The 288,358-nt window shown below is 43.4% G+C and overlaps 1 protein-coding gene across 1 annotated transcript; it reads left to right on the top strand.

The window, feature by feature from the left end:
* Positions 1-108,830: 108,830 nt before the first annotated feature.
* On the top strand, positions 108,831-286,910 carry HIPK3 (homeodomain interacting protein kinase 3). The gene is made up of 16 exons (XM_073604467.1): positions 108,831-109,180; positions 146,383-147,484; positions 238,747-238,870; positions 251,171-251,290; positions 251,737-251,823; positions 266,643-266,827; positions 273,964-274,123; positions 276,214-276,337; positions 278,090-278,211; positions 278,287-278,417; positions 280,431-280,592; positions 280,697-280,987; positions 282,811-282,951; positions 283,621-283,856; positions 284,097-284,227; positions 285,713-286,910. Exons 1-16 carry the CDS (start codon positions 109,105-109,107, stop codon positions 286,163-286,165), a joined length of 3,645 nt encoding a protein of 1,214 aa, XP_073460568.1. The 5' UTR covers positions 108,831-109,104; the 3' UTR covers positions 286,166-286,910.
* Positions 286,911-288,358: the final 1,448 nt, after the last annotated feature.

The following is a 288,358-nucleotide window of genomic DNA, read 5'->3' as shown; positions in this document are numbered from 1 at the left end:
ATTTCCTGTATTATGTCTGCCATCTCTGACCATCTCCTGTACCATGTCTGCAGTCTCTGACCATCTCCTGTACCATGTCTGCAGTCTCTGACCATCTCTTGTAACATGTCTGCAGTCTCTGACCATCTTCTGAATAATGTCTGCAGTCTGACCATCTCCTGTACTATGTCTGCAGTCTCTGACCATCTCCTGTATTATGTCTGCCGTCTCTGACCATCTCTTGTAGTATGTCTGCAGTCTCTGATCATCTCCTGTAGTACGTCTGCAGTCTCTGACCATCTCTTGTATCATGTCTGCCATCTCTGACCATCTCTTGTAGTATGTCTGCAGTCTCTGATCATCTCCTGTAGTACGTCTGCAGTCTCTGACCATTTCCTGTACCATGTCTGCAGTCTCTGACCATCTCCTGTAGTATGTCTGCAGTCTCTGACCATCTTCTGTAGCATTTCTGCAGTCTCTGACCATCTCCTGTAGTATGTCTACAGTCTCTGACCATCTTCTGTACCATGTCTGCAGTCTCTGACCGTCTCCTATATTATATCTCCAGTCTCTGACTATCTCCTGTACTATGTCTGCAGTCTCTGACCATCTCCTGTATTATATCTCCAGTCTCTGACCATCTCCTGTAACATGTCTGCAGTCTCTGACCATCTCTTGTATCATGTCTGCAGTCTCTGACCATCTCTTGTATTATGTCTGCAGTCCCTGACCATCTCCTGTATTATGTCTGCCATCTCTGACCATCTCCTGTCGTATGTCTGCAGTCTCTGACCATTTCCTGTATTATGTCTGCCATCTCTGACCATCTCCTGTACCATGTCTGCAGTCTCTGACCATCTCCTGTACCATGTCTGCAGTCTCTGACCATCTCTTGTAACATGTCTGCAGTCTCTGACCATCTTCTGAATAATGTCTGCAGTCTGACCATCTCCTGTACTATGTCTGCAGTCTCTGACCATCTCCTGTATTATGTCTGCCATCTCTGACCATCTCTTGTAGTATGTCTGCAGTCTCTGATCATCTCCTGTAGTACGTCTGCAGTCTCTGACCATTTCCTGTACCATGTCTGCAGTCCCTGACCATCTCCTGTACCATGTCTGCAGTCTCTGACCATCTCCTGTACCATGTCTGCAGTCTCTGAACCTCTCCTGTACCATGTCTGCAGTCTCTGACCATCTCTTGTAACATGTCTGCAGTCTCTGACCATCTTCTGTATTATGTCTGCAGTCTGACCATCTCCTGTACTATGAATGCAGTCTCTGACCATCTCCTGTACCATGTCTGCAGTCTCTGACCATCTCTTGTAACATGTCTGCAGTCTCTGACCATCTTCTGTATTATGTCTTCAGTCTCTGACCATCTCCCGTACTATGATTGCAGTCTCTGACATCTCCTGTACTATGTCTGGGGGCTCTTTCTAACAGATTCTCTAACAGAAGCCCTCTCTGTGTGCATCAGAGAGACTCCCCTCCAGGTCTCATTAGTGTACGCTCTTCCTGTATTTTCTTTATTGTTAAAAGATCATGAGAGGATCCCAGGGTAATGAAGAGTTCTTAGGGGAACATCTCTGTGTTTGAGTCGTTGCCATAGAAACATTTGTAAAGGGGAGGAGTTGGTAAGATGACCACGCCCACGTGGGGGCACCAGAAATATTTATGCACCCAGGCGTCTGTGACCCTAGGATCGGCCCTGATTATGGTCACTCAAAATATTGATACTTTGGGCCCAATTTAAACATTTTCACTTAGGGGTGTACTCACTTTTGTTGCCAACGTTTTAGACATTAATGGCTGTGTGTTGAGTTATTTTGAGGGGACAGCAAATTTACACTGTTATACAAGCTGTACACTCACTACTTTACATTGTAGCAAAGTGTCATTTCTTCAGTGTTGTCACATGAAGAGATAAATTATTTTGTGTATGTGATTGTATGTATGTGTGTGTGTGTGTGTGTGTGTGTGTGTGTATATATATATATATATATATATATATATATATATATATATATATATATATATATATATATATATATATATATAGTATCTCACAAAAGTGAGTACACCCCTCACATTTTTCTAAATATTTTATTATATATTTTCATGTGACAACACTGAAGAAATGACACTTTGCTACAATGTAAAGTAGTGAGTGTACAGCTTGTATAACAGTGTAAATTTGCTGTCCCCTCAAAATAACTCAACACACAGCCATTAATATCTAAACTGCTGGCAACAAAATTGAGTACACCTCTAAGTGAAAATTTCCAAATTGGGCCCAAAGTGTCAATATTTTTTGTGACCACCATTATTTTCCAGCACTGCTTTAACCCTCTTGGGCATGGAGCTCACCAGAGCTTCCCAGGTTACCACTGGAGTCCTCTTCCACTCCTCCATGACGACATCACAGAGCTGGTGGATGTTGGAGACCTTGTGCTCCTCCACCTTCCGTATGAGGATGCCCCACAGATGCTCAATAGGGTTTAGTTCTGGAGACATGCTTGGCCAGTCCATCACCTTTACCCTCAGCTTCTTTAGCAAGGCAGTGGTCATCTTGGAGGTGTGTTTGGGGTCGTTATCATGTTGGAATACTGCCCTGCGGCCCAGTCTCCGAAGGGAGGGGATCATGCTCTGCTTCAGTATGTCACAGTACATGTTGGCATTTATGGTTCCCTCAATGAACTGTAGTTCCCCAGTTTCGGCAGCACTCATGCAGCCCCAGACCATGACACTCCTTACACCATGCTTGACTGTAGGCAAGACACACTTGTCTTTGTACTCCTCACCTGGTTGCCGCCACACAAGCTTGACACCATCTGAACCAAATAAGTTTATCTTGGTCTCATCAGACCACAGAACATGGTTCCAGTAATCCATGTCCTTAGTCTGCTTGTCTGTTTGCAGGCTTTTTTGTGCATCATCTTTAGAAGAGGCTTCCTTCTGGGATGACAGCCATGCAGACCAATTTGATGCAGCGTGCGGCGTATGGTCTGAGCACTGACAGGCTGACCCCCCACCCCTTCAACCTTTGTAGCAATGCTGGCAGCACTCATACGTCTATTTCCCAAAGACAACCTCTGAATATGACGCTGAGCGTGTGCACTCAACTTGTTTGGTCGACCATGGTGAGGCCTGTTCTGAGTGGAACCTGTCCTGTTAAACCGCTGTATGGTCTTGGCCACCGTGCTGCAGCTTAGTTTCAGGGTCCTAACAGTCTTCTTATAGCCTAGGCCATCTTTATGTAGAGCAACATTTTTTTTTTCAGCTCCTCAGAGAGTTCTTTGCCATGAGATGCCATGTTGAACTTCCAGTGACCAGTATAAGAGCGTGAGAGCGATAACACTAAATTTACCACACCTGCTCCCCATTCACACCTGAAGGAAAAATGGCTAAAAAATAAGCGGTCTTGCATACACACGGTCACACCAAAGTCCGACGGTCCAAAGCGAAGTGATGTACAATGGGACTAGAAAAAGGAAGTTCAATAGCCAGTAGCCAATAGCCAGTAGCCAACAGCTTCCGTCTCGTACTTGCTTCAGAGCATGCGTCGTTTTTGGTCCGTCGGAAAGGCATAAAGTTGAGCGGTTTTCCCGATAGGAATTGGTTCTGTCGGAAATATTTAGAACATGTTCCATTTCTAGGTCCGTCAGAATTTTCTAAAACAAAAGTCCAATGAGGCATACACACGATCGGAATAGACGATAAAAAGCTTCCGTCTGACTTTTTCTGTTGGACGTTCCGCTCGTGTGTACGCGGCTTTAGAGTCTGCAAAAGACTTGAGACTGGGGCGGAGGTTCACCTTCCAGCAGGAAAACAACCATAAACATACAGCCAGAGCTACAATGGAATGATTTAGATCAAAGCATATTCATGTGTTAGAATGGCAAGGACAAAGTCCAGACCTAAATCCAATTGAGAATCTGTGGCAAGACTTGAAAATTGCTGTTCACAGACGCTCTCCATCCAATCTGACAGAACTTGAGCTATTTTGCAAAGAAGAATGGGCAAAAGTGTCACTCTCTAGATGTGCAAAGCTGGTAGAGACATCCCCAAAAAGGCTTTCAGTTGTAATTGCAGAGAAAGGTGGTTCTACAAAGTATTGACTCAGGGGGGCTGAATACAAATGCATGCCACACTTTTCACATATTTATTTGTAAAAAATGTGAAAACCATTTATCATTTTCATTTCACTTCACAATTATGTGCCATTTTGTGTTGGTCTATCACAGGGGTAGGCAACCTTTTGAGCACAGTGTACCGAAAAATGTTTTCAAAGAAATTGAGCGTGCCGATTTTATAACAAAAAAATGTCAAGTTCACACTCTCTCATAGTTACATAGTTACATATAGTTACATAGTAGGTGAGGTTGAAAAAAGACACAAGTCCATCAAGTCCAACCTATGTGTGTGTGATTATGTGTCAGTATTACATTACATATCCCTGTATATTGCGGTCATTCAGGTGATTATCTAATAGTTTCTTGAAGCTATCAATGCTCCCCGCTGAGACCACCGCCTGTGGAAGGGAATTCCACATCCTTGCCGCTCTTACAGTAAAGAACCCTCTACGTAGTTTAAGGTTAAACCTCTTTTCTTCTAATTGTAATGAGTGGCCACAAGTCTTATTAAACTCTCTTCTGCGAAAAAGTTTTATCCCTATTGTGGGGTCACCAGTACAGTATTCGTAAATTGAAATCATATCCCCTCTCAAGCGTCTCTTCTCCAGAGAGAATAAGTTCAGTGCTCGCAACCTTTCCTCATAACTAAGATCCTCCAGACCCTTTATTAGCTTTGTTGCCCTTCTTTGTACTCGCTCCATTTCCAGTACGTCCCTCCTGAGGACTGGTGCCCAGAACTGGACAGCATACTCCAGGTGCGGGCGGACCAGAGTCTTGTAGAGCGGGAGAATTATCGTTTTATCTCTGCAGTTGATCCCCCTTTTAATGCATGCCAATATTCTGTTTGCTTTATTAGCAGCAGCTTGGCATTGCATGCCATTGCTGAGCCTATCATCCACTAGGACCCCCAGGTCCTTTTCAATCCTAGATTCCCCCAGAGGTTCTCCCCCCAGTGTATAGATTGCATTCATATTTTTGCCACCCAAATGCATTATTTTACATTTTTCTACATTGAACCTCATTTGCCATGTAGTCGCCCACCCCATTAATTTGTTCAGGTCTTTTTGCAAGATTTCCACATCCTGCGGAGAAGTTATTGCCCTGCTTAGCTTAGTATCGTCTGCAAATACAGAGATTGAACTGTTTATCCCATCCTCCAGGTCGTTTATGAACAAATTAAATAGGATTGGTCCCAGCACAGAACCCTGGGGAACCCCACTACCCACCCCTGACCATTCTGAGTACTCCCCATTTATCACCACCCTCTGAACACGCCCTTGTAGCCAGTTTTCAATCCATGTACTCACCCTATGGTCCATGCCAACGCACCTTATTTTGTACAGTAAACGTTTATGGGGAACTGTGTCAAATGCTTTTGCAAAATCCAGATACACCACGTCTACAGGCCTTCCTTTATCTAGATGGCAACTCACCTCCCCATAGAAGGTTAATAGATTGGTTTGGCAAGAACGATTCTTCATGAATCCATGCTGATTACTGCTAATGATACCGTTCTCGTTACTAAAATCTTGTATACAGTCCCTTATCATCCCCTCCAAGAGCTTGCATACTATTGATGTTAGGCTAACGGGTCTTTAATTCCCAGGGATGTATTTTGGGCCCTTTTTAAATATTGGTGCTACATTGGCTTTTCTCCAATCACCTGGTACCATTCCAGTCAATAGACTGTCAGTAAAAATTAGGAACAATGGTCCGGCAATTACTTGAATTACCTTATCATCACCTCCAAGAGCTTGCATACTATTGATGTTAGGCTAACTGGTCTGTAATTCCCAGGGATGTATTTTGGGCCCTTTTTAAATATTGGTACTACATTGGCTTTTCTCCAATCAGCTGGTACCATTCCAGTCAATAGACTGTCTGTAAAAATTAGGAACAACGGTCTGGCAATCACCTGACTGAGTTCCCTAAGTACCCTCGGATGCAAGCCATCTGGTCCCGGTGATTTATTAATGTTAAGTTTCTCAAGTCTAATTTTAATTCCGTCCTCTGTTAATCATGTAGGTGCTTCCTGTGTTGTGTCATGAGGATAAACACTGCAGTTTTGGTTACTGAAGCCCCCCGATTCACTCGTGAAGACTGAGGAGAAGAATAAATTCAATACCTTTGCCATCTCCCCATCCTTTGTAACCAGATGTCCTTCCTCATTCTTTATGGGGCCAATATGGTCTGTCCTCCCTTTTTTACTGTTTACATACTTAAAGAATTTCTTGGGATTTTTTTTGCTCTCCTCCGCTATGTGTCTTTCATGTTCTATCTTAGCCATCCTAATTGCACCCTTACATTTCTTATTGCATTCTTTATAAATTCTGAATGCTGTGGATGATCCCTCAACCTTGTATTTTTTGAAGGCCTTCTCCTTTGCTTTTATATGCATTTTTACATTGGAGTTAAGCCATCCAGGATGTTTGTTCGCTCTTTTAAATTTATTACCCAATGGGATACATTGGCTAATGCCCTTATTTAATATGCTCTTAAAGCAAACCCATCTCTCCTCCGTATTCTTTGTTCCTAATATTTTATCCCAATTTATGCCTTTTAGCAAGGTTTGTAGTTTAGGGAAGTTGGCTCTTTTGAAATTCAGTGTCTTTGTGTTCCCTTCATGTCTCCTATTTGTGTGATTTATACTGAAACTAATTGACCTGTGATCGCTGTTACCTAAATTGCCCCGTATTTCCACATCTGTTATCAGGTCTGTATTGTTGGTAATCAGTAGATCTAGTAATGTTTTATTTCTAGTTGGTGCGTCTACCATCTGACCCATAAAATTGTCCTGCAAGACACTAAGGAACTGGCGAGCCTTAAATGAATGCGCGGTTCCCTCCGCCCAGTCTATGTCTGGATAATTAAAATCCCCCATTATGATAACACTTCCCATCCTTGCTGCTAATCCAATTTGTGATAGGAGATCTGTCTCCACTTCCTCCCTCAGGTTAGGGGGCCTATAGCATACTCCCAGTATTATTTTCCCCTTAGCTTCATCCCTTTGGAGCTCTACCCATAAAGATTCCACCTCCTCCCTAGCCCCCTCAGTGATGTCATCTCTCACATTCACTTGTACATTATTCTTGATATATAGGCATACCCCTCCCCCTTTTTTACCCTCTCTATCCTTGCGGTATAGGGTATACCCTTGAATGTTTGCCAGCCAATCATGAGAGCTGTTGAACCAGGTCTCTGAAATTCCCACAAAATCCAAATCTTCCTTGTACAACAGTATCTCTAGTTCACCCATCTTGTCCGCCAGGCTCCTGGCATTGGTGAACATGCCACATAGTTTAGACCGGTCGCATATTGTCCTCGTATTAGGTGTTTCAAGATTGCAACTTGCACTTGCTACTATACTCACCTTGTGTTTTTGTGCTTTGGTTAACCTACCACTAATGCCCCCAATACTACCCTCTGGAATATCTTCCGCGCTGGCTATCACTGTCTCTGGACCCTCCCCCCATCGCCTAGTTTAAAAACCCCTCTAACTTTTTGGCCATCTTCATTCCCAGCAGATCTGCACCCTCCTCATTTAGGTGCAGTCCGTCCCTTCTATAGTACCGGTTACCGACTGAGAAGTCGGCCCAGTCCTCCAGGAACCCAAACCCCTCCTTACTACACCAGCTCTTCAGCCACTTGTTTACTTCCCTATTCTCCCTCTGCCTCTCTGGTGTGGCTTGATGTACCGGTAGTATTCCTGAGAACACTACCTTGGAGGTCCTTTTCCTCAATTTAGCTCCTAAGTCCCTAAAATCGTTCTTTAGGACACTCCATCTGCCTCTGACTTTGTCATTGGTGCCAACGTGCACCATGACAGGCGGGTCTTCCCCAGCCCCTCCCAGTAATCTGTCCACAAGATCCGTGATGTGCCGAACCCGAGCGCCCGGTAGACAACATACTGTTCGGCGCTTCAGGTCTTGGTTACAGATTGCCCTCTCTGTCCTTCTAAGAATTGAGTCCCCTACCACCAGAATCTGTCTTTCCTTTCCCTTTGCTGCCCCCCCACTCTCACTGGAGGAGTTCTTCCCCTGGCAGCTAGGAGAGTCCCTCATCTCCAGCAGTGCTGGTCCCTGGCTGGTTACACCAATGTCACTCAATGGAGCGTACTTATTGGGATGCTCCAGTCCTGGATCGGCCTCCCTGGCACTTCCCCCTCTACCCCTCCTGACTGTCACCCATCTACTCTTTGCTAGTGCCTGCACCTCTTTGTCTCCACCCGCCTCTGTGCTGGCCCCTGCCGGCACCTGCCGTGTACGTTCCTGGCTCACCTTTAGTATGGAGGGACTTCTCAGTGCTGACAGTTGCTTCCCCAGATTCAGAACCTGGGCTTCCAGGGAAACAATGTGCTTACATTTTGCACAGCAGTATTCGCCCTCGATCGGATGATCAAGGAATGCATACATGCGGCAAGATGTACAAAGAGTCGCCTCTCCACATCCGCCGGGCATCGTACCTATTAAATTTAGTGAGGATTTGGGGATTTTACCCTGTCCAAATTACCTAACAACTAGCTTCCTGGCACTAATACTCAAGACAATACACAGGTACACGACAAGACAATACACAGGTACACAATACACAAGTACTAACGATCCACACACACTACTCAGACAACACTCAGATACTCACACTACACAGGTACTATGACCCCTGTTATAACCTCCTGTTTTAAACTCTTGTTTTTAACTCCCACTTAATCCAGCTCCACTTACACCAAGCTCCACAGCTTCAAACTGAGCACGCGCAGACTGAGTCCTACAACAAGTTAAATAGGCACCTGTGAGCAATTAACCACACCCCTTAATTGATAGACTGATGAAACCAAAAAAAAAAAAAAAAAGCTATTTAATAAGTGACAGCAAAAGCCAAATTAAAAACTAAAAGGAAAAGTCCCCAAAATGCAACCCAGCAAACACCAACAGACAGCAAACACCAACAGACAGCAAACACCAACAGACAGCAAGACTTGTATACTCTAACACTTGTTTTTAACTTCCACTTAATCCAGCTCCACTTACACCAAGCTCCACAGCTTCAAACTGAGCACGCTCAGACTGAGTCCTACAACAAGTTAAATAGGCACCTGTGAGCAATTAACCACACCCCTTAATTGATAAACTGATGAAACCAAAAAAAAAAAAAAAGCTATTTAAAAAGTGACAGCAAAAGGCAAATTAAAAACTAAAAGGAAAAGTCCCCAAAATGCAACCCAGCAAACACCAACAGACAGCAAACATCAACAGACAGCAAACACCAACAGACAGCAAGACTTGTATACTCCAAGACTTGTTTTTAACTTCCACTTAATCCAGCTCCACTTACACCAAGCTCCACAGCTTCAAACTGAGCACGCTCAGACTGAGTCCTACAACAAGTTAAATAGGCACCTGTGAGCAATTAACCACACCCCTTAATTGATAGACTGATGAAACCAAGAAAAAAAAAACAAAGCTATTTAAAAAGTGACAGCAAAAGGCAAATTAAAAACTAAAAGGAAAAGTCCCCAAAATGCAACCCAGCAAACACCAACAGACAGCAAACACCAACAGACAGCAAACACCAACAGACAGCAAGACTTGTATACTCTAACACTTGTTTTTAACTTCCACTTAATCCAGCTCCACTTACACCAAGCTCCACAGCTTCAAACTGAGCACGCTCAGACTGAGTCCTACAACAAGTTAAATAGGCACCTGTGAGCAATTAACCACACCCCTTAATTGATAGACTGATGAAACCAAGAAAAAAAAAAAAGAAAAAAAAAAAAGCTATTTAAAAAGTGACAGCAAAAGGCAAATTAAAAACTAAAAGGAAAAGTCCCCAAAATGCAACCCAGCAAACACCAACAGACAGCAAACACACACCAACAGACAGCAAACACACACCAACAGACAGCAAACACACACCAACAGACAGCAAACACACACCAACAGACAGCAAACACCCACCAACAGACAGCAAACACCAACAGACAGCAAACACCAACAGACAGCAAGACTTGTATACTCTAACACTTGTTTTTAACTCCCACTTAATCCAGCTCCACTTACACCAAGCTCCACAGCTTCAAACTGAGCACTGAGCTCTCAATCACGAAAAGGATTTTTTATAAAGTAAATGCTGTAAACTACTTGAGTAATAGTGACAAATTAACATCCTGCACTTTTATGCCTCAGATCAGTCCCAATTCCTACAACCTCACACCTCAGATCACTGTACCCCCCCCCCATTTCACCACTGTAACCCCTGCACATCTGCCCCACCAATGTACCCACTTTCTTGTCTGCCCCAACAATGTACCTCCCTGCACATCTGCTCCACAGCCATATTCCTATGCTCTTCTGTCTCATCCGTCCTAACACTGAACCCATCTGCTCCTCTGCCCCACCACTGTAACCCCCTTTCTCATCTGCCCCACCACTGTACCTTCTGCACATCTCTCACCTCTGTACCCCCCCTGCTCATCTGTCCCACCAATGCACCTCCTTTCACATCTGCCCCACTGGTTACCCCCCTGCTCTTCTGTCCCACCACAGAACCCCTTCTCATCTCTTCCACCGCTGTACCCCTCTGCTCTTCTGTCCCACCACTGTACCCCCAATGAGCTCATGTCCGGGGCATTTTCTGAAATAGTGGGCCTGTGTGCAAGATCAAAAGTTGGACCCCAACAGCTTAGAACGTGCAGCGCTGAGCACTGCAGCAAAAGTTGGGTGTGATTTTCATTGCGCTGAACACTGGCTGTGGCTTAAAGGGACACATAGTGCAGGGGTTCAGTAGTAAGTGACATAAAGGTTCAGGAATAAGTGACATAAAGTTCAGGGGCCAGGTGTAAGTGATGCTGAATTCAGAGGCTGGGAGTAGATGATGCCGAGGTTGGTAGTAGTAGATGATGCAGAGCTGAGTGGTCAGTAGTAAGTGACACACAATTAAATGCAGAGTGTGTGTGTGTGTATATATATATATATATATATATATATATATATATATATATATATACATATATATACATATATATATATATATTTACATATACACATATATACATACACATACACAACATATATGCATACACATACATACATACATATACATACATACATACATACATCTCAACAAAGTTCCCAGGAGTTGAACATTAATTCCACAAACTGTCACGTTGTTGTGGTTTTCTTAATCGCAGTGAAATCCCCTCTGAGATTGGTAGTGGCACCCAAGCAAGTCATCTGCCTCCAGATGGTGGGAGGTGTTAGCTGGACTGTGGTTGGCTTTAGCATTCCTGTTTCTGGAAACGGGGACCGCCCACCTAGCAGAACTGCACCCAATCTCTTCCCCATCACAAGAGCCGACGATCGCAGCTACAGCAAAGTTTGAGAACCAAACAATGTTTCCCATCCTGTACAATGTGAAGGGCACAGTGCCTCCCCCACAGTGCAGATGTAGTGTGGGGAATTCTGAGATTGGAATGCATTTGTGTCTCACTGACCCTTCCCTGCGCTGCTCTCCTGATGGGGAGGGAGTTGAGTGCCGGCAAAACAGGCTTTGTGTGCCGCTTGTGGCACCTGTGCCGGAGGTTGCCTACCCATGGTCTATCACATAAAATCACCATAAAATAAATTTACATTTTTGGTTGTAACGTGACAAAATGTGGGAAATGACAAGAGGTATGAATACTCTTTCAAGGCACTGTATAAATAAAATTCTAAGTGAACTTTAATGTTTGATATTTTTATTGTGGTCACTTTGTTATATTGTAAAAAGTGTTCCTTTACGGTTGTGCAAGATCTGACTTTAGCCTGGTACATAATAAACAAAAACTGAGGTGCTTGTGAGGAGATCACTGTACTAACTATGCCATGTTCATACATTTTGATGATGATCACCTCTGACTAGAACAGATAGTGAGGGGAAGTCTATTGTTGGAAACACAACAGTAGCCAAATCCTGTGAGAGATTCTAGTATAAGAAATACTAAAATGCTTCAATTTCACTTTAGTTAGGGTTTGCCCAAAATTGTCATTTTGGTGTTTGTGTGTGTGTGTTTCTTTTTTTCTTTGTTTTTAATTACAGAAATTTCAGCTTTAGCCTAGGTTCACACTGATAGTGGGATTGAAATTGGGCCAGTTCAGCTGAACTGGCCCAATTTCATTCTCACATGTCCACCCTGATTTTGGGGGCGATTTTGGGGGCGATTTCAGAGACATCTGTGCGGGTCGCTGCCCAGATGTCTATATAAATCGGACCCCAAAGTCGCCAAAAGTAGTACAGGAACTACTTTTAGGAATCGGTGCAGCGTGGCACTGATTTGGACAGTGCCATTGAAGCCAATTTGGCATGCAATTTGACATGTCAAATCGTATGCCAAATCACTGCATTGTGAACCTGGGTTAAAGAGAACAGAGGCTGTAATGTCTTCAAGAGGAACCATGCTGGTACCCAACATTCAGCCATGATCTGCCTGCATTGCATAGAATCACAGAAACTCAGTAACATCACTGGGTCTAAGGCCGGGTTCACATGTTTGGCTGCGGGTTTGTGCCTGGGGTCCCTTGCGATTTAGGTCTGAATTTTTGCCTGAATTCACACCTGAACTGGACCCAAACACACACAGGATCCTTTTCCAATCCGTTCCACAGCCGCCCCAGACCTGTGTGAAACGACTCCATTGAGAGCCTGTCACACTTGCATGTCAAGCGAATTGGGTGTGAGGCAACGAGCATCCAATTCACACATATGTGAACCCAACCTAAAAACACCTTCCTTGACCAGGCTTTCATGGAATCCTTGGGTTTCTCCAGAGGTTTGCAGGAGTTCCTTTTGATGTTTTTTCCTGTCTGTAAGGGGCGACTGTTTCCAAGGACCACAAATATAAGGAACATTCTTCCCAGTGACCATTAAGCTTATGTACTGTGAGCTGTACATATAATAGTAAAGCCTTGTACACACGGCCAAAATCAGTGGGTTTAGCAGGAAGCGTCTGACTTTCAGCCCCCTGTGTATAGCTGCTCCTGTTGAACGGTCATTATGGAAAACCAGCGTCCGATCAGACAATAGCTGTCAGTGGTGATCACTGTGTTTTGGCAGTGGGGCAGTGATTGTCTTTCGGCACCCGTACGCAGCTAGGCTCTCAAAAAGTCTCACACATGTGGTATCCCCATACTCAGGAGAAGCAGAAGAATGTATTTTGGGGTGTAATTCCACATATAACCATGGCATGTGTGAGCAATATATCATTTAGTGACAACTTTGTGTAATTTTTATTTTTTTTTGTCGTTTTTCAATCACTTGTGACAAAAAAAATGAAATATTTAATGGGCTCAACATGCCTCTCAGCAATTTCCTTGAGGTGTCTACTTTCCAAAATGGGGTCATTTGGGGGGGGGGGGTTGTACTGCCCTGCCATTTTAGCACTTCAACAAATGAGAAAAGTAGTCATAAACTAAAAGCTGCGTAAATTCCAGAAAATGTACCCTAGTTTGTAGGCGCTATAACTTTTGCACAAACCAATATATATACCTAAATGTATGTCTACAATTTTGTTTATTAAAATTTTTTTTAGAATAAAAAGTAGAAAATATCATTTTTTTTTAAAAAATCGGTCTTTTTCCGTTTATATCGCAAAAAATAAAAATCGCAGAGGCAATCAAATACCATCAAAAGAAAGCTCTATTTGTGGGAAAAAAAGGGAGCAAATTTCATTTGGGTACAGCATTGCATGACCACGTAATTACCAGTTAAAGCAGTGCAGTGCCAAATTGTAAAAAGTGCTCTGGTCATTGAGCAGCTAAATCCTCTGGTGCTGAAGTGGTTAAAACACCACGATTAATGTATTTAATAGTTTATGTGTTGTTCTATTTCTGCAGTACACAATTCTCACCACTAGATGTCATTCTTGATGAAAAGGACGTTTGTAAAGTAATAAAGCTGTTCCTTATCCCCGTGTACACACGAGCGGAATGTCCAACAGAAAAAGTCAGACGGGAGCTTTTCAACGTATATTCCGATCGTGTGTATGCACCATTGGACTTTTTACTTTGAAAATTCTGACGGACCTAGAAAGAGAACATGTTCTAAATTTTTCCGATGGAACCAATTCCTATCGGGAAAACCACTCGTCTATATGCTGTTCCGATGTACCAAAAACGACGCATGCTCTGAAGCAAGTAAGAGACGGAAGCTATTGGCTACTGGCTATTGAACTTCCGTTTTCTAGTCCCGTCCTACGTGTTGTACGTCACCTCGTTCTGGACGGTCGGAATTTGGTGTGACCGTGTGTATGCAAGACAGCTTGAGCGGAATTCCGTCGGAAAAACCTTCAGAGTTTATTCCGACAGGAAAACTGGTCGTGTGTACAGGGCATTAGGCTGCTTTTACACTGCTACGTTTTTCTTACGCTTTTGCGTTAAAAAAAAGCAGAAGAAAAATGCGTGACCATGAAAACCTATGGAACTCTTCGTGCTGATCCATTGCGGGTCTACTGCATTTTTTTAAAATCCTGCTTGCTGCATTTTTGGTGCAGGTTTGGGAAAAAAAAAAGGCAGCTCCCTATTGAAATCAATAAAATATGCATCAAAAACAAATCTGCATTGTGTTTTTGGTGCGTTTTTTGAGTCACATGTCCTGTAAAAAAACGCACTGCAAATGCAGTAAAAATACAGCACAAACGCATATGCGTTTTTGCTACGGAACAATAGGAAAGTAGCCTTAAAGTGGTTCTAAAGCCTTAAAGTGAAACTTTAGTCAGTAAATTTAAGTAGAAGTACAGCCAAAGCTCGTTTGGCTGCACTTCTGTGGATCACTGGAGTGCAGTTTGTTCTATGTGTCCGATCACAGCTGAGCACAGTGTAAATAGGAAAGGCCAGTTATCGGCATTCCTCTTTTCACGCTGACAACACGTGAGGAGAGGAGAGCCGATAAGCGCCATTTCTAAGTGGGGACATCTGCAATGATAATCAGCGCCCTGATTATCAGTGCAGCCCTTCAGTGCCCATCAGTGATGCCTGTCAGTGCCCATCAGTGCTACCCTTCAGTGCCCATCAGTGCTGCTTGTCAGTGCCCACCAGTGATGCCCTTCAGTGCCCATCAGTGCTGCTTGTCAGTGCCCACCAGTGATGCCCTTCAGTGCCCATCAGTGCTGCTTGTCAGTGCCCACCAGTGATGCCCTTCTGTGCCCATCCGTGCTGCCTTTCGGTGCCCATCAGCGATACCTGTCAGTGCCTCCTCATCAGTGCTGCCCATCAGTTTCGCCTATCAGTGCTCATAAGTGTCGCCTATCAGTCTCCATCAGTGCTGCATATTAGTGCCTCCTTATCAGTGCCCCCTCATCAGTGCCCATCAGTGCAGCCTATCAGTGCCCGTCAGTGCAACCTCCTTAGCGCACATCAGTGAGGGAGAAAAAATTACTTATTTACAAAATTCTATAACAGAAACTAAGAAAATTTTTTTTTTTATATTTTCATTTTTTTTTGTTTGTTTAACAAAAAAAAAAACCAGTGTTGATTAAATACCATCAAAAGAAAGCTCTATCTGTCTCAAAATAATTAAAAAAATGTTGCTTGGGTACAGTGTTGCATGACTGCACAATTGTCATTCAAAGTGCGACAGCTCTGAAAACTGGTCTAGGCATGAAGCGGGTAAAAGTGCCCAGTACTGAAGTGGTAAGGTAAGTGACTTAGTAGAGAAGCCAGGATTAGGACAGACCTAGAGACTGCACCTTTAGAAAACGTCAGTAATGGCCCTCCAGTATTTGTACCCTCACAGATTCACTTTCGAGGCAAAATGGCAGTACCTTTTGATTACCCATCACCTCCCACATCTTACTATTTGATTATCTTTACAATGGGTGACCTTACTGACCATAGGACCATGAAGGGAGACGTGTCACAGTGCATTGTCAATACGGTACTGTCTGGTTGTATTGTAAATTGAACTTTCAGTTTAAATCAGCTAAATATGTTCCAGGCTTATCACAGGTGTTTCAAGTCTAATGCCCCGTACACACGGTCGGAATTTCAGACAGAAAAGTTCAATGGGAACTTTTAGTCGAATATTTTAGTTGAATATTCCGACCGTGTGTATGCCTCATCGGACTTTTTCTGTCGACGGACTTAGATATAGAACATGTTCTAAATTTTTCCGTCGGAAATGCCGACGGAGGTTATCCCGTTGGCAAGTCTGACCGTGTGTACGCGGCATTAGAATTCATTTTCATTAGAAAGCAGGCACAGCCTAAGCAGAAAAGCCTGTCCTTTGCCTCCCCACAGGAAGTAAGACCCCTTTCACAATGGAGGCGTTTTTCAGGCGCTTTAGCGCTAAATAGCGACTGTAAAGCGCCTGAAAAATGCCTCAGCTGCAATCCCAGTGTGAAAGCCCGAGTGCTTTCACACTGGGGCGATGCGCTGGCAGGGCGTCACAAAAAGTCCTGCAAGCAGCTTTTTTTGCAGCGCGCCATACCGCCGGCAAAGCGGCGCTGTAGCGGCATTTTGTGGGCGGTTTTAAAACATTTTCAGCCACTAGCAGGGGTTAAAAGCACCCCGCTAGCGGCCGAATAGTGCCGCTAAAATGATGGTAAAGCGCCACACATACCCAGAAGGAAGACTGGGTGAAGATAGAAGCCCTGTCAGCGGTGACAGCGCACTGCTGGAGGGCTTCGTTCTAAGGCAGTGGTCTCCAAACTGTGGCCTGGGGGCCAAATGTGGCCCTTTGCTTGTCTTTATCCACCCGTTGGGGCACTATTCCATCTGACACCAACAACGGGGCATAATTCCTCCCACTAACACCAACAATGTGGCAGAATTCCTTCCATTGACACCAACGATGGGGCACAATTCCTTCCACTGACACCAATATTGAGGCACTATTCCTCCCACTGACACATACAATGGGACCCTATCCCTCCCACTGACACCAAAGATAGGGCATTGTTTATTCCAACTGGATGCCAGAACATTTCTACCCCCACTGGCCCTAGTCCAGCCCTCCTAAAGCCTGAAGGACAGTAAACTGGCCTTTTGTTTAGAAAGTTTGGAGACCCCTATTCTAAGGTAAGCATTTCGTAATGTGCCATACGATGCAGATACTAGCACATTATGCCATTGTCTTGCAGGTTTAAAAAAAAAATTCTGTGGTTTGCTACTGCTTTAATAGCAATTCTAAGTGCAGTTAGTGGTGGATGTGGGGTTTCAGCTGAGAGAGACTGGGAATGGGACCTGGCAATAGGTATGCATCAATGGTTGTCCATAGACATCAAAAGTGGGGTAGTGAGGAATAAATAGAATTCTTAGAGGGGTTCCAGGAGAGGGTGCAGCCTTTGACCAAATCCATGGGCTACAGAGGAGCACTGTGGGGCTGTAGCTGATTTTTACAAATCACACCTTTTGTGACAATGCTCTTGGAGCGTATCTAGCTTATTTAAACCAAAAGTTCACCTGGGCTTGAAGACTGGGCTTTGCTGATTTGCGTATTAGCAACCTTGAAGCTAAAAATACATTACTGTCAGATTATTTTAAGAGATACAAACAGCTCTGCCATTAGGAACTGAAGTAGTTACACTGGAGTTGTTTTGTAATTCAGCATTGTAAAGCTGTACATGAAAGTACACGTAGATATTGAGTGAAGACCAGTCACAGCTGTACTGCACCCATCCCATCTGTGTTTGACATCTTCTCACTTCACCAATTTCAAGCTCCAGCTGTTCATTGATGGTTGATAGGTGTGAGGTCCAAAGAAACAACATTTACTCAGAAAACAGTTTAATGGGTTTCCCCCATTGTGAAATTATCTGACACTAATGGCATGAGATTTAAGCATATGTGTAGACACTGAGCACAGATAGCACCATTGCCTTTGTATATCTATTATGTTAAGCTGGGCATACACGGATAGAAATTCAGCCAGTTCAGCAGGGACCAGCCAAATTTTGATCCATGTATGGGCAGGCTGATTGTACTCAAGTCGATCTGCTGATCTGCACTTGGGTACAACTAGCTGGTCAATTACTGCCAGCGGCTATAGCTTATAGCAGTAATCATTGTTTTCTAAGGGAAGAAAAATGCACGTGCTAAAGGCCAAATGATAAAAATCTGCCAGCACAATACAGCACAGTATAGGGGCAAAAAAGTGCAGAGATTAATAATTTATACCATGTGTGATCTAAGCCAAGCACTAGGTGTGACTGTGTTAATGTGTAACGTAAATCAATACAAAATAAATTCAATTATAGTGTGACTGCCCCCCCCCCAAAAAAATACTAAAAACATTTGTGCATAAAATGCATAAAAAGGACCAAATGTGCACCATAAATAAATGAATCAAAGCAAATGTGTAAGTAAATGTCAACTATTGTGCTGATGTGCGGAATAAATAAATAGACTAAAAAACATATCCAAAAAATCATCAGTTAACAATAGAATCCATCAAAGTGCTTGTGTATAAAAAATAAACTAAATGATACATAAAGCAATAAAGTCCTTATCATAAAACTATGAAGAGTGGTTGCAGATGTAATGGACTCTAATGTCGCGTACACACGAGCGGATTTCTCGTTGGAAAAAGATATGACGGCTTTTCCGACGGGATTCCACTCAAGTTTGCCTTGCATACACACGGTCACGCAAAAGTTCGCTGAAATTACGACCGTCAAGAACGCGGTGACGTACAACACTACAACGAGTCGAGAAAATGAAGTTCAATGCTTCCGAACATGTGTCGAATTGTTTCCGAGCATGCGTAGGAATTTTGCGCGTCGGAATTGCCACAGACGATTGCATTTTCGGATAGGAACTTTTCCCGACCAGAAAAACTCTCATCGGTCTTTTGCGGGCCGAAATTCCGATCGTGTGTACGGGGCATTAGGGCCCTACATGGACTGTCCGATCAGGTCCGTCTGTCAGTTTTTCTGGCAGACCGGATCGGACCCTCCAGTCTCCTCTATGGTGCGGCAGATATAGGTGGACACATGTCCGCTGACACCCGCCACCATCCTTTTCAAAAAACAGACGGATGGTAGTCCTATCCGAATCTGATGGAAACGGACAGGCTGTATGTTAACTTTCAATTTCCCCATGGAAGAGAGCGGGATCAGCAGAGCGTTCCCCCACTGAGCAAGAGGAATACACTACACGGGGGCGCCCGTGTGAAAGGGACCCAGAGGTGAAAAAATAGTTCATATAAATAGATGCAGAGGTGTCACCAGAGAAGGGAAATGCAAAAGATGTCCAAACACCCAGAGAGAAAAGGGTCACGCCACCCTAGTGTCGCAAAAAGGGAGGCTTACCAGAAGCTTTTGACCCCTAAAAAGGTGGTCAATACACGCCTTAGTGGGTGCAATCGTCTTTTAACCAGGTCCAATCCTGGTCACTCATTCTTTAAAAAGAGCCTAATGTTTCTGTCCACCCAAACAGACCGGCCTGTCTGTCTCCCCCTTCATACACATAAAGATGGAACAAAGAAGCCGACCATGGTGAAGTCTGGTATTGACATTTAAAACATTTATTATAAATATATTGCACTTACAAACATAGGCAGCAATCAACGTAGTACCACGCAGGAGCTAGGACGAGCTAAGATGTACAGCGTATAAGGTACCACGCATGTGTGGCCTGATCGCAGCCATTTTGGATCCTGGTGACCGGACCCGGTGACCTAGTGACACTGAAGGAAAGCTAACTCCGGTCACCAGGTTCCAAGCTGGGATCCGCTTCAATCGGCTGTTTGTAGTAGTAACCCAAAAGCGATGACCTGATATCTTTTCCGGTTTGCTCGGAAACCATCGGCGTCATTTTTTGAACATCAAAGCATTCAGAGACACAGATCTTGGTGAATGCTTTTTAGTGCAGAGGAGAGATTTGGAATCTTATAGACCCCAGATCTCTAAATAAAGAGTACCTGTCACATACCTATTGCTGTCACAAGGATGTTTACATAGCAATACAAGTGATTAAAAAAATTAAAGCAACAGTGTAAAAATAAAATAATAAGATAAAATGAATAATTAGAAAAAAATGTAAAGTGCCCCAGTCCTCCTGTGCAAAGGCGAATGCGCACTTTGGTCCCGCATGCACGCAAACAGCAATCGACCCACACATGTGAGATATCACGGCAAACTGCAGATCATGGGCAGTAATTCTAGCACCAGACCACCTCTGTAAATCTAAAGTGGTAACCTGCAAAGGCTTTTAAACTGTCACCTATTGATAGTAAAATTTACGTTGTCTGTTACGGTTGCACGGTCGTGCACAATTTTAAAGCGTGACTTGTTTGGTATCTATTTACTCAACGTAATTTCACCTTTTCTATGAAAAAAAAATGGGTTATATATTGTGTTCTTTTGCATTGAAATTCAAAAAAGTGTATTTTTTCCCCAAAAAAGTTGCATTTGAAAAACCGCTGTGCAAATACTGTGTGACATAAAAAATTACAAAACCCACCATTTATTCTCTATGGCATCTGCTTTAAAAAATGTATAATGTTTGGGGGTTCTAAGTAATTTTCTAGCAAAAAATACTGATTGTTACATGTGAACAAAAAGTGACAGAAAAGGCCCAGACTGAAAGTAGTTCAGGGAATTCCTTAGGGACCCTCGGGTCACCAGGACTACTGTCCCCATTGGAAGATTTCCCCTCTATTACATTTCTGAGGACAACCCAAAATTTGGGATTTTCTTTTACTTTCAATGAAAATGGTAAAAAGGACAAAAACAGAAGTTGAACTTCCTTAATGGGGACACAGACAGCAATAAAAACTGACAGATCTCTGTGATCTCTTTCCACTTTATCCAAAGCCTTTAGTTGTACAGCCAAAACATGTAATAATTGGTAATGCAATGTATTACCCTTTTTAGTTTTGAGTTTAAGGCCAGGTTCACATACACCATATCACCAAAGTTATTGGGATGCCTGCCTTTACGCGCTCATGAACTTTAATGGCATCCCAGTCCGTAGGAATATTGAGTTGGTCCACCCTTTGCAGCTATAACAGCTTCAACTCTTCTGGGAAAGCTGTCCACAAGGTTTAGGAGCGTGTCTATGGGAATGTTTGACCATTCTTCGAGAAGCACTATTGTGAGGTCAGGAACTGATGTGGAAGAGAAGGCCTGGCTCGCAGTCTCCCCTCTAAATCATTCCACAGGTGTTTTATCGGGTTGAGGTCACGACTCTGTGCAAGCCAGTCAAGTTCCTCCACTCCAAACTTGCTCATCCATGTCTTTATGGACCTTGCTCTGTGCACTGGTCCAAATCATTTGGCGGAGGGAGGATTATGGTGTGGGGTTAGTTTCCAGGAATTGGGCTTGGCCCCTTAGTTCCAGTGAAGGGAACACTTAAGGTGCCAGCATACCAAGACATTTTGGACAATTTTATGCTCCCAACTTTGTGGGAACAGGTTGGAGATGGCCCCTTCCTGTTCCAATATGACTGCACACCAGTGCACAAAGCAAGATCTATAAAGACATGGATGAGCGAGTTTGAGGTGGAGGAACTTGACTGGCGTCCCAATACTTTTAGTAATATAGTGTATGTGCAGCCGCGGTTCCCAGCATGGGGTCCGGTGCGTACCTGTTCACCGGTTCAGGTGTGAATCCGGTCAGAATTTTTGCTTGAATTCGCACCTGAACCGGACCCAAACACGCACGGGACCCTTTTGGGATGTGGACCGTGGACGCCCCGGACCTGTGTGAACCGGCTCCATTGAGAGCCGGTCAAACATGCATGTCATGCGATTTGGATGCGGAGAAACCAGCATCCAATTCACACATATGTGAACCCGGCCTAAATCTGAATATAATACTGCTAATACATTTATCCTTTCACTTCACAAAGTTAAAACAGCAAGCAAATTCTACTGCTAAGGTATTTGTTTCATGCATGATGCAGCCTCTTCTCTATTTTTGCTTTTAAAAGCAGCTCAACTTTAAAGCATCATAAATTAACCTCCACGTCAATAAAGTATGCCACAGAGTGACAATATATTTTTTTTAAATGAATCAATACATATTGATGTTATATATACATCCACAGAAGCTATTTAGTTTTTAATGCTAAAATCTTTACATACACGACCAGCTGTCTATACTGAGTTGTAAAAAGACATTGCCAATAAACAGGCCAATTGTAAACTATAGAAGCCCTATGTGGTTCCATAAAACCATGCAGGACTAGTGAATGGCTGAATGAGTTCTACAGAAAGAGAGACTTTACCAGCGGTCATAGCCTTGACCTTGAGAGTGGTTCTGGCTTTAGGTGAGCATGCAAACGCTGGTTATTTTTAGACTGAGGTATGAAAATCTGACCGGAAGGAATGTGCTCAGGGATCGTAGTTAGCTGCCTGGACAGGAAGAAATTCAAACTGAAGCTGATAGAAGTACAATTACACTGAAAGCACCTTCCCTGATGGTACACTGAATGCATACAAAAATTATGACTATAAACTGTAAAAACTGCTTGATGCAAACTGTGCAAACTGAAACAATGCCTTGTAGTTGCTACTTTAATGGCAGATATTACAGAGCCTCTATATCGGGGGTTCAAAATCCTAGCACCATACACAGCAGGAGCCCAGCAGCAGGTGCCTCGGACTCAATGTCCGCCGGCACCCGCTGATCATCCAGCAGAGAGGCAGAACGGTGGTCTGCCTATGTAAACAAGGCAGATCGCCATTCTGACAGTAGGGAAGGCATGGATCCTGTGTCTCTGCAAAGCAGAGACAAGGATCCATGTCCTTCCCTTGTAAAAGCACCTCCCATACAGTACACAAGGGCTGGCTAGGTACACAGTTAACCCTTTGCTCATCCCTGATGTTAACCCCTTCCCAGCCAGTGTCATTAGTACCGTGATCACTGTTTTAGTGTCAATGTAACGAAACGTCCCACACTCAGCTTGAGTGCTTTCGTCATATACCGGTTCCTTCTGGTGTGAATATAGAGATCAGATCTCCCAACTGCTTGCAACCACAAACTAGACAGCACTCGTTTTGGCTGCTGACCATTAACTGTTTATTGAAACACAGGTAGACAGGTAACACTCGGGACAACCCCCCCCCCCCTTTGCATTCCGGGCGGGGTAGACTGTCCAATCAGCAGGGAGAGCTGTTGGAGGAATTCCCCTCAGCAAACACACATCCCATAATACCCAAGGCAGACAGACACAATAGAACAATGGAATGCAGCCACACCCCAAATGACCCAACAGAGAGCACGCCATAGTATGAGACAATATATACACATAACATTCCAGTGTGGTTGTACAGTGAGTCTGAATAGTATAGATCAGACTGGGGTTCTCGGTCACCCTGTGCCCCTAATAGACACAGGGTGACTTAGACATAGAAGGTGCATGGGGAGCTGAAGCAAGGGTTTCCCAACCTCTCCAAAGGATTCTGGGTTCCACCAGCCCCCCGCCCAAAGTGACTCCCATCACAGTCAATGGTCCCCAAAAAGTGTCAAAAGTGTCAATTAGTGTCAGAATGTCCACCGCAATATCTCAGTCCCACTAAAAGTCACTGTTCACTGCCATCACTAGCAAAATAAATAAATAAAAATATCCCATAGTTTGTAGACGCTATAACTTTTGCGCAAACCAATCAATATACACTTATTGGGTTTTTTTAACAAAAATATGTAGCAGAATACACATTAGCCTAATTTTATGAAGAAAAATAATATTGTTTCAGTTGTTTATGTTTTATAGCAGAAAGTAGAAAATATTGTTTATTTTCCCCAAAATTGTCATCTTTTTTGTTTATAGCCCAAAAAAATAAAAAACGCAGAGGTGATCAAATACCACCAGAAGAAAGCTCTATTTGTGGGAAAAAACAACATAAATGTTATTTGGGTACAGTGTTGCATGACAGCGCAATTGTCAGTTAAAGTAACGCAGTACTGTATTGCAAAAAATGACCTGGTCATGGGGGGGGGGGTAAATCTTGTGTTTAAAAAGCCTAGCCTACCCATCTCCCTGATGTCACTGAAAGCAGCTGGTGACTGTGAACATCACTGTGCTGTGCTGAAGAAATACACCCACCAACAAGCCTGCAGAAAGCGGTACCCTAATTGATATGGTATAGGAATATAAGTTATAATTTCAGTGCAAGGTGTAATGTGATAGCCAGGTCCAGGGCTTAAACGCTATAAATGATTTAGGGTCCTTTCACAGGGACTTGTCTGTTTGACAGACTCCACTTGCTCATCGATCGATAGATCCGCTGATCCTCGCTGAGAAGGCGGATGACAGGTCCGTCTCCGCTCACTGTGCTGAGACGGAACTGTCAGAGCCCCGCTCTCCTCTATGGGGAGATCGGATGAAAAAGGACGGTCCGTCCGTTTTCATCCAATTCTATCCACCATACGGATGGAAAATAGGACCACCATCTGTCTGGATTTGGCGGACAGGATCGGATAGCAGTGGGTGTCAGTGGACATGTCACTGCTGACACCCATCACTCCATATGAATGAATGGAGCATGTTAAATGTCATGCCTATTGGGGCTGATTTTTGGCCTAAAGTGCATGCATGCATCAGGACTAATCTGTGGTTTAAGGTGAATGAATGCATAGGGGTGATCTGAGGTCTGAAACGCATGTGTACATTGAGCTAATCACTGGTGCTGAGATCAAATGTGTAGAAATAGGGGCTAAGCTGAGGTCTGAAGGTACATGTACTGTATTATGGCTGGTCTGAGGTCTGAAGGTACATGTATTATGGCTGGTCTGAGGTCTGAAGGTACATGTATTATGGCTGGTCTGAGGTCTGAAGGTTCATGTACTGTATTATGGCTGATCTGAGGTCTGAAGGGGCATATATTGGGCCTGATCTCAGGTCTGAAGAACATGTATTGAGTCTGATCAGAGGTCAGAAGGTGCTTGCATTTGGGCTGATTTGAGGATTGATGGTTCAAAAATTGGGGATCGATCTGAGATCTTTATGTGTTGGTGTAGGGATGTGTACAATAATTGATAAGTTTAAAGCCTAACTCCAGGTTTCTTATGTCTATAAATAGTTGTTTGGATCAAGCTGGTCAAGGACTTCCCATTCCATTTCTGAAACAAGCCATTCACAGGAAGCTTTGTATGAATGCAAGGCTTCCTCTGACACATAGCTGCTGACTTTTAATATTAGGACACTTACCTGTCCTGGATTCCAGTGATGTCGGCACCCCAGCCGATGTTTCCGATGTTTTCGGCTCTCGGGTGCTGCCCCCGGCATTGCCTGTAAGAGAAACTGGCAGTGAAGCCTTGCAGCTTCATAGCTGGCTCCCTACTGCGCATGCACGAAACACACTGCGCTTTTTGGATGGCCCGAGGTCGAGGCAAGAAGGAGGAGGGTCGAACTACAGAGTGAACTCGCCACGGCACCGGATGGGGGGGAGGAGGCAGATAAGTGGAGCTTCCACTTTTGGGTGGAACGCCGCTTTAAGCCCCGTACACACAGGCCGAATTTCATGAGACGTCGGTTCAAAAAAAAATAAACGGCTGACATTTGCCCCATGTATATGCCACCCTGTCCAACAGAAGCCAACCCATGAGGGAGAGCACTGTTCGGAGTGTTCTGGCAGGGGAGCCCCCCTGTCAGAACACAACAGCTTAGCAGGGGAGATCGTTGCACTAACTTTGCATAGTTAATACAGTGGAGCTTTTTTTGTTCGAACTCCTAGTGTTTACCAGGCTTTAGACCATAGAGATAATGGAAGACATTTCACTCCTCCATCATCTCTATGGTCAGTTACCAGAATTGCCAGCTTTAGCCCCAGGCTCTCCAGTGGGATAGGAGAGCCCAGGAAGGCGGAAGGATAGGGGGGGGGCCCTTCCATCACCTATAAAAGCCATCCAGCGGCAAAATAGCCTCTAGGATTGCTTTTAAATTAAACCCATTGCTTTCAGAAGAATAAAAAATACTGGGAGGATGCCTGTAGCTGCCAGTAAAACTGATTCATCCAGAGGACGTACAGGGACGTTCCTTTTGGGTGAAGTGGTTAAAGAAAATGCAATGGTGCCGCTAACTCCTAAAGGCACCCCCATACACTGAAAATATTGTGCCGTTTCCTGCACCCAGAAACACACAATATTTGTCCACTGCATTGGACAAGCACCATGCAGTTTCCGTGCAGCCATATTTAAAAAAAATAAGTGCAGTGCCCTTTTTCCTTCAGGAAAATGCAGGCAAAGCAGCAAATTCTAATGAATAGACTGCTGTACCCGTACAAATGCTGCATGCAGAACAGCACAAATGTGAACCTAGCCTAAAGTCCTGTTGGGTTTTCTTTATTGTCTGTGTAAAATTTTCAGTCCCGTTGAGATTTTCCCCAGGACAGGAAATGGACGGTAATCCCCAATGCAGTGGACAAGGTTGGGTCCCCCTCCCAACGTAATACTGCACATACATTTATGACGCATATAGTGTATGTTTATTTTTGCTCAGGGGCTATATATATACAAAACAGCTAAGAGCAAGTAATATGGGTTTTCTTCTAAATTTTGAAAACAAACTATGGCAATTATTGCACAATGTACTAATTCCGCAACAACTGCAGCAGAACAGAGAACACATCGGCTTGGTATAATCCTCAACAGTATAATTAGGGGCTCATTAATACCAGAGAGGAGATATCGCAGCAGACCAGAGAGAGCTCTGCAACTGAAGGAGAGTCAGTCACGTGACTTTGACCGGTCTCTCCTCTCATTTTTACAATATGGCCATACTGCATGTCACCCACCTGCAAGGGTGTCCCTCTGTGTCATGTACTAAAGGTGGAAGGTATGGTATTACACGCAGAACTGGGCAAAACTAAGCTATACTAATTTACTAACTGAAAAACAAAGCAAAATAGAAGGCGAGCACACCTAGTGCATTACCAATGACATTTATTGAATAGTAAAATTGGTAAAAAGTGGGTATTTACAAAATGCAACTCAATGAGCCATAAAACCACACAATGTAAAATAGAGCGGACACATGTGCTGTATCACATCAAGGGGTAAAATTTGATGCGTTTCGGAGGTGCACCCCCTTCCTCAGAGCTAAGGTAGGCTCCCGAGCTAATTGCTCAGGAGTCCTATGCGTCTTCTGGTCCGCTTCAGGTCTGAATTCAGACAAATATTTGGACTGAAGTCAGACCTGAAACAGTGAACAGGGACGCACAGGACCCCATGCTGTGAGCCGTTCCACACGGCAGTGTATACCCATACTCACGAGGAGGGTCCTCTGAATCCTCTTGTATTAAAATGCTTTATAACTGTAAGTGTTGTTCATTTTGATTATTTCTATCATGCCAGGTTGACTTCAGGTTATCTACCATGATGGATTAGACAATGGTCTTAGCTTTGTATGTTTTCACCATAATGTTCTTAAAGCGGAGGTACGCCGATTTTTAAAAATTTTTTTTTTAAGTCAGCAGCTACAAATACTGCAGCTGCTGACTTTTAAAATAAGGACACTTACCTGTCCAGGGCGCCTGCGATGTTGGCACCCGAAGCCGATCTACCCCTCGGCTGTCAGTTGGGAATCAGGAAGTGAAGCATCGTGGCTTCACTTCCTGGTTCCCTACTGCGCATGCGCAACTCGCGCTGCGCTATCCCACTGGTCCCTGCTGTCTTCTGGGACCCGTGTGTATCCCAAATGACAGCGGGGGGGGGACAGAGAAGGTGTCGGAAGTGGCGTAGATACCCCCAGATAGCTATGCCCGTAAGTGGGAGCAAAATACCTGTATTACACAGGTATCTGCTTCCCCCTCCCCCTGAAATGTTCCAAATGTGACACCGGAGGGGGGGCGGAACCGTAAAAGTGGAAGTTCCATTTCTGGGTGGAACTCCGCTTTAAGGTATTTGTATTATGGACCGGATTTGATTTTTTAGTCATACCTGGTCCATCTAGTACGACACAACTCTCAGTTTGTAATATATGCTTTTGATTTGTCTATATCATGCTTTGGGCGATTATTTATTATTATTATTCACGATTTATATAGCACCAACGGTTTACACAGCGCTTTACAATGTAGAGGGGGGACAGCACAATTACAGTACAGTTCAATACAGAAGGGACAGGTGGGCCCTGCTTGTAGAGCTTACATTCTAAAGGGAGGGGGTTCTAGTACAAAAGGTAATAGATGCAGGGAACGATTTGATGGGGGTGGCTCGGGAACAGTTGTTAGGTGGGTGTGGGATAAGCTTCCCTGAATTGATTGATGCTGACTTACTGCTCTTTTTATGTTCTGTCCTGGCTTCTTTTCTTGAACCTTGAGATAATAAAATAATAATAATAATAGTAATAATAACAGTACTAGTCTGTGGTACATTCACACCAGACCATTATATCACATGCTGAGGATGTAGGAGCATAAACATGGTCCCATCCCCAAAACAAAGCTGGCTCAACCAATCAGGTGCCGAGTTGGTGCTGAAACATTGTTCGAAAATTGGAGAAAAGAGGGCTAGAGCTGGGGCTACAACACGATGTGAATTAGGTATAACAGTATGGTTACTGCTAAGATTTTAAAACAATCTGGGACATCTTCATGGTAGATACAATTTGCCTGACGGCACAAACATGCCCGAATTAAGGTTTTTAAACTGAAAACCTTACATTGTATATATGCTTTTCTACACAGAAAATATAGATAAAAAAAAATTCAAAATTGTATCTATGTCCCCATCAAAGGAGAATTTCACCAAGGGCCTTACTTAATGTTAAGAGTGAAGGACACAGGACATCACTGGAATTAGCCACATGACTCCTGCATTTTATGTTCTATTTATAAAGATAAGAGTATGGTGTGGAGCTTCCAATGGCCTAAGGTGTGTTTTCTGCATAACACTCCTGGATTCGTATAAATAGGTTTTCACCTGCTTTAGCCTCGATTCACACTGAAATGCTGTGCGGGAAGGCCGCAATCTGCACCGCATTTAAATCGCACTGCCCTAGTGAACTGCAGCCGGTGTCACTGCAATCCTACCTATGCCTCAGGTGCAGGTCGCAAAATGGAGTGCTTTTTCCTGCACTGGATTGTATGGTACAAAACGACCATGTGATCTGGTTGCAGTGCGCTCTCAAAATTGCTGCATGCATGACTTTGGTGAGGATGTGGTGTGATTTGAACCTATTCAAACTGAAGGATCAAATCACACCACACTGAATTGCATGTGAATTCTACAGGAATGCAGTGCTCATTCCTGTGCGATTCATATTCAATTCATAGTGTGAACCTAGGCTTAGCGTTCTGAGACAAACTCTGTACGCATGGCGCAATATATTTTGTGCACTGTGCATAAAACACTACTGAGAACATTAAATTTAATAGTAATTATACATAATCTTTTTAAAATTATGTTAAATGAAAAATCTCTATACACTGCAATATGTACATATATCTATGATGTCAAGTAATATGGTCACTAATATCAATTACGTGGGCCTATCTGGATATCCAAAATCGTGCTTTGGTGTCACTTACTAGAGTTGAAGGTCATAATGGAACTTCTCTATATGTCCAATCTGACACTGATGTGTGGTTTAGATATTTACCATTAAGCTTCCACTGTCTGTCAAGCAAATCGCTCTGTGGTTGGCATGTTGCTTACTCCCTAACAGGACATCAAAGCAGGTGGAGAAGTGCATGTCTGGGGGACACTGACAAAGAACAGACATAGTACCGAGAGCAATACTGCATGAGAATGAAAAGGAGGGGTGGGGGATGAGGGTTTAGGTAGAGGAAGGGAGTATTTTATGAGGAATACTAAAAATGGGGGAGAGGAGCAGTAAATGGGATGGTGGAGGTGGAAAATAGGAGCGGCATAGAGAGTGCTGGAAATGGAAGAGAGGATCACTAAATGGGATGCTGGAGGTGGTCAGGAGGAGCAGTATAGGGGAGCATTGGAGGTGAAGGAGCAGTGCAGTGTGTGCTGGAGGGGGACAAGAATAGTTTCACCCATTAAAAGCCCTCTACTTTTTGTGACCACAATTAAATCAGTCGTCAGTAGAGGGGTGCCTCGCTTACATTAGTGGCCAGTAGAGGGGTGATAGTCAGTCGGGAGGTTTCCCATGTTACATTGCTGGTCTGGAGAGAGATGCCTTCTTATTTGGTCCACCTTGGAGGAAGAGAAAAGTAGGTGCTGCTTCTGCAGACCTTGGGTAGTTCCAGCCATCCCTCTCAGAGTCCACCACCAGTGTGAATCCCACTACAGAGTAAGGATCACTTTACTTTACCCTAGGCTCTGCATCGTGTAGTCACATGATGCAGGGGAAGCTTGGGTGGTCTTTACTCACCTCACTACTCATTTAATTATGCACCAACTATACTAGCATTTAGGTCTGACAGTGATGTGGGCTGGTATGGGGAAACATAATGGTGTTCCTGGGACACTAGGAGCATGTTACATGTTACACCCTAAATATATGTGTGACATGCTCCTGAAGGTGAACTAAGCCCTTAAAACCTTTAAATCTAAACACTAAAACAAAAGTTCATGGCATTGTAAACCATGGCTCTTTAGAGATCTCGGATGGTGGCCCTTTCAAATCAGTAAACCATCACTGTATTGGGTGGGTTGGGCAATCAGGCATGGGAACCATGGAAGCCTTCATGTCTGTCTCAAGATAAATTAATTTTAGATTAAAAAAACTAAAAGGCAATATCAAATCAATTTACAACTATCTCCTGGCATAAGCCTTACTAAAGTTAAAGGAGAAGAATAGCCAAAGCTATTCTAGCTATACTTCTCCTATGGATCACAGGAGTGCAGTTCGTTCTGCACTCTTGTGATCCATTTTCTGCCGACAACGGGCTGAAGCATGGCTGACATCACAGAGCCGGTCCAGGCTCTGAAAAGATCCTGCCCATATGGACAGGATCCACCCAGAAGCCTGGACCGACAGCGGGCTTAGCCTGAGCAAGCCCCTCCAGAGCCCAGCGCTCCAGTGAGCACTGGAGAGGCAGAACAGAGGGCCAGAGACAAGGCCCCATGTACACTGCTGCTGCTAAACACACGTTCAGAGGCAGTTGGATGCTTTTTTCAACTGCCCCTGAACTCATTCAATGTTATCTTATGTGATCATGTACACAGTTTCGTTTACAGTCATTTTTAGGCAGTTGCGTTTAACAGCCTTTGTTTGAAGGCAAAAAAATTAGTTCAGACGCAGAAGATTTCCAAGTTTCAGACGCCAAACCGCGTTTAGCTGTGTTTTCGTTTATCAGCGTTTTTAAAGGTACCCAATTTTTTGGGCATTAAAACACTAAAATAAATGGAAAACGATGAGAAACCATAAAAAAAAGTTTAAAAACTGGTAATTACTTGCAATGATTCATAGACCATATATAGCCCTTGATCCAATCCAGTATACACCACTAGTAATGCTGTTTTACTAAGTATAATTGTAATTTGACCCATATGTTGTTAGATATGAAAAAGATGACCCCACCATTGAGCCTGACCACTGACGTGATCAAACATAGTTTCAGGAAATTGAGGAAATTAGACGTTCCTCTGGTGGCACACTCTTCCTCATGTTCGTGTCCTAGCAGGTCAGACTGGGCCGAACTTTTCCTAGTAGAATGTCAAATGAGGCAATGGACATGCGTGTAAAATTAAAAAATTTTTGGGGGTAGGTACGCAGCTGTACGGTAAAATATCCTACTGACATGCGCTGCGCGATCAATGGATGGGTCCAGTAGCGACAAACTCTGGTCCTCACATGCAATTTTCGGCGTCGTTCTAGCCTCATCAAGAACAACATCAGGAGCATTTCCTCACATATGCTCATTATGGGATCCGTTGTAAAAAAAAAAGCACAGATATGGGGACAAATACAAGGATACTACTGCCCTCTCTGCTGCTGCTACTCACTCTGGTCTCACAAAATGGCTGAAATAGTTAAATAAAACCTTTTTTTGAGCTTGGGGAGGGTCTTATAATATTATTCTTACTAAACGCTTCTAGACGCAAACGCGGCTAAACGCGGCATGTAAACACGGCCAAACTGGCGTTTTTAAATGCCGGTTTCAAGCTTTCAAAAAAAAATGTTCAGAGGAGTTTGCCTCAGCGTCCCATTTACATGGAGCCTAACAGTCCCTGGCTCTCTGTTCAAAGAACGCTGAAAACTGAGCGATCAGCTGTCTTTGATCGCTCGGGTGTCAGTGCAGGGCCGGCGGGGACAGATGCAGCATCGAATTGATGCTGCATCCACCTAGTTGAGTATAAATGTTTGTTTGTTTTTTCAAACTCCATACTTCTCTTTTAAAGTGTCTCATGGACCAGAGCTAATCCTTTTTTGCCAGCATGTGAGAAATAATATTAGGATCAGTAATGTGCTTCTGCTGCTAAGCTATCAGGGGTGAAGACAAAAGATGCACACCTTGACTTGACATGACTTACAAAAATATTATTCCTGTACCCCTGTAAGTTTAAGGATAGATGGGAGAGGGATGTGGAACCCATTACTGGAGAACAGCTCATTCAACATGACCCATCGATTGTCCCAACTTTACATCGTACTATAGGCACATTATTTGCCATGGAGGTAAAATGGATAAATTCTCCTGAGTGCAAGAGAGACCATTGTGACCTGATTCATATGCTGTGAAGATTGCACAGATACTGCCACTCTGTCATTGTCACTCATAATAGTAACTTTCAGCTGACTGTCCTCTTGGATCCCAAACTCTATATACTGATTATTTTGAATGACATTATAGCAGACAAGAATACATAATCTGCTGTATCCAAAGCTTGATTAAATGGCTAAATCATATGAACGATACCTTGAGACAGCCCCAACTTTGGGGCTGTACTGCTAACTTTGAGGAACTATGGGGTAGGTGGCCAGACACCCCAGGTATTTGCACCCTTGATTGATCTATTAACCTATAGACTCCTACAAAGCTAAAGCATGATTCCCCCTCTTTGTATACAGGCATGATAAGGTGTATTGTCATGGTGATGTACATCTAAAACAAACCATAGATGATTAGATTCCGGAAAGGAAATCACTCGATTACCCCATCAACACAGTCATGCCTCGTACACACGGTCGGATTTTCCGACGGAAAATGTGTGATAGGACCTTGTTGTCGGAAATTCCGACCATGTATAGGCTACATCACACATTTTCCATCGGAATTTCCGACACACAAAGTTTGAGAGCAGGATATAAAATTTTCCGACAACAAAATCCGTTGTCGGAAATTCCGATCGTGTGTACACAAATCCGACGGACAAAGTGCCACGCATGCTCAGAATAAATAAAGAGATTAAAGCTATTGGCCACTGCCCCGTTTATAGTCACGACGTACGTGTTTTACGTCACTGTGTTTAGAACGATCGGATTTTCCGACAACTTTGTGTGACCGTGTGTATGCAAGACAAGTTTGAGCCAACATCCGTCGGAAAAAATCCATGGATTTTGTTGTGGGAATGTCCGAACAAAGTCCAACCGTGTGTACGGGGCATTAGTGTTCAAGGGGGAATCTCTCCCATGGAGCTACTGTGTTATGTTGGCAGTGAGCCTTTCTGCCCATCAAAATACGAATATTGTTAGCGGCTATAGCCTCCAGCAGTAATCACGCCCGAAAAATTTGACAGGCTGGTTGTACCAGTACAACCAAACTGACCATAGATGGATCGAATTTCGGCTGGTCAGTTTGGTTGTACTGGTACAACCAGCCTGCTGAACCGACCGAGATTCGATCCATCTATGGCCTGCTTAAGTCTGTGTTATGATACAGTCAGGTCCATAAATATTGGGACATCGACACAATTCTAATCTTTTTGGCTCTATACACCACCACAATGGATTTGAAATAAAACGAACAAGATGTGCTTTAACTGCAGACTTTCAGCCTTAATTTGAGGGTATATACATCCAAATCAGGTGAACGGTGTAAGAATTACAACAGTTTGTATATGTGCCTCCCACTTTTTAAGGGACCAAAAGTAATGGGACAGATTAACAATCATCCATCAAACTTTTACTTTTGAATACTTGGTTGGAAATACTTTGCAGTCAATTACAGCCTGAAGTCTGGAACGCATAGACAGGCCTCTACTGCAACTGTCTTCAGTTCCTTCTTGTTCTTGGGGCATTTTCCCTTCAGTTTTGTCTTCAGCAAGTGAAATGCATGCTCAATCGGATTCAGGTCAGGTGATTGACTTGACTATTGCATAACATTCCACTTCTTTCCCTTAAAAAACTCTTTGGTTGCTTTCGCAGTATGCTTCGGGTCATTGTCCATCTGCACTGTGAAGCGCTGTCCATTGAGTTCGGAAGCATTTTGCTGAATATGAACAGATAATATTGCCTGTAACACTTCAGAATTCATCCTGCTGCTTTTGTCAGCAGTCACATCGTCAATAAATACAAGAGAACCAGTTCCATTGGCAGCCATACATGCCTATGCCATGACACTACCACCACCATGCTTCACTGATGAGGTGGTATGCTCTGGATCATGAGCAGTTCCTTTCTTTCTCCATACTCTTCTCTTCCCATCACTCTGGTACAAGTTGATCTTGGTCTTATCTGTCCATAGGATGTTGTTCCAGAACTGTGAAGGCTTTTTTTAGATGTTGTTTGGCAAACTCTAATCTGGCCTTCCTGTTTTTGAGGCTCACAAATGGTTTACATCTTGTGTTGAACCCTCTGTATTCACTCTGGTGAAGTCTTCTCTTAATTGTTGACTTTGACACACATACACCTACCTCCTGGAGTGTTCTTGATCTGGCTAACTGTTGCGAAGGGTGTTTTCTTCACCAGGGAAAGAATTCTTCGCTCATCCACCACAGTTGTTTTCCATGGTCTTCCGGGTCTTTTGGTGTTGCTGAGCTCACTGGTGCATTCTTTCTTTTTAAGGATGTTCCAAACAGCTGATTTGGCCACACCTAATGTTTTTGCTATCTCTCTGATGGGTTTGTTTTGTTTTTTCAGCCTAATGATGGCTTGCTTCACTGATAGTGACAGCTCTTTGGATCTCATATTGAGAGTTGACAGCAACAGATTCCAAATGCAAATAGCACACTTGAAATGAACTCTGGACCTTGTATCTGCTCCTTGTAAATGGGATTATGAGGGAATAACACACACCTGGCCATGGAACAGCCGAGCAGCCAATTGCCCCATTACTTTTGGTCCCTTAAAAAGTGTGAGGCACATATACAAACTGTTGTAATTCCTACACTGCAGTTAAAGCACATCTTGTTTGTTTCATTTCAAATCCATTGTGGTGGTGTATAGAGCCAAAAAGATTACAATTGTGTCGATGTCCCAATATTTATGGACCTGACTGTATACTGTACTGTACTGTGTATATATATATATATATATATATATATATATATATATATATATATATATGTATATATATATATATATATATGTATGTATATATATATATATATATATATATATATATGTATATATATGTATATATATGTATATATATATATATATATATATATATATATATATATATATATATATATATATATATATATATATATATATATATTTATGTATATATATGTATATATATATATATATATATATATATATATATATATATATATATATATATATACAGTGGGGACGGAAAGTATTCAGACCCCCTTAAATTTTTCACTCTTTGTTATATTGCAGCCATTTGCTAAAATCATTTAAGTTAATTTTTTTTCCCTCATTAATGTACACACAGCACCCCATATTGACAGGAAAAAACACAGAATTGTTGACGTTTTTGCAGATTTATTAAAAAAGAAAAACTGAAATATCACATGGTCCTCAGTATTCAGACCCTTTGCTCAGTATTTAGTAGAACCCTTTTAATCTAATACAGCCATGAGTCTTTTTGGGAAAGATGCAACAAGTTTTTCACACCTGGATTTGGGGATCCTTTGCCATTCCTCCTTGCAGATCCTCTCCAGTTCTGTCAGGTTGGATGGTAAACATTGGTGGACAGCCATTTTTAGGTCTCTCCAGAGATGCTTAATTGGGTTTAAGTCAGGGCTCTGGCTGGGCCATTCAAGAACAGTCACGGAGTTGTTGTGAAGCCACTCCTTCGTTATTTTAGCTGTGTCCTTAGGGTCATTGTCTTGTTGGAAGGTAAACCTTCGGCCCAGTCTGAGGTCCTGAGCACTCTGGAGAAGGTTTTCATCCAGGATATTCCTGTACTTGGCCGCATTAATCTTTCCCTCGATTGCAACCAGTCGTCCTGTCCCTGCAGCTGAAAAACACCCCCCACAGCATGATGCTGCCACCACCATGCTTCACTTTTGGGACTGTATTGGACAGGTGATGAGCAGTGCCTGGTTTTCTCCACACATACCACTTAGAATTAAGGCCAAAACATTCTATCTTCGTCTCATCAGACCAGAGAATCTTACTTCTCACCATCTTGGAGTCCTTCAGGTGTTTTTTAGCCCTCTCCATGCGGGCTCTCATGTGTCTTGCACTGAGGAGAGGCTTCCGTCGGGCCATTCTGCCATAAAGCCCCGATATGTGGAGGGCTGCAGTGATGGTTGACTTTCTACAACTTTCTCCGATCTCCCGACTGCATCTCTGGAGCTCAGCCACAGTGATCTTTGGGTACTTCTTTACCTCTCTCACCAAGTCTCTTCTCCCCCGATAGCTCAGTTTGGCTGGACGACCAGCTCTAGGAAGGGTTCTGGTTGTCCCAAATGTCTTCCATTTAAGGATTATGGAGGCCACTGTGCTCTTAGGAACCTTAAGTGCAGCAGAAATTTTATGTAACCTTGGCCAGATCTGTGCCTTGCCACAATTCTGTCTCTGAGCTCTTCAGGCAGTTCCTTTGACCTCATGATTCTCATTTGCTCTGACATGCACTGTGAGCTGTAAGGTCTTATATAGACAGTGTTGTGTGGCTTTTCTAATCAATTCCAATCAGTATAATCAAACACAGCTGGACTCAAATTAAGGTGTGGAACCATCTCAAGGATGATCAGAAGAAATGTGATATAAATGAGGAGTTGCACTGACCCCAAAACAAATATATGTGAACAAAAGGTGAATAGCTGCTAGCACACAAACAAACCAAGTCGTATCAAATATATAAAATACGTGCAGCGCAACAAAGTGAGTGTATCAAACATAAAAGTAAATTTAAAAAATAAATAAATAAAAAATAAAGTGGATCGGTGACTATAAAACAACTATGAAGTGATATTAATCAACGCAATAAACACTGGTGAAGTGTATACAAATGTCAAAAGGAATATATTAAGTATGAGTATATCCAGAAGCAGTGTGAGACGTCAGCGGTGCATCGTACGCCGGCTGTTGTCTCTTTTCCGGTCACGTGTCTCAGACACTTGGAACGCAAGTTCCTCTAACCAGTGAGAGGCTTGGAATGCAAGCCGATTCGTTGATCCGATTTTCTGGACCCCCCACTACTGTACACATTCCTGTTGATTAATACCATATTGAGCTAGTTATAAGTGTTTGTAATATTAAACCGTGTACTTCTGGTTCCGCCATGATGGGGGAGGACCCTATTATTTTGTAATGATGTTTACAGTCTATATATATGGGCAATGTGGGGAGGCTGTTTTATGTCCCAGTTGAAGGGTCTTTAGTCGAAACGCGTAGGGCGTTTAAGCTTCCCACATTGCCACCTGATCTTATTTAGTGATCACTTTTTATTTTGTAAGGCTTTTATTCAATAAATCCCTTTTATTTTTGACCTACGCCATGTGGAGCCCCTTTTGTCTTTTTTCTCCATGACTTCATACATGATTGGTTTCTCGAGACCTTTTGAATCTGCCCGGAACCTGAGAGTATGCGAGTGAGCTGACCATCCCCACCGTTGATTGTCCTGGCTATCGGTGACCGTGACCCAAGAGATAACCTCGCCTATTGGAGATCGCGACCGAAGGGAGAACCTTTGGGGAGAGTTCACGGGAGGCTACCTCCACAAGCTCTGATAGACGTACTGCTATATGGCTGATACGTCCTACTGGATCTGGTAAGAGTACCTAACTCTAGATGCATATGACCTGTTGCCTGTGATTGATGTGTTTTCCAGCTTCCAGCCAACTTCATGTGTCCAAGCAACCCCTCTGTTTGAGAAGACTCCTTCTACCTATATGTATTGACTCTAGCCTTTTTGACTTCAGTCTGCAGAGCGCAGCACACTGCTTCTGGATATAATCATACTTAAAGTGGAGTTCCACCCACTTTTACAACTCTTCAGCATCCCTCACTAAACTGTGTACTGTAAACGAATTGGATATTTTTTTATTTTTTTTCTCAGCACCTACTGTATATCTGCTGTATTCATTTTTCACTTCCTCCTCCCTGGCCGCGGCCCATCGCATCATTTCCTGTTTGCAATGCCTTCTGGGAAGGGGCGGCAACTTCCTCTGACACTGCCGTTGCTATGGAAGCCTGACCTGAAACCTATCACACTGCTTGTGCTGCACTGAGCATGTGCGAAATCTGCAAGGATTTGATCCAGGAAGAAATACAGTCTGGCTTCAGATGCCCACACTTAAGATGGTCACGGCCTGCTGTAATTTTATAAAATAACAAACTACTGCTATAAACCAACAGAACAGACCTTAGTTTACAGACTAGCTTTACTAGAATACATTAAGCTTGTGTATTATAGGGGTATTTTTATTTGAAAAGTATAATTTCGGCCGGAACACCACTTTAATATATTCCTTTTGGACATTTGTATACACTTCACCAGTGTTTATTGCGTTGATTAATATCACTTCATAGTTGTTTTATAGTCACCGTTCCTCTTTATTTATTTATTTTTTTAAATTTACTTTTATGTTTGATACACTCACTTTGTATCGCTGCACGTATTTTATATATTTGATCAGAAGAAATGGACAGCACCTGAGTTAAATATATGAGTGTCACAGCAAAGGGGCTGAATACTTAGGACCATTTGATATTTCAGTTTTTCTTTTTTAATAAATCTGCAAAAATGTCAACAATTCTGTGTTTTTCTGTCAATATGGGGTGCTGTGTGTACATTAATGAGGAAAAAAATGAACTTAAATGATTTTAGCAAATGGCTGCAATATAACAAAGAGTGAAAAATTTAAGGGGGTCTGAATACTTTCCGTCCCCACTGTATAATGTATATCCTGGAGCGGACTTAATTCAAGCGGGTGATAGCATTATTATCTGGAATTTTTATATTTTAATTATTAAGAGGTGTGGAACTGGATTAAATAAATATACATGTAAAAAGCCTGTTTTACGCAAATTTTATAATGTGATTTAATTGGAACACTGTGTTAAAAGTTGTGTGAATTTTGCATAAAAACATATAAAAAAACCACACACTTTTCAATCTTTACAAGATTAAAACTCATTTAAAAAAAAAATCATACTTTTTCACTATAGATCCTCTTGAATTTTTTTTTCATGTTATTAATGTTTAATGGTGAAATGTTACAGGATTGCAATGACACAAGAGACATCTATCAGGTCATGAAGGCTGTCTGTCGTATAACATTCTATCTGCAGCATGTACGTACAACCAGTCTGCACCTGTTAGGTTTTAAGCTGAATTCAAGCCTTGTTTAAAGGTTCCAGCTGGGACTGGCAGTTGCTGCCAGGATTAAGTTACTTTAAATCTTTAGATGACCATCCCAGGCAGACTGTCTTAAGAAACACTTAATCTATTTTTTCTAATCTCTTCCTATGTTTGCTTTACTGCTGCTGAGGCCATATAGAAATCAGACTACTAAGCAAAAGATTCGTAAGCTAGTGAGAAGAAAAAGGAAATCATTGCCAAGAGGTTTTCCCCATGGTGTAAATGGCCCAGTCTTACAGAAACATAGACAGAGAATAGACTTGTATAGCTGGCATTGTATTATGTTGTATAGCTTCCTGGGGTATTCATTACAGCAAGCACTACCTGTTTCTTACCAGGATACAGAAAAACTACACATACCACAACTCTCCATTCATTTCACAAGGATATTTCTTACATTAGCTTGTAATAAATAAATATAGGGTTGCACCGATACCGGTATCGGTGCCGATTAGCGTTGCCACCTCATCCCTTTAAACCCGAACACATATGAATTACCCAGGTTCTGAGGCTGATTAAGGTGGTAATTAAACTCATTTGTTGCCTTATCTGCATTAAATTAGCCTTCAGAACCTGTGTAATTCATATGTGTTCGGGTTTGAAGGGATGAGGTGGCAACTCTAGTGCCGATACTAAGTATCGGTACTCATGTAAATGCACTGATACCTTCTGGCTCGGTTCTTTCAGCTGTCAGCAGACCATCCCCGCTAACAGCTGAAATTTAAAGAAAAGGATGCCGGCAATTACCGGTTGTTAAGGATCGGGGCCGCCGCGTCCTTAAGAACCTACAACATTTAATCTGTCCGTCCTCCTCCCCTCCCGCCAGCTATTTATTGCCCCCATCTCCACCGCCACTGCTCATATCACACCAGCCCTCCTGTCCTGGCCCAGGTCTGCAAACCGAGTGGGGGGGGGGGGTTGGAGGTCGAGCGGATGGGGACCCCAATGAGCTAATCCCCCACTGTGCAGCTACGTCTCCAGGTTCCATTATGTTCAGTGGGTACCGGGGGACAGAAAGCAGACTATTTAAACACTTTCGGGTTTAGGCAGATTAATCCACAGCAGTGCTCCACACAATTACAGTGAAGGCTGGCCTCTTCTATATCAATACACTGAGGCCAGTCGGGAGCACTGCTGTGGATTAATCTGCCTAAACCCAAAAGTGGCTAAATAGTCTGCTTTCTTTCCCCCGGTACCCACTGAACATAGGGGACCCGGAGAAGTTTTTAAAAAAATAGCTGCACATAATTTTGGAGTTTCCGCCCGCTCTACCTCCTTCCCGAGTTCCTCCTAGCCCCAGTTACCCAGGAGTAAGGGACAGGACCAGATATATCAGCAGTGTTCAGCTGGTCCCTGGCTCCCAGCTGCAGAAGATCCACCTGCATGAGAAGCTGCATCCCTACCACCCCAGCCCTCAACCCCTATCCCACCCCACCCTCCAATACCCTGCTCTCTTTTACCCCCCTAGTCTCCCCCACCCAGTTCTTACTTACCCCCCTACTCCCCCCCACTCTGTCCTCACTCACCTCTCTATCCCCCCGTCATCACTTACCCCCCTATTCCTCCCCACCCTGCCCTCGCTTACACCCCTACTCCCCCCCCACCCTGTCTTCACTTACACACTTATTCCACCCCCCCACCCTGACCCCACTCCCTAACTCCCCTGCCCTACCGCCCAAACCACCCCTCTACCTACTCTTCCTAGGTGATAGGTATCGGTAATTGGTAAAGGTACTCGGTGTTAAAAAAATGGTAGTGCATCCCTAAATAAATATGCTTATTTGATTGACAGTTTTAGTTCCCCTAAGGTTGGTGCACATGATGATTTTTGCTAAATCGATGTTTGCCTAATACTAGTGATCACTACACATGCAGTTGTGTGTAATAGTGATCAATTGCATATATTTGGAGCCATGTTCTACTGATTTAATGATAATGATTAGAGATAAATCACTACTACATGTTATACTCTATTGCTACCATACTGAAAAAGTCCCCACCCTAATCCAAAGAGTGAAAACCCCAGATTGTGTGAGAAAGCAGTTAAGCAATGGCAAACGAGGCTCACTATTACTATTCTCGGTTTTAGGAGAGTAGGCACTCACATAGGCAGTTACGCCAGGCTAAACGTAGAGCGGTGAACTGTAATAGGAGGAATAGGAGGATAGGAGGAATCTCCTACAAAGAACACTACAAAGAAAACTGATACCGCAGGCCCAGCCAGATTGACTACTCCCTTTGGGGCCCAATGTGGAAAAGTGAGGGGGGTACTCCAAAAGCACAGGGGAATCCTCATAAATAGCCCTCGTTGGCGAGACTCAAAAAATGGTCACTGGTAGGGCGTGGGACTTAGGAGATACCTTAATACGTTCTGAATTTACAAAGACACCCAACAGTGACTGGTTCTCTAGGGTACCCTAGGGCAAAATGGATGTTCCCTTTTATGTTAGGTTGGACAGTGTCATATTAAGAGAATACAAGGGGTGGCTCTATCTGTTGAACCTGTCCAATATAAGGAGGTCAACAGACAGATGCATGTCGTCCTGACGAAGCTTGCACGTTAGCGAAATGCGTTGACGCCATTAATAAGTCATGTGACGTCTTGGATCCATGCTCCCTTGATCCTTTAAATACAACACGGGACAGTGGCAGAATTACGGATATGGAATTGCAGGTGACCACTGCAGCTAGTACACACAGCTGACCTAGAGCTGGGAAAATCAGCGAGCACCGAAGAACTGAAAGCCGACTCATCACACTGCTGTTACTAGAGAATCGGGGTTTGCAAATAGCTCACGGAGTGCGGTAAGACCGACCCGTAGCATGTGGACTGCTGCCAAGCAGATGACCAGTGAGACGAGATAGCCCACTCTCCATGTGACTCTAGGTGCTTGGGTCGATCTGGGGCTGGCTTAGGATGCAGTTACTCCTTGCCATAGGACATTACTGGTGAGATCGATCAGCTGTGAAATGGCTTGGAATCTGCTTGGAATTTGCTGAATGCTTGACATTGATTCAGTATACACACTCGATTCTCATCGGTTCCCAGTAATCTCGATCTTTCTAAGATTGGAGCGGCCATATATTATTGGACTGCCCAGTGTGTCATTATTTACACCTGGTCATATTTGGTGCATATATTGATGGTGCAATATCTGACATCCTGCTTTTCTGCAAATGGAATAATTTTATATCATATCACAGTAAGCAACTTATTAATGACTTTGTCCTACCAATACACCAGCCGCTGTGTTGTCAATTTACCCTCAGTGGACACAATGCAGAGTCACCAATGCATACTAGCACATTATAACTTTGCCTTGCAGTTAGGAAAAAAAAAATAGCCCGCGTTTCGCCAGATTAGGCGACCCGTCAGATTTTGTAACGGAAATGACGTTCCGTCATTGCCATCTTGCTACACCCCGCACTCATCCACAATAAGGATACAGTGAGAAGGCGGAAAGTGGACATCTTGTTACACCCACCAGAGTTTTGCATTTCACACTTATTTTTAACAGTAAACTCAGCTTATATAGTGAAATTCAGTATTTTGAAATCCGTCAGACTGTTTTGATGTCGATTTTTCAAAGCAGCGGTGTTCTGTCATATTAACAAACCTGTTGAGATCAGCAGGCTTGCCGCTGCTTTTAAAATTCAACATCTAAACAGTCAGATGGATTTTTAAGTACTGTATTTTACTATATAAGCTCAGTTTACTGTTAAAAATAAATGTGACATGCAAGACTTCGGTGGGTGTAACAAGATGTCCGCTTGCCGCCTTCTCACTGTATCCTTACTGTGGATGAGTGTGGGGTGTAGTAAGATGGCGTCGACGGAACGTCACTCCCATTACAAATTCTGACGGGTCGCCTACTCTGACGAAACACTGGCAGTTTACTACCGCTTTAAAAAGGTTTCTAATGAGAAAAATTATTTGATAATTATTAGCCCACATATAATTACAGTCAGCAATGGTAGGTCCTGTTTTCGGACCTTACAGGCTCTGTTTAAAAGGCAAGTTCACCTTTTGTAAAAAAAAATAAATAAATGCACATCTTTTTGCAGGTAAAAAAATGTACTGTGATGTATTATTTTTTTACATTGCAGCCTTTAAAGCACTGCACCCGCGATCAGCAGATTGTGGGTGCAATGTCTGGATCCTGCACACTCAGTAAGCTGTCTGCCCTTACCTCCGATGCGGCCAGGCAACTAACTTAATGGCAAGGAACATCCATGAACTACCAGGACGCTCACTAGCGCCCTCGCTGTTAATTGAGTCTTACAAGCCATCAGCCGCAGATGCCGACGGTAATTGTAGTCTAATGAATTCACAGGAAACTGTGAATGAATGACGTGGCCGTGTGGGCAGAGCTAAACACAGCCACGCTGTTTTCAAAAAGTGACAGTATGTGCGGGGAGAAGATCCTCTTCCTGTTATCACAGAGTGGGGAACTCTGGCGGCGGGAGGTGGGTCACTAGGAGAATGTTACTGTACATGTTAAAACCTAAATATGAGTGCAACATGCTCCTACAGGTGAACTTAGCCTTTAAAGCATATCCAAAACAAAAATGTAATATATTGTACTTTACCAGTCCCTAGATTACGTGGTTGCAGTTTTTCTTTTTTCAAGCTTTTCTTCTTTTATTTTCACTTCTTGTCCTAGAACAGTGATGGCGAACCTTGGCACCCCAGATGTTTTGGAACTACATTTCCCATGGTGCTCATGCACTCTGCAGTGTAGTTGAGCATCATGAGAAATGTAGTTCTAAAACATCTGGGGTGCCAAGGTTCGCCATCACTCTCCTAGGATGACCACAGTAACTCACTCTTTTGTATCAGGACAACATAAACAAGAAATGACTATGAAACTTAGCCCTCTGCCCCTCTTCTATTGTCCTTAACACAGATGGACTGACAGGCAGAGGGCACAGGAAGTTATCAGATCACACAATATCACCAGATTTCCACCAAAATCAATAGCTATTTTTTATATCAAGTGTACCCAATATCTCCCGTGCAGAAACCTAGATATGGTGGCGCCACAACAATCAAAAACAATTCCAGTATATATATATATATATATATATATATATATATATATATACCGTATTTATCAGCATATAACACGCACAGGCGTATAACACGCACATTCATTTTAAGAGGGAAGTTTCAGGAAAAAAACCTACATTTTAAATAAGAAACTCTGAAGCAAAATAAGAGTGAGTGCCCATCTGCAGCCTGACCATTGCCATCAATGCAGCCTGATCAATGTCCATCTGCACCCTCACAAGTGCCATCAATGCAGCAGCCTCACCATTGCAATCAATGCAGCAGCCTCACCATTGCCATCAATGCAGCAGCCTCACCATTGCCATCAATGCAGCAGCCTCACCATTGCCATCAATGCAGCAGCCTCACCATTGCCATCAGTGCAGCCTGATCGAACAGAACAGTGGTCCAATGGCGGCCCAGGAGACGGGGCTTCCTATTACAGAGGCCACCAAGTAAACAGGAGATTCTCACTGAATGTAATCTGATGGCGCTCATCCCGCCCCGCTCCCTGTCCCCTCTGAGGCAGCTAAAATTGAAGTATTGGCGTATAACACGCACACGCTATTTGCAACCGATTTTTAAGGTGAAAAAGTGAGTGTTATACGCCAATAAATACAGTATTCACCGTAGTTTGTAAATATTATAACTTTTACGCAAGCCAATCAATATGCACCTATTTTTTTACCAAAAATATGTGTAGCAGAATACATATTGGCCTGAATTTATGAAGAAATTAGATTTTTTAAAAAAAATGTTATTGGACATGTTTTATGCTGTACACACGATCGGACATTCCGACAACAAAACCGTGGATTTTTCTTTCCGACGGATGTTGGCTCAAACTTGTCTTGCATACACACGGCCGCACAAATGTTGTCGGAAATTCCGAACGTCAAGAACGCGGTGACGTACAACACGTACGACGAGCCGAGAAAAATGAAGTTCAATAGCCAGTGCGGCTCTTCTGCTTGATTCCGAGCATGCGTGGACTTTTGTGAGTCAGAATTGTGTACACACCATCGGAATTTCTGACAACAAGTTTTGTTGTCGGAAAATTTGAGAACCTGCTCTCAAACAGTTGTTGTCGGAAATTCCGACAGCAAATGTCCGATGGAGCATACGCACGGAATTTCCAACAATAAGCTCACATCGAACATTTGTTGTCAGAAATTCCGATCGTGTGTACACGGCATTGTAGCAGAAAGTAAAAAAAAAAAACAAAACTTTTTTAAAAAATTGTCAGCCTTTTTTTGTTTATAGCACAAAGAATAAAAAATAGAGTGGTGATTAAATACTACCAAAAGAAAGCTCTATATGTGGGGAAAAAATGACATAAATGTGATTTGGGTACAGCGCTGCATGACTACGCAGTTGTCAGTTAAAGTAACGCAGTGCTGTATTGCAAAAAATTGCCCGATCATGATAGGGGTAAATCTTCCGGAGGTCAAGTGGTTAAACAAGGGTTTCCACCATCCACATTCGACCAGAGGCCACCACCTTTCCTCTCATCAATACTGGAATGCATTTACAGGTATACCATCTGCAAAACTGACAGACGCTTGCTCCATTCATGTGCGATTGATTGCTACAAGATTCTAGTGCATGTTACCTTTGTAGCCTGCTCCCAATAAGGGCCTTTGCACATCAGCGTCCAGTTTAGATCCATTTGTGGTTGACGGAAAGAAAATTGTATTAAGGTATGGCCCGTCTCACCCATAGATGTTAGATTGGATTTAGTCAAAACATATGGACTTAAACTGGCCATAGATGTGGCAATTTTCAATCCTTTTTAACTATTTTTGATCCACCAGGAAGTGTAAATATAGTTAGATAATATTGGAGGCACCAAGTACTCTACCACCCAGGATTAAACACCAGAATTCCATTGATTGTGAAGTCAAAACTGGGCAAAAAAAGAATGCTTTAAGTCAGGGGTCTCCATACTTTCTAAACAAAGGGACTGTTTACTGTCCTCCAGACTTCATGGAGGCCATACTGCGGCCATTGGGGTTACAAATTATCCAGTGGGAGTAACATAATGCATCTTTCGTACAAGGGGGAGGAATAGTGCCCCATCATTGGCGTCAGTGTGAGAAATAGTGCCCCATCATTGCTATCAGTGGAAGGAATAGTACCCCATCATCGGTGTCAGTGGGAGGAAAAGTGCCCCAACATTGGTGTCAGTGGGAGGAAGAGTGCCCTGTCATTGCTATCAGTGGAAGGATTAGTGCCCCATCATTAGTGTCAGTGGGAGGAAGAGTACTCCATCATTGGTGTCAGTGGGGGGGGGGGGATAGTGCCCTATCATTGGTGTCAGTGGGAGGAATGGTGGTGCCCCTTAATTGATTTAATTGGTGTCAGTGGGAAAAATAGTGCCCCATTGTTGGTGTCAATGGGAAAAATGTTGCCCCATTGTTAATGTCAGTAGCAGGAATATTGCCCCACTGTTGGTGTCAGTGGTAGGAATAGTGTCTTGTATCAGTGGAAGGAAACGTGCCCAAAGGGCCCGATAAAGGCAAGCAAGGGGCTGCATGTGGCCCCGAGCCACAGTTTGGAGACCCCTGCTTTAAGTTTATCTATTGATCAAGGCAGTTTCAAGTCCACATCCTTGCTGTCAACCTAAACCAGCATTTACTGTCTGCAACTGTTAAAGCATTTGACAATAGAATTAAATCAAATGTGTTTTTTTTTTTTTTTTATATTGTGAAATATAATGTTACACCAAGTAAATTGATACCCAACATGTCACGCTTGAAAATTGCACCCGCTCGTGGAATGGCGTCAAACTTTTACCCTCAAAAATCTCCATAGGCGACGTTTAAAAAATTCTACAGGTTGCATATTTTGCGGTACAGATGAGGTCTAGGGCTAGAATTATTGCCCTCGCTCTACCGGTCGCGGCGATACCTCACATGTGTGGTTTTGACCAGCGTTTTCATATGCGGGCGCAACTCGCGTATGCGCTCGCTTCTGCGCGCGAGCTCATCGGGACAGGGGGTTTTTTAAATTTTTTTTTTTATTTTTATTATTTATTTTACAATATTTTATTTATTTTTACACTGTTTAACCGGTTCAATACAGGGCATTTTCACCCCCTTCCTTCCTTGGCCAATTTTTAGTTTTCAGCGCTGTCGCAGTTTAAACGACAATTGCGCGGTCGTGCAACGTTGTACCCAAAAAAAATTGACGTCCTTTTTTCCCCACAAATAGAGCTTTCTTTTGGTGGTATTTGATCGCCTCTGCGGTTTTTATTTTTTGCGCTATAAACAAAAGAAGAGCAACAATTTTGAAAAAAACACAATATTTTTTACTTTTTGCTATAATAAATATCCCAATTTTTTTTTTAAAAAACAAATTTTTTCCTCAGTTTCGGCCGATACGTATTCTTCTACATATTTTTGGTTAAAAAAAATCGCAATAAGCGTATATTGATTATTTTGCGCAAAAGTTATAGCATCTACAAAATACAGGATAGATTTATGGCATTTTAAAAAAAAAATATTTATTTATTTTTTTTGCGGCGATCGCGATTTTTTTTCGTGACTGCGACATTATGGTCGGACACATCGGACACTTTTGACACATTTTTGGGACCATTCACATTTATACAGCGATCAATGCTATAAAATTGCATTGATTACTGTGTAAATGTGACAGGCAGTGAAGGGGTTAACCACTAGGGGGCGGGGAGGGGTTAATATGTTTCCTAGGGAATGCTTCTAACTGTAGGGGGAGGGGACGTACAAGGGGAGGAGACCGATCAGCGTTCCTCCGTTCTGGGAACACAGATCGGTCTCCTCTCACCTGACAGGCTGTGGATCTGTGTGTTTACACACACAGATCCACGGTCCGGCCCGGTTAACGGGCAATCGCGTGTGCCCGGCGGACATCGCGGCTGCCGGGCACACGCACCGGGTCCCGAGCAACACAGGGGGCGCGCGCGCGCCCCCTAGACGGCCGGGAATCCCAGGACGTCATATGACGTCCACCCAGGATGGGAGATCCCATCCCAGGACGTCATATGACTATGGCTGGGTAGGGAAGTGGTTAAAAAAAAAAAAAAAATGTGTCACTTTTATTCCTATTACAAGGAATGTAAACATCCCTTGTAATAGAAAAAAGCATGACAGGTCCTCTTAAATATGAGATTTGGGGTCAAAAAGACTTCAGATCTCATATTTACACTAAAATGCAATTAAAAAAAAAAAGTCATTTAAAAAAATGACATTTGAAAAAATGTGCCTTTAAGAGGCGTGGACGGAAGTGACGTTTTGACGTCGCTTCCGCCCAGCAGTGTCATGGAGACGAGTGGGCGCCATCTTAGCCTCACTCGTCTCCAGACACAGGACGGAGACAGATGCGATCGCCTCCGCCGCTACCGACGACTCCGGTAAGTGGCGGAGGGCACCGGATCGCGGTGGGAGGGGGGGGCCTCTCCCGCCACCGATAAAAGTGATCTCGTGGCGAATCCGGCCGCCGCACGAAAACGGGGATACCGGGGTTATGGCAGCTAGCTGCTGCCATAACAACGATATCCCCATTCAAAGTTTGGACTACATAGTCATGCGGCGGTCGGTAAGTGGTTAATGTACAAACAGCACCCCATATTGACAGAAAAACACAGAATTGTTGACATTTTTGCAGATTTATTAAAAAAGAAAAACTGAAATATCACATGGTCCTAAGTATTCAGACCCTTTGCTGTGAAACTCATATATTTAACTCAGGTGCTGTCCATTTATTCCGATCATCCTTGAGATGGTTCTACACCTTCATTTGAGTCCAGCTGTGTTTGATTATACTGATTGGACTTGATTAGGAAAGCCACACACCTGTCTATATAAGACCTTACAGCTCACAGTGCATGTCATAGCAAATGAGAATCATGAGGTCAAAGGAACTGCCTAAAGAGCTCAAAGACAGAATTTTGGCAAGGCACAGATCTGGCCAAGGTTACAAGAAAAATTTCTGCTGTACTTATGGTTCCTAAGAGCACAGTGGCCTCCATAATCCTTAAATGGAAGACGTTTGGGACGATCTGAACCCTTCCTAGAGCTGGCCGTCCGGCCAAACTGAGCTATCGGGGGAGAAGAGCCTTGGTGGGAGAGGTAAAGAAGAACCCAAAGATCACTGTGACTGAGCTCCAGAGATGCAGTCGAGAGATGGGAGAAAGTTGTAGAAAGTCAACCATCATTGCAACCCTCCACCAGTCAGGGCTTTATGGCAGAGTGGCCCGATGGAAGCCTCTCCTCAGTGCAAGACACATGAAAGCCTGCATGGAGTTTGCTAAAAAACACCTGAAGGACTCCAAGATGGTGAGAAATAAGATTCTCTGGTCTGATGAGACCAAGATAGAACTTTTTGGCCTTAATTCTAAGCGGTATGTGTGGAGAAAACCAGGCACTGCTCATCACCTGTCCAATACAGTCCCAACAGTGAAGCACGGTGGTGGTAGCATCATGCTGTGGGGGTGTTTTTCAGCTGCAGGGACAGGACGACTGGTTGCAATCAAGGGAAAGATGAATGCGGCCAAGTACAGGGATATCCTGGACGAAAACCTTCTCCAGAGTGCTCAGGACCTCAGACTGGGCCGAAGGTTTACCTTCCAACAAGACAATGACCCTAAGCACACAGCTAAAATAACGAAGGAGTGGCTTTACAACAACTCAGTGACTGTTCTTGAATGACCCAGCCAGAGCCCTGACTTAAACCCAATTGAGCATCTCTGGAGAGACCTAAAAATGGCTGTCCACCAATGTTTACCATCCAACCTGACAGAACTGGAGAGGATCTGCAAGGAGGGATGGCAGAGGATCCCCAAATCCAGGTGTGAAAAACTTGTTGCATCTTTCCCAAAAAGACTCATGGCTGTATTAGATCAAAAGGGTGCTTCTACTAAATACTGAGCAAAGGGTCTGAATACTTAGGACCATGTGATATTTCAGTTTTTCTTTTTTTTTAATAAATCTGCAAAAATGTCAACAATTCTGTGTTTTTCTGTCAATATGGGGTGCTGTGTGTACATTAATGAGGAAAAAATTAACTTAAATGAGTTTAGCAAATGGCTGCAATATAACAAAGAGTGAAAAATTTAAGGGGGTCTGAATACTTTCCGTCCCCACTGTATGTGCAGCATTTCACCTCTACATTTTGTATGTGAGCAATCGAGACCTCTAAATCTTCAGTTCCTCCTGGTTTCTACCATCTTTGTTTTTTTCCCTTCATCTGTAGATATTAGCTGACAGTCTCCTGAAGTAGCTTTTTCGGCTGGATTGGGCAATGATTCAATATTTCTGGGAAAGTGCACAGCAGCCCTGAAAGAACATTCTGAGGAAGCACAGCTATAGATTTACTTTATGTAACATATTCCCTTCCTCTGTCTCCTGCAGCCTTCCCTCCAACCTTCAGCCACTCCTGTAGCACATCTGTAGCCTATGGCCATCTCTAGTAACATGTCTGCAGTCAATGACTGTTTTCTATGGGGAGCCCACAGCCTCTGACCACCACCTGTAGCATGCCCCTAGTCTTTTTCCATCTACTGAGGTATGTCTATGGTTGCTTATGATGCTCTGTAACATACATAGATTACCTGCAGCTGTTTAATAATGTCAAGGGCAACAATTAAGATAGCTGAGCGCTATAACGTTACAGGAGCAATTTCTATCAAATTCTGAGAGGTCTGGATATGTATAATAGAGATACCCGTATTTATCGGCATATAACACACACTTTTTTCTCCCTAAAATCCGGGGAAAATCGTGGGTGCGTGTTATACGCCAATCCCCCGCCAACTGTGAACCTCTCGGCGGCTTACGGCCGCTCCCGGAGGCTTTCGGCTGTTCTCGGCGGCTCTCGCAGTCCCGCGTGAGCCGGCAAAAGCCGCCGAGAGCGAGCGAAAGCCGCCGAGAGCCGCCGAGAATGGCCGAGAGCAGGCGAAAGCCACCGAGAGCGCCCGAGAACGGCGGCGCCATTTTTAAACGGGATTTCAGTGTACTGACAAGGCTGCAATGATGTACACAGACAAGGCTGCAATGATTGACAAGGCTACAGTTGGACACTGACAATGCTACATGGACACTGACAAAGCTGCAGATGGACACTGATAAGGCTGCATTGATGGGCATTTAAATGTAGGTTTTTTCCTTAAACTTCCCTCCTAAAAGTTTTTTCCTTAAAATTCCCTCCTAAACTTGGGGTGTGTGTTAAACGCCGCCGCGTGTTATACGCCGATAAATACGGTAAGTCTTACATATAAGATATAAGGTCATACATGGAGCAAATTTCCCAGCTGTCTCCACTGAGAGAAGACAGTGATTATTGCTAGTGGCTATAGCCACCACTAGCGACAATCGCATTTAAAATCCAGCAGGCTGGTTGTACCCAAGTTGATCAATAACCAACTGGGTACATGCAGCCTGTCCATACATGGTTTTCATTTCGGCTGGTTCCCGCTGAACTGGCCGAGATTCTGACCCTCTATGGCTGGCCTTAGTCCCCAGTATAAAACCTAAATTACTGCCTCCAGTAATTGAGGTGTAGAACATTCCTAACAAAAAAAAAAGATAATTTAACAGTTTCAGTATTTTTTTTTGCTATAGATATGTTTTAAACAGTTTATATCATCTTATTTACTTTTTCTTAACACAGGGAACATCCATGATTAAAACAGAGCTACACCCAAAAGGGCAAGCTCTGCTTGTTCGTTCCCTCCCCCTCTCCACTGGGGGGGGGGGACCTGGTTCTGGCAGGTACTCATTTCCATTTCCGGGAAAGATCGCCGCAGCGATCTCTGAGTATTTCTGGCCCCTCTTCTTTTCCCCCACTGCCTTCTGGGACACACACAGGTCCCAAAAGACGACGGGACCATTCAGAAAGCACTGCGCGACTCATGCATGCGCAGTAGGAAACCAGCTTTGAAGCCTGAAGGCTTCACTGCTGGCTTCCCTTAGTAAAGATGCCGGAACCTGCACCCAAAGCCGATTAAAGAATCGGCTCGGGTGCCGACATCACTGGATCCCTGGACAGGTAAGTGTCCTTATATTAAAAGTCAGCAGCTACAGTATTTTAACTTCTGGATTTTATTTCTTTTTTTTTTTGCCCAGACAGCAGATCCTCTGTAATAGACCTTTAATGGTTTTCTAAAGAAAGCACAGCAGTGTCTGTTTATCTTAAGACTCTTTCTTTCTAAAGTAAATCTTATACAGTGCCTTGAAAAAGCATTCATACCCCTTGACATTTTTTGTAAAAGACTTGAGACTGGGGCGGAGGTTCACCTTCCAGCAAGACAACGACCCTAAACATACAGCCAGAACTACAATGGAATGTTTTAGATCAAAGCATATTTATGTGTTAGAATGGCCCAGTCAAAGTCCAGACCTAAATCCAATTAAGAATATGTGGCAAGACGTGAAATTTGCTGTTCACAGACGCTCTCCATCCAATCTGACAGAGCTTGAGCTATTTTGCAAAGAAGAATGGGCAAAAATTTCACTCTCTAGATGTGCAAAGCTGGTAGAGACATCCCCAAAAAGACTTGCAGCTGAAATTGCAGTGAAAGGAGGTTCTACAAAGTATTGATTCAGGGGGGCTGAATACAAATGCAGGCACATTTTTCACATATTTATTTGTAACAAAATTTAGAAAACCATTTATTATTTTCCTTCCATTTCACATTTATGTGCCATTTTGTGTTGGTCTATTGCATACAATTCCAATAAAATACATTTACGTTTTTGGCTATAACGTGACATAATGTGGAAAATGTAAAGGGGGTATGAATACTTTTTGAAGGCACTGTACATTCTCTTTAATACATCAATTATGCTGACAAGGTTACATCTAATTGGATATCTGTTGGCACTGTATATTACGCCATATACACAGCTGTTAAAGGCAGATTGGGTCTAGGTCAGATTAGGTTGTATGTGCACTTTAAGCCAAGCAGCAGGGCATTGCTCTATAAATAAACTGGCTTCACGGAGCATGATATCCAGTGCTGTGTAAATCCTTCCTACCTCAGTCATTCAGAAATCTACCCTTCAGTTGCTCCTGTACATATATCAGCTGTGAGGCTCACAGGTCAGTAATACATGTCCTGTGTAGGCTGGAAATTACAGCACCGGCTTGGTCCTACAGAAAACAACTTCAAAGATATGAAAAATAAATCCTCAGCCTTCTTCATGGTGAATTATGAAGCAGACAATCTAGGCGAGATTGGTTGTTGTAGAAACTAATTCAAGTAATAAGCTGAAAAGAGGATTACACATATGGGCCTGCAAGTGAACAGTCAATGGCTGACTCAATGTCTGGGACAAGGCGGTATGAACCATGACTTTCATACTTTGACAATGATGATGAAATAATTAAGATGAACAACTTAAAGAACTTCACAAGTCAACTCCACCTAGTAGTGATGAATTAGTTCATCTTGGCTGTGGGCAAGTTGAATCAGATATTAGCTTCTTCTGTCTTTTAGGCTGGGTACACAAAGGCCAAATATCGGCCAACAGGGAGCAGCTGACATTCGGTCTGTGTGTACAGCTGTCTTTCCGACTGGCTTTTGACAAGGAGACATGCTGGAAAACCTGTGTTCTGGAAGTGGGGGGCAGCCCACCTGTCAGAACACAAAAGCACAGTGGGGGAGATCGCCACACCAACATCACTTGTGTTAGTACGGTGATCTGTCAGATTTGTTACGTTCAGCCCCCCTGGGTCTCCAGTGTTGAAGTATCCTTATGAAAATTTTCACGTTCAGCCCCCCTAGGTCTCCAGTGTTGAAGTATCCTTATGAAAATTCTCAGTTTTGCCCTTGGTTCCCTCCCTGATAAATGCTCCATAACATAGAATGAATAACTAGAGGCTATAGCTTGGAGAAGGTGACAGGCTTGTGATGGCCTTGTGGAAGGAAGAGAAGAAAATTGTACAAGAAAATTGTATAATATAGTGCCTTGAAAAAGTATTCATACCCCATTGAAATTTTCCACATTTTATCATCTTACAACCAAAAACGTAAATGTATTTTATTGGGATTTTATGTGATAGACCAACACAAAGTGGCACATATTTGTGAAGTGGAAGGAAAATGATAAATGGTTTTCAAATTTTCTAACAAATAAATGTGAAAAGTGTGGCATGCAGGTTATCAGCCTGCCCTAGCTGGTACTTTCTCCTCCTGCTGACTCTTGCTGACAATGCTATGTAAAAGATTATCCCCTGCAGCAGGCAGATATCACAAGAAATTCAATTTATGTTAGCTGTGTGATTTAAATTTTTTATTTTTTTTTTTTATGCAATGCTGTACCCAAACGAAATTTGCGTCCTTTTCTTCCCACAAATAGAGCTTTCTTTTGATGGTATTTGATCACCTCTGCCGTTTTTATTTTTTGCGCTATACACGGAAAAAGACCGAAAATTTTGAAAAAAAATGATATTTTCTAATTTTTGTTCTAAAAAAAATCCAATAAACTCAATTTAGTCATACATTTAGGCCAAAATGTATTTGGCCACATGTCTTTGGTAAAAAAAATGTCAATAAGTGTATATTTATTGGTTTGCGCAAAAGTTATAGCGCCTACAAACTAGGGTACATTTTCTGGAATTTACACAGCCTTTAATTTATGACTGCCTATGTCGTTTCTTGAGGTGCTAAAATGGCAGGGCAGTACAAAACCCCCCCAAATGACCCCATTTTGGAAAGTAGACACCCCAAGGAAATTGCTGAGAGGCATGTTGAGCCCATTGAATATTCATTTTTTTTGTCCCAAGTGATTGAATAATGACAAAAAAAAAAAAAAAAAAATTACAAAAAGTTGTCACTAAATGATATATTGCTCACACAGGCCATGGGCATATGTGGAATTGCACCCCAAAATACATTTAGCTGCTTCTCCTGAGTATGGGGATACCACATGTGTGGGACTTTTTGGGAGCCTAGCCGCATACGGGGCCCCGAAAACCAATCACTGCCTTCAGGATTTCTAAGGGCGTACATTTTTGATTTTACTCCTCACTACCTATCACAGTTTTGAAGGCCATAAAATGCCCAGATGGCACAAACCCCCCCCCCCCCCCCAAATGACCCCATTTTGGAAAGTAGACACCCCAAGCTATTTGCTGAGAGGCATGTTGAGTCCATGGAATATTTTATATTTTGACACAAGTTGCGGGAAAGTGACAATTTATTTATTTATTTTTTATTTTTTGCACAAAGTTGTCACTAAATGATATATTGCTCACACAGGTCATGGGCATATGTGGAATTGCACCCCAAAATACATTCTGCTGCTTCTCTTGAGTACGGGGATACCACATGTGTGGGACTTTTTAGGAGCCTAGCTGCGTACGGGCCCCCGAAAACCAATCACCGCCTTCAGGATTTCTAAGGGTGTACATTTTTGATTTCACTCTTCACTGCCTATCACAGTTTCGGAGGTCATGGAATGCCCAGGTGGCACAAACCCCCCCAAATGACCCCATTTTGGAAAGTAGACACCCCAAGCTATTTGCTGAGAGGCATGGTGAGTATTTTGCAGCTCTCATTTGTTTTTGAAAATGAAGAAAGACAAAAAAAAAAAATTTTTTTTTTCTTTTTTTAATTTTCAAAACTTTGTGACAAAAAGTGAGGTCTGCAAAATACTCACTATACCTCTCAGCAAATACCTTTGGGTGTCTACTTTCCAAAATGGGGTCATTTGGGGGGGTTTTGTGCCACCTGGGCATTCCATGGCCTCCGAGACTGTGATAGGCAGTGAAGAGTGAAATCAAAAATTTACGCCCTTAGAAAGCCTGAAGGCGGTGCTTGGTTTTCGGGGTCCCATACGCGGCTAGGCTCCCAAAAAGTCTCACACATGTGGTATCCCCATACTCAGGAGAAGCAACAGAATGTATTTTGGGGTGTAATTTCACATATTCCCATGGCATGTTTGAGCAATATATCATTTAGTGACAACTTTGTGCAAAAAAAAAAAAAAAATTTGTCTCTTTCCCGCAACTTGTGTCACAATATAAAATATTCCATGGACTCGACATGCCTCTCAGCAAATAGCTTGGGGTGTCTACTTTCCAAAATGGGGTCATTTGGGGGGGGGTTTGAACTGTCCTGGCATTTTATGCACAACATTTAGAAGCTTATGTCACACATCACCCACTCTTCTAACCACTTGAAGACAAAGCCCTTTCTGACACTTTTTGATTACATGAAAAAATTATTTTTTTTTGCAAGAAAATTACTTTGAACACCCACACATTATATATTTTTTTAAAGCAAATGCCCTACAGATTAAAATGGTATTTGCGCAGCGATTTTTCAAACGCATTTTTTGGGGAAAAAACACACTTTTTTACATTTTAATGCACTAAAACACACTATATTGCCCAAATGTTTGATGAAATAAAAAAGATGATCTTAGGCCGAGTACATGGATACCAAACATGACATGCTTTACAATTGCGCACAAACGTGCAGTGGCAACAAAATAAATACATTTTTAAAAGCCTTTAAAAGCCTTTACAGGTTACCACTTTAGATTTACAGAGGAGGTCTACTGCTAAAATTACTGCCCTCGATCTGACCGTCGCGGTGATACCTCACATGCATGGTGCAATTGCTGTTTACATTTGACGCCAGACCGACGCTTGCGTTCGCCTTAGCGCGAGAGCAGGGGGGACAGGGGTGCTTTTTTTTTTTTTTTTTTTTTTTTTTTTTCTTTATTATTTTTTTGCTTTTTTATCTTATTTTAAAACTGTTCCTTTCATTTTTTTTTTTTTTTTTTAATCATTTTTATTGTTATCTCAGGGAATATAAATATCCCCTATGATAGCAATAGGTAGTGACAGGTACTCTTTTTTGAAAAAATTGGGGTCTATTAGACCCTAGATTTCTCCTCTGCCCTCAAAGCATCTGACCACACCAAGATCGGTGTGATAAAATGCTTCCCCAATTTCCCAATGGCGCTATTTACATCCGGCAAAATCTAAGTCATAAAATGCTCGTAGCTTCCGGTTTCTTAGGCCATAGAGATGTTTGGAGCCACTCTGGTCTCTGATCAGCTCTATGGTCAGCTGGCTGAATCACCGGCTGCATTCTCAGGTTTCCTGTTGAGACAGGAGAGCCAGAGAAAAACACGGAAGACGGTGGGGGGCATTCTCTCCCACTGCTTGTAAAAGCAGTCTAGAGGCTAATTAGCCGCTAGGATTGCTTTTACATGAAAGCCGACCGCTGGCTGAAAAGAATGATACCAAGATGATACCTAAACCTGCAAGCATCATTCTGGTATAACCACTCAAAGTCGTGAATGGTGTACCTGAAGACAAAAAAATGGTTAACAATAAAACACAGTAAACGGTAAAGTATAAAAAATTGCATACCTGAAAAGCAAACATGATAAAACATAATAACAATAAAACATTGCAGAATAGAATACAGTAAAAAAGAGCAGAACAATAGAGAGAGAGAATAGAGAGAGAGAGAATAGAGAGAGAACAATAAAACGACAACTATTATTTTTTATTTTATATTTTTGTTTGTGTTTTTTTTTTTTTTTTTTTTTACACTTTTTTGTAACTGTAACTTTTATAACTGTAACCGGTTCCAGGTTCGGGTCTCTCAAAATGCGATGGCATCTTGGGAGACCCTGTGAAAGTGTGTCCTAGTCTGTGCAATGCTGTACCCTACGCTAATACTCAACTAGTGAATGGTAGCGTTCAAAACATTCACCAATGCAAAGACCAGGATTGACAGGAGGGACAATAATAGCGGGTGTCACGCCTATATCCGCGTTTGCTGCAGACACAACATCTTTTTGGGGGGGTTCGTTGGGTAGGGGTACTCGGGAGGACATAAAAATGCCTCTCATGCAGCCGACTGCATTTTGTAGGGGATGTGAATGGGGGAAGTACGGGCGCTGCAGAAGTGGTGGGTTCCCAATTAGGATTGGCGAATGCAGCAGGAAGGGCATTATGGGCACGACGGGCCTGTGTTTGTCTTTTTGGTGGCAGCGGGACACTATTTGTGCTTGCCACCTCACCAGCTTGAACTGCACTTATGGGACTCGCCACGTCACCAAGTGTTACTGCAGTGCTGGTTTGACTACGACCGGGGTGTACTAGGCCGCTGGCGCTTGCCAGTTCACCAAAACGCTACCAAAAAAACTGTTAGCGATCGCAGGGATCAGGCCTGACTCTGCGAACGCTGCAGTTATGCGTTTAGTGTTTTGTAAGTGACAGTGATCGATCGATACTGCACTTGGGTGGGCTGGGCTGGGCTGGGCCGGGCGGAGGGGCAAAACGCAGGTGCTAGCAGGTATCTGGGCTGATCCCACTAACACTGCGTTTTTGGGAACCCTAAACTGCTGGGGACGCCAGTATAGATCTGATCGGATCAGATATTGATCCGTTCAGATACTATACCACTAAGGGAGGTGAACGGTGCGTGCGTGGGTGTTAGCGCGACCGGCGCTAACCTGACGCTGCCTGGGGCTGGTGCTTGCCAGTTCACCAAAACGCTACCAAAAAAACTGTTAGCGATCGCAGGGATCAGGCCTGACTCTGCGAACGCTGCAGTTATGCGTTTAGTGTTTTGTAAGTGACAGTGATCGATCGATACTGCACTTGGGTGGGCTGGGCTGGGCGGAGGGGCAAAACGCTGGTGCTAGCAGGTATCTGGGCTGATCCCGCTAACACTGCGTTTTTGGGAACCCTAAACTGCTGGGGACGCTAGTATAGATCTGAACGGATCAGATATTGATCCGATCAGATACTATACCACTAAGGGAGGATACGGTGCGTGCATGGGTGTCAGCGCGACCGGCGCTAACCTGACGCTGCCTGGGGCTGGTGCTTGCCAGTTCACCAAAACGCTACCAAAAAAACTGTTAGCAATCGCAGGGATCAGGCCTGACTCTGCGAACGCTGCAGTTATGCGTTTAGTGTTTTGTAAGTGACAGTGATCGATCGATACTGCACTTGGGTGGGCTGGGCTGGGCCAGGCGGAGGGGCAAAACGCAGGTGCTAGCGGGTATCTGGGCTGATCCCGCTAACACTGCGTTTTTGGGAACCCTAAACTGCTGGGGACGCTAGTATAGATCTGAACGGATCAGATATTGATGCGATCAGATACTATACCACTAAGGGAGGCGTATGCTGCGTGCGTGGGTGTTAGCGGTACTGGCGCTAATCTGACGCTGCCTGGGGCGACGCATATCACCGCCGGGCGATCAGGGGGCTAAACCTTTATTCGGTAATAAACGGCGGGTGCCCTGACACTATAAAAAATAAACGAACTAACCAGCGTCACCCGTAACGGTTATACGGTGATCAGTGGTGAAAGGGTTAACTAGGGGGCAATCAAGGGGTTAAAACATTTATTAGATAGTATATGGGGGTCCCTGTCGCTATAAAACGCTGACGGCGAACCTAAATATTTACGTCCCTAACTAGCGTCACCAGTGACACTAATACAGCGATCAGAAAAATGATCGCTTAGCGACACTGGTGACGGGGGGTGATCAAGGGGTTAAAACTTTATTAGGGGGGGTTGGGGGGTACCCTAGACCTAAAGGGGGCCTAACACTCACTCCCCCAACACTGTAACTGTCACAAACTGACACCAATGCAGTAATCAGAAAAAAAAAAAAAAAAAACCTGCTTGGTGTCAGTTTGTGACGGGGGGGGGGTGATTGGGGGGGGATCGGGGGGCGATCGGGGGGGGGTTTGGGGTGTTTTGTGTGCCTGGCATGTTCTACTGTATGTGTAGTGTTGGTGCACTCACATACCTGTCTTCTCTCCTCGGGCCGGAACGGAAATTACCGAGCTGAGGAGAGATGACATCATTTCCTCTGCCTCTGTGTACAATACAGAGGCAGGGAAATGATCCCATTGGCTGGGAGCGATCGCGAGGGGGGGCCCAGAATGGATGGCCTCCCCCTCACCACCGATCGCCGGGGGAGATTTGCCGACCGCCGCAGGCACCGGGGGGGGGGTCCGATCGGACCCCCCACCCGCGGGCAGGCAAGGACGTACCTGTAAGTCCTTTTGCCTGCCCGTGCCGCTCTGTCGACGTACATCGTCGTGCGGCGGTCGGCAAGTGGTTAAAGAATAAACTATGAGGCAAATTTACTAAAACTGGAGAGTGCAAAATCTGGCATAGCTTTGCATAAAAACCAATCAGCTTCCAGGTTTTAGTCCCCATTCACACTGAACACGTATTTGAAATCGTGGGAGTTCAGCTAAACTAGCACGATTTCAAACCCGCATTTCAGTGCAAGTTCGGGGGTGATTTGAAAGACATTTGTGTGGGTTCATGCACAGATGTCTATTGAAATCGCCCCCGAAGTCACCAAAAGTAGTGCAGGAACTACTTTTGGAAATCAGTGCAGCACCGCAAAGTCCGCGTCGCACCGATTGGGACAGTGCCACTGCCGGCAATAGGCTGCGATTTGGCATGCGATTTGACATGTCAAATCATGCCGATGTGAACAGGGGCTTATTGTCAAAGCTTAATTTACCAAGCTGAAGATAGGAGCTGATTGGTTACTATGCATAGCAACACCAGATTTGGAGTGCTTCGGTTTTAGTAAATCTCCCCCTATGTTTCCTCTGCAATAAAAGATTCTTACCTTCCTGCTTGGAAGCTGCATGGGAGTTATGTCATCCTGTTGAGCCAATCAAGATGGCGAAGATGTTGAATCTTGAATCTTGAAGAAAATGGGGTGAAGATGTTGGTGCTGAGGGAGCTCGTAGATGTTTCATCACTGAAGGGAAAGTGAATACAGCATACTTTATTTCCACTTTAAAGTGATATTAAAGGCAATTCTTTTTTTTTTAAATAACAAACATGTTCTACTTACCTGCTCTGTGCAGTGGTTTTGCACAGAGCAGCCCAGATCCTCCTCTTCTCGGGTCCCCTATCAGCACTCCTGGCCCCTCCTTCCTGCCGAAAGCCCCCAGAGCAAGCAACTTGCCCTGTGGGCACCCAAGCAGGCTTGATCCCAAGCCAACACACAGAGCAGCGGCTCGGCCCAACCCCCCTCTCTCTCCCCATTGCCTCACTGACTGTGCCATGGGCTCCCACTGCTGTCTCAGTCAATGAGGAGGGAGAGTCTCTGGAAAGCCGAGGCTCTCGTGCACATTGCTGGATCGTGATGAGGCTCAGGTAAGTATTAGGGGGGCTGGGGGGCTGATGCACAGATAAGTTTATTTACCTTGATGCATAAAATGCATGAAGGTGAAAAACCTGGAGCCTTTAGCATCCCCTTACATAGTTACAAAGTAGGTGAGGTTGAAAAAAGACACAAGTCCAACCTATGTGTGTGATTATATGTCAGTATTACCATGTATATCCCTGTATGTTGCGGTCGTTCAGGTGTTTATCTAATAGTTTTTTAAACTATCGATGCCCCCCCGCTGAGACCACCACCTGTGGAAGGGAATTCCACATCCTTGACGCTCTTACAGTAAAGAACCCTCTATGTAGTTTAAGGTTAAACCTCTTTTCTTCTAACTTTAATGAGTGGCCACGTGTCTTGTTAAACTCCCTTCCGCTAATAATTTTTATCCCTATTGTGGGGTCACCAGTATGGTATTTATGAATTGAAATCATATCCCCTCTCAAGCGTCTCTTCTCCAGAGAGAATAATTTCGGTGCTCACAACCTTTCCTCATAACTAATATCCTCCTAGGTGCAGCCGGACCAGAGTCCTGTAGAGCGGGAGAATTATTGTTTTATCTCTGGAGTTGTTACCCTTTTTAATGCATGCCAATATTCTGTTTGCTTTGTTAGCAGCAGCTTGGCATTGCAATCATCAGCCTATCATCTACTAGGACCCCCAGGCCTTTTTCCATCCTAGATTCTCCCAGAGGTTCTCCCCCAGGGTATAGATTGCATTCATATTTTTGCCACCCAAATGCATTATTTTACATTTTTCTACATTAAACCTCATTTGCCATGTAGTTGCCCACCCCATTAATTTGTTCAGAACTTTTTGCAAGGTTTCCACCTCCTGCGGAGAAGTTATTGCCCTGCTTAGACCCCTTTCACACCGAGGGCGTTTTGCAGGTGCTATAGCGTTAAAAATAGCGCCTGCAATCCGCCCTCAAACAGCTGCAGCATTGTCTCCAGTGTGAAAGCCCGAGGGCTTTCACACCGGAGCGCTGCGCTGGCAGCAGCTTCTTTCGATCGGTGAAGGAGCGGTGTGTTTACCGCTCCTCCACCGCTGCTCCCCATTGAAATCAATGGGGCAGCGCTGGGATACCGCCGGCAAAATGCCGCCATTGCGGAGCATTGCGGGCGGTTTTAACCCTTTCTCAGCCGCTAGCGGGGGGGTAAAAGCGCCCCGCTAGCGGCCGAAATGGGCCGCTAATCCGACGGTAAAACGCCGCTAAAAATAGCGGCGTTTTACCGCCGACGCTATGGGCGGCCCGGTGCGAAAGGGCTCTTAGCTTAGTATTGTCTGCAAATACAGAGATTGAACTGTTTACCCCATCCACTAGGTCATTTATGAACAAAATAAATAGTATTGGTCCCAGCACAGAACCCTGGGGGACCCCACTACCCACCTCTGACCATTCCGAGGACCCCCTATTTATCACCACCCTCTGAACTCATCCTTGTAGCCAGTTTTCAATCCATGTACTCACCCTATAGTCCATGCCAACAGATCTTATTTTGTACAGTAAACGTTTATGGGGAACTGTGTCAAATGCTTTTGCAAAATCCAGATACACCACGTCTACGGGCCTTCCTTTATCTAGATGGCAACTCACCTCCTCATAGAAGGTTAATAGATTGGTTTGGCAAGAACGATTCTTCATGAATCCATGCTGATTACTGCTAATGATACCGTTCTCGTTACTAAAATCTTGTATACAGTCCCTTATCATCCCCTCCAAGAGCTTGCATACTATTGATGTTAGGCTAACGGGTCTTTAATTCCCAGGGATGTATTTTGGGCCCTTTTTAAATATTGGTGCTACATTGGCTTTTCTCCAATCACCTGGTACCATTCCAGTCAATAGACTGTCAGTAAAAATTAGGAACAATGGTCCGGCAATTACTTGAATTACCTTATCATCACCTCCAAGAGCTTGCATACTATTGATGTTAGGCTAACTGGTCTGTAATTCCCAGGGATGTATTTTGGGCCCTTTTTAAATATTGGTACTACATTGGCTTTTCTCCAATCACCTGGTACCATTCCAGGCAGTAGACTGTCAGTAAAAATTAGGAACAATGGTCTGGCAATTACTTGACTGAGTTCCTTAAGTACCCTCGGGTGCAAGCCATCTGGTCACAGTGATTTATTAATGTTAAGTTTCCCAAGTGTAATTTTAATTCTGTCCTCTGTTAACCATGAGGGTGCTTCCTGTGATGTGTCATAAGGATAAACACTGCAATTTTGTTTACTGAAGCCCCCCAATTTCCACGTGAAGACTGAGGAGAAGAATAAATTCAATACCTTCGCCATCTCCCCATCCTTTGTAACAAGATGTCCTTCCTCATTCTTTATGGGGCCAATATGGTCTGTCCTCCCTTTATTACTGTTTACATAGTTAAAGAATTTCTTGGGATTTTTTTGCTCTCCTCTGCTATGTGTCTTTCGTGTTCTATCTTAGTCGCTCTAATCGCACCCTCACATTTCTTGTTGCTTTCTTTAAAAAGTCTGAATGGTGATGATGATCCCTCAACATTGTATTTTTTTGAAGGCCTTCTCCTTTGCTTTTATATGCATTTTTACATTGGAGTTAAGCCATCCAGGACTTTTGTTCGCTCTTTTAAATTTATTACCCAATAGGATGCACTGGCTAATGCCCTTATTTAATATGCTCTTAAAGCAAACCCATCTCTCCTCCGTGTTCTTTGTTCCTAATATTTTATCACAATTCATGCCTTCTAACATGGTTCGTAGTTTAGGGAAGTTGGCTCTTTTGAAATTCAGTGTCTTTGTATTCCCTTTATGTTTCCTATCTGTGTGATTTATACTGAAGCCAATTGACCTGTGATCGCTGTTTCCTAAATTGCCCCGTATTTCCACATCTGTGATAAGGTCTGTATTGTTGGTAATCAGTAGATCCAGTAACGCTTTATTTCTAGTTGGTGCGTCTACCATCTGAACCACGAAATTGGACATTTAGGAACTGGCGAGCCTTAGACAAATGCATGGTTCCCTTTGCCCAGTTTATGTCCGGATAATTAAAATCCCCCATTATGATAACACTTCCCACCCTTGCTGCTAATCCAACTTGTGATAGGAGATCTGTCTCCCCCTCCTCCCTCAGGTTAGGGGGCCTATTGTATACTCCCAGTAATATTTTCCCCTTAGCTTCATCTCTTTGGAGCTCTACCCATAAGGATTCCACCTCCCCCAGCTCCCTCAGTGATGTCATCTCTCACATTCACTTATACATTATTCTTGCTATATAGGCATACCCCTTGCCCTTTTTTACCCTCTCTATCCCTGCGATAAAGGGTATACCCTTGAATGGTCGATAGCCAATCATGAGAGCTGTTGAACCAGGTCTCTGAAATTCCCACAAAAGCCAAATACTCCTTGTACAACAGTATCTCTAGTTCACCATCTTGTCCGCCAGGCTCCTGGCAATGGTGAACATACCACATAGTTTAGACCGGTCGGATACTATCCTCTTATTGGGTGTTCCGAGATTGCAACTAGGACTTGTTAGTAAACTTACCTTGGGTTTATGTGCTTTAGTCAACCTACCACTAATGCCCCCAATACTACCCTCTGGAATATGTTCCGCGCTATCTCTACCTCTGTGCCGTCCCCCCGTCGCCTAGTTTAAGCCTGGGGTTACACTGCCTGCAACTTCAAAGTCACATGACCCCAGCGCGACTTCGACACAACTTGCATGCAACTTCTTCAACAGAAGTCAATGCAAGCTGTACCAAAGTCGGACCAAAAGTAGTGCAGGAACCTTTTAGTAAGTCGAAGTGACTCAAGTTGCACCGATTAGAATGGTTCCATTGCACTGAATGAGGTTCGATTTCTGATGCGACAAGTGCTCCAAAGTCAAAACGATTGTTGCTTCAGTGTGAACAAGGCCTAAGGAATAGGATAATAACTGAAAAGATATAAGAATTCAAGATCGTTTTAAGTATGTTAAAGGCCTGAAGTGTATCGGCAGGTGACATTTTAATCCAGGGAATTCCTACTGTTGTGCTGCACACACAACGCAGCATGGGAATGATGATGCAGAGCATACTATCATATGACAAATGAGCTGCAGAAACTCCTAGAATCAGTATGGGGGTCTACTATATCGTATTATATAAAACTCAGAAAACTTTAGTTTACTAAAATTAGGAGGTATGTCTCCTGACAGTAGCAGTGCAATGATTATTTTACAGTATTTGCTTTAATCAAATATTAATCAACGTATTTTACATTCTCTATTCAAGACAGAAACACCTTGTCAAGAAATAATGCTTTTCTTTTGTAATAACTGAATATGTCAGTAGAGTTTCATGCTCTTGCCTAATCCCCATGGATTCAGCTTCCATAGAAACAGTAAAGCAGACTTATATTTCTTCATACAGAAATGTGAGCCAAGGGGTATTTGTGCCCCATCCTTCCTGGTCACCCACACAGATTTCCATTCTAGTACGGGCCTTAAAGGTAACCAGATCAGAAATTCACACGCTGCATGCCTGTTCTGTGTAACTGATTCATTAATTATTGAAGATGGGGGATTAGTATCAAACCCAGGCAACTGGCATTAACCACTTTGGGTCCGCCCCATAGCAGTTTTACTGCTACAGAGTGGCACCTGTATATATACGTGATCCGACATTCCTGGGCAGGGGGTGCGCATGCGTGCCGCCAGTGGCTCGATCTGCTGTCATTCTACACAGCAGAAGCCAATCGGCGGGTGTAAGGAACTCAATGTCCGCTAGCACCCGCCGATCATCAAGGCAGATCACTGTTCTGACAGGGGGGGTTGTGTCTTCCCCTAGTAAAAGCACCTCCCACACCTCCCCTTCCCTGCCAGTCTTATTAGTACAGTGAAAGTGCATATTTTTAGCACTGATCACTGTATTACTGTCACTGGTCCCCAAAAAGTGTCAAAAGCATCAGATAGTGTCAGAATGTCTGCTGAAATATCCCGCTATAAGTCGCTGATCGCCGCGCAAGAAAAAAACATACAATTTATGAAGAAATTTGATTTCAATTTTTTTAATGGATATGTTTTATAGCAGAAAGTAATATATATATATATATATATAATTTTTTTTTAATTGTCAGTCAGAGATGATCAAATAGCACCAAAAGAAGCTCCATTTGTGGGAAAAAGAAGACATAAATTTTATTTGAGTACAGTGTCGCACGACCGTGCAACTGTCCGTTAAAGTGCCGTATCGCAAAAAGTGGCCTGGTCATGAAGGGGGGTAAATCTTCTGGAGGTCAAGTGGTTAAGGGATTCAATGAAAGCATAGCTTTCTGACATAGTTTCTGCTCTGTAAAGAATCCTATTTGAACTGCTTTTACCCTGATTTGGTTTTTATCAGTTTACTGGGTGGGGGTGGGGGATCTTCCAGAGGTCAAGTGGTTAAAAAAAGAAACAAGTAATGGCAGCCAGGGCTGTATTTTTTTTAATTCCATTCATTAGCTCAGCAGGCTGAGAAGAGCGTCATCAATCCTCGGGATTCACTATCTGGATTTGGTTTCCCTCTTCTATCCGCCTCTGGACATTTGTGGCTTAATTCAACAACAAAAATATATGGGGAAGGGGGTACAAGGGGTGTTGAGAAGAATCTGGATGCTCTTTATAGTTAACCAAACAGTAGCCTCTCTCTCCTTACTTTCAAAGTGTTACTAAACCCAGGACCCTGCATTCACAATATCTCGTCTCCCACAGTACACAGAACATGAAAATACAATTATTTTAGTAAATATATACTGCTGAATACCTTTTCTTATCAGCAGTAAATAGCAGTCTTGTGACTTCTATCAGTATCTGGCCGAGCACTGGTTAAAGCTTGTAGGAGGAGTTTTCTGACTGTCCTATGAGACTGCAAGACCCCTGACTCCCTGTTTTGACAGTGCTGATTGGCCCTGTCCCGATCACATGCATCCTCACAAGAAAAAAAAAACTCTCTAGCAATACACACCAAACTGAGCATGTGCAACCTGACTCCATAGACTCTGTGTTATCAGCAAATTATTAGGGGACAGTGAAAGAAGGGAAGGTTCAGAGAAGACAGGATCAAACAGCCTTTTAACACAACGTGGAGGATTAACCCCCTTAGGTTCCACAGTGAGTATAACAAGCATGCATTACTGCATATACAGACTGATTTTACTGCAGTGGGTTTAGTAACACTTTACGATCATTGATTTGTACAGTGGAAAAATAGTTGTGAATTAAAAACAGAGGGCAGCTGCCTCTGTTGGTGCAGTCAGTGGTATTTTTTTTTTCTTCATCATACAAGGGATGCAATCTGAACAAAATGGCTTAATTTTTTAGACGTGCCTAGGACACCATGATATCTAAAAATGGCCAGTCTACCTATTTTTTCTAGGACAGGTTTTCTCTAACCAGTATGCATTTAGAACATGTCCAACTAATAATAAAATGGTTAGAAAATCGAAATTTAGCTGGGTAACATTATTTGTATGAGTGCCAAAGGCAGGCCGGTACATTAAAGCGGAAGTAAACCGATACAGTTAAAAAAAAAAAAAAAACACACATGTAAGGCAATTGCATAATGCGCTAGTATGCATGCATTACCTTAGAACAAAGCCCTCCAGCAGCGCGCTGTCACCACTGACAGGGCTTCAATTTTTGCCCCGGTCTTTCTTCCAGGTTTGCGGGCTCCTGCTGTATGAGTGGCCAGAGCCGCGATGATGTCACTCGGCTCCGGCACGAAGCTCTGAAGACCATGGTCTTCTCTACGTGGTGACGTCACCAGCTGCCCCCCCAGGGTGAATAACTCCTAAGCGGTGCACATTTAGGAGATATTCATTTTACCTACAAGTGAGCCTTATTATAGGCTTACCTGTAGGTAAAAATCACAAAGTGGACTTTACTACCACTTTAACAGGTCTCTGCCAAAATGTGGTATAATAAATATAAATTAAAAATGTTTCTTTTTGTAGCTTTGAGTTTAAATGGCAAAAAAAAAGTAGTTCCATTATAATCTGCACTTATTTCTGTACCAATCAACATGTGTTCTCTAGTTATATACTTTGTATCTACTTTTAGCGACATTTATTTAAATTTCTTATACTTCGTACCAACTGCGGTAACACAAGTGTGTAGGTAACCAGTTACTATATGTAGGAACACTCAAGTAGGAAATTGGCATGGACCGCAGAGAGTGTGGGTTGAATTTGTTATACATATCCATACATAGAAAAAGCAAAACATTATGCCACTCTTCAGCCTATAAAAGGTAACCATGGTAACCCAATAAGAACATCCCATAGAACAATTTTCCCTTTCTTTAAAGATCACAATGTAGCTCTCACCTGGAGTACGCTGTGATATTGAACACATGGACCTATCAGGATAGATGGAACAGGGAGATCATCTTCACCTGACCAGTCACAAACCAATGCCCGCTACACAGTTTTTTCCGCTCACCCCAGCGGGTTGAGCCCGGGATCACACTGCAGTGAACACAGACATCGCATGTGATTTGCACCCGCACTGCCGATCACATGCGATGTCTGTGCAATTGCATGCCTGAACTCGCATTGAATTTGCACAAAAAAGGTGTAGGTACTCGCCCCCTCCCCACATTGGAATCGGACTGCGTGGATGTTCTCACCCCTGTGATCCGATTCCTGTCCGAATCCACAGTTTGGAATCGGACCGCGTGGATGTTCTCACCCATGTGATCTGATTCCTGTCTGAATCCACAGTTCACACTGCGATCTGTGGTTGTCATTAACATTTAATTGACACCCACATCGGTTCGCAGAGGGCAGTATGAACTGCCTGCAGGAGAGATGCGAGAACCGGCGCTGGAATCACGCTGGTTCCCGTATCGCTGTAGTGTCAAACCAGGCTGAACAGAAAAAAAAACTGCTATTGGCTGAGAGCACTGATTGGGATGCTGGTTTTCCAGCATGCTCGCTTGACAGAAGACGGCTTCTATCGGACTGGCTGCAATACACACAGGCCAAATGTCAGACGGTTTTTATTGAACCCAGCATTCGGTCCGTGTGTACAAAGCTTTAGGGACTTATGCCGCGTACACACGACCGGACTTTCCAACAGAAAAGGTCCAACGGAATCATTCCATCGGACATTCCGATCGTGTGTGGGCTTCATCAGACTTTTTCTGACGGACGTAGAAATAGAACATGTTTTAAATCTTTCCAACGGAACCGATTCCTAGCGGGAAAACCGTTCGTCTGTATGCTAGTCCGACGGACCAAAAACGACGCAAGGGCAGCTATTGGCTACTGAACTTCCTTTTTCTAGTCCTGCCGTATGTCATCGCGTTCTAAACGATCGGACTGGTGTGATCGTGTGTAGGAAAATCCGTTTCAGCGGAACTCCGTCGAAAAAACCGCCAGAGTTCATTCCGACGGAAAAAACGGTTGTGTGTACGCAGCATTAGATTATTTTCCTAGGGGGGGCTGAACCTTGGGCATCCAGACGTTAACAATAAGGCAACCTGTTCTGTGCGCTGCGGTGAACTGTAGGCCTGACAAATTTGCACTAACAGTGGGAGGGGCTTAAAACTTGCACCTACACAGTAGTATATGCCACAGTTCTTGTAGACTTCATGCACACAATGTATAAGGCTCTGTTCACACCTGAGCGTATTGTTTTCAGGCAGAAAGTCGCTCGATTTCTACAGGTCAAAAGGTGACCAATGTAAAAGCATGAAAAACACCTGTAATCTGACAAAAAAGAAGCTCCTGTACTTTTTTGAGCGACGGGCTTTTGCATTAGGTGACAGAACGCTCATATGTGAACAGGGGCCATTAAAATGAATGGGATTTGTCTTGTTGGGCGTTTTTAGAGCTGAGGCTTAGAGCAGAAAAACGCCCAAAAACGCCAAGGTGTGAACAGAGCCTAAGGCCAAGCATGGCATAAATACGCTCATATTTCTGCACTCAGGAAGTCGAAATGCTGCATACAATTGCCCATAGACATGAATGGCTTTGCATGGGAACATGCATGGGAGCCAGTAATCGTGTAAACCCGTATATATAGCGTATAAAAGGATTAATAAAAGCAGACTTTTTGCATTCAGAGAATACATCTATAGACTATAAATGGGTTTATGCGAATACCACCCTATACCCGCATACAGCCATTTACAGCTATTCATGTCTATATGCAGCACATAGGCTGCTCAGCCATATGCCATATTTACTTCATACACAGTGGCCGCCCCCCCTATCCATGCGCCCGGCCTCTTTCAGGACGCATGGATACCTATGGCGGTGGTGGTACTTTTTGAAGCACCTGATTAGAGCCAGAGGCTCTAATAGGCTTCAAAATAGGGTGGGCTCAGGGCGCAGAGAGTGTGCCCTGATCCCACCCAATTGTGTGACGATAGCGAATAAATTTTCACTATTTTCACACTAACCTTCCTCCCCGTCAATCAGGAGGCAGGGCGTCAGACCTGTTTCCTGATTGTCCAATACGCCAGGCCACCCTATTGGATGCCTGGCGCTTAGGAAGAGGAGCGGAGGGGACACATGCTGGAGCGGAGGTCGCCACCACTCTGATGCATTTGAGAGGAGCTGCTGCAGTGCTGTGGTAAGTCCCCCTAAGTGGCTGCATTTGATGGGCACAAGTGGCTGCATATGATGGGCATAGGTGGCTGCATTTGATGGGCACAAGTGGCTGCATTTGACAGGCACAAGTGGCTGCATTTGACGGGCACAAATGGATGCATTTGACGGGCGCAAGTGGCTGCATTTGATGGGCACAAGTGGCTGCATTTGATGGGCACAAGTGGCGGCATTTGACGGACACAAGTGGTTGCATATGATGGGCACAAGTGGCTGCATTTGACGGGCACAAGTGGCTGCATTTGACGGGCATAAGTGGCTGCATTTGACAGGCACAAGTGGCTGCATTCGATGGGCACAAGTGACTGCATATGATGGGCACAAGTGACTGCATATGATAGGCACAAGTGGCTGCATATGATGGGCACAAGTGGCTGCATTCGATGGGCGCAAGTGGCTGCATATGATGGGCGCAAGTGGCTGCATATGATGGGCACAAGTGACTGCATATGATAGGCACAAGTGGCTGCATATGATGGGCACAAGTGGCTGCATATGATGGGCACACGTGACTGCATATGATAGGCACAAGTGTCTGCATATGGTGGGCACAAGTGGCTGCATATGATGGGCACAATGGCTGCATATGATGGGCACAGTGGCTGCGTTTGATGGGCACAATGGCTGCAATTGATGGGCACAGTGAGGCGGCAATTGATGGGGGGGGGTTCAGTATTTTTCAGTTTGTATGCGCCCCCCAAAAAATTTTGAGCACCAGCCGCCACTGCTCATACATGGCCCCATACACCAATGTGCATGAGGCCAAACAGTGCAATGGTTCATACTGTATGAGCAGTAAAAACCCACAAGAGGTCAGCGGTAGTGACATTACCCAACAAAGAGCCCCGGGGGAGTGCTGCCTCCCACCTACTGTGTGATCCATAGAGGTGGGCCATTCTTTCTTTCTCTGAAGTCTCCTGACAGCTCTCCCTGCCCGCCACGGGTCCCAATGATCACCTCCAGCACCCTACACTGTCCCCAAAACTTCTCCTCGCCGGTGTAGTGGTACCAAAGTCTAGCTGACAATGCACCGCCACTCTCTCCTGTCAGCAGTGGGAACACACAGCAGAGGGCCCCGGCTATGTACTCCAGCCCTTTAGAGCAGAACTAAACCCACTTGGTCTGACTGTTGCCCAAAACAGTTACATTCAAGGCAATGGTAACTGTCATATTTGCCTGTTGCTCTCAGCCAAACTGTCAAACCATCAAACAGCTGGTTCCATAACTGATCACATGTGCAACACCATGGCAACTGCAGATCAAACAGAGTTCAAGATGAAAGCTTCCTTGTCTGTAAGGAATAGGAAGGTTTAGTTCTGCTTTAGTGCCGGTTCCCACTGCAGCATTGTCTTAGATCGGATGTGATTCGCACTGCACTGCAGTGCAAATCACATGCGATCTCTGTGCAATGCGATTTCAGCCATACAAATAGAATGGCTGAATTTGCATCGCATTCGGACCAAACTTGCACAGGACCCATTTTTTGGTCCGCAGCAGCATCGGATTACTGTCCGAATTTGCAGATCGCACTGCTATATGCAAACTGATTTGGGGGTGTCATTAACTTTAAACTGACACTCCCAGCAGTTTGCATAGGGCAGTGTGAACTGCCGCTGGGAGACATGTGATGTGGGTGGATTTGCAGGGTTCCCGCATTGCAGCAGTGTGAACCGGCACTTAAAGTGACTGCTATTCAAGACACATTGGGGGGTTTGGACCCCTGCAAGTAAAAACACAGAAAAATAAAGTATGTTAAATGCTTATTTGCCATGTTTTCTTTTCCATTAATGATTTTTCATCACTCAAAATCTGTCTTTGAGCACTTGACTTAAGGAAGATTTACCCTCCTTCATGACCAGGCCATTTTTAGCGATACGGCACTGTTACTTTAACTGACAATTGCGTGGTCATGCGATGCTGTACCCAAATAAATTTTTTTCCCCACAACTAGAGCTTTCTTTTGGTGGTATTTGCTGGCGGGCCCCCCTGAAGTGGCGGAACTACAGGGCCCAGTCGCAAGTGCGACTGCTGCGACCCTGATAATTCCGCCACTGTACTAATTTAAATAAATTAACACTAACCCTGGCACTGAGCTAGATCAAACCTTGGGAGAGGGAGAGAAAGAGAGAGAAAGAGAAAAAGAGACAGAGAGAGAGAAAAAACGCGAGAGTGGGCTTCACAGTGACTGATTACTGTGATAGACAATCAGAGACTATCACAGCGATCAGGTGACCCGGAATCGGAAGTTCCGGGCCCCGATCATTAGTATAGGGAGACCCTGGTCTCTGTGCTGGAAGCGAGCGAGATACACAAATATGTGGCCCCACAGAAAAAAGCCCAGTCTAGTGGGGCTGCATATTTGTGTTACGTCGGCATGGTTAAAAAGTGGACCTATCCTTTAAAGCGGTTGTAAACCGTGGATGATGTAGAAAAAGAAAGAACATCTGCAAGGCAAGGCAATGGCATAATGTGCTAGTATGCATCGCATCTCTGTCTCCCCCTTTAACATCAATGCTTGAAGTCTTTTGTGGTATTTGTGGATGAGGCTCTTTATCTTCTCGGATGTTAAAGCTGCCCATTCCTCTTGGCAAAAAGCCTCCAGTTCCTGTAAATTCTAGGGCTGTCTTGCGCGAGATCTCCCCAGAGTGGCTCAATGATATTGAGGTCAAGAGACTCCAGAACCTTCACTTTATTCTGCTGTAACCAATGACAGGTCGACTTGACCTTATGTTTTGGATCATTCCCATGTTGGAAAGTCCAAGTACTTCCCATGCGCAGCTTCCTGGCTGATGAATGCAAATGTTCCTCCAGTATTTTTTTGATAACATACTGCATTCATTTTGCCAACAATTTTGACCAAACTTCCTGTGCCTTTGTATCTCACACATCCCCAAAACATCAGCGATCCACCTCCGTGTTTCACAGTAAGAATGGTGTACCTTTCATCATAGGCCTTGTTGACTCCTCTCCAAATGAAGCGTTTATGGTTGTGGCCAAAAAAGCTCAATTTTGGTCTCATCACTCCAAATGACTTGTGCCAGAAGGTTTGAGGCTTGTCTCTGTGCTGTATGGCGTATTGTAAGTGGAATACTTTGTGGATTTTGCGTAGTAATGGCTTTCTTCTGGCGACTCGACCATGCAGCCCATCTTTCTTCAATTGCCTCCTTATGTGCATCTTGAAACAGCCACACCACATGTTTTCAGAGAGTCCTGTATTTGACCTGACCTGACAATTTTCCTGGCACTTGTGGCTGAAATTTTAGTTGGTCTACCTGGCCGTGGTTTGGCTTCAACAGAACCCCTCATTTTCAACTTCTTGATTAGAGTTTGAACACTGATGACCGCTGATTGGCATTCTCAATTCCTTGGATATCTTTTCATATCCCTTTCCTGTTTTATACAGTTCAACTGCATTTTCCCACAGATCCTTTGACAATTCTTTTGTTTTCCCCATGACTCAGAATCCAGAAACATTAGTGCAGCACTGGATGCAAGGGTGAGATCACAGGTGAGGAGGGTTACCTTTAATAGCCATTCAAACCCCTTTGTGTCAACTTGTGTGCATGTTATCAGGTCAATTTTTTTTCAGATCCTCAGAGAGTTCTTTGCCATGAGGTGCCATGTTGAGTTGAGTTGCATCTTGATATAGCACGGTCCTTTACCCCGCAGGGTCCCGACGCACTAACAAACACATATACACATACTAGGGCCAATTTAGAGACAGGATCTGATTAACTTACCAGCAGATGTTGTCGTTGTCGGGATTTGAACCAGCGACCCTATTGCTGCTAGGTGAGAGTGCTAAGCACTACACCACTGTGCTGCCATGTTGAACTTCCAGTGACCAGTATGAGAGAGTGAGAGCGTTAACACCAAATTTAACACACCTGCTCCCCATTCACACCTGAAACCTTGTAACGCTAACGAGTCACATGACATAGGGGAGGGAAAATGGCTAATTGGGCCCAATTTGGACATTTTCACTTAGGGGTGTACTCACTTTTGGCTGTGTGTTGAGTTATTTTGAGAGGACAGCAAATTTACACTGTTATACAAGTTGTACTCTCACTACTTTACATTGTAGCAAAGGGTCATTTCTTCAGTTTTGTCACATGAAAAGATATAATAAAATATTTACAAAAATGTGAGGAGTGTACTCACTTGTAGGAGATACTGTACATACATACAACACTGAATAACCACACCTTGGTCTGAGCCTCGGGTAATCTACAAAATGGAATTATGAAATAGTCACCTTGGAACGAAGCCCTGCAGCGCTGTACTGTCACCGCTGAGAGGGCTGACATGTTCCCCTGGTCTTTCTTTCGGGTTTGCGCACTCCGGCCATGTGATTGGCCGGAGCCACAATGTCTCTCCTGTGCATGTGCGTGGGAGCCCCCAGTTCCAGCACGAAGCTCTGAAGTTCGAGCAAGGTATGCCGGACCGTCAGAGCGCATGTGCCAGTGATGTCACTGGCTGCATCCAGGGTGAATATCTCCTAAACAGTGCACGTTTAGGAGATATTAATTTTACCTACAGGTAAGCCTTATTATAAGCTTAGCTGTAGGTAAAAAATGACCAAGGCAGGCTTTGCTACCCCTTTAAGTCTGATGAGCCACTCGACTATAACTCCTCCTCAGCAGCCAGCAAGCATCTGTTGTTCCGTTTGATAGCATAAATGGAGCTCCCGGCCTGGATTCTATGAAAAGTTTATTCCAACTGCAAGAAATGTTAACAGCTGCCAAATACGTCTAACACAAGAAAGTGCATGTTGTGTATCTGACTTGTCAATAAAGTAAACATGATCAGCTGCAGTTCAAACTGAGCTCTCCAAAATTATACAGAGCTACTGAGCATTATTTACTTCATGCCAAGGGCAAGGTTTCTTGACCTACTTATTCCTGCCATATTATATCAATGAATAATGAATTCCGTTTTCCTCATTCGGCTAGCGTGTACAGTGCACAGCAAATCAATGTCAGTTGCAAAAGTGAGAAGTAATTAATTTACGACTAACAAGGTTATTCAATAAGCAGTTCAAGGAGCGATAAGGATATGAAAAGTGCAATAACCCGGAGCAACCAACGAAAATTGGATCAGGTTTAAATCTGGCCATGCACTACGCAATCTGATTCTATGACTGCCATACAATTTCCTTCAGCTGTACTAAGCTCAAGGACAAATCTAAACAATCAATTTAATTAGTATCAAATCAGGCAGGACTTTGCACTTAGACCGGGTTCACGTTGGTACGACATATGCTCCGACTTTGACATGTATAAGGGCTTTTTCACACGGGACGGATCCATGATGATCCGCCCCATGAACATCCGCTTGCTCAGCGGGGATCGCTCCGCCGATCTCCGCTGAGCAGGCAGATGACAGGTCCGTCGCTGCACACTGTGCAGCGACGGACCTGTCAGAGCGCCGCTCTCCCCTATGGGGGATCGGATGACGACAGACCGTAGAGTCCGTCGTCACCCGATCCAATCCAAAAACGGATGAAAAAGTAGGTTTTTCCTCCGTTACACTTTTTCGGATCAGAGCGGGTCGGATGTCAGCGGATATGTCACCGCTGACATCCGACGCTCCATAGAGGTCTATGGAGGGCCTGTTCAGGTCCGCCTAAAAAACTGATAGGCGGACCTGAATGGATCGTTCGTGTGAAAGAACCCTTAAAGGGGTTGTAAAGGTAAAAATTTTTTCACCTTAATGCATTCTATGCATTAAGGTGAAAAAACTTTTGACAGTACCGCCGCCCCCAGCCCCCCCGTTTTACTTACCTGACGCCTCGAATCTTCGCTGCTCGTCCTCGTCATCTTCATTGCAGCTCAGCCTGGTCGCTGATTGGCTGCAGTGGATGGATTGAAAGCAGCGCAGCCATTGGCTCGCGCTGCTGTCAATCACATCCGATGACGCGGCGCGCCAGGGGGAGCGCGCCCGCAAGCACTCACCACCATGCGAGGGAGCTCGCATTAAGGTGGTAAATGCTTGCGGGGAGGAGCTGAAACAGCCGCCGAGGGACCCCAGAAGACCAGGTTCGGGGCCACTCTGTGCAGAACGAGCTGCACAGTGAAGGTAAGTATAACATGTTTGTTATTTAAAAAAAAAAAAAAAAATACCTTTACAACCCCTTTATAAATTCTTTATTTGTACTATACACGTTGAAATGAAAAACATACAAGCGTAGTCCGGTAAAAGTAATAAGACATTGGGATCAGTAGTATCTTACTTTCTGCATAGAACAATTCAGTAAGTCTGAACATAACCCTCCAACCTTGAAAGCACTTCTTAATAATATAATCAAATCTTCCTTTTTAGAGTAGCTAGTTTCAAGGCTAGGGAGCTCTCTGATTCCCATGTATGGTTGGATTCTTATATGTATGAGACTAGTAACCTGTAGGGGTTGATCATGCGTTCAGCATTTTCCTTTATAGATTGTGAAGAACCTGGCGGTCCTGAGAATAATTGAAGAGTAAAAGAAGAAACAACAGATAAGGCTAGAGAAGGAAGAGGGGGGTAGGAGAAAGGCCGTGAAAAAAATTAAATTGTTGTAAAAAGGGGGGAGGAAGGGAGGGGACAGGGAATGGGGGGCATGGTGAAGGGAAGTGAGAAGCCAAGGGGACCAACAAGGTCTCTTTTCCTTGCCCCTCAGCTCCCCGGCCACCCCCAGCTAGAGTACGTGTTGTCTGTCTGCTAATTCTTAGCCCAAAAAAAAAAAAAAAAAAAAAAAATTCCAGTGTTTACTCAGAGTTTAAACTAGCAGTCCAGCATGTTCCTCCGAATAGAAAAATTCACGCCAATAGTACCATTTCTTAAGAAATTTTTCACTGTTTCCTTTTTCTGTTGCGATTAAGTCCTCCATGTTATAGATATCGGCTATTTTCTTTAACCACAACGCCACAGTCGGGGGCTCCGCCTGCCTCCAAAGCAATGGGATACAGCTTTTCGCTGCTGTGCTCAACAGGGGAAGAATCGACTTCCTGTAGGCTTTGCTAGGGATTGCATGGTGATGTAATAAAAAGAATTCGGGGCTCTTGGGCAACTCCCTGTCTGTGAACTTTTGTGTGATTCTATGGACCTCAGACCAGAAGGATGTCAGATGCTTACATGACCAAAAGATATGAAGAAGGGTGCCCACCTCCTCTCCGCATCTCCAACAGAGATTAGAGCTCTGAGGGAACATCTTATGGAGCTTAGCTGGGGTATAATACCATTGAGATAGTATTTTAAATCCTGCTTCCTGCTGGTTAGCGCAAATTGAGGTTTTGAAAGTGAAAAGAAATATTCTTTCCACTTGCTTTTCGTTGAGCTGTATGCCCAGATCACGTTCCCATCTGACTAAATATGGGGGTTTATGGCCTTTGGGGGATGAAAGCAGTATTTGGTAGGTAAGCGAGATGGTGTGTCGCATTGGTTCTTGTTCTAGGCTAATTTGCTCGAATGGCGTCAGGGGCCTTAAATACGGTGTCGGTGTAGTTTGAGCCTTAATGAAGTGAGCTAGTTGTAGTTTTTGCCAGAAGGAAAGGCCGGCCAAAAGTGGATCATCCATAATCGCTTCCCTGGACATCCAGTGGCCATTTATTATGAAGTGTCTAAGTTGATTCCTGTCACTGCTTTTCAGCTCTTGAAAGCCGGAATCCTGCCAACCCGGCCTGAAATCAGGGTTCCCTATTATCGGGGTGAGTGGGGAGGGGGCAGGTGCGATCGAGTGTTCTCTGTTAATTTTTTGTGTTACTCGCCAAGTCTCTCCTATCGTAGGGTGATTTACTATGTGATCTGGTAGGTTCCTCTGACACCAGGGTAGTCCTTTTAGTTCCAACCCCGAAAATACTTGCTCTATTTGTATCCATTGTTTTAGCTTTTCGTGTTTGCACCAGTCTATGATTCTTGTTAAGTGACACGCATCGTGGTATAGACTTACATCTGGAAGGCCAATGCCTCCCGACGATTTGGGTAACCTTAGAGTAGCCTGTGCTAGCCTCGGGGATTTCTGGGCCCAGATGAACCCACCTATGGCTCGGTTTGTGGCCCGCAAGAAGGCATTCGGGATCTTAATGGGGAGGGTCTGGAGGTAATATAATATACGTGGCATGATGTTCATTTTTATTATGCTACACCTTCCGAACCAAGAGAACATTCCTGAGTTCCATTTCAGTAGGTCCTTCTTGATGTCTGAAAGAAGGGGGGGAAAATTAATTGTGAAAATATCTTCCACCCTACTCGGTAGGCGGATTCCCAAATACTTGATATATGATCCTGCCCATTTGAAGGGAAAGTCTAGCCTTAGAAGGTTAAGCAGGGAGTCTGGTAGGGAAATGTTTAATGCTTCCGATTTTTGAAAATTTACTTTGAAAGCAGATAAGGTGCCATAGGTCTGTAATTCTGACATTAAATTTGGTATAGAGATCAAGGGGTTTGTTATGAAGAAAAGTAGGTCATCTGCAAAGGCCGCTGTTTTAGGAGCTAGGGACTCGTTTAGATGTACTCCCGTTATATTTGGATTGTCTCTTACTATGCGGAGAAAGGGTTCTAGGGATAAAATAAAAATTAGTGGGGACAGGGGGCAGCCCTGTCTTGTGCCATTGGAAATGTCAAATGGGGAGGAAAGCTGGCCATTAACTTTTACTTTCGCTGTGGGCTTGGAGTAAATGGCTTGAATCCAGTTCATCATCCGAGCGCCAAAGCCTATCTGTCGTAGCGTCTCATTTAAAAAGGGCCAACTCACTCTATCGAATGCCTTTTCGGCATCAGTAGATAGAAGTAACAGGGGAATTTTACGAGTCTTGGCTGCGTGGATGATATTAATTGCCTTTGTGGTGTTATCCCTCGCCTCTCTGGAGGGTACAAAGCCAACCTGATCTAAATGTATCAGCGAGGGGATTGATTTTGTTAGCCTCATGGAGAGTATCTTAGTGAAAATCTTTAAATCAGTGTTGAGGAGTGAAATTGGTCTATAGTTTTGACACAGTAAGGGATCCTTGCCCTCTTTGGGGATTACAGAAATGAAGGCTCGGAGGGAGTCTTCTGGGGGTAGTGCCCCCTCTCCAGCGTCATTGTAGGCCGCTAAAAAATGCGGTGTCAGAATGTCGCTGAAGGTCTTGAAATACGTTAGCGTGTATCCATCGGGGCCCGGGGCTTTGCCCAGCTGCATACACGCCATGGCCTTTTTTACCTCATCACCTGACAGCGGTTCTTCCAAGGTCTTTAAGACCTCTTCAGATAGCCTAGGGAGACCTGATTTCTGTATGTAAGCCTTTATGGCTTCCTGTTTGCGGAGTTTATCAACTTCCGGGGACGGACTTTCAATGTTGTATAGCGCGGTGTAATATTTACGAAACTGTTCCAATATATCCTCGGTGGTGTATACTTTAGTGCCATCATCTCCTTTTAATTCAGGGATAAAGGCTTGTGCCCTTTGGGCTTTCAGGGCCCTAGCTAACAGCCTACCACACTTATTGCTGTGTTCATAGAAAGTGCGTTTGCACTTTGCTATGACTGCCTTCGCCCTGTCTAGTGCCAGAGATCTCAGTTGACCCCTGAGGGTCGTAAGCTCCCGTAGCGTCTGGGTGGCTAGAGATTGTTTGTGGGTAGATTCCAGGCTCCTGATCTTTCCTAAAAGGTCAAGGATTTGTTGGGCTCTCTCCTTTTTTATTCGTGTGCCGATTTTTATCAGGATCCCTCTAATGGTGCACTTGTGGGCCTCCCAAACCAGCAAGGGAGCGCACTCACCCTCTGCGTTTGTCGAGAAAAAATTCCTTAACTCTCTCGCCACTTCCTCGATCACCTCTGGAGACTGAATCAGTGAATCATTAAGCTTCCACTGCCATTGTTTGGATCTATGGGGTAGTAAATCTATGTCTACAAACACGGGGGCGTGGTCAGAAAAAGTGATAGACCCTATTGATGCGGATCGAACCCTAGATAGAAGCGACTGGGGCACCAGGATCATATCGATTCTGGTGTATGAGTCATGTGGGTGTGAGTAAAAGGTAAAGTCCTTCTGGGTCGGATGTAATATCCTCCAGACGTCTACCAGGTGGAAGGCATGAAAGTTATTTTTGAGGCGTTTGAGTGCTGCATATGAGAGTTGGGAAGATTGCTTAGAAGTGTCTAGGAAGGGGTCCATGGAGAAGTTGAAGTCACCTCCCATGATTACTTCACCCTCCGCGAAGTCAGATAGTTTGGTCATAATGGGTTCAAAGAAATTGATCTGGCCTGCGTTGGGGAGATACAGGTTTACTAAGGTCACCAGGGAGCCACCCAACACCCCTTTGACAAAGATGGCCCTTCCCTCTTTGTCATTCCAAGTGTCGCGTAGTATCCACGGTGCCGTGGAGCGTATCAGTATACTGACTCCCCTGGACTTGGAGTCAACGGAACACCCGTGATAGGCAGTTGGGAAATATCTGTTTTGGAATTTTGGGATACTATTGGCTCGAAAATGGGTTTCTTGGAGGAAACAAATGTGGGCTTTAGCATGTCGTATACTAGAAAGAGCTACGGATCTTTTCTCGGGGGTGTTAAGCCCCTTCACGTTGATGGACATTAGCCTAACAGACTCCATTGCACTCATAGACCGAACTAATCCGGGGTGGTGGCAAGGGAGAGCCAGAGGGGCAAGGGGGGGATCTAAAGAGAAAAAAAAAAAAAAAGGGGGGGGGGGGGGGGTACGGGTAAAAAAAAAAAAAAAAAAAAGGGAAAGAGGAGGAAGAAGAAGAGGCGGAGAAAAAGTGAGAATAGAAGAGATGGTAGGACAGAGAAGAAGATAGCTAAAGGGACGAGCTACTTAGTCAGTGTGCTCGAAAATCTAATGCGCTTAAAGCGCGTGAGAGACTAAGTCTCAATGCACCCGTGAAGCTACCCGATGGGGCTCCAGAGGGGTGTAAACCTATGTGGGGTTGTGACTGCACTAGACGGGATCGAGAGCTCCCTCTCCAGACCCAACATTGAAATAGTGTAAAAACTTAAAGAACAAAACAACACAATAAAAGAAACTGTAGAACAAAGGTAGAAGCGACAATGGAAAAGACACCACGTTCTATGCATCGTGAAGCTTTGAGTGAGATAAGCCCCCCACTCAGCGTGAACCAGCGCCCCTGACCAATATCAACATCACCCTCGCTGAATGGATGGCCACCTCCCAGTGGGTCTTTTCGGAATAACTCTGATAGCTGTCTAGGGGGCGGACATGTTGTGTCAGAGGCCCTGATTAAGTAAAAATATTATACATAACCATGCTATGCAACATTTGTCCTATCTAGGAGGTTGGCTTGGCGCCAGGAGCTCAGGCTCTTTATAATGTCACCTCATACCAACCAGAACAAACTTCCGATCCGAAGGTGGGTGGCCCTCTCCCCGAGCGTCAGCGGGGGTCAAGACTCAGAGCTAATCATGTCCGGGTTATGCAAGACCTTCCCTCTGCTGCTCGGGTGGCAAATTGCCGAGATAGACCACCATTCCCCCGGATCCTGTAGAACCATCCCCCTAAGACAAAGCCCCCTCCCCCCCCAACAAGGCCCTAAACCAAGTCCCGTTCTGCAACTCAGTTCCTGAGGCATAGTCCGGGCTGTATCTTCTCACATATTGAAGAGAAAAACCTGGAAGCATCAGAAAGAAAAACCACCAAAATAAACAAGGGTTAAGGTAGATTGGTTGAAGGTCCTGGAAAGTTTCGCCCGTAGTGTGCAGCATTGGGTTCCTTGTACGTCCGTGTGTATAGACGGTGCGGGCCGTTAATACCCTGGACAGTAATAGGTTAGTCTCTGCTGGAGTCTGTTACCCCATGTTAGACAGGAAATGTAGGCCTCAGTAAATCTACCCGTTGAAGAACGCATATCATCTAGGTTTGGGTGTCCGGGAACGGATGGAGGTTATACATGGAGGGTGCCTAGTGGGGGGCCGAGGGGGGAGAGCAAACCAGGGGACAATACGTAATATTAAGTAAACCAAGAAGAGGGGAAGGAGACGGCTCCACTATCAGATCCATTAACCTCTGGCTGGTTAAGTTACGACACAGTGCCATAGCGCCAAGAGGTCAGATGTTCTGCCACTTACTTGAGAGTAGTAATGGTTCTTACGGTTCCGGCTCTCCCCTTCCCAGGGGAGTGGGTTCTCTCTGACGTCTCCTTGCGGAACGGCGGGGAAGCCCCCCCTGGGGGATCTGTGAAGCAGGCCGAGGATCACTTTTTGGCAGAGGTCCCAGCCAATTCCTCAATGGGATCGGATCCATGTTTAGAAAAGCGAAGAGATCAGGAAGCTCTGTGTGGCGCCGGAGGGTAAAGTATTCCGCGCCTTTACGAATGGTCAGTTGTACCGGGAATCCCCATCGGTATGTCAAATCTGCTCTGTTTAATCTCTCTAGCAGGGGTTTTAGCATCGCTCTTCTCCACAAGGTAGCTCTGGATATATCTGGGTAGATTGATATTTGTGCGCCATCAAAATCTACAGAGCCTTTTAGACGGGCCGCCCGCATGATCTGTTCCTTGTGACTATAGCGGTGTAGCCGGCATAACACATCGCGTGGTCTATCAGCGTCCGCCATTCTAGGTCCAAGCGCCCTGTGGACTCTGTCGAATTCTAGGGAGGCTGGAACGTCCCCATCCAGGATGGTATGTATTATAGCTCTCACCGTTGCCATTAGGTTCTCCTGGCCTGTTGCTTCTGGGATGCCGCGGAGCCTTAGATTCTGCCTGCGGCTGCGGTTTTCGAGGTCTTCGGCATGTAGTTGCACTTCTGCAAGTTGTTCCTGGTGCCTCTGCTGGGCTCTCTCCAGCTGAGACACCCTGATCTCTAAGGATCCTACCGAGGCCTCCTCTCTGGTCAGTCTGTCATCGATCCCCTGCACCTCCGCACGGATTTCCTGTAGGTCTCTACGGTGCTGCTCCTCCACTCTCATTACCAGCGCCTCCATGTCAGCCTTGGTGGGGAGGGCCTCCATGTCTGCCTTGGTCGGGAGAGCCCTCAGCAGGGCTCGTATGTCCGATTCATCTCCTGTGACCCTTGTAAAGGTGCTGATATCAGGCTGACTGTTCAAGGAGGGATTTAATAAGGCTGGGATCCCCGTCAGGGGCTGCTGGCTCGGCTGCTGGGAGGTTGCCATATCGCCTGTGGAGGAGGATGAACGAGTCCCGCCGCGTGTTGAATCTGGGTAGGCCTCCGGGTTTTCTTTGAGCTTTTCTCTAAGAAAGCGATCGATCTGTGACGCCTGGTTTGTCCTGGAAGATCCCCTGTGCTTGCCTCTCTTCCTAAAGCTCATGGCCGAAAAAGAAAGTGTTGATTTTGTAGCATAACTGCCGTTGTAGTGGGTCTGGAGTCCGGAGCTCAAGCACTAAGCGTCCTTACTCCGCCATGTCCAGGCCACGCCCCTCTTTTACAACCCCTTTAAGCAAGAAAAAGAAAGACATTTTTTTATATAATAAATATATATATATATACACAGTGGGGACAGAAAGTATTCAGACCCCCTTCAATTTTTCACTCTTTGTTATATTGCAGCCATTTGCTAAAATCATTTAAGTTCATTTTTTTCCTCATTAATGTACACACAGCACCCCATATTGACAGAAAAACACAGAATTGTTGACATTTTTGCAGATTTATTAAAAAAGAAAAACTGAAATATCACATGGTCCTAAGTATTCAGACCCTTTGCTGTGACACTCATATATCTAACTCAGGTGCTGTCCATTTCTTCTGATCATCCTTGAGATGGTTCTACACCTTCATTTGAGTCCAGCTGTGTTTGATTATACTGATTGGACTTGATTAGGAAAGCCACACACCTGTCTATATAAGACCTTACAGCTCACGGTGCATGTCAGAGCAAATGAGAATCATGAGGTCAAAGGAACTGCCTGAAGAGCTCAGAGACAGAAATGTGGCAAGGCACAGATCTGGCCAAGGTTACAAAAAAATTTCTGTTGCACTTAAGGTCCCAAGTGGGACTATCTCAAAGTCGGATCAAAATCATATCCTGTTTATTAAAGTCGGATGGAAATTGGATCGATGTCGGACCGAAGTCGCAGGGCAAAGTTGGATCGACAGTCGTACGACTATCGTGTCACACCAATCTGTGAACTGGGCCTTAAAGCGTATTTCCACTTTGGCAGCTTAAGTGGTATAACACCTACTTTATTTTTTTTAGCAAAGACCCTAGAGAATACAATGGTGGTCGTTACAACTTTTTATCTTGCACGGTATTTGCGCGGCAATTTTTCAAACACTTTTTTTGGGGAAAAAAAAACAATTTCATGCTTTAAAGAAAAAAAAAACATTAAAGTTAGCCCAATTTTTTTGCATAATGTGAAAGATGAAGTTACGCCAAGTAAACAGATACCTAACATGTCATGCTTCAAAATTGCACGCGCTCGTGGAATGGCACCAAACTTTGGTACTTAAAAATCCCCATAGGCAACGCTTTAAAATTTTTTACTGGTTACATGTTTTGAGTTACAGAGGAGGGCTAGGACTAGAATTATTTCTCTTGCTCTAACGTTCGCGGTGATACCTCATATGTGTGGTCTGAATACCGTTTTCATATGTGGGCGGGACTTACATATGTGTTTGCTTCTGCGTGCGAGCTCACAGGGACGGGGACAATTTTTTTTTTTTATTGTTAATTTGACTTTTTTTTTTTTTAGTTTGACACTCTAATGCCCCGTACACACGGTCGGATTTTCCGATGGAAAATGTCCGATCGGAGCGTGTTGTCGGAAATCCCGACCGTGTGTGGGCTCCATCGGACATTTTCCATCGGATTTTCCGACACACAAAGTTGGAGAGCAGGAGATAAAATTTTCCGACAACAAAATCCGTTGTCGAAAATTCCGATCGTGTGTACACAAATCCGACGGACAAAGTGCCACGCATGCTCAGAATAAATAAAGAGATTAAAGCTATTGGCCACTGCCCCGTTTATAGTACCGACGTACGTGTTTTACGTCACCGCGTTTAGAACGATCGAATTTTCCGACAACTTTGTGCGACCGTGTGTAGACAAAACAAGTTTGAGCCAACATCCGTCGGAAAAAATTCTAGGATTTTGTTGTCGGAATGTCCGAACAAAGTCCGACCGTGTGTACGGGGCATTAAAATAAAAAAAATGTGATCACTTTTATTCCTATTACAAGGAATGTAAACATCCCTTGTATTAGGAATATGGCACAATCTGCTCTTTTTAGAGTGAGATATGGGGTCAATAAGACCACACATCTCACATCTAGGCTGGGAAGCCTAAAATAAAAAAATTGATCACGGCTTCCCAGCCGTGGCTGCGCTGTTTTTTTGAATGCAGAGGCTGGGCGTGACGTCATAACACGTGACGTCGCCTCCGAACGATCATAGAGACTCCGTCGACCATCTGGTCCGCCAGAAATCTCTATCGTTACCATCCGGGGCCGGCGGATCTGTTCTCTGACTCACCGATGGAAGTGAGTCGGTAGAAGCACCGGAGGGAGGCGGGAGGGGGGGTGTCCCCTCCCTGCCGCCCGTAAGAACGATCAAGCAGTGGAACAGCCGCTATGATCATTCTTTTGGTGCAGGGAATCGCTGGCTGAAAACGGCAATATCTGAATGATGTCTGTAGCTGCAGGCATCATTCAGATATCACTGCACAAAGTTAAGGACGTTCCTGAATGTCCTACGGGGGCGAAGTGGTTAAAAAATTTTTAAAGTCGCAGCTTTTTATTTTTTAGATGTATTATTCTGGACCCTCCAGCAAGGAAAATGCCTACTAATTTGTCTTTGTTTATGAGGGGGCTGGGCAGCTGTATTTGTTATAACTAACCTTGTCTGTACTGTGCAAGCGGATCTTAATTATCAATTGTAAATAGACTTGAACAGTGTCCTACCAAAGGGTTAAAGGTGCAGAGGCTGGGCTTCTGGAATTGTATTTTAACGAGAACAGACCTGGAACAGGCTCACTCCAAAGCCTTGTATACACTAGTAGTTTTCTTTTCCATTTAACCCAGCTGGGCTGAATGAAAAAAAAAACTGACAGCTCAGGAGAGGCTGCTGTACTAACTATCCAATGTTAGTACAGAGATCTCCCCTGCTGTGTTATTGTGTTCTGACAGGGGGATGGCCCCCCATCACTCCGGTCAGCACTTTCAGCCAATGGGAGCTGATGGGCAACCCTTTTTTGGTCATGCCCCATCGTCAGAAGCCGTACGGCTGGCACTTGACAGATCGGCTGCCGTTCACACGGGCCAAATGTCAGCCGGTTTCTATTGAACCGGCCGTGCCGCCGACAATTGGCTATAACAGCTTCAACTCTTCTGGGAAGGTTGTCCTTAAGGTTTAGGAGTGTGTCTATTAGAATGTTTGACCATTCTTCCAGAAGTACATTTGTGAGGTCAGGCACTGATGATGGACAAGAAGGCCTGGTTCGCAGTCTCCGCTCTAATTCATCCCAAAGGTGTTCTATGGGGTTGAGGTCAGGACTCAGGGATCACTCAAGTTCCTCCACCCCAAACTCGCTCATCCGTGTCTTTATGGACCTTGCTTTGTGCATTGGTCCAAATCATTTGGTGGAGGTGGGATTAAGGTGTGGGGGTTCTTTTTCAGGGGTTGGGCTTGACCCCCTAGTTCCAGTGAAGGGAACTCTTATGGTGCCCGCTGGAGCCCACACACAATCGAATTTTCCGACGGACTCCGGTCCACCGGACCAAGTATGCCGTAAAGTTCGGTTGTGTGTATGCGGCATAAGACACAATTTTTAATTCTTTATCATTTATTAAATATTATCAATTATTCTTAATTTTATAAAAGATTGTACAGAAGTTCACAATATAATAGCAAAGGTAAAGCGCCACATCAATGTATATATATGTTTTGAGGGAATAAATACCAGCCTTCTGATCTAATTCCTCCTATTATTAACATTGTCAGCAAGAGCTGTTTTTTCCAGCTAGGTTGGTGAGCTTAGAGACGCTTCACTTGAGCCAGCCATACATAGAGCAAATTTCTTTCCTGCAACCATGGGTTGCAGGGAAGAAATTCACTTGATTACTCAACCAACATAGACAGTGTTAATACAGGAATCCCTCCTACCGGGCCATTGTCTTCTCCCAGCAGGGGAACAGGCGGATGGGAGAAGCTGTCCCCATGGAGAGAAGATAGTTATTATCGCTAGCAGCTATAGCAGCCGCTTGCAAGAATTGCAAGCGAATCCGGCAGGCTGGTTGTACCCAAGTTGATCGAGCCTGTCCATTAATGTTGCTGAACCGGCCAAGACACGAACCGTGTATGGCTGGCCTTGGAGACGCTCAACTTTGGCAAACTGCACTGAGATTTCCATTGCTTTGCAGACCAAGGGCCCTTCCAGTGGTGTGATGGTGGCCCTGTATTTTGGTAAATCCGTTGCAAATGCTGTTTTCCTAAAAAAAAAACAAAAAAAAAAAACAGGCTATAAATCTGCCATAAACTGGAAGACTTTTCAACAGAACTTTTAGCTTAATTTCACATTAAGAAAAAAAAAAGGCAAACACATCCTCTTGTAACAAATCTGACATTTTCAAAGATTCCAGCAGCTGCCTCTCTACTGCTTTACTAATCATCACCTACGGTATTTTGCCTGCTTTTGGCAGTAAGAAATGTTGGTAAAATTAGGAAGAACACTGCCCACGATCTCCATTAAAAAGTTAAAACTGCACCTGCCTGTTATTCAGAAGAATCAAGCTAGTGGTGCAATGATGTAAGTGTTGCTATTTAGTTCAGCTTGCACAGTTCGTAGATCAAACTTTGCCAACGAGGCATTTGTATTTCACAAGAGGTCAAAATTGCTACCCAATTCCAAACAAAGATCCTGCAGGATCCAGCCAAACCAACCCACGTATCTCTCTGTCCTTGTGCGAGGTGAACCTTGGAAGACTGATAAGTCATAGCTACTCATACACATTTTCTTGCCAAGACCACGGTCTACGACAGAAGAAAACAATATGCCTAATCAATTTATAGAGTTGTCAGGCTATAAAAACGGATAATTATGTAAGGGGTTGACAAGTTAAAGAGTAACTCCAACATTTTTTTTTTATTCTGGATTGAATGGGGAGGAGTTAGAACCTTGTTTTTGTTTTTTTGCTGTCTATGTACCCAGTGAGAGGATTTCTCCCCATTTCCCTACTTTTTTTTTCCTTTTCTGCCTTTGAGCCTGCAGAGCGGTGCGCAAAAACTAACATCGAAGTGAACTAAAAAGTGCAAGTGAACACGCACAAAAATGTGCACTAGGGTTTGTCATATATTCCCCTCTTGAAAAGAAAGGACCCTTCCCTGACCCCCTGGGGCACAAGACTCCTGATGAGGGCAAGGCATACTTAGTCCACCTAGGTCTGGCAGATCACTCTCCTCATGATCTGACGAAGCTGACCAACAAGTACTAGTTAAGGGGCTCAACTGAAGAGAGATCCAACCCCGCCAAGACAGGGGAGTGTCAAGATCACTTAGTGCTCCTGTTCCTCATTCCAACACCTTGGCTGTTGCTTTTCCCCTGTCTGTGTTCACCTGCAGGCGATTGATCTGAACAGTCACCTGATATAAGCAAACCAAACAATCTATCCCTTGCTTGTGATAGAGACAGTTACCTGCATTGTATCCTGCATCCTGATCAAGCCTCCCATTTGTCCGCCTTGCTTTGCTGTTGGATTTCCCTGTGTATGACCCGGATCGGATATTGGACTATTCCCTGAACTAAGCCGGCCTTATTACCTGGACTGTCTTAGAACCACGCTATCTGTCTGCTAAACTGCAAGTAGTCTGTTGTTTGCTCTGTCCGCATCTGCCCTAGTGTGGTGGCCAGGCACTATAGCATTGTGTATAAGTCCTGGGGGCAACCAAGTACCAGTAGGCCTGCTTGTCTTAAGAGAAAGGGGGCTGCTATAGGTGAAGCAAACAGTAGCTAGCTATAGTGTCTGACCACCTACATTGTGGTAGATGTGGCATTTGTGACAGGGAAGATGAAACCTAATGCCGCGTACACACGATCGGACTTCACGGCATACTTGGTCCGGCGGATTTTGTCGGACAATTTGATCGTGTGTGGGCTCCAGCGGACTTTGTTTTCTTAAAAGTTTGACGGACTTAGATTTGAAACATGTTTCAAATCTATCCAACGGACTCGAGTCCGATCGAAAAGTCCACTCGTCTGTATGCTAGTCCGACGGACAAAAACCGACGCTAGGGCAGCTATTGGCTACTGGCTATGAACTTCCTTGTTTTAGTCCGGTCGTACGTCATCACGTATGAATCCGTCGGACTTTGGTTGATCGTGTGTAGGGAAGTCCGTTCATTCGGAAAGTCCGACGTAAAGTCCATCAAAAAGTCCACCGGGCAAAGTATGCCGTAAAGTCCGGTCGTGTGTATGCGGCATAAGAGTCACACATCCTCCTACTAGACCCAAACACCACCATCCTGTGAGTGAAGAAAATAAAACACTGCCATCTTTTCTCCTGGTCTTTCTCTTGGTTGGCTGGGCTGATTTGCTGTCAATTCCTTACATGCGCATGGGAGTCACATTATCATGGCACAGAAAAGTGCTGTAAATGTAGGGTAAGCTGTACATGCTAGGCTCAGTGTACACAAACACTGACAAACAGTGAGAAGGGTTTATGACAGAAGGGACCAAGAGGGTTTTTTCACTTTAGGAGATGGACTATTTGGATTCTTTTATACTTATTCATCGCAGTCTTAATGGTTGTACTGTTTCTCTGAACCAGTGTTTTTCAACCTCGTTTCAGTCAAGGCAATCTTTAAAATTATGGGCAATCTCCAGGCACCCCATTCTAAAATGTAAAAACTATTCTAATAGTTTTAAATAATGCAGCAACATTCAAACAAGTTGGACACCCAACATTAGAGGTGATTTATTCTTTCAAAGCAAATACACTTGTATTTGGTTTGTACAGTATACAATTTTTGGACATTTTTTAAGCATTTTGCCAAGGCACCCATGAAGAAACCTCAGGGCATCCTGATTCCTGGTTGAAAAAGGCTGCTCTGGACTCCCAAGCCCTACAGGCCTACACCATAGAAAGCTGATGAGGGCCAAGAAGACTAAAACAGTTGTATGCAAAATGGTAAAAGCGGCTCTGTAAAATTATAACTATATCTATATCTATATACACAAGCAGTTCTTGCAGTAGGGATGACTAAAAGGGCAAAAAGGAATGATTTGCATGACTCTGTCCATTTACTGATAAGCAGAGACTACGCTCCTTGCCTAAAAAGAACATTTGAAATACATTAAAATGTTAAAGTAGAAGTCCAGAATAAAGCTAACTAATCTTAAAAATGTTCCCTCCTCCTCCTATTCTAACCTGTGTAAGAAAGATCTGTATACTTATATATTTCCAGGCCACTCCAGTGTGGTCACGTCACCCCCCCTACGACAGCCAGCACTGGCTACAGGAAAGAGAAAAGACAGCTCGCCAATGGCTGGCAATGCCTGAGAGCAGTGTTGTCACCCACGGGCTTACTATGGCCTGTCTGTTGTGGGTGCTCCCTCCTCTCCCCTGCAGTCTCTGCTGACTGACACAGGGAAGCTGGATCACATGACCACACCTGAGAAGCCTTAAGCCTAATACACCCCATTAATTTGTTTTCGTTCAACCCAGCAAGTTGAATAAAAAAAATAAAAACTGGCAGCGCCGGTCAGAGCCACTGTACTAACTATCCGATGTTAGTACAGTGATCTCCCCCACTGAGCTGTTGTGTTCTGATAGGAGAATGCCCCCCCCCCCCGAACACTGCAGTCAGCACTGATCGGGAGTCAGTCGGCTGCTGGTTTTCCAGCATGCATGTACAACAGAAGCCAGCCAAATGGCCAACTTCTAGCGTACCGGTTGCCATAACAAAGGGGCCGAATGTCAGCCATTTTTTTATTGAACCGGTGTCAGGGCTGGGCTCAGCCCTTCCTTCTCTGAGCTGGCTGCTCAGCTGTCAGCTAATTCCCAGCTCCTATCTCTCCACAGTTACTCAGCTGTTGATAATATCCTGCTCGTCAGTCCTGGCTACTTAAGCCGTCCAGTCCAGAGGAACTCTGCCTTCGCCTTGGTGATCATCACAGAAACTATCTCCTGCGATCATGTTCAAGACTTGCTTTGCTGACATCACTTCTGGCTCCAGATCCTGCTTGCTGTTCCACTACATTGATCCCTGACTTCTGGCTTGGCTGACTATCCATTCCGGTTACTGAACTTTGGCTATGCTTTGACTACGTTTGTTCTTTTTACTTTTATTATTAAACTAGTGTGATTTAACTGTACTTCTGTCTCGGCCTGATTTCATGGTTTCTGACAACCAGCCGATGTCTCCCAACATTCAGTCAGTGTATACTAGGCTTAAGAATAGGTATGTATACAGGTTATGTGACTGTTTTGCTTACTAATGAAAGCCAAAAGGGAAAGTGCACTAATGATCTTAAGATTGCTGTATCCTTCACCTGCACTGCTAACATGTTGGAGCAGCACAAGCGCCCCTTGGGTATAGCATAAGCCATCCCAAACTACCTGTCTGCATACAGAAGTCCCCATATAAAGAAGAAGCTTTATACTTACCTCTCTTATGAGGACACATTTAGGGTGTTTAGGGTAGCACGTCCCTCACTGGGCTCTGTGGTTCGTCCTACTGACCCATACATCACTACAGGACACAGTAAAATTATAGGGTCATCATGACGAACCAGAGTGCCCAGCAGGGAACACACTATCCGGCACATGTAGAGAAGAAAACACTGGATTTAAAACTTTCTTTATGGTTATGATAGCCCCAAGCTGGGTACTGCTGCATGATAAACCAACTCACTTTGACTTCAAGGTTTTTTTTCTTTTTCAAAAGTAGTGCTACACTTTAAGGTTTATACGACACTAGAACTGCCATAGAAATTTGACTCCCAAGTCATCATTACTGACATTTGTTAAGTGTGAAAAGTTGCAGATTTTGTAGCTCATTGGTAGTGCAAAACAGTGAGTTTACTCCACACCAGAGATGTCTTTTTAGAGCGTTTTCTGCCCACTTTTATTTAAACAAAAGAAAATTCAACAAATTAATATCTTCCCATGCAGTTCTCACCATTAATATGACAAACGTGCAGTGTATTGCTGTCTCCCAGGGGCACTCTGGATTATTTGTATCCTGAATATGCAGCGATAGGATTGAGCCTTCAGCATAGCTGATACTAAATCCAGGATCTAAGTGGTGCATCCGGTGTTGGCCCTCCTCCCTCTAATGGCTGCTCTCTTAATTAGGAATATTGTTTACAAGCCCCTGCTGAGATATTTAGCTATATCTAATATACTTTCTTATTGCTGATTGATCTTTCTCATGCTACCGTGACTTTCATGATTTTGCATTCCAATTTAAGACAGAGAGACATATTCCCTTCTCTGTCTCATCTGTGAACCTTGGCCGTGTCCTGAGGAAGCCTAACGGTGAAACGCGTAGACATACAAGGGCTCACTGCACAATAATCATAGATGCTATATGTTACAATTGTCATTGTTTTTTAGATATTTGTATTTTTCAATAAATTTATGTTTTGTATACTGCTATATCTTCTCCACTGTTTCTTAGCCTAAAAAGTCCGCCTCCCTGGTAATACTCAGTACTACCTTATTTTGTATCCTCAATGATTTATGGACGTGGCTCATTTTTTGGTGCACTTTCCTCTCTTTTTTTGTGACAAACGAACAATATTCAGCCTTGTGGCTCTCTTTGCAGCTTTACTGCTCAGGCTTTGGTCCTCCAGACCATCAAACACACAGTCCCAGTGCTAGTGCACAAGACGTTGTACCTCTGTCAGCTTGGCTTCTTATCCTGCAGCTCCCAGCTGCTACATCCTTCACAGGCTCGTGCCTTGGTCTGTCCTGACCTGGACGGTATGGTGCAGGCGTGCACTTCACAGCTCTCTTCACACAGTGACCCCCTCGGAAGGATGGGGCCCTGACTTCTAACTCTGCATCTGACAGGAATCCAGCACACACCTGTGCCATTAGTGTGCTTGCTTCCTGGAAAACAGTGGCACGGCCTAGCCCTGCCACATAAGATATATTTCGAATAATATGCAATACACTAGACCAGTCTTTCTCCGCATTGTCACCATAGAGGAACCTTTGAAATAGTTTTCAAGTCGTGCAGAACCCATTCTAAAACCAATTCATTGGTGGTCAATAGGACAAATGCTCCCTATATTGGTGGTCAGTAAGAAGAATGTCCCTTACCTTGGTGGTAAGTGGAATAAATAATCCTTACATTGGTGGCCATTGGGAAGAATGCTCCTACATTGGTGGTAAGTGGGAAAAATTCTCCCTTCATTGGTGGTCAGTGGGAAGAATATCACTTAGAGTGGTTGTCAATATGCCACCCTTACAGACAGCTGAACAGATCATCATTGTCATGCAGCTGGCTGTTCCAAGTGGCCTTGGCCCTAGAACTATGCAGGAAATATCAAATTGAAGGTCAGTTAGATGCAGCTTAAAGTGGAACTTTAGTCCTGAGTTTAAAATGGGTGGGCAGGCAGGAATCTTAATTCAGAAGAGACATGCTTTGTCTCTTCTGCATAAAATGTATTTACCTGCCTGTCCACCTGTCAGGATACACATGCCAGCAGACAAGTTAATCCCACTAGTACTCCCAGGCGCAAACTAACACTGGTTCCCTTTGCTCATAAGAATCGGGCTTTGGCGATTAGAAGTGCGCATGCGCGAACTGACATGCAAACACAAGCCGTCGCGCATCCCCGTGCGTGCAGACGCTTGCGGGCAACCGTGATTGACGATGGCGCCAAATAGACTATTTAAACTCAGCCAGTGCCTAGATCCAGTGCTGCTTTGTCTTCAGTTTCCGTGCATCCTGTTATCTGTGAACTTGTATCCTGATTCCTGTTATCTACCCGTCTTGCCTTGACCATCCCTTGAACTCCACCTGCACCAACCTTGGCTTATCCTGTCACCAATCTTCTGTCTGCTCCTTTGGCTCCTGTTCCACTGATCCGGTTCCAGACCTGGCCTGCATCCTGACTAAGTTCCTGCCTGTGTCCTGTATCCGATTCTCCAAGCCTGTGTTTGACCCAGCCTGCCTGACCCTGCTATTCTGTCTGCTGTCACCTGCACCAGCTGCCTACCTGCCAGTCTTCCTGCTGAAGCCTTCGGACGACTTCTCCAGCCCAGCAAGGGCATCTGCCCTGCAGCTTGCAAGACTTCTTGGCACCCGTGCGACTCTGCACTTCTGCGCCTTCTGTCCACACTATCAGAGGCCCAGAATCAGAGCTGTAAGAGAGGCCTTCCTCATCCAATCAGGCTCCACTACCAGATACATGATACCACCGCTGTACAGTGAGACGCACAAGCGCAGCTCATTGTACAAATTAGGCAACGCTAAATCTGTGCGGGAGTGATGTCATCCATGTCAGGCCACCCAAAGATGTCAGTGGCTGGGCGAGGAGCTCGGGACGCTGCATCACTGGATCCGAGGGGAGGAACCTCAGGGATCTACAGAACCCTGGTTGAGAATGGCTGAACTAGACCATCTTACGTGTATAATGTATAACTCTAGTCTATAACTTTTTTTTTCTAGCTCTTGCAAGAGTGGGAGAGAATTAGAATTTATGCCAGATCTTTATTGATGTCAGTGTCCCTAAAGGGAAAATGTTACATCTACTACCTGTCTGGGAAAGCATAAAGTAGCAGGAACTGGGAGGAATTCTTCTCAAAGAGAGGGAAATTAACACTTCTGACAGTTGAACTTAGGGTGTAACAGTCTATTAATATGGGTGATGGCTTAGGGTTAAGCAGGAAGTTTAATACCAAGTAAATTGATGCAGTTAATTTACCAAGGGTCTACTCCTATAACATGAGCTGTAAATCAGAAATTCAACAAAATAGCCAAACTATAGCTACAAAACATATACAGTATTTCAACTTTATTTACGAAAGAAAACAACCCATAAAAAATAAAAATACAAAACCCTGAATACATTAGCAGCACTTTTTACATCTTGTTTTAATAATTTTTTTTAAGCCACATAGAAAAACGAAGGGATTGAAAAGGTTGAGAATCTGTCAACCTCTTTTAATGGAGTGAGGTATTAAATGCTTTTTTTTTTTACTAAAATTAATTGATTTGTCATTTCTGTACAACTTAAGGTCAGTTGAGTATTAATCAAAAAGGAATTTCAACAAGATGAATAATTGACCATCATTTTTTAATGACAGCTTTAATCAGAATTGAGAAGATGCCACAGAAGCAGGCTTTTTTCAGAAAATAGATGCATGATCTCAAACACGTCCCCCCGTCGCAGGAGGAGAACACTTAAGTGGTAAAGGTTGCCTAACTGAATGAACAGTGGGAGGATCTTAAAGGGTAAAATACCAGGAGCAAGCTACGCTATGTACAGAGTGCAGAGCTCAGGAGTGTGTTACGTACGGCGTGCATAGTTGCCAACATTTCAGGTTACATTTCAGGAACACTTTTTTAAGTTGTGCGTTCAGCAAGCCACTGTAGAATTTACTTTATATGAGGGACAGTCATTTAAGTATAGAATAATGTGAATACCCACGCTATGGTAACGTGTGAATTAAATTAATAAATATTTTCTATTTTTGGGAACTGCTGCTATCGTGTAAGGTAAACAACCCCAAGAAGATAGTACAAAATATTAAACTTAGTGCTGCTCCTATACATCAAAATAAATAAACTATAATTAAAGTGCTATTGCAATCGTAAAGTTCTGTCAGAAACCATGAAATCAGGCCAAGACAGAAGTACAGTTAAATCACACTTGTTTAATAATAAAAGTAAAAAGAACAAACGTAGTCAAAACATAGACAAAGTTCAGTAACTGGAACGGATAGTCAGACAAGCCAAACGTCAGGGATCAATGTAGTGGAACAGGAAGCAGGATCTGGAGCCAGAAGGGATGTCAGCAAAGCAAGTCTTGAACAGGATCACAGGAGATAATTTCTGTGACCAAGGCGAAGGCAGAGATCCTCTGGACTGGACGGCTTAAGTAGGCAGGACTGACGAGCAGGATATCATCAACAGCTGAGTAACTGTGGAGAGATAGGAGCTGGCAATTAGCCGACAGCTGAATGGCCAGCTCAGAGAAGGAAGGGCTGAGCCCAGCCCTAACAAGTTCATAGTGGTGCAATTATGACTGAAAGTCCATCCATGTAAATAAAGTGTCAAACGTGTTCAATTCCTGCTTGTGAGGATTCCAGTGCCACTCTGTGCTCCCCTCCTGGGTCCCCACTCACCAGCAGTAAGCTTTAAAAACGCAAGGTCTTTATCCTACATCAAGGCTTGGATATCTCCTTCCTGGTCCTCCGGTAGTCAGGTTTCCATTGGGATGGTAAAGCTATGTGATATACCAATGAAGAGAGAGATGTATAGCGTAATATTGCCTAGGTTTATTGTAAAATCAAAAACAAATGCACTTACATCAAAGAAAGGGGATATAAGTAAAAATCGCCACCTTTGCTTGCTAGGTTTGACCTATCACTAGGTCTCGTGTATCTCGTCCCCGCTTGACTAATTTCACCCCCTCCCACTGGGCGTTTTCAGAAGCTTCTTTATGATTGAAATAGCACTTTAATTATAGTTTATTTATTTTGATGTATAGGAGCAGTGCTAAGTTTAATATTTTGTACAGTCATTTAAGTATGTCAGTGTGTGCAGAAAAGAAGTGTGGTGTGTATACCGGTATGTGCAGGAAAGGAGTGTGGTGTGTATACCGGTGTGTGTAGAAAAGAAGTGTGGTGTGTATACAGGTGTGTGCAGGAAAGGAGTGTGGTGTGTATACCAGTATGTGCAGGAAAGGAGTGTGGTGTGTATACCGGTGTGTGTAGAAAAGAAGTGTGGTGTGTATACAGGTGTGTGCAGGAAAGGAGTGTGGTGTGTATACCAGTATGTGCAGGAAAGGAGTGTGGTGTGTATACCGGTGTGTGTAGAAAAGAAGTGTGGTGTGTATACAGGTGTGTGCAGGAAAGAAGTGTGGTGTGTATACCAGTATGTGCAGGAAAGGAGTGTGGTGTGTATACCGGTGTGTGTAGAAAAGAAGTGTGGTGTGTATACAGGTGTGTGCAGGAAAGGAGTGTGGTGTGTATACCAGTATGTGCAGGAAAGGAGTGTGGTGTGTATACCGGTGTGTGTAGAAAAGAAGTGTGGTGTGTATACAGGTGTCTGCAGGAAAGGAGTGTGGTGTGTAATATCGGTGTGTGCGGGAAAGGAGTGTGGTGTGTATACCGGTGTGTGCAGGAAAGGAGTGTGGTGTGTATACCGGTATGTGCAGGAAAGGAGTGTGGTGTGTATACCGGTGTGTGCAGGAAAGGAGTGTGGTGTGTATACCGGTATGTGCAGGAAAGGAGTGTGGTGTGTATATCGGTGTGCGTAGAAAAGAAGTGTGGTGTGTATACAGGTGTGTGCAGGAAAGGAGTGTGGTGTGTATACCGGTGTGTGCAGGAAAGGAGTGTGGTGTGTATATCGGTGTGCGTAGAAAAGAAGTGTGGTGTGTATACAGGTGTGTGCAGGAAAGGAGTGTGGTGTGTAATATCGGTGTGTGCGGGAAAGGAGTGTGGTGTGTATACCGGTGTGTGCAGGAAAGGAGTGTGGTGTGTAATATCGGTGTGTGTGGGAAAGGAGTGTGGTGTGTATACCGGTGTGTGCAGGAAAGGAGTGTGGTGTGTAATATCGGTGTGTGCAGGAAAGGAGTGTGGTGTGTAATATCGGTGTGTGCAGGAAAGGAGTGTGGTGTGTGTACTGGTGTTTGCAGAAAAGAAGTGTGGTGTATATAATGGTGTGTGCAGTAGAGAAGTGCGGTGTATATTCCGGGGTATGTAGGAAATAAGTGAGGTGTGTATGCTTCTGTGTTCAGGAGAGGAGTGCGGAGTGTATGATAACAGGTAGTATGTCCAGGAAAGTAGTGCGGAGTGTACGATGACATCATGCATCGATGTGGCTGAAAAAAAACACATCTATTAGTAAAAGCAGCATATACTACACACATTACACATTGTAAGTTAACCCTTTGATTGCAGACCCACTGTCAGAATGAGGGAGGGGGGGTTGAGGGCAGCAGCTGAAACATGTTACACACTAAATAAGGGTGGAACATATAACATGTTCTGAAAGGTGAACTTAGCCTTTAAACATCTCCCCCCATTGTTGGTCTGTGTCGGCAGAAATACATAGTGGTAATCACTTACCTGATCACACTCTCCCTGAAGGCTGGACTTTCAGTGGCAGGTGTTTCCTGGAAGACACAGAGGAGGAGCCCGGATTCCGTTGAGGGGTTCAGAAGAACAAAATCATGGGACCTGGTCTGTACTGGGCCACTGATACCCCCCCACCTCCCATCCCATACAAAGCTTGGCCCTTATCATTCGCAGCCCAGATCAGCAGGCAGCCAGGGGTGAGAAGGGTGATCTGCCTGCTCATCATCCACCAATCATCATCTCCCACTGCTGACAAGGTGATTGCACACTGGGGACCGCCACCTCCACACAGAGCCAGGCTCAGCTCTGATCTGTCGCCAGGCTCCGATACACTGTGCTGTACATTATATACAGACCAGTCTGTACCCTGACACCATACTGTATGCTATACACTGGTCTGTATATGATGTACAGTATGGTGTCAGGGTAGTATGTTTGGGAGAGGAGTGCGGAGTGTATGATGACATGTAGTGTGTTTAGGAGAGGAGTGCGGAGTGTATGATGACATGTAGTGTGTTTAGGAAAGGAGTGCGGAGTGTATGATGACATGTAGTGTGTATAGGAGAGGAGTGCGGAGTGTATGATGACAGGTAATGTGTTTAGGAGAGGAGTGCGGAGTGTATGATGACATGTAGTGTGTTTAGGAGAGGAGTGCGGAGTGTATGATGACAGGTAATGTGTTTAGGAGAGGAGTGCGGAGTGTATGATGACAGGCAGTGTGTTTAGGAGAGGAGTGCGGAGTGTATGATAACATGTAGTGTGTTTAGGAGAGGAGTACGGAGTGTATAAAGACAGGTAGTATGTGTAGAGAGGAGTGCGGAGTGTATGAGGACAGGTAGTGTGTTTAGGAGAGGAGTGCGGAGTGTATGAGGACAGGTAGTATGTGTAGGAGAGGAGTGAGGAGTGTATGATGATAGGTAGTGTGTTTAGGAGAGGAGTGCGGAGTGTATGAGGACAGGTAGTGTGTTTAGGAGAGGAGTGCGGAGTGTATGAGGACAGGTAGTGTGTTTAGGAGAGGAGTGCGGAGTGTATGATGACAGGTAGTGTGTTTAGGAGAGGAGTGCGGATTGTATGAGGACAGGTAGTGTGTTTAGGAGAGGAGTGCGGAGTGTATGAGGACGGGTAGTGTGTTTAGGAGAGGAGTGCGGAGTGTATGAGGACAGGTAGTGTGTTTAGGAGAGGAGTGCGGAGTGTATGATGACAGGTAGTGTGTTTAGGAGAGGAGTGCGGAGTGTATGAGGACAGGTAGTGTGTTTAGGAGAGGAGTGCGGAGTGTATGATGACAGGTAGTGTGTTTAGGATAAGAGTGCGGAGTGTATGAGGACAGGTAGTATGTGTAGGAGAGGAGTGCGGAGTGTATGATGACATGTAGTGTGTTTAGGAGAGGAGTGCGGAGTGTATGAGGACAGGTAGTGTGTTTAGGAGAGGAGTGCGGATTGTATGAGGACAGGTAGTGTGTTTAGGAGAGGAGTGCAGAGTGTATGAGGACAGGTAGTGTGTTTAGGAGAGGAGTGCGGAGTGTATGAGGACGGGTAGTGTTAATAGGAGAGGAGTGCGGAGTGTATGATGACAGGTAGTGTGTTTAGGAGAGGAGTGCGGAGTGTATGAGGACAGGTAGTGTGTTTAGGAGAGGAGTGCGGAGTGTATGAGGACGGGTAGTGTGTTTAGGAGAGGAGTGCGGAGTGTATGAGTACAGGTAGTGTGTTTAGGAGAGGAGTGCGGAGTGTATGAGTACAGGTAGTGTGTTTAGGAGAGGAGTGCAAAGTGTATGATGACAGGTAGTGTGTTTAGGAGAGGAGTGCGGAGTGTATGAGGACAGGTAGTGTGTTTAGGAGAGGAGTGCGGAGTGTATGATGACAGGTAGTGTGTTTAGGATAAGAGTGCGGAGTGTATGAGGACAGGTAGTATGTGTAGGAGAGGAGTGCGGAGTGTATGATGACATGTAGTGTGTTTAGGAGAGGAGTGCGGAGTGTATGAGGACAGGTAGTGTGTTTAGGAGAGGAGTGCGGATTGTATGAGGACAGGTAGTGTGTTTAGGAGAGGAGTGCAGAGTGTATGAGGACAGGTAGTGTGTTTAGGAGAGGAGTGCGGAGTGTATGAGGACGGGTAGTGTTAATAGGAGAGGAGTGCGGAGTGTATGATGACAGGTAGTGTGTTTAGGAGAGGAGTGCGGAGTGTATGAGGACAGGTAGTGTGTTTAGGAGAGGAGTGCGGAGTGTATGAGGACGGGTAGTGTGTTTAGGAGAGGAGTGCGGAGTGTATGAGTACAGGTAGTGTGTTTAGGAGAGGAGTGCGGAGTGTATGAGTACAGGTAGTGTGTTTAGGAGAGGAGTGCAAAGTGTATGATGACAGGTAGTGTGTTTAGGAGAGGAGTGCGGAGTGTACGAGGACAGGTAGTGTGTTTAGGAGAGGAGTGCGGAGTGTATGAGGACAGGTAGTGTGTTTAGGAGAGGAGTGCAGAGTGTATGAGGACGGGTAGTGTGTTTAGGAGAGGAGTGCGAAGTGTACGAGGACAGGTAGTGTGTTTAGGAGAGGAGTGCGGAGTGTATGAGGACAGGTAGTGTGTTTAGGAGAGGTGTGTATGAGGACAGGTAGTGTGTTTAGGAGAGGAGTGCAGAGTGTATGAGGACGGGTAGTGTGTTTAGGAGAGGAGTGCGGATTGTATGAGGACAGGTAGTGTGTTTAGGAGAGGAGTGCAGAGTGTATGAGGACAGGTAGTGTGTTTAGGAGAGGAGTGCGGAGTGTATGAGGACGGGTAGTGTTAATAGGAGAGGAGTGCGGAGTGTATGATGACAGGTAGTGTGTTTAGGAGAGGAGTGCGGAGTGTATGAGGACGGGTAGTGTGTTTAGGAGAGGAGTGCGGAGTGTATGAGGACAGGTAGTATGTATAGGAGAGGAGTGCGGAGTGTATGAGGACAGGTAGTGTGTTTAGGAGAGGAGTGCGGAGTGTATGAGGACAGGTAGTGTGTTTAGGAGAGGAGTGCGGAGTGTATGAGGACGGGTAGTGTGTTTAGGAGAGGAGTGCGGAGTGTATGAGTACAGGTAGTGTGTTTAGGAGAGGAGTGCGGAGTGTATGAGTACAGGTAGTGTGTTTAGGAGAGGAGTGCAAAGTGTATGATGACAGGTAGTGTGTTTAGGAGAGGAGTGCGGAGTGTACGAGGACAGGTAGTGTGTTTAGGAGAGGAGTGCGGAGTGTATGAGGACAGGTAGTGTGTTTAGGAGAGGTGTGTATGAGGACAGGTAGTGTGTTTAGGAGAGGAGTGCAGAGTGTATGAGGACGGGTAGTGTGTTTAGGAGAGGAGTGCGGAGTGTATGAGGACGGGTAGTGTGTTTAGGAGAGGAGTGCGGAGTGTATGAGGACAGGTAGTGTGTTTAGGAGAGGAGTGCGGAGTGTATGAGGACAGGTAGTGTGTTTAGGAGAGGAGTGCGGAGTGTATGAGGACAGGTAGTGTGTTTAGGAGAGGAGTGCGGAGTGTATGAGGACAGGTAGTGTGTTTAGGAGAGGAGTGCGGAGTGTATGACAGGTAGTGTGTTTAGGAGAGGAGTGCGGAGTGTATGAGGACGGGTAGTGTGTTTAGGAGAGGAGTGCGGAGTGTATGATGACGGGTAGTGTGTTTAGGAGAGGAGTGCGGAGTGTATGATGACGGGTAGTGTGTTTAGGAGAGGAGTGCGGAGTGTATGATGACGGGTAGTGTGTTTAGGAGAGGAGTGCGGAGTGTATGAGGACGGGTAGTGTGTTTAGGAGAGGAGTGCGGAGTGTATGAGGACGGGTAGTGTGTTTAGGAGAGGAGTGCGGAGTGTATGAGGACGGGTAGTGTGTTTAGGAGAGGAGTGCGGAGTGTATGAGGACAGGTAGTGTGTTTAGGAGAGGAATGCGGAGTGTATGATGACGGGTAGTGTGTTTAGGAGAGGAGTGCGGAGTGTATGATGACGGGTAGTGTGTTTAGGAGAGGAGTGCGGAGTGTATGAGGACAGGTAGTGTGTTTAGGAGAGGAGTGCGGAGTGTATGATGACGGGTAGTGTGTTTAGGAGAGGAGTGCGGAGTGTATGATGACGGGTAGTGTGTTTAGGAGAGGAGTGCGGAGTGTATGATGACGGGTAGTGTGTTTAGGAGAGGAGTGCGGAGTGTATGAGGACGGGTAGTGTGTTTAGGAGAGGAGTGCGGAGTGTATGAGGACGGGTAGTGTGTTTAGGAGAGGAGTGCGGAGTGTATGAGGACGGGTAGTGTGTTTAGGAGAGGAGTGCGGAGTGTACGAGGACGGGTAGTGTGTTTAGGAGAGGAGTGCGGAGTGTACGAGGACGGGTAGTGTGTTTAGGAGAGGAGTGCGGAGTTTATGAGGACGGGTAGTGTGTTTAGGAGAGGAGTGCGGAGTTTATGAGGACGGGTAGTGTGTTTAGGAGAGGAGTGCGGAGTTTATGAGGACGGGTAGTGTGTTTAGGAGAGGAGTGCGGAGTGTATGAGGACGAGTAGTGTGTTTAGGAGAGGAGTGCGGAGTGTATGAGGACGAGTAGTGTGTTTAGGAGAGGAGTGCGGAGTGTATGAGGACGGGTAGTGTGTTTAGGAGAGGAGTGCGGAGGGTAGAGGAGTGCAGATACTATGAAGGTACATAGAGTGAATGAGGCCTAGTTCGATGTCTATTAGTGGCATGCACAGATGAAGCAGTCAGCACATGCACGTGATGTTACCTGTAGAGCAGTCAGTGCCTCCCACCCTCATTATCTGCTTGTCTACTTTACACCTCCTTCACACTTTCCCGCCCTTCTGACACCCCATAATATCCCTCATCTCACCTCTCCATCCACAGCCTGGAGAGAACACCTGCAAGTGACTTCCGTGTTGGTTGTAGCGCTGAGGCTGTCATGTTGTTGCCAGTAGCTCCGCCTCCACCTCCGCAGCCAGCACTAGAGGTAATGGAGGGGAAGGGCTGACAGGGAGGGTTGTGCGGAGCTGGCGGGGCGGGGCCGGGAGAAGGGTGGGGTCAGGGCTAGGCCATGGCTGGAGATAAAAGGCCCGCTGAGAAATACATGAACAGACCAAACACAGGAATTTCAGATCTGATTGAACATCTTGAATGGATCTAAGAAACTCTGAATAAAAAATGATACACATCTGTGTCCAGCATTGGATCGCTTTCACCAGCAATTATAACTATCTGTAATAATTGTAAAGAATGTCCAAGGACCAATCACGTGAGATTAGAGGAGCAGAACGTTTTGTCATAGTCTGTGTGTTAGATATTCTGGAACAGGAAAGAGAGTTGGCCAGCTTGGAAAGGCAACTCCTAATAGGCGGCACCGTCTTCCACAACAAAGGCAGACAAACGTGGTCTTGGAGAGGAGGATATATAATATATACCTGGAGTCATCACATTGCAGGGATCTGCATCTTATTCCATTTGTTCATATATGATGACACTGACTGGTCAGCTGGAAGGAAACCCCTAGTTGCTTGTTCATAAGCGTGAAGCATGTGACAATTCCATTAATATCTATGACAAGTACTTCTGACCATTGCACCTTGCACACTGGGAGTACCGCAACATGCAGCAGAACATACAGCGTTCAGCAGTCATGTATTGTGAGATACAACGAACAGAGTGCAATGGTCAGGATTATGCAATTTACAGCACAGCATACAGAGTGCATGGGTCAGGAATATATAATTTATGGAAGAGCATACAGAGTGCAGCAGTCAGTATATGTAAATGTATACATTACAGACTACTGACCTCCATAATCTGTATGCTGTACTGTATTTGACAGTCACCCTACTGTTGAACCTTGCATAGCTATGGCTGTTGCACTCTATACTTGATTGTACATTCCGTACTCCTGGCCGCCACACTCTATATGCTGGGCTGTATCTTATACATTTTTGATCCCTGCACTCTGTACACTGGGCTGTATATTACAAATTCTTGAGTATGCAATGTATAGCTTAGCTCAGTACACAGCTTAGGACTATGTAATATATAGCACTAAACACATAGTATAGGAGTCAGGAGTATGTACAGCCCTGTGTACAGAGTTCAATTGGAAGGAATCTATATTATACATCCCAGTGTATGGAGTTTTGTCTGACTTCAATGAATGGGATCCGGCTTTGATTCTGACAATACCATGCCCTTTGAGTTTGGTATGAATCTGGAGGAGGACCCCCCCCCCCGAGACCATACCAGATCCTTCAGTCTGGTAAGGATTTTAAGGGGGACCCCCATGCAAAATAAAAAAACAAAACGGCGTGCCCCCCCAATCCATACCAGACCCTTATCCGAGCACGCAGCCCAGCAGGTCAGGAAAGGGGGGGCGAGTGAGCGCCCCCCTCCTGGACCATACCAGGTCACATGCCCTTAACATGGGGTGGTGGGTGTTTTGGGGCGGAGGGGCTCTGCATCCCCCCACCCCAAAGCACCTTGTCCCCATGCTGATGGGGACAAGGGCCTCTTCCCCACAACCCTGGCCGGTGGTTGTGGGGGTCTGCAGGTGGGGGCTTATCGAAATCTGGAAGCCCCCTTTAACAAGGGGGCCCCCAGATCCCGGCCCTCCACTCTATGTGAATGAGTATGAGGTAAATTGTACCTCTACCCATTCACCCAGAAAAAGTGTCAAAAAGAAATAAAACCAGCACACAGGTTTTTGATGAAGTCCTTTATTAAAACAGCTTCAGCGTCTCTTCTCCCTCCGGTAATGTCTTCTTCCTCTGGTTCTTCCTCTGGTTCTTCTCGCTGGAACAGGTGTGCAGGTGGAGGGGAGCTGAACATGTTACATGTAACACCCTAAATGCTTATTCAGAAAGGGCTATTAGGGCTATTAGGTTATTACATCGGGGAGTTGGGAAGGTATGCCGGTCACATGAGCACTGTGATTGGCTGTCACATTGGTCACATGATCAAGAGCTGGCAGAATCATTACTAAAGACTGGGGGCTATCTTTGACAACTTGATCACTGTACTAGGAGTGCGCAGTGAGTGTGCTCTCAGAACAGAAACCTCTGCCGCCCATGGACACATATGCGGCATGTGGCTGTAAAAGTCCACCTTCTTTGCCACCGTCGCATATATACTATATTACCAAAAGTATCGGGACACCTGCCTTTACACACACATGAACTTTAATGGCATCCCAGTCTTATGCCCCGTACACACGGTCGGATTTTCCGACGGAAAATGTGTGATAGGAGATTGTTGTCGGAAAATTCCGACCATGTGTAGGCTCCATCACACATTTTCCATCGGATTTTCCGACACACAAAGTTTGAGAGCTTGCTATAAAATTTTCCGACAGCAAAATCCGTTGTCGGAATTTCCGATTGTGTGTACACAAATCCGACACACAAAGTGCCACGCATGCTCAGAATAAATAAAGAAATGAAAGCTATTGGCTACTGCCCCGTTTATAGTCCAGACGTACGTGTTTTACGTCACCGCGTTTAGAATGATCGGATTTTCCGACAACTTTGTGTGACCGTGTGTTTGCAAGACAAGTTTGAGCCAACATCTGTCGGAAAAAATCCATGGATTTTGTTGTCGAAATGTCCGATCAATGTCCGACCGTGTGTACGGGGCATTAGTCTGTAGGGTTCAATATTGAGTTGCCCCCCCCCCCCCCCTTTGCAGCTATAACAGCTTCAACTCTTCTGGGAAGGCTGCCCACAAGGTTTAGGAGTGTGTCTTTGGGAATGTTTGACCATTCTTACAAAAGCACATTTGTGAGGTCAGGCACTGATGTGGAAGAGAAGGCCTGGCTCACAGTCTCCACTCTAATTCATCCCAAAGGTGTTCTATCGGGTTCAGGACTCTGTGCAGACCAGTCAAGTGCCTCCACCCCCAAACTCGCTCATCCATGTCTTTATGGACGTTGTTTGTGCACTGGTGTGCAGTCATGTTGGAACAGGAAGAGGCCGTCCCCAAACTGTTCCCACAAAGTTGGGAGCATGAAATTGTCCAAAATGTCTTGGTATGCTGACGCCTTAAGAGTTCCCTTCACTGGAACTAAGGGGCTAAGCCCAACCCCTGAAAAACAACCTCACACCATAATCCCCCCTCCACCAAATGATTTGGACCAGTGCACAAAGCAAGGTCCATAAAGACATGGATGTGCGAGTTTGGGGTGGAGGAACTTATCTGGCCTGCACAGGGTCCTGACCTCAACAACTTTGAGATGAATTTGATCAGAGACTGCGGGCCAGGCCTTCTAGTCCAACATCAGTGCCTGACCTCACAAATGCGCTTTTGGAAAGAATGGTCAAACATTCCCATAGACACACTCCTAAACCTTGTGGACAGCCTTCCCAGAAGAGTTGAAGCTGTTATAGATGCAAAGGGTGGGCCAACCCAATATTGAACCCTACGGACTAAGACTGGGATGCCATTGAAGTTCATGTACGTGTTAGGCTGGGTATACATTTCGGTGCGGCGCAGCTCACAGCAGGGGGTCCGGTGCCTCCCTGTTCAGCGTTTCAGATCTGATTTCGGTCCAAATTTGAGCTTGATGTGCTGGGGGGGAGATAAAAATTATAAAATAAAAATAGAAGCTTATTTGTGGTTTCATTGGCAAAATTTCAACTGCATATGAGCAAGCATGCGGTCATTGTTATTTTGTCGCCCACATAATCTGAGTGTTAGCGGCATTCTGTAGGGATCATTCAGGATCCCGTGTTGAGCTGCAGATCTGTATTATAAAATAAAATATAAAAGAAGATATTTTTCATTGCCATAGGACACATACTGTATGTATAATGACAGTTTGGAACAAAGCATGTAATCCTATGGTAGCCCATTCATTTGTATACAGGTGAGTCCTGATTATTGCAGATCACACATTAAATGAGGAATTATATTTTATATATTTATTTATTGATGAAGATATGTCAGAACATTTCTGGTTGGAGGGCTAAGCATTGCACTTCAGATACAAAGCAGCTGCCTCTTCCCCATCTCATGGAGAATATATCACCCGGACAACGCCCGATTTTTCTTTTTTTTTATTTGTACATGACCATTGCGCAGGGCACCGCAGTCCACTCTAGCGGGCAGAGGGTTAATACAAATGACGTCACCGATGTAAACAAGGGCTCATGGGTTGCCACGGTAACGTTCCTCGCTGCAGACGCCAGGTGGCGTCCCTGGGTCGGATGCGCTCGGAGATCGGCTGGTGCTGTCTGTTTCCTTTAGGCTGCCTGAGCGACATGTTAGGAGGGGAGCGGGCGGCGGTGTGTGCGCGGCGGGACCGAGCAAGCCCAGGAGCCCGCGCTGACAGGACTAGTATGGGCTCCCCCGCGACCTATTGAGAAGACACGAGACGCAGGACAGGCCCCCGAGCCGCCCGGGGTGTTTTGAAGGGTGGGAAGCGGGAGGACGGTGACGGAGCTCAGGGCCGGGACAAGATGGCAGCGGCCGGCGCGAGCTGAGCATGCAGAGGGGCCCCGCGCACTGCCTGACATGTCCGGCACAGCCCTGCACGCTGCACCTCCTGCTACTCTATGAAGGTAAGTCTGGGGGGACAAGAGGGGCTCCGAGAGAGACATGGGGCGGCATGTACACAGAGAGGAGAGCTACACCTAATAGAGACTACTACAAGGAGGAGATCCGGGGTGACTACTACAGAGGGGAACTACTACAGAGAGGAGAGAGGGAACTACTACAGAGAGGAGAGCTACACCTAATAGAGACTGCTACAAGGAGGAGATCGGGGTGACTACTACAGAGGGGAACTACTACAGAGAGGAGAGAGGGAACTACTACAGAGAGGAGAGAGGGAACTACTACAGAGAGGAGAGGGGAACTACTACAGAGAGGAGAGGAGAACTACTACAGAGAGGAGAGGGGGACTACTACAGAGAGGAGAGGGGGACTACTACAGAGAGGAGAGGGGGACTACTACAGAGAGGAGAGAGGAACTACTACAGAGAGGAGAGGGGAACTACTACAGAGAGGAGAGAGGGAACTACTACAGAGAGGAGAGGGGAACTACTACAGAGAGGAGAGAGGGAACTACTACAGAGAGGAGAGGGGAACTACTACAGAGAGGAGAGAGGGAACTACTACAGAGAGGAGAGGGGAACTACTACAGAGAGGAGAGGGGAACTACTACAGAGAGGAGAGGGGAACTACTACAGAGAGGAGAGGGGAACTACTACAGAGAGGAGAGCTACACCTAATAGAGACTACTACAAGGAGGAGATCGGGGTGACTACTACAGAGGGGAACTACTACAGAGAGGAGAGGGGAACTACTACAGAGAGGAGAGGGGAACTACTACAGAGAGGAGAGGGGAACTACTACAGAGAGGAGAGGGGAACTACTACAGAGAGGAGAGGGGAACTACTACAGAGAGGAGAGGGGAACTACTACAGAGAGGAGAGGGGAACTACTACAGAGAGGAGAGGGGAACTACTACAGAGAGGAGAGGGGAACTACTACGGAGAGGAGAGGGGAACTACTACAGAGAGGAGAGGAGAGGGGAACTACTACAGAGAGGAGAGGAGAGGGGAACTACTACAGAGAGGAGAGGAGAGGGGAACTACTACAGAGAGGAGAGGAGAGGGGAACTACTACAGAGAGGAGAGGGGAACTACTACAGAGAGGAGAGGGGAACTACTACAGAGAGGAGAGGGGAACTACTACAGAGAGGAGAGGGGAACTACTACAGAGAGGAGAGGGGAACTACTACAGAGAGGAGAGGGGAACTACTACAGAGGGGAGAGGGGAACTACTACAGAGGGGAGAGGAGAACTACTACAGAGGGGAGAGGAGAACTACTACAGAGGGGAGAGGAGAACTACTACAGAGGGGAGAGGAGAACTACTACAGAGGGGAGAGGAGAACTACTACAGAGGGGAGAGGAGAACTACTACAGAGGGGAGAGGAGAACTACTACAGAGGGGAGAGGAGAACTACTACAGAGGGGAGAGGGGAACTACTACAGAGGGGAACTACTACAGAGGGGAGAGGGGAACTACTGGAGAGGGGAACTACTACAGAGGGGAGAGGGGAACTACTACAGAGGGGAGAGGGGAACTACTACAGAGGGGAACTACTACAGAGGGGAACTACTACAGAGGGGAGAGGGGAACTGTTACTATAGGGAGGAGATCCTGGGGGGAGAGGGGAACTACTACAGAGAGCAGAGGGGGGAGAGAGGGGAACTACTACAGAGAGGAGATCCTGGGGGGGGGGGGAACTACTACAGAGAGGAGATCCTGGGGGAGAGGGGAACTACTACAGGGAGGAGATCCTGGGGGAGAGGGGAACTACTACAGGGAGGAGATCCTGGGGGAGAGGGGAACTACTACAGGGAGGAGATCCTGGGGGAGAGGGGTACTACTACAGGGAGGAGATCCTGGGGGAGAGGGGTACTACTACAGGGAGGAGATCCTGGGGGAGAGGGGTACTACTACAGGGAGGAGATCCTGGGGGAGAGGGGTACTACTACAGGGAGGAGATCCTGGGGGAGAGGGGTACTACTACAGGGAGGAGATCCTGGGGGAGAGGGGAACTACTACAGGGAGGAGATCCTGGGGGAGAGGGGAACTACTACAGGGAGGAGATCCTGGGGGAGAGGGGTACTACTACAGGGAGGAGATCCTGGGGGAGAGGGGTACTACTACAGGGAGGAGATCCTGGGGGAGAGGGGAACTACTACAGGGAGGAGATCCTGGGGGAGAGGGGAACTACTACAGGGAGGAGATCCTGGGGGAGAGGGGAACTACTACAGGGAGGAGATCCTGGGGGAGAGGGGTACTACTACAGGGAGGAGATCCTGGGGGAGAGGGGAACTACTACAGGGAGGAGATCCTGGGGGGAGATCAGGGGGTCAAGAGAGGAGGAGATGGGAAGAGGGAAACTACTACAAGGAGGAGATCCCGGGGTGGCTACTACAGAGAGGAGATCGGAGGGGGGCTCGTACAGAGAGGAGATTGGGAGTCTACTACAGAGGAGATCAGGAGGGCTTCTATAGAGGGGAGTATGGGGGGCTTTCTACAGAGAGATCAGTGGGGCTACTGCAGATAGGAGATTGGTGGTCTTTTACAGATGTAGAAATCTATAGAGAATAGATCAGGGGGCTACTACAGGCTGGAGGGAGCACACAGGAAATCTATAGGGTGGAGGTGAACACTAAGGAGAGAATAGGCTTCTACAGGCTTGAGGGGTTTATAGATAGGAGACCTAGGATTGCCATAGGGGTACAGTAAAGGCAGACTTATGGCTTCTACATGTTGGTGTGGTACAGAGAGGAGACTTGGGACTTCTATTAGTTTAACATGGGTAGTACAGTTGTATGGGGGACTTCCTTAGGTTGAGAAGTATAGATAGACTGTTGTTACATCCTAGACAAAGAGTACAAAGAGGGGATTGAGAGGTCTATATACTAGATAGGGGACAGCCAACAAGAGATTCAGGGGGTTGTTGTGTTTGATATTGGAGAATATAGAGAAGTGTAAATAGAGGAGGTCCGGGTTTTAATGAGCTGGAAAGAGAGGACAACAAAGAGAGATCCCTGTCTGCTTGCTGGTTAGGATTTAGTGCACAGAGATCAGGGCGTCTATTTGTTGCACTGTGTGGAGTATGATCTGGAGTTGGGGGGGGGGGGGTGTACAGAGAAGAGATCTGGGCACTATATGTTGGATAGAGAATAGTATGTAGGGATACTGTTTATATTAAAAGCTACAAGGACTTGTGTGAGGCAGGAACTCTAAGGGATTGCCTTGAGGAACCATGAGAAAGGTTAAGTGGAGTAGAACTATATTCTAGAACATATGGGAGGATTATGATACATAAAAAAGAGAAGTTGGATGATATATTCGGAATGAACTGAAGTGGGAAGGATTGAGATGTAAAATGAAAGTGCGATAACATGAAAAATAGAACTGATATAGAGGAAGGCTGAAAAGTTGGGAAAGGGAAGGTGGATCAGAGATGGAAAGATGTGTAGAGACATGGAGATTATGCAATACTTTGGAATATAAGTAGGCAGTGGGCGACTAGAAGCAGGGTGGGGTATAAATAGAGGGACATGGGAAATTTAGCAGAAAAGGGATCATACTTGAGAATTCGAAGTAGGGAGATATGAGGTGGCAGATATAACCTTAGGCTGGCCATACATTATACAAATTTCTTATTCAATTTCCTTTAGATTTAGCTTGAACTATGTAGTACAAGGGCCTTTGTGACTCTGTACAGAATAAAAGTGTTTAGGTTGGCCTCATGTTATATGGTTTTGGCAAATCTACAAGAAAATTGTGTGTGTGACCAAATATACCCTGCCATTGGCATCAGTTCTCTTTTCCCATGCACCAGGTAATGGCCCCAGTCGGTCATACTCCTTGTTTTGTAATTGGTCCTGATTCCCATAAATGAAACGCTGATTGAACTGTTGAATTTATATAACAAATGTGGTGTGACTGGGAGGTAAGACAGTAGATACAAATGTGTTTTTGGGAGACAGCTTTTAGCTTCAGAACGAATGGGGACAAAGTAGCCGTGCATTATCAGGCTACTATGCTGTAAGGAAAATGTGTTGATATACTGGTTGTAAGTCCTGATCTACTACATGTAGAAGACTCTGATGTTTTCTTTTATGTAAATTGCTGTGGGGATTGGCATAAGATTGTCTGAGAGTCCTTGACTGGAATAGGTCATAGTCACAGATATTTTAAAGTATGGCAATAGGCATTTGATTGTATACACAACATTGTGTGACCCATACCAGGCAACATACCTCTATGAGAACACAAAGCACATTTTCTTTATAGTTTTCTATATTGTGTATCAAGATCTCTTCACAAAATAATCATGAAGAAAATGTAACCTTTTCCTTCTGTATGTGTCTTTCTTTTGTATTGCTACTTTGTGTTCATCTGCAGCTTTCCCCTCAGATATGTGATATTCAGTAATATAAACTCCATTGTTTATTTTTACAACCTGTTGTCAATGAGTACAAAACAAGAAAGAAAAGACAACACAGCAACAGTTGCCAGCTTACGTCAAGGGAATCAAAATACAAAGCAAATTAAAACTTTTGCCAGACTGTTTTCTCATGGTGTTTTTCTTCCCAAGCTTTATCAAGTGTGATCATATGTGGCAGATGCTTTTAGCATTTCCCATGTGTTCAGCTGCTAGTAAGACCTTTAACCCTCTATTCTTACTCCTAACCTTCTAGGGGATCCCAGGAACAGACTCCGGGGGGCCAGTTGTGATTTTTGACTCCTTGGTTTAGATTTCAGGAAAAAAAAAAAAACTGTAAATCTCACTATTCCTCTTCCCTCCCAATAAAGGCTTTATAGGTGTGTAGCTTGTTTTATGATGATGTTGCTTTTTTGTGCTCATCAGAGCAGTTGTGTCAACATGTTGTGGCCTGGTGCATTCACAGAGGGTGGAGATGGAGAGGGCGTGAATTAGGTGTCAGCAAAGGACTGCTGAGCCCAACACATTCCACAAACTTCTAGGAGCTCTGATCAGATGCGCTCACAATGCAGAGCCAGTCAGAGAGGCTGCTCACTGAGACATTGCCCCATATAGAAATGCACTCACCAAACCCCCCCCCCCCCCCTTCCTTTACATCCTGTTTCTCTTCATTATCGTAGATCCCCTATGTCATTTCAAGGCTCTCTCTTCACATTATAGCTAAAAGGAAACAAAAAAGTCTACAATCTACCAATAATTTTTTGATGCACACTTTTCTTTTGAACACTAAATTCTGCCTTGTGTTCATCATCTCACCTCCAGCTCTTCTTCCAGCACATGCTCCATAAATCTGCAGAATACTTTGCATGTAGACATTTTGCACACAGTCTGGCCTTTTGAATATCTGTATATCATACTTCACAGGATCAGAAGAGCGGATCTAACAGACGTCAAAGGTTTTTGAGCGTGTGCGTTGGTTAATTCTATTTGTTTGTGAGGATCTGGAGGTTATGGGAGAGTTGGCATGTTAGTGGTAAATGATAAGAACACTCTGTCCCTCATATTGCTTTTGTGTGCCGCAAGGCTCTGTAATATCAACGCTCTGTTTGGCAATTTTATTGGTTGTTTTAGAAGTTGCTCACACTAGATTTTTAAACTTGAGCGTGACGTGTTTGTAAACAGGGTACATAATTTATTATTATACAGGATGTATATAGCGCCAACGGTTTGCGCAGCACTTTACATTATAAAGGGGACAATACACCCAACTAAACAATTCAATACAAACAGGTTAGAAAGGCCCTTCTCATGCGAGCTTACAACCTAATGCTGTCGGTATAAGCTGCGATGGTTTTTCCGACAGAATTCCGCTCAAGCGGTCTTGCCTACACACGGTCACACCAAAATCCGACCGTCCAGAACGCGGTGACGTACAATGGGACTAGAAGAAGAAGTGCAATAGCCAGTAGCCAATAGCTTCCGTCTTGTACTTGCTTCAGAGCATGCGTCGTTTTTGGTACGTCGGAACAGCATACAGACGAGCGGTTTTCCCGATAGGAACTGGTTCCGTTGGAAATATTTAGAACATGTTCCATTTCTAGGTCCGTTAGAATTTTCAAAAAAGAAAGTCAGATGAGGCACACACACGATCGGAATAGATGATGAAAAGCTTCCGTCGGACTTTTTCTGTTGGACATTCCGCTCGTGTGTAGGTGGCATAAGAGATAAAGTTTTTTTGAACTTTTGAAAACAACTGTCTTTATTTCTACAACATAACATTTAGCTTTTAGTGACACTATTGTTCCTTTAAAAGGAACAATGTATTTTCTGGGAATTTATTTTCCGATGTTTTTTGTAGTTTTTACCTGAGCGTAATATTTGATTCACATGTTTACATTCTTTCTCTGCTTTATCTCTATTACCTTGGTGCACTTCAGTATGTACCAGATTGATAAAAAAAAATTCTAAGTTGTTATCTCTATTTTACTAGTTACTAAGGGTATTTGATTTATTTATTTATATATTTTTCTTTGTTCGGCCAGTAGGTGGGACTCGATTCCCCTGTCCACACACCTGATGTGGATGGGGAAATCCTTTCCCCTGCGCTATTGTAATATGACATCAGGGAGACTTCCCCACCATCAGAATACACTGATCAACACTGCCAGCTATAGCTTGGTAGGGCTGATCGAGAGAAAAATTTTAACAGACTGGTAGTACTCAAGTCCATCGATACATCGAATGCCTCTTCATGGATCAAAATTCATCTCGGTCCTTGCTAATACGGCCAAATTTCGATCTTTGTATGTTCGCCTTAACCCAACATGATCAGCACGCTTGTAGATAAAATCTCAACCACAAAGAGAGTCTTTTGACTGGTAGATTTTCACTGTGAAAGAGGTGCGTATGGGTGCATGCATAGTGCAGCACTACTTAGAATGAAGCAGAATTTCCATATACAATAGAGCAAATATGGCTTCCTCCAATAATAAAAAAAAAAAAAAAAAACAGTTTAAAAAATTCACAAATAAATACAGTTGTAAACAAGATTAACATATGCAAATAACTTCTATATACAGTATAATGTTTTATTTATTTTCATGTGGAGGTCCTGACAGTAACTCACGTTCTGTCTTATGGTGGCTACGCTCACTTCTTGCATCTATGGAGGAGCAATGTAGCTACCTGATAGCAGCATTGTTAACCTGTGTGAGGACCGTGTTAGATGGACTAGCATATTTAGACATACTTTTCTTTTTGGGATAAAGGTTTGACCATTTTAAGCATCTTTTGTCAGTGATAAATGGGTTGTCTCATCTAACTGCTGCCTTGCTGTACAGCTTGATTTTTTTTTTCTTTAAAAAGTTAAAAAATAAGACTTAATGGCTGGATCACCAGGTAATAAAACTATGGGAGGACTTAGAAAATCAAAGGCTGTTATGTTAATGCTAGTATTCTCCTTGTATCCCTGATGAATGGGGAGCTTGCTTGTGGCCCCTGAAATAAACTACTAAAGCATTTTGGACTGGCCCTCTCATATTGCTCCAGTGTGGTTTTCCTGCAGCGTGGGTGCAGAGCAGTGTACCAATGGTGTTCGTGTGCGTTACCAACGCTTTCCTATAGACTTCCATTAGATTAGGTGTTTTTGGTGTGTTTTCTGAAAGCGCACCAAAAGTCCTGCATGCTGCATCTTCATGCACTTTCAGAAAATGCACTAAAAATGCCCAAATTAAAATGTCTATGAATGACCATGTACAAGAACTTTTAACCTTTTGGCTTTGTGCTCCTGTTGTATTTGGATACTTTGTATTAATGGTAGTGAGCATTTTTTTTTTTTTTTTTCACTTTGAAGCCTCGATCTGAGAAATTTTTATTTTTCCCCCATACCTGAAATCCCCCCCTTCCCCCAAAACCCACTTTTTCCCTTACCATGTGCAGCCAGCAATACCCCCCCCCCCCCAAGTCCCCCATCCAGGTCCCTCTCTGCTGCCAGTTACGGTGTGGAGGACCACTAATCCAGCACTGTGATGGCATTCAGAGATCATCGGTTCCTTGACGTTTTCTTGTGATGATGATGTCGTCCTCTCTCTCCTGAGAAAGACCCTGCTAGCAACCATCCAATAGGAAGTGTCTGTGTCTCACCCGCAGTGCTGTGGACACCCCAAAAAGGACCCTTCCAGGAAGTGAACAAAAGAGAAGACTCAGGATGGTGGTATCACAGGCAAGTTAAAAAAGGGCATTTTGTTTTTTTGTTTTTTTCTCTCCCACCACCTTCTAAACTCTCTCTTAGAAGGTGGTGGGAGAGAAGACCCTTTTTAACCCAGAGAAGAGCTTTAAGTATGCTACCACAAAAAAAAATATGTGTTTGCGAAAGCAGCTTTTAAATAGCAGTATGGCTAAAGCTCTTTTTGGTCATCCTCTTTTGTGAGTCACATGAATGACCTGTGCTCTCCTGTGACCCAGAATCAACTGACAGCAGGCTAAAGCAAGTAGCTTCAGGCTCTTGATGTATCCTGATGATAATTTCAGGATCCACCCAAATTCCTTGCTCGGCCTCTCAGCACACCCCTAAGTAACTGAGCCAGCCGCTCCCCCCTCTCCTACCTGGGGCTCTCCAGTGAGTGCTGGAGGGGCAGAGCACTGGTAGTCACCACTCTGTGCTCAGAGCAGGACTGGCAACTGAGTGTTCAGCAGAAACATGATCGCTCAGTTCTCGGGCTTCGAGCCAGCAGGGGACAGCTTGAGGCATTGCACCAATGCTGCTGACATATAGGTGAGTATGGTGTGTGTGTGTTGTTTTTTTTTTTTTAATCTGCACCTCTTGTTAACGAAAACTCGCTTTTTTTTTTCCTTTAAAATTAAAGATGATTGATTGCTATTGCTTACTAAGTCTTGCACATTTCCCTGCCTTGGTAAATGAGGGTCATTGTGCTTATTTATAAGCTCCAGAATGAGCGATAAATAAATGGTTATCTCCATAGTACATAATTGCAAAGTTTAATTTTAAAACATACATTCGTTTAGGAAAATGTAGATTTTCTACAGCTCTTTTTACATTTTGTTAGTTCATATAATTAGGCTTGATGTACACAGGACGTTTTTACAACCTCTCCTGAACAATTTAACTTGACAGATAGTAACCCACTTTTAAAACATCTGTTTTGCTGTGTTTACATGCAGCGTTTAGCTGCGTTTGTGTTTAGAAGCGTTAAAAAAAATAGTCAAAAATGAAAAACGCCTGTAAACCAAACGTGGCAAAAAGCGAGTTACCACATTTGGCGCTTGAAATGCCAGTCTAAACTCAGCTTCTGAACCCATTATTTTTTTTTTTTTTTTGCGTTCCAAAAAAAAGCCTCTAAACTCAACTGCCTAGAAAGAACTAAACACCTCTGTGTACATGTACTGATAAGATAACCTAGAGGAGAGTTCAGGAGCAGTTGAAAAAATGCCCAACTGCTCCTAAACATCTAAGGCAGTGGTTCTCAACTCCAGTCCTCAGGACCCACCAACAGGCCAGGTTTGCAAGATAGCCGAAATACATCACAGGTGATATCATTTGCTGCTCAGTGATTGCAGTATTCTAGTCTGCAACTCCCCAAGGTAATACTTAAAATCTGACCTGTTGGTGGGTCCCGAGGACCGGAGTTGAGAACCACTGATCTAAGGCCTCATGCACACGAGACGCTGTTAAACGCGTGTTCAGAGGCAGTTGGACACTTTTTTCAACTGCCCCTGAACTCATCCAATGTTATACTATGTGTCCATGTACACAGTCTCGTTTTTTGGCATTTTTAGGCAGTTGTGTTTTAACCTCGTTATTCCAGAAGCAAAAAAAATGGGTTCAGACGCAAAAGTTTTCCACGTTTCAGACGTCAAACGCCGGTGCCGCGTTTTGCGTTTATAAGTTTTTTTAAAGGAACCCTATTTTTTGGACCAGAAACCACAGAAATATGATGGTAAACTGCAGCAGAGAATGACATTTTGTGACCCGACTTTGGGGCCCCGTATCTCAGGGCCACTTGGAACCCCAAATTTGGTGTGCACACACAGTGCAACTAGCCCTACAACAAATCCAAAGTTGGGGTTCCTAGCACCAAGTGGCCCCGAGATACGGGGCCCCAAAGTCAGGTCGCAAAATGTCAAGCACTTTTCTGCAGCAGAGAATGACATTTTGCGACCCGACTGTGGGGCCCCGTATCTCGGGGCCACTTGGTGGATATGGATATGTTGTAGTGTTAGTTTCACTGTGTTTGCACACCAAATTTGGGGTTCCTAGCACCAAGTGGCCCTGAGATACGGGGCCCCAAAGTTGGGTCGCAAAATGCCATTCTCTGCTCTGCAGACACTTCTAGATGCAAACGCTGTAAAACGCGGCATGCAAATGCAGCAAAACGGGCGTTTCTAAGCGCCGGTTTCAGCTTTTAAAAACGTGTTCAGCAGAGTTTGCATCAGCGTCTCGTTTGCATGAAGCCTAACAAGAGTGTACATGAGGCCTAAATCAGTGGCACTGCACTTTTTGTCTTCAGTTTGGGGAAGAGACATCCACTGAATGACTGGACAAATGCTTCAAACAATCAAACTCCATTTGTATTTGGTGACAGGTGAGGAGTTGAAGGCTGTAATCCCAACCCAGCCTCACGTATTCTCAACAGCTTCTCTGGAATGTGAGGCTACAAAGGGGAGCATGTTATTGTGAAAGATGGGAGTGGCTTAAGCTTTCAATTACTGCTTTTATTACAGTTACAATGTGTATTGTTTAAAGTACGTGCATGGGCAAAACTGGGAATGCCTTGTTTGGGCCAGTTGAGTTAAAAAAAAAAAAAAAATCTTCATGGGGGAGGGGGGGGGGGGGGGGGAGTCATTGTCTTTTTTCCAGGAACAGATAAGCATCCTTGAACATCTTCACAGAATTTTGTCACTGTGGTGACTGTGAGCTTTAGTTATAGCCTTCTACAGCAACGTGTAGATTATTGAGATTTGGAAGCATATTTGTAATAGGTGGAAATTGCTTTGGGCAGTGTCTGCTCTCATTTTGTCATATTTCTAATGAGGATAAATAATTTATTACTTTTATCATAATTTTGCAGTTGGCATACAACTTTCCTGTTCTTATTCAAATAGGTTTTTACTCAACAACATGTAGGGTACAAGAATTGCAAGCTTACCAAGCCTGCAAATGGTGTACATTGACAGCAGCTTCAAAAAGTATATCATTTAAACTCTTTGTGATGTACACATACTGTAGTAGGGCCAAGAAATAATAATGCACACTTTTTTTTTTTTTATGCTACATACAATGCGCTGACACTGATCCTAAGTTAAAAAAAAAAAAAATAAATAAATATATAATATATACACATTATAATGTTGCCTACCTAAAATACTCTGACTTTTACCTTTGACCCCAACCTTTTACTATGACCTTGATTTTTTTTTTTTTTTTTACCCTAACTTAGATCATACCCTGATCTAGCTTTTTTTTTTTTTTTTTCTGTATTTTTACACAAACTTATTTGTTTACACCGTTCTCTAACAAGGAGAAAAACATAAAGTGCATTTTTTTTCTCTATTCAAGAGGAGACAAACAACACATGGGCGGATTAAACAGTGACTTGGGGGGAGGGTGAAATGAGATGGGGGTGCGCAGAAAGGTAGGGAGGGAGAGAGAGGGCTGGGGTGTTTTTGGAGCTGGTGTTTTTGCGTAAGGCCCATTTCAGATGGGCAGACTCCATCAGTGGATCCGCCAGCTCAGCGGGGAATCTGTCTGCTAATCCCTGAAGAGCAGGTGAATGACAGGTCTGCGTCCGCTCTGCATAAGCCTGTTTTCTTCTATGGGCGGTTGGATGGAAACAGACTGCCTGTCTGTTTCCATCCGACTGTCATTCTTTCCGCCTGGTGGTTTTTATCGAATCGAATGTTGCCGGTTGTCAATGGACACATATCCGTTGACATCCGCTGCTCCATTTAGGTCAATGGGTGGTTTGATCGGGTCTGCCTTAAAAAACTGACAAACAGACAAAGTCGGTCCGCCCGTGTGAAAGGGGCCTTAGAGAATTGGAGATGGGACTGTTTGTGTTTTCTGTATACAGTAAGTTTTACCAAGATTTTATGTGATTGTAAACCTGTGCAGGCTGTCCTATATTAATAGGGGAAGTTGAAAAGGGTACCATTTTGATAAAAACAAAACTTTATTTTTTTTTTCTACTGCATTTGTGTTTTGTCATCACTATCTATCATTTTCAAATTTTACTGCTTTTTTTACACTTTGTCAGAGTTTAATAATTTAAGCTCTAACAAGCGGGTCCCTCTGATTTTCTCCTGTATTGAATTACAAACTGTTGGCGCTTTATAAATACTGTATAATAATTATTGGCGGAGAGCTAAGATAGTCTGCCCTGTTCTGGCGAACTATGTCAAGAAACATTTTATTCCCTTGGCTGGTCTATTGCCCGGAGATGTCAGAAGATCACTTAGAATATTAAGAACTTCTGAGGTTTGGAGCAGTTATTGTTGCTGTGATGTCAGTCCCCACACTACCCAACCATAGCAAGCTGCGCTTAATCAGGATTGTGTATCGCAACCCCACACTATGGGTGTTTATTGGCTATTTTAACTTTTGTATACTTCAGCCAGAAGTTTACAGACGATCTCAGGCAGAGGTGGGTATGAAGCCTGATTGGGCTGGTACTAAGTATACGGAACCTTTTTTTTGTACAGTTTTTCAAGAAACTGCCCAGTTCCCTTCAAATGCCCGTATATGAGCAGAGATGTTTCTGAGACTTTTTCCGATGATCGTTCGACCAATGCTTGTTAAAAAAAAATGTATTTACCTAATAACCATTTATTGCAGTTTAAGGCATGACTCCTCTTTCTTACGGATGAGAAAGTAAATCTCACATTGGAAATGGGTCATTGAACAGACCGTATATATGTACATAGAGAGAAACTGCTACCAAAACACTTCCTTTTACGGTAATTCAGCGGAAAGTGGATTATTTTGAGAGCTGGCTGATAACCGTGAACAAGCAGGATCTGTAATTTGTTTGGAACTTTGGCTTCACTTATTGGTTCTAAAATAATCAGGTTACTGCATTTAAATTACAGGTTGGAGCTGTGCTGTGCTTTGGAAAGGTAGTCATGATAGTAAACAAATTTTAAATTGACTTTGTTAATGTTTGTTATCTGTTCAGTCGTGTCCGACTCTCGGCAGGCCTAGGGGGCCATCTCTCTCTCTCTGTTTCCCGATCCTATATGCTTCTTTTAGTTGGTTCATGTTCTGGCTGGTGTTGGCTTTTTTGCCGTCTAACCATAGTGCTCTTTGGTGGCCTGGCTTCCTTTTTGCCTCTGATCCATTCAGGCACAGTTGCTTTTTCTGGTGAGTTCCATTGCATGACATATCCAAAAAACAGTACGTAAGCCTGAGTTTTGACTTTTACCATCCAATGTTTTTTGTGCTATGGGATTTGCATCTTTATCTTTGTTTTCCATGGAATGTGCAGGAGCCTTCTTTTAGAGGGTTGTTTTTATGCTCTGAAGAGGTTTGAACAGTAGTGTTTATTTTGGTTTGTCATATCAACTCCATACAAATAGGCTAAATCCACCATTACCTATTCCTATAAAAGTTTTAAAAATGATAGTTCAGCTATTGTAATAACCTACAATCTATCTTTTACTACAGTACCTGCTGCTGAAATCAGGCTTGTAGTAAGAGCGTGGAAAGGAAAAGAGTGCACCAGTCTAGTGCATTAATCCACCTATTGAAGAATAAAAACTACTCCCAAACATGAGAATATGAATGTATTTTAACCCACCAATCCGTAGCTTGAAAGTCCTGGATTCGACAGTCTCCAAACCGCGCTCCGAAGGATTTTCCTCCTTCCTCAGAGGCTCTAAGGAAGAAGGAGAATTCTTTGAAACACGTCAACCAGCAGGGTCCCTAGTGTGGTTCCCCCACGGTCTGGAGACTGTCGATTCCAGGACTTTCGAGCCACAGATCGGTGGGTTAAAGTGAATTCATATTCTCATGCTTGTGAGTAGTTTTTATGATTGTGTTCTTCAATAAATACATGTGGGATGGGATAATGCACTAGGCTGGTGCCTCCTCTTTCTTTCCATTTTCTAAAGACAATAAAGAGGAGCTCTGCCTGGGGGAAAAAAATGAAAAGTTATCAGATTCAAATACTGTAGCTGCTGACTTTTAATATATGGACACTTACCTGTCCAGGGAGCCCACGATGTCGGCACCCCAGCCTATTTTCGGATCGGCTGTTGGGTGCTGCCACCGCCATTCATAGTAAGGGAGGCTTCACAGCCGGTTCCTTACTGCACATGCGCGAGGCATGGCGAGGAGGAAGGTGGAGGGGGGGCCAAATCTTCCAGGGACGGTGCCACGGCGCAGTCTCCCAGAAGTTGGGAAGAATATCTTTCAAAAACGGGTACCAGTTCCCCCCTTCCCCCTGAAAGGTGCCAAATGTGGCATTGGAGGAGGGGAGAAGGCAGATAAACGGAAGTTCCACTTTTGGGTGGAACTTCGCTTTAAGGACACTCCCAGTCCTAGAGGGCAGCAAGGCTTGAAGCAATACCCCTTGTGAAGTGGACTACCACTCTTATATTTGCTGGGCTATCCTACTTATGCGTAAGAGTGTTTGTTATTGTAAGTGTGCCAGCATTGTGAGTGATCGGGTGGGGTGGGCAGATACTTTGGGGAACTGTTAAAGAAAAAGAGCATTCATAGCTGGTGACGTTAGTTTTGTAATGTTTAGTCATAAAACAGGGACAGAGCTAGTGGAATTAACTGCCATCTCCCATAAGCTAAGCCAGTTGTGGTGAGGACTTCAGGTGTGATTTTATAAGTGTGTGCATTCCTTTACAATTTTAAAAAGGTTAACAATTTCTTGTAAAGGTTTTTCAAAATTATTTTGAACTGTACTGGTGAAGAGGAATATGTAAAGCTGGCATATTTTATGTCAAAATTATAGTGTCACTGTGCAACCAAAAACATTCTATTTACTAAGCAGCTAAACACAAAGGTTAAGCCACAAAAAATCCTAATGCTGGCCATACACTATACGAAAAATCCGCCGAAAAATCGTTCATTTAGACACTTCGTTTTTCTGGAAGTTAATGGGCACAAATCGATAATCGTTTGTGACGTTTTTGTGGAAAAAAAACGAACGGGAAGTTTGGGAAATTTCTACCGAACGTACGATAAATTGCAAGGTTAATGTGTTTCCCGTCCGAACTGTCTGCACTAGGTATATGTAAAAAAACGAACAAAAAATTATTTATTCATGTCCACTGAACAATTTATCGGTCATTACATGATGGCACGATCGTTTGCGGTCACGGTCGAACGTTCGTTTTTCGAAAATGGGTTCGGCCGATTTTCTGTATAGTGTATGGCCAGCATAACACCAAAGACCTAAAGATAACTGTGCAGCTCTAGAAGAGACTCCCTAAAATATATATATATATATATATTTCTTTTGCCTTTAAAAAAAAAAAAAAAAGCAAGACAGTGATCAATATTGTAGCATGTGAAGGAATAAGGCCACCCAAACTTGAAACAAGGGGGGGTGGAGGAGGAAGTGTGTCAATGGAGGGTCACAAAGGGGTGCCTTTTTTTTCCTTACCTAGGGAATCAAGGTCTGCACGTTTAGTACTCCTTACTGGGATATCCAGAGGTGTCAGACTTTATCGTACTTCCACGGACAGCCACGGTTGATACAAGTCAGTTTGTACAGTGGTAAAGTGGCGTCAATCATGGCTCCCCAAGATGACACAGCGAGGGGGACATTAGAAGTCCATTTGCTTTGAATTGTTTTCTTGGCATAATGTAAAAGATATGAGGTCAGGAATTTTGTATAGTGAGTGGGGTAATCACCATCATGGATCCCTAATAGTAAATTAAAATAAATCTGAACAGAAAACAGTAATCTTGGGACAATCCCAGAACAAAAATATGAACACGGGTGTATGCAGCAAAGGGGGACAAAGAGGATCCCAGGCTGGATAGATTCTATGGAGTTTTATGGGATTATAGTATACTCCACGCAGAAACTTTGGTTTTGGGTGAGTTTGTCTTTAGAGGAAATCACCAGTCTGGGGCATTGCTGAAGACTTCCTGGTCTTCCCTGTCCAAAGAGTTTATATATCGCCCTTCCAAAGATCCCACAGGTGCTCAAGCTTGGGGAGAGTCAATATTGAGCAGGATCCCTGGAGTTGAATTTTAATCTAGCCGTACAATGGCTAGCTAAAAAGCATGGATGGAGGAATATCCATTGTATTCAGGAAGTCTTGGGTGAATACCTGACCAGCAATAGCATCTGATAGAATGCAGTCACTGTTCGACCAATATGTTTCTACCCAGCTTAATTGCCGTATGGTGCTTGCAGGGCCACTTATGGCTCAAAATTCAACAGATGGAGCAAAAATCATCTGAAATACAAGCCAAGTGTAACTAGTGTTACTCATGTGCTACATTTTGGTTCCGAGGCAGTCGGTAGTTATGGTGCCCCAGAGATAGTATTGTGTCAGGGACTAGCTGCTTCTGTCAGAACCTGGTCACCTATGTGTTTTATTTTGTAATCTGTTTCCCTTAACTTAACATAAAGAAAAGTTCCTGAAACTATTATGTGGCTGAAGGAAATTCACCCATATACAGTATAGTAATCAAGCTCAGAAATTTCTTATTGATTTTTCTGTCATTTTAATACCAATTAAGGTAGAGAATGAGCTGATACACCATAAAAAAAAAAAAAAAAAAAAGATTATTTATTTTCCGACCGCAGCATTGATGCAACCATAGCAACCCAGGTGAACTTGAGAGTTTCAGTTAAATGGACTACAGTAATCTTTCAATGGCCCGAGGGTGTTGCTAGCTCATGTGTCCAACAAAAGCTCTTTTGCTGCATAAAGCTTTCTATCCTTTGAAAGTTTCTGTCCGATGATTGGCTGGCAATTGTTCTGCAGCACGCCTTGTTCCAACAAAAGACATGCTGGCTCCTTACAGTATGTTGGGAGTGGTGGTAACTCCGCTTCAACTACTCCTCTAAAAAATGTAAAGGGCCATGATCATGTGAGAACTAGGTAGAAAACATATCAAGAAAGCTAATTTACAGAAACTGGGTTCCAAACTCATCATGAAGCCATTGCCAGCACGATCCAAATGTCTCTATGCATTTAGGAAGAGGTTCTTGTGTATTGTAATGGGACTGGGACTAGGTGTGGGTTTTCTAACCTGCCCAATCAGCTTATCTTTAAGATTAGTAGCTTGGGTCTTTTGTGCCCTACTTCCACTCTCCTCTGACCCGCTGTTGACTCACTGACAGTCCCACTCACTTTAAAGCGGAAGTTCCACTTTAAACACTCCTCGCCCCCTTACATGCCACATTTGGCATGTCACTTTTTTTTTGGGGGGGGGGGGGTGCTTAGTTTTCAGTGGAACTTCCTGCTTCCACCTACGGGCCGCCTAGGCGACTCCTCCTCTCCCCCTAGGCGGCCCCTCCCTCTCGGCAATTTTCTGGGACACGTTAAGAGTGCCTGTCCACTGGGAGAGCGCAGCGCAACTCACGCACATACAGTGCACGCCCGGCCATGAAGACGCAAGCTGTCACGGCCCGGTGCCCACAGTTTCAATGGAGGAGGAGAGGAGCAGCGCTCAGTGCGGCCGCATTGCTGGACCGTGGAACAGGTAAGTGTCTGTTTAATAAAAGTCAGCAGCTATACTTTTTGTAGCTGCTGACTTTTAATAAAAAAAAGCCTGGAACTCCACTTTAATGGGGCGGCTGGTGATGCCGCAGTGACACGACAAAGTGAGGGACATGGCGGCAGCAGGTGAGTGGACGCCCACTAACAGGCGCTGCCATGATGGATCTGAAATGACAGGTGCTCTTTAAATGTAAGGACTCATTCTTGCTGGTAGTTAGAAGCTTTAATATTTGCAAGCAAAATGAAGGTTTCCTATTTAGAATAATAAGTTGCCAGGTTAGTAAAACAGCGATATCAGAACTAATCCTACAGTTTGTAGTGTACATAGGTTTACAAAACAATGGAACCAAGGAATACTCCTGAACTTTGTTTTATCTCATATTTACTGTGAAATTGTTGCATGTTATCTCCGCTTACAAAGCTTGGATTCATTGAACGACTTTGCCAAAAATGTAAATATTGCAGAATATACAGCCTCATGCTACATAACTAAGCTCCATTTCATGCTGACTTAACTAAATTATTAATGTATCTTAAATAGAAAACTATCTTTAGATAGATTTTTACTTCTAAAGCGTTTTATTAGAATACATTTGATAAAAATCAAAAAGAATCCGATTTAAATCAACCCTGGTATTAGATGCCTTTTTTCTTTACAGTTATGCAGTTTCGGACATCTAACTTCACTGGCTACATGCTTCTTTTGGGTCAGCTTCATTTTATGAAAGCCAGAGACAGCTAGGATACTACAATTATAGGACTCTTGTACCTGGTTGTACAAAATAAAATAAACCTATTGTGCCTTCTGGGAGCCACAGCTGACCTTTGATGCAGAATATACTTTATGTGCGAAATTGCCAATGTGCGTGTGAACACGGGGGTTGTCAATGGTTAAGGGTTGTAAACACGCGCCGAATATTGGGTGTTGTCGGCTGAGTCAAGAGAAACTGGCCAACATTCGGCCTGTGTGTATGGCAAGCAGTCTGACAGAAGCCAGCCAGCTAATGGCCGAGAGGCAGCCCTCTGTCAGAACACAATAGCTCAGCGGGGGAGATCACTGTACTAACATTGGATAGTTAGTACAGCAGCTCCTCCCAAGCTCTTCAGTTCAAAAAAAAAAAAAAATGCCTACTAGTGTGTGCTAGGCTTTACGCTTGTATAGCCACACAAAGCTTTATGATGCCATAATGATTGTCGTGTGCAAGAGCCCTTTAAAGCGGAGTTCCAACCATTTAAAAGTCACCAGCTACAAAAAGTGTAGCTACTGACTTTTAATAATCAGAGACTCGCCCATCCCATGTTCCAGCAAAACGGGCGCACAAAGCCTCGCTCCTCTCCATGGTGCTGGCATTCTAACTGGGTGCCCGGCTGTGGCTTTGCAGCCGTGCGGGTAGAGTGGGAGCCGCTCTGCGCGCTGTGATTGGCCGGGCAATCTTCTGGGACCTGTGACGTGTCTCAGAAGATTTCAGGAAGGGAGGGGGGAGAGGTGAACTTTTTTCCGGCACCAGTGGAGGAAGTGGGAGCTGGGTACCCGCTCCCCCCCCAAAAAAAATGACATGCCAAATGTGGATGGTCAGGGGGTCACCAGCACTTAAAGCGGAAGGTCCATTTTTGGGTGGAACTCCGCTTTAAGTATAACTAAAGGCAAAACTTTTTATAGAATGGAGAGGGAATAGAACAGGTTATTAGTGCTGTCTGTTCCCCCATTAGGGGGATTTCACGCTGTCCACTTGTCCTGTTTACTGTTATCAACGATTGTTGAGGACATGAATAGGGAAATCTTCCGATAAGAACACTAGTTCTGGGGTCCCTGGAGACAACCAAGGATTTCCCTCACATCCTGTTTGGTTATGGGACAGAAAGTAAAAGAAAATCTCCCAAATGGGACACACATGCTCTTTAAGTGCAAAACATACCTTTTGTACCTGCTTGAAATCTTGTGAGTTAGACTATGTGCCTGTCCTAAACTCCTATCAACATAGTTCCCAGTTTTCTCTTGGGACTAAATTGCACCTCCCCCAGGCTGTGGTGAAGAGGAGAGGAGGAGGTGTTCTGTAGTCCTGTTCTAGGATGAAAACGCTGCTGCTCCACTCATAGTAATATGAGTGTTGTCCCCCTAAGACAGGGAATGTGTTACTGGCGGGATTACAGGGTGAAAATAATAGGGGGGAAAACGAATGCAGCTACCACGTCTAAGGGGTGGTAAACAGCAATTTTATAACATTTTTGCTCTTAGATTTAGATTGTGCTTTAATGATGAGCTAAAGGATGGCTGGTAAAGCACTTTTATCCTTTCATTATTTTACATGTTGAATATTCCATCAGCCTACTCAGGGATTTCATTAATTTTATGATTCATGCCTTTTAAGAGGCAGTGTTTGTCATGCATGTTTCATGGCTTGTCAATGGATGAGCAAAATATCCATGCCAAAGACATTCCTCTGTGCTTTATTAGAAGTCTGCTGGGAAATAGAATGGAAATAGTTGCAAGAAATCTTGCGTTTTTTTTTTTTTTTTTTTTTTGCTCCATGTGTTAATTGGTTAATTGGTAGTTAAAAGTCTTGGTTAATTGTAGCAAGAGTTTGCCTGAATTTAAGTTCAGTGATGCAATGAATACTCCTCCTCCTTTTAGTTTTTGGTTGCTAGGTTATCGGAGATTGACGCACACTAGATACGCAGCATGGGTATAAACAACAAATCCTGCTTATGTTCTTGTGCCCTGCACACATACCATTAAATAATCTGTCTCTAGGCTACGGTTGACCACATACAACTCCAGATAGGCACAAAGTAAAATAGTGGGCAGGGGGTGAGGGGCATTCATGGAGACCAGCTTTAAAGTAGATCTTATATAGGCTTTAATATCAGGGTGGGTTTGATTTAAATCAAGTCGATTTTAAATCACTAGTGAAAAGGCTTGATTTAAATCAGTTTTTAAAGAGTAACTGTCATCTCTGTCCCGCAGCAGCTCCTCTGACCCGCTATTGACTCACCGACAGTCCCATTCACTTAAGTGGGGCAGCTAGTGATGCAGCAGTGACACAAGGTGAGGAATGTGGCGGCAGCAGGTGATTGGATGCCCGCTTACAGGCGCTGCCATTATGGATCTGAAATGACAGATGTTCTTTAAATGTAAGGACTTCTTCTTGCTGGTAGTTAGAATTTTTAATACTTGCAAACAAAGTGAAGGTTTCCTTTTTATAATAAGCTGTCAGATTAGTAAAACAGCGATATGAGAACTGATTCAATCATACAGTTTGTAGTGTACATAGATTTGCTTTTCAATGTTGGCAATTCTGCAGATTTCATGCAGAGTACAGGCAGTCCCCGAGTTAAGAACACAATAGGGACTATAGATTTGTTCCTAAGTCGAAGTTGTTCATAAGTCACAACAGTGCATTAGTAAGTGTATCTTGCGGTCGGAACACTACGTTCGTAAGTGTAACTGCCGCCTGTGCATGGATGTGGGATGTTCCGGGCGCTTGTTCTGTTATCTGGGGCATAGTACAGCAGTGTGGGATTTGTTTGGAAGTGCTCAAAAGGTATCCAGGACCCGCGTGGAGCACAAGTGGCCGGCATTTAAGGCCCTTTGTAAGTAGGAGTCGTTCGTCACTTGGGTGCTCGTAACTCGGGGACTGCCTGTACCTGGTAATCCTGACATGTATCGTATGTCCCTGCTTTGGGCACTTTCTGTTATGGGGTTGTAACTTTCTCCATGCATATTACTGCATTGTTACCCACTCCCATGATGGAAACTGCATGGTCCAGCATCTGTCAGGATGCTGGTCCAGAGAAATGATGTGCAGCTGGTGCTGGACCTGTAAGAAGGAAATTGCAAAAGGTGCCTGGAGGAGATCAGCATTGATATGAAAAAAGTGTTTATCATTAATGGTGCATACCTAATGTCATTCAGTTAGGGCTTACATTCACTTTAAATTTATTGTACACTTCCATAAGTTTTTTTTTTTTAATTTAAACTAGGCATGAGTGTAGTTCTATTTATTGTGCTGTTTTTTTTTTTTTACCTTGCCTTGTAATGATCTGTTCACAAGTTGTGGCTGCATATTCATGTGTCATGGCAGATCGATTCCCCTATGTCCATGTATTCATTCACCTAGCTTGTCCCTATCCCCCAAAAGGACAAACCAGCTTCCTGTTCTGAGTAACACAGCTTCCAGTGCATGCATTGCCATCTGCTCAGTGTCACATCACAGATTGTAGGAGTGCTAATGTAATATCCGTCATTGTTCGTCCCACTGACACCAATGATGGGGCACTTTTCCTTATTTTGACACAGCAATGAGGTACTATTCCTCCCACTGACACCGATGATGCACTATTCTTCGCCCTAGTGCCAAAGATGCACTGTTTATGCCCACTGATGCCAGGACAATTTCAACTTCCAATGGCCAAAGTCCAGCCTCTCTAACGTCTGAAGGACAGTAAACTGCTCTATATTTATAGGTTGTGCATACAGTGAACAAAAGACAACATTAAAGAGGAGTTCCACCCGAGGTCCAGTAAAAAAAAATAAAAAAATTAAAAGTCAGCAGCTACAAATACTGCAGCTGTTGACTTTTAATTGGACGCTTACCTGTCCCAGGGCCCAGCGCCGCTCGTCCCCCCCCTCCGTTCAGCGGCGCCGGCATTGCAACTCTGGGCGCCGGGCTGTGGCTTCACAGCCTGGCACCAACTGCGCATGCACGAGCGGCGCCACGCGCCGTGATTGGCCGCTCCGTCACCTGGGACCTGTAATGGGTCCCAGATGATTGACAGGAGGGAGCAGAGCTGAGCCCTTCCTGTGCCGAGGGGGAAATGTCACCAGCCCAGGCACTGGAAGAGGCATACTACGAGGGACCACCTAGCAACACGCATTTAGAGGTAAGTAAAAAAATATATATATATATCCAAATGTTTTTTTGTATTTTTTTTTTTTTTTTTTTTTAATTTTTCATGTAGTTTTTTTTTTTTTGGGTGGAACCCCACTTTAACCACTTTCCTACCCGCTTATAGTCATATGATGTCCACAGATGGGATCTCCCATCCTGGGTGGACGTCATATGACGGCCTCGGGTTCCCGGCCGCCTAGGGGGCGCGTGCTCCCGCTGCGTTGCTCGGGACCCGGTGCGTGTGCCCGGCGGCCGCAATGTCTGCCGGGCACCCGCGATTGCCCGTTAACCCGGGCCGGACCGTGGATCTGTGTGTGTGTAAACACACAGATCAACGTCTTGTCAGTTCAGAGGAGAGCGATCTGTGTTCCCAGAACAGCGGAACACTGATCGGTCTCCTCCCCTTGTGCGTCCCCTCCCCCTACAGTTAGAAGCATTCCCTAGGAAACACATTTAACCCCTCCCCGCCCCCTAGTGGTTAACCTCTTCACTGCCTGTCACATTTACACAGTAATCAATGCAGTTTTATAGCATTGATCGCTGTATAAATGTGAATGGTCCCAAAAATGTGTCAAAAGTGTCTGATGTGTCCGCCATAATGTCGCAGTCACGAAAAAAAATCGCTGATCGCCACTATTACTAGTAAAAAAAAAAAAAATAAATTTTTTTTAAAAAATGCCATAAATCTATCCCATATTTTATAGACGCTATAACTTTTGCGCAAACCAATCAATATACGCTTATTGCGATTTTTCTAAACACAAACACGGCATGTAAACGCGGCAAAACGGACGGTTTTAACCGTTGGTTATTATCTGTCAAGTGAAATCGTTCAGGAGAGGTTTCAAAATGTCCCGTGTACATTAAGCCTTAGGCTGAACATCTACTTTAAACACTAGACATCCGCGCTATGGCCGAATGACAGCCTCAGCACGGACCTGCATTCCCGGGAGGCCGTCATATGACGGCCTCCCCTGTGCACGCGCCCTGCACGCTGTGATCACTGAGTCACTGAGACTTGGCTGATCACCGATCCGAGTAAGGAGCCGGCCCCGGCCCCTTACCATGTGATCAGCTGTCAGCCAATGACAGCTGATCACATGATGTAAACAAAAGATCGGTAATCTTTTTTTTTTTTTTTTTTTTTTTTTTTTTTTTTTTTTTTTTTTTACTCACGCTGACAGCGATAGTAGAAAAAAAAAGCCGATCACCGGCTCAGATGTCAGGGACATCGGTCCCGAAGTGGAAGAGGCACATCTGCCTCATCAGTGCCACCTAACATTGCCCACAGTGCCTCCTAACATTGCCCACAGTGCCACCTAACACTGCCAACAAGTGCCACCTATCAATGCCCACCTGTAGTGCCAATCAGTGCCACCTGCCAGTGCTGCCCATCACTGCCACCCATCAGTACCCATCACTGCCGCCTCATCGGCGTACATCAATGAAGGAGAAAAATTACCAGTTTTAAATTTTTTATAACAAAATATAAAAAAATAAAAAATTTTTTTTTTTTTTTTTTTAAATGCAGTTTTTTTACATTTTTTTTTTTTTTTAACAAAAAGTAAAAACCGCAGAGGTGATCAAATACCACCAAAAGAAAGCTCTATCTGTGGTGAAAAAATGATAAAAATTTCATTTGGTTACAGTGTTGTATGACCGCGCAATTGTCATTCAAAGTGCGTCAACGCTGAAAGCTGAAAATTGGTCTGGATAGGAGGGGGGTTTAAAGCGGGGATCCACCTATCTATCGTTTTTTTTTTTTTTTTTGAGTTCATTCACAAACTTTTCTTCTCAGCATTACATACTCACATATTGTGTGTAATATGTCCGCCTGTGTCAGATTTCGTCGGAAAGAATAACTTATATTATTCGCTGCAGGTGGTTTCCATCTTCATTGTGGGCATTTGAAGCCCACAAGCATTTATTTCCTGGATGTGGTGAATGCTGTGCTCCCAGCATTCACTGCTCCTTCCTGCACATGCTCAGTGGCATCCTGGGAAGCCTGAGACTAGCTCCCAGGAGTCTGGGAGAGGCTAGAAACACGCCTACTCCCACGGGAGGAGAACCAGGAAGTGCAAAGAAGAATAGAAAAATAAAAGGTAATTACGGCGATTTAAATTTTTTTTAAACGGCATGTCAGCATCTAGGCAAGGAAGAGAATACATACAGATATTGTTCAAAATTTGGGTGGAACCCCGCTTTAAGTGCCCAGTAAGCAAGTGGTTAAATAGACAAGAGACTGGGATAGGTTATGCTGTCAGTCAGATTTTATAGGTAGAGGGAATAAAAAAAAAACAAAAACATGTTTGCATTAATTTCCTTACGATACAAGATATGGGGACTGGTTATGGTTAGTAACAATATAATGTTGGCCATGCATGTTATAATCACCTGATTGGACAATCTGCTTTTAGATCTAAAAATAACTGCCATATTTTAAAACGAGGGCCTTTCTTATTGGATAAGAACTGAGAGGGTTGTATGGGTAGGCCCCTGTATTACATAGTTTTGGGAAATGTTAAAAAGATTGTACAGAGATTGTGTAATCAGATTGTAAAACTGTTGATTGTTACCTGTCAGATGTGAATGTTGGGGGAAAGGAGGATAGACGGCGGAAACCCTGCTTCCCCTCTCCGAAGGGGTAGAAGACTTTATTTATTTATTTATTTTTTCTTTGTTTTGATTGTCAGGTTTCCCTCTTCTGGGAAATGTATTGTGCTTTTATTGCATTGGTTCCTGTACCTAATTCAGTCTTTCCCTCTCTTTTGTCTTCCTATAAGTCCATATAATGTTACGTGACAAGGAAGTTCCAAAACCAGAAAATATGTTCTGAAGTTGGTGCTCATGCAGATGAGGGTACAATTTATTGTGTTTATACAGTACTGTAATTATACTGTTTTTGGTTTGCAGTGTTTAGCTGCATTAAACAAAAATAAAAAATTCTGCATTGACGGTCTTGCATTTGGACTGTATTTTATGCTGTACACATGTAAATGTGTGTGCCAATGTTTACATGCGTACAGCATACAGTTCACATGGACTTTATTACCTACAGCAGCTGCTCAGGACCAATGAGTAAATAATGACAATGTGTAGCCAGTGCCGCTGCTGCTGATTACAAACTATTGATGTTTATGTATTGGCCCTGAATAAGTCATTCTTGCAGCGGAGGAGCATACACAAAATGACCTTGACCTTCAGTCATTCAGAATCAATCTTTTTGTTACATTTAAAGTGGTATTAAACCCAAAAGCAAACGTTTAATAAATTGCAGCTTACCGAGCCTTAGATGTGATGGCTGCATTCATTTTCTTTTTTAGGCTTTATTTCCTTTGTTTTTACCTGATCATCTTGCCAGTTATGCTACTATGCCCCTGTGCTCCTTCCTCCAGAGTGGTGGCACACTAATGCAGGTGGCGTGTTACTGGCCAGATTATAAGATGAAAACAAGGAGAAAAAGGCCTAAATTAGAAAACGAATGCAGCCGCCACATCTAATGATTGGGAAGCTGTAATAATATATATTAAATCTTTGGTTTTGGATTTATTACTGCTTTGAGTTTCCTGTGCTTTCCTATTTCTCTTCCCATTTTCTTTCTTACAATTTCTCTCATGGTTTTTAGCTGCTTTGCACGAAATCATGTGGTTTCATGGCCTTGATTTCCAGTTACTTATATTATTATAATGTCAGAAGTGCAGTTTCTCATCCAGTTTCCCTATTTTTGGGACTGTTTTCCTCCCCCCCCTAGGTATAGTATGATGACTCTGACTCTTGAAGATCATTATTCATGTGATGCTTTGTGCACAAAGAGCCTATGTTAATGGTCTGCTTTTACAGTGCTTTCAGTAAGCTTGGTTTTGGAGATTGTTTGATGTTAAAGATCAGTTTGAATGCCATTGCGTACATCAACTATGGCCTGGGTGACAAGGCATGCTGGGCTTTGTAATTTCTCATCAGCTATGGGCCACAAGTTACACAGTCCAGAGTTGTACATTCTCGGATACACTTTAAAACCTGACTCCACTCAGGACAGATTGGGATAAACGCACAAAACTGATAATTAAACTAGGAATAGATGAGTGCTTTTGTTACATCACATTGAAAGCATCAAAAGATCAACACTATCTTTGTTCAGACATCATCTAGGCTTAGCATCTACTTTGTGGACCAAAGATGGTCATACGCATACTCCTCGTCCACTCTTTACAATGCAGAGGGACATTTTCCACTGCCTGCTGTCAAAATATCAGAACAGCTGTATCTGATTGGATGGATCTGCTTTTTGGCCAACAATTCTTTTTATTTATTTATGTATTTATTTTAGCTTCCTCAGGAACCAGCCAAAATTCATACAGTGTGTGGTCAGATTGAAGTGCAAATTCCCTGTTGCAGATCTGTCTGTCTGTCTATTCGTTAAAGATAAAAAAATAAGCACCTATACTTGTTGTAATCCAGTCATACACTTTCTACACATGGTCAGTTGCTCTCTGTTTTTCAGCACTGTGCCGAAAATGTAGAAGCCAATCACCTGACAGCCAAAAGATTTAATGGTGCTCTGGGCTTCAGCAAAATGGCAGCCTCCAACAAGAAGAAACCTCAACAATTCCAGAAGCAATTTACAGCACATACTAATTTTTGTAGCATAATAATTAAGGTGATATTAAGGCTGGGTTCACTCATATGAGAATTTGTGAGAATAACATGCAAGTGTGGCCGTCTCTCAATGGAGCTCCACGGTGGCCGCGGTCCGCATTTGAAAAGGGTCCTGTGCATCTTTTGTTCCGATTCAGGTGCAAATTCAGGCACAAATTCGGAGCTGATTCGCACATGAGTCAGAGAACAGGGACGCCTGGACCCCATGCTACATCCGCAGCTTACGTGAACCTGGCCTTAAGGCTATGTTTGTTTTTTTCTGTTATACTTACCTGCTCTGTGCAGTGGTTTTGCACAGAGCAGCATCGATCCTCCTTTTCAAGGGTCCCCTGCCGGTGCTCCTGCCTCCCCCTCCCCTCCTGGCTAGTTCCCCCAGAGCAAGCAGCTTGCTCTGGGGCTACCCAAACAGACATGCTCTTGAGCCGCTGCTCTGTGTCCGTTGAGACGCAAAGCCGCAGCTTGGCCCCGCCCCCTCTCTCTCCTCATTGGTTTACTGACTTTGACAGCAGCTAGAGCCAATGGAGTGCCAAGGCTCTCGTGCACATCACTGGATTGACAAGGGGCTCAGGTAAATATTAGCGGGTTAGGGGGGGCTACAGAGAAGTTTTTTAACCTTCATGCCTAGAATGCATAAAGGTAAAAAAACCTTCTGCTTTTAGAACCACTTTAATGTGCTAAAGAACGTTTTGTTGTTTTGAGTAAAGTTCCTCCTTAAGATACTGAACCACTGATGATGCAAGTATTGTACTTTATGTACCTCTGCTTTGTACACAGCTCAACCCTCCTGTTGCTGCACCATACACTATGACTTATTGGGACATTTACAGTGTTACTCAAGTCTTAAAAAACGATCATTAGAGTGAGGGACTGCTGCTTATAAACATAAACTGTATGCTTTTGCTGTACATTATGATATGTGAAGAATTTATTTATGCTGGCTTGTAAAATTACTGATAAGCCCAGTTCAAAATTGGATGGCACAGAAATTCTTGACCTGGTTAAACGATCACATGACTCTGTTAGCTTGTGAAGAGTATGCGGGTTAGCACAGTTATGGGTAAGTGGGTCAGCATTAATCTATGACTGAGATCTGTGCACAGCAAACCAGTATTTAGGAAGCATACCTTGCACAGTGATTGCTAATCACAGTAAAGCCTTATACACACGATCGGACTTTGTACAAACTTTCCAGTGGTTTTTTGTACAAAGGGCGTTGGCCGTAGACGTATTAAGCATACACGCAGCAGGACTTTTTCGGCAACATACACGAACGTAGTGACGTTTCAACGTACTGACGACACTTCAAAAAGAGGACGTTCAGTTCTCCGGCGCCACCCTTTGGTGAACTTCTGTATTGTTGTCTGATCTTTTGCATTGGTTCTGAGCATGCGTGTTTGTAGTTTATACAGAAGTCCGATGGTTTTGTGTACACACGATCTGACTTTGCTCCATCGGACTTTTGTTGACGGAAAGTTTGTCCGTTCGCACAGCCAACAAAAGTCCGATGAAAACCGGATGAAAAAGTTTGTCCGATGGAACGTACACACGGTCGGATGTTGCCTTAAAACAGCTAATTTGCATGTTTGTTGTCAAATAGTCCGATCGTGTGTACGGGCCTATAGACTGGTTCCGTTACATGTTAGTGCAAAGTCATAAAATTCTTTACAGCTCATGCTGAGTAGCTCAAAGCAGGCATGGAGTTGTGTTGAACAAATCTCAAGAGCAAATCCAGCCAGAATGCCTAAAAAACTTACAGCAGCTACCTTCTTTTTTCAACTGCTTTACTTGTCAATGAAGGACATTTGCTTGGCACTTGAAGTTGTCTGCTGGCTCATGAATCCTATATTAAAGCCCATGATGTTTTTCCTTTGGCCGGGCTGTCCCAGTTACTGCCATTTTTCCCAGTAGGAGATCTTTCCTCTCAGTTTGCTTTTCTGATGTTCTAGGAAAGGAGGTCCGACAGGCGCATTTATAAAGCAGTAAAACCTGGCATTCTCCAAGCATTCACTGCATGGGAATCTTCCAGCGAATATGGTTTAAATGACAGTGATTAATTCACAACAATTGAATCATCAGTGATGGTCACATTCATTGGTTTAGACTCCTTTCACGCTGAGGGCTATAGCGCTAAAAATAGCGCCTACAAAGCGCCTCTCCTGACGCTCCAATGTGGAAGCCCGAGGGCTTTCACACTGCAGGACGTCAAAAAAATTCCTGCTAGCAGCTTCTTTGAGGGGCTTTGGAAGCGGTGTATACACCGCTCCTAAAGTGCCCCTGCCCATTGAAATAGATGGGCAGCACCGACAAAGTGCCGCTTTTAACCCTTTCTTGGCCGCTAGCAGGGGTTAAAAGTGCCCCGCTAATGGCCGAAAAGCGCTGCTAAAACGTTGCCCGGGCACTGCGAGTGTGAAAGTGCCCAATATGCCCTAAGTGTTCACTGAGCATTCTTTTTGCATAGGTAATAATTGATAGAGCTTATACAGTAGTTCTCTAGAAATGAGCTACGTCTGTCTGGTCTATGGTTAATTTTATGTAAGGGGTAAGAGCTAGTCAAGATAATACTGTTAACGGCTTTTTTTTTTCATACATTTTTGAATAGTTTATCCCTGTGTGTATTTTTCAGGCACTTCTTCTTGGCTACTGATTACTGATGTATCTTGACTCTTTTGTCCCTGTTGGGTTTAGTGTAACATATGTACTTTCACTGGTAGGAAGAGGGGACACTATTTGAAGTTTACCAGCCTCCCAAAACTTCATACCATGGCTAAATGTGGAGTCGTTCTCACAGCAAAAGCCCTTCCCCCACACATTTCTTTCTTCTTTGGACAATAGGATTTTGCAGGAGGTAGGGAGAGGCAGTCAATCTTCTGCCCTGTCAGGGGGCACTAAAGTTTTGCCTATCTGAATGGTGAAATTGAACTATGACCAGAAGGTTGAGGAAGCTCCTGCAGGTATGTACAAAGGGCAACTGCCCCAACCTATAATTTGCCTTAGGCCTCGTTCACACTGGACATTTTTACAGCTGCTGTTTTTGGCTTCAGACCTTTTTTTTTTTTTTTTTTTTTCTGCAGTCAATAAACTTCCCAGCATGTTATCCTATGTGTCCATGCACACATAGGCTGTTATCAGCAGTTTTTGGCAGGGGCGTTTTCTAGCTGGGAAAAAACCTCCAGAACTAGTGGGTTTTGAGAGGAGTTTTTCAGCTGTAAAAATTTTCTAACTCTGAATTAAAGCTGAAAACCGCTAAAAAAAGGCAGCTATTCTGTGTGTATCGGCGTTTTTGAGCCATAAGCTTTTATGGGAGTATAGTTTTGCTAAAAAAAAAAGTTAAATGCTGAAAAAGTCACTCTACAGCTAACGTTACTGGCTTTTTTTTTTATAATGTCCAGTATGCATGAGGCCTAAAAGTGGAGCTCCACTCAAAGGGAAAGCTCTGCTTGTTTGCTACCTCCCCCCCACTCCTGCCACATTTGGCACCTGTCATAATTGGGTACCCGCTCCCACTTACAGGTAAGATTGCTGCAATCGTTGTGCAGCGATCTATGCAATTTTCTTTGTTGTTTGCTGCAGGTATGTGTCTCATAACTTCCTTGGTTACTGGTTAGGCATTCAAGCAGCCGTGGGTTCTGTAGCTGCTTGAATATAATGGCCTACAGTGTAGATTCCTCCATCTACACTGTTTAGCGTTTCTGATGTGTTTTATGACGCAATTTAAATCATTTGCGCTGCATTAAATAATGTTTTCCAGATGCCTGTGTTGGTTTTCTCTTGTATGGAGTCTTGTACTATCATATCAGTTTGTAGCGCTTGCTGAACCCTGTAAATGCCTTAGAGGCATTTGTGGCGTGTTTTCAGCGCCTTTACATTGACCTCAATGGAATTGTTTGGGGGGCGGTAAAGCCAGCCAAACAGCATATCGGATTAATTTTGGCACAACACAAAGCTAAGCGATTCAAACGCTACCATGTGAGCAACCCTGGCTGCTGCAATGCACATCATATTGACGGGCATTTGTGGAGCTTCAGTAATGCCAATGAAACGCCTGCATTTGATGCTAGCGTGCACAGCCACTAGCTTTATGTATGTGTGTGTGTGTGTGTGTAGATATGTGTTTGTGTAGATAGATAGATGGATAATCTCATTTGTCAATGAAAAATGGGTTTGATAGTAGGAAAGTAACCTATGCTTTGAAATCATAGCTTACTTACTCATTTGTGTTACCAAGGACACCTTGCTTGGGATAGAGTTACTAAACCCGGAGCACTTATGCCGCATACACACGAGCGGACTTTCCGGCGGACTAGGTCTGATGGGATTAGTCCGGCGGACAATCTGATCGTGTGTGGGCTAGTCCGATAGCTTTTCGGGATAAAAATTTGAGGGACCTAGAAATAGAACATGTTTCAAATCTGTCCGACGGACTAAACATAGGGAAAACCGTTCGTTTGTGTGCTAGTCCGACGGACCAAATACAACGCAAGGGAAGCTATTGGCTACTGGCTATTGAACTTCCTTTTTTAGTCCCGTTTACGTCATCACGTTCAAACCGACTGGACTTTTGAATGGACCTAGTCCGATCGTGTGTGGCCAAGTCCGTCGGAACTCCGCCGGAAAGTCCGCTCGTGTGTACGCGGCATTAGAATCTGGTGTAGCTGTGCATGGTAGCCAATCAGCTTCTAACCTCAGTTTGTTAAATTAAGCTTTTGGCAATACAACCTGGAAGCTGATTGGTTTCTATGCAGGACTGAGCCTAATTTTGCACTCTTCTGCTTTAGTAAATAAACCCCCTTATGTATCAGCTGCTGTTTTCTTTATTATCAATTTATTTCTAATGTTGGGATTATGACCTTATTAGCATTTTGTATATTTATCAACCCTCTATGCAAAGCTATATTTGGCTCTTGTATGTAAGGGCTCTGTCTTCTATGCTGTAAGTGCTATTATTATCAAGCAGACGTGTGTCTGTGCATACTGATAAGGTGTTTTCCAGCAGTGGGTTTGAAGTTTTTATGAAGACTTTGTAACGGGTATGTTGTTTTGTAGGACGATGGCTGTCTGAATGTGGTTTTATTCATAGATGCCAAATGCATAGCTTTGTCCAGTATTACAGAAAGTTTCCACCATTAACTAGAATGTTGAGTTGAGTGGAATGTTGGTGTTTATGGACGTGCTGGCATTGTTGGTGTCTGAGAGTTGCAGGATTGTGTGTGCATACCTCAGTTGGACGCCAGTGGATCTCTTAAGAGAAAGGATTGTTTAGGAGCGGCGACCATTGCATGGGAGGGATTAAAACTGTCTGTATTCAAATTGTAGGCAAGGACAGTAGAAGGGTTCAGTTGGTTTTTAAATTAAAATTTTCAGGCTTTTTTGTAAAAATCAAGGATCTAATTGTGTGCCGATTTATAACAGGCAAAAAGTGCTTTAATGGACCTTGAAGTATGGAAGCCTGAGGTGCTAAGTCACATGTTTTCTGGCTGAACTTGCATAACAAACGCAGTGTTGCTTCCAGGAAAGTCACGGTTAATATTTCTCTGCATCAGTTCTGTGAAATATGGTGGAAATTATTCTGCTAGCTAGAGGAAAATGTTGGTTTTGCTCTGGTTACAGTGTAACTTTCAGTGTGCGCACGTTGTCCTGACTTGTACAAACACTGTGACAAACATGAAAAAACTTCTACTCATGTGCAATAACTGTGATATTATGGACTGATAAGATTGTGCTACCGGCTACTTTATTGTAACAGTCATTTAGATATTAGTCTAGGCTATTCCTAACTAAGTTTAAAGTAGAAGTCCACCCTAATGGCCCGTACACAAGATTCGAAAATCGGATGAAAAATACTGCTTTCGAAGCGATCGTCGGTACGACGATAATCGGATCGTTAGTACAGAGCTTTCAAGAGCCAATCATGACAGTTCGTCACTTTAGTAACATCTCCATTTTCAATATGTGACTAGCATGCAAAAGAAAAACTGACGATCTGTTGTCTGATTTTCGGATCGTGTGTACGGGCCATTACACTAAAATCCCTACATCTATAGACATCCTTGATCTAACGCTAACCTATCTAGCCCTGTAAAGAAGAAATCAGTATACATACCTTTCTTTAAGCCGATCTGGTCCAGTCTCCAGCGGCGACAAGCTGTGCAGAGGACACAACCGACAACAGCTGTAAAATGAACGGGGAGTGACGTTACCCATAAAGTTACTATGGGCCTTCGGTTGTCGACTGTTTCCTCTGCACACACCTCCACAGCGAAGCCGCAGCTGACAGCTCAGTGCGGGATCTGGTTGGATCTGCTTCAGAAAAGGAATGTATACTGATTTCTTCTTTACAGGGTTAGATAGATTAGTGTTAGATCGTGGATGTCTGCAGATGCAGCGATTTTAGTGTTAGGATGGACTTCCATTTTAAATCTGCTCCCACCCACCTTCTAAATCCTATTCTATCTACCCTGTGAAAGGACGATGTGTATACTTGCCTGTTCGTGAGAGTTATCCAGGCCAATCGTATGATCGGCTGTCAGCGGCAGCTTCAGAGAGGACGAGGGACAGCTGACAAACGATGCCATGTAGAAAGTCTATGGGTGACTTCAGCGCCCAGGCACTGCAGCCATTGTCGGCGATCTCTCCTCTTCACTGAAGCTGGACGCTAGAGAGATCGTGTGACCAGATCGCTGTCAGATAGGTTAGTATTGGACATCTTCCTTCCACAGGGTAGATGGGGTTTAGAGTGTGGGGTCAGGTTTAAGCTTGATGCCATAGTAACACTTTAAAGCAGTATTTCCCCACCTTTTTTTTTCATTAAGGCACCCTTTAAAATTATGCACAATCTGGAGGCACCCCATTCTAAAAACCAAACAAAACCATTTTACATAACACAGCCCAATCCACACATGTAGGGCACCCAACGTGATTTATTCTTCCAAAGCAAATACACCTTTGAACACTGGTATTGCCTGGTATTCCAATGTTTCTCTCCCTCACTCATCTCCAGTGGTGACATGGAGGGGCAGAGGAGGGACAAATAAGGATGCTGTGCAGGCACCTGATACCAACCTTATCAACCATTGATGTCATTGGTTGTTAGGATGCCAGCGGCTGGAAGGTTGTGATGGTACACAATGAAAACCTGTGACTTTGTGTAACTAAAAGGAAAGGTTTGATCCTCCAATCTAGTTTACATACGGTTTGTGGGCAGTTTTTAGGGATTTTGCCAGGGTACCCCTGGAAAAACCTTGAAAGCACCCTGGTTGAAACAGGCTTAAAAAAAAAGATAAAAAGATCACTTCAAAACACCAACACTCCAACTAAAACAAGTTAAAGTGGATGTAAACCAGATTCATGAAATTTGACCTAGGCACATATACCTGAGCTAGCAGAGAGCTTGGCACAGCACAGCTCTGAAAGTATCTTTGCTCTTCTGGCTATGTGAAGGGGGGGGGGGGGGTGCCTTTCCTCCAATGAGCTGTCACATAGTGTGTGCCCAGACTCCACACATACACCTGAAGGAGGAAGTAAGAATATATTAAGCTGAAGACAGCAGATATACATGTAAAACTTATAGCGACTGTATACCCGCTGTTTTTTTTTTTTTTTTTTTTCTCTACACCTGCAAGGGAAAAGGCATAATGAGCTAGTATGCACCGCATACTAGCTCATTATGAGATACTTACCTTAGAACGAGGCGCCGGCATCTCACACGGTCCACGCCGAGGGAGCTGACATTTCCCCTCGGCGTGTCTTCCGGGTATTGCGGCTCCGGCGCTGTGAGTGGCCGGAGCCACGATGTCGTCACTCCCGCGCATGCGCGCAGGAGACTTCTGTCCAGCAAGCTCCGGAGTTTGCCGGGCTGTCTGCCGAGAATCCCCTGTGCGCATGCGCCGCTGCAGTCAGCGGCTCATTGCGAGGGGAATATCTCCTAAACCGTACAGGTTTAGGAGATATTTTTTTTACCTACAGGTAAGCCTTATTATAGGCTTACCTGTAGGTAAAAGTAAAAAAAAAAAAAGGTATACAACCACTTTAAGTAGGGAGGTTTGTTTCATCTCTGTGTATCATCTGAGGCTGTTCCCTTCACTGGGTATAGGAGACGGTTTACATCCACTTTAATCAAGTGTGGGTGAACTGTGGCTAACGCTTATTCACCTCTATTTATTCCTAGGATGCCATGGTGCCTTCATTACGCTGCTGGCTGGCAAAAAGTTGGGGCCCTCTGTGGCTCTAGTGCGAGTAGGAAACCAAGGTTTCAGTACTTAAATGGAGTTGTGTTTTAATGTGTATCTAAAGCTGAACGTTTTTTGTAAAGGTTTGGATAGTACATGGAAGAGTTTGCACCTCTCTTGATTTCTTTTTGTGTGGCAACTGTAGAAATTAATCCCCCCCCCATATTTATAATTGCTTCCATTTTTACCAAGACAAATGTCCTATGTGCCATGTTAACATGCCACATTTGCATTTTAGAAGCGTTTTTTGCTTTGCAAATAGTAAAAAATGTATCTCCAGTAAAAATGCCTGTAAACGAAATGCAGCTAAACACGAGTTACCGTGTTTACAAGCTGTTACAGGCATTTCAAATGTCTCTGAACATCCGTCATGAATGCATTTTTTTTGCTTTCCAAAAAATGCTTCTAAACTCAACTGCCTAGAAATGACTATAAACGACCCTGTATACATATACTGATAAGATGACATACAGGAGAGTTTAGGGGCAGCTGAAAAAAACACCCATCTTTCCTAAACGTCCGTTTACCAGCAGCAGTGTACATGAGGCGGGAGGCGGGGGATTTCCTCCTCACTTTGAAAAGATTTTGTCTTTAATTCATGTTCTGTCTGAGGCATGAAAGAAGGAAAAACCTATTCCAAAATTAAGAAAAAAAGAATAGGCTTTAGAGAGATTTTTCTACTGACCAATTGGTTTTTGATAGCACTGCACATTCTTAGAAATTAATTTGATTCTAAAGGCTGGAGGTTTTTTACCTTCATGCATTCTGTGCATGAAGGTAAAAAAAAAAAACTTCTGTGTGCAGCACCCCTACCCCCCCCCCCCCCCCCATCCTTACCTGAGCTCCCTCCAATCCAGCGATGTTCACAATAGCCTCGGCTGTTCCAGGACTTTCCCTTATTGACTGAGACAGCTGCAGGAGCCCATTGGTGCCCACTGCTGTCAATCATAGCCAGTGAGCCAATGAGGAGAGGGGTGAATCCACAGCTCTGTGTCTTATGGGTGCAGTAGATTGGGAGTGAGCGTGCAGTGGTGCCCCCGGGGCAAGCAGCTTTCTCTTGGGACGCTGCTTGAGGGGGAAGAGCCAGGAGTGGATGTCAGGGGACCTGAAAATGAGATGATCAGAGCTGCTCTGTGCAAAACCACTGCACAGAGCAGGTAAGTATAACATGTTTGTTATTTAAAAATAGGAAAAGAAGCTTTAATAACACTTTAACTTTGGGATTTTGCTAACTCCACATTCACTTAACATCAAAATTCCTCAGGGTCAGGTCTGATAGCGTAAAGGTGGTACTTTAAGGCTTGTTTTTGGTGATAATACAAATTATTATAACAGCACATGCAAGGTTTTGGTTTGTTTTACTGTATAGCTGGTTAGTAGGCTAAATGATGTAGTTTGTAAGTTCCCATATCTGTCTGTTAGGAGACAGCTGTAGCCTAAATCCTTAGGTAGTCAGTTTTGTATTAAGTGGGACTGATTGCAGTTTGGGCTATTTGGCTAGTCATTTATAAGGATGCCCCCCCCCCCCCCCCCCCCCCAGGCTCCATTTTTGGAAATGTTTCAAGCATGTAATTTGGTGGAGACCTCAGGGTAGGGGATGATAGAAGACCCAGAATGAAGGTTTTGTATCTCCCAGTTGACCTGGGAATGCCTTGGGTTGATTCATAAGAACTTAAGTCCTTGGCTAGCCAAAAGAAAGTCTGGATTAACCTGTTCAGTCTACTGCTACTGTATATTGAAGAAAATGCTCATCATGTGGAGTGAATGTTTGCAATACTAATATCTGTCTTGTTACTCTATTTGCAGGTATGGCCTCACAAGTTTTGGTATACCCACCATATGTTTATCAAACTCAGTCAAGTGCCTTTTGTAGTGTGAAGAAACTGAAAGTTGAACCAAGCAGTTGTGTGTACAGCAAGAGGAGCTATCCACGCACCGACCTGAATGCTAGAAACCTTGGATTTGCACATCCAAACAACAAGAGTAGGGCTCCTTTGCAGGCAAAAAATCAATTCGACAGACCTCGCCAGCAGACTGCGGCTTCCCAGACCAGCACAGTCGCATTAAAAACCAACGCAGGTGCTCCAGGGGACCCAGCAGCGCGGGCGCAGCCAGATCCGAAAGAGACACCCATAGTTGGATCACCGGATTGTGCTTCAGATTTGCTGGACACACATCAGCGATGTGGATTGAAGCGTAAGAGTGAAGATTTGGAAAACCAAGGTGGCACCATGCAAATTGTTGAGGAGTTGTCCGTGCTGCCTGCTATGCTGCCAGGCAATGCAGCAAACCCAGTAACTGTTGTGGCAACCACAGGAGCGTCTAAACCGAACGGAGCTAACGTGGATGGAGACTATCAGTTGGTACAGCATGAAGTGTTGTGCTCAGTTAAAAATACTTATGAAGTACTTGATTTTTTGGGTAGGGGAACCTTTGGACAGGTAGTCAAGTGCTGGAAAAGGGGGACGAATGAAGTTGTGGCGGTCAAGATTTTAAAAAACCATCCTTCTTATGCACGCCAAGGGCAGATAGAGGTGGGCATCCTTGCCAGGCTGAGCAACGAGAACGCGGATGAGTTTAACTTTGTGCGTGCGTACGAGTGTTTCCAGCATCGGAACCACACCTGCTTGGTTTTTGAGATGTTGGAACAGAACTTATATGACTTCTTAAAGCAAAACAAATTTAGCCCCCTGCCCTTGAAAGTTATACGGGCCATCCTACAGCAGGTGGCTACTGCACTGAAAAAGCTGAAAAGTCTTGGTTTAATTCATGCTGACCTCAAACCCGAAAACATCATGCTGGTGGATCCTGTGAGACAGCCGTACAGGGTGAAAGTAATAGACTTTGGCTCTGCTAGCCATATATCAAAGACTGTTTGCTCAACGTATTTGCAGTCTCGCTACTACAGGTAAGAATTGCCCATGTAATTTCTAGTTTACTCTGTACATACTTAAACATCACAGTTACTGACTCATTTTCCTTGTGGGTTGATCATATCTGATCTTTATTTGTATAATTTTCTGGCTTTTTTATCTTGAAATTTGAAATTTGACATTTGTTTATTATAGACTGAAGGTGTTTGGGCTCAGGAACTCAATAAGTTGACATTTAAAACCTATGATTTATCAGAGCTAGCATCAAAGCCAGTGGGGTGTTTTTGTAATGACTGCTTTGCTGTACATTTTTCTCAGTCTAGCCCTACAATATATTTTTATTGCAGTCTTGTGTTTATGCTCAAATATGTATTTATAAGGTGTAGTCCACCAAGAGGCTCTGCGTTTGGATTCATGCACCTGTTCCTGCCTGCTTGTGCAGCCACTTCTATGGGCTGCTTGCAACACAGCTTGGAGGTGGATGCACACGCATCTGCCAGCGGCTCTGCTTGGAGGATGGAACTAATCTGCTATTTGAATGAGCCCTAAAGCCGGCCATAGATGGCGCAATTTTCTTTCCTTCAACCACGGTTTGCAGGAAAGACAATCACTAGATTCCCCCATCAACATTGACCATGTTAATAGGGGAATCCCTCCCATGAAGCTTTTGTATTCTTCTGGTGGGGGGAGACGTCCCTGCCAGGAGAGCAAACAGTAGCTGCTGCCAATAATCGCATGAAATATCCAACAGGCCGGTTGTGCTCAAGTTTATTGATCAACTTTGGTGCAATCAGCTTGCTTATATGTGGTTCAAATCTTGGCCGGTTTACCAGGTTCCTGACAAAATTCGAACCATGCATGCGAAGGCTGAATGTACCCAAGTTGATCGAACAACTTAGGTACAACCAGCCTGCCTATACATGGTTCGATTCTCAACCGGTCCCTGATGAACCAGCTGAGATTTGAACAGTCTGTGGCTGGCTCTACTATACTGCCCCCCAGGCTATGCAGTTAAAAAAAACTTGTAAATACCATAGTTGCAACTGTTCTTTTATTTTGAGTAATAGGTATGTCCCTAATTAGATCTATTGATGTAGTGTTTTTTTTTACCCATTTATGCTTGATGTGTCCATTCCAGGTTGTCTTCTGTAACAACTATGGTTTACACAGAGAGGAAGTCTTGATTTCCAGCTTATCATAAGACTGCTGGAAGCGTGGCGTGATTTCCTGAATTCCCAGCATTGCAGCAACTAGGAGTCACCGTTGTGTAAATCCTTAAGCTGTAGTGGTGTAATTTCTATAGAGGGGAAAACGTCCTGTTGATGTGACACAAAGCGTTTTGTCCCTTATGTATTCCAGATGCTACCAAAAAAATGTTTCCTGTTTAAAGAACAAGATCAGATGAAAAATACAGTCCATACCTACCTAAGTGGTCCAGTCACCTCTCTCTAATAGAGAGAGCCTCCCCCTCGCAGTGTGTACATCTAGGCTCTGAATGGGCATTAACTTCCAATAGACTTTAAGGCTGGGTTCACACTGCAGCATGCTCCGGCTGACAGCAGGAGTCCGGTGCGTCTCCATCCACTGTTTCAGGTCTGATCTCAGCCCGAATGTTTGCCTGAATTTGGACCTGAAACTGACCAAAAGACGCACAGGACTGCTGTGCAATTCGCATTGGAGCCGCGACGGAGATGTGTGAACCGTCTCCATCGGGAGCCAGGCATAATCTCCTGCTATGTGAATTGGATGCCGGGAAATCCACATTAGTGTGAACCCAGCCTAATGGACTGTACCTGTATGGTCTAAATTAATGTCTTTGGGAGGTTAATACACAACTATGGACTGCAGGAAGAATATGGAGTGTTTGAGTGTAAACCAGAGCTGTTGGAGGGAGGTAGATGGGCACTTGGGTGGGGAATTTAAATTTGAGTACATTAAGGGGACAGGAATGGTGTGCTGAGGGCTTTATCTAAACCCAAACCTTGAAATTCAGATAATGCTTAGCCCTGTTTGATGGAGCTTATTTTGGATCTGATTGTGTTGTGTGGCAGAGGTCTGCACAGCATTGCAAGTCAGATAAAGCAGCTCCCATTTAACTAATCAGTTGGTATATTTAGCTGCTTGCCTAGAGGTGAGCTTTTAACGCAAGTGAATCATGGTTGTAAACTGCTGAGAAATGAGAGAGATCATTTCCATAAATAATAAATTCTGTAATCCATTGCTGGAAATAACAAATTCTGCCTCCCTGTATCATGGCTTATGCTTCCTATACAAGGCTTAGTCACACTCGCATTTTAGTGTTTGAGTAATTTATTACTAGGACCATGACACACAATAATCTTCATAGGGTCTTCTTAAAAACGACTATGTTTCTAGATCAGTAGGGTGATGTCTGTAGTCTTCTGTAGCTTTTCTGGTTTACAATGCTTAAAAATGGGCCCCGACTAAATAAAAATTGATTTTACTTTACCTGCAATAATATTTGTACTTCTGCTTCACCACTATTGTGGTTCACGCTCCCCTGCTCCTCAGTTGGCAGGTCTCGATGTTCTCATGTATAGTAGATTTTAAATGAGCATCACCCCAGTGATACTTGTCTCCTTCTGTAAACCAATAATTATATCAAGGGTACCAATAAAAAGGACCTTTACTTCCCTGATGCCACACTCCCCCAGAAGACAGTACCCTCCTCCCTCTGATGGTTCCATCTTGTGGGCAGTCCCTCGGCATCCTCTATCTATTACAATGCAGGGTTATTAGCCTTACATTGTACTGGTTGATGTCAGAATTTCTGTGATCGCTAGAGCACATTAGGGAAGAGGCTGCGGTAGCTAGTCTTATAAATTAGAGGTAGCCGGCAGGAGTGAGGAAAAAGTGTTTTTTTTTAATCCACTCCGGTTTGGTCACTTAAACCAGCAGCTGCGGCTCCCCTATGTGGGAGAGTGCTTGACAATGGCTCCGGATTTGCAGATCTGTGAAGTCATCCGCCAGCTCTCATTGGCCTTCTGCTATCAGTGCTTCCTCCTCTCCCCTGCAGCAACTGACACACAGGTTAGCCAGAGCTTCTGGATCACTGTGCATTAAAGGAGAAGTATATTTGCAGGTAAATGGCTTAAAGCCTTATGTATAAAGAAAAAAATACAAAGGTATTCCCTTAAAGTGATATTAAACCCAAAAGCAACATTTATTATATTGCAGCTTACCAATTCTTAGATGTGATGTCCGCATTCGTTTTTTCTTTAGGCTATTTTTCTTTTCACCTGGTGATCTGGCCAGTAAGTGTTGTTTTTCAAAAGATCAAGCTACTCTGTAGAGATAGCAGTTAGAGGGTTCTAACAAACCTTTTACCACGGACTGGGGTGCGTACATCGATCAGCTTTTATTTCTTTTACATATCTGCTTATAAAGTGTTAGCTGGAGTTTGGCTTAAATTTTTTAGTGTTTCTAAATCAGCCACCACATCTAATGATTGGTATGCTGCAATATGTTACATGTTTTGGGTTTTAATTGTTACTAAACCCAGTAATATGAAAATAGTCAAATAACTATCTTTAGATAGATTTTTACTCCAAAAGCATTTTATAAAATAAAAAAAAAAATCTGATTTAAATGTTTTTTTTTTTCTTTTAATCATCACATTTTTTATCCACCCTGATTTGTCCCCGTTTACCATTAGAAAATTGAGCAAACAATTGGCAAACCTATGTCATTCATTCCTCCATGACATCACACCTGTACACTTCTAGCACATACCTGTCAGTTCTCCCCTTGTGGTAGTGGAGAGTCATAGCTGCACACATTCAATTGTGTAACCAAAGACCAGCACAGTTCACAGTATGTTTCTGAGCACATGGCTTCCTATGACTTGTTTACATATGATAATATTTTAAGAATTCAGTGGAGTGGCAAATCCTGTTCGGCTCTTATGTATTAGTTTGTCATGCAGAAAATGTTTTTTGCTGTTCAGAATACATTTCAGGATGTAGGTACTCAGTCATTTTTAACAGACCCCTTTCACACTGGGGCAGTTTGCAGGCGTTATTGCGCTAAAAATACCGCCTGCAAACCGACCCAAAACAGCCGCTGCTGTTTGTTCAGTGTGAAAGCCCGAGGGCTTTCACACTGAAGCAGTGCGCTGACAGGAGAAGAAAAAAACTCCTGCAAGCCGCATCTTTGGAGCGGTGTATTCACCGCTCCTAAACCGCTCCTGCCCATTGAAATCAATGGGACAGCGCGGCAATACTGCGGCTATAAAGTATGGTGCTGCGCTAATCCCAGTGAGATAGGCGCATATTGGCTCTGTGCTCGTGAGCGTCTTATAGTGCACCAAAATAGGCTTTGCAAATGTAACAATAAAAAGATAACCTCATATGACAAATGTGTCCTTATGTGCTGATAGTGTGTATGATCAAGAAAATCGTAAATAGATACACAATAAATAATAATAAATATAACGTGCAAAGTGATTAGTGCTTAGGCAACACAGTAGCAAACATAAATGTATGGGTGAATATAGCTCAGATAAAAATAGCAGCTGGCTAAGACTATCACCAATCGCCAACTAGCTAAAAACAAAATAAATCAACACATTCATAAGTGCATATATAGCCAAAGTGCATCCAGTGCAAGTTAAATGTGGCTACGTGCTTAAAAGTTCATAAACATGCATGCAAAACTGCGTGCAAAATATTATCAGGTGCAGTGCTCCTTGCGGCGAAAAACAGTTAATTTAAAAGTCCATAGAACGTGTATTGCCTTCCGTGCTAACCATGGGTGACAGTAGTGGTCAGTCTTCATGCAACAGTGTGCACATTGGTGGGCAGTGGCCCCTTACCTGAAGGTAATGGGGTAATCGCGTTTAGCCAATCAGAGGCATGGCAGACGCTCACGAGCACAGAGCCAATATGCGCCTATCTCATTGGGATTAGCGCAGCACCATACTTTATTCCAGTTTGTTTTAACTGGGGACAGGCTGTACCCCATTCGGTGTATGCTGCTTTTCCTTGTTTGTATTGAGATTGGGTGTCCCTCCTCCTCTCTCCACAACCCCGTTCACGATAGCGCAGGAATACCCCACAATTATCTTAATACTGCGGCTATAGCCACGCTATACGAGCGGTTTTAACCCTTTTTTGGCCGCCAGCGGGGGTTAAAACCGCACCGCTAGCGGCCGAATACAGCCTCAAAAACGACGGTAAAACAGCGCTAAAAATAGCGCTGTTTTACCGCCGACGCCCCCACCGCCCCAGTGTGAAAGGGGTAGTACCTAGCGTTATGTAGCTTTTCTTATCGTACTTGGAAGAACATTTTATTTATTTATTTTTTTTCTGGAGTCTTAAAACTGTCTATTTGCTCCTGGGCAACCTATAGGAACCAAATACATTTTTGTGCTACGTTTCTAGTGTAAGCTAGGAAATAAAAGTGGGAATCTGGTTGCTATTGATTGACAAAACACTTCTTAATGCAGGTACATGAGAACACATGAAGGCTTTGGCTTTGATGTGGAACCGATGATTGTTTTCCCTATTGGAGAAAATTGCTTTAGCATTTACAAGACACAGTAATGTCTGATTAACTTTATCCGAATAAACGTGAAAACAGCATGTTTTTGACATTATCCATGACCCACAGAAATCTGCATAGCTCTAAAAGGCAACAATTTACAAGCTTTATATTTTCAGAGGAGAGCTGTGGATGATGTAGGAACGTAAACTGACCAAGATATCAGGGCTCAGCAGCCATGATAAACCGTGGTCAGTTTACAGAGGGGAGGGGAAGGCAGAACCAGGCAGGATCAGCCAGGTATTTTAGTTTATACAGTGGGCCAAATGACACAACACAAGCACTGTGCTGTTATTCATGCTTTAAGGGAACAGGAGCTATTTGATGTTTTAATGCATTCTCTGCATTAAGATAAATAGCCTTCTGTGTGTATCAGCCCCCCCAATACTTTCCTGAGCCCACCTCTATACAGCAATGTGCATGAGTGCCTCGGCTGTCCAGAACTGTCCCTCCTGATTGGCTGAGACACAGCAGCTCCCGCTGCTGTCAATCAAGGTCAGTTAGCCAATCAGGAGAGAGAAGGTGCGGGGCTGAACCACAGCTCTGTGTCTGAAAGGACACGCAGAGCTGTGACTCGAGTACCCCCATAGCAAGCTGCTTGCTCTGGGGAACACTCTACAGGAGGGAGGGGCCAGAAGTGCTGAAGAGGAACCCAAGAAGGACTATCCGGGCTGCTCTGAAAAAAACAAAAAGACTTTAGTATCACTTTAAGTGGTTTGTCGACTGTCAACTTTTATTGTGTAATCATGCAAACCAAAGTCAACGTATAAAGGTCTCTAGATATGGCAAAGCTTGAGCGTTTTATAGGGTAGGTACACTGCCATTGTTAACCTGAACTAACGCCATTCATTTGGCTGTTTTGCTGACCTTTAGATTAATACACATTTAGATTATTACACTGATTTACAATTAACAAGTATGCAGGTATTACAATCCTAGTCAGGCCTCCTGCACACAAGTGCCATATGACATTTGAGTGTTCTTGGCAGGTTCACCAGGTTTTATTTTATTAAAAGCTTACGATTTAAAGATATCGAAAATTACTTGAAATTACATTAACATGTTGTATCTTAATGAGAGTTTAGTGATTTGGTTTGAAGCTTGTGTATGAGATTTTAGTGATCGGATTCGGCTCTACTTTAAAGTGGAATGTCACCTGGGAGATATTTTAATATCCCCGCTCCTCTTCGGTGCCGCCCTCTTTCATTATATTCAATTAAAAAGCAGATTACGGGTGGGACTTTTGAGGCACAACATACTATAATTAAAATATTTCATAAAGTTTATTCACATGCATTAAAAAATAACCATACAATGAATGATTTTTTTTTTTAATGCATGTGAATAAACTTTTTGATATACTTTAAAGTGTAAAAATAACAAAACGCTGCGCTAAACCCAAAGCTATAAAACACCAAAAGCAGCTGACACACAGACAAATCAAGTCCACTGAAAATTTAAATATACAGAGTGCAGCGCTAAAAGCATCCAACATGTATTATATATACATGTGGGAAATGTGTATTGTGATATATAAATGTTGTGCTAAAGAGAACACATAAAAAATGAAAAATCAACATATAAATGTGGAAAACTGCTGTAAAAACCAGCAATACAAATCAAAGTGTCAATAGTGAAATATGGAACAGCAAAAAAGTCCATATATTATAGGGTAAGAAAGTATCTTCTCCAACGGTGCTCACCCATTGGAGAAGATACTTTCTTACCTTATAATATATGATCTTCCACTTTTTTGCTGTTCCATATTTCACTATTGACACTTTGATTTGTATTGCTGGTTTTTACAGCTGTTTTCCACATTTATATGTTGATTTTTCTTTTTTTATGTGTTCTCTTTAGCACAACATTTATATATCACAATACACATTTCCCACATGTACATATAATACATGTTGGATGCTTTTAGCACTGAACTTTGTATATTTAGAGCCCTTGCACACTGGGGCGGGGGCGGCGTCGGCGGTAAAACGCCGCTATTAATAGCGGCGTTTTACCGTCGGTATGCGGCCGCTAGCGGGGCGGTTTTACCCCCTGCTAGCGGCCGAGAAAGGGTTAAAAACCACCGCAAAGCGCCTCTGCAGAGGCGCATTGCCGGCGGTATAGCCGCGCCGTCCCATTGATTTCAATGGGCAGGAGCGGTAAAGGAGCGGTATACACACCGCTCCGAAGATGCTGCTAGCAGGACTTTTATTACCGTCCTGCCAGCGCATCGCTCCAGTGTGCAAGCCCTCGGGGCTTTCACACAGGAATACATGCAGCGGCACTTTCGGGGCGGTTTGCAGGCGCTATTATTAGCGCAATAGCGCCTGCAAACCGCCCCAGTGTGCAAGGGCTCTTATACTTTAAAGTGTAACTCCACTTTTGTTAAGACAATAACATTCCCCTCTGGGTGATCTATGTACATTGCAAGGAGTATAACAAACTGTTGCAGATTCCTACCTTTTGTTATTCTGAAGAAATCCCTGTGTGTTTGTCTCTGCCTCTGTACTGAGTGGGTCTAATGGGAGTGGTTTCATAATTAACTGTCAGGTGTGGCAGCAGCAGGGCACTAATGAGGAAATCTGCTGGGCCTGCATACCTTTAGACAGGTTCCTATTGAAAGTTTCTCTCCAAAAATGACATTTTTGTTGCAGGGGATGCCTGAAATCTGACTTATTGCAGATTTCTGGGAAAATTGGTGAGACAATCACACAAGCAGGAAATTATGTCTCTGGGGAGTGGTCAGTATACACTCTGTGTACAGAACAACTCCAGGTAGCCATATTGCATTGCATTCTTAGAAAATTACAGAGCTGCAGATTGAAAAGTAAAGGTCATTTTTAATAACATTCAATTACAATATGATTACAATTATATGCGCTATATTATTTTTTTCTTTATTTGCTACCCCCCCCCCCCCATGCACGAAAGTGGAGTTACCCTCTTAATTGTAGTATGTTGTGCCTCAAAAGTCCCACCCCTAATTTGTTTTTTGAAAGGATATGGTATGGATAGGTATGTGGCACCCTGTGCTACGATTTAGCTTGGATTGCATTATATTCAGTGTGCGGAGATGTTTAGCAGGTCTCTGACAGGTCATTGGTATAAAAGGTAACAACACCCAGTTTCATAAAGACCCATTCTGGGCTTTGTCAGTTCCTGCTCATTCTCCCCCCCTCTACGTGATCACCCCTTTTTACTTACCTTAACCCGTGGTCACATGATGCTGCACCCCCAAGTCTCCTCTTATGTTTACCCCCTGCATGGGGCCCATCTTCAGGTGTCCATGTCACTGCCTGTGTGATGCTTCCTGTTGGATGGCTGCCTGTGGGGTCCTTTCAGGACATAAGAGGACATAAGAGGGGGACAGCAGTGGACCGTGGGTATTAGTGCTATTACAGCATTTGATTAGTGGTTCCCTGCACTGGACCTGGATGGGTTACTTAGCTGAACATTGCTGGCTTTACCAAGTAATGGGGGCAAAAACACATACGGTGGGGGGGATAAAAAGTTATTTTATCCCAGAATGGCATTTTAAGATTGGGGGGGAGGAGCGAGGAAGGTTAAAAATGTGTTTATGGGTGACTATCTGCTTTGTCTATTTTAACATTTTTTAAAACAAAATGATCATATGCTGGATTTTTTTTTAATATGATTGAAGTAAAAAAAAAAAAAGATAAGTTAACTTATTCTATGGTTGCTGGCTGTATCAGGGTTTTTGCTTCAGCCTTGCATGGACTAATGTTATTCTATCACTTTGAACTACACATCACTGTAATGTAGCAGCTTTGCTTAAAATAGGCCCCTGAGCCTGGCCAAGGCATGTTGACTACTATAGATGGTGAGGCTGTCTGACTGTAGATTTGAAAAAAGACAGAAGTGCGTTACTAAGTGGGTTCGTTTGCTCAAGGTCAGCAGGATCTAAAGTGAGCGGTTCCAGTACTGGGGGGGGGGGGGGGGGGGTGTTGCTTTAGTGTGCAGATTAAGTTTTTAGGATTATTGTTTAGTGTGTAAATTTTATATGGTAAACAGGTTTATCATGGTCTGTCAGAGCGACAATTTTTTATATGCTTTTCTGCTCAGCATTGTTCTAGAAGTAGGGTGGCCATTCTGACAGAGGGGTTTTGTTTTATATATATAAAAAAAAAAAAAAAAAAATCAATATTTTTTCTTTTTTGTTTGATGAAAGAATGGTGGTAAATGCAAATTTAAAAAAATCTGTAAATTTAAGGCGTTATGTACATGGTAGTATTTTTCTTTTTTGCTTAAAAAGTTGTCCATACTGCATTTGAACTCATACAAACATACACTGCATACATGTCTGTATGAGCTGAGATGCACACACTCTGCACAAGCTCTGCTGCCACTTGAATAACTCATTAGGCTGGGTTCACACCTGTCCTGCTGCGGTTTGCAGTCCTGTGCGGTTTTGTTCACTGGTTTGAGTGCAAATTTTTACTTGAATTCACACCTAAACCAGGCCCAAAAATATCGCACAGGACCCATTTTAGAAACTGACCGCGGCCGCCCCAGACATTTGTGCACCGGCTCCATTGAAAGTCGGTCCAATTCACGTGTTATAAAAAACGCATCCGATTTGTGTGTGTGTGTGTATATATATATATATATATATATATATGTATGTGTGTATATATATGTATATATATATATATATATATATATATATGTATATATATATATATTACCGAGCCTAAAACAGAGAACATGTAAACAATGTGTTGTGTGTAACAGATGGCTGCACCTGCTGATAACACACTATTGTTTACATGTCAGACCTGATCAGCAGCAAATTGTACAGCCGTATGCATGAACTCCAAAGCCTAGTAAACAGGATGAGAAAATCAGACTAAAAATATAGTTTTCAGAGCGATCGTATGATAATATGACTGTTGGTATGCAGTTTTCAAGAGCCGGTCACAATAATTCATGTGAAATTATCTGAAGGGATAAACGCGAAAAATGTTCTCGTACGATACCAGAATGAACGATATTAGTTTAAAGTGATACTAAAGTCTCGTCCTTTTTTTTTTTTTTTTTTTTTTTTTACATTACAATACAACACATTACATCGCTTCTGAAATTGTATTCTGCTGTACGAAAATTTTCAGAACTTTAGTAACCTATTGGGTTTCGATATGAGACTAGCATGAGAAAAAAATGGATAATCATTTGTTTGATTTTGTCATGATGTGTACTCCAGGAAGAAGAAAAAAAAGCCTCCATTCAAGCAGTTTTATTGGCTCTCGCCTTTTGTAAAATGTTTGTTGCTGCTGGTCCTTGATTCTGTCAGCGTCCTTTACCTAGAAATATGAGACTCCCTTTTTCAGGGTTACTTCTTTAGGGAGTCTCAGCTCTGCCCACAGAAGCATGCTATCCTTTGTGTAATCTGAATCGGCCTAGACGGTTTCCCATCCATTAAAAAACAGCATGGAGTATTATTTTGTGTCAGATTCAGGTAATAACAATGGCTCTTTCTCTTCCCATTTTAGCCACAGAGCAGTTCCACCGTCAGCTTGATTTGAATTTGTTTTAAACTTTCAGATAGCATGTGAAGCATGATGGGAATGTGAACAATGAGTGCGCCTTCTTATGCTCTAAAAATGTAGCATTGCGTGTTGCATACCTGGTTAATAGATGCTTAGTAATTTTTTTTTTTTTTTTTTAGTTCTTTTAGGCCTCATGTATACTGCTGCTGGTAAACAGACGTTTAGGAGCAGTTGGGCATTTTTTTTCAACTGCTCCTGAACTCTCCTCTGTTATCTTATCAGTACATGTACACAGGAATGTTTATAGTCGTTTCCAGCACTTTAGAGGCTTTTTTTGGAACACAAAAAATGGATTCAGAAGCTGAGTTTAGAGGCATTTCAAGCGCCAAATGCTTCTAAGCGTGGTAACTCGCCTTTAGCCGCATTTCGTTTTACAGGTGGTTCGTTTTTGGCTATTTTGAAAAAAAAAAAAATTTTTTTTATTTACTTTTTTTAAAACCCTTCTAAACGCAAACGCGGCAAAATGGCACTAAACACGACATGTAAACGCAGCAAAACGGACGTTTTAAGCGTGGGTTACTATCTGTCAAGTTAAATCATTCAGGAGAGGTTGTAAAAACGTCCCATGTACATGAATCCTAATAATAAGTTTAACCCATCTGAGGGTCACATTACCTCCAGGCAAACATTTTATTTAGTTTTGGATAAGGTGGGGAGGGTTAGACCATTTTTGTCAGGATTTTTTATTGTCCGTGTTCCTATTGGAGAGTTTTCATCTCAAGACAGGAAGTGAGGAAGAATCTCTCCAACGGGGACAACAAACAAAACCAACCTGCTTGTAATACAATGGGGAAAGGTTGGGATCTCTGACAATATTTTTGTTTTATGTGTGTACTTTGCTGTACCTGTTGTAACCACCTCCCCATTTCTTGTTCTGTGTCACAAGCACAGCAAGTGGGGTAAAAATCTCCACAGTAGGATCACAGACACAAATGATAACGGCTCCCTATACCATCCAAAACTAAAAAAAACTAAAAATTTTTTTTTTAGTTGGAGTTTGGCTTTAAGGTTAGTGAAGAGCCACATGTGCCTGAGCCGCTAGTTAGAAACTACAGTTCTGAAGCTACAAAAAACAAAAAAAAAACACCCACCAAAAAACAAATCCGTACCCAAGTTGTCCATTATCAAGCAGGACAAGCACAAATACTGAGAGTAAAGCTTCATCATCGTTAATGATGGTGGCAGTATTTGGTATCTGTCATATAATTATAATGAAATGTAAGAATCAAATATTCTACTAAGATTAACGTGTTTTTTAAGCCACTGTGATAACTTCATACAATCCTTTGTGTTTTGTAATGATAGGTGCCCCAGTGTGTGTGCTTTATAAAAAAAAAAAAAGCCGCTATATATCTTTTTCAGAGTGCCGCTCATGTGACCAGCCCCCCTCTCTATTCTCTTGATCTGACAGTTACAGCAGGAGGGGCTGAGAATCCCCCGCTGACATCAGTCTGGGGGAGAGAGTTGGCCGGCGCTCTGAAATAAGGTATAGAACTGCATTTTGTTTTGTTTTTTAGAAAGCACACACACTGGGCACCTATCATTATCAAACACAGGGGATTGTATGGAAATACAAAAGTAATCTCAGCACCAGGAGGGGAGGGGCAGGCACTAGTAGGAGCTAACAGGCAGGAAGGGAGGGGGAGAGGTGGAGAGAGCAGATAACATAGACACGTAAACTGACCACAATATCAGGGCTCAGCAATTTACAAGCTTTATAGCTTTATATTTTTATAGAGCAGCTGTGGGTGACAGAGAAACGTAAACTGTCCACGGTGTCAGGGTTCAGCAGCCATGATAAACCGTGGTCAGTTTACAGGGGGGAGGGCAGGATCAGCCAGATATTTTAGGTGATAAAATGGGCCAAATAACACAGCACAAGCACTGTGCTGTTATTCATGCTTTAGACTTACAGGGGTCTCCAAACTATGGCCCTCCAGTTCAGGAACTACAATTCCCATCATGCCCAGTCATGTCTGTGAATATCAGAGTTTTACAATGCCTCATGGGATGTGTAGTTCCGCAACGCCTGGAGGGCTGTGGTTTGGAGATTTTTTTTAGGGTAACAAATGCTTTAAAGCCCAAACTAATTTATTATTATTATTTTTTTTTTAACCTGCTAAATACATTTCAGATACACCAAAACAAAAAGTGAACAATACTTTAGTTATTTTTTTTTCTCTAAAGCAGACCCAGCCTGAGTAGGAAAGCCTGGCCCCTTGCTCTCTATGGGGACGCAGTGGTCCTTCTGCAGAGGTTTGACGCTCCCTCCGTGAGACCTGTACTGTAATCCACAAAGCTTCTGCTCTCTGCTGATTGGAGAACGCTGGCTCTGACTCAGCCAAAAGCACAAGTCAGACTTCTGCAGAGAGGTCACTGCTTCCACACAGAGAGCAAGGGTTTAGGCTGGCAGGGGACAGGTTTAGGCTTTAGCGCATTTTTATGAATGAGCTGTCAGGTTTTCTAAGACTTCTTTGTTACAAAATAGAGTTGTTACATTGCAAACAACTGTCATTGTGCTGTATGTTACAAAAGTGTGTTTCAAGAATATTGGAGACTGCTGCTGTGTTACAAAAGTATATTGGAATCATCCAGCAATGCAAGAGACTGAGGCCTCATTTACACCATAAGGGGATAAAAACTGATTGTATTGGCTTGTTCACACCATGTGCATAGATGCGCATAATTACGTACATCTCTGCAAGGGCACAAAGGAAAAAACAGTTGTTCTCTGTGTGCCCTGTTCACACCACATTGTTGATGTCACATGATTTTTTTTTTTTTCTGCGCAGAAAACTGCAGACACAGAAAAAGTGTACACGTGATGCCAGTGTTGTGTTAAAAGGTCACATAGTAAGGTTCACACTAGTGCGAGCCATGCATCCTTGCTCAGGCATGGCAGCTCATTTGAGTGGGCTTCTGTGCCACGCGAGCAAGGTGCATGCACTCTTTTAAAAATGTGGCTGCATGGAAACCGTATGGTATTTTCGACCTTGCGATTCTTCAATGCAGCTCCCACACGTGATGCAGGGCTGAGATGTGTTGGGTGCTATTCAGTATGGATGGCAGTCCCGTGCATCTCGCAGGAGCAGTTTGATTTGGCTACAAGTGCGAATCGATGCAATTCTGGCAACAGCAACGCACAGTGCTGGCTAGTTTAGCCTTATGCCCGGTTTGCACTGATATGGCTCTACGTGCAAGCACTACCGTGCCTCCTGAAATGCAGGGAAAAGGTCCCTGCTCCATTGTTGGAATCGCAAGTGCAGTGCGATTTTTCAGTGCGTGCTATTATGATTGATGGCACCCGCACACATCTCCATCTGCATTTTGTGTGGGTGGTTCCGGCTGCAGGAACAGGTGCGGACCTGCCGCGGGAAACACCCACACAGATGTGTACCAGGCCTTAAGGCCTGATTCACTCCTATGCATTTTTAGTGCTTTTTGCAGATTTGCACTACAGTCCATTTAGCATGGTTTCCTATGGAACACGTTCTGTGGTGCAAATTTGCAAAATGCACTAAAAATGCATAGGTGTGTATCAGGCCTAAAACAGGCTGATAAAAATGAAATGTGACCTGTGACCCTTTTCATCTAACCTTTTCCAACTGATACCAGCTCACTATTAAGGATAACCTATAGCTTCCTGATAAAGACTATACTTTGTCAGCATTCTGTGCTCTGGATGTTTATTGGAAGATTCGGCCTAATCGTAGCATTTACTGAAAATGTATATGCTCTGTGAGCATTGATATACTATGTAGGCCTTGTGTTTTGTTCACGTTTTGCTTCAAGTGCATAGAGTGAGAAAAACATACATTTTTTATTGCCTACATATGCATGAGATTTAACATTTTCCAATAGCAAGATCATAGCTTACACATATATACTGCCAGACATTCGTTTTAACTGTTTCTTTTGGCAACATGTCAGAATATGGACGTTAAAAAATAGCCCATTGCCTAATGTATCCTGCAATCTGAGCTGCTTGTGTTGTAATAGATGAAGTTGAAGCATTTCTGTGTATTAGTGGTGTCTAAAGGAATGTTCGGAATTTGTTGTGCCTGTAAATGGCTTGTACCTAGGAGTCCTACAGCAGCCAGTGAATCTGCTAATTAACCTCTGAGCTACTGAAATTGTACAAGGATTGAGAATCTACTGGTACTCACAAGCCAAATAGCAGCCAGTGTGTGTACATTAGGGTGTCCAACAGAAGCCGATCTGATGACCATTCCTTTGCATATAGATTGTACCTTGTTAATTTCTCCTTTTATTTTATCTACAAATTTATATAGACTCACCTGCCACTTTATTGGTACACCTTGCAAGTACTGGGTTGGACCCCCTTTTGCCTTCAGAGCTTCCTTCTTCATGGCAGAGATTCAACAAGGAGTTGGAAACATTCCTCAGATTTTGGTCCACAGTGTCCATGATAGCATCACGCAGTGCGAGCCTGTGCGAATTGTAGCCTCAATTCCTGTTTTTAGCTGACAGGAGTGGCACCCAGTGTGGTTGTCTGCTGCTGTAGCCCATTTGTTTCAAGGTTTGATGTTGTGTGTTCAGAGATGGTATTCTGCATACCTTGGCTGTAACGAGTGGCTGTTTGAGTTACTGTTGCCTTTCTATCATCTCAAACCAGTCTGTCCATTCTCCTCTGACCTCTGACATTGACAAGGCATTTTCTTCCACACAACTGCCGCCCACTGGATATTTTCTCTTTTTTTGGCCCATTCTCTGTAAATCAGCAGATCATTAGCAGTTTTTGAAATGCTCAGAGCAGCCCGTCTGGTACCAACAACCATGTCATGTTCAAAGTCACCTAAATCCCCTTTCTTCCCCATTCTGATGCTCCAGTCAAACTTGCGTAAGTCGTCTTCACCACGTCCTAGATGCCTAAATGCATTGAGTTGCTGCCATGTGATTGCTTGATAAACAATTTGTGTTACCAAGCAATTGAACAGGTGTACCTAATAAAGTGGCCAGGGAAATGTATATGACATACCCTAGTCATTCATTCATTTCAGGTACTTATATAGCGCCGTCAATTTACGCAGCGCTCTACATATACGCTGTACATTCACATCAATCCCATAGTCATTATTCATATGTATGTTTTTAGATCTAAATGTGTTTTGTTATTTTTAACTTCTTTGCTTTATGTATAACATATTGTATTTTCTTTCCACTATATTCTTAAACTAATATTTATTTAAAAAATATATAAATAAATAAATAAATGACCTAAGCTAAAATGCACCATAAGCAGTTTTGTTTTTAGATGTTAGAATTTTTACTGAACAATGTACATGCTGGCTTTTTGCTATAACTGAAAGAATGAAGGAAAAGGATGAAGGAAAATAAAAAGACTGTACATCCTGTGAAGAAAGCAGCATTCATGCCTCTCCCTTGGGGCAGCTCGATCGAGTCAGGCATAGGTGTGTTTTGGATCATTATCATGTTGGAATGTCCAAGTACGTCTCATGCGCAGCTTATAGAACACTGCACCCCTCACTATTCACTTTGCCCCCCCACCTTATAGAACACTGCACCCCTCACTGTTCACCCTGCTCCCACCCTATAAAACACTGTACCCCTCACTAGTATACACCTCTGCACCCCACAGAACACTGCACCCCTCACCCCATACTGATCTACTCTACAGAACATTGCACCCCTCACTAGTACACCCTCACCCCACAGAACACTACACCCCTCACCCCATACTGATCTACTATACACCCTGCCCCCCACCCTGTAGAACACTGCACCCCTCACTATACACTCTGCCCCCACTCGATAGTACACTGTACCCCTCACTGTTCACCATGCCACCATCCCATAGAACCCTGCACCCCTCAAAGTATGCCCTGCCCCCACCTCATAGAACGGAGAGAGCTTTGTCCGGTAGACTGTATGGGGCCCATGATTTCTAACAGCAACCCTGTCGCTCTGTGTGCTGGCGGGGTGATAGGAAAGCTCTCCCCCTCTCTTCTTTCACTAAGTGGGTGGGGAGCTGAGGAATGAATATATATATATATATATATATATTTCTTCTGCCAGAGAGCCATAAGATGACACTTCTGGGTTCGGGAGAGGCATGTGACCACCTCACAGGAATGAAGTGCTCAGGCCTGAACAATCAATTGCCCGATCAAATAATTTTTACCTAACGATGAGGAGGAAAAGTTAGTTGAAGCGGTAGTGGGGGGGCGCGTTGTTCTTAAAAGAAAATGACTTTTCTTTGACCAAGGTGGCAGTATCTCTTTAAAACCCGGTCACAAGTAAAATGAATAATGTTGTTGCACTTTGATTCAATCTGTATTATGGAACATGCAACAGGAGTTGTGGGGACATCCTCATGTGCATGGGAAAACCCAGATTTTATGGTGGGTAGAAAGTGAGCTGGGATCTATGGCCGAGATGCACTATATTACCAAAAGTATTGGGACACTTGCCTTTACTCACACATGAACTTTAATGGCATCCCAGTCTTATTCCGTAGGGTTCAATATTGAGTTGGCCCTCCCTTTGCAGCTATAAACACTTCAACTCTTCTGGGAAGGCTGTGCACAAGGTTTAGGAGTGTGTCTATGGGAATGTTTGACCATTTTTCCAGAAGCACATTTGTGAGGTCAGGCACTGATGTGGTCGAGAAGGCCTGGCTCGCAGTCTCCACTCAAATTCATCCCTAAGGTGTTCTATTGGGTTGAGGTCAGGACTCTGTGCAGGCCAGTCAGGTTCCTCCACCCCAGCTCACCCATCCATGTCTTTATGGACCTTGCTTTGTGCACTGGTGTGCAGTCATGTTGGAACAGGAAGGGGCCGTCCCCAAACTGTTTCCACAAAGTTGGGAGCATGAAATTGTCCAAAATGTCTTGGTATGCTGACGCCTTAAGAGTTCCCTTCACTGGAACTAAGGGACCAAGCCCAGACCCTGAAAAACAACCCCGCACCATAACCCCTCCACCAAATGATTTGGACCAGTGCGCAAAGCAAGGTCCATAAAGACATGGATGTGCGAGTTTTTGCTGGAGAAACTTGACTGGCCTGCACAGGGTCCTGACCTCAACCCGATAGAACACCTTTGGGATGAATTAGAGCGGAGACTGTGAGCCAGGCCTTCTTGTCCAACATCAGTGCCTGACCTCACAAATGTGCTTCTGAAAGAATGGTCAAACATTCCCAACCTTGTGCACAGCCTTCCCAGAAGAGTTGAAGCTGTTATAGCTGCAAAGGGAGGGCCAACTCAATAATGAACCCTACAGACTAAGACGCCATTTAAGTTCATGTGCGTGTAAAGGCAAATGTCCCAATACTTTTGGTAGTATAGTGCACTACTTTTCCCTACTGAAGCCTCAAAACCATAACAAGTTAGCAGGAATCTCGGACCACCAGACTCCATGTGTGACCCTTTTAGGCTAGGTTCACACTATCCAAAGCTCTGAAAAGCGATCTGTGGTGGATCTTTTTTCAGAGCGCGGCTAAGCAGCTTCTGTCAGGAGGTGATACTGCTGCCTTCTGAATTTTCCCTCTTCTATCTGCTAAATACATTTTTATCAGAGCCAATGCAGCACAACCTCTAGTCTAGTGTATGACTTGTGGTTGTGCCAAAACCCCATTGAGTTTAATGTAATACAAAGGATACTGTCTACACGACAGGCACTCCTCACCACAAACCCTCCAAAGACTCCATCCACAAAATGTACGAAGAGCATTGGAAGCTGCTCACTGTTTTAAAAGCCTTATTTAACACCCCGATATACAAACTGTTCCACCTGGATCACAGGCACTCCAACGCGTTTCACTCTAACTAGAGGTTACTCATAGGGTCATTGACTTTAATGGTCAGGTGGTGCCATCTGTCAACTTGGCATGCCGCGTTAAATTTCGACGGGCGCAACACGTGACCTGCCTCCTCCAGCTGTTTAAACTTTTAGGTGTGTGGGGCTGCTCACATGAAAGGGGCCTTAGTTAAAGTTTGTTTAGAAATACTTTGTTTATATATTGAAAGCTAAAAGCATACCCAGGTAACAGTCTGCTGAGTGGCTAATTCAGCCCTGGTACGCCTTTCAGGTAGAGAGCTACAAAAAAAGGGAAAGGATCCAAGGTAAATGTGCACCAAAGGTTGGAACGCTGTGATGATATTAGGGATGGTGGGGGTGGTGCGCAGTATGATTTCACACAGTAAAAAATAAAAAAAATCCTTTATCTTTACTGCTTGGTGAACAGGCACACTTGCTAATCTTTATTAGTAAAATGCGGCTAAATAAAAAAAAAAAAAACAGGAAGTGCTTAAAGTCACCTACTGACCTTGCAGAGAAAGGTTTATATGCTTTACCAGCATCTGTTCATTAACAGGTAAATCCATTTCTGTATTTGCCTTCTCTGTTACATGCAAGGAACAGTACAGGGAAAGCCCAAATTCCATCCTGGGGCCTGGGTCCTCTTTCTTTTTTTTTTTCCTTGATGATGATGATTATTATTATTATACAGGATTTATATAGCGCCAACAGTTTACGCAGCGCTTTAAAATTTAAAAGGGAGACAATACAGTTATAATACAATAAAATACAAGAGGATTTAAGAGGGCCCTGCTCAGAAGAGCTTACAATCTAGTAGGTTCCAACTCATTTGTAGAATATACAGAATAAGCATCACCCATACAGAAGCAAAACACAGGTCCCACCAAGACTCAGGAAAAGAGCATTTGGAGATGCATGGAGAGTCTAAAATATTTTCCAACCATCTTTGGCTGGTTTTAGGCCCCGTTCACACCTGAGCAACTTTCTGCTTGTAACTCTAAAAATGCTCAACAAGCCAAATCCCATTCATCCCCTGTTCTGTCGCCTGAAGCTCAAAAAAAAAGTACATGAGCTTCTTTTTGGCAGATTACAAATGTTTTTGGCCCCATAGACTTCAATAGAAATGCCCAAATTGGGAGTTTTACAAGCTTTTTACGTTCAAATAGCAGCTCTCTACCCCTAATTTCCTCTCCCTCTCCTCCCCCTAGTGCTTTCTATTGGCTAAATAAAAATGTCTGAAGTTGTAAAACGCTTGTAATACGCTTCTAAAACGCTCTAAAAAAGCTGCAAAGAAGCTTAAAAAAATGCCAGTAAATTGATATGCCCAGTTATTAATGGAGCCTGAGTTTAGGTAGGCATATCATCCCAACATATTAATGAGCGTAAGAAAAGAAGAGAGAATGGCATACCCCTCCTAGGTCCTAATGAGAGTTACACAGATAAGGCGAGAGCAGTAAAATGAAAGCATTGTATAAAATAGAAAATTTGTAGAAAAACATCTTGGATCTCTGGAGTTCATCGAAGAATAATGTACTCTCAGATCCCATGTTTTGATCCCATCAAATTTGTTTTGGGTATTACGTAACATGTAGGTGAGTTTATCACTGTCCACAGCTCAATCTAACTTGCACTTGATGAAATCTACAGACAATGTAAACTGTAAGTTTTCGCTATCACTATTCTGGTGGCTTACATTATATATGTCACAAGTTATTTAGTATATTTAGGGTGAGCCCTTTCAAATTTGAATGAAATAAAGTGGGTTCAGGTAGGTTAACCCTGGTTATTGAACATATATCAGGTTATACATTTTGAACTAACATTTATGCATTTTGGGGCAATGCCAGCATAGATGGTACATGGGACTTTGTTTGTCACAACCCCCTATAACACTGTGGTGATAAATGACAGTACAGTTGTGATAACCTAGTGGATACCATGTGCTGCCTCCTCAATGTGGTCAATTATTACCCGAGATAAATTGTGTGTGACAACCTGCCAGTCCTGACTATCCAAACAATTATGGAGATCCACTTACATGGGAATTTCTAGGGAGTCACTGCTCTATTTTAAAATCCTGAAGGAGTTTTCTGTCACTGATTTTAAATAAATGAGTATACGCGCCCCCCCCCACATTTGATTATCATTTTGTTGTGTGTTGCTAAATCTATTAATAATAATAAAATAAAAAAAAGCAGTGGAAATATTTGACCTCTTTCATTTTTTTTTTTTTCCTGTAACGGTGTATCGCAGATCTTTTACAGTTAATGTGGAAAATAAATTTCTTTTTTTACTGTGCAAACTGCAGTAAACTCAAGGAAGTCTGTGGGAGTTTTTCCATCTGATCCCCTTGATCTCTGACGTCAGTATAGTGTTGGCAAACTAGTAGCACCAAAATTATAAAAGGACAGTCATAGCCAAGCCCTGTCCTGTTCTAGTATGGCTACAGCTGCCACAGTAAACCTACTTTTTCTGGAATAGATTGGATGATGATTGTGGTGTACATTCAAAATAGCATCTGGAAATAAAGAATCAGTTTGTTAAAATTCAAACATCTATGAGCCAGTTATTTGAATTTTTTTTTTTAGTTCTTTTGCCTATTGATGGCAGCAACAAAATACAGGGAACCTGTTTTTTGGATAATGTGGAAGCTGTCATTACTGAACTCCTGAAAATTATAGATGTCTGTCTATCTGGCTTTAGTGTTTAAAGTCTATGATCTAGGCAACTACCATTTTGGAAAGGAGAGGTCCCTAATGGTAGCCTACATACATCAGTACAGGCTTCCTTTTACAGACCCGCTCATTTTGTATGTAAATTGCCTCCCATCATCCGCCATGTACAGTAGCTGTTTACATTGCGGCCAGAATCCAGTTGAACCTACCAGATTGAAATTTACTGACACGACACTCAAAACTTACTGGCACTGTTAAGTTTTCACTGGCATATCTAAAAGTTACAAAATTACAGTTTAAGTGCAAATTTCAGTATTTAGGCTACAAACAAGTACAGTATGCAAGTAGTAAAGTGATTTAAGGTAGATATTAAGGCCAAAGCATATTTCTTATTTTATTTTTGATATAGTAAATAAGTAGCTCAGGGACAGGAATCGAGAGGGCAAGAAATTAGAATGGGCGGCACACACACATGAAATTGACTCTCACAGTGACTCTGACAGCAGTGTGCAGCAGCACAGGTGATGATGGCACCTCACCAACATGACACGTCCCCTCCTGGCATGGGGAGTCACAGTGACCCTCTCTCTCCATGCCAGGTGGTCCCTTCAGTCCACTCCCGGCTTCACGTGACACACCGCCGGCCTGGTCCAAACACACTATAGCAAGCACTCGGATGATTTCGGCCAAGCGTCAGTCATATTTTTTACTTTTTCTTTCACTGGCAGGAGAAAAGTGCCCATTTTTTATTGGCTGCCAGTAAAAATCCTGGCAGTTGGTAACACTGGTGAGCAGAGTCCTAAGCTGTCCATACATGGTTAAAGCTTCTACCCATGGGACATCCACCAGGAGTGAATATGTATTCAGGGGTATGTGGTGTGGGCTGGATTACATGATGATCTAATCCTGCTGATGTACTGGCATTAACTGGAATACCTGTCACCAGGGCAGCATCATACTATCACCATATTTGTATATGCCCCTCATTATCTCCTCCATTGTATGGCTCATTTTAGAATGGTGTATCAGAGGCGGTGAGGAAATGACTACCTATTTGAAATCACTGGCCATGTGAGGTCACTCACGCTATTTATTACCAATGTAGACTCAATCCCCTTCCTTTCATTCATGCATCCGCATGTCTGCCCTCCTGTGACATGATGGTCCCCCCGGAGGCTACTGTCCAGTGCAGGGATCCTCAAACTACCGCCCTCCAGCTGTTGCAGAACTACACATCGCATGAGGCATTGTAAAACTCTGACATTCACAGACATGACTAGGCATGATGGGAATTGTAGTTCCTGAACACCTGGAGGGCCGCAGTTTGAAGACCCCTGGTCCAGTGGTTTGCCTCACCCCAAATGTTGTAGAATGTGTACTGTGTATCTCTATCTCTATCTCTATCTCTCTCTCTCTCTCTCTCTCTCTCTCTCTCTCTCTCTCTCTCTATCTATATCTATATAGATATCTATATAGATATAGATATATATATCTATATATATATATCTATATATATATCTCCAGAAAAAGCGTGTTTAAACTGTAAAAAAAACTGTATCAACATAATTTTTTGAACTGGCTTTATTAACCCACGTTTTATTACCTTAGGGTTGTACCCATTCAGGTTATTACATATATTATCCGATCAGGGTATTGTAATCCCCAGGTTTCTTCTTGGCACCCTAACCTATTGAATCCGCCGGGATTTTGGGCGGTTGTGTGGTTGAGTCACATTTTTAATCACTTTTCACTCATTTATATATGCTGTTTTTTAATCTGTCCTTTTTTCAATAATAAAAAATTGTAAGCACTTTTTAAATATGCCTATAAAGCCCATTATTTCCTATTCCTAATGGTTCCGACTATATAATAGGATGTGGCATAGTATATTTTTTGTGCTATCCCTAGTGCCACCCTATGGTGACAGCCTGTTTACTTATTTATCACTGTTAAAGCTTGTTAACCGTAAAAATTCTAATTCGGGGTGTCCCTGTTGGCACTGCCTGGTTCAACGCACATACTAAGCAGAGGGGATATCATTTTGTGCCTTAAAACCCACAGGCCAGACCTTAGGTACGAGTACAACATCTGTAGAAACAAAAAAATACCAAAAATCCTGATATTATATTCTAACACTGGGGGTGCGATAGGCTCTCGGGATGAGGTCTTTTCTACAACAAAGTATTATGGTGCTGTGATTATAACCTAATTTCAAGTGGTTTTAAAGCCTAAACATTTTTTACCATAATGGCATTCCTTGCATTAGGATAAAAAAAATGTAGGCATCAGTAGCATGGTTATTTCTGTTTTATTGGTTCATGTTACTCTTTAATTAGGTCCACTTTAACATTAACTAAACGTTGCTGGCCACAGCATGGTTCCTGTTGTATTGGATGAAATTTGAGCCATAGGTGGCCCCTGGCTTGATAAAAATTGATTGCAAAATTATAGGAGCTGAGTGGAAAAATGGCAGCCGAGCAGTGACTGCATCCAATCATATGTCGTTACTGTTGGGTATTCAGGCAGCCATGAGTGCTGCAGTTGACCGAATACAATAGCCAGCAGTGGAAAATCCTCCATCCACGCTGATATGCATGGATGGGGGAGGGAGTGATTCAATTCACTTGTTCAGTCCACGGAGCTGAAGGAGAGAAATGTAGGTGTGTTTGGCTAACCTAAGCAGGCTTTCTTCCTTGAGCGCAGTTGCAGTTTGGATAGCATTAGCAGTATCCTCATTAGTTTCACTTGTGGAATTTCTCTGCAGAGTTTTAGCAAATAATAATAAACGTATAAAATGAAAGAGATATTTTAGAAATAAAAAGGAAAACCAGTTAATGGGTGCAGGCAGTGAATGTAGTAAAATCAGTTGAAGATTATATGATTCAGCTTATAAAGAAACACACAGGTGTATGGGGCGTGCCAGTGCCCCGTCTGATTAGCGCACTTCTGCCGGCGTGCTTTGATGCAGTTTATAAGGTTCATTAAACGCAGATACGCTGAGCAAAGTATGCAGGGAACCATAAAAGTTTCTTCACAATGTTGGGAAATAGAAATAAAATAGCACTGGAATCTACTTCGTAGGAAAAGAAACAGCAAGACACACCCAACAATGCACACTCATGGCAGGGAGTGGACAGGTTTGATAAGTTAATTATGTTGCTGGTAAATAGGTTTAAGCAGGCTAGAGTGTTGCCTTTCCCTGTGACCAACTTGCCATTTCATCTAAAGAAGGATTTCTTGTTCCACAGTACTTAGATTAAAAATGCATGATTTGAATTTGATGCATCCTCTTGTCTTTTCCTCCATGTCTGAATGACCGGCAGCCCTCCTGCCAGACTGATCTATTTTGTTTTGATGTGTAGCCCAGTCACAATCCAGCTTGATTCCTCTAGAAAAGCGTCTGCGTAACTCAATGTACCGTACCATCTAGCATTTTACAGACTAGATTAAATGCTTTTGCAACAGGGATTGCCTCAAGTTCATGCCCTTTTGCAGACCAGTGTGGTTGGCCATATTATTCCCTACACTTCAGCATTTTCATTTAGATATTGGCACCAATTCTGGCTCCCATGATTCCATTAGCTGAACGAGCCTTTCAGGCATGCATGGCCAGCTGCCAAGGCATCGGTCAGTAAATAATTCACATGGCAGCTGGGGTGTCTAGCTTATATTACCAAGGCTGGGACAGTTGGCGTGTATTATTTGGACAAGTTTTTTTTCTTAGGAACCCTGTAGCTTGGAAAACATAGATTATATTTTTTTCCGAGAATACATTTGCAAAACGTATGCCAGAAATCCTAAAGAGAAGCACAGGTTCAAATAAATATTTCAAAGTAAACCCTAGGCAAGCCTGTATGCATGTTTTGGTACAGTAAAATATTTTTTAAATCAAGACAGTTATTTGAAAGTAGATATTTAATAATTGTTTTTTGCTTTTAATTTTACTTTGAAGTATCTGATTTTGACTTGTTTTCCACCTCTTGCTCCCTTTATACAGCAGCAATCAGATTGGGAGAGTCAGAACTGGGAGCCAATCAGGTGTTCTGCATGCAAATATGCTGACAAAGACAACAAATATCTCAATTCTAGCACTTAGGACTAATATATCACGGGACTGGCTCTTGACGTATCCACTGTTGTGGAAATATGCTGACCAGAAACCTGTTGATAGAATGAAAAAGCAGAGTTATAAAGCGAGATTATGTCCTGGGTCTCCTGCTCTTTTAGGCCCCTTTCACATGAACCCTCCAATCGGGTCCACCTGTCTGTTTTTCAGGGGACCCGATCGGAAACCTCCATGCTCCTCGGTGGAGTGGTGGGTGTAAATGGACATGTTTGTTTACACCCCCCTATTTCCAATCCGATCTGCTAAAAACCGACGGCTGTGGATTCTTTCCCCTTCCGTCGAGCAGTTGAGATTGGATGGCAGTCGGGTGTTTACAGACAGGTGGTCCATTTACATCCAACTGCCCAAAGAGGAGAGGAGAAGACAGGCTGTGGCCGTATCTGCTTTGCTTATGCATCTGCCTGTTCAGTGGGGATCGGCAGACAGACTCCCTGCTGAGCAATTGGATCGCAGGAGGAGTTCCCCTCGTCTGAAAGGACCCTTAGGCAGCCCATAGATGAGAGAGTATTTTTTGTTTAACCAGCGGGCTGAATGGGAAAAAAGCTCACTCTTTTCCCCCCATCCACACGCTCGATATGGATGGGAGAATCCTGTCCCCTGAGCAGGTATTCTGACAAGGGGGAGACTTCTCTACTTTCCGAATACAGGGATCAGTGTTGTAGGCTATATCCCGCAGCACTGATTGAGTGGGAAAAATCTGATAAAGTGGTTGTACAGAAGTTGATCGGTAGATTGACTAATGTACAATTTCAGTGCCCATACATGGATCAGAATTTAGCTAGTCCCTGCTGAACAGGCCAAATTTATATCCATGTATGGCTGGTTTTCTGCCTTGTGTACACTGGCCATCTGCTTTAAACATTAGAAAAGTTATCTGGTGAGGCTGGTCGTAGATGGATTGTTATTTTCATCAACCAGGTGGCTGAGCAAAAAAAAACAAAACAAATGTATTCCTCTATCTACACAGTCGAGGTGGATGGAAGAATCCTCCCTGCTGAGACTTTGTATTCTGACAGTGCCACTCTTTGCTGTCAGAAAGCCCCGATCAGTGGCTGCAGCCGTATTATAAAGCTGTATATTTTAATTCCAGTGTGCATCGGGCCTAACTGTGCAATTAATAGGCTGAAAGGACGCATACTGTATTCCCTCCAGTTTAGAAATGCAATAATGAACGTTGTCCCAGCTGATTGGAGAAAAGCCAATGTAGCACCAATATTTAAAAAGGGCCCAAAATACATCCCTGGGAATTACAGACCAGTTAGCCTAACATCAATAGTATGTAAACTCTTGGAGGGGTTGATAAGGGACTATATACAAGATTTTAATAATGAGAGCGGTATAATTAGCCGTAATCAGCATGGATTCATGAAGAATCGTTCTTGCCAAACCAATCTATTACCTTCTATGAGGAGGTGAGTTGCCATCTAGATAAAGGAAGGCCCGTAGACGTGGTGTATCTGGATTTAGCAAAAGCATTTGACACAGTTCCCCATAAACATTTACTGTACAAAATAAGGTCCGTTGGCATGGACCATAGGGTGAGTACATGGATTGAAAACTGGCTACAAGGGCGAGTTCAGAGGGTGGTGATAAATGGGGAGTACTCGGAATGGTCAGTGGTGGGTAGTGGGGTCCTCCAAGGTTCTGTGCTGGGACCAATCCTATTTAATTTGTTCATAAACGACCTGGAGGATGGGATAAACAGCTCAATCTCTGTATTTGAGGACGATACTAAGCTAAGCAGGGCAATAACTTCTCCGCAGGACGTGGAAACCTTGCAAAAAGATCTGAACAAATTAATGGGATGGGCAACTACATGGCAAATGAGGTTCAATGTAGAAAAATGTAAAATAATGCATTTGGGTGGCAAAAATATGAATGCAATCTATACACTGGGGGGAGAACCTCTGGGGAATGTAGGATGGAAAAGGACCTGGGGGTACAGGAACGTCCCCTTTAAGTAGCGGTGTCGCGTGCGCGCCGCTGCGGTGCACCAATTGCTGTATAAATGACAATGGTCCCAAAAATGTGTCAAAAATGTCCGATGTGTCCGCCATAATATCACAGTCCCGATAAAAATCGCAGTTCGCCGCCATTACTAATATAAAAAAAAAAATTCAAAATAAAAATGCCATAAAACTATCCCCTAATTTGTAGATATATAAATTTTGCTCAAACAAATCAATATACGCTTTATTGCGATTTTTTTTTTTTTCCCCCAAAAATATGTAGAAGAATACATATCAGCCTAAACTGAGGGAAAAATGTTTTTTTATATATTTTTGGGGGATATTTATTATAGCAAAAAGTAAAAAATACTGCGTTTTTTTTTTTTTTTTTTTTTTTTCAAAATTGTCGCTCTTTTTTTGTTTATAGTGCAAAAATTAAAAACCTCAGAGGCAATCAAATACCACCATAAGAAAGCTCTATTTGTGGGGAAAAAAGGACGTCAATTTTGTTTGGGTACAGCGTCGCACGACCACGCTATTGTCAAGTTAAAGCGACGCAGTGCAGAATCGCAAAAAAACGCTCTGGTCTTTGGGCAGCCAAATGGTCCGTGGCTGAAGTGGTTAACAAGAATTGTGGCCACTCATTAAAATTAGAAGAAAAGAGGTTTAACCTTAAACTACGTAGAAGGTTCTTTACTGTAAGAGCGGCAAGGATGTGTAATTCCCTTCCACAGGCGTTGGTCTCAGCAGGGGGCATTGATAGTTTCAAGAAACTATTAGATAAGTACCTAAGATAAGGACTGCAACATACAGGGATATACAATGTAATACTGACATATAATCACACACATAGGATGGACTTGTGTCTTTTTTCAACCTCACTTACTATGTAACTATGTAAATATGTTGTCATCTGCCTGGCTGTTCTGTGTGACAGGGCTGTGTAAATCTTAGAACTGCATGGACAGAAATCCTCTGGTAGATCATCTTTGTATTTCACTGTTTGCCTAGAGTTCAACTTTCCTTGAAGAATAATTACCGTATCTTTAACGCCTTTGTTCACAGTACGTGTTACCCCTTCATTTTTTGACATATGAATGTCTAGTACGTGTTACCAGACATTCATATGTCAAAAAATGTTCCATTTACTTTTCCTGCCTGGTAATACAGACACGGCTACAAGCCCTGGAAGCCTTTGGGATACTCTGGGCCATTAAAGATTAGGTCTATTATATAGGGGTGCACCCAGCAGACTCAAAAGTGTTGAAGAATCCAGCCAGGGACAGAAATGTCCTTATGTCAGGTAGGTTAGCATGTGCCTGAGATAGGGGACCGCTGTCAGCATGGCAGTTTGGTAATCGTAAAAGTAATATATTTTGTTTTTTGTGCTGTCAGTGTTTTTGAAAATGGCTACATTGAGGCTTTTTTAACTGAATTTTATTTGAATTAATTATAGCAATATTTACCCTATATAGTTACATAGTTTAAAGTGGAGTTCCACCCACTTTTACAACTCTTCAGCATCCCTCACTAAACTGCGCACTGTAAACGAATTGGATATTTTTAAATTTTTTTTCTCAGCACCTACTGTATATCTGCTCTATTCATTTTTCACTTCCTCCTCCCTGGCCACGGCCCATCGTATCATTTCCTGTTTGCAATGCCTTCTGGGAAGGGGCGGCAACTTCCTCTGAAACTGCCGTTGCTATGGAAACCTGACCTGAAACCTATTACACTGCTTGTGGTGCACTGAGCATGTGCGAGATCTGCAAGGATGAGATCCAGGAAGAAATACAGTCTGGCTTCAGATGCCCATACTTAAGATGGCCACGGCCTGCTGTAAGTTTATAAAATAACAAACTACTGCTATAAACTAACAAAACAGACCTTAGTTTACAGACTAACTTTACTAGAATACATTAAAGGGGTTGTAAAGGTAAAAATTTTTTCACCTTAATGCATTCTATGCATTAAGGTGAAAAAACTTTTGACAGTACCGCCGCCCCCAGCCCCCCCGTTTTACTTACCTGACGCCTCGAATCTTCGCTCCTCGTCCTCGTCAGCTTCATTGCAGCTCAGCCTGGTCGCTGATTGGCTGCAGTGGATGGATTGAAAGCAGCGCAGCCATTGGCTCGCGCTGCTGTCAATCACATCCGATGACGCGGCGCGCCGGGGGGCGGGGCCGAGTGATACAGCGAGCGGCTATAGCCGCCGGCTGTATCACGGGAGCGCGCCCGCAAGCACTCACCACCGTGCGAGGGAGCTCGCATGAAGGTGGTAAATGCTTGCGGGGAGGAGCTGAAACAGCCGCCGAGGGACCCCAGAAGACCAGGTTCGGGGCCACTCTGTGCAGAACGAGCTGCACAGTGAAGGTAAGTATAACATGTTTGTTATTTTAAAAAAAAAAAAAAAACATCTTTACAACCCCTTTAAGCTTGTGTATTATAGGGGTATTTTTATTTAAAAAGTATAATTTCGGCCGGAACACCACTTTAAAAGGTTGCAAGAAGGCACAGATCCATCTAGTTAGCAACCTATGTGTGTGTGTGTGTGTGTGTGTGTGTGTGTGTGTGTATGTATATATATATATATATATATATATATATGTGTAAAAATTCACACAAACATTAATATTATATATATATATATATATATATTATTAATGTTTGTGTGAATTTTTATTTTGGTTATAGTAACATCTTTATTAACATGCAAAGTTATATCTTTTTATCTTCAGAGTTGCTCTTTAATTATTATTCAAAGGAAGCATGTATAGCATGTAAATATACGTTCTGATACCATAACCCACCCCCTCCCAGCCTTAGGCGGTCGGCTTGCTTTCCACGGTTGATGTGACAGTCAATCCCCAGATCTGCGCTTACACCTGCTGTGGTTGTATTTCTCTACATAGAGATATGCATGAATTTACGGTACTGAAACACACTTAAGTATTTTCAGATGTACTTTCACTTCGGCGTCGCCTATAATAAAGTAAAAAAACAAAAACTTTTGACTACCCTTTTTGAAGCATAGCAAATTTCCAGATGTCATAACAACATCAACACAAACATGAGTAGTGCGTGCTAAGGTAGGGGATGTCTGTTGTATTACCTTTGCAGCCAACTCTGAAAACAGGTATGCAATTCAAAGATCCCCATCAGAAAACCTGAACTGTGTCTGGAATGCAGCTCAAGATAACTCGTGTATGGACCTGCCCTTACTGCTGAAGCCACTAATGTTTTCACTAAAATTCTGGATAAAAAAAAAAAACCTCTCTCCATAAAATTTGATTTCAGTGCAGATTAAGGGATGATTTACACTATGTGCCCCTGCGTTGGGCCATGCAGGTAGAGTACAATAGTTTTTTTTTTTTTGGAACTAGTTCACACCATATATATGCGGTGTCATGCACTGTGTAAAAATCAAGCATGTATGCATGTGAATGCACTGTGCTGCATAGAGTTGAGTGAATAAAAATAAAATAAAAAAGCGATGCATTGTATATTCTTAATTAGATATTTTTAAGAATTCACTAGAGACCGATCACTGTCTGATGGGTTTTCCACAGGAGTTTATAGAGAATAAAGGGCAGACAAACACTTGAGCTCATAGCTATACCGCCATAATCACAAGTTATCATGGAAAATCTTCCACATGAGACAAGAAAAAGGGAAGTGCTAACCTTTTCCCAACCTGAAATGGGTAAAAAAAAAAACTTTCAGTTGAAGTTCCACTTTTATATGAGATTCTTCAATGCAAAAAAACTTTAGCCATGATTTGTCTGGTATGTATACACTGATCAGACATACCATTATGAGCATCCACCATAATCCATTGAGGCATGGACTCCACTGGATCTCTGAAGGTGTGCTGTGGTATCTGACACCAAGCCATCAGTAGCAGATCCTTTAAGTCCTGTATGTTGTGAGGTGGGGCCTCCATGGATCAGACTCGTTTTTTTCAGCATATCCCTCAGATGTTCGATTGGATTGAGATCTGGAGAATTTAGAAGCCAAGTCAAAACCTCAAACTCATTCTTGTGTTCCTCAAACCATTGTGGAATTCATTAGACCAGGCCACCTTCTCCCATCTCTCTGTGGTCCTTTTCTGATGCTTACATACCCATTGTAGGTGCTTTTTTTTTTTTATTACTGTGGATATAAGTCAGCAAGCTCACCCTGACCAGTCTAAAGGCTACACAGCCCCATACGCAACTAACTGCAATGCACTGTGTGTTCTGTCACCTTTCTGTTGGAACCAGCATCAACTTTTTCAGCAGTTTGAGTTACAGTAGCTCTTCTATTGGATCGGACTACACAGGCCAGCCTTTGTTCCCATGTTCATCACTGAGCCTTGGCCACCCATGGCCCTGTCGTCGGATCACAGGTTTTCCTTGGACCATTTTCGGTATATCTGGACCACGGCAGACTGGGAACATACCACGAGATCTGTAGTTTTGGAGTTGCTCTGACTCAGTCACCTTGCCATTACAATTTGGCCCTTGTCAAAGTCACTCAGATCTGTCTGCTTGCTCTTTTTTTTTTTCTGCGTTAATAGTTTAAAGTGGTTGTTAAGCCACATGTACATATTTATACTATCTCAGCACTGTCCCTTAATGCAGTGTGCCCCTGTGTGCGTGTGATTTTTTTTTTTTTTTTCTTTTTAAAAAGCCGATTTATACCTTATTTCTGAGCACCGATTGGCGCTCATGTGATTGGCCAGCTCTCTCCTCTCCTTGTCTGACAGATGCAGTGAGCGGGGCTGAGATTCCCCCACTGATGTCAGTCGGGAGGGGAAAAGGAGAGAGCTGGCCAGTCACATGAGCGCCAATAGGCGCTCAGAAATAAGGTATAATCGGCTTTTTTAAAAAAATCACACCCACACAGGGGCACACTGCATTAAGAGACAGCATTGAGTATAAATATGTACATGTTATTCCAGCAGCAGGAGGGGGAAGGGGGGCACTGTCACTAGCTGACAGGCAAGGAGGGAGAGGACAGAGACGAACAGGACAGCTGCGGTGTAAAACGTAAACTGACCACGGTGTCAAGGCTCAGCAGCCATTATTAACCGTAGTCAGTTTACAGAGGGGAGGGTAGAAACTGACTGCTTTAAAGGGACAGGGTCCATTTTTTGTTTTTGATTAGGTTAACAAACGCTTTAACTTCAGAGATGACACTTTCACCTGCTACCTTAATATATCCCACCCACTGAAAGATGCCATTGTAATGAGATAATGAACGGTATTCATTTTTAAATGTCAGTGGTGATAATGTTATGGTAGATCAGTGTATGTCCGATCAGTGAACAGGTTCCTCCCATTCATATAGCATGACTTGTTTGTGTTTGAAGAATAAAGGCCTCCTTTTTAAGCAGATCACTTAAAGCCACTTTTCATTTTACTGGTATGCTGACATAATTAAGCAGCCTATTTGATGTGCAATGGCTGAGCACTTGTTAAGGGATTCACTGAAAGCATAACTTTCTGACATAGTTTCCGCTCTGTAAAGAATGCTGTTTGAACTGTTTTACCCTGCGTTTGTTTTTGTCAGTTTCCTATCGCTATGTTTTACTGCTTCACAATATTCATTGCCAAGAATGCTTTCTGATTGTGATGCCGAGGAATTTTCCATGACATATATTTTGTGTATTTCACACAAAAAAGGCATTAGTGGTGTTTACACAGCATGCTTGCTGGACATTCTATTCCAAACCCATGGGCATAAATGACAATGGCCCTTCTCTTTGAGCTTTTAACAGGATTTTGGAGTGAGAGTGCATGCACTTCTTTAAGTTCCTCACTCCACGTGATCCCCAACCCTGGGCAAAAAAAAAAAGTTCTCCCATGCAGTGGGGCTGTGCCCGCGCAGGAACGGGTCAACTGCTAATTTTTGTCTAGGTGGGAAGAGAACGGAGATGTACTTAATCCTCCGATCCTCCCTGCACAAGACCAGTCCCTGTGGCTCCTGGCTATACTGAATGAATTGCTCTGGATAATATCTATCAGTGTGGATTATTTGTAATATTTGTGCACCCAGTTGTTTGCACTTGCAGTTATTGCGTCTCAGAGGATATATTTACAATACACATACTAGGAAAAGTGATCACAAACAGGTCCTCTGTTTGGTACCTTGGAGGAAACTGTTTCTTTTTTTTTAATGTAAGGAGTTAAATCCCAACAGAGGCTTAAATAAGGAAAGGAAGTTTGCCCACACATCCTCTCACTTCCCTGTTTTGCAACATAAAGATAGTGTAGGTTGCATGAAAATTCATGTGAGAAATCGGGAAGAGCGTGAGAGTGCCAACAACTCAACTTTTCTGGCTGTGTCTACAATGCATGGTGCTGTGTGCTGTGTTACATGTTGGTCACTGGGAGTCAGAGAGGAGGGTGTTAGGTGGGATTTCAGGATGGGAAGAATACAAAGAAGACCCGATAGACCTGCTTAAGTTAATGCTCACTTGTAGTCCATTGAACAGCTTGGATGTGGACAGTGAGGTGACACACAAAGCTGCATATTTCCAACATCAGTTAGCAAAGCCAGGGGCCTGACACCAGTGATCTTTTTGGCTGTCTGTAAGGGTGGCATTCTGACCACCACTGCAAGGGGGCCGTTCTTCGCTAACCACCAATGTAGTGGGGGTTCTCCACGTGATCCCCAAATAAATAGATCAAGGGTGCCCCAAGATTAAAAAAGTGGAAAAAAATCTGTTATAGAGATACTGGGGTTGATTTCCTAAGACTGGAGAGTGCAAAATCTGGTGCAGCTCTGCATAGAAACCAATCCGCTTCCAGGTTTGTTTGTCAAAGCTTAAAGCGGTTGTAAAGGCAGAAGGTTTTTTATCTTAATGCATTCTATGCATTAAGATAAAAAAAACCTTCAGTGTGCAGTATCCCCACTAATACTTACCTGAGCCCCATCTCTTTCCAGCGATGTCCATGAGTGCCTCAGCCATCCGGGACTCTCCCTCCTGATTGGCTGAGACACAGCAGCAGAGCCATTGGCTCACACTGCTGTCAATCAAAGTCAGCCAATCAGGAGAGAGAGGGCGCAGGGCCGAACTGCGGCCCTGTGTCTGAATTGACAGACAGTGTCGCGGCTCGGGTGCCCTCATAACAAGCTGCTTGCTGTGGGGGCACTCGGGGAAGGAGGGAGGGGCCAGGAGCGCTGAAGAGGGACCTGAGAAGACAAGGATCTGGGCTGCTCTGTGCAAAACCACTGCCCAGAGCAGCAAAATATATCTTTTTTTTTTTTTTTTTTTTTTATAAGAATAACGGGCTTTACAATTACTTTAATTGAACAAGCTGAAGAAGCTGATTGGGCATGCACAGCTGCATCAGATTTTGCACTCTCCAGTTTTAGTAAACAGACCCCACTATTGGGACCCCACTACTATACCTCTGCTGAAAATAGCGATCCCTCTTCTAGTCAATCTGCACGAGACCCGAAAAAAACATCTACCCTGGGTGGAGGAACTAAAGCTAGAAATCCAGGCCTTGTTCAAACTTGTATTCACTTAAAACAAATAAGAATGCTTTGTGAATTAAGATGACATCTGCCTTCATTCTCATCACTGATAAAAATAGCATGCTCTTCCCAGCATAAGCCATCTTTCCTGTGTCTCTTACTGAAATGCTATTTCTGGAGAGGCCCCGAGTCTTGGTGCACACCCTGTTTAGTTACCAAAAATGAAAACCCTTCTAGTTTGTTTTTAAGGATCATAGAAAAACTTTGGAGCCAGGCAGTATGCAAATATGACTTGGTCTAGGTTCACATATTTGCGTCTGTGTGTGTGTGTGTGTGCGTTTGTGTACATTAAGCCTTCAAAGCAAGGCGAGGCCTTAGTAAGTTATTGATACATTGTGAAATGTGGGACTTTTCTGGAAATTGCATAATGCAGCAACTGTGATTTTAAGGCAACTTTTGAGCCTTGCAATGTTGGTTTTGCAAGACACTGATGAGCACCTGTGGCAGTACACTTGAAAAGCTAGCTTTGGGCGTTAGTGACAGGTTTGCTTCATGCACACAAGACGCTGGTGCAAACTCTGCTGAACACATGTTTTTAAAAGCTGAAACCAGCATTTAGAAACGCCCGTTTTGCCGCATTTGCATGCCACGTTTAGTCGCGTTTATCTGCGTTTTATTGCGTTTGCGTCTAGAAGCGTCTGCAGAGCAGAGAATGACATTTTGCGACCTTAATTTGGGGTCCCGTATCTCGGGGCCACTTGGTGCTAGGAACCCCAAATTTGGATATGTTATAGTGCCACTGTTCCACTGTGTTTGCACAACAAATTTGGGGTTCCTAGCACCAAGTGGCCCCAAGATATGGGGCCCCAAATTCGGGTCGCAAAATGTCGTCATTCGCTGCTGCAGAAAAGTGCTTGACGTTTTGCGGCCCGACTATGGGCCCCCTACCTTGGGGCCCCCTATCTTGGGCACACTTGGTGCTAGGAACCCCAAATTTGGATATGTTGTAGTGCCAGTTCCACTGTGTTTGCACACCAAATTTGGGGTTCCTAGCACCAAGTGGCCCCGAGATATGGGGCCCCGAAGTTGGGTGACAAAATATAATTCTCTGCTGCAGTTTACCATCATATTTCTGTGTTTTCTGGTCCAAAAAATAGGGTTCCTTTAAAAAAACTTATAAACGCAAACGTGGCTAAACGCAGTACTGGCGTTTAGCCGCGTTTGGCATCTGAAACGTGGAAAACTTTTGCGTCTGAACCCATTTTTTTTGCTTCTGGAAAAAACGAGGTTAAAAACAACTGCCTAAAAACGCCAAAAAACGAGACTGTGTACATGGACATAGAGGATAACACTGAATGAGTTCAGGGACCAACTGCCTCTAAACGCGCGTTTAACAGCGTCTCGTGTGCATGAGGCCTTAGCCTTTTATTAGAACTGTATCAATAGGTGGTTGTGGAAACATTTTGATTCATGACATATTACAACACCCAAAGATGCATCGTTCTTCTCTAAAAGCTTAGTCTGCCCTCACTGTGCTTGTTGTGTAAGTAATCTATTTCACGCAAATAGACAGCATGTGCTGTCTCTTCTATTTAGTTGCTGCCAGTCTGAAAGCGTTATTTACATTTTTCTGTTCTTTCCTGTTGTCTCCTTTGGTACCAAGAATAACCTGGGCTGCGGAAATGCGGCACCGGACGGAATACTTTTTCAAGCGCCACAGAAAAGCCATTCACATTTTTTTTTTGTTGTTTCGAGATGTAATGCTGAAAGATGATCCAAATATACATTAAACTATAAACATTGCACAAAGACCAGATCCCTCCATACCAGCAGCTACAGCCACATTCTGTATACATTTTTAGTCATATCTACATTCCATGGATTGTTTGAAGTCATTTATAGAGTGAACTATTTAAGTGCAGTTTATGTTGGGCTCAGTTCACATTACAGAGATTAGGAGAAGAAAAAGCAATGGTTCTTGGGATTTAGTTAAGACCTTTTATTTTTGTCTGGAGTCCCCCTAGTATTAAATGAGACCTCCGTTGTTGTATATCGGTCTGTGAAGTTCTTCTGGTTGGGTCCGCTTCTCACTGTGTTCACTGTGCATAATGAGCAGTTAACGGAGAATATTGCTGGATGATCTTAAAGTGATTGTAATGCTTCTTTTTTTACATTTTTATAATTTATTTATTTTTTTATAACAAGTTTTTACTTGCCTGCCTGTGGAATAGAATTTCACAGAGCACCCCCCCCCCCCCCCCCAAACCTTCTTTTCTTGGGTTCTCTACTAGAGCTCTTGACTCCTGCTCCCTGGCTCGTGCCCCCATAGAAATTGGGGCACTCATGTAGGCTTGCTCCTGAGCTCTGCTGTCTGCATCTATAGACAGCAGACAGCGGGATTTGGTCCCACACCTGCTCCCACATCACTGGCTTTGTTTGACAGCAATGGGTGCTAGTGGCTTCCGTTGTCTCAGCAAAGCCTGTGAGACCCGAAAGTGAGGGAGAGAAGAGCTGCAGGTGTGCACAGCGATGGATCGAATATGAGCTCAGGTAAGTAAACGGGAGGGTGAGGGAAGATACGGATGCTTAAACGTTTTTACCTTGGAATGCATTCAAATGAATTATTATTATGAACTAAAGTCTTCGTTTTGTTTGTTTAAAAATAAACATTTTATACCTTACCTGCTCTGTACAGTGGTTTTCCACTGAGCAGCCCAGATCCTCCTTTTCTCTGGTCCCTCCTGCTGAGGGCCCCCATAGGAAGCAGCTTGCTATTGGGGTACCTGAGCCGTTGCTCTGTGTGTCCATTCAGACATGGAGCCATGGCTCAGTTCCACCCCTCCTCATTGGTTAATTGACTTTGACAGCAGTGGGAGCCAATGGCACCCACGGCTGTGTCCTCAGCCAATCAAGAGGGACAGTCCCGGATAGCCAAGGCTCTCATGCAACATCGTTGGATCAAGATGGGGCTGAGGGGGGCTGCTGCACATAGAATGCATTAAGATAAAACCCTTCTGCCTTTAGAACCACTTTAGGGTAAAAAAAAAAATGTTTAGGCTTTATAACCACTCTAGCATTGGTTGAACTAGATGGACTTGTATCTTTTTTTCAACCTGACTATGTAGCTATTTAACTGTGAAGGCATGCATTTAACCTATATAGCTCCCCAGGCTCCAATCAAACCCACAGCGAGTATCCACCTATCTCAGTAGGGACCTGCAGCCTAAAACTGAAAAACTGACAGTAGACAATCATTACAAAGATACACTGCTTATTTTAATGCCCTCTGCAACTTTTACCCTTTCAACAGGTTATAGGATATGAGGCAAAGACATATAGGTACTTAAAAATAGCTGCAGTTGGGTTCAAGGGAATCTGCAATATTGGATCCAGAGTAGACCCTTATTTCATTGTCCTGAATTCAATTGCATACCTGTGGATGTAATTGTTGTACTATACCCATTCTCTATTCAAAATAAAAATAAAAGTCTAAACCTGCTCTCAGAACCGGACAATTCCCAGTCGTCATGGTGACCTATAATAACTCTACGTAGTTAGAGTTAAATACATGAGAGCTATTGCCAGTGGGAAGATGGGCACTGAAATGCCAAGGCTGTTAAGTAAAGGTGGCACTGCTTGAGAACATAGCGGCTAATGTGACTATTGACTGCTGACATTGCTTGGGACATCCTGAGCTAAGTCCCTGCTAGTGTGTGAGAACCTAGCTCAGTCCATCTACGCAACACCTGCTGTCAATGCAGTCACCTTAGCTGCTACACTCTCAAGCAGTGGCGGCCTTACCTAGCGATAGCCCTGGCATTTCATCGCCCACCTCCCTACTGGAAATTGGCTAAGTCAGTATATTGAGAACTCCACTGAGAGCTACAAAATCCATCTGCCATGTTGGTTAGGGGCGGTGGTATAAGGGTGGGGGGAAAGCATTTGCACCATTTTATATAAAAATAAATATGGAAGTAACATGGTGCAAAAGGTGACCTTAGCCTTTAAAGAAAGCTTTGTTCCCCAAGTGGTCTGGTAGGTTAATATTTTCTAGGCCTCTTGCACATGATACTCCTGTTTTGAGCATCTATTTTTTCAGACTTTTTTTATTTTTGTATGTATTTGCGTGCTTTTTCGTGCATATGCGTTCACAATTCTTGCGCACAAACATATTCTCGTGTTTCGCACAATATGTAAATGGGAATTTGCGCACATTTGTGCGCAATCACGCGTATTTGCATGCATGAGGCGTAAAAAACTGACCAAAAATGCAGAATTTTTTTTTTTTACTGAAGAATGCACGGCACTTGTTTACGCGCCTGTATTCGTAGGTACATTACAACTAATGGGCTGTATTTTAACTTGGTAAAAAAAAAACTGTACTGAGCGTTTTCAAGCTGCAAGTGTGCGAGAGGCCTTATTGTTTGATTTACATCTTTGAAAATATTTCATTTCTTATGTTGCCATGAAAGCGCTGCATTTCATCTTCGTTCAAGGCCCTTCTTAATTCAGTACACTGAGGAGAATGAGAGGATTGCCAAGTGCAGCAAGAATAGGTTTACTTCAGTCACTGCATTCAGTAACACCCACCCGCCCCCCCCCCCCTGTGTAATCACTTAAGAATGGGATGTACATTTGGCTCGCATGAATGGAAGTGTGTCCTGCCTTTGCCCTTGCAAAAGAGAGATTCTCTTAAAATGAAGGTCTATTTAAATCAATAAAAATAACCAGTTACTACCTCTTTAATTTCTTTCCCCGCAATGAAGGTGTTGCTGATCTGCAGTTTTTCAAGTTCAATAAAATAAAGGTCTCTCCCCAAGGATTGTGAAACCTCTATTTATGGTTAAAGCTGTATTCCAGAAAACTATTGCTATGCTATATTGCGCACACGGGGAGTTTTCTTTATGTTCAACCCAGGGTGCTAAAAAAAAAAAAAAAAAAAAAAAAAGGGGATTGCCGTACCAACTAAGAGATGTTAGTGCTGTGATCTACCCAGCGAGCTATGGTGTTCCGACAAGGGGGCTGCTGCCAGAACACACTGATCAGCGCTCACAGCCCTTAGCTGCAAGTGCTGATCGGATGCTGGTTTTCCAGCATGCACATTCGATTAAAAGCCGGTCAGGCTGATGTACACACGTGCAAAATCTCAGACTGTTTCTGTTGAAGCGGTTGGTATTTGGCCCGTGTATAACAGGCTTAAAACTCCTCCCTGGCTGAACCCACACTGCAAGTGTTAACTGCTCGTTTCTGTCTAGGGGGTTTACTTCCCCGATTGTTCGCTCCAGCAGGCCCTTCCATGCTGCTTGGCCAGTCCTCCACTGGGGCACGAGGGAGAGCTGTCTGCCGGGCGGTAGAGCATCTGGTAAGTAAAATGCTTTTACTGCCCCAAAGACAGAAATGAGCAGTTAAGCCTTGCACTGCATGCACAGCTCCATGCTGAAGAAAGTCTGGCATAGCATGCTTAGGACTTTTGGTTGCCTTAAAGTGGAAGTAAAGGCTAACTATAAGTTCAGTTAAAAGTACTGCCTCCCCCTCCTGCTACCTGTGCTGCATAGCCTTTATAAAAGAGATCTGTGGGAAAACCTTTTTTTTTTTTTATTCACTCTGCAGTGGTCACATGATCCAGAAGCTCCTTCTCCCCTGTGTCGGGGACACCTGCTGCAGGGGAGGTGAGGGACCACCGACAATGGATGGGCAGGGATAGCTGTTGGCTGACCTCACAGCTCTGGGAATTCAGGGTTGTTGTTGAGTGATCCCTGACAAAGGGGATCCCCTGCTTCTCCCTGCACCAGAGATTTAAAAATAAGGTATTTCTGCTATGATGCATTGGAAGAAACATTCTAACAACCCTTATAGCTAGCCATTACTTCCACATTAAGGCAACTAAAAGTCCCAGCATGTTATGCCAGGCTTTGCTTTTTCTGGTTCCTTGAACAAAGCCAGATTTGCCCTGTCTTGTGCTTGCAGCGCTGACCTTTCTATGACCATCCATTGATATAATAGGAATATTTTGCATTCTAAGAATCTAGTCTCATTATTGGATATGATTTTCTGAATAGTCATTGGTATTATCATCCACCCTCCCTCTTGACTTTATCACAAAGCATTGAGTGTAATTTCAATCTAGGGCAGCTTGCAGCTTCCTGAGACACCAAGCTGGATGGGCAGCCTGGAGCTAAATCCCAGGATTATGCTGGATTCACAAGAGAAGATCATTTGCAATCCTTAAAGAAGCTAAAATTGAATTGTTTATTTGATGTAATATATCAATTTCTGTACTTGATTTGACATTGCAGTATGTACATTTTTTGTAAATTCAGACATGAAATACAATTTACATTTTTTACCTTAAAATAGAAAAAAAATGTAATTGCGTTTTGTGGGATATTACTGTAAATTGATCAATTATAACAGAAGGTGAACCAAAGAGTGATTTGTTTCATAATCTTAATGTTTTTTTTTTTTTTTTTTTTTTTTTTTGTGATGTTTGTGAATCTATAATTTTGGTGATTTATTAATGATTTATATCCCACCATCAAAATACTATTTATAAAGCATCCTAGCCTCATTAATGAGCCACTTCAGGCAGCAGGAAAAGTCAGCGAGCGGCTAATGCTATGCAGAAATTATAATATCTTTGGTGTAGTCAACAACTCCACTTGGTTTAGTATGAGTTGTATAAAATGCAGTGTAGCAGTTTCAGGGGGCTTGTAGGGCTGTGATTGTTGTGCAACTTCCCTCTCATGTTATATTTTGAGTCAGTGTGGGCACAGATAGAATGCGGCCTATAAACTGTTTAACACATGGGACTTAAATTTCACATGTTCTAATTCAAGGCCATTAAGGTGATTGAGATGCTGGTGGTGCAGACATCCACTCAAAGTAAATGGCGGGGGAAAAACCTTAACCCGTTCTGTATGTATTCTTTACAAAAGCGCAAAATACACAAGCAGCTGTATTTTATGAAGATTGTTTTGAACTGTTTAACTTGTGCCCACAGAAGGGCAGGAAACTGACAAAGGACTAGTCACCAGTATTGCTTGTGGTCTCCCTGCAGCTGATCTTTACCCCATCACTTACACTGCCAAGTGTCTGTGTGAAGGAATCTTGGTGGAGGCAGGACTTTGCTTCCTTATGTCAGAGCTGCCGTACTTGATGACTGGTAATAATCAGGCAGCAGCAGGAGAGATTTGAGAAATAACAGATCTACAGAATGCATATGTATGAAGCAGGGAGATCCTTGAACTATATCTTTCTCTCCAGCAAGGAGAACCGTGAGCAGCACAGTAGTGACAATTCTGGCTCCAAATCTCCCGAAGCAATTAGTCACAAAAATAGACTGCCCTTTAATTTTACCCTGCACATACATAGCTATGAAATTTGCATATACTTTTTGCTAAATCCTAAACTGTCATTAACCACTTGACCACTGGGCACTTAAACCCCCTTAATAACCAGACCAATTTTCAGCTTTTGGTGCTCTCACATTTTGAATGACAATTACTCAGTCATGCAACACTGTATCTATATGAATTTTTTGTCCTTTTTTTCACACAAATAGAGCTTTCTTTTGGTGGTATTTAATCACCGCTGGGTTCTTTATTTTTTGCGCTATAAAAAGAAAAAAGACCGAAAAATCTGTAAAAAAATAAAATTTTCTTCGTTTCTGTTATAAAATTTTGAAAATTAGTAATTTTTCTTCATATATTTTGGCCAAAATTTATACCGCTACATATCTTTGGTAAAAATAACCCAAATTAGTGTATATTATTTGGTCTTTGTGAAAGTTATAGCGTCCACAAGCTATGGTACCAATATCTGAAAATTGATCACACCTGAAGTACTGACGGCCTATCTCATTTCTTGAGACCCTAACATGCCAGAAAAGTACAAATACCCCCCAAATGACCCCTTTTTGGAAAGAAGACATTTCAAGGTATTTAGAAAGATGCATGGTGAGTTTTTTGAAGTTGTCATTTTTTCCCACAATTCTTTGCAAAATCAAGTTTTTTTTTTTTCTTTTTTTTTTTTTCACAAAATTGTCATATTAGCAGGTTATTTCTCACACACAGCATATGCATACCACAAATTACACCCCAAAACACATTCTGCTATTACTCCCGAGTATGGCGATACCACATGTGTGAGACTTTTACACAGCGTGGCCACATACAGAGGCCCAACATGCAGGGGAGCACCTTCAGGTGTTCTGGAGCACCCAGACCAATTCTGACATTTCTCTCCTACATGTAAAAATCATCATTTATTTGCTAGAAAATTACATAGAACCCCAAAACATTATATATGTTTTTTTAGCAAAGACCCTAGAGAATACAATAGCGGTCATTGCAACTTTTTATCTCGCACAATTATCGCAGCAATTTTTGGAACGCATTTTTTTTGGAAAAAAAACAGTTTTTTGCTTTAAAAAAAAACAAAACAGTAAGGTTAGCCCAATGTTTTTGCATAATATGAAAGATGAAGTTACGCCGAGTTAATAGATACCCAACATGTCACCTTTCGAAATTGCACACGCTTGTGGAATGGCGCCAAACTTCACCACTTAAAAATCCCCATAGGCGACGCTTTAAAATTTTTTACTGGTTACAAATTTTGAGTTACAGAGGAGGTCTAGGGCCAAACTTATTGCTCTCGCTCTACCGATCGCAGCGATACTTCACATGTGTGGTTTGAACACCGTTTTCATATGTGGGCGGGACTTACGTATGCGTTCGCTTCTGCATGCGAGCACACGGACAGGGGCGCTTTAAAAAATTTTTATTTTTTTTTATTGTTCATTTTACTTTATTTATTTTAGTTTGACACTTTTTTCCAAAAAAAAAAATGTTTTGATCACTTTTATTCCTATTACAAGGAATGTAAACATCCCTTGTAATAGGAATATGGCATGACAGGTCCTCTTTACAGTGAGATATGGGGTCAATAAGACCCCACATCTCACCTCTAGGCTGTTCCTGAAATAAAAAAAAAAAAAAAAAAAAAAGATCCTGGCTTCGATCGTAGCGGTGAGTCGGTAGAAGCACCGGAGGGCGGCGGGAGGGGGGGGCGTCCCCTCTCGCCTCCCGTAAGAACGATCAAGCAGTGTAACAGCCGCTACGATCATTCTTATGGTGTAGGGAATCGCCGGCTGAAAAAGATGATATCTGAATGATGCCTGTAGCTGCACCCATCATTCAGATATCCCCGCACAAAGTCAAGGACGTCGTATGACGGAAGGCGGGAAGTGGTTAAAACGCTTTTTTTTTTTTTTTAACACAAAGTTGTCCATTTATACAATATTTCTAACACATAACATGTACATACCAAAAATTACACCCCAAAATAGATTCTCCTACTCCTACTGAGTATGGCGATACCACATGTGTGAGACTTCCACAGCCTGGCCACATACAGAGGCTGGGTACGGCTGAGCATGGCTGGGTATTGCAGAGTATCGCCGAGTATGACTGGGTATGGCAGAGTATGGCTGGGTATCACCGAGTATTGCAGAGTATGGCTGGGTATTGCAGAGTATGGCAGAGTATGGCTGGGTATGGCAGAGTATGGCTGGGTATGGCAGAGTATTGCGGGTTATGGCAGAGTATTGCAGATTTTTGTGGGGTATTGCAGAGCATGGCTGGGTATGGCAGAGTATGGCTGGGTATCACTGAGTATTGCAGAGTATGGCTGGGTATTGCGGGATATTTCAGGGTATTTCAGGGTATTGCAGGGTATGGCAGAGTATTGCGGGGTATTGCAGGGTATGGCAGAGTATTGCGGGGTATTGCAGGGTATGGCAGAGTATTGCGGGGTATTCCAGGGTATGGCAGAGTATTGCGGGGTATTGCAGGGTATGGCAGAGTATCGCGGGGTATGGCAGAGTATCGCGGGGTATGGCAGAGTATCGCGGGGTATGGCAGAGTATCGCGGGGTATGGCAGAGTATTGCGGGGTATGGCAGAGTATTGCGGGGTATTGCAGGGTATGGCAGAGTATTTCGGGGTATTGCAGGGTATGGCAGAGTATTGTGGGGTATTCCAGGGTATGGCAGAGTATTGTGGGGTATTCCAGGGTATGGCAGAGTATTGCGGGGTATGGCAGAGTATTGCGGGGTATTCCAGGGTATGGCAGAGTATTGCGGGGTATTCCAGGGTATGGCAGAGTATTGCGGGGTATGGCAGAGTATTTTGGGGTATTGCAGGGTATGGCAGAGTATTGCGAGGTATTGCGGGGTATGGCAGAGTATTGCGGGGTATGGCAGAGTATTGCGGGGTATTGCAGGGTATGGCAGAGTATTGCGGGGTATTGCAGGGTATGGCAGAGTATTGCGGGGTATTGCAGGGTATGGCAGAGTATTGCAGAGGGAATTGCAGAGTATTGCACAGCATTGCAGGGCATGTAAAGTAGTAGGGATGGCTGAGCATGGATGGATGGATGGCTGGATGTCTCTGTGCAGCGCTGTGGGCACTACAGATGCAGCCCACAACGCTGCAGCCATCCATCCATCCGCCTCTTCGGTCACTGTGTACCGATCGGTACACAGGAGGAGAGGAGAGGGGGAGGAGAGGAACCGGCGTCATCAGATGACGCCGGTTTGTTTACATGTGATCGCTCCGTCATTTGACGGAGCGATCACATGGTAAACGGCCGCGATCAGCGGCCATTTACCGGTATCTGTGATGCGCTGGGTCCTGTGGACCCGGCGATCACGGATGCTCTCGAGTGCGCGCCCTAGGGGGCGCGCGAGAGCAGAATTCTGGGAGGACGTCCCTGGACGTCCTCCCAGAGTTAAACAACCGCCCTGTAGCCGTCATTTGGCTATGGGCCGGTTGTTAAGTGGTTAATAGTACCTCATCCCTATTGGACTGTAGTTACTCAAAAAGGGAACAGTATGGGACTTTAGCTATACCAAATTGACTAATGAAAGAAAATGTTAAGGTGTCAATGGTGAAACTTCATATTATGCAGAGATTTACTGATGCATTGGTTGTTATATACTCTTGCTGTATGGTAATAATTAATCTTTGTCAATAAAATGTATATTTTTACAATCGTTTCTTTCATTAGTCAGTTTGGTACCGCTAAAGGCCCATGCAGTTCCCCCTTTTTGAGTAATTACAGCTATGAAATTTGAAGGCAGAGGAAGTGCACTGATGTTTTTCAGGAGGAACTCAAGAGATACATATTATTATTATTATATATGTTTTTTTAAGATGCCGTTTAGACACAATTACATTTCTAGTTGTTCCCTATAACAGCTGTTTTCAACCAAGGGTGCCTTCTGGGTTCTTCAGGGTACTTTAGCAAAATGCCTAAAAAATTGACCCATGTTGCCCTTAAATTGTCCACAAGCCTGCAAGTAGATCAAGCCTACCTTTTTATTACACAAAGCCACAGGTTTTTATTGTGTAGCACTACATCTAGCTGGCTGTGTTCTAACAACTGTTGACATAATTGGTTGATCAGGATCACGTTGGGTGCTTCTTGTTTGTTCCTCCCCTGCTGTTAAGGAAATTGGGAATGGTGGTTCTCCTAAGAGTATAGAATACGCTATAGAGCACCATGCCCAGTTTCCTTAACACTGCCCCTCTCCGTCTGCACTGGGGTCATGGCTTAATGAAGGAGAGAGGAGAGAAAAACACTGGAACACTAGTCAGTACCAGTGTGCAAAGGTGTGTTTGCATTGTAAAAATAAATCCTTTCCAATGTATCATACGTGAGTCGATGCCGCTGCATTATGAAAAACTATTAGTTTAGTTGTTTTACAGTTTAGCATTGGGTGCCTTGTGCAAAAGGCTGCCGTAACTGAAAAAGGTTGAGCAACAATGCCTTATAACAGGCGTCTCCAAACTTTCTAAACAAAGTGCTAGTTTACTGTCCTCCAGACTTAAGTGAGGCTGGACTGTGGCCATTGGGAGTAGAACATGTCCTGATATCAGTGGGAATAAACCATACATCTTCGGTATTAAAGGGAGGAATAGTGTCCCATCATTGGTGTCGGTGGGAGGAATAGTGCCCCATCATTGTTGTCAGTGGAAGGAAAAGTGCCCCAAGGGTAGGGCTGGGGAAAAAATCGATTTAAATCTTGAATTGAGTTAAGAGGTCAAATCGATTCAAAATTTAAGCAAATTGATTTTTTTAGATTTTTTTTTTTTTCACCGCGCCGATCCTGAGGAGCTGCGGGCAGGAGTTTTTAGTCGAGGCCGCGGCTTTGGCCTAGTCTGTGAGGCCGGACGCCGCGGACTAGGCCGAAGCAGCAGCCTCGCCTAAAAACTCCTGCCCGCAGCTCCTCAGGACCGACACGGTGTCCAAAAAAAAAAACTTGATTCGAATCGTAAATCTATTTTTTTAAGAAAAACACAGATTTTTTTTTTTTTAGAAAATCGCCCAGCCCTACCCAAGGGCCGGATAAAGACAAGCAAAGGCCCGCAGTTTAAAGACCCCTGCACTATAACATAGGAAATCTTTAGTGTTTGCGCACAGGTCCACTTAAAATGCACAGTTTTGATAACATTGTTAATTTTCTTTGTAGTCAGTTCTTTGTTTTTGGAAGACTGAAGGCACAGGGGACCATGCTTTTTTTGTGGCTGTAAAGAAAGTACGTGGCTGAATTGCTGTTGTTTTACCAACCTTCGTTCTGTAGATTTGGCACTATTCCACTGAGTTGGAAAAACACAAATAAACCAGGCCCATCAAGAATGCTGACTAAGCATAATAGGCATTTTGTTTTTTGTCTTTTGAATCTGAGTGGTTACATGTATTTTATTATAATATAAATTTCATGCCCCTGGTTGTGAGGCTGTGATTATAGGTTCCCATATAATTGTGTTTGGTGGAATCTGACCTTTCCGTTTTATAATCAGGAGCTAGCTAGTTTTTCAGTGTCCGACAATACAAACTACAGATTTTTTAAATGCTGCTAGCTCCTCTAAAGATCATAAAAATCTGTGCCGCGCTGAAAAATGTGCACAAAAAAATACATTTTCTAGCACAAATGTAGCTGCTGACTTTTAATATTAGGGCACTTATCTGTCCAGTCATACGGCGGTGTCCTTACCCCAGATGATTCTTTATTCAGCTATTGAGTGCTGGCGCCACTATCTTGACTATGGGAAACTGGCAGTGAATCGGTGGCCCAAAAAAAAACAGATTCCCTCCCCCCAAGTGCCATGTGGCAGGGGGGGGGGGGGGGGCACAGACAGGGGTAGCTTATAAAGAGTCCATGTAATAGTGAAAACTTTCTTCCAAAAATTCCTACCACATTGCCTGTCCTTCAGAATGCTTCATAAGTGTACACCCAGTGCTCAATCCACCACGCCACATATATATGAGCTTACCAGAGGTAGTGTGGCTCTCAGTATATGAGAAGTGTGTGTGTGTGTGTGTATGTATGTATGTATGTGTATGTGTGTATATATATATATATATATATATATATATATATATATATATATATATATATATATATATATATATATATATATACTCATTCAGTATATAACCGCTGGTTTGCAACGAGTATGTAGGGATGTACAGCCACCACCCGTCCAGACAAAGCACATAACAAGTTGTCACTTAAAGACAAAGAAGAAAGGAGCTCCAAGCTCTCATAGTGTAAAATTGTTGTGAAAAAGTTTATAAAAAATGGTTAAAAACGCATACAAACTCCTTGGAAGAAATCGCACTACCATCTCAACAATACAAACGGCTGCCGCACATGCGTGGTGGTGTTACGATTTCTGGCTTTGCCCTACGTATGTTTTGTCAAATATGGCATCATTGGGGGCACCGCTTCCTTATATAATCCAGCCAATCAAAGCAAGAAAAGAACACGGGAAGCAACTTAACCCCTCTATTGTGAAAAGTCACACCTATCACCATCTTGTGGTACTAATACAAATGGCATTTAAAATAAATGGTGGCAAAATTACTATCTGGAAAAAACACAGGAAACCATTTAACCACTCTATAGTGAAATATCTCACACACCGCCATCTAGTGGTACTAATACATATGGCATTTAAAATGTATATTAAATTGCGACAAAATGATTATCTTGCACCCCTAAATCTGTTTTAAGTTTCTATATTGTAAATCATCTACCTTATTGTGGCCAATGCTTTGGATTGAGTGTAAAAAAAAGTTTTCAAATTCAGTAGAAATCAGGCAATCTAATCTAGGAGCCCGGGAACAATTTACAGAGACCCTGCCACCAACTTAAAGTGGTGTTCTGGCTGAAATTATACTTTTTAAATAAAAATACCCCTATAATACACAAGAATAATGTATTCTAGTAAAGTTAGTCTGTAAACTAAGGTCTGTTTTGTTAGTTTATAGCCGTAGTTTGTTATTTTATAAACTTACAGCAGGCCGTGGCCATCTTAAGTGTGGGCATCTGAAGCCAGACTGTATTTCTTCCTCGATCTCATCCTTGCAGATCTCGCACATGCTAAGTGCAGCACAAGCAGTGTAATAGGTTTCAGATCAGGTTTCCATAGCAACGGCAGTGTCAAAGGAAGTTGCCGCCCCTTCCCAGAAGGCATTGCAAACAGGAAATGATACGATGGGCCATGGCCAGGGAGGAGGAAGTGAAAAATGAATACAGCACATATACAGTAGGTGCTGAGAAAAAAAAAATATCCAATTCGTTTACAGTGCACAGTTTAGTGAGGGATGCTGAAGAGTTGTAAAAGTGGGTGGAACTCCACTTTAACAAATTGCAGATAAAAGCACAGAAAAATTAAAGGTTTTTTTTTTTTTTTTTTAAATGCTTGCTTGCATTGTTTTTCATTTCTATAAATTACTTTCTATTCACTTGCAATGTGCATTTCAACTTGTTGGGAATTTGACCACTTGGGGAGAGTCAATTCCCTAGAACAGTCCCCTTCTTTGCATGTCATAGCTCTCTTCTCTTCTGGGTGTGTCTAATTACTGTCTGTGAAGATCTAGCTTCTTGGCCCCTCCCCCACCAGCATTATTTTTTATGTAGTAGCCAGGGGAAGAATAAAGGGAATACTATAGAGTGACAGCTCTGAGTCTGCCTGGGCTGCTGTTGTCACATCCAAGATGATAATGCCAAGCTGCAGTCTTGGGGCTTTTGTCTACACAGTAGAGGTGTTTATAGGTAAATAGCGTACATAAATTACATTAAAGTGTTTGTTACCCCAACATTTCATATTCTGAAATGTGTATGTAGTACCATGTACTTGTATGAAAAAGTATCCTGTTTGTATTGCTTACTTTGTGTGAAATCCCTGGTGTTCCTGTCAGTCCCTCTGCTTTCCTATTAAAAACTGACCACTCTAGGCAGGAGAGGCACACCGCATTCAGTTCTCTAGCTGTGCTGGGAAATCAGCCTGCTCTCCTCCAATGATCAGACTTGTCCTGACATGTCTCCTCTGCACAGCCTTTCAATGGAAAGACCAGTGTACTGCTGCTCCCCCCCCCCCCCAACTCTAATGCAGCTGAGAAGAAAAAAAAGGGGGGTGGGGGAGGTATTTATAATTTTTTTTTTTTTAAATATCTATACACAAATGTAAACCGCTGCACATTTTTTTTTCTTACCTGCAAGGCAAAGGCATAATGTGCTAGTATGTAACGCATACTAGCACATTATGTGAAACGTACCTGAAAACAAAGCCCTCCAGTGATGCAATGTCATCACTTGCGGCTTCTTCCATCTTCTCCCGTCTTGCTTCTGAGTTCGCGGACTCTGGCTCTGTGACTGGCCCAGAGCTGCAATGACATCACTCCCACGCATGCATACGTAAGCCACCGGTCATGGCACAGGGCTCTGAAGAAACGGCACGGGTGCCCGTTACTTCAAAGCTCATGCACCAGAGATGTCACTGGCTGCATGTGCAGTAAATATCTCCTAAACGGTGCATGTTTAGGAGATATTTTTACACTCTTTCGGTAAGCCTTATTATAGGCTTATCTATAGGTAACATTTCAAGATGGAAGTTTATTTCCTCTGTAAGGGGAGTAGAATGCTGGGAGGCAAGGTGACCACTGTGATTGGCTGTCATGGTGGTCATGTGATTGAAAAGCTCCTGGCTGCAAGCAGCAATTGAGGGCATTCAGTTAGCCACTGGTAACCGTGCCGGGGTGCGCGCTCTCGGCACAGCACTATTGCATGTAAATATGTGGCAGCTCAGCGCCAAGGATGCCCACCTGCTGAAAGGCCTCATATTTGTGTACTCTCAGCGCCAAGGGGTTAAACTGAGTGTGTTGGTTTTACAAAGGTGATCGTTTACAATCACTTTACATTCACTTATAAGCTTTTTTCTAATTTGTTGTTGAAGTGAATGGTCAATGTTGAATGAACAGGGTCTCTTTAAACTGCTAAAGAGCTGCTGATTTCACAGAATAAAAGGCCTAAAATTGTTGATGTTTGAACGATATACAAACATGCATGGTCAGGTGATGCAAGCTTTGCTTGTTTATACAGCTATGCTAAAAAATGCTAGTAGAATCTTGCCTCCCTTTATGGAGCTAGAAATACAAGCCTACTTTTGTAAAAAAAAAAGACACGGCTGAAAAAAGTTAGGTTTACAATAGACGTAAGACAATGCATGCCAGACTTGTTTTCCTGTCCAAAAAGATTGTTCCTTTGAAAATGCGCAGATGCAGCTGTGCCAGGAAACATCTAAATATTTGGAGGTACAGGAAATGTGAAGTGGAAACGGCCTGTAAATTCCAGCTCAGCAGATTGATATTTTGGCGACATTCATACAAGAAACATCCTTCATGTCGTTAATGTGTGACCAATCCGAATCCTTCGTTTATTTCCCAGAAAATAAAAATTAAACCTGAATCGCCCCCGTTGTGCAAGTTCTTCCACTTTTCTGGCCAGGTTTTCATGTCTTTTGTTACAGTTTCTCATGTGGTATATTCAAACCCTCAAGTGCATTTCCACATCAAGTGTTAAAAAAAAAAAAAAAAAGTGTCATGTTCATTCTGAACAGGTTTTGAGCGGCTTTCAAAAATCAGATTAAAGCCAGACTGAACAGCTGTGAAGCAGCCTCTACCTGATGCATACAGTAATATTATACCGCTAACTGAATACCGCAGGAAGGAGAGGCAAGGCAGCGCTGCTGTTTGTTGCTTCTGGAACATGAGGAGCCGGGTTCAGATATGTGGTCAGAAAGGGCCAAGTTCATAATTGTACAAAATGAAATATTGACTGCTTTAATGTGAGGACAAATGCTGATCTGTGTGCACTAGCAGTAGCAAATTTGTAACGGTTAATTGCTCAATGATCAGATTCTTCAATGTGTTCAACCATTTGAAGGTCCAACTTTGGTAACAAGTGAAGGCCATCAGAGAAAAGAAAACGCTATGCAGCAAACTCTGCAGCTGCAAAGATGTCAAAAAGGTTCTCTTAAAGTGCATCTAATCCCAAGAAAAAATGTAACGTAACATATTGTAGTTTACCAGACCTTAGATATAGTGAATTGTTCATCTTCTTCCTTTCAGGGTTTTCCCCCTTTTTCACCTGGTGATCCTGCTAGTAGCATACTTCATTTTATAGGAATACCGTGCACTCTCACTGTTCTGAATATACAGAGGAGCTGCATTGTCACTCTAGGAGGGGAAGTATGTTGGGACTACATGACAGTTCTCTCACTCCTCGTTTCCATAACATAGGGGGGAATATTCTGTAGTCCAGCTGAATGCACAGAAATTTAGGAGCTCAGCCCAGCGCTCCAATGATAATCACCAGCTCTCTGCAACCTGAAGACCGGGCACTGAGCAGCAATCAGTGGTGTTTGATCACTCAGTTCTCGGTCTTAGAGCCAGCAGGGGGGCAGATGCAGCATTCCCATTAGGTGTGTGGGTGTAATATCTCTCTCTCTCTATCTATATATGTGTGATCTATTTTTATTTTAGTGAAACCCATACTTCTCTTTTAATGTTAATAAATATCACCTTTTCTTTTTGATCTGCAGCTGCTGTAATTTTTTGTAAAGTTTATTGCAATATGGCAACCTGTACACAGTTGGTATACAGAACTTCCTCAGAAATGTAATTTCCTGCTTGTGTGATTGGCTCACTGATTTTTTTTTTTTTCCCCAGACGTCTGCACTAAGATATAAGTAAAGTTATAGGCACCCACAAGAGGATTTAAATTTGATGAGATCCTCCCTGATGGTTATTTATTTCTAAAGGGATGCAGGCTCTGCAACTTTCCTCCTTTTTAGAACACTGGAGCTGCATCCGCTGATTATACTAAACACAGGGTCTCCCATGTTGGAATCAGTATTCCTAGTACATTGCAGAACATAACCGCTTTTTCTTCAGAAGAGAAACAGGACTCTGCTACAAAGTTTGTTAAAGAGGAACTGCAGTCTGCTCACAAATTTGTAATAAAAACATCTTTGCCTTTTGAGGCTTCCCTCCAACCACTTTGCATATATATATATATACACTATGATTCTGTACTTGCCAAATATGCTGCAGCAATCTCCCCTCACTGAGTCTGGCTGCATCCATTTTAACTGTGGGCAGCAGAAGCTGCTGCCTGTTCACTTCCTGGATTTGCACTGACACACAGAGGCACACCTCCAGCTCTGCGGCTCTCATTGGCCCTCTTGTGACTCACCCCCCCTTCCCTTCCCGGCAAACTCTCACAAGAGTGAGCGAGAGAGCTGTGCATGATGTCATAAGCCTAGGTGTTTTACCAGACAAGAAATAGGAAGTGGGCTGTATAAGGTATTTACTGGCAGAAAAAAAAATGTTTTACTATCCAAAGTTAAAACAACAAGGGCAGAAGATTTAATGGATGGAAAGATGGAAAAAAAACGTAAAATGTGCATAGATCACGCAAAAGAGATGATTTTTTTTTTTTTTAATAAGCAGATCTAATTCACCTTCACATCTCTATCTGAAGCATTTCCACAGTTAGTATGCTAATAGCTATTTTCTGGTGGTCACTATTTGCATAATGAAGTACTTCTTTTCAAATCATGATAATGTCGGGGCCTGCTGATTTCTCTAACAGACCCCAACTACCGCATTGTGTGATGGAAGTAAGGCATATGTTTGTTCCTCATCAGCAAGAAGTGAAGAAATGTCAAGGATGCTGGTGGGAAGATTTGCCAGTAAGCGGTATCTGCAGACAGCTTCTACTGTTATCTGACGCACACTGCCATCGGTTTAGGACTTTCCTTCTGCCCACAGGTTTGCTTCAAAGTTGAGCGGAACTTGTGTGGTTGAACTAGGAATGAGTTAACTGAGTGACGTTTATTATTGCGCTAGTGTTCTGGCTGCAAGTGGAAAACTAACACTCCCCTGTTTATACAGTACAAAGGCCTTGACATGCTATGAAAACATATTTACGTCGGGTGCATATCAGTAACATGGGGCTTTTCATGCAGGCTTGGAGCTGCAATTGCAACAAAGGGTTAATGCTGCCCTGACCTTGTATTTAGTTTAAGCTTCTTCACATTCTGTTCTAAATCCTCACCACATAACAGTGCTAGTTTAGAATTCTGCTTGCTTTTTGTAGATAGAGCCTTTAATGGTGATGGCGACAAGCCTCTCTGCACCGCTTTCCTATTACATGTTATTCCATGATAGCCTCCCTCATCTGTCAGACTCGTGATTTTTCTATAACAACCACATCTCAGACTATTTCTGTTCCTTGTCTGTGTGGTTTACACTGCAGTACTAAATAGGACACACTATATTCTGCTCATAATCATATACTTCACAGCTGATATTTAAAGTGTATGTAAACCCTAAAAATGATCTTCGCTTATTTGCCCCTCTGTTAAAGTGATACTTAGGGGGTTCACATATATGGGAATTGGATACGGGTTTCCCCGCATCTAATTAGCGTGGCATGCGAGTGTGACTGGCTTTCAAAAGGGTGCTGTGCGTGTTTGGGTCGGGTTCAGGTGCGCATTCAGGCAAAAATTCGGACCTGATTCACACCTGAACCAGTGAACAGGAACGCACCTGTTCGGGGTTTTTCGCCTTCCTCTGGATCAACTGTGGGTATAGGATTGTGTATATGGGATTGTTTAATATTATTATTTATTTATTTATTTTTATGGTTGAACTAGATGGACTTGTGTCTTTTTTCAACCTGACTATTTATGCACCAGACCCCATGCTGGGAACCACGGCTGCACATATGTGAACCTGGCCTAAAGCATTTAACAAACTTGTTATATTTACCTGCTGTGTGCAATGGTCTTGCACGGAGCACCCCAGTCCTCCTCCTCTCATGTCCCCTGCCGGCACCCTGGCCCCCCCCCCCCTTGCTGAGTGCCTCCATATCAAGCTGCTTGCTATGGGGGGAACACACACATGCTCGCTCTGGAGCCCTGCTCTGTGTGTCCTTTGACACAGAGATCAAGGACCAGCCCAACTCACTTCCTTAGTAGCTGAGATTGACAGCATGGCTCCCACTGCTGTGTCTGAGCCAATAAGGAGGGAGAGCTGCTGCTCTCATGCACAAGATCAGGCTCAGGTAAGTGTTTGGGGGGCTGAAGCTGCACACAATGTGTTTTACCTTCATGCATAGAATGCATGATGGTACAAAACCTTTAGTACCACTTTAAATCTGAACTCACAAAAAGCTGTCCTGTGTCCTCTGCACGTTTCCTATGTTATTTCAAAGTGTCTGTTCAGCCCTCCCAGTTTCTAATCCTGGACCACAGAGTGATTAAAGTGATTGTAAAGGTAGAAATTAAAAAACAAACGTGTCTGTACCTACCTGCTCTTTGCAGTGGCATTGCACAGAGTGGCCACTAACCTCCTCTTTTCAGGTCCCCTGCCGGCGCTCCTGGCTCCTCCTCTCTGTCCAATGCCCCCATGCTTGCTCGCTCTAAGCCCCGCTGCTGCGTCCATTGACACAGACATAGGGACTCGACCCTGCCCCCCGCTTCCTCGTCTCTGGCTTTGATTGACAGCACTGGGAGCCAATGGCTCTCAATGCCCCAGCAAAGCCAGTGAGTCCCAGTAGTGAGGAGAGAAGAGAGCATGGCGCTGGATCGAATGAGGGCTCTGGTAAGTAAAAGATGGAGGGGGTGGGGTACTGATGCCTAAACATTTTTTTTACCTTAAAGCAAGGAATGCATTAAGGTAAAAAATGTTTAGGCTTTAGAACCACTTTAACCTTTAACCTTGATATTGTAAAGCTCTGAAGGTGGGAGTTGAGTAGTTTAGCAAACTACATTAGGCAGGTCTGACACCGCGCTGCACAAAAATGCTGAGTGTTCCATCAACAGGGCTCAGGAGCCGAGAGCATTTAAGGAAGACCAACAGGAGTTTTTCTGTGCTTTTAGGATCTTTGAGGCTTAATTCACACCCATGCGTTTTTAATGCTTTTTGCATTTTGCAAAATTGCACTACAGTCCATTTAACATGGTTTCCTATGGAGCACGTTCTGTAGTGCAAATCTGCAAAATGCAAAAAGCCTCAAAGATGCATAGGTGTGAATCAGGGCTAAAGGGATAAAACACATTTGGCCTTAGCATATGCTTTAATGGCTCAATAACCCAATAATGCCTTTCATCTGATTGTATCAAGGAAGACGGCACATTAAAGTACCGTATTTATCAGTGTATAACACGCACCCCAATTTTAGGAGGGAAGTTTAAGGAAAAAAACGTACATTTTAAATAAAGAACTTTGAAGCAAAATTAGGGTCACAGCTCATCAGTGCACCCTGCTCAGTGCCCATCTGCAGCCATTTAATTGACCAACAATGCAGCCTGTTCAGTGCCCACCTGCAGCCTCACCTTTCCCATCATTGCAGCCTCGCCAGTGTTGGATTATCCCTGTTGTCTCTGAGGGAAGAGGAGGAGCAAGCGCCGCTGAATTACACAGAGCCGCAATCTCCTGTGTATCTGGCGCTCCGTCACTCACAGCCACGCCTCCAGGCCTTGCAAATATGATAGACAGAACAGCGGTCCAATGCGGGGTCAGAAGGCGTGGCTGTGAATGACAGAGCGCCTGGTACACAGGAAATCGCAGCTCTATGTAATAAAGCAGCGCTCACTCCTCTTCCCTCAGAGACAGCGGGGATCAGTGTATAACACACACCCACGATTTCCCCCTGATTTTAAGGGGAACAAAAGTGCGTGTTATACACCAATAAATATGGTATTTCTCTCTTGATCTGCTTTCTTCAGCAAACCTTTGACTTAAACTATAAATAAATAAAATAAAATTTCCAACAATTTTTAAATCCGTATGAAAATCCCCAGGGGGCCTAGTGCATGGATCACTCAGTCCTGTGGCCTTATTGTGAACCAAAATTTTGTCTTTTTTGAAGTTTCTGCTTTCCATAACTCCACCCCATACTGAATCCCAATGTATGGGCGTTCCTGTGGGGTAACTTACAGCACCGTGCTGAGCCCCTCGCCCCCTCTCTCTGTAGTGTGATGCTTTTCCAATCAAATCATGCTATAATGTTGCTGGCTGTATACCTGGAGAAGCCAGGACACCAGGCTTGTGGTGCAGGCACACTTTACAGGGCTCAGTTCAGGTCTGCAGACACAGCAGTCACATTTCCTGACTCTCCGTACTGAGTGTGCTGGGCAGTTGATTAACCTTTTACAGTCATAGTCATAGCTAGCAGCTTGTGGTGTTGTGAATGGGCAGGGTTCGTCATTCACAAAAATAAGATGACAACAATACTAGCCACCAGCTATAACTTTGACTGTAAAAGATCACCCACTGCTAGCCAGCACTGAGTGGAGAGTCCGAAACGGTGGCCACATCCATGGGCTGACTCCCTATTTTAATCTGTTTAGTCATCTGTTTAATACTGTAATTGTCCAGTGCAACTACAACATTAAAAAATAATACATTGTTTTAAAAAACAGATTTTTGAGGATTTGTCAGCCTATGAGAAAAAACAGGGCATGGTGTACCATACAAAAGATGTGCAAATCCTATGACCTATGGTTACGTAAGGGTCAAACTATATAGACCTTTTTCTCTAAAGACTGCATTTGAAAGCTTTCCGCAGTTGCCGACCAATAATTTAGTGAAGGTTCTGAGGTGTGGAATTTGTTTTGGTTTTCTAGAATGAAATTGACCCATGTTATTCACAATTCTGCTTCTATGTCATCGGTCCACAAAACACTCTTCCAGAAGTCACAAGAAACATCCAAGTCTTTAAAGTGACTGACTTTGTTATTCTGAGGGTATATGTTCCTGCCTTGCCACTCTTATGTGAGCTTTTTTTGCACAGAATTTTTAATCAATTAGAGTGGCTTACATGTCTCGTAATGTCACTCTAGAATACTTTTGAGATGCCTTATTTATATTATGCCTCCTGATGGGGAGCTGTTGACAGGTTGTCCATTACTAGCCATGTAGCTTCATTGCTGCTCCAAACCTTCTCCGTTAGAGGAGTTTGGATTAGACTAACCTTAACATTTGGAAATGTGAGTTACCTTGCTAGAATAGCTCTACAGCAACACTTCTGTGGAAGTCTCTAGATTTTTTTTTACGTAACTGCCTCTTTGAATCCCTAGTTTGCTCCCTTGACTTTTTCTGATAAGTCTAATTGGTTGAAAATTATATTGGACAGGGTTGACTTAAATCGTTCCTCAATGTACCCAAACAGCTGACTTTAATTACTTGCACATTTAATTATCTTACACACCATGGAAAGGACATAAAGACAATACTAGTCATTTGTTTCTTTCTGGTACCCTTCTGGATTGCAAAAGAAAACTAATCAGATTTATTAAAGCATCTGCAAAATTAGAGAAGAATGTCAACAGAGCATGGACTGGAAAAGCTTATGGAGACGAAAGGTTCTTCACCTAAAAAGTAAACCACCTGCAGGCTGAATCAGTTCTAAGTGAGCATATGATGAAAACCATCATGAGCAGTTAATTACTTCCGTCTCATTTTTAAATGATCAGTAGGTCTAGAGATGAGGGCAACAGAATCGATATGCAGATCTTGAATTTTGCCATCAGACGTCCATTTGAATTGCCAAGGTATGTGACAGATTTACTTTAGGAAAATGGTTATTATGCCACTGCCACAGCTAATTACCTGGCATCCAGAGATACCAATCCCTACACGATTAGAAATATGAGAGAGAGGAGACAGTGGTCTCCAGCACGTTGTTTAATACAAACAAGTATACATTGCTAGCTTTTTTGATATGCAAGTCACATGGTACCACATTTGCCTATGTGTGAAATCGCAGGTTTTGGAACAAGGAATCGGGAAGACCGACGGATTATAATAAGCAAAACGAGTTGGATGAGTGCAGGGATGAAAATGTGGCCTCAATACTTTTGAAATAGTACTATGCAGCTATTAAAGTCAGAGCGCATCATTCAGATCTTTTTATCTGCATAATTCTACTAGGTCAGTAACTAATATTTCTCTGCACTGGCTTCTTTTTAAAGCCCTACTTCAGTCAAAACGTTTTCAGTTTTAAAAACTTGGGAAGACTGCAATGTTTTTATAATCGTCCTTGACTCCATTGAGGTGACTGCATCAAGAAATGACAGGAGCAGTTGTGTCCTGGGAAAGGAAGACACAGACGGTAAGGCAGGCTATAGATGATGTATTTTTTTTTCCCTGCAGGAAGGAAAATTGCTTGATTCCCCCATTAACACACCATTAGGAGCCGTCCCTGCTGGGAGAACGCAGTGATTTCTGCTAACGACCATAGTCATTGGCAGTGATCACATGTGAAAATCCGACATGCTGGTTGATTGATGGATCGACTTGGGTACAGTCAGCCTAATCATAGTTTATATTTCGGCCAGTCCTTGCTGAACCGGCTAAGATTCGAACGATCTATGGCCGGCTTAAAGAAGTTATAGAGGCAGAAGGTTTTTTATCTTAATACATTCTATGCATTAAGATAAAAAACCTTCTGTGTGTGGCAGCACCCCCTAATTACTTACCTGAGCTCCATCTCTCTCCAGCGATGTCTACAAGTGTCTTAGCTGCCCGGGACTCTCCTCTTTATTGTCGGAGACACAGCAGCAGAGCTATTGGCTCCCACGGCTGTCAGTCAGCCAATCACAAGAGAGAGGGGGTGGGGCCGGGTTGGGTCTCCGTTGTCTGAATGGACACACAGAGCTGTGACTCGGCTCGGTGCCCCCATAGCAAGCTGCTTGCTGTGGGGGCACTTGACAGGAGGGAGGGGCCAGGATCACAGATGAGGGACCCAAGAAGAGGAGGATCCAGGCTGCTCTGTGCAAAACCAACTGCACAGCGGAGGTAAGTATAACATGTTTGTTTTTTTTGTTTTTTTAAACAAGACTTTACAATCACTTTAAAACCTAACTGTGGTTCTAATCTTTCCTTGTTTTACTAAAACAGAACTATTTTGTTAGTCTGTGTCCCCACTGGAGGCATTTTGCATCACTTCTTGTTCTACTAGAAAGCAGGCGGAAATCTCTCCACTGGAATAGCAGACAGCAATAAAAAAATACATTCTGTCTAAGATTTAGAATTGAGCTTGTGCTGGATTGGGGCTTTAATGTCAGGAGCAGGAATATTTATCATGTAAACTTTTCCGTCCTGCAAAAAATCAAGCTTTTAAAATCAAGTAGCTAACACAGGATACAAATTTCCATATAAGCAATTTTCTTTTGTTAGCCCCATTTTAAACACTCAGATTGAAGTCTATGGCAATAAGCGATTTTGATTATTCGCCATTCCGCCTGCCGGCCAAGCTCTGCTGCATTTCCCCATCTCTATACATGCTAGATTAGACCAACCATTGACAACTAAATTCCATTAACACCGGCTATTGTTTATCTCACAATTTCTAGAACACGCTCACAAAGGCACGTCTGCGCTGTGTGTGTCTGGTGCGGAGAGCTCACCGTTGGCTTGTTCCAAAAACTACATTAGCAGCTCTTTCTCAGCTGATACGATGGAAGTCATGATAACTCTTTCAGCCGATTAACAGCAAAAGAATTCTCCTTGTTTAGCACAGTGGGACAGGGCATTAGTACGCCAAGGGCTCTTCTTCATCCTTCAGAAAACACTTGAAAGTCGACTGTTGTCTTTTTAAACTTTTTTTTTTTTTTTTAAAGAAAAAACTAATTTTTAGGTATGAATGTGAATGTAATCAGTTTGGCATAATCTTACGGAATACACATGCTGATGTAAACATGCAGGCTGCCATTGCTTACCTTTTATGAGAGCTAGCTCCCTGGCTGTCATATTGTGTTTATGGCTTCACTACTTGAATGCCCAACTCTGGACTCCGTGCTCTCCCTCCCTGAGGAGGTTCCCCAGTGTGCATTTTATGATCTATCTATCTATCTATCTATCTATCTATCTATCTATCTATCTATCTATCTATCTATCTATCTATCTATCTATCTATAATTTATTTTAGTCAAAAATCAGGCATGTTGTAATGCAATTACTCCTTTTGTCCACAAGATGGAGACAGATGCTGACTGGTCCTTACAGAAAAACTCAGAGACACAGATCATACTGGGAAAAAGGGGAGTTTCAGGAAGTGCTGAGGGGGCAGAAGAGAGGGAAGTACTGAGGTAAACGGGAGACAGACGATAGGAGATTGCTTAAAAAAAAGCCCTTTGCTAGGACACAGTGACACTTAACAGTGAGGAGAGGAGGAGTGTGTGAGGGGAAGGAACTGAGGTGCTAGAGTGAGGAGAGAGACACACTGACACCAGGGACTGTGTGCCCCCAAAGAGGAGTGATATCCTGAAGCCTGGAAAAAAGAATCTGTGAGGAGAATAAGGAAAGCACTGAGACTAAGGAGACAGGAAGAGATACTCTGGCAGCATCAGAGGGGTAGAAAGCCAAGTTTTTCCAGAGACTGCCAGGAGAGTGTTGCCCGGAGACGGAGGAGTGAGGATGCCTGAGGGGAGCCAGGAGCAGAGACAGCCATGTGGTCCACTGCTTGTTAGTCCAGGGATCCTACTCAGCAGCCCAGCAGCACTCAGCTCAGCAGAGATGACCCACGCTGTTGTGTCATCGCACAGAGGACTGGTGAGCGGGTGTAAACCCAACATCCTTCTTGACACCATACTGACATTGCACACCGGCACCAATTTCCCTTTTTAGTGTCACGGGATGCTTGTTTGGGGCTGCAATCTCTAGTAGTTTGCCCTTTTAAATCTCTACCTAACAGAACATTCTAGAGGATTACTACTCCATGCAAGCTTGTTTAAACCTTCTCTTAAAACAAGGGCCCCACTGTTTACTAGCAGATTTGTTCTTCACCTCAGGACCTTCAACATTACAGAACTGCACTTACTGTACTTGTGTAACCCTTTTCTTTTGTGTGTTTGCCTCATAAAGGTGTTTGTGGCCCAGATGGAGTTGAGAAGTTGACAAGTCTTCTGTCCTCCCTGTGTTAAGGGCATATAGATTACTGCCCTTTCTATACCTGCTAAATATTGAAGGTTGTCTTCTCTAATGTATTAGTTATTTGTAGCAGGGTTTAACAGTGTTGTAAGTTTCCATATGCTTTAAACCGTGCTAATATATTCAACTTGTTTATCATTACCAGGTGTGAGTCTATTTTTTGTGATAATTCACAGCCAGGATAGCAGTGTTTACCACATGTGTCCTTAAGACCCCTTTCACACCGAGCCACCTAGGGTGTCAGCGGTAAAGCGGCGCTATTTTTAGCACGGTTTTAGCAGTGCTATTCGGCCGCTAGCGGGACGGTTTTAATCCCCCGGTAGCGGCCAAAAGGGGTTAAACCTGCCCGCAAAACGCCACCAGCGTTTTGCCAGCGGTATCACAGCGCTGCCCCATTGATTTAAATGGGGAGCAGCGGTGGAGGAGCGGTGAGTTCACCGCTCCTTCACGGCTCCAAAGAAGCTGCTGGTAGGACTTTTTGTGACGCCCTGCCAGCGCACACACTGGAGTGAATGGAGCCGCTTTTTTAAGGTGCTATTTTTAGTGCCGTAGCACCTGAAAAACGCCCACAGTGTGAAAGGCAGAGTTACTTGTTAATTTTATAAGCATTAGTAAATATATAGGAAAGTATATCATATTTACTTGTAATAAACTTTTTTTTTTTTTATATACATTTCTTCAGTTACATACTGGTTTCATGCCTAGGCAAATAACGTCATACATCCCAGGAATCTTCAGGAGGGGAGGGAAGGAGGAGGGGTTTTGTCAGCTAAGCACACTCTCCTGCATACATGCTTGAGCTAAGGGCAGATGGATTCCAAGACGTAACTGCTACATGAATCATGGAGACATGAATGTATTGGGGAGTTTGCTTTGAATATTAAAAAGGAATTTAATTAGGATTTTTTGGTTTGTAGTGCGCAGATGCAGTGAATATCCTCTTTCAAGCGATAGTAAAATCTGCTTTGTGATTTTTACCTACAGATAAGCCTATAATAAGGCTTACCTGTAGGTAAAATTAATATCTCCTAAACGTGCACCATTTAGGAGATACTCACCCTGGATGCCGGCAGTGACGTCAGGGCACATGTGCTCTGAAGGTCCGGCATACCGTTCTGTAACAGAGGCCTCAACCATGCATGCGCAGGGCAGGGGTGACGTCGTTGCGGCCACTCATGCAGCTGGAGTCTGCGAACCGGAAAGGAAGACCGGGGAAAAATGGAAGTCCTCTCAGCGGGGACAGCGTGCTGCTGGAGGGCTTTGTTTTAAGGCAAGTATTTCACAATGTGCTTATATGCAATTGCTATTATGCTATTATTTTGCATTATGCTATTATTTTTTATTTTTTCATTGCCGCGGTTTACTACCGCTTTAAAGGCAGCATTGGCTGAAATGTTCCAATGGGACGTTCTGCCAGGGGCTGTGTGTTTGTGTTGGCTAAAATAAAGTTTTATGAGTGACGGCATTAGTGTGCGACCTTGTGTTCAGCTTGGTGACGGTCAGCATGTTTAGTTTAAAATGCTGCGAACACCGATGTGTTCACTATAATAGCTAGATGTGGGGAGAATCTGGGAAAGTTCCGGTTGCGTGTTCTCATCATTTAGGGAACTCCCACAATGGTTCCACAACTACTGTAAATCTGCCTTTCTCTTAAACAAATAAGCCACTTCTGTTCTGAATGAGTTTGCTTCAGTCATGCTACGGTAAATAAAAGACTCTGCATTTCCTGCTCTGAATTTCATAACGTTTTTTTAGAGCAACTCCAACTAATTAAACACTGTGAATTATTTTAATGACTTCAAACTGCCCTGTGCTGCCCAGCTTTCACAATTGGTCATATACCATCCACACTAACCTTTTTAAAGGAAAAATTTAATCATATTAAAGAGGAAGTAAACCCTCTGGGAGAAAAATAAATAAACACCCTGCAAAACAAAGGCATAATGAGCTAGTATGCATAGCATACTAGCTCATTATAAATTACTTACCTGATATCGAAGCCCCCTAAGCCATCCTCGTTCCCCTCCTCCGTCGCCGCCAAATCTCCCGGAGTGACTTCCGGTTATCGCGGCTCCAGCGCTGTGACTGGCTAGAGCCACGATGACATCGCTTCCGCGTATGCGCACGGGAGCCGCTACTAACGGCACGCTCAGTGCGCCTGCGCAGGGTGGTGCCTGTCTTTTGCAAATATCTCCTAATCCTTGTAAGTTTAAGAGATATTTCTTGCACCTACAGGTAATCCTTAATCTAGGCTTACCTGTAGGTAAAAGTGGTCTGTAAGTGTTTACAACCACTTTAAAAAAAAAAAAAAGAATTGTTTATGGGAGCTTGCTTTTCATATTGTGAGCTGCAGCAGCAAGGCCCTGTTGAGTCACATAGAATCGCATGACAATGGAAATCACATTGCCTGTTCACATCAGAATTGCGATTTTGGAAAAGATTCTTGTACTGCTTTGGTGTGATTTTTAACACAATTTTGGCCCCAAAGAATATGCAAAGTAGCATCCAAGTTACACTGCATAATCTCACTGAAAGTCTAATCAAAATCGGAGCAGCAGTTTGAACTTAGCCTAATTGTTCTGAGAAGTTTACAGGTTATAATTATTCTTGCAGCTGAGAGTAAAGCTGGCCATAGATGTATCTTTCTTTTTTTTTTTTTTTTTTTAGTGAGCTGATAAGGGAAAAAACACAAATGGATTCCCCCATCCGCACAAGCAAGGTGGATGGAGGAATCGTCCCCGCTGCGCTATTGTTGTTTGATAGTGGGCACTCTCCTGCTGTCAGAATACACTGATTAGCACTTCAGCTGATTGGCTACAGGTGCTGATCAAATGAAAATGTTCCAGCATTGAAACGATGCCGATCGTTAGATCGATTTCTCTTGTACAGGAAATGACCATTGATGGATGGAAAAGAAATTCGATTTTTTTTTTTTAACCATCTATGGCCAGCTTAAATCCCAAAATTGTTTATGGGGTAGGGTTCAGTACTGGTTGGAATTCCATTGTGTGTTTATAGTTGGTTAGTGGGATGAAACCTAGAGAAACAAGTCGTTTTCTGAGGCAGACTTCTATTTGCATGGTGTATATAAATGCTATTTTGTCTTTTCCTAATGGTGTATTTAAAAGAAAAAACGAGTAAAGGTAGTTGTTTCTATTAAATACCGACTTTTGGATTTTGTCTGTGGCTCTGTTTTTATATAATTGACAAATTGCTGTAACTCACAGCAACCAATCGGAAACCATTAGCTATTGTTATGACTTTCCTGTATGGATGGAAGGTGAAGTATGATTGGATTCTGTTGATTTCTACATACAGGTCTTTTCATTGCTTTGTTTGATAAACTTTGTTATGCTGGAAGCAGTTCTAGACCAAGACATATTATTTGAGAGGGTGGTGAGCACCGGAGGCAGTTGCTTTTGTATGTTTTTCTTCCTTTGAGGGGGGCTATCATTCAGTCTTGTATGTTGAAGTGTGATTGATCCACTGCAGCAGTGGTCTCCAAACTGCACCCCAAGGGCCGGATGTGGCCCTTTGCATGCTTTTTTGTGGCCCTTGGGGCACTATTCCAGGAACTGACACCAATGATGGGGCACCATTCCCCTTACCGACACCATCAACGGGAACACTATTCATCTTACTGTTAACAATGGAGCACTATTCCTCCCATTAAAACCAATGATGGAGCACAGATGTCGAAGCATTATCTACTCCCACTGGCCACAGGTCCACCTGACCTCCCCTAAACCCTAAAGGACAGTAAACTGGCCCTTTGCTTGGAAAGTGTGGAGACCCCTGCACTGTAGCATGTATCCTGTGCTGTCCAGGTTCACATTGTGGTAGGTCCAAGTGCTGTTGTGACTTGTGCAAGATCGGACACATATATCGCTGAATGTTTATCCCAAGGATATATTGGGCACTCTGTGGCCATCATGGACCATCACAGTTGTCTTCTGAATTCATGCATCATGTAAATAAATACCATCTAGCCACTAAGAGAGACTATAAATAATCTTGGATGTTATTTCCTGTTGGTTTATAAGATCTCAAAATACGTATTTGAAGAGTGACTTGATTCACAAGTGTGAAAGCCAGTGCCAGAAACTTTGAAGATGAATCTCTCTGCTAATCTCACAGGTAGGCCAGATATGTCTCCTACTTGAGAACCTTTTGATAGGTCATAGTTTCTGGACATTCAGCAGAAGTGTTCAAGTACCCTAGAAGAAAATATGCATAGGAGAGATCCTGTCAGTTCTTTACACAAGTCTAAATGCAGTTCCCTGCTATAGAAGAGGTAGTATAATTACCTATCCAGCGGCCTGTGTCCCCTTACTTTCGCTATACTGAAAAGCCTCCTTTCAGGCAAAATATGAACCACCTTCCATCCCTTCCTTTCACATTCTGGAAAATGTTCTTTGTTGTTTTTTTCCTATTAGAAGTTCATTGTCCAGATCCTTTACTGGGGCCATTTCTAGGTGTGGGCCCTGCTAAACCATAAACCAAGGCTTCAAATGGTCACGTTCCGGCCAGTCCACTGATGTCTCCTCATGCTGACATCACTCCTCTTCTGGATCCTAAGAGGACACTGCATCTGGGCAGCCAATGGGAAATGTCCATGTCACGCAGGCAGTGTGACCTGGACATCTAAAGAAGGACCCTGCCAGATGTAAATAGAAGAGAAGACTTGAAATAGCAGTGTCACATGACTGCGACTTTTTTTTAATCCAGCAATCAGAGGAAGGAGAAGGGGTTAACGTTATCATGGAGATTGGCTTTAAGTCAAATGGAATACTCATAAAGACATTATATAATGCTTATTGTGTCCACATATGATTCAGTCTGATCACTAATCCTTTCCTATATTCTAGTAATGTTTTGGAGAAGATTTCAGCATTTTGTCTTATTTGACTAACTTTTAATATGTTTAATTTAGGAAAATTTTAACATTTTTTTGGAGTTCAGCATGTTATATAATCAAATCGTTTTTTAGGTTTAATTCGTGATGTCAAAAAATAATTGGTGACATGAAAAGTTTTTAAAAATACGATTACAACACGGTGAAAAAAAAGCAAACAGGATATGTTGAAAATACTTTCTAATTCAGTCGAAAATGTCATCGGCTCTGCCTGTTGACAAAAGGAGGATAGAGTGAGTTTAGAGATTATGGCCAATGAGTAGGAAAGGCTTATCAGTTGTCCTTGGTGGATGGGCTGTACTGTGAACATTTTGTTATGAATGGTTATTCAGTCTCTTGGGTGAGCAAAGCTACTCTGTCGTAATTACTACTGTGCTTTTTTCACAGAAAGGCCCGGTTCACACTAGATGCGGTGCAAATATTCAGCAAATCCACACAGCATCTTAATCACAAACCTGTTCATACGAACTGATTGCGGAGTGTATGTTAAGTTTATGGCACCCCACAATCAGTTTGTAAAACGCAGCATGATTTTTAGAATTAAATCACATAGGTGTGAACACCCATGGCATCCGATTCTGGTACAGACAAAAAAAGGGGTCCTGCGCGAGTTTGGTCTGAATGCGATGCAAATTCAGCCATGCTGTTTGTATGGCTGAATTTGCATCGTACAGACAATGCATGTGATCTGCACAGCAAAGTGGTGCAAATCACATACAATGTCTGGAATCGCACTAGTGTGAACCCGGCCCCAAGTGTGGTAACTGTGCATTACAGAGCACAACTTTAAGGCAACCATTTAATTTTGAATGGGCTGGCGAACCGTGTGTTAAAGCGTGCTGCTTTAGGACACCCTATTCATTTTGGAATGGTTGCCAGTGCACCTTCATTAAAAAAAAATCACATTTCCATTATTTTGTTGTTTTAGCGCACCGCAAGGTATGCCATGCACATTGTGATGTGCTGCAGTGCATTGTCTATTGTTCGCTAAGGTACAATTCTTTGGGGTGTCATTCAAAATGAATGGCACTACAACGCACCCAGTTGCACATATTACTGCACGCTGCATTTTACTGCGCAGGACTGTGATGCAAAGATCTAATTGGGCCCTAAAACATTTTCCGTTATTATATTCAGCACATTTGAAATTATTAAGGGCCCGTTCTAATCTTAAAAGTTAAAGTGTTATTAAACCCAGGACCCTGCTGGTCTGCCACAGTACACAGAAGTGCAATTTTTTGCGTAAATATAAACTGATAATATATAGCAGTCTTATAACTTCAATGTCTGGTTAAAGCTTGTAGGAGGAGTTTTCATTCTCCTCCGGCTGTCCTATGAGGCTGCAACACCCCTGACCCCCTGTCTGGACAGTGCTGATCACATGCACTCTCCCAAAAAAAAAAAAAAAACCTCTCTCTAGCAATACACACCAAGAATGTGCAGAGTGCCCCAAAGGCTCTGTTATATCAGGAGATGGGTTGGGGACTGTGGAAGAAAGGGAAGATCAGAGAAGACGGGATCAAACCGCATTTTTGCACAATGTGGAGGATTAACCCCTTAGGTTCCACAGTGAGTAGAACAAGCATGCATTACTCTGCATATACAGACTGATTTTACTGGCTTGGGCACTCCAGGATGTTTACTGGCACTTCCTGTTTTGGTTTCCAGCAATCCTGAGCCTCTACACAGAGCCTGGTGGCTGCATAAGTAGGATGAGACATTAGTGAGGCTGACAGCTGTTTTCTTGTGGAGATATACCTTCTGACTGTTAACCCAGTGAGTTGTCAATTGCATTTTAATAAAGTGGATCATTTTAATGCTACACTTAGTGGGTGCCCCCTTTCTCCCTTTTCATTGCTATCCATAGGCTCACATAGGTTAGCCACTTTCTACTCTGTGGTGGCTTACCTATGTGAGCCTATGGATAGCATTACAGGACTATTTGTGCAAGTTGGAATTTATGGACTTGGGCTGTTTGCCCTATTAGCACCATTTTAATCTTTTTCTAATTTTAAAAGTTCACTATAAGAAAAGTTACCAAGACATTTATAAGCCATAGAAATGCTGCAGATAATTTTTTTTTTTATGGTTCTTGCCCCTTAATATGGATTTAACTGAAAACCAAATGTGATAAAGTAAGAGCTCTTTTTTTATCAGTTTACCTAGATCCAAGCAGTATTTCATTTATGTATGCCCGGTGTTTACACTGCAAGGTACAGTGGGTGGTGGTGTGTTCAGCTGCTCCTTTTACTGGCTTTTCTATTCACAGCTGTACAATGTGACAACAAATGGCAAAAAAGGAGAAACCATTACTGATGGCTAGAACACTTGTCACTTTAACACTTGCTGGTGTTTTGACCTTGGTGGTGGAAGGATTTTTTCTGCATTTCAACAACAGAGTAGGCTCACTTTCTCATTGCATGGCTTTCATTGCTACAATGCCACAGAGGGCTTATTTTTAGTAGATAAAGATCAGCATCACTGTTCATCTGACCCACTTTGCAAGGCAAATGTGTAAACAATCTAAAATTATACCATGATCTCCATGCAAAGAACGTGAGATGTGTGCCTGGTAAACAGTGATCAGGTTTGGTTGTGTGGAGTGATGATGGGATCGGCAGGAATCGACCTTTGCCATGTGCTTTGCTGCACGTAAACACAGCAGTGCTGAGATTCTGGTTTAATTAGTTTAACTATTTGCACTGCATTTATACTGTCGGCCTCGTGCACACAGGCGTATGTATATGTTCCCCAAATATGCTCGATTTTATTCTTCCAGAATTTGACAGAAAAAAATGCCTATACTGTTGTTTATGTACGTGTGTTTATGCATCTATGGCGCTTATTGTACATGCATCTTACTGGCCAGAATGTTAATTTTATCATGCCCGGGTGTATGAGGCTTATATGCTACCCCTTTCTAAACTTCACCATGAACTATGAAAAGATCTGCATGCATCTAAAGTGACCACATGTGGCATCTACAGTAATACGGTTTTAAAGAACCAAGTATACCTTTTTTTTTTTTCCAAAGCTCAGCTCCGGGGGGAAAAAAAACCTTAAGTACATTACTAATTGGCCACAGAAGATATAAATCCACTTTGTGTGCACCGAACGCCTTTTCAAATCCAGATATCACCATATACATGTAGCAATGACCTCATCGCTGTGCTTTACATAGAGAGCAGAGCTGTGGAAGGAGACCACCAACCCCATCCACTACAGGAGGGGGCGGAGACCAGACTAGTCACCCTGCACAAGGAGAGGGAGCAGCAGTGAGCAGTCTTTATTGCAGGAAGCGCTTGTACAGAGGCACTGGATTACTGTACAGCTCTGGAAGGAACACACACAGCATGCCAAGATTCAAGGAAGCTTTCACATGCCTCTTATAGCTAAACAATATTTGCTCATCACTGAGTCCAACTTTAAAGGGGTTGTAAAATCAGAAGGTTTTTTTATCTTAATGCATTCTATGCATTACAATTTTTATATTATTATTTAAGGTACTTATATAGCGCCGTCAATTTACGCAGCGCTTTACATATACATTGTACATTCACATCGGTCCCTACCCTCAAGGAGCTTACAATCTAAGGTCCCTAACTCACATTCATATACTAGGGCCAATTTAGACAGAAGCCAATTAACCTACCAGCATGTCTTTGGAGTGTGGAAGGAAACCGGAGTACCCGGAGGAAACCCACACAGGAACATGGAGAACATGCAAACTCCAGGCAGGTAGTGTGGTGGTTGGGATTCGAACCAGCGACCCTTTTTACTGCTAGGCGAGAGTGCTACCCACTACACTACTGTGCCGCCCAATAAAAAGCCTTCCGTGTGCAGCAGCCCCCCTCAGCTGCCCAGGAGTCTCCCTCCTTATTGGCGGCTTATTGACATAGGGCAGCACCATTGGCTCCCGCTGCGGTCAATAAAAGTCAGTGAGCCAATGAGGAGAGAAGGGGTGGGCTGAACCATGGCTTTGTGTCTGAATGGACACACAGAGCAGTGGCTCGGGTGCCCCCAGAGCAAGCAGCTTGCTCTGGGGGCACTCAGCGGAGGGGAGGGGCCAAGAGTGCCGGCGAGTGACCCGATTAGAGGAGGATCTGGGCTGTTCTGTGCAAGGCAGGTAAGTATAACATGTTTGTTATTTTTAAAGAGAAAAAACTGAGACTTTAGTGCAAGGGGAATTATACTTTGTTCAACTACACAGTGCACTAAGTTGTGGTTAATGTGGACCTTTCAGTATATCATCAAGTCTGTATGAACAAAACTTCTTATAAGTGACAACAGACAGCTGTGCTTTTTATCATTACCATACCTTGAGCTCCAGTTATCACCCTGCTTGCAGGCAGGAGGAAGCTTTTCCTCCATTTTCTATCCCCCTGTGATCAGGCTGTACTTTGCAAGTTTGCCGATAGTAATGGGGCCTCAGCAGGGTTGCTCTGCGTCAGACATTTGCGAACACAGCCAAGAACAAGATTGTGTCATCTCTTAGGCTCAGTTCTCATCTGTACTCTGCGGGAATGTGCGAGATATTATCTGCATTCCTGTAGTGCAGCATTTTTCAAGCAGGGTTTTTTTTCAGGGGTGCCTTAGCAAAATGCCTAAAAAATTGTCCAAAAATGTTGTACAAGCCAGTGGGTGGATCAAGCCTGCCTTTTAGTTAAAGCCACAGGTCTTCATTGTGCACCATTACAATCTCCTAGCCACCAGTGTCCTAACAACCAATGACGTCATCAGTTGATGAGGAGGATGTCGGGCGCCTGCACAGGATCCTTATTTGGCCCTTTCCTGCCCCTCTCTGTCAGCACTGGGGTCACATTAGCTGAGTGAGGGAGAGAAACATTGGGATACCAGTTGGTACTTGTGTGCAAAGGTTTATTTGCTTTGGAAGAATACAGTAAAGATCTCGAACGTTGATGTCCTGTGTGTGGATGTTGCTGCATAATGTAATACTATTAGTTTCATTTTTTTTTTACATTTTAGAATGGGGTGCCTCAACGTGCCTCAAGGTGCAGGTTTATGAAGGGTGCCTCAATCAAAAAAAGGTTGAGAAACACTGCTGTAGCATATAAAGGCATGTTTTTTTTTTTTTTTGTTTTTTTTTTTTGTGCTGTGGTGCCACCCATTGTTAATGGAACCCCAGTGCAGTGCACCACAGCACATGGTAAAGAACTTCTTTGGTGCGATTTCTGTGCATCGTGCAGCCCTTTCAAATATGTGTGCTGTCCTAAAACAATGCATGCTAGTGTGTAGAAAAAATGCACATCAGCACATGTGTGATTACAGTGCACAGATCTGAACCTTGACTGAGCAGCATCTGATGCTAGAAAGTAGTAGTGCACCAAAATGAAAATTCCGAGGCTGAAACCGAAAATTCAGGATGTACTTGGCTGAAACCAAAACCGAAATTGAAGTTTTTTGAAAAATTAAAAAAATTATATTTTTATATAATAGTATTGTATTCAACTTTTTAATTAATAATATGAATTTAAATGATATGAATTTATTTTCAGCCATTATCGGCACCTTTTCGACCCAGAAGTTGCTTTCACACTGAGCAGTTTATGAAGTGCTTTTGCGTTAAAAAAAAAAAAAAAAAACTCAAGCAAAATGCATCCCTTTAAAATCTATGTATGTCTTCACACTAGAAGACTTCCATTGCAATTTTAAAAATCCTGCTTGCTGCACGGTATGGCAAAATCGCACACATTTTCGGCGGACATTATCGGCACTTTTTTTTTTTTATTGGGAAAACGCTGATAACCCCATTTTCCCCTGATAATTTTCGGTTCATCCCTACTAGAAAGTAGATGTCAACTCTGGAAAATGCCTGGGTTGCAATTATTTATCAAGCGTAGTCACTGTCAGTAAAACCAACTAGTCCTTCTAAGCTGGTGTTGCTTATATTGATCTCATTATAACTCCGGTTTGTTTTTTACAATCTCACTACTTATTAGTGATAAAAACATATGACGCACAGTAAAAAAAAAACAAAAACACCTCAGTATGAAAGTCCTCTAAAATATGTGACCTTTGTATATTGTTGTTTTGACTTTCATTTTTGTAAAAGTTGAAATATGAGCAAAATTTTCATTCCATATACTTCCTCCATAGACCAACATATTTAACCGAGACCATTTCCTGTTTTTGGCTGCATACTGGAAAATGACAAAAGAGCCTAAATGTACCCGTTCTAATAATGAACAAAACCAAATGGTGGTAAATGGTTTCCTTCTAACTTTGTTGCAAAGGTGTGAATACTGGAAGAATTAGTTCTTTTTTTTGCAAATGGCAAATGTTGTTATTTACATCAAGAAACCACATTCAAAATGCACTGCAGTTGGGATCTGCAGCTGGTGTCAATGTTAATGTGACAACACCCCAAATGCAGGTCGCAAACGTGTTTTACTTGCACTGGATCGCATACCATTCGATCAAGTAAAAACTGAATGATGTCTGATTCCTTGCTAAGGAGGCTTTGTTGATTTGCTACCATATGCTACACAGCTACTGCAGAAAGCACATTTTTTTCACATTGGAGGCAGGTTTGAAATCATGCTTAACTCGCACAATTGCAAACCCACATTTCATTGTGAGTTTGGGTGGCGATTTGACAGACATTTGTGTGGGTTCATGCACAGATGTCTATTGAAATTGCCCCCGAAGTCGCCAAAAGCAGTGCAGGAGCTACTTTTGGGAATCGGTGCGGCGTCGCTGGTGCTGTTGCCGGCAATATGTTCCGATTTGGCATGCGATTTGACACGTCAAATCGTCCCGATGTGCACATATGCTTAAAGTGTTACTAAACCCACAACAGTAAAATCAGTCTGTATATGCAGTAAAGCATGCTTGTTATACTCGCTGTGGAACCCAATGGGTTAATCCTCTGCATTGTGTAAAAAGGCTGTTTGATCCTGTCTTCTCTGATCATCTCCTTCTTCCACTGACTCCAATATATTAACTGATATTTACAGAGCCAGGGAACAGGCTGCACGTGCTCAGTTTGGTGTGTATTGCAAGAGAGTGTTTGTTTTTTTTTTTTGTTGTTTTGTTTTGTTTTTTTTGTTTTTTTATGTTGGGAGAGTGCATGTGATCAGCACAGGGCCAATTAGCACTGTCCAGACAGAGGGTCAAAGGTCCTGCATCCTGATAGGACAATCGTGGGAGAATGAAAACTCCTCCTACAAGCCTCAACCAGACATTCATAGAAGTCGCAAGACTGCTTTATACCACTGATGAAAAAAAGGTATTTGGCAGTTTATATATTATTAAAATAATTGCATTTCCACGTTCTGTGTACTGAGGGAGACCAGATACAGTGAATACAGGGTCCTGGGTTTAGTAACACTTTAAGTGCAATTTCAGACCAAATGCTAAATAGTCTTAAAGATGTCCCCTCTCCCCTCCTAAAACCTATGCTGACCCATGTAAAAAAAGGATATATTTACCAAATTTTATCCCTCTCTGGTCCGATCACGTGTGTCAGCCAGCAGCAGCTGCAGGGGAGAGGAGAGAGGGATCAACAGCTGGTAAAGCCTGGAGCGATTTATATCTCCTATGAGCTCCTTTGGCCCATCCTTTGTAAGTGCTCCTTTCTCTCCTCTGCATGCACCGCTGACTGGCACGGGGAAGTCGGATCATTTAACTGGACTGGAGCGGGCTGAAAATAGGTAAGTATATACATCTTTCTTATACAGGTTAGTCAGCGGGGGGGGTTAGGTTTTGACTGGCATTCTACTTTAAAGCGTAACTTCAGTCATTTTTTCATCTTTCCATCTATTAAATCTTCTGCCCTTGTTGTTTTAACTTTGGATAGTAAAACTTATATGGCCCACTTCCTGTATCTTGTCTGGTAAAATGCCTAGGACTATGACATCATACACAGCTCTCTCTCTCACTCTCGTGAACGTGCAGTAGAGAAATTCCAGTGTGTTTGTTTTTTTTACATGTTTTTATTATCTTACTGTTAGACGTGCTGTAAAACTTTTCTGGAACATTTGAATAGTATATGGCAGTTTCCACTTTGTGGTAGTTTTACATTGAACATTTGTGTTTTTTAATAGCACTTTTATATGCCTGGTGGTGACTCTGTTGCTTTATGTCGCCACTACTCTGACTCATACAGGAATCTCTCTGCTCTAACCGCTGAAATATTCTGTTCATTCTTTCCACAAATTCATAGGGAGCTTAGAAAAGAAATTTGTCCTAAGTAGCGGGGACTGCTTTTCTCTGCAGGAAAATACCTGTAATGTGTCTGTCATGAAAGCAGAGGTTTTCTTACCTTGCCACTGATCTGATCAGAACATTTGTCAACAGCAGTTTTTTTGTGCATGAACTTACAACCACATGTGCTGCAGCTATGTAATTGGTCATATAGATATTAATCATTTTTTTGTTTCTAAAAACAAAAAGTCCTTGGTTTCCTGGTGATGAGATGAGAAATGGAATTTGTGATTGTGTTGACTTTAGAAGTCTTGAACCTCAATGACATAAACCCCCTTTTTTTTTTACACTAATAGCTTTAACCTACGTTATATGTGCACTGCTGGTTGTTAGCAACCAGGTGACTATATTGTTATGGGTTCACATACATACTGTATATTCAGTATGTTGTAATATACTTGGCATTTACACACATTCTAATTCAGTAGCTTAAAGGGATTGTGTAGTTTGTATGTTTTCTCTAAATTCCTTTGGTTTTCACCTTTTAATATAGAAGTCCACCCTAATGCCCCGAACACACGGTCGGACTTTGTTCGGACATTCCGACAACAAAATCCTAGGATTTTTTCCGACGGATGTTGGCTCAAACTTGTCTTGCATACACACGGTCACACAAAGTTGTCGGAAAATCCGATCGTTCTAAACGCAGTGACGTAAAACACGTACGTCGGGACTATAAACGGGGCAGTGGCCAATAGCTTTCATCTCTATTTATTCTGAGCATGCGTGGCACTTTGTCCGTCGAATTTGTGTACACGCGATCGGAATTTCCGACAACGGATTTTGTTGTCGGAAAATTTTATATCCTGCTCTCAAACTTTGTGTGTTGGAAAATCCGATGGAAAATGTGTGATGGAGCCTACACACGGTCGGAATTTCCGACAACAAGGTCCTATCACACATTTTCCGTCGGAAAATCCGTCCGTGTGTACGGGGCATAACACTAAAATCACTGCATCTGCAGACATCCACAATCTAACACTAACCTATCTAGCCCTGTAAACAAGAAATCAGTATACATGCCTTTTCTGAAGTCGGTTCGGTCCCACGCTAAGCTGTCAGCCGCGGCTTTGCTGAGGAGGTGGGTGCAGGGGAGGCAGCCAACAACGGAAGCCCCATAGTAAGTCTATATGGGTGGCGTCGCTTCCCATTCATTTCACAGCCGTTGTCGGCTGTGTCCTCTGCAGAGCTTCCCCCGCTGGAGACCGGATCAAATTTAAAAAAAAAAAATTAGGTATAGTGTTTTCTTCTTTACAGGGCTAAATAGTTTAGTCTTGGATCCTCGGTGTCTGTCGATGTAGCGATTTTTAGCTTTAGGCTGGACTTCCACTTTAAAGTATAAGTTCACCTTAACAGAAAATCTGTAAGGTGAACTTACACTGGACTCTGTCCCAATCACGCCCCGTCCCGCTAACCTGGAGAGCGACAATCATCTGTTCTGCCACATCGTATCGGCACTTTACAAGTTATGGGATTTGAAATCCTACAGCTTCCTCCCCTCTTTGCCCACGGTGGCAGGATGGGCTACGTGGGTTCTGATTGGTGGGCGCGGCCTGTGCGAGGGAGCAGACCAATTAGAATGCTCTTAAACGTACCTCCTGAAGAGGTACGTTTTGGAGATTAAGCGGAGGGGATTTCGGGGATTTCTAAGCCCCGGACCAGTGAGGGGGCTATATACAAGGCCGGGCTCCAAGTCAGCGGGACCGGGGTGGAGGAGGGGGTCCTGTGTAAGTTCACCTTACAGATTTTTCTGTAAAGGTGAGCTTACCCTTCAAGCTCAAAACCTTATGTAAGCTCAAATCAGACCTAAACCCTAAGATTAAAGTTTATCTAATATATGTAATATATTGCAGTTTGTCAGTCCTTACATATGGTTGGTGTATTACTTTACTTTTCTTTTCAGGCTTATGCCACTTTATTTTCACTTGTGACTCTGCCAGTAACACACTACACCTGTCTTAGGGTGACCATGCTTATGGAGGAATAGCGCTTTCACCCTAGGACTGAAATTGTGTCAGGACTACAGCACCACACCTCTCTCTAGTTATCTCAATAACATGGAAATGGGGGGGGGGGTCTGTAGTCTACTGAGAGAGCAGAGAACAATGCCATCAGTGCAGCAGAAGCAGATGACAAAGGAATTTATCAGCTCACAAGATTTCTGGCAGGATCGATAGTTAATTTTGCACTTAGGCCGGTCACAGACGAGTCGGAAACCGAACATTCTATCAAGCAAAAAATAAAACATCCAGCGTGTTGGATCAGGTACATTTGATTGCAGCACGCAAATCGTGGGCCACAGCTGGAACACTAATGATGCAAAAAACGAACGATCTGACGATTGGCTAGAATTTTTGATTTGGTTTTCGACTCTTCTATGACCTGCATTATTGAAAAGATATAACAAAACACTTCAGTGGTATATGTAACAGACCAAAAGGGACAAATAAGTCAAGTTCATAGTTAAGGTTTACATACACTTTAAACTATTTGGAACTCATTGGGAAGTGTAGGAAGGGGTTTTAGAATGAGAATAAACCTGTCGAATATCAAAATTGTGCATTTAAAAAAAAAAAAAAAAAAAAAAAAATTATTCCACTACATGCCAGTTCATGCAAAAAAAGGAGAGGGATCCTGTTGATATCAGTACACTTATATGGGCTAAATATGAGCATATGTACAAATGAAAGCCCTGACGTCACTAGCATCCAGCCCCATTGTTAATGTGTACATTGGGGCAGGGATTGATCAGCCCGCAGCTGACTGAAGTAGGAAAAATTCAATTTTGATGTTCGGATAAGCGATGAGTTCGGAGGATGCCCAGGTTTATCTCTACAGTCCACCTTTATCAATGACAAAATACAGTTTTCTATTCATGAGTTAATCGGTTTAAACCTGGAATTGGATGAGGTAGCCCATAGTACTGGTGCGGTGTTGTCGTTGGTATGTTTTTGCTTTGACGAAAATCCTGCTGATGTCAGCACCCCATTGCACATCTGCTGTGACATTAGGTCGTGTACAGTAGGAGAGTGAAGCCACACTCTTATGATGGACAAGTACTTTTGAGCGCATTCTAATACTACCTTGTCTCCTTTTTGTCTTTATTGTCCTAAAGAGACCCTTTTACCAACTTTTCACCAAAAATTGCAGGTAAAAGCATAGAAAAATCCAGTGTTTTTAAATAGTGTTGCACTGATACCGGTGCCGATACAAAGCATTTGCACGAGTACTTGTACTTCTGCAAATGCTCTGATACTAAAACCGATACCTTCAAGTATGGATTCTCATATGTGTAGGCCGGTTTCAGTACAATTTGTAAAACGAGTCCGGTGCGATGTTGTTCAGCGGTTCAGGTGTGGATTTTTAGTGTATGACACTGGAAATCGCACCTGAACTGGACTGAAAATCGTACCTGACGCTCTTTAAATTTGTACTGAAATGTAATAGGTATCATTAATTGGTATTGGTGAGTACTTGAGAAAAAGTATCAGTACTCGTACTTGGTCTAAAAAAACTGGCATTGGTGCATCCCTAATTTGAAAAGGTTACTTGCAGTGGTTTTCCATTTCATTGCAGTGTTTTTCCTTTTCCTATTCACTTGCAATGTGCCCATGAGCTTGCTAGAAAACTTGACTATATCGAGGGAGTCTGTTATAATCAGTTTCTGCCAAGAATTTTCTCTACAATGGGTATTTGTGTGCTTACGTGACTGCTGTAGGAACATCAGATTGTAAGCTCCTCTGGTTTTAGGGGATATATGAATGGATTTGTTATTTTTTTTTATTTGATAACGTGGGGAAGTGATAACATCCCTATTGTGTTATTTTTTTGCTCTCTGTGGAACGATTTTCCTTCACTTCTTCTCCTAAAGAAGCAGCAGGAAATGAAAGGTAAGTGTCTCAAACTCAAGGGAATTCCCATCTTGGAGAATTGTCCCCCCAACGTCTGTCCCCATTGGATGATTTACCCTCACTCCTTTGAAGTGGTGACCACTCTAAAATGTTAGACTTCCCCTCACTTTTGTCTTGGTGACAATGATGAAGACCAGGACAAGGAGAGACCTGAATCTCCCCAATGGGAACACAGACCGCAATGAAAACTTCTCAGAATGGAGAAGGTTTGACCCTCTATCTGGAGCTAAAACAATCTGAGTGAACTGAACTTCATCAAAGTTTCTTAAAGTGGCTGTAAAGGCGGCAGGTTTTTTTTTTTTATCTTAATGCATTAAGATAAAAAGCCTTCTGTGTGCAGCAGCCCCCCTAATACTTACCTGAGGTCCATCTGGATCCAGCGATGTTGCAGGAGTGTCTCAGCTGCCTGGGACTCCCCTCCTCATTAGCTGAGACAGGGGTTGTAAAGGCAGAAGGTTTTTCATCTTATTTTGTGCATTAATACAAAAAGCCTTCTGTGTGCAGCAGCCACCCCATCACTCCCTAATACCTACCTGAGCCTCATCTCTGTTCAGCGATGTCCATGAGTCCCTCGGCCGTCCGGGACTCTCCCTCCTGATTGAGACACAGCACGGCACCGTTGGCTCCCACTGCTGTCAATCAAAGTCAGTCAGCCAATAAGGAGAGAAAGGGACGGGGCCGGGGCCGGGGTGCAGCTCCGTGTCTGCGACTTGGCTCGGGTGCCCCCATAGCAAGTTGCTTGCTGTGGGGGCACTCAACAGGAGGGAGGGGCCAGGAGCACCAAAGAGGGACCTGAGAAGAGGAAGCTTTAGGCTGCTCTGTGCAAAACCATTACAAGTATAACACGTTTGTCATTTTTAACTAAAAAGATGAGACTTTACAATAACTTTAAAGCAGAGTTCCGCCTGGATGAAAAAAAAAATAAGTCAACAGCTACAAATACTGTAGCTGCTGGACTTTTAATATAAGAACACTTACCTGTCGAGGGAGCCCGTGATGTTGGCACCTGAAGCCGACCCGTCCATCGGCTCTGGGTGCAGGCGCCGGCATGCTTACCAAGGAAGCTTAGTAAGGATGCAGCTTCACAGCCTGTTTCCTCCTGAGCATGCTGACTTCTGGGACCTGTGTGTCTCCCAGAAGGCGCCGGGGGGTGGACATTGCGTAGATCACCACACAAGATTGAGGCGATCTTACCCCTGAAGTGGATACCTGGTTTTGACAGGCATCCGCTCCCCACTCCCCCCTGAAAGGTGCAAAATGTGGCACTGGAGGGGGGGCGGAGGAATCGGATCCGCTGAAGTTCTGGGTGGAACTCCGCTTTAAGCAGCCATATAGTACTTTTTTTGTCCTAAGAGTATTCCTTTTTAGATGTCGTTAAGTCAAGTGATCTTCAATACAAGATGTGGTCTGAATTTTGCAGAACACTTGCTTTAATCCTGCTTTTCTAGTTAGAACAAGTGTTTCCTCTTTTCATATTTTTCTAAATTGCATCAGACAGGGATTTTTTTCCATGCTATTTCCATGTTTAGGAATTTTTCAGTTTTTTTTCTTGGGCTTTTTCACTCTCCAGATTAATCTGAGTCAAAGGAATTGACAAGCTGAGGGAAATTCTTTAGCTTGTCACATGTTCAGATAATGAACGCTCACACTCCCTTTACCCTGTGGAGTCATGCAGCATTTGATTGCTCTGGCCTGAAAAGCCTGGACTTTGCACACTCAAGATGACACACCAAATTCTGGTGTTTTCATTGTTCATGTAGGAAAGCAACTCTGTTAAACTTTGAATATGTGTATAATGTAACAAGCTGTGCAAAAATGTAATATTTTCTATAAGACAGACAGTAAATGCTTTGCTTGAATAGAAAAGTAGTAAATAGTGTTATGTAACTATTGAAAAGTGTCAACCTAAAGTGTATCTTTGCGCCCTACCAATCCTTACATGTAGAGGCTGCATTTTTAATTTTTTTCTTTGTGATGTGATGATCCTGCGTACATTTTTTTGTCCTACGCTCCCTCATTGTACTGTATCCATGGAGGAGCGTTGTCACCCTAGGCTACAAACCCATCCTCCTCCTCCTCTTAGCATCTCTAATACATAGAGAAGGAGCTGATATGTAATGAAAATTGTTGGTTAAGTTAATAACATTGCTTGAAATATCAGTTAATTGCATTGGAAGTCAGAAGGACACTGGATTTTTTATTTTTCTTTGCAGTCAATACACATCTATGGACTGGTAAACTGCATGATATTACATTACTGTTCTTCTGTTTAAAGTGGTTGTAAACCCTTACATATACCCAATGAAGTAACTGGCCTCAGGTGTTGCACAGAGATGAAACAAACCCCCCTACATAAGTTGTACCTGTTCATCTGCAGTCTCCTCTTCTCTACAGCCATTCAAAGTCAAGACTTTATAAAGCTTGTCTGAAAGTAGAGGAAAAAAGGGGTGAAGAGCTGAAGTTACACTCTGCAGAGCTTAGTGAGGAGAGCTCTGAGAGCTGATTGGAGGGAAGGGACATAACCCCCCCTTAACACAGCACCCAGAAACAGAGCTGAGGCTATCACTCTGCAGGAGGTCCCTCCCCTGTCACCTTCTTCTCTTGGTGTCAGGAAAACTTGTCAGAAGTGACTCGTGCTGCAGAGGAACGAAGCGGCAGACAGAAATGACACTTGATGCTCTTAATTGAGAAAAGTACACACTATAGAGATATGCTTTGTTCATATTTCATGTCTGAGGTTTACAGCCACTTTAAGATATTCTTTAAATTGTTGATGCTATCAGTATTTTTAAATTATTTTCTGCCCACCTTTTTAATAGGGTCTGTACACCACAGGGGGACAAGGATTGGCCGATCATGTGACCACAGTGTTTGGCTGTCATAGTTGTCACAGTCCTGCTGAAACCAGTCCTGCCGGATTCAGATCATTACTACAGAACAAGACCTGTCTTTGATAGCTTGGTCGCTGTTCTGGGAGCATGCGGTGAGCACGCTGTCAGCACAAGAGGCACTGCCACTCATGGACGCTTAAGTGTGTTGTGTGGATGTGTAAAAAAAACCTACCCTATTTGCCACTGTGCATTTGCATTACGTGGGCAGAAAGAGGTTACTACCAGCTAACAAACATTGCTAACTGACGTGCTTTCCAGAAATTCCCACACGTGTCTCTTGCTCTGTGTTACTTTATTATCGTCTCGGCTGGGTGTTCATATTATGTCAGTTGCTTTCACAGTTGGAGCCTGGGCGTGCCAGTACAGTGCAGGCTCTTTGTGCGATGTATTAGTTGTATAGCTCTTTCCTCCCCCCTCTTCCCCAGTACTACAATACTGTCAGGTGGTTAGCCTGGTTTCCTAGCTCACAACTGTCACGTACAGCTGTCTGCAGCCAATCACCTGTGCTGCTACTCAGCTGTCATCAGCAGTTTAGTCTCTGGGGGATCTAACCATTAACTCACTCCTCTTAATAAGAACTTGTCTAGGGGTCACATTAATATTTTGCAATGCTGTAAGTTAATAATTCAAAAACACCACCTGACATTGGGCCTTATATCTGTAAAAGATGGGATCCTGTTGCTATGGGTACTTTCCATTCTGTGACGTTTTTTCCACTACTACATGCAGGCAGCCAGCAGCTCAGTGAGAGTAGACTGCTTTGTCTGTGATACCACTAAAAAGTAATTCCTTAATTCCACGTTTTATGTCCCCTTCAATAGTTTGGACAAAACTGGCCCAGACAAACTATTTATTACACTAATGCCCTATACACACGGTCGGATTTTCCGACGGAAAAAGTGCGATCGGATTGTGTTGTCGGAAATTCCGATCGTGTGTGGGCTCCATCGGACTTTTTCCGTTGGGATTTCCGACACACAAAGTTTGCGAGCAGGATATAAAATTTTCCGACAACAAAATCTGATCGTTTAAATTCCAATCGTGTGTACACAAATCCGACGCACAAAGTGCCACGCATGCTCAGAATAAATTAAGAGACGAAAACTATTGGCTACTTCCCCGTTTATAGTCCCAACGTACGTGTTTTACGTCACCGCGTTCAGAACGATCGGATTTTCCGACAACTTTGTGTGACCGTGTGTATGCAAGACAAGTTTGAGCCAACATCAGTCGGAAAAAATCCATGGATTTTGTTGTCGGAATGTCCGATCAATGTCCTCCGACCGTGTGTACAGGGCATTACAGATGCGCTTGCATGCTGTATTATCTGTATGTAGCTTCAGCTTTATATAATATACAGCTCTGTATTCCAGGAGTGGGACAGACTTCTGACTTTTGTCCCATTCCCCAAACAAAATAGGCTAAGAACTGCTCAGCCATTCACAGGAAGCTTTATATTCTGCAAATGATTACAAAGCTTTCTCTGATTGGCTGAGGCGGCGCTTGTAATGTCATCTCTTTGCCTCAGCCAAACCTGCACTGAGAAAAATCGAAGCTGCTTGCCTTAGAGATCTTATTAAAGTGTATGTATGCTCCAATTATAAACTTATATTTTCTTCTTTTAAATATACCACTAAAAACATTTTGGCATGTGTTCACAGTGTGCAAAAAACACCTTTTGATCTTGCCAGAAATCCAGTTTGTAAACTGCAGAACATTCACAATTCAATCTGATTTGTACAACCTCTATACAATTTTCTTTATATATGCCAAAACTATGTAATATGTGAGCAAACATATACAATCTAATTCGTATCAGTGCAGGTAGGGACTTGCACTATGCAGTTGATTATAGATTTATAGTAAGAGATTGTACAATCAGAATGTGTAAGGTTCTTTAAAGCTGGCCATACACTGATTGTATAATCTTCGATATATTTATGTACATTCAGATTGTACGATCACCTTCATACCCCTCTGTGTACATAAGCGGCTGGTGGATACAAACTTTCCCCCCCCACCAACACCTAGAGCACTGGACATGACATTATTTGATTCATCCCCTTGTTGGGGCGTGAACACTTATACACAGAGGTGCCCGGAGCTTTGCAGTCACATGACCGCATAGAAAAACATGCAAAAAGGCATTTACATTGCACCTTCTGTTTAAGCTAATGTTCACATCTACGTGGCCATGTGGGACTCGGTTTGCACGGGCACGACAGCCCATTCATTTAAATGGGCTGCTGTGTCCATTAAAACGCAGGAAAGAAGTCCCTGCACTACTTTGGAAATTCCGCATGAGAACTGTAAGTACAGCGCAGTTCCCAGTGCGAGTGCGATTTTCAGTGCAGGCCGCATGCCATTAGAATTAATGGCACCCGCTCTGCTATGTGGGTGGTTGCAGCTGCAGAACTTTGTGCGGGTCCTGCAGTGGCACCACCCGCACAAGTGTAAACCTAGCCTTGGGGTCGGTTCACACCAGATTTAGTCCAGTGTGGTGTTTTTTTTTTCTGCATGAAAAAAATGCAAGGGCATTAGGTTATATTGGTTCCAGTGGACTAGTTCACACTAGTGTGGTCTTTTCCAGGGCTGGAAAAAAAAAAGTAGAACATGCTGCATTTTTTTTCTGCACTGAACCATACTGGAATGCGGCAAATGCACCGCAATGCACATGTCCCTATTTAAGATGAATAAAATGAAGAGGGGTAAACACACTGGAAGCATCAAAAACACATTACAAACGCATCAAAAATTTGATAAAAATGCCCATTCAGAAATGCATGCGGACTGCATTTCTGTGGTGTGAACTGATCCTCCATGCAGTAAACGGGAGGAAACATTTAAAAGGAGGAGTATTGCATAGCCCCAACTTCCACTTTAATCAAAGAACCTTATGTATCAGTTCATGAACAAGAGGGATTTAAGTGATCCAGTCAACCCCCCCCCCCCCCCCCCCCCCGTGGTCCTTGAAAGTAAGCCGATATCCGCAGCAGGCGATTTAAACGTTACCTTGTCTGATATCTTGATGAAGGAAAAAACATCCTTTTGTATTATTAATGGTATGGTTACATTACACAAACAAGGCTGCTTGCTATGGTTACAGAATTAGTCATTACACACCCTTGTGTACCTGGAGAAGATGAATTGGCATTGTAGACACGTTCCTGCCCCAGCTTTCTTCATTTCTCCATGTCCCTGCATGCGATCTACGTTCTGATTGGATGGTCCTAAATTCCTGGTGCTCAGGTTCTCAGTGAACTGTAGAATCTTCCCATAATTACTTTTGCAGAATGTAAATAGACATTTCCACTCACCTTCCACACAATGTGCAGCTTGAATAGAAGTAGACCTGGCATTGAATGTTCATACAAAGCCATGGAAGATCCGAACTGGTAGCTTATTGAGTAGAGCTCTCGTTCTTGTTGTATCATGTTTGTTTAAAAGCTTTATGTAATGGTTAATTTTTTTTTTATTTAGTTCTACTGTTGTCCACAAAGTCTTCATAGACCTCTGAACTCAGAAATTAAATAATTTGAGAGAAAGTTGTGGTGGAGAACCACATTGACAATTGTCGATCTCATGCAGCCCCCTTCTTGTCCAGGGTATAATACGGGCATTCAACACTTTTTTCTTTCAGATTTCACAATAACTGTGGATGGCTAAATCCATGAAAATGACCCTGTCACCTCATCAAACATACAGTATCTACTAAACGTCCCAAGTGTGCAACCCAATTTCTGAACAATTTTTCAGTTGTGCATTAAAGTGCAGATTTAAATAACTTGGGCATTACCTTTTGGACATCGCAATCAATGGATATCTAGGTTTAAAAAATATACTTTTCATAGGCTATTTTTACTGTGGCATGTTCTTGGACCTTTAAAGTAGAACTGTAGACAACTCTTTTTTTTTTTTTTTTTTTCATTTTGGATAGGAGTACCTACCAAGTCTGTTTATTTTTTTTGCAATCTGTGGGAAGGTTTACGTTCACTTCCTGTCCCATAACCAAACAGGAAGTGAGAGGAAATCCCTGCAAATTAAGGGAATCCATTGGGATCCCCCAAGTCACCAGAACTAGTGTCGCCATTACTGTTCTGGGGACAACCCAAAATTTGGGATTTTCTCTTACATTCACTTTTGATGATAATGGTTAACAGGACAATAAGCTCTGTAACGGGGGCAGAGGTAGCAATAAAGATCTAACAAGTATTATCCCTCTCCACTCTATCCAAAACTGAAAAAATGTTTTGCCTTTAGTTATACTTGAAGCTGGTCATAGATGGATTGAAATTGGGCCGGTTGAGCATCGACTAGCTGAATTTTGATCTGTGTGGCCCTCCCTGTTTGCCAGAAGTCGATTATTAGATCATGGTCTGTCCAATGGAAATGCTGGAAAACTTTTGTTGATCAGCAGCTGCTGATCTGTGTTTCTGACAGCAGCGGGAGCCACTGTTAGACTACAACGTCCCAGCAAGGGGCATTCCTCAATTCACCCCACTTGAATGGATGGAGGAATCAGTTTTTTTTTGTTCAGCCCATTGGAGAGAAATATAACCCATCTATGCCCTGTTTAAGGACCGATTCACACCAGAATGTGGTGCTGGAAAGGCATGTTCCAAGCTAGTTTTCCACACTGTGTTTAATCACACTTTCCTTGCAATTTGCATACAGGTGCCAATGTAATGTTAATGGCACCCCATGCGCACATTGCAAACGCAATGCCTCCCCATTTATGGACTCTGCCAACATGGACTTTATGCTAATATAGCTCTAATTTCACATGGACTAATTGGGGAGATTGTGTGGTTTATACTCCTTTATTGCTCGATACTTTTTCTTTTTTAGGGTTTAGACAACCTGATCTTTCATCAAGCATATTTCTAAAGCCTGGATGTTTGCCACCTGTACTGCAATACAGAAATAAGTGATAAGAGGTCATTTGAGGACACATTATGAAACCTAGCATTATACATTTTAGAAAAAGATCTCAGACTTTTTTGTTGCCTGGTAAACACAAAGCACATTGCAAACTGTGGAATAAAAATAATATAATAATAATAATAATAATAATAATAAATAATAAATGTTCGTACCTGTACTTGGGGGATGTTGATCATTTATACTATGTGTAGTTAAAGGGGTTGTAAACCCTCTTGTTTTTTCACCTCAATGCATCCTATGCATTAAGGTGAAAAAAACTTCTGACCCTGACCGGCCCCCTAGCCCCCCCGTTTTACTCACCTGAGCCGTTCGTTCCCTCGACAGAGACGTGCTGTACCTCTCTACCCTGGGTTCTTGGCTCTTGATTGGATAGATTGATAGCAGCGCAGCCATTGGCTCCCGCTGCTGTCAATCAAATTCAATGACGCGGGTGCGGGGCCGAGTCTGGCATTCTGTGTCTATGGATGCAAATGCTGGACTCTGGAGCGCGCCGCAAGGTGACCCCCAGGGAGAGTGCTTCTCCTAGGGGGTTTACTGATGCGAGGAGGAGCCACCAGCGCTGTTGGGGGACCCTAGAAGATGATAATCGGGGACACACTGTGCAAAACGAACTGCACAGTGGATGTAAGTATGATATGTTTGTTGTTTAAAAAAAAAAAGGGGGGGGGGTGGGGTTTACAACCCCTTTAAAGCCAGAAACACAATTTTGCTTCTTTAGTTGATATGGACATTTCTGACCAAAACATATACTGTAGGGAATTTATGAATCCTTCCAAAATCAAGTTGCCATAATATGAATGTTATTTAAAGTGGTTGTAAACCCTGTTACGCCACTGTTACCTACAGGTAAGCCTATAAACCTGTAGGTACCGTGAATATCTCCTAAACTTGCACAGTTTAGGAGATATTCACTGTATGCGCACTCTGGAAACGGCCCGCTCTTGCCGTTTTTTCAGGAGCCGTGTCGTGACTGCCATAGCACTCATGCGAGGGAGTGAGGTCATCGCGGCTCTGGCTAAGCACAACGCTGGAACCCGGTAATAACCCCGGGAGACATGTCGCCGGTCACAGCGGTGTGCGGGGACCACTGCAACAGCTTCCATCTGAGGTAAGTATTTCATAATGAGCTAATATGTGATGCATACTAGCTCATCATGCCTTTGTCTTGCAGGTTTTTCTTTTTTGTTTTTTGGAGTTTACAACCACTTTAATGCATTGGACAAAAGAAGGAAAAAAAAAAAAATAAATTAGATCCAAAGGCAAAACTTTTTATTTTATTTTAAATAGAATAAGGGAAGGTTATAATGCCTGAAAGTTTTATTTTTCACATGTGTCCCATTGGGCAGATTTTCTTTACTTCCTGTCCCATAGCCAAAACAGGAAGTGAGAGAATATCTATTTAAAGTAAAAGAATTCCTCGTGGTCACCAGAACTATTTTTCCCTTTGGAAAATATCACTGTTGTTCCTGTTCTGGGGACAGCCTAACATTTGGGATTTTCTTTTGCTTTCACTTTTGTTGATAATGGTAATCTAGACTAATAGAGAAGGTGAATCTTTCTATCGAGGACACAGACGGCATTAAAAACCGGTGTTCTAATCACTCTCTTCTCTATCCAAAACTAAAAAAAGTCTTTCCTTCAGTTATACTTTCAATTAGAACTACACAGCATCTGAGCACCACAGATCAAAAACGCTATTTAATTAGTTTTTAATCTTCAAAGCAAACTTTCCCACCCCAAATGTCTCCATGTTTTATTTTTCTGAGAAATTTCTTTCAAAAACACCCCTAGCATTTCTGGCTGTGGCCATCTTGAGTAAGGGCAGATGATTCGTAGCTCAGGCATGCAGGCAGGAAGGTGTGCTTAGCTGGGAAAATCCCTCACCCTTTCCTAAAGACTCCTGGGATGTATGACATAATTTGCCCAGGCCTGGAAACCAAGACTTAACTGAAGAAATGTAAAAACAAAGTTTGACACAAGTAAAAAAATACATAATTTTCTATCCATTTGCTAATGCTAGCAGCATAAGGATTGAAAATAGTCAATACTGGGTGAGAGAGTGGAGTTTCACTTTAAAGTGATTATAAATTTATAAATGATTATATTTTATTCCCTTAAAATAAAAAGTTCTACTTACCTGCTCTAGGTAATATTATTGATCTCCGTTCTCCTCTTCTGGTGTCCCTGGCTGGCACTTTCCGCTCCTCCTCTTCTGCAAATGCCCACATAGTAAGCCGGCTACTATGGGGGGCACTTGTACAGGCACTCTACCAGGCTGGGCAGCGTGGCATGGGCCCACCCTCACTCCCTCCTCACAGGATATGATTGACAGCAGCAGGAGCCAGTAGCTTCCCCTGCTGCCTCTGTGTCCTGTGAGAAAAGGAAGAGAGTAGGGCGCCACTGCAGATGGGCATAGTGCTGGATTGAGAGAGGTAAGTGTTTAAGGAGGTGGTGGTGGGGCAATAAAACTACTGGTAGAAGTATTAAGATGTGTGTTTTTATAAGTTCTCAATATATTTCCTGTATATGTGCATGTTACGTTGTAGTTCCTCATCCCATGGGATTGTTGGTACTTACGGCTGTGGGTGAAAGCACACAAGATTTTTTTACTTTTGCTTGCTACTCACCCATCATCTTCATTAGTATATATTCAAAAACCCAAGCAAACAAATACTAAAAATAATTGTATAGTGGTGTGAGTGCATGGACTGTGGTCATAAGTGGGCAAATCTGTGTGTGCAATATTAGTGCTTTCGATACTGTAGAGCATTTATCACCATCTAGTTTGTCTATACGGCACAGTACTCGCTGTTGTTCTTTGTAGTAGTTACATTTATTGCAACTCTGTGAATGTTAAGAGCCGGTTCACACTGAGGCAGCACGACTTGAAGCGCGACTGCCTCAGGCGACCTGCACACGACAGCAGCGGCGACTTGCAAAACGACTTCTATATAGAAGTCAATGCAAGTCACCTCAAATCGCCCCCAAAGTAGTACAGGAACCTTTTTCTAAGTCGGAGCGACTTGCGTCGCTCCTATTAGAACGGTTCCATTGTACAGAACGGGAGGCGACTTGTCAGGCGGCTAGGTTGCCTGACAAGTTGTCCCAGTGTGAACCGGGTCTTACTGCCTTCCAAAGCTGCCCACTCTTCAGAATAGAAGATCACAGACTTCTTTTTTGTACTTTATTTTGTAAAGTGCTCCATTAGTTATCACTTAATTAGAAGTGCTCACTGTGTAACTTTTTTCCATTAAAGCGGGGGTCCACCTATCTATCGTTTTTTTTTTTTTTTTTTTTTTTTTGAGTTCATTCACAAACTTTTCTTCTCAGCATTACATACTCACATATTGTGTGTAATATGTCCGCCTGTGTCAGATTTCGTCGGAAAGAATAACTTATATTATTCACTGCAGGCGGTTTCCATCTTCATTGTGGGCATTTGAAGCCCACAAGCATTTATTTCCTGGATGTGGTGAATGCTGTGCTCCCAGCATTCACCGCTCGTTCCCGCACATGCTCAGTGGCATCCTGGGAAGCCTGAGACTAGCTCCCAGGAGTCTGGGAGAGGCTAGAAACGCCTACTCCCACAGGAGGAGAACCAGGAAGTGCAAAGAAGAATAGAAAAATAAAAGGGAATTACGGCGATTTAAATTTTTTTAAACGGCATGTCAGCATCTAGGCAAGGAAGAGAATACATACAGATATTGTTCAAAATTTGGGTGGAACCCCACTTTAAAGTACACAGATCAAAATGTTAAATCGGTGCAAGTTTTGGTAGCTAATGTTGTTGAATTGTAAATGCGTAAATATCATTAAAAAAAATTATATTAGCATATGTCTTCTTGCAGTATGTGAGCTTGTTTTGTCTAAGACCATTAACCTAGTAACCATGAATCATTTTGTTTTGCTTTTGCAGAGCTCCTGAGATCATTTTGGGGTTGCCATTTTGTGAAGCCATAGACATGTGGTCGCTGGGATGTGTGATTGCTGAGCTGTTCTTAGGATGGCCTCTCTACCCAGGAGCATTGGAGTATGACCAGGTATGTCATTTTCTGTATGTCTGCTGACAGTGGATGAGTGTATGTATGTTCTTCGTCCTTGGTCAAGCAGAATAGCCTCAAGCATGGGATAACACAAAGCCTAAAGAATCTAAAATAAAAGAATATTTTCCAATAAAAACAAAAAGCTTTAAATGCTTTCTTGTGTCATCACTTTTTGAAAATTAAAATATCTGACCGTTCTTGACTAAGCTGTAGGAGCCCCAAGAACCAACCTGGTACATGGCCTTGATGACAGTTGCATGCACAGTATTGATCCTTTCTTCTGCTCTATAGCGTAGGACTGGTCTATTCCAGGGGTGGCCCGTCCATTAAGGGCGCACGGGCGCCGCCCTTTCTCTCCAGGCACCCCTCTATGAATAAATGATAGATTTATGCATTGCATGAATCTATCCCTGGCCGCCACCACCCCCTATTCAGGCCCCTTTTCGGACGCCGGGCGCCTGAATTACATTGGCGGGGGTGTATTTTTGAAGCACCCGATTAAAGCCATAGGCATCAAAATAGGTGAACTCGGAGCGCAAAGCATTGCGCTCGGAGTCCACCCAGGTGTGTTAGAAAAGCGAATGAATATTCGCTTTTCTAACATTGAACCGCCTCTCCGCCAATCGTGAAAGTGTGGGTCTGTTACCCGTCACCTGATTGGCCAAAAGGACAAGCGCTGCTATTGGATGCCTATCAGGAGGAGGGGAGGAGACACATAGGACACAGCTCGCCGCTGTCTGACCCGCTGCAAGGTCCCACAGCTCGTCGCCGTCACCCGCTGCCTGACCCGCCACAGAGATAGGGTAAGTGACGGTCAGACGGCGAGCGGGCAGGGTCACAGTGGCAGCATTTGATGGGGCACGGTGCCAGCATTTGATGGGGCACAGTAACAGCATTTGATGGCCACTGTGCCCCATCAATTTTCGCCACTGTGCCCCATCAGTTGCCGCCACTGTGCCCCATCAGTTGCCGCCACTGTGCCCCATCAGTTGCCGCCACTGTGCCCCATCAGTTGCCGCCACTGTGCCCCATCAGTTGCCGCCACTGTGCCCCATCAGTTGCCACCACTGTGCCCCTCAAAAGTTGCCACTGTTACCCCACCCGCTCGCCGTCTGACCGGCACTTACCCTATCTAGGTGGCTTTTGATGGCACTCATTTTGCACAGTGGCGGCATTTGATGGGCACAGTGGCGGCATTTGATGGGCACAGTGGCTGCAATCCCTGTAAAAGTAAGATGCATATACTTTATCTAAGGATATTCTGGTTTGGTCACATGATCAGGTCCCAGTGCCCGTGTCAGTGTAGAGCAGTGTTTCTCAACTCCAGTCCTCAAGGTGCCACAACAGGTCATGTTTTCAGGCTCTCCATTATTTTGCACAGGTGATTTGATCAGTTTCACTGCCTCAGTAATTACCGTGGCTGTTTCATCTGAGGGAAATCCTGAAAACATGACCTGTTGGGGCGCCTTGAGGACTGGAGTTGAGAAACACTGGTGTAGAGGAGGGACAGCCGACAACTGATTCTCCATAGTAGGTCTGTAGGTGATGTCACCTCCCAGGCTCTGCGGGGGTTGTCGCTGCTTTTTGTTCTCCCCTGAAGCCGGCCCCTAGGGAGATCATGTGACCAGACCAGAGCACCTTTAGATTAGGTAAGTAAACGCATTTTTCCTTTACATTATATCTGGCATTGGGCTTAGAATGAGGATGTTATGAGTAGGTTTAGGCTTAGTTAGGTTTTGACTGGACTTCTACTTTAATGTTTTGTTATATCAAAATGTATTAGTAACAAAATCAATAAGTAAACCTTCACTAAACTACAACCACAGTAAAAAATGACGGCGTTGTCACTTTAAAACTTCATAAGTTTGGACTTTTGTGGTTTAAAAGTAATGACGTTATTTTGAGCTTTTACATTTTGGTATGCTAAAGCATTAATTGATCTATTGGACTTTGGCCATATGTAATTGTCTTGTGACTGCACAGGCAGCTATTTGAGTTTTTTGTAAGTCAAAAAGAGGAGCCTGAGCTCTGTACCTCAAACCCAGTGATTGGTGAGCTTCTGCTGTGGTAGAAATCCCGTACAAAGCCCTGATAGAGTGATACATGAGTGCTCAGCAATACATCTGCATGCTGCATCTTGTTGGTGTGCGCAGGTGGGCCATGCAGTTCTTTGTATCAAAAAGTGCATTCAGCTTTTGTTTCAGAATCTATGTTGCTCATTTCCTAGTCTTGTTATTTTTCCATATGAATACTTTCATTACGTTACTTTAAAAAGCCTCAGCTGTTAAGTGTCTCTGGTGAAGCACATCTTGCTGTTGCGTATTCATTAATCTCACTGTGATTATGCAGAATGCATTACTTGTGTACTTGTAGGTACAGGGCCCAAGCTACACTGCTTTTGAAGCACTTTGATAGTGTCGTAAACAACTTGTAAATAGGATCACCAGGGGAGGACTTGTCTTCTCCGGAGAGCTGGCAATCTTTAAATGCTAAATAAAGCAGCAGGCAAGAGTTATTTGTGTATGGATAATATAATGTAATAAGCCAACAGGAGCTATGAAGCAAAAGAGTAAACAAGATCAAAGAGAAATGCAATGCTGTAGAGACCTGAGTGGGGTTGTTTCTGTGGACTCGCGTGTCTGGAACCTGCATTTCAAAACCACTACCTGCACCTGCCAGCCTACCTGAAAAACACTTACCTGTTTCAATGTTCTGCTATGCCATAAGAACTAGAGGTCACATAACATGGAACTTCTGTGTAAAAGGAGAGAGGAGGTGCAAGCTGCTAGAGTCATCATCAGTTAAGCTGGCCATAGACTGTTTGAATCTTGACTGGTTCAGCAGGAACTGGCTGAGATTCAAGCCATGTATAGGCAGACTCAATGTACCCAAGTTGATCAATCGATCAACTTGAGTACAACCAGCCTGTATGAGTTTACATGTGATTACAGCTGGGGAGAACACAATGGCTCTGCGGGAGGGATTCCCCCATCAACACTGACTGTATTGATGGGGGAATCAAGCGATTTCCCATTGTTGCTCTGTCTATGGTCTGCTTTAGATCTCACAGTAGGGTTAATAATCAATATGCACACACTGCAAAACACAGAGCTTAGAGTGCTTGAAGATAGTGACCTGTAAAAGGGGGACAGCTGCTGCAGCCTCTCAAGAGTCATTCCCCTTTTTATCATGCAAAAGTGACTTAGATGCTGCGTACATCTTTTTGAGCGCATTACCTTGAGAGTATTAACCAATGCATTCTAAATGAATGGATCTGGTAGTGGCATGACTCCAAGTGTGGTTTAAACAATGTAATTTATCCTGCTGAGTGGTAAATCTCACAGTAGAGTCTACATTGTAGAGTGCAGTGACTCTGTTGCTCTCAAGCGCAAAGTTGCCTCTAGGGGGGCACCTTGGATAAAATCCAAAGGGTATATGATAAAAGAAATGTTGCATCAACAGTTGTCCAGGTAAATCTGTGCCATCGTAACAATCCAAAAAGACATCAGTTATAGGGGTTCTAAAGAGCGATTATTAAAGTGGTTCTAAAAGCAGAAGGTTTTTTACTTTAATGCATTCTGTGCGTTAAGGTAAAAAAACCTCTTGTGTGTAGTTCCCTCCCTCCCAGCCACCCCCCCTCTTTTCCTCTGTTATACTTAACTGAGCCTGATCTTGATCCAGCAATGGGCACAAGAGGCTCTCTCCTTCTTTATTGGCTCAGAGACAGCAGTTGGAGCCATTGGCTCCCACTGGTGTCAATCATAGCCATTGAATAGGGGGCAGGGCAGAGTCTCGCTGTCTATGGCAATATACACAGTGAGGCTTTGGAGCACCCCCCCACCCCGTGCACAGGCCCCCATAGCAAGCGGCTTAGTATGGGGGCACTCGACAGGGTGGAGGAGCCAGGCGCGCCAGCTGGGGAGTCGAGAAAAGGAGGATTGGGGCTGAGCAGGTAAGTAGAACATGTTTGTTATTTAAAAAAAGGTAACAAAAAAAAAAATCACCTTAAACTTTCAACCCTTTACCTATTTAAATCCGACTTCATCTCAGCCAGCACTTGAAACAGGAGATTGTCACATTTAACATTTTTGTTTAACTCCTGCATGACAGAGGGTAAACAAATCTTAATGCCTGAACACAGTTTTGAAACTTTGACATATGTTAGTAAATCTGTACATATCGCAACTACTGTTCAGGTGAATTATATATTTTGGGCTTTTGAACTTTATTGGGCTTTCATTTGGTGGTAAATGGTAATCTTTTTATTTTTATTTTTTATTTAGCTGTATATTTCTTGCTATTACCATAGCCTACTACCAAAAAACAAACCCAAATAAATTCTCCTGCTCCTGATGACCGCAGCAATACCACACGTGTATGTTCGTTGTTGTTTGTACCTGTAGTAGGGCCCAGAAACAATAGTGCGCATTTTGTTTTTTGTGATATTTTTTTTTTTTTTTTTTTTTAGCCTACCTGAAATACACTGACCCTAACGCTAACCCTAACACTGATATACAGTAAACCCTGGCTGATATAGCTATTTTTTTCTTCTTTTTTTGTATTTTTTTTACACAATCTTTTTCTCCATTCAAGACTGATAGTACAAGATCTGGAGCTCTCAGTGAAAGCTCGGTCTCTGTGCTGAAAGTTCACTGTACAGCAGTGCTGCAACACTGATTGTTTAAAGTTTTCCAGCGTGTCTGTTCGACAGAAGTCAATCCAAAAATTGACTTCTGTTGAACAGGAAGGGCCACACACAGGTCAAAATTTGTACAGTTCTTGCTAAACCCTTCAAGTATCGATCAGTCTGTACCCAGCCTAAGAACTGGTAAGATATATAATATTACATTTTTTTGTTCTTGAGTTTAGATGTACTGTAGATAGAAATGTTCCTGATCCTGAACTGTTTTTATTAGCGGTGTTACTCTTGGTGTACGTTGTCCTGCTTATTACCCATTGCACACAGTGGGTAACTTGCAGGTATGCAGCCCATTTCAGGGCACTGCCTTGTTCTATTTCACTATCTGTCTAAAACCATTTCTAATTCTTTTAATGTATTATTGTATCATAGGTTTTCTTATTAATCCGTCAGGCTATCATTGTCTGTAAACAAACTAATTTGAAACTTGAATATCCGCACACATAAGCGAGTTAGGCACGCACTTGAATTTTTCTTGCACATTGGAAACACATCTATCAGGATTTTTCTAACCCTGTTGTAAGCAAGACTGGAGAAATTCCAGGATCCAGCAGTGCACACTTAACTTTTTAAAACATTTTATTGTAGTCATAGGATGTGCGTGCCTCTTGATCCCTTAACTGGATTGACTGGCTTCTGACTTCTAAATTAAAGTGGTGTTCCACCCACTTTTACAACTCTTCAGCATCCCTCACTAAACTGTGAACTGTAAACAAATTGGATATTTTTTATTTTTTTTTTCTCAGCACCTACTGTATATCTGCTGTATTCATTTTTCACTTCCTCCTCCCTGGCCGTGGCCCATCGCATCATTTCCTGTTTGCAGTGTCTTCTGGGAAGGGGCTGCAACTTCCTCTGACACTGCCATTACTATGGAAACCTGACCTGAATCCTATTACACTGCTTGTGCTGCACTGAGCATGTGCGAGATCTGCAAGGATGAGATCCAGGAAGAAATACAGTCTGGCTTCAGATGCCCACACTTAAGATGGGCACGGCCTGCTGTAAGTTTATAAAATAACAAACTACTGCTATAAACTAACAAAACAGACCTTAGTTTACAGAATAACTTTACTAGAATACATTAAGCATGTGTATTATAGGAGTATTTTTATTTAAAAAGTATAATTTCAGCCGGAACACCACTTTAATTTGTTAAAGTGGCACTAAACTCTGGAAAAAAAAAAAAAAAAATTCTATTCAATTATGAATTTTTATCTCCAGAAAAAAAAACAGCCTCCAACAAACCTCCAAATTGCTTTTTATTGCTCCTGTGACTTCCTGTTAGAGGGGTCATTCTCCATGGTCCCACTATATGTAGGGAAGTAGCCACCCTCTTTTGCTCGCTTCTAAGATGGACCTAGGACTATGGGATTTACAGTATTCTAGAGCAGTGCACATGGACCACAACTTGTGGGTAGTGCTTATTCCAAATATACCCAAATATATGGGGGGGGGGCTCAGGAGCTCATGGAGGAGGTTATAAATAGGCAGAAAAACACAATAAGAGATTATTGCATGAAAAATAGATGAGAGGACCATCAAGCAGTGGATGTGTATGGATTAAGTGTTACTAAACCCAGGACCCTGCATTCACTTTATCTGGTCTCTCACAGTACACACAACATGGAAATGCAATTATTTTAGTAAATATAAACTGCTAAATACCTTTTCTCATCAGCAGTATATAGCACCCTTGAGACTTCTATCAGTGTCTGGTTAAAGCTTGTAGGAGGAGTTTTCATTTTACTCTCTGTCCTATGAGGCTGCAGGACCCCTGACCCTTTGTCTGGACAGTGCTGATTGGCCCCGTGTTGATCACATGCACCCTCCCAAGAAAAAAAAAAAAAACACTAGCAATACACACCAAACCGAGCATGTGCACAGTGCCCCAAAGGCTCTGTAATGTCAGGAGATGGATTGGGGGCTGTGGAAAAAGTGGAGGATCAGAGAAGACAGGATCAAACCGACTTTTCACACAATGCACAGGATTAACCTCTTAGCTTCCACAGTGAGTATAATCAGCATGCTTTACTGCATATACAGACTGATTTTACTGTTATGGGTTTAGTAACACTTTACTTTTGGAGAAGAAGGATATAATTTAGTGTCACTTTAAAGTGGTTGGAAACCCCCCTGACCTATTTTTACATATAGGTAAGCCTATAATAAGGCTTACCTATATGTACTGAAAATATCTCCTAAACGTGCGTCGTTTATGAGATATTTTGTAGTGCCCTGATGATGTCAGCGCATGCACAGTGAAGAAACTGCCTACAGTGCCGTTTCTTCCCCAGCGTGTGCCGTGACTGGCGGCTCCTGGCTCGCTCTTACATACAGAGCCTGAGTCTGCGGCCCTGGAAGGAAGAGAGGTAAAGATGGATGCTTCCAGCAGCGGGGACATCGTGGACATTGCAGGCTTCGTTTGCAGGTAAGTGGCATGTAATGGGCTAGCATGCAATGCATACTAGTCCATTATGCTTTTACTTTGCAGGGGAATAAAGAGGAAGTAAAACCCTTAAGGGTTTTATTCCTCTTTAAGTTCTTCATGCAGCCAGTAGCTGTAAGCTCCTTCTTGAAAGATCATGTCTGTGTTCTCGGGTTGTGCCTCCTGAATGTAAACCAACAGATGTAGCCTTCTAATATTGCCAAGTAAGGTATTTAATAACAGAATGGTTAAAGTGATTTTAAAGGCTTGCTTTTATCACCTAAAATAAAAAATATGCATTACATACCTGCTGTTTGCACTAGTTTTGCACAGAGCAGCCCCAAACCTCCTCTTCTAGGTCCCACGCTGCCACTTATGGCTCCTCCCCTTCTGTGTCTGCCACCATAGCAAGCCACTTGCTCCTGAGACAGGCTGTGTTTGTCCAGAGCTACACGTAGTGCAGCTTGCTATACTTGGCAACACTGATCATTGTATTCTGACAACAGGAAGTTTCTCTGCTGTCCAAATACAATAGCTCAGCTTCTGTGAGGATGGCTGTTTTACTTTCGCAGCCAAGGTTCCCATTTCACATTGCAGTCGGGCATTAAAAGAGAAGTTTGTTTTTGTTTTTTATTTTTTTGTGTTTTTAGAAATCATACTTACCTAGGTGGCAGCAGCATCAATCCAATGCTACATCTATCCCATGCCAGCTCTAAAACTGAGAACTGAGCGATCAAAGACTGCTGATCCCTCAGTTCCCAGAGCTCTGTGATCAGAGAGCTGGTGACTGTCATTTACCAATTCTTTGGCTGTACTTCTCCTTTAAAGACTCCCAAAAATTGAATTCCCAAGCGGGCTCATCAGTCTTGGGTGGTGCTGCAGAAGTATTTCCTGCCCCAAGACTAGCGCCAATTTCAGACAGTAGCATACTTAAGCAATGAACGGTATCTTCAGCTGTCATAACAGCTGATTTCACTTAATGAAGCTCTGTTTAAAAGCAGTATTTTGTTTGATAAATATAACCATTTGACATGGTTACTCTTCCCCATGGAATGGTGGAGCAGTTGCTTTGCAATCCAGGATATTACATGCTGGAATATGGTGTGTGTGTGTCCACCTCATCTTCTGATCATTTAGTCGAACGTCATCACTTACCCAGAACAGGAAAAAAGTCTTTAGGGTGCTGAAGATAAGTGGGCACAAAAAGGAACTGAAATTCAGATCCCTGCCATGGAATGCTATAAAATAATGGAATCTTTTCAAAGAAGTGGTTACGGCTTCTGTAATATAACAATGGTTTATGTGTGTTATAACATTTTTTGTAATCATGGCCATGATGTCTTTGTCAGGCGTTCCCAAACACAGATCATGCAAAACTATTTGGCGATCTAACCACATTGATTTCTAAACTTTGCAAAGGCATTAATGAACAGGAACTAGACAGAACAGAAGAACCTGTTATTCTAATGTTATTATGGTGAGGTCACTGCTGTAACAAAGTCACCACAGCCCATAGGCACAGTATACACTTACAATAACCGTGCCTTGTTTTGAAAAGCAGAAGTTGTGTGCTTGTAATACATTTCCGGATTGTGATTAGTTGTTACATACAAACAAAGCTCTCACTTCCTTCTTTACTGATATTTAAAGCTTTACTGTTATTTCTAGCTCTATGTATGCATATATCTATATAGATATACACATACAGTATCTCACAAAAGTGAGTACATCCCTCACAATTTTTGTAAAAATGTTATTATATCTTTTCATGTGACAACACTGAAGAAATCACACTTTGCTACAATGTAAAGTAGTGAGTGTACAGCTTGCATAACAGTGTAAATTGGCTGTCCCCATCAAAATTACTCCACACACAGCCATTAAAGGGGTTGTAAAACGCTCATGTTTTTTCACCTTAATGCATTTTATGCATTAAGGTAAAAAAACTCCTGACACTCACCGGCCCCCTAGCCTCCCGTTTTACTCACCTGAGCCCCTTCGTTCCCTCGGCAGAGATACACTCTACCTCTCTGCCCTGGGTTCTCAGCTCTTGATTGGATAGATTGATAGCAGCGCAGCCATTGGCTCCCGCTGCTTTTAATCAAATCCAATGATGCGGGGGCGGAGCCAAGTCCAGCATTCTGTGTCTATGGAAGCAAATGCTGGATTCGGCGCGCACGCCCGCAAGGTAACCCCCAGGGAGAGCGCTTCTCCTAAGGGGTTTATCGATGCGAGGAGGAGCCGCGAGCACCGTTGGGGGCCCCCAGAAGACGATGATCAGGGCCACAGTGTGCAAAACGAACTGCACAGTGGAGGCAAGAATAATATGTTTGTTTTAAAAAAAAACAAAACGAGTGTTTACAACCCCTTTTAATGTCTAAACCGCTGACATAAAAAGTGAGTACATCCCTAAGTGAAAATGTCCAAATTGGGCCTAATTTGCCATTTTCCCAGACAGGTTTGCCATTTTAACAGGACAGGTTCCACTCAACAGGCCTCGCCATGGTCGACCAAAGGAGTGGAGTGCACATGCTCAGCGTCCTATCCAGAGGTTGTCTTTGGGAAATAGACGTATGAGTGCTGCCAGCATTGCTGCAGAGGTTGAATGGGGTGGGGGATCAGCCTGTCAGTGCTCAGACCATAAGCTGCATACTGCATCAAATTGGTCTGCATGGCTGTCATCCCAGAAGAAAGCCTCTTCTAAAGATGATGCTCAAGAAAGCCCACAAACAGTTTGCTGAAGACAAGCAGACTAAGGACATGGATTGCTGGAACCATGTCCTGTGGTCTGATGAGACCAAGATAAGATGGTGTCAAGCGTGTGTGATGGCAACCAGGTGAGGAGTACAAAGACAAGTGTGTCTTGCCTACAGTCAAGCATGGTGGTGGGATTGTCATGGTCTGGGGCTGCATGAGTGCTGCCGGAACTGGGGAGCTACAGTTCATTGAGGGAACCATGAATGCCAACATGTACTGTGACATACTGATGGCAGAGCATGATCCCCTCGCCTCAGAGACTGGGCCACAGGGCAGTATTCCAACGTGATAACGACCCCAAACACATCCAAGACGACCACTGCCTTGCTAAAGAAGCTGAGGGTAAAGATGATGGACTGGCCAAGCAAGACCTAAACCCTATTGAGCATCTGTGGAGCATCCTCAAATGGAAGGGGGAGGAGCGCAAGCTCTGTAATGTCGTCATGGAGGAGTGGAAGAGGACTCCAGTGACAACCTGTGAAGCTCTGGTGAACTCCATGCCCAAGAGGGTTAAGGCAGTGCTGGAAAATGATGGTGGCCATACAAAATATTGGCACTGGGCCCAATTTGGACATTCTCACTTTGTTGCCAGCGGTTTAGACATTAATGGCTTTGTTGAGTTATTTTGAGGGGACAGCAAATTTACACTATTATACAAGCTGTACACTCACTACTTTACATTGTAGCAAAGTGTCATTTCTTCGGTGTTGTCACATGAAAAGATATAATAACATTTTTACAAAAATGTGATGGGTGTCCTCACTTTTCTGAGCTACTGTGTATACACACACACACCAAACTGTTAAATGTTTTGTCATTTTTCTCTCTTCCAATTTATTCATGAAAACTCTACAATGAATGCCTCTTAACCTCCCTATGATATAATACAGGAATGCTAAAAAACCTTTGCACTGGGGTGTTGTGGGGGGGAAACTACTAAGGGCCCTTTCACACTGGGGCGGTTTGCAGGCACTATCGCGCTAATAATAGCGCCTGCAAACCGACCCAAAAGTGCCACTGCTTTGTCTCCAGTGTGAAAGCCCCGAGGGCTTTCACACGGGAGCAGTGCACTAGCAGGACGGTAAAAAAAAGTCCTGCTAGCAGCATCTTCAGAGCGGGGAAGGAGCGGTGTATACACCGCTCCTTCCCCGCTCCTGCCCATTGTAATCAATGGGACAGCGCGGCTATACCGCCAGCAGAGCGCCTCTGCAGAGGCGCTTTGCGGTGGTTTTTAACCCCTTCTTGGCCACTAGCGAGGGGTAAAACTGCCGCCGTAGCGGCCGAATCCCGACAGTACAGCGCCGCTTACAACAGCAGCGTTTTACCGCCGACGATGCCCCCGCCTCAGTGTGAAAGGGCCCTTATTGTATCTCATGCTTGTGTTAACCATGCACATATGGAATATTCAAAAGATTTAGGTTGTGTGACCTGCAACTGTAGTGCTACTGGGTCTCCTTGTTACAGGAGACAGATATGTTTACACTGATTGTAATATTTCTATATATCCTCTGTGATCATTCATAGTAAACTTAAAGGGGTTGTAAACCCTCGTGTTTTCTCTAGCTGTCGTCTTGTGTCCTGATTGGATAGATTGTTAGCAGCGCAGCCATTGGTTCCCACTGCTGTCAATAAAATCCAATGACACTGGCGCTGGGGGGCGGGTCCGGGTCCTGCTGTCTGTGTCAATAGACGCAGGAGCAGGACACGGGAGCGCGCCCGCACGGGTGTCCCGAAGGAGAGCGCTTCTCCGACGGGGCACTTGAGAAGAGGAGGAGCCACTAAGGGACCGCAGACAGAAGAAGAAGGGTTTAGTAACTCTTTTTTAAATGTTTTTTATTTTTGCCTTTTTTACCTCTCGCTAGAAATGGCAATCATTTCCACCAGTAAACTGAATGTCAACAAGATAAAAGATTGATATTTTTATACCTAAATAGTTATGGCAATGTCTAGTAATATATTATTAGGGCTCTTTCACATGGGGCGGATCAGTGATGATCCGCCCCGTGAACACCCGCTTGCTCAGCGGGGATCGCTCCGCCGATCCCTGCTGAGCAGGAAGATGACAGGTCCATCGCTGCACACTGTGCAGCGACGGACCTGTCAGAGCGCCGCTCTCCCTTATGGGGGATCGGATGATGACGGACCGTAGTGTCCGTCGCCACCCGATCCGATCCAAAAACGGATGAAAAAGTACGGTTTTCCTCTGTTACACTTATCGGAGCGGGTCGGATGTCAGCGGACATGTCACCGCTGACATCCCACGCTCCATAGGGATACATGTATGTCAGTTTTTCATCCGAAAACGGAAGGATGAAAAACGGACATACGGACTCCCCGTGTGAAAGAGCCCTTAAGTTTCAAACTGGTAACCATGCTATAACAATTAATATCTGATATTCATTTTCTTGCCTAGATCCGATACATTTCCCAAACTCAAGGGTTCCCGGGAGAACACCTACTAAATGTGGGTACGAAAACATCCAGATTCTTTTGTCGTGATCCAGATGCTCAATACCCCGGCTGGAAATTAAAAGTAAGTAACATTTTTGTATTTGGCATCTAGAATGATACTTGCTTCTGCCAGGTTGGTTCTTTCAGTCTGATGAACAGGAACCTTCAATGCCATTGGTGCTGAGTAACTGGTTGCATTTCTCACCAGGCTTTTTATCTGTTTGAAGTTTGGGTTTTTTTTCCCGTGTTTATACGGGATCCTTTTTTTGGTGCTTCAGCCTTTTTCTATGAAATATACTGGAAACGTATTGCTTTCTGTCCAAATTGGCATTAGTGTATAATTATGTGTGCATGACAACACTCATATTCATGTTAGATGTTACCTTTAGACAGTTTTTCCATTAATTTAATAAAAGGATGATTGCAGTGTGTTGTGAATTACCTCTTTGTGTCATGTCTTACTATAAAATTTGGGGTTTTGGTTCTGTCCAGTGACGTTTTATTTTTATTTAATTTCTTTTTCAATAGACCTTGGAAGACCATGAAGCAGAGACAGGGATGAAGTCTAAGGAAGCCAGGAAGTATATTTTCAACAGTTTGGAAGATATAGTGCATGTAAGTCGCTGAAGTGTAACACTGCATGTTTCGTAATTGTGCTCTTACCCGCTCTGTGTAAATCCTTTCTTTATGAACAATTAAGAGGAGGGTGAGAAGACTGGCTAATTGGATTAGGATAAGGTATGGTGTCTCTTTTTTTTGATTATTGATATAAAAATATAGAATACAAAAATTATATATTTTTTTTTTAAAGGAAGCTGTTCCAAAAAAAAAAAAAAACATCTGCCTATACGTTAAAGTAGAATTATGGTCAAAAATTAAATTATACCATGACATTAAAGAGGAGCTACAAATACTGTAGGACACGTACCTGTCCACAAATCCAGCGGTGTCTTCACCTGAGCCGATTTTTCAGTTGATTTTTGGGGCGCTGCCGCCACTAATTTGGGGACGGGAAATTGGCAGTGAAGCCTTGAGTCTTCACAGCCGGTTCCCTACTGCAAATGAGCTTTGTGCATTGCCCGGTGGAGGAGGGCTGAAGGTTGCGGCGAAGTCACCCGGAAGTGGGAGCGGGTGCCTGTCAAATTCAGGTACCCGCTCCCCCCTCGAAAGGTGCCAAATGTGGCAGGGGAGGGGGGAGGAGGCAAATAAGCAGAGCTTCCCCTTTTGGGAGGACCTCGATTTTAAGCTTTAACACGTGTTAAACATAACAGTACTTGTCTGTATAAAAATGTGGCCTAGCAGTGTATATTATGTACCTTAAATCCCAGCATCTAATGATTTGCAGCTCTGCTTCCTTTCCTAGGATACTCAAATAGGATCTTTTGAATGAAGGGGGCAGACCTATCAATCATCTGCCCATCTTCCATTCATAGATGGTGTTTCATTCATAGAAGCTGTAGTAATGGCTTCTATGAATGGAGCAGCAGTCGGGCACTCTTGATGACAGCTTGTCATGGCTCCTTAGTTCTGTTAACCCCTGCTGCACCAGAAGATTAGGGAGTCAGGACATGGGCATTGGAGGAGGAATATGTGGGCGAAAAGAGGACAATGCAGCACAAGGGACATCTCACTGAATGTAAGTATTGTCCCTTGTTTTGTTTTTTTTTTTGTTTTAGATGGACTTAGGCTTTAACCCAGGGTGGGCACAGTTAACAAAGGATTTTGGGTGTCCAGTTTAATAGAACGGATAATTTGTGTCGTAGCCATCCCAGAAAGCAAATAGATTTTATTTATAACTTAAACACATACAAAGCTCTGTCATGAAAACTATATTTTTTAAGATTTCCCCTTTGAATCCTTGCCATCTCGTGTGTGTGTGTTATTTGTGGAGTTCCTCTTTCCTATTGTCCTCCTTTTTTGTTGTCTTCCTCATAGCATTGTATGTTTCCTTTTACTGGACACTTGGGCGTTTTTGTTTTTTAACAGCCCCTAAACTCCTCTATGTTGTCCTATGTGTCCATGCACAAATGAACGTTTATTGAAGTTCATCAACAGGGGAGTTTATGTGCTGTTTTCCGAACGCCCTAAAATTGCATTCAAGAGCAATCCTAAAAACCCCAGACGCTGGTAAAAGCTGTTAAACGCGGTTTAACGCTGTATACTCATCGTTACACCTCGTCAAGCATTTATCTGCCTCTATTCAAAATCTGTGGTTCCCTATACGAGTCCATTGATTTGAATAGAAGTCGCACCAGAAGTCGGATCATGATGATCCGACTTGCGGTTCGACTTTGTGCTGAGGATCTTGAAGGGGAACCCCCGGCCAAAATGAAAAAAAAAAATTGGCGTGGGTCCCCCCCCCCCCCCCCCCCCCCCAGGACAATACCAGACTCTTCGGTCTGGTATGGGTTTTAAGGAGAACCCCCACGGCAGAAAAAATGGCGTGGGGTCCCCCACAAAATCCATACCAGACCCTTATCCGAACAGGCAGGTCAGGAAAGGGGGGGGGGGGGCGAGCGAGTGCCCCCACCCGTACCATACCAGGTCACATGCCCTCAACATGGGGGGGGGGTGGGTGCTTTGGGCCAGGGGGATCCTGCGCCCCCCACCCCAAAGCACCTTGTTCCCATGTTGATGAGGACAAGGGCCTCTTCCCGACAACCCTGGCCGGTGGTTGTCGGGGTCTGCGGGCGGGGGCTTATCGGAAACTGGAAGTCCCCTTTAACAAGGGGGGCCCCCAGATCCCGGCCCCCCATCTTATGTGGAGTATGGGGTACATCGTACCCCTACCCATTCACCTAAAAAAAAAAAAAAAGTGTCAAAAATAAACACAGTACACAGGTTTTTAAAGTATTTCATTAAGGCAGCTCCGGCGTCTTTCGATTTCTCCTCCCCTCTCTGGCTCTTCTCCCTCCGGCGATGTCTTCCCCCTCTGCCGTCCTTCTCCCTCTCCAGTTCTTCTCCTCTCTGCACTGTCTTCTCACTCTTTTGCGGTGTCTTCACCGCTGTCTTCTCCCTCCTGTTGTTGTTCCAATGTTGACTCAACGCAATCTCCCGGTGTAATGCTGGGTCCGCCGTGTGCAATGACTTTTTTATATTGGCATGACATCACAAGGGGGCGGGGCCTCCGAATGATGTGAAGGGGTGGCCCCACCCCATGCTTATATAAGTCATTGCACATGGTGGACCCAGCATTACACCGTGAGATCGCATTGAGTCAGCATCGGAAGAACAACAGAGGGAGAAGACAGCAGCAAAGATCCGTCAAAAGAGCGAGAAGACAGCTCAGAGGGGAGAAGAACCGGAGATAGAGAATGACCAGCAGAGGGAGAAGACGTCGCCAGAGGGGAGGGGAAATCAGAAGATACGCCAGAGCTGCCGTAATAAAATACTTTAAAAACCTGAAGCTGAATGGGTAGGGGTACAATATACCCCATACTCCATTACATAGGGTAAGTGGGGGGGGCTGGGATCTGGGCCCCCCACCCTATGTAAATGAGTATGGGTTTGTTAAAGGGGGGCTTCCAGATTCCGATAAGCACCCACTCGCAGACCCCAACAAGAGGCCCTTGTCCTCATTAACAAGGTGCTTTGGGGTGGGGGATGCAGGGCCCCCCTGCCCCAAATCACCCCCCCCCCCCCCCGGGTTGAGGGAATGTGGCCTGGTATGGTACGGGAGGGGGGGGTCGCTTGCTCGTTCCCCTTTCCTTCCTGACCTGCTGGGCTGTGTGCTCGGATAAGGGACTGGTATGGATTTGGGGGTGGGGGGCACGCCAATTTTTTTTTTTTTTTTTTGCGTGGAGGTTTCCCTTAGAATCCATACCGGACCGAAGGGTCTGGTATCATCCTTCAAGATCCTCAGCACACAAGTCGGATCATGATGATCCAACTTCTGGTGCGACTTCTATTCAAATCAATGAGCTCCTATAGGGAACCATTGCTTTGGATAGAGGCAGAGAAACACGACTAAACGCACATTGACGCCAATGCAAAATGCTGATAAAATCACATTTTTTACGCCGCTTTTTCCAGTCGTTGGTGCTAGTTTTAACGTCAGTTTATCAGCTTCAGTATGCATGGACCCTAACACATTAACTTTGTGTACTTGTTCTCTGATTTGTTAATCAGAGTTTTTTTTGTTTTTTGAGGTTTATATATTCTATTAAGTTATAAAAATATACTATGAAAACTTTTTTTTATTTAGGTTGCATAACAATAAAAACTCAACACAGACAAGGAGATGCTGAGTAACTGACGCTTTTTTAACATAATTCCAAATAGTATGTCTGACGTGAAAGCAGTTACAGTAACTGCTTACAAATGCGTGAATAAGAAGCTTTAATAGTGATTCCATTTTGTTATATTGTAATGTGACCCACATATGCACCTTATGTTATGGACTGAATAATTAAGGTCTAAATACTGTCCGTGACACATAATTAATGACTCTTGATAATTGCCATTATAGCTTAGCAGTAAACCTATATTCAAATATGTTACAAAAGATTTACAAGCAAGGTAGCAAAGCTTAAAGCGGGGGTCCACCTATCTATCGTTTTTTTTTTTTTTTGAGTTCATTCACAAACTTTTCTTCTCAGCATTACATACTCACATATTGTGTGTAATATGTCCGCCTGTGGCAGATTTCGTCGGAAAGAATAACTTATATTATTCACTGCAGGCGGTTTCCATCTTCATTGTGGGCATTTGAAGCCCACAAGCATTTATTTCTTTCTCGAACATCACGGGACACAGAGCCACAGTAATTACTGATGGCACACCCTATCAGGAAGTTCAACCCCCTATATAATCCCTCCCCCTTGCAGGGATACCTCAGTTTTTACGCCAGTGTCTTAGGTGATGGATGTGTAAAGATGTCCTGTGCTGAGCTCCAAAGGGAATATCCTGATATCCTATACTGGGGCAAGCCAGGCGAACCGGATCCATTCAAAGTGTCTTTTCATGGCCGAATTGAATGGTACCCGGGCCTCGTGTCCGAAGAAACGAGGTTTTACCCGTAATGCTTCTCTTTTTAGAGAGCTGGACCCCGCAGATCAGAAAATGGCTTTAAACTTCCTAATTTCTGGCGAGGTGCTTTACGGTCCCAGAACTGATGGATCCCCCTACTGATGGGGGCCCCAGTCTCTGACAGTTTTTTCAAACGGAGCCCACCATGAGAGGTGAAGATTGGGTCTGTGTAAACAGCACCCTGCGGCTGGATAAGGTAAGAGGAGATTCCACAGAATTTTTGAGTTCTAGTGGCTTTTTCTCCTTTAAGGTAAATGCATGCTATGCCTATTGTGACCACCGGGGGCTGCAAGAGCACAAACCTACACATGCTGACAGGTCTGTCTCAGGTGTTGTAATCGCTGTTTATGTCCCAGCGTATCAAGCAGGCTGCAAACAGGTAAGGTGGAAAGGGGGATTTCTCATGTTTGAATGTTCCCCCCCAGGCTAGAGAGGGGCCGCAGGGGTCTAGAAAGTGGTTATACCACCCAGACTCTGCGGCCTAATGGCCACCATCTCTGAATCTAGCCGTTCAGGCAGATCTTGTACCAGTCTCTACCCCCCTCCCCCCCCCCCCCCCAAACCCCCCCCCCCCGCTCCCAGCCTTCCTCCAGAGACATGACAGGAGAGTCGGCCAGCGTGGGAAGCGCCTGTTTTTTTCAAAACTCGAAGGGGGGCGGTAGAGGGGGAGGGGCGGGACGTCAGCACTGAGTGCTTAGACTCCCCACTCAGGCCAGCTGCAGGCTATTAGAGGCACTCTGTACAGGTGCACTCAGCCTTCTGAGAGACACAGAGCTGACGGTCGCATGTAAGGTGGGACACAGGCATTCTCCTAGGCAGCATTTACTGAAGTAACACCAGACTGAGCATTGGGTAGCAAGGCTTTTAGCCAGACTACATCGCTCAGCGGGCAGTGTTCATTTGTATACCTCACACCTTGTTGCTTTGCACTATGGGTAGAAGAGGTTCAAGCACCCCAGGAACCAGAGACACTAGGGGATCTCGTTCAGGTTCTGAGGGCCCCCTGTCGGCAGCATCCTCCCCCCTAAAGATGGGCCAGGGACGGCTAGCCAGGGAGAGCCATCGGGGTCAGGGGCTACACCTGCTTCTGGCACTTCAGCCCCTGTATATATTACACAAGAGGTTTTTTTCCTCAACCATTAATGGTCTAGAGGAAAGATTAATGGCCGTGATTACGTCTTCACTCAGTGGAAGAAAACGCACTAGGCTTTCCTCTGTTCCCCAAGACCCTCAGACAGAGGAGCTCTGGGATAAAGGAGACGAATCCCTTTCAGAGGATCGGGATGGGATGGATGATTCCTCTTCGGAGGATTCAGGTGGAGAGGGACCCTCTGCGACTTCCCAAGAGGAGAAAGTCTTAGTGCAGGTCCTCACTGGATTGGTCCGCTCCACATTTAAGTTGCCCATACCTGAAACTGCTAAAGAATCCTCTTCTGCTTTGGGGTCACTGAAACCTTTCCAAGCAGCACATGCTTTTCCTGTTCATACTTTACTTGAAAAGCTTATTTATTCTGAGTGGGATCACCCAGACAAACGTTTTTTTCCGCCTAGAAAGTTTTCAACACTTTATCCGATGGAAGAAAAGTTTATTAAAATGTGGGGAATACCGGTTATTGATGCCGCCATTTCCTCCGTAAATAATAGCCTGACTTGTCCTGTAGACTATGCTCAGATGCTCAGGGATCCTGTAGATAAAAGGATGGAATCCCTATTGAAGGATGGTTTCTCCTTAGCAGGATCAGTGGCCCAACCTGCAGTAGCAGCGATTGGAGTCTGTCAATACTTAAGAGACCATGTTAAGCAGGTCATCAAAGTATTACCTGAACAGCAGGCCCAGGGGTTTGCTAACCTTCCAGTGGCCTTATGCTTTGTGGTTGACGCCATTAGAGATTCTATCGTGCAAACCTCCCGTCTTTCACTGGGGTTGGTGCATATACGTAGAATCCTATGGTTGAAAAATTGGTCAGCCGAAGCACCATGTAAGAAGCTACTGGCTGGGTTTCCATTTCCTGGTGCAAGGTTGTTTGGAGAGGACTTGGATAACTATATCAAGAGAATCTCTCGTGGGAAAAGCACTCTCTTACCTGTCAAGAAGAAGAGTAAGCGTCCCTCTTTCAAACGGACTCTTTCTCCAGCGCCGGGGGCTTCAGCCTCCAGGCAGTCTCGACGGCCGCCTCCATCGGGGTCCAGAGACAAGAGTCAACCCCAGGGACAAAAGAGGTCCTGGGGAAAGAAGCCTACTAGGCAAAACACTAAGACCTCTGCATGAGGGGGCGCCCCCGCTCACTCGAGTGGGGGAAGACTGCGACAGTTCTCAGAGCTCTGGCAGGAGGACTTCCAGGACAGATGGGTAATCTCCACGGTAACCTTAGGGTACAAGCTGGAGTTTCAGGAATTCCCCTCTCCTCGGTTCCTCAGATCAGGTGTTCCAGAGACCCAGAGAAGTACCAGTCGCTCCTTCTAGCGTTAGGGCGACTTTTGTCGCAGGAGGTCATTATGATAGTTCCCGCAAAGGACCAGGGATTGGGCTTCTATTCCAACCCTTTTACGGTCCAAAAGCCAAATGGGGATGTCAGGCCCATTCTGGACTTAAGGGATCTGAACCGATTCCTAAGGATTCAATCCTTCTGCATGGAATCAATTTGAACAGTAGTTCCCACCCTACAGGGAGGAGAATTTCTGGCATCAATAGACATCAGAGATGCATATCTGCATGTGCCCATTTTTCCTGCTCATCAGAAGTTTCTGCGCTTCGAGGTAGGAGGGCGCCATTCCCAGTTTGTGGCTCTGCCTTTCGGGATAGCCACTGCATCTCGAGTGTTCACAAAAATCTTGGCTCCTCCTCTGGCCAGATTAAGGGCTCAGGGTATAGCTGTCATAGCATACCTAGACGACCTGCTCTTGATAGACCGGTCGGTAGCCTCTTTGAATGGAAACTTGAGGACCACAATCGGGTATCTAGAACACCTGGGTTGGATCCTCAACTTAGAAAAGTCTTTCCTAAAACCAGTAAGAAGACTGGAGTATTTAGGTCTGATTATAGATACAAGCCAGGAGAAGATATTTCTACCCCAGGCAAAGATCACTGCTTTGAGAGAGCTGATTCTGACAGTAAGGACCAAGAAGGGTCCCTCAGTCCGCCTTTGTATGAGGCTACTAGGGAAGATGGTGTCTTCATTCGAAGCAGTTCCCTATGCTCAGTTTCACTCAAGAATGCTGCAACACAGTATTCTGTTGACCTGGAACAAGAAGGTTCAGGCATTAGACTTTCCGATGCGCCTGTCGCATGCGGTGCGTCAGAGCCTGAATTGGTGACTCATACCCGAGAACCTGCAGAAGGGGAAATCCTTTCTACCGGTTACCTGGACGGTGGTAACAACAGATGCCAGTCTGTCAGGTTGGGGAGCAGTTCTGGAACAGGCTGCGGTCCAAGGGATATGGTCCAAGACAGAGAGGACCTTACCCATCAACATTCTGGAGATCCGGGCGATACATTTAGCTCTAAAAGCCTGGACTATCAGGCTACAGGGTTGTCCGGTCAGGATCCAGTCCGACAATGCCACAGCAGTGGCTTATATCAATCATCAGGGAGGCACCCAGAGCCGAGCTGCTCAAAAGGAGGTGAACCAGATCTTAGTCTGGGCAGAGATGCATGTGCCATGCATATCGGCAGTTTTCATCCCGGGAATAGAGAATTGGCAGGCGGACTATCTAAGCCGCCAGCAGTTACTTCCAGGGGAATGGTCTCTGCATCCCGACGTCTTTTGGGCCATATGCCAAAGATGGGGGGTTCCAGATGTAGATCTCTTTGCATCCCGATTCTACACAAAGATAGACAGATTTGTGGCAAGGACAAAAGATCCTCTTGCATGCGGGACGGATGCGTTGGTGATTCCGTGGCATCGGTTCTCACTGATTTATGCATTCCCGCCTATTCTGCTACTACCACGACTCCTTCGCAGGATCAGGTAGGAAAGGAAGTCGGTACTTCTGGTGGCCCCCGCTTGGCCCAGAAGGACTTGGTATGCAGAAATAGTAAGGATGACGGTGGGTTCCCCGTGGACCCTACCGGTACGCCCAGACCTGTTATCTCAAGGTCCAGTGTTCCATCCTGCCTTACAAACGCTAAATTTGACGGTTTGGCTATTGAGACCCACGTTCTGAAGAGTCGTGGGCTCTCAGGTCCTGTCATATCTACCTTGATTAATGCAAGGAAGCCAGCTTCCAGGATGATTTATCATAGAGTCTGGAAAGCTTATATAACCTGGTGTGAATCCAGAGGTTGGCATCCCAGGAAATATGTCATAGGTAGAATTCTTGATTTTCTACAATTAGGATTAGAGATGAAGCTGGCCTTGAGTACCATCAAGGGCCAGGTCTCTGCTTTATCAGTATTATTTCAGCGGCCACTTGCTTCGCATTCTTTGGTCCGAAATTTTATGCAGGGGGTGATGCGTCTTAATCCTCCGGTTAAAGCGCCCCTAAACCCCTGGGACTTGAACTTGGTCCTGGCTGTGTTACAAAGACAGCCTTTTGAACCAATAAGTCAGATTCCTTTGGTCTTGTTGACAAGGAAGTTAATTTTTCTGGTGGCCATCTCTTCTGCTAGAAGAGTATCAGAATTAGCAGCTCTTTTCTGTAAGGAGCCTTATTTGATTATACACAAGGATAGAGTGGTACTACGCCCTCATCCTAGTTTTTTACCGAAGGTGGTTTCTGATTTTCATTTAAACCAAGACATTGTTCTGCCTTCCTTTTTTCCAGATCCCTGTTCTCCGGAAGAGAGATCTCTACATTCGTTGGATGTAGTAAGAGCAGTTAAGGCCTATCTAGGGGCAACTACTCAGATCCGCAAGACGGATGTTTTGTTTGTGCTGCCAGAGGGTCCCAATTGAGGACAGGCAGCGTCAAAAGCTACCATTGCTAAATGGATTCGACAGTTGATCATTCAAACTTACGGTTTGAAACAGAAGATTCCTCCGTTTCAGATCAGGGCACATTCCACAAGGGCTATTGGTGCTTCTTGGGCAGTGCATCACCGGGCCTCTATGGCTCAAATCTGCAAGGCCACAACCTGGTCTTCAGTTCATACATTCACCAGATTCTATCAGGTGGATGTGAGAAGGCATGAGGATATCGCCTTTGGGCGTAGTGTGCTGCAGGCAGCGGTACAGGGTCCTCAGGTCTGATTGCACCCTACTTGGTCGTGGTTCCCCCCCCTCAGGTAGCATTGCTCTGGGACATCCCATCAGTAATTACTGTGGCTCTGTGTCCCGTGATGTTCGAGAAAGAAAATAGGATTTTTTAAAACAGCTTACCTGTAAAATCCTTTTCTTTCGAAGGACATCACGGGACACAGAGGTCCCGCCCCTCTTCTAATACACTATATTGCTTGGCTACAAAACTGAGGTATCACTGCAAGGGGGAGGGATTATATAGGGGGTTGAACTTCCTGATAGGGTGTGCCAGTGTCCAATCACCAGTGATACCTATATAACCCATCAGTAATTACTGTGGCTCTGTGTCCCGTGATGTCCTTCGAAAGAAAAGGATTTTACAGGTAAGCTGTTTTAAAAAATCCTATTTTCCTGGATGCAGTGAATGCTGTGCTCCCAGCATTCACTGCTCGTTCCCGCACATGCTCAGTGACATCCTGGGAAGCCTGAGACTAGCTCCCAGGAGTCTGGGAGAGGCTAGAAACACGCCTAATCCCACGGGAGGAGAACCAGGAAGTGCAAAGAAGAATAGAAAAATAAAAGGTAATTACGGCGATTTAAATTTTTTTAAACGGCATGTCAGCATCTAGTCAAGGAAGAGAATACATACAGATATTGTTCAAAATTTGGGTGGAACCCCGCTTTAAGTCCAATTTAGGACATAGTTGAGAAGGGATACAGTGAGGGGAAAAAAGTATTTGATCTCCTGCTGATTTTTTACGTTTGCCCACTGACAAAGTAATGATCAGTCTATAGTTTTAATGGTAGGTTTATTTTAACAGTGAGAGACAGAATAGCAACCAAAAAAATCCAGAAAAATACATTTCAAAAAGTTACAAAGTGATTTGCATTATAATGAGTGAAATATGTATTTGACTCCATCGCAAAACATGACTTCGTACTTGATGGCAAAACTGGTGTGAGCAATTAGAGGTCAGACGTTTCTTGTAGTTGGCTACCAGGTTTGCACACATCTCAGGAGGAATTTTGTCCCTCTCCTAATTGCAGATCCTCTCCAAGTCATTAAGGTTTTGAGGCTGATGTTTGGTAACTCGAACCTTCACCTCCCTCCACGTATTTTCTATGGGGATAAGGTCTGGAGACTGGCTAGGCCACTACAGGACCTTAATGTGCTTCTTCTTGAGCCACTCCTTTTTTGCCTTGCCATGTGTTTTGGGTCATTGTCATTCTGGAATAAGCCTCCACGACCCATTTTCAATGCCCTGGCTGAGGGAAGGAGTTTCTCGCCCAAGATTGTGACGGTATATGGCCCCGTCCATCATCCCTTTGATGCGTTGAAGTGAAGTTGTCCTTTCCCTTTAGCAGAAACCCCCCCCCCTCCCCCAAAGCATAATGTTTCCACCTCCAAGTTTGACGGTGGGGATAGTGTTCTTGGAGTCATAGGTGGCTTTCCTCCTCCTTCAAATGCGGCGAGTGGATGCCAAAAAGCTCGATTTTGGTCTCATCTGACAACACTTTCACCCAGTTCTCCTCTGAATCATTCAGATGTTTATTAGTAAACTTAAGACAGTCCTGTACATGTGCTTTCCTGAGCAGGGGGACCTTGCAGACGCTGCAAGATTTCAGTCCTTCACAGCGTAGTGTGTTACGAATTGTTTTCTTGGTGACTATGGTCCCAGCTGCCCTGATATCATTGACAAGATTCTCCCATGTTCTGGGCTGGTTGCTCACCATTCTCATGATCACTGAAACTCCACGAGGTGAGATCTTGCATGGAGCCCCAGACCGAGGGAGATTAACAGTTATTTTATTTTGTGTTTCTTCCATTTGCGAATAATCGCACCAGAGTGCTCCTAATCTCAGCTCGTTACCTGTATAGAGCCAGAAATCTTGCTGATTGATAGGGGATCAAATACTTCTTTCATTCATTAAAATGCAAATCAATTTATATATTTTTTTTTAAGTGTATTTTTCTGGATATTTTTGTTCTGTCTTTCACTGTTAAAATAAACCTACCATTAAAATTATAGACTGATCATTTCTTTGTCAGTGGGCAAACATACAAAATCAGCAGGGGATCAAATACTTATTTCCCCTCACTGTGTCAGGTGATGTTTGAGCTCTCCCATTGGAGAAATATCTCCCAACTTCCTATCAGACCATTTGGGCAAAATGATCCCTTGCATTTCATAAAACTTGGTTTAATCAGATCTTTTTTTATTTTGAAGATACAGAATCATGTGCTCCAGTATGTTTTTTTTCTTTGTTCCTGGTGTTAAAATGGATGTAAACCTGATTCATGAAATTTGACCTAAGCACATATATCTGTAGTGTTTTATTATCTCTCTCCAAGCCCTACGACCCTTGTCTTTCTGCTGCTCTGTTCTTCTGTTATCAGCGTGATAACTTCTGACAAGTCTACAACCAGCCTGAAATTTGTGTGGGGGTTGGTGCTATAAATAGATTAGCACATAAATAGACACTTTATAGTGTATGTAAAGTTTAAACAATAAATTTCTCTTATGCTCCCTTTGGTCTGTTAAAGTGCATGCTATGTATTAAGGTAAAAAACCTTCTGTGTGCAGCTCCCCCCCCATTTTAGTCCCCACTTGTACTTGCCTGAGTCCTATGTCGATCTAGCACTGTGCATGAGAGAAACATTGCTGCTTGCTCTCTCTCTCCCCCTTCACTGGCTCAGACACAGCAGTGGGAACCATTGGCTCCTGCTGCTGTCAATCACAGCCAGCGAGGTGGGGGCAGGCCGAAGCCGCGCTGTGTGTCTCAATGGATACAGAGTGTGGCTCAGCTGCGAGCCTGCATGAGTGCCCCCATAACATAAAACATTGAGACTGCCCAGACTGCCACACTTCATAAATAAGAAGTGAACAAATAATTATATATAGCAACCTGCGATTTGCGGCAATAATTAGAACCCCTTTTATCGGTAAGCAGCACTCAAAAGAGTGAAAGATGGTGGCTGATTGGTGGCTTTGGATTACTGTGTTTCAGAGCATTGCCGTTTGCTAAATAAATCCTTATATGGTCAGCTACTCAAATCCCTAGAGCAGTATCAACTCCTGAATGGCTCTGAATCTGATCCAGAATATGCAGGCCGGTGTATTTACTGGCAGAATTATCCACCTTTCTCTGAGCTGCAAGGAAACTTAGCCAGTCTTAATAGGTCTGTGAGATATGTTAGTCGTAACCCTCAGCATTTTTGAGCACAGTAAAGTAAACATTCCATAGGATGCTGCAAGAGAGGAGCCACCCTAGGACCGCAGTCATGGCACCAGTTTAAACTGGAACATGGTGAAAAAAAAAAGGCTGCACTGCTTCCGCCGCAGACAGGCCTAAAGGCTTCCTAGTGAAGAGGAGTGTCAAGTCTGGTGTCCTACAGAATACGGGACGAGGACAGAGCACTGACCACAAGCTCCCCCCATAGGTAGTGTATACCATGTCTGATCAGAGGCCGGCTCCATGCCCCACTGGAGGCTCTCTTTCCCTTGCCATCCCCGGCTGAGCCACCCTGGTTCCCCACTGCAGCTCCCAGCCAACCCCTGCTGGCCAGTTTAGGAACCTGCAGTGGCTGTCCACCCAGACCTGCTTGGTGAGCAGAGAGTATCTGGAGCGGAGTTTCAACCTGGCATGGGGTTCAGGAGGAGGCAGGTAAGAGGGAGAGTGATCGCTGCACCATGGGCCTCTGGGTTGTACTTGCCCCTGGGCCAAAAGTTGATAGTCAGCCCCTAACTGAGGGTTTAAAGGGGTTGTAAAACCTCAAGGTTTTTCATCGTAATGCATTCAGTGAAAAACCTTCTGTAGTGCAGCAGCCCCCCAGACCCTACCTTTTAATTAACTGAACCGGATCGTTCCAGCGACGGGGATGTGCACAGCAGCTCCAGCAGCTGTCTCGGGTCCTCATTGGATATATTGATAGCAGTGCAGCCATTGGCTCCCGCTGCTGTCAATCAAATCCATTGACACGGGACCCGGGGGAGCGGGACTGAGAACTGCGGTTTGTGTCAATGGGTGCAGCAGCAGAACTTGGGAACGTGCCCGCACGGGTGTCCCCTTGGAATGTGGGTCTCCGATGGGGCACTCGATGCGGGAAGGAGCCAGGAGCGCCGCTGGGGGACCCCAGAAGAGGAGCATCTGGGCCACTCTGTGCAAAGCCTTTGCACAGAGGAGGTGAGTATGACATGTTTGTTATTTGAAAAAGACAAAAAAAAAAAATGAACCTTTACAACTCCTTTAATATCACTTTAACTCCTGATTAAAGAAAAAACCTTAAAAGAAAATATGCTGCAAATAATTAAATCTTAGGCAGTGTATGCCACCTCCTGGATCACTGCTCGTCTTTTGCAATTTACACGTTTATTGAGCGCTATGTATAAATTTTGCTATATTTCCAGCGCTCAGACAGCAGACTTTGGCTCCCCCTACACACAAGGTGTCCTGTTGTCCCCTCATCTCCTCTGTCCATTCACAGAACACTTTGTATTTTTTGAATTAGTTCACAGAATGCAAAGTGCTTGTGATTGGACAAGAAGAGATAAGGGGAGGCGAAATGAGAGGATGACTGCTGTGTAGGAGAGCTACAACATCCTGTTGGAATGCCAGAAGTGTAGCGCACAGTAAAAGTGTAAATTGTAAAAAACCGGCAGCAATCCAGGAGGTGATGTATACCAAATGGGAATAAACTAAAGTTTACTTTGTTTTTTTTTTTTAATTCCTTGAGATAAACTGAATGGGATGACTTTGACACCCTTACACACTTAAGCGACTTGTCATGCATCATTGGACATCAAAGATGCATGGCAAGTCGTGCCCCATGTTTTCCATTGATAACCATTCATATATGTGCAACTTAAAAGTTGTTCATGCACTACTTTGTTCCGACTTTCATGCAACTTAAGGGCCATAGACTTCAATGTTAACCCTCAAAAGTTGAAAGTCGTACCGGAATGTTTTACCTGCAACTGTGGGTCTGGCTTTGCAGAGGGACAACAAGTCACATCCAAGTCGCAACCATCCAGAGTTGCATCAAAGTTGCACTCCAAAGCTGTGGTGACTTTTGGAGTCCTACAAGTGTGAATGGAGCCATACATTGTAATAATGATTCTTGAATGTCTGTAGGTCATCGCTTGTTTATTTTTTTTATTTTTCTTTATTATTCTAAATGTGCAGAACTGATTTTAATGTCCTCTTCCAACCTCTTGTTTTTGCTCTTAGGTGAACATGGTGATGGATCTGGATGGTAGTGACTTGGTGGCCGAGAAAGCAGATAGGAGAGAGTTTGTGGGCCTGTTGAAGAAAATGTTGATGATTGACGCAGATGCAAGAATCAGCCCAGCGGAATCCCTTAGCCACTCCTTTGTTACCATGAAACACCTCCTAGATTTCCCCCACAGTAACCAGTAAGTCCCCAGCGCCTGCTGAGTTTTTCTCCCCGGCCGCCACTTCATTCCAGAATAGGCCCTTATTGCTGGAACGATCCCTTTTCAGGAATAAAAGACACTGAAATACCCCAGCTGGCCAACAGCACTCCTTGTGTAATGCTAATGAGATTTTTCTATAAACTTCTAATCTTCCATCTTACGGAATTCAGAGTAGCCCTCTCACAGCCTTTTTTCACCAAAGGATTTGTTTTGTGGTTTTTAGAAAGAGTGAGAGAATTAAAGGACAGTGGGGTCAGATGTTTAGACGCTTGTCTGGGGTGCTCTAAACCTAGCAGAAGTGTGCCGTCTGATCGCTAATGTACGAGGCCGGAGTTCTGTATGTTGTATAAATGTCCATTGAAATTTATTTTAGAGTAGAAATATTTACAGATTGGTTATGCAGACTGTCTAACTTTGGAAGTAAGAGCTATTTGAAGCGACTCTGTACTGAATGCAGACTAAACAATTGGATGCAGGGACTGAATACTAGAGACCGTAAGATCCCTTTGTCAACTGTTCTCATCAGATCTGCCTGTAAGTTTTTCACGTGGATCTGAATGGCTGATCTGTAGACAGACAGACATTATGGATGTAAACGGATGCACGTCTTTTTATATACACCTGCCAAGAGACATAATGCAGATTTGTTAAGCTCTGTTTTTTCCCTCCATCACAAGATGGAGGAACAAACTGAATGGACACAGATGTCATAAATGTGACACTTGTTATGTTCTGCTCCAGTTCAGTAGGAGATCTGTTCATGGATCCCCTGCTGATCAATCAAAATGGATGCTGCCCGTGTGAAAGGACCCTATGGGGTCCCCACATTCCTTCCCCTTGCTGACACTATCACAGGGTTAAAAAAGCTCATCCCTGCCCCCTTGGGAGAGCATTCGGACTTAGAGATTGGCCCCTCATTTGCAGAATGCTCAGTTATGGCACAGAGGGGAGAGTCGCGTCTGCCTTATATTCAAAAACAGTGGGTATTTCTCAGGGACCCTGTAGAAATATTTATGATACTTCATGGTGCCACACCATTACCTAAGTTTTGTTTAGTTTGCATCCAATACATAGGGGTTGATTTATTAAAACTGGAGAGTGCAAAATCGGGTGCAACTGTGCATGGTAGCCAAACAAGCAGCGACGAGAAAATGCCACAGAGCAGGAGGGAAAAATTCAAACAAATTTCAATATGTGTTTTTCATTTGGTAAAGTCCATTCATTCCAAAATCAAATGTTAAAAGCAAATTAAGTCTTTAAAACGACATTCGATTGTTCTGAGAATATTCGTACAAATTTTCCTAAGACCTATACTTAGAATTTTCATTTAACATTGTATACATCTATGTTCAGCTTTAGTGCAATAGATAGGATTTTTTTTCAGTACTCTGCTTGGCAATTGTTACCACCTTGCCAATATCTCTGACAGTCTAATTATATCTGATGACTCTTTAGAGACATTTTGTATTCCACTTGACGATGAATATGTTTATTTAGACAAATTTTAACTACACTTTTTAGTTCAGTTGTTTATAATGAATCAGGCCTCAGATCAGCACACAGGAACTCATGCACGTTTCAGTTGACATGGATGGGAAATTGCAGGTCAGCGGGCCAAGATAAACAAAGGCGAAGGGAGGAGTGGACTTGAAAAGATTTGCCATCTTATATGGTACATCTTGAGATCTTCTTTGTGCCCGAATAGTACATTTTGTCTTGAATTCCTGCTGAAAAATAGCAGTACTCTTCCTTTGCTGTACATCTGCAGGTTGGGAACATGCTCCCTGCTTGCATTTTTGGGCTTAGCTTTCTTGGTTCAGGTCACATACACTGTTCACACTACAGCTTAAAAAAAAAAAAAAAGCATGCATTCTTAATTTTTCCTCAATGCATCTGATGGCACCACAGGTCACATCAACGTATTGCACTGCATTGCTGCGCAGATTTGAAAGGAGTGCACATTTGTACACTCTCAATAAAGTAAAAAAAATGTAAACAGTATGAGTCACTGAAGCAGCCAGTCTGTACACTAAAATACTACTGGTACATTTTTAACCTTCATGCAGGGAAGCGTTGTATTAATTGTTAAGCTGGCCGTATTTGGCTCAAATCAGCTGAAATAGGTTAGTAACCCTGTTGGCTTGACACACTTTAACTAAAAAATTGAAGGAGCTTGGTAGAAAACTGTCAAATGAACAGTGACCGCATCCTATCAATCAATTGTAGTCACTGTTTGAGTATTTAAACAGCTGTAGGTTTCATGGTTGCTTGGACACAGTAGCCAGCAGTAGCAACTCCTCCATTCACCCTGTTTTAGAGTGGATGGCGAAATCAAGCAGAATATCTTTGCAGGCTGAAAAAAGAGAAATCTGTTCATGTAAGACCCCTTTAAGACGGTTCGGACTCCCTCCAGCAGATCTGCCTGCTTAGCAGGGAATTTCTTCGCTGAACCCCGCTGAGCAGGCAGATGACACAGGCACAGCCCGCTGTTCTCTATAGGGCTGTCAGATAGAAGCTGACTGCCTGTCCGTTTCCATTCGACTGTTATCCGATCAGATCCGCAGGGCGGATGGGGAACACATGTCCGCTGCTATCCACCACTCCATGGAGAACAATGGTCTGATCGGGTCCGCCTGAAAAACTGACAGGCGGACTCGATCGGTCCGCTGGTGTGAAAGGTGCCTAAGGCTATCCTTCATTTCCACCAATGAGTTTTTATGGGTTGCAGGTAAGCAAAATGCAGGCTGCAGCTTTATAGCTTTTGGTTTTCAGAGGATACATACTGATTGCTTTCAATGGGCCAGCATATAAAACTGAACCAATCATGGTTAATTTTTTTTTTTTTTTATACCAGAATGGTTAAAATAGCCCCTTATTATTCAATGTGTTAAAAAAAAGTAACCAGTGCAGGTCTTAACAGGGTAGTTTGCAACATCATTTTTTAAACCTCTTCTAACTGGCCCTATGTATATAAGTAGCAGCACAGAGTGAGCCTTATTCCGTGTTGCCACATATTGGCATTGCTGTTTTATGTTGGGAAAGAGCTCAGTTGTGCGTCCGCAACACTGTGACCACATTGTCACTGACAGCTCCTAGTTATAAAGTGACGATCAGGAGTCAGTAGGACAGGCTCTCTGATCTTGTGATCACTTTGACAATCAATTTGGATTAATTGCCCTCTGAACGCAAAATGTGCACTATGGTTTCCGGGCCGTACTTCAGTTACAAACAACAAATGCTGCACACATACGTGGCATACCCATGCTTGTCAGGAGTAGGAGAATTTTATTTGTTTTTATATTTGCTTGACTTCGTAGGTGAAAAGATATGTACAGTTTTGCCAAAACATGCTAGCAAAACTGCGTTCACACTTTAAGGTTTACTTTACCTTTGGAGTTGAGGGTTAAAAAATAGATTTTGTTTAGGCTGTAGACTAAAATGGTGAGATTTCTTGAGGATAGAGTTACTAGGGGTAGTTAGGTTTAAATGAGTGACATTTGGGAGCTTAGGTATGGTAGATTAGCAATCTTCCTCAGTGATAAATACTCCAGCACCAGAATGTGTTCCTTTGCTTTGTCAATGTTCGTTATTCTGTCTACTGTGGATTCCATGCCTCATTTTCACATTACTGAAAAGAAAGCCTGTATTTACAGAACATGCCAACTGGAACATGTTCAGCGGACTGAACACGGAAAATATGACCACGGTGAAATATTTACAAAAGCACTGGAGCACAGTAGTATTCTTAAATAGGTCAAAGCCCCAGTATAGATTAAACAGACAAGACAGATGGTATCATAGAAGTTTATCCATTTTGCTGCTGTTTAGGACAGAAGAATGAAAGGGGTTATAAAACCTGATGGCTTAATGTAGGATATACAGAAAAGGAACTGATGGCGCGAGGACCAGCCCAACAATATAGCAACAATCTGAATTAGTCAATAAACATATGTATACATATGCATTTTTGTAAAAGGAAATTAATTGATAGTCCCAGCAACGGATGAAGAAGGGGAAAAAGGAGGGTAATTTTGGTCAGTCCTTTAGCACCAGCGGCAGTTCCCTTGGGAGTTGAAGCAAACCTTGTCCTTCTTCTCTTATATGTGGAATATGTTGTGTAATGTAGAATATGTTGTGTAATATTGGCACTGACCCATATAATACCATCCAGAGCAAAGAATTTCTCAAATCAAATTTACTGAGCTGGGGTGACTTATTCCCTGGCTGAGTGACTAACGTCTGGGGAAATTTACCAATGTCGTCTGCAGTTATTTATCATGGGTTTGCACTTTTAATCAACCTTTGTTCCATCACATAAGGTTGAGGATTGGAAATCTGTCTGGGGCATTTTACATCAGCAACATATATGTCACTCTATCTGCAATTTTTTTTTTTTTTTTTTTGTTCACATTGGATGCATATGTAATATTGCATGTTAAGTTTTTATGTGCTGCTTTTATGCTATCCCAGGTCAAGGTTACTAGACTTTCTTAAGTACTGTGTGAAAGCATTGTGTGATTGTGCCAAATACTGAATATGGTCAGTTGAGCTTCTGGGCTTTGAATTTTTGAAATATAAATTTAGGCAGCCCCTATATGATTTGGCTTTCTTTCACCACAGATGGAAGGGAAGAAAATTGCTTGATTCCCCCATCAAACACATTTAGGTTTGTTCCTTTGCAGGTCCCACCACCCATAGTAACATATTGATTGTAACTATTAAACTTATCCTTTACACATTATTGGTTGCTCCTGGTAACATGAATTTCCTCAATATTTGTAAATCAGTTCAACATTTCTATGTAGTTCTCTGCTCTATTATAGCTTCAGAAGCTTGCAGTAGCAGATGCTGGTCTCCCTGATCGTCCTTCTTTGCTGGGTGTTAGGAAGACATGGGTAATAAGTTCTGCTTTAGTCAGCAGGTTTCTGAAAATCACGAATGAAAGATGAGAGTTCTCACTCTGGTCCCGTAGCACATGCTGATTAGTGATCCCTGTGTAAGATGTGTTCAGATTCTCAAACAAGAAAGAGACTGGGATAAAAACTGAGCGTGAAGAGGGCTTTGTAAATCGCAGTGCTGCTGATGAGCTAATCAGATTTCAGCCGATAGATGTTTTTTTTTTTTTATTTCCTTCTACTAAGGATGTTAAAATTATTTGCACATTGGTCATCTCCTGGATAATTAATATATAACTAAACTGATTTTAACTGCATACCACAGCTTTTTTTATTCACTCCATAGAGACTGGTAACAGAAACATTTAATTGACTACCAAGACTCTTATTTAACTAAAAATTGGTACTTTGCCGTGTTCATAAGTAATTTATGTAGTTTTAGAAGTTATACAGAAAGATTAGGACAGCCTTAAAGTGATTGTAAAGTCTTGTTTTTTTTCCTATTAAAAATAACAAACATGTTATACTTACCTCCTCTGTGCAGTGGATTTGCACAGAACAGCCCCATTCCTCCTCTTCTGTGATCCTGGCCCCTCCCTCCTGTTGAGTGCCCCCACAGCAAGCAGCTTTCTATGGGGGCACCCAAGCCGAGCTGCAGCTCCCTGCGTCCATTCAGACACGGAGCTGTGGTTTGACCCACCTCCTCTATCTCCTGATTGGCTAACTGACTGGTGCAGCTGCTGTGTCTCAGCCAATCAGGAGAGAGAGTCCTGGACAGCCGAGACACTCGTGGACATCGCTGGATAGAGATGGGGTTCAAGTAAGTATGAGGGGGGCTGCTGCACACAACTCTTTTTTTCCTAATGCATAGAATGCATTAAGACAAGAACCATCTGACTTTATAACCACTTTAAAGTGGTTGTAAATCCTTACATATAGCTGGTGAAGTGACTGACCTCAGGTAATACACAGAGATAAAACAAATCATCCTACATAAGTTGTATCTGTTTATCTGCAGTATTCTCTTCTCAACAGCCATTCAAAGTACAGAATTTATATAGCTTGTCTAAGCTGTCAAAAAAGGGGCAGAGATCTGAAACTACACTCTGCAGAGCCCAGTGTAGAGAGCTCTGACAGCTGATTGGAGGGAAGGGACACACCCCCCTTTACACAGCTCACAGGAACAGAGCCCAGGCTGTCAATCAGTTGGAGCTCCCTCCCCTGTCACTGTTCTTCTCTTGGTGTCAGGAAAACAGGTCAGCAGTGACTCATGCTGATAGCAGTGTAAAGGAGCAGCAGACAGAAATGACACAGTGCTCTTAACTGAGTCAAGTAAACACTAAAGAGGGATATGCCTTGTGTATATTATGTGTCTGAGGTTTACAACCACTTTAAGGCGTCCAGATTACAGCTGGGCCCAAGGTGCCGAATACTCTTGTATATGACAGCATTTACCATAGTGCATCTAGAGTTGAAATTGCTGTGCTTTCCTTTTGTTTGAGCACAACTTTGTAAAAATTTCTTATTAATGTTAACCTGTAATAGGTTCAAATAAACTAGGTAAATCTGACAATGCTTACCTGTTCCTTACTTTGCGAGAGATGGAGGTAGATGATGCTGGTTCCAAATTGATGTCGATCAGTCAAAATATAAACCATATTGAAGTGTACATGGGCTTTTGTAGGCAGCGAACAGACTAGAAGAAAGAAATGTGGGGGTGCTCTGGATAAAATGAAAGAGGTACAGAAGCAGACAGGAGTGCCAGATATAATGTTGGGGATCTTAAAGAGTTTACTTTATCATAAAATGCCAAAAAAGCAGGCCAACGCATTTCAGAAGTTGTAATGAGTCCTTTGGGTTGAAAAAGGATGATGAGGGGCCCCTTCAACCCCTGAAAACATAATGGCTTTCCCTTTTGGCGTTTTATGAACACACATTTTAATTTTCATAGTCTTTCAACATTTGGTCTCCTGTTTTTTGTATCTCTTGCTTCTTTATTTGCAGCATGGCCTGATTACCCCCAATCTGCCACTCCAACACAAAGGAATATTCTATGTAAACACTGATAGGTATGCCCCGTCTCCCACATACTTGGACGTACCACCACAATTGTCTTGATTTGTGTGAATAGTGGTAGCATTGATCACTCACTGTAAAGTTTGTAAAAGTTTTGTTAAACATTCATTATTAAGACATTGTGTCTTTTTTTTTGGCCAACAGTGTAAAATCTTGTTTCCATATCATGGATGTCTGCAAGTTTCGTCCCAGCTTGGGTGACACAGCTAACCGCAATAAAACATCAGTCATGAGACCGGTGTCCTCCGCCAATGCAGCTAACATTTCAGCCGGTTTCTCCAAGCTTGGCAACGTCAGGGGTCAGGTGAGTGCGCCAGTGTGCTCTTTATTAATCAAATTAACTCTTAGAGCTCTCTGTATTCTTCACATTAACCAAATTCATGACACAACTGGTAAATGACATGAGAAAGTAAGTTTGAATCTGAATGGTTGCTACGTGACAATGCAGACAGTTCTCATGAACAAAACTTTTAACTTGGAGCTATACTCAGATATTAATAGGATTCTGCCAAACACGAGCTCCAGGCTTGTCATTGTTGTGGTACAGCTGATATGCATGTCAGTTCAGGGTCAGTGACTTAAATAACAAACGTGTTATACTTACCTGCTCTGTGCAGGGGTTTTGCATAGGGCAGCCCCAATCCTCCCTTTCCTGGATGCCCTGCTGGTGCTCCTGCCCCCCCCCCCTCCCCGTCAGGTGCCCCCATAGCAAGCCACTTGCTATGGGGGCACTCACCTGAGTCGCCTGTGTGTCCATAAGACACAGAGAGCTCAGCCCCGCCCCAAAACTCCCTCCTCACTGCCTGTGATTGACAGCAGTGGGAGCCAATGGCTTCCGCTGCTGTCTCTCAGTCAATGAGGATGCAGAGACCAGGGAGAGCCACTGCTCTATGCAAAAAACACAAAAAACAAAAACTCGTGCTTAATGGGGAAAAAAGGAATATAGAAAAAGTGATAACAGCGCTAACGGGATAACGTGCTAGTATAACGCAATATGAAAAAATGTATAAGTGCTGAGTGCTTCAAACATATACATATACATGAACGTGACAAAATAAAGTGCCGAAAAGTCACACAATATGAAAAAAATCTTGCAAAAATGTGCTGGGTATTTCCAATAGTAATCAGTGTTACTGGATGGGTGCTTCTGATAAGATGATCTCCCCTCTTGCGCCCCTACTCGCCAAAGTTTGTGGACCCTCAGCTTTGCAGTCCAGGGGTCAAACAGGCTTAGAGGTGCAGGAAGGCATGGAATAAAGATCCAAATTTCCAAAAGGTATTCTCAGGGGATCCAGGATTTTCAATTATATTGAGGAAAAGAGAGAAAAACGTTCATGTGAAGTACTGCCGTTTGTAAAATACACTGCGCTGCTAACTTATGTCACTCACGAGAAAGTAGTCAAAAACAGGCATCAGTGTGTTTCCAGGTTCGCACTAGCGGCGTGCATTCCACAGAAACCGGAAGTAGCGTCACTGGTTCAGTATACCGGAAATTACGTCTTGACTCAGCACTTTACACATTTTTTCATATTTGTCATACTGTGTTATACTAGCACGTTATCCTGTTAGCGCTGTTATCACTTATATTCTGCTCTCATGCACATTGCTGGATCGAGATCGGTCTATGGTAAGTTTGGGGGGGGGGGGGATGCTGCACATAGATTTTCTACCTTCATGCATGAAGGTAAAAAATCCCTCAGCCTTTACAACCACTTTAATTATGAATTATGACAGCCCTGGAGCAACCCAAAAATAAATTAGTGTCGGCTGTTCTTTTCTCCTACAGGTTCCTTTTTGACAAGCTAGAGAAATACTTTGGAGAAAATGCTGTGCCAATCTCCCTCCCATTCTTGTTAAGTGTGTGTGAGGGGGGGCAGGGAAGCACCTGCTTACATGGGTGACGTCTGCTGAATCTGCAGGTAGAGTGAGTTAGAGCCCTGTAGGTGCTGAAAGGCAGACTGATATAGTTCCTTCTATTGCGGTCAGGGGCAGGCGTGGACACACAGCCAGTTTACTATACCAATATATCAGACTTTTATTTTTAAAGTGAAAACAGGGACTTGATTGTTAAACACTGGACTTGATTATGAAAAGTACAGCAAAAGTAAAATGTTTTCCTGTATGTCCTCACTTTGTACAGTGCTAGGGAGGATGCTGGCACTCTACAAGCTGCTCTGCAGTGTGTAATATGAACACATTTTGTATGTGGTTAGTGAGCCCTCTTGTGGGTGGATAGAAGAATTGCATCTTGGATATAAACTAACATTCAGTAATAGTATTATACCTGTGGCACTGTACAAGTAGTCTAATATACATATGGATTTTTTTTTTTTGAATTATATAAAATACAGACATAGCTATTTTTTTTAATTACATTTTTTGTTTGTCTTCCAGGCTTTAACCACATCAGGGCATACAGTTATACATCATGGGATACCAGTGCAGGCTGGAGCTGCCCCATTTGGTTGTAATGACGCTTTTCAGCAAACGTTGATCCTTTGTCCCCCAACCCTTCAAGGTATCATATCCAGATATAATATTTACTTTAATGTGAGGGCAACCCTGTTGCCACCTGACAGAAATGAAAATAAAGGTAAATAAAAAGCTCCATGAAAAAGAAGGGTTTTAATATTTACCTGTTTTACTGTCCATGTCACCGCTTTCTACTGTATTTACGAGATACCACTGCTTAAATAATCTTCAGCACTATTAACTTCCAGATGTGACAGACGTTTTGTTGTTTACTGCATACTTTGGTTTATTTCACTGCCCACAATATTGATAGAAGGGTCTGTGGGAAGAACCACAGAGCACAGAGGGAGGACTAGGGATCCTGCATTTAAAAGTATTGGATACTAAAAATTCGCCAAGCAGCAGCATCTATTAGGTACAGTGGAGAACAGCCAAACAGAGGAATCAGCCATAAAAGCTTTCTTTTTCCTCAAAAAAAAAAAAAAAACAAGAAACAATTATGTTAGGTGATGACACTGTGTCCTTAAGTGCTTTGAGTAAATTTTATCTGCTAGTGTTTTTGTTTTTTTTTTTTTGTTTTTTTAGCATGTGCTGATTTTAGCCCTTTAGGAACATAAAATATCATGAAAAAAACACAATTTTTCTTTTTTGCATTGAATAATAAAAGTGTAGGTTAACTCGCAAAGACAGGGAAAAATAGAAGGCATGCTAATTTCGATATATTAATGTCCCCATGAAATATTCTATATAAATCTTTTCTTTTAGAGAGTTAAGCCTCGTACACACGATTGGATTTTCCGCAAAGCGTCAGACTTTTGTCCAAAGGGCGTTGGCCATGAACTTGTCTTGCATACAAACGGCACACAATTTTTGGCCAACAAACATGAACGTAGTGACTTACTACGTGGCTTTTCAGCTCTTTAGCGCCACCCTTTGGGCACCTTCTGCTAATGTTGTGTTTGGTGAGCACTGATTCCAAGCATGGGTGTTTGTACTTTGGACTTTTGTCTGACGGACTTGTGTACACACGATCGGAAAATCTGACAACAGACCCTTGTCCGGGGAAAATTTATAAGCCTGCCATCCAACATTTGTCAGCGAAAAATCCGACAACAATTGTCCGATGGAGCGTACAAACGGTCGGATTTTAGGCCAACAGTCTGTCAACACACAATTCCCGTCGGAAAATCTGATCCTGTGTACGAGGCTTAACTGCAGGCAGTATGAAATACTACATAGAATACAACAGGAATTGTAAAGCTATATAGGAAATATTAAAACTGAATTAAAATGATCCATCAAGCCTGCTCAATTTACCCAAGTGTGAATGTTATAAAACTCACACACATATCCCATACATATGGCAGTCTATGGAAACAATGTGTAGCTCAGGGGAGTGCTGCCAAGAGGCCTTCTGCAGCCTTTTGCTATTCCTTCTGTACTGTACTGTGTCCTCTCCCCTGAGCTACACATTGTTTCAGTAGACTGCCATATGTATGGGATATGTGTGTGAATGCATGTTTTGAATACTCAAGGTTGTGCATAGACTGCAGACAAGACCGATGAGGAACGTGGAGAGTTCAGAGTCTGTAGAATTTTAGGCATCAGAATTCATTGCTCCTGAGAAACCTTTGTTTTGTCCATCTGAAGGATTTTCCCAGTGCATTTACAGAAGGGCCAGGTGGGCTATGTTTAGTCCTACTTAAGAAAGAAATGTTCTTTATGCCATGACAGCAGTTCTTTATGCCATGACAGTAGTTGTGTACATTTAAAAGAAAAAAGTTTCTTTTTCTAACAGGAATGCCACCAAACCACGGCAAACCCACAAGTTACTCAGTGAGAGTGGACAACACTATGCCCCTGGTCACACAAGCCCCCGCCATTCAACCCTTGCAACTCAGACCTGGTGTTCTCTCACAGGTGAGTCTGCTTGTATGATAGAACTAGCATTTCCATTGGTGTCTCCAAACATGCTAACAGCAGTATTCCTTTCAGCAAACATGGTCAAATGGATCACAGCCCATATTGGTTCCTGCATGGCAACAAGTGACGACTGTAGTAGCACCAACTACTACAACGCTTGCCTCTGATAGCATGGCTGGACCACAGAGACTTGGCGACTGGGGGTATGTCTTACATTATGTTCCTTATGCTTGGCTTTGTAAGTCTTGTGCAGGGTTTTGTTTTTTTTTTGTAATTCCTTTTATTTCTCAAATGTGCACAGAAAAGTCAGTTTACAAATAAAGGCATGTCATTTGAAATTATCAAAAAAGAATACAGTATTCGTTGAGCAGTGATAACCAGACCAGTAAGAGACAGGCACAAGGTGGTGTAAACACATTGACTTTTGGTACCAGAAAGATGACCAGAGAAACACTGAAGGGTACAAAGACAGATACCAACATAGTGAGTACATTGGGGGCAGGGACTAAAGTGAAGAAAACATTCTTTAGTGTTCCTGTCATGAAATGTCTGGTGCAGAGTTTGTAAGATTTTTGCTCTATGTGAATCATGGACACCCATTGGTTGCTTAAGCAGAGGCAGCCAATAGTGCTACTGCCACACAAATCTGCTATTACATAAATATCTTTGGGATGTTAGCATTTTGTTGCTTTAAAGAGCTACAAATGTACTTAGGTTTAATTAGTGTACGTTTCATAAAAAAGGAAATGCAATCATTGTGAAGGTATTCTAACAATAAAGAACTTGCACATGTGAACGTCCCATGTAGATTTGCAGTTACAGATCATACACTGCAACAATAATCCTCCAGGGTTCCTCAAGGCCTCAAGGCAGTGCTGTTGTGTAGGACTAACAGAGAGACATCTAAAATTACACCTTCTGTTAAAGAATAAGTTGACCTATAAAAATAAAAATGCACATATTATTATTTTTTTTTTTTTTTTTTAAGGTAAAAAAATGTGCGTTTTTTTTTTTTTTTTTTTCCTAAGAAGCCAGCAGAGCATTGCACACATGATCAGCAGCTCAAGGGTGCAATGTCTACCTCCTGCAGGCTCTCAGGATAGCTGTCTGCTTATACATCGTATGGGTAGGCAGTTACCTGAGAGCAGGGAAATCACTGGACTACGAGGACACTCACCAGCACACTCGCAGCCCATTGAAGACTACATGCCATCAGCCGCAATGGCATTCATTCACAGGAAACTGTGCATGAATGACGCAGCTATGTGGGCGGGGCCTTGCACGTCCGCACTGTTTTCAAATGGTTACTGCGGGTGAGGATCCTCGGCCTGCTATCATGGGGAGAGGCTGCAGATGCTGAAGCATGTTACATGTTCTACCCTAAAAATGGGTGGAACATGTAACTTGTTCCAAAAGTGAACGTATCTTTTAATTTTTTTTTCTGTTAAAGCTTTTATAACATTTTCTTATACCTGTATCTCTGTTCATAAGGACATTGAGGAAGTGTAGTAAATCGGAGCCTTTTAAAATCTTCTTTAACTGCTTGGTGATCGTGAACAGTTTGAGTTTTTCTTTCATGGGTGATAACCAAAACATGATTTACATCTGTTAGCACAAAACTGTTAAACCAACATTGTAGATGCAGTTTAGACGCACCTAAATCCTGACCTGTAGCATTGCCTTTTAAAGTTCTCTGCTAGAGGGCACCCAGGATGCTCTGGAACCCAAGAGTGCCAGTGGATAATGAGCTTCTTGATATGGAAATGCAGGCACCGAGAAACAGCTCCAGTGTTATAAACTGCATTATGGATCTGTTGGGGGACTTGTCTTAGAGCCGACTTTGGCTAAGTTGAAGTTTTCATCTGCATGGTTAGTTTAGTAGCCGATAGCTAAATTGTACATGTAATTTCAGCATTTTGGTAAAGGCTAGTTAGTTTATTCACAATTGTTGCACCCGAGTTCCCATCTGTACCTAGCAGCCACAGTCACTACATGAGGATCTCTGGCTTCTCCATTTTGTTATGTAAGATTTAACCAGAGGAGTGAGATTTACTTGCTTGGCTGCTGAACAGCTGCTAAGAGAAAGGGGAAGAATGTTGAATGCTGATGGGCTAGATTTTCCAAAGGTCTTGGACATGCATCCCAAAGATCAAGCCTTTTGTCATATGGGGCTTTCACATGTCTGCTTCTTCTTAATTTTACTTTTGTTTTTGTAGGAAAGTAATTCACCATGGGAACCATTACAGCTCAATGATCCTACAGCCTCTTTTAACCAACCAAATGACACTGTCGGCTCCTCAGCCCATAAGTTTAGGCATCGCACATGTCGTTTGGCCTCAGCCTGCTGCTAGCAAAAGGAATAAACTTTGTCAGAACAGGTGAGAAGACATAAATGTAGCCCGGACAGTAATGTGCTGCAATAACATGTTTGCACCTGTGATTAATGCTTTGCTCCTACTGATCACTTCATCTTTGTATGCAGGAGTAACACAATACAGGACCATGTTGTCCATAATAAAGCACTTACCTCTCCAAAGATCTCAAACAGCGCAAAGACCACAGAACCTGCAAGTTGTACGTTACCAGAAGACAATCAGAACTCTGAGCAGGAGGTTGGCTTATGTAAGGCCTCCGAAGGGGCGGCACTGGATGTATCCAGTCAACAAAGGCAAACCATAGTTATAGCTGATTCACCCAGCCCTACAGTGAGTGTCATTACCATCAGCAGTGACACTGATGAGGAGGATTCTTCACAGACACACTCCCTGAGAGAGTAAGTGCTACTTCCTATTTTATATTTCCAAATGGGTGTTGGTGATGATTGGCAGTGTCATGGGGAATACCTTGTAAAGAAAACTTTATTTGTACTGTACTGAAAGACTCAACTCCAGTCTAAAGCTACTTTTTCCTCACTAGATCTTCTTAAAACTGAAAAAAAAAACCCATTAAAGGCGAAGTAGAGCCAAAGCTCATTTTCCTATAGATCACAAGAGTGCAGTTCGTTCTGCAGTCCTGTGACCTGTTTTCAGCAGACAGCAGGCTGAAGTCCACTGTCTACTGATGCCACAGAGACAGTCCAGTCTCGGGCAAGATCGTGATACTGGGGTCGGGATCTGCCCACATGCTTGGACTGGCATCCTGAGCTGGCTGCTCCCACCCCCTCCACAGCCCAGTGCTTCAGTGAGCGAGGAGGAGCAGAGCAGAGAGCAGTGACTGACAGTCGCCAGCTCTCTGCTTGAGGAGCTGTAAAAACTGAGCAATCTGCCGTGTTAGATTGCTCAGTTCTCAGTGTTAGAGCCGACGCGGGACAGATGCAGCAGTGGTCCGATGCTGCACCCACCTAGGTAAGTATATAAATCTGCAAAAACACCATACTTCTCTTTTAAAAGTATTTAAATGCAGCTAGTCTAAATGCCTGTATTTGACTTGATTTCAGCCTCTTTATTAACCCCTGTATAGCAGCACTCAGACTCAGAGAGGAAGGGGCAGCACAACAAACCAACCTAGTGACCTGCAGTGTACATGTGTTAAAAAAAAAAAAAAAAAAAAAAACCCTTTTGACAGGTGGAAAAAGCGAAGAGGGGGACCTTATCAGTTACCTGCTGCTCTTTCGCTGTTCACAGACTGGTGACAGGAAAAAGACCTAGCTACATTGTTTACTACAGCAGAAAAAGTCCACAAATCAGGCAAGCTGTTTTACCAGGACTGTGTAAATTTCAGGACTGAAAAAAAAGAGCAGAAATAAAAATTGTTTGGCAGGTAAAACCACCTCCCTTTAATTTGTGCTGGATACCATCACTGATTCACTAAATAATATTACATGGAGTCACTAACACAGAGTCCCTCCAGGTTATATTATTCAATTAACCAGTGATGTTATCCAGCAGAAATTGACACTATTCTGAAGTCAGAAGGTCCTCTTAGTTCTCTTTTATATATTCTTTCTTTTATAAGATTTCCTTTGCCTTTTAGAACTGGGTCTTTGGAAGGCCTCCAGAAAGACCCTCATTCTCACCAGCCACTTTTTTGTGCAAACTCCCTCCCTCTGCTCTGTGTGTAATGCTTCCTGTAGATTGCAGCTGAACTGGAGCAGAGTCATGAATAATTCCTTTCTAAATGATCGGAAATATGCACAGTTAGACTGCAAAAGACTGATGGGCAAATTCAAGTATCCTTGTGGATGTATATTGAGAGGCTGAGGATGAGGTATTCCCGCAACACCATATTACTGTTAACCACAACATTTTAATTGGTTAGTGGCCCGTTCTGTTGAAGCATTTTTATTGATACAATTAAATTCCTTGGGTAGGTTTACAGTTTGGGTATATCCATGTTAAATGTTCAAGTTTGACTGGATTGTACCTTTCAAATCATTCACTGGCATCTCCAGAAGTTTTGGTATTATAGGAAAAGCTATTTAAATATATTAAGAATGCTGATTCCTTCCTGCAGCACTAGACCAACGTCTTGGAAGACTGAATGATAGGTGGATTTCTATTAAATGAATAAAAGATGTTTAACACGAAAACAATAATGAAAAAAAAAGTTCAAATGTCAACTTTATGCGCTAATTAATGAATTGCTTATGTCACTCAGGTGTAAAGGAAGCCTGGATTGTGAGGCCTGTCAGAGTACTCTGAACATTGATCGAGTGTGTTCCCTGAGCAGTCCAGACAGCACCCTGAGCACCAGTTCCTCTGGCCAGTCTAGCCCATCCCCCTGCAAAAGACCCAACAGGTGATTATGTTTTTTCCAACACCATTGACTTTATTATGTAGCACCACAACATACAATGGTAATAGTCTGTTCATAGGACTTCATAAGTGGATGTTATCAGCCAAATAAGAAAAGAGATACAAGTTCAATCGTCCATTTCAAAGATCTTCATATTTCTTTTAGTAAAAATATTTTCTTGAAGTATATAACTGCATTGTTTTTGTTTTCATTTTAGATAGTAGGGAAGGGTTAGAACTACTGCCAGGTTTTTAATGCTGTCTATATATTTGGTGGGGAGATTTATCCTTTCTATTTGTCCCAGTGACCATTGTTATCTAGACTGGTAAAGAGGGAGAATCGAATATTTTGCATTACATGCAGGAATAATGGGGAAACCTGTTTTTGTGACGACTGTCAGCAAAGATTTCCCTTACTTTGGAGAGATTGCCTTTCATTTCCTGTTTTGTCTTGAGACAGGAAGTGAAGTAAAAACTCCCCAAAGTGATATATATGAAAACATAATTAATGAAAAACACACATGATCAGCAATTCAAACTTGGTGGACCTAAACTTGTGATGTTTTAAAACAGTAGTGTCTTATTAAAGGTCTTTTTAAAGTATACATAAGTGCATCAAATTGCCATTATATTACGGAGGGCAATACATCTAATATGGGTTGTCCTTCAACAGTATGTCTGATGATGAGCCTGAAAGTGGTTGCGATACTGTCGATGGATCCCCAAGCTCTGATTCCTCTGGCCATGATAGTCCATTTGTGAAGAGCAGCTTTGTCTCGGACACCAATGAGAACTCAGAAAAGCGGGCATCAGAAAAAGCAGAGAGTAAACCTGCAGTGTGTACATTAGTAGTTCCACCTATCAGGATTGAAAACCGCAGGGACAACTCACACAGGGCCACAAACAAAGGTAGGTGACTTTCTTTGAAGACCTACTTGTGAGAACCTTACCATCCTTTCCCACATCCCTTCTATTTCTTTCCTCTTTCTTCCCCTTACCCTTTTTTTTTTTTTTTTTTGCTGTATTTTTTGTCTGGTTATTAGGATAATGGCATCTTTTCTGAAATATGGTCTTTATCAGTTTGAGCAACCTTCTTTTATTGTATGATACTTAATTGCAGAATACTAACATGAATTGTATATGTTTCAGATGCAGCTAGCCACCCCCTAATAAAAGGCAGGTCAGCCCCAGGGAGAAAAAACCATCTCACAGCCCTCGGCAACCGCCAGCAGAAACTTACATCAGCATTCCAGCAGCAACAGCCTCTGAGTTTCAGCCAGGTATGTTTGATATCAAATGGAGTACCATCATATCTAGTCTGTTATCACAGCACAGATAACAAATTGACATCATGCACTGACCTCATACATCTTATACAGTTTTAAATCTTATTCATACATTTAGAAGCACAGGCATGGTCTGACACAAAAGTCCTGCCATTTTCCTGTTGCCATGGAGTAGCAGGTGGCACGTACACCCACCCATAGAAGTGAATGGCTGTATACATTTGTACTCATGTAAGCATTCATGCATTAAAATAAAAGAAAAACCTTCAGTGTGCAGAAGCCCCCCTAATACTTACCTGAGCCCCATCTCGATCCAGCGATTTTGCATGAGACCCGAGGCTGTCTGGGACTCTCTCTCCTAATTGACTGAGACACAGCAGTGGTTGCCATTTGGCTCACAAATTTGTCAACGTTAATGAGCCGATGAGTAGAGAGAGGGGGTGGGGCCAAGCCACAGCTTTGTGTCAGAATAGTGAAGCACAGAGCAGCGGGTCGGCTCGAGTGCCCCCATAGCAAGGGAGGAGGGGGGCCAGGAGCGCCGGCAAGGGACTTAAGAGGAGGTTCTGGGATTCCCTGTGCAAAACCACTGCACATAGCAGGTAAGTATAACATGTTTGTTATTTTTAAACAAAAAAAAAAAAAAAAGACTTTTAATATCACTTTAATACAGGTCAAGCTGGTACCTGAAAGTTGTTAACGGGTCTCATCAACACTTGAGTATAGCCAGATTAGACAGTTGATGCATCACATTTTATTAAAAAGGAATTCGAGACAAGCAGCCAAATACATATTATCTGCACAGTCTGACTTGCCAAAAGATTTGTAATTCTGTTCAGGCAGTCTTGTGATCCAGGTACTACCCCAGACACCATAGCTATGTCCCTAACCATCAGGTGAGGGAAGTCCTTCCTTTGAAAATATGTGGAGTGCACACTGCAAGGGGTCTAGATTTTGCCTAATTCCTGCAGCTGGGCTTGAAAATTTTACAAGAATTTTATTAAAGGTACTTATATAGTGCCGTCAATTTACGCAGTGCTTTACATATACATTGTACATTCACATCGGTCCCTACCCTCAAGGAGCTTACAATCTAAGGTCCCTAACTCACATTCATATATTAGGGCCAATTTAAACAGAAGCCAATTAAACTACCAGCATGTCTTTGTAGTGTGGGAGGAAACCGGAGTACCTGGAGGAAACCCATGCAGGCACAGGGAGAACATACAAACTCCAGGCAGGTAGTGTCGTGGTTGGGATTCGAATCAGCGACCCTTTTTACTGCAAGGCGAGAGTGCTACCCACTACACCACTGTGCCGCCCTAATATACGTACATGCTTTTATATGTGTGTAGTTACTTTTTTCCCCCAGCTGTTAAATCACCTTACTAATATAGACCATTAATGTGTTTCCTTGTAGATGTGTGTTCATTAGCCCAGGATGAATTAATAATGCAGTTTACACAATTTTCCTTTTGGCAGGTACACCATTTTGGATCTGGGCATCAAGAATGGAATGGAAACTATGGGCACAGAAGACAGCAGGCATTCATTACACCCACCAGTCATCCCTTCACCCTCCAACACGGAAGCCCAAATCACAGCGCAGTACATGCTCACCTGGGGGGCCAGCCCACCATCCTATCTTACGCGCCCTCCGCTCCGCTGAGCACTGCGGCACCTGTGGCCCACCTCCTGGCCTCACCGTGTACCACAAGACCAATCTTACAACACCCGGCCTACAACTTCTCCCACCCCAGTGGCATCATCCACCAGGTCGCCGTAGGAATCAACCCCCGTCTTCTACCTTCACCTACTATCCACCAGACTCAGTACAAACCAATTTTCCCATCCCATTCGTACTTCGCCGCATCGCCTGCCTACACGGGATTTCCCATGAGCCCCACAAAACTCAACCAGTATCCGTACATGTGAGAACTCAAAAACCTACATGTAGAGGAGAAGCTCAAAGATTCAAACCTTTTGTTTGGAGCAGAACACAAGAACATGGCTTTTGATAAAAAAAAAAGATGAAAAAAAAAATCCGCCATGGCACAAAAAGAAAAGAAAAAATATTTTTTGAATCACGTAGACTTGGGTGCAATTTAAAACAATCTTGAGCTTTAAAAAAAAAATTGGAAAAAAAAAAAATCACTTTTAATGTGTTTTGCACATTTGGTATACCTTGTCTCTAGTCCTGTTCTCTTCTATTGTAACTCTAGACAGGTGACTTACAGGAGAGAGTTCACTCTCTCCTGATATATTTTTTATACAATTGCCTTCTAACTAGTGCAAGACACGTCTTTTTGGGAAGCCATTCAACGTACAGGTTTAGCGCAACAAATGCACATATCGTCAGCAGTACAGTGTACTCGTGTCAATTGTTTGTTAATGTATGTCTTGGTGTTTCAGTGTTGGGTCACTTGGCTACTGAGTTGATGTTCACATTGCATGTGTCTTTTGCATGGGCAGAAGAAAAAAAAAACAAAAAAGAAAAACGTTGCCTAGACTGTGCTCTTCAATGTTGTCGTCCTAATAATCAGCTGCATTGTATACTGTTCCCACACATAGTGCCTTAAATATTTGAGGTTGTTAATGTTATTACTTAATATATTAATGTCAAGTTCAGCACTTAATCTTGGAATTTGCTGGTTATATAAATATCTATTTTTTCGAATAACTCGAGTCTTGGCTCAGTTAGGGGGTTGTTCATTTGTTTTGTTTGGTTGTGTGGTATGCTCATGAGGTGTAGGTGTTTCCTTACCTACAGAACAGCATGTTGATTTTTTTTTTTTTTTTTGTTCTTTTTTTCTTTTTTTTTTGCGTAGATGAGTTTGTGTCTGTTTTTAATTTTTTTTTTCTTTTTGTTCTAGTTATTTAGCCTCACGTAGCCTGAAAACGCTTTTAAGATTTATTTTTTTGGTCTCGATTTTTAGGATTAACGCTAGCTGCACGTTTTGTTGGTAATCACTTAATCACGACAGAAACTGCAATATTGTCTAAGTGGATCCTTCATTATTCATTTTTTTTTTTTTTTTTTTTGGTGTCACGGCATTTGTCCAAATGGCTGGGTTTTTTATAGTATCTTGCCTATATAGTTGGTGTGGTTTTCGATAGCCGGTGTTCTAAATTCCTTTTAGTGTCAGCGGACGCTGCACCATCTTGCAGTGCAATATTTTGCAGGCCTGTCTATTGCTGAAGAGGATAACACCGTGACGCGTGACCACAGTTGGGCAAACCGTTCAGTATTTAATGAATTGTATCAAGGACTATTTACTATAGAAGTTTGATAAGATGTGAGGTTTTTACTTCGTGTGCAATTTTTAGCTTTCATTTTATGCATGTGTCAGTTTTTAAGGCCTATTTTACACAATATTTTATTTAGTTTTTTTTTTTTTTTGAGTGGTGACTGCTTATTTAATACATTCCGTCAGGGACACGAAATTTTTTGCATATTTCAAGACATTTGTTTTTCTTTTTCGGTTTCTAAAGAAAAAAAAAAAACATGTGCATCGTCCATATCCAGTTAATTTATCAGCACCAAAGACTTTGAAATCATCCATTTTCTTTTAATGAAATTAAAAAAAAAAAATCTATATAAACAAAAGGTAGCTAAGTTTTTTGCATAGACCTGAATTATACTGTAGTCTAGTGGTGGGCTTTAAGAAAAGGTATTATGACTAATGTTTTTAGCTTTGGGCAAGTAATAAAACTTATCATTTATCTTGAATGTATAATAGATGAGCTGCTATATGTAACAGACGCCACTTTTTTGATAGCTGTGAATTTTAGCTTCATATCCCGTTAATACTTAGCCGCCTTACTCCTGTTTTAAGTCTAATGATATATATAAAGTATAGTGGGGGTTTTTTTTCTGATTATTATTTTTAATTTTAATTTGCATTTAATGTTTTGGTGTGTCCTTTGTAACTACTGTATTGTAAATTATGGATCCTAATTGCATATGTTATTTTTTGGGGTGTGTGTATTGCATCAGTATTCTATATATCTTCATAAATTTGAGCTCATTACTGCATATAAATGGGTGTATTAATGTAAGTTATTTTTTAATGTTTTCATATTGCTGTTGTGTATACCTTTTAAGAGAAAAAAAATGTATCTTGCAGG

The sequence above is a fragment of the Aquarana catesbeiana genome, linkage group LG11 (assembly GCF_042186555.1).
Source record: "Aquarana catesbeiana isolate 2022-GZ linkage group LG11, ASM4218655v1, whole genome shotgun sequence".
NCBI classification, from domain to species: Eukaryota; Metazoa; Chordata; class Amphibia; order Anura; family Ranidae; genus Aquarana; species Aquarana catesbeiana.
This window is presented reverse-complemented; position numbering and strand designations above follow the sequence as displayed.

Bases quoted from the DNA above. Each gene is read 5' to 3' on its own strand.
- HIPK3 (XM_073604467.1), top strand. From the start codon at position 109,105: ATGCAGAGGGGCCCCGCGCACTGCCTGACATGTCCGGCACAGCCCTGC. The intron at 251,291-251,736 runs GTAAGTAACATT...CTTTTTCAATAG, and splicing joins ACCCCGGCTGGAAATTAAAA to ACCTTGGAAGACCATGAAGC. The intron at 266,828-273,963 runs GTAAGTCCCCAG...TTTGGCCAACAG, and splicing joins GATTTCCCCCACAGTAACCA to TGTAAAATCTTGTTTCCATA.